The sequence below is a fragment of the Centroberyx gerrardi genome, chromosome 18, assembly GCF_048128805.1.
Source record: "Centroberyx gerrardi isolate f3 chromosome 18, fCenGer3.hap1.cur.20231027, whole genome shotgun sequence".
In the NCBI taxonomy this organism is placed as follows: domain Eukaryota; kingdom Metazoa; phylum Chordata; class Actinopteri; order Beryciformes; family Berycidae; genus Centroberyx; species Centroberyx gerrardi.
This window is the reverse complement of record NC_136014.1, coordinates 1,125,836-1,409,375: the sequence shown is the minus strand read 5'-3', so window position 1 is coordinate 1,409,375 and position 283,540 is coordinate 1,125,836. Positions and strand designations below refer to the sequence as shown.

The window sequence follows — 283,540 nt, the reverse complement described above, 5'->3', positions numbered from 1 at the left end:
AAAGATCGGCACAATTGCCACACGCAGTTAGAGTGAAATTATTAGCATCTTCAGAGAGTTGGTGGTAATTGAAACGCATTTATAAGGGGTGTCACGCCCAGACTTTCCAGTGATCATGGCAGCAGTGATTGTAGCCAGGCGAAGGCATCGTAATGCCAGGCGTGCTCGTGAGCTGATATTTCGAAGGAGAATATCACTTGTTGATTTAACTGAGAATTGAATTGAATTGACCTTGCAAATGTCTCTGCAACAATTCCACCTTTGTGTGACCTAAAAAATAAAATTGTCTGTAAATACAGTCTGTAGATAATATTTTGACATTATTATTATTATTACTATAGAACTTTAACACAGATTGCTTCACAAACAAAAGCAAATAAATCAGTACAACCAAACAATCAATACAACTCAATTTCTCACTCTGAAAATATTTTCACTTATCTCAGCACAGTGGGCCTTATTTTGGCCTAAAGATTCAGCACCATGGACAGCCCCGCTCAAACTCATTTATTATCTCTGCCAAGGAGGTTATGTTTTCGGTGCCGTTTGTTTGTGTATTTGTTTGTCTGTCTGTCAGCAGGATTACGGAAAAACTACTGGCCCGATTTTCATGAAACTTCGTGGAAGGGTGTAGCACGAGCCAAGGAAGAACCCATTATATTTTGGAGTGGATCCGTATATTAGTTGCGCTTGCACATTTGCTTATCATAGAAGACTGGATTGGCCTTGGCGGAGGTCTGCGCTCTCCGAGTGCCCTTCTAGTTTATTTTGGGATGCAGTGAGATGCAATGACAACATTTATACTTTGCCACATTGATAATTGCAATCAGACGCAAAACAGGGGCAAATTGCACTCAGTTGCAACAGGTTATGGGCGTGTTTGCACTGGCATATCATTAGCGCAATATCTTTTGTGAATCGGTCCTTGAGACGGAGCAAATAGCAGTTGCAAATGATACGCAATTCATGGTGCTATTAGCGGCCGCAATCCATTCTTTGTGAATTCACCCCTCAGTCTCATACACTGATAATGTCAGATTGGATCTCACACAGACCCACACTCTTTGCCATCAATTTACAGACATCTACATCTTCTTCTGCCCTGCAAACCTTAACGGTAGGTCACATCATTACCTGTGGTATGTGACGTTGGTGGAATAGGTAATTTAACCGATAAAAGTGTTGCTTGCCAAGCATTGCTCCCGTCATCAGCATCGGGCTTCCGGGGCTTTAGCCAGGAATGTTTTTTGACTACCCCGAGTCTCTTGACAAAGGAAACAAATCTAGGTTCTATCCAGATACAGCCTAGGTTCTGAAAAAATAAATCCATCTGTTTTAGGAGCTTAAACTACTGGGTCGGTTCATTTTATGACCAAAGTTTTCTGGCTGGGCGGTGTTTGGACCTTTGGGCCAAACACCCAATCTGAGCCACAGAGCTGACAGGTTGTGTTGTGAAAATGTCAAGAAAGAAGAAACTAGACATTCCAAAACAGCCCAATGGACAGTTTTCTGACAGATCAGTGTGGCCGCAACTAACTAGTGGAATTCAACGCACGCGCCGTGGGCCTGTACAGGATCTGTACTTGTTTTAACTTCTCTCTCAGCTACTGGTGCAGTGGCAAGGAAAATGAGCTTAAAGTCAAGTGTAGGGAGTAATTTATTGTAACAAAAAGAGGGAGGGTTTTCAATAAGTACCTTTCTTTTAAATTGATTAAAAATAAGTTTACAGTAGTTCTATTCTTGGCATTTGTGGGGCCCTGTGGCTGCCGGGGCCAAAGGCAGTCGCCTACCTTTGCCAAATAGTAAGACCGCCCCTGCTCCCATCTTCACTGTCTCACTGTTTCACTGGAAACTGTCTAACAAAGCAGAAATGCTATACAAATAATTCCAAGTCCTCTCCTATGCACCTGTTTTGAATACACATATTTACAAGTGTAAAACTCAGAAGTATGAGCTGATGAGGAGTGTGGAGGAAATTACACTATTATACTATTCTGTCTTTAATATATTACTCTGTCTTTAATATATTTACTGTACTCTCTTTGTATTATTATGAGAGATCATCTCTGTGTGGAAATTTACAAACTGCTGTTCAGCACTTCTCTCATGCCTTTGACCTGACCTGAGACAGATAAGATAGTGGCTAGTTGAATTGGTCCTTGTTTGAACAGGAAATCTTTTATTCCCGGAACCTGGCCATTCTCAGTTGAATGGTCTCTTGTCTTCAGTAATTGGGCCTTGAGGATCTTGCTGAACTTGCTTTTGTGAGACACCAAAACTGTTATCTTAGCACTTCTGACGAATGTGATCCAGCCCCCTTTTGTAAACTGGATTTCACCTCTTTAATACTGCAGGCAAACTACTGTTTTGCGCCTTTTTGTTCCACACACTTGATGAGTGAACATCTTGTGCTTTTGGCTTCAGAACACTTGTATTATGCTGTTTGGAGTAATTTTATGGCCATTTTTTGCCCTTTTTGGAACTCTACAGAAACAGTCTCTATTCACTCCAGTTGTTTTAGAGAAGACTGCTATGAAGCTGCGCCAGCTAGCTCCCTTTGAGTTAAATTGACATACAAACTTCACCAGTGTTTCAACTGACATGAGGGTGAGTAGATAATAACAAAATTTTCATTTTTGAGTTCCCTTTGCCCTACTCAACACTGGCTCCATGGATGAGAGTATATGAGGGTGGGAGATGCATTCTCAGAAAAGCAGTGAAAGTGAAAAAAGTACTAAAGAAAAGGAAAGGTGACATTGAAATGTCCTCAATCATCTTCATTGATGAGGATGTCACTAACTGAGACATAGAATTGAATTAATTCCATGATATGCTTTTTCAGTCAAATTTATTCATTTATGAAGTGGAAAAAAACAAACAATAAAAAACCTTATTGAGCTTTTCACTCTCAGTATAATCTCCTACTCCCATTTCAAACTCCAAAGTACACAAAGTCTATCAAATCTAACACGTTTAAATGCTGTTGTGATGATTTTTACATGTTAAGTATTAACATTGAAAACTTGTGATGACAATGTATATTGTGGTTCAATTTCTAACATTTGCTGAGCATAGACACGTGAGCTGTACTAAAGCCTCCTCTATGAGGGAATACAAACAAACATAATAGATATTCTCCATATGCAAATATGAATGGACCTTGGTCTATATCAGAAAATTCTTTAAAAAGAGAAAAGTACCAAGACTATGTATGCAATTGTTGAACATAAGTGGTCCTTTATATACACTATGTAAGATATTCTATGGATTTACACTGAACTTACAAACGAAAGGAAGTTAATGACATGCAAAATTTCCCGTAGTTTGGAAATTACCCAAACTACGGGACCCAAAAATGTTATCACAGTTGATAGCAAAATAGCAATTATTCTCCATAAATACAGAATTAATCATCTTTTGTCTCAGGTGGTGTACTGCACTTGTCCTGTACCAATGGTGTAGTGTATTATCTCAATTTCATGTAAGCAAGAACACCAGAAAATATCAGTCAAGCTGGAAATAAAACTGCCACTACACCATGTGGTGAACTCAGCGGATGGTGACAGATTCACTGCCCCAAATCTAGTGACACATACAACAGAAAGATATCCATTATATGACTTGTTCCACCACAAAACCCATTTCACCCATTTCACATATTTATAAAACTTGTGATACAAGATGTATTTAGCATAAACCAAAACAGCAGCTGAATGTGTATGTTCAGTGTTCGTTTGAAAACACAATAAGCTTTCTTTACCTTAAGGTAGCTTTAAGGTACAATGACAATATTGACTGTTAAATGTTAGTACTCAGATATGCATATGCATGCGATTTGCAATGTAGTTCTGCCTCACAGCACTGTTACATTAACTGCAATTCTGTATTATCTTTGAAAGATCTGAAAAGTGTCTGTCCTCTAGATCTCTTGCAAGAGTCATCATTGGTGATGTCATACCTGACAGATGATGTAAGTTTATTTTACTAGTTGCCAATGCTAACAGATACCAATTCTAATTTAATTTATGTACTAGTGACTAATTTCTTTTTTACTATTCCCTAAATGCACTAGTCACTAAATTTTAGGCACTAGTACTTATTTTTAGTCGCTAGTCAACATGTTTACTAGTAATGTTTTCATTATGCACTAGTCACTATTTTAATTAGCACTTGTCTCTAATGCAATTCAACTAGTTTTTATTCATAATTTACTAGTATCTATTAGAGACTTACTATTCCAGTCTTCACTAGTGAATGTTCCATTACTACTAGTTGCTAATGCAAAAAGGACTAGTAGTTTTTCAATAATGACAAATTTTTATTGTATTTGATTCTATCAACACTTTCAGTTTGACTAGTAGAACCTACAATTGTATGATCAACATGCATGTTTGATGAATCATTATCATTTGTCAAGTATGTATCGTAATAACAAATATGTTGATATCTCCATCTGGAATAAAAACTAGAAGTTATCAAAATACTACTAGTTACTATTTAATAGCTACTAGTAACAGCGGAATAGTGACAAGTAAAAATTAGGATAGAAACTAGTGATTAATAAATAGCTTCTAGTAACTAATGCATAATAACTAGTAGAATTGGATTAGACTAATCAAAATAGTGACTAGTGAGTAATGTAATGTAATGTAAAGTTGATATCTAAAATGAGTAGCCCCATAGGACTCAATTAAAACACTGCTTCCATTTTGTTTTTATCACTAAGAACTGGCAAAACAAAATAAGTCACTAGTAACTAAAAAAATAAGTACTAGTGTTTATTACATTCTTACTAGTAAAAACAGTAAAAAAAAAAAAAACAGTCAGCACAAAAAAATTAGTCACTAGTACCTATTAAATTAGAACTATCTATTAGCAACTAGTAAAATTACAATAGTGAGTTGGCAAAATCGTGACTAATGACTAAACAAGCTTAAAGGTTAAAAAATGACAAAATGGCCTGCCATAAGCAGTATGGCAGAAGTCACAAGCATGTACTGGGTAGAGGCAGTGGTAGTCAATGCATAAATTAAATATTTTGTTCAGCAATTATCTTAGTTACAACAACTCTGTGCTACCACAGCACTTAAAACAGCAGGACCCTTCTTTACGTCTGTTAGCTCCAGATAAACATGACTCTAAATAATACAGTAAAGATGGTGGTCTGTTTAACTATAGATACATTTAGAAAAAACACCCAACACACTCATTGCAATCATAAAAATGGCAGACACTTATTTCAATCAGTAGAGACAAGTGAATGAAGTAAAGATAATTGTTTATTATAACAGATGATATAGTGAAAATTAAGACTTGACAAAAAAGTCTTTGGCGCTTAGACTCTACAGGGAGATTTTGTAATCGAGGGGCACCAGCCCTGAGCAGTAGCAAGATAAATCCCCCTGTGGAGTCCAGACACTGGTGGTGGTGGTGGCTGATGACTCTGCTGAGACTGATAGGCTGGTGAGGCTGATGAGTGAAGAAGCTGATGAAGCTGATGAAGCTGATGAATCTGCGAAGACTGGGCGGTGACGGGGAGGTGGAGGGGTGCGCATAACAGCAGCATGAACAGACTAAAGCGGAGAGAGAGAAACATATTTAAAAAGACAGCAGCAAGATGATAGGCTAACAATGGAGGTATGTCGCTGTGCTATTAGATAGATGTGACCAGCTGATGTGAACAGCTGATATCTCAATTGACGCCCCGGGAAAAGACAGCAAGGAAATAATGAGGGAGCATGCGTGAGAGATGTGAATGGCAGAAGGGTATGAGAAGTAAAACTACAGCCTAAGCATGCAAAAGATAGTCTTCCAGACTGAACCTTCGCTAAGCTCCATATGTATCAAACTAGACATTTGTTTCCTGATACAGAACATCAAACTGCATGGGCAAGGTACATACTACAATATATCTACACTGGCATACAGTGGGAGATTTAATTTTACTGATCAAGCAATTCAAACAGCCCTTACATATAAGGATATGGAATTAGACTTTTCTACATGATTAAACTCCAAAGGAAAACAAAACCAGTTTGCAAATGTATTTGTTTATTAATCTCTGAAAGGCAGCAAATTACAAATTCTCAAACTCTCTGTAGGTCTTCTATATTACACATGATGAAGATTGTCTATGAAATTATCATTAATTGTTTCTCCATAAACAACTCATTCTATAGCTACATCTATACATGGGTAATTGTCTTTACTTAAAGTGGAAATATGTAAGATTTTTACAGCCCCATAGTACAAAGTTACCATAATATATCCAAAACCCCTCCCCCAACCCCTCCACCCACCCACCTACTTTTCAACAGCTACGAAGGCTAAGAAGCCTCATTCTCATGCCAATATATGACCTCTTCACTTGACATTTCTGTTGGATCTCTGCTCTAATTAGCTAGTTTACTCCTCTACATTGTAGGGGTGTCACGATTTCGATTCTAAATTGAAAATCGATCGAAATGAGCGTTCGATTTCGACCTTCGAAATCACAAGCAGGTTCGCGATTCTACCAGTATTTTTTTTCTCTCCACTCCTGCCTACTTGCACGCGTCTGAAGAAAAAAAACAACATTTCAATGACGACACAGCGTAGCTGCTAGAGAGCGAACGTTCTATATTTCACTATAGCGCCCAAGAGCGCCCGTCATTTTTAAATCGTTTAAAATGAAAAAAAACAAACTGAAAATCAAGTTATCAGCTTTGTTTTATATATACTTCAAGTTGTCATCGATGAACCGGAACCGGAAAATACTGTATATCTGGTGACACTGAGACGTTTGATTTTCCCCGGGTTTAGTCGTCCTCCACCGGTAACGTTAACGTTAGATCTAAAAATGGCTTCGCCGGCTAAGCATCACGCTTTTAAAACCTTCTGGAAGCTGTCAGATTGTGCTGTGAGACAGAACCTGACCCGCCGTATGTAGTGGAAAGTTACGAAGACATTGTGAATTGAAGTCTTTTGATCAAAATCGCTTGTTCTTGCTCAATAAAACAAGACACAAGATCACCTTCACTAAACAGCAGGACCTACCTGCTCTCACCGCCGCAGACGGACGCTGTTTTCCGGGAGGCAGTGCGCAAAAGAGTCGGTAGGAGGACTGGCCGGGTTGCAGCGACTTTTATCCATATAAGTTTGGCGACTTTTTCCATATTTGTTTGGCGATTATTACTGTCTGATCTTATTACTGTGTGGGCTGAAGCTCTGGAGGTTTTGTATGTATTTGGAAAGCTTATCATTAGCCAAGATAGGAAGGATCTGTTTTGTTGTCATACTGTGAATGTTGACACTGAAGTGAGGAGACGCGCTGAATCGCCTTGCCATGTATTTGGTACCAAATTAAAGGGAAAGTTGTGTTTTTTTAAATGGAAAAACTTTGAAAAAATTTGACCATATGGCCTTAGTGTGGTACATTCCCCCCCCCAAAAAATATGGCAGTTATATCACACTTGATACCATCTTTTTAAAGAAGAATTTGAAAATGTAAATGACAATTGTCATGGCATAAAACCAATGATCTGTTGATCTTTACAAATCAAGACTCGATAGTCTAACAATGGAATAGCTGTCAAATCGTATCGAATCGTGACCTTAAAATCGAAAGTCAAATCGAATCGTGGATTTGGAGAATCGTGACACCCCTACTACATTGTGAAAAGGTGACTTTATTATTTGTGTCAATTACAGGTCAGCGTAAGATGTAGAGACCTGTCAATGTTGCTGCAATTCATACTGGTCGCCAATAAAGATCGATAAAGTCCATGGATTACTTAATGCCCCTTTAACATCAGACAATTTTATACTTTATTTCTACACCAGAATGGAATTCAATCATTTCCTATACTTTATTCATCATAATCATAATACTCCTCATCATCTGTAATCTCTACATCCTGTTCCTCACGTCTCATGTCCTCTCCATCCTCCTCTTCCTCACACCTGTCCTCCATCAGATGTGACCTCCACTCTCCACCAACACTGAGTGGCGCTCCCACTGGTTTCTCACTACAGAGTTCCTCATTGGACATCTCAACACCGCGGGCTACCAAGGCTCTCTTCAGCCTCTGGAGCTGGCAGGTGCAGTTCCAGGGGTTTCCATCCAGGATGAGAGTGCTGAGCTTGGGCAGGAGTTTGGGCAGATGCTGGGGCAGGGTGGTGAGCCGGTTCCTCCGGAGGTTCAGAACCTGCAGGCGCCTCATGGAGCTCAGCTGGCTCTCCTGGATCACCGAGATCTGGTTCCTCTTCAGGTCCAAACGAATCAGACTCTCTGGCAGCCTGGTAAGGAGGAAAGTGTGTCACAACAAATTAGTTCATAGCGTTCATCAAAAGATCTACAGTTAAAAAGTGCTGTTAAAAAGTGAGTTCACCAAAAAACGACAGACTGTCAAAGTTTACTATTAATGACTAGACCTTCTTAAAGTGAGGCAAGCGGATGTCTGGTCTGGTAAGTAAAAGAATAACTATTGTGTTCATGAAATCACCAACAGCACTATAACACTGGCCAAATGCGAGACCAATGTTTGTTCAAGGTTTAGATGTAACAAACATTAACAAAGCTCTGCATTCTTTCAGATTACAAAAGACACAAACACATGCACAAACACAAACATAATAAATCAGACAGAGAAAGAAAAATAGAAAGATAGTAAGGGCATTTTTGTAGAGGACTGCTGTGTTCCTGGGAGCACTATAGACAATTATAATGTGAAGCCACACAGTTGTAGCAAGTTAAGCTGGTTAGCAGGAACTGACCAGAGACAAAGAGTTGCTACCCTTAGTGTGTGGCTGACTGTGGCAGGAGGAAGACCTCATGGATACTAGATACTGGAATTACTGGCTTTTGGACTAAACCAACAACTGAATGAGCCCTAACTTGCCCAACGGTTGACTGGTTGACCGGATAGAGGATCAAACCAGAGAGGGAACAAACAACTAGAAAAATAGAAGCTCCATAGTATAGTATGGTGTATAGTAGTATGGTGCATAGTGTAGTATAGTATATGATGTATGTAATCTAATAAAATGATGTATATGACATAGTATAGGATGTATATGATGTGTATATGTAACATGTATATATATGATGTAGTATGTATATGATGCTATATAAAGCCCTTTGAGACATGCTTGTGATAAAGGGCTATATAAATAAACAAGACTAGACTAGACTAGAACCAGGCTTTTTTGTTTCTCTATTGCAAATTTATTATCTATTTCTTCAAAATAAAAGATACAGGTCACTGAGCAACAGGGAACTGCATCTTTTTCCTGCATATTTGATTATTACAAATTCCTCTTACAATATAGTATGTGCATACCCATCTGGAATAGAAGACAAAAAATTCTGCTCCAGGGCCAGGTTGGCGAGGTGAACACTGTTCCTCAGCGCATTGGCCTCAAAGATTTTTATTGTGTTATTCTCCAGGAACAGATGCCTCAGCTCCCTCATTCCAGACAGATGCTGGAAGGAAACCTCCTGTAGGGCGTTCTGTTTACAATCCAGTCTCTCTAGGCGAGGGCTGAGTCTACTGGGCAATACCCTGAGGAAATTCCTTGGCACTTCTAGAAATATCAGTTTTGGTAAACGAAGCGCACTGTCCACCGTGACCAGTCGGTTGTGAGAAGCAGACAGGGAAGTGAGGTTCCGAAGCTGGGCCATCTCCCGATTCCTCAAAGACCGGATCTGGTTCTTGTCCAGACTGAGGAGGGTGAGAGATCCTGGGAGGTCATTTGGTACCCTGGATAACAGATTTCCCGCAAGACACAGTGTAGTCAGGGATTTCAATGGTGTGAAAAAAGTGGACGGGAAAGAGGGAATTCTGTTGCTTGCAAAACTCAACAGATTGAGTTGGGAAAGCCTCAGAGACCCTTGGACGGTCTCAATCCGGTTCCCGTCCAGATGTAACCACTCCAACTTCACCAGTCCTGAGAGGACATTAGCTCTGAGGGTGGTGATGTAATTATTCTGAAGGTCTAGCAGGCGCAGTTTCTTCAGGTTCTCCAGGGCTGACTCCTGGAGAGTGTGGATCTGGTTGTAGCTCACCTAGAAATGGATTGAAAAAAATGGGCTGACTTAAAGTGCCTTGAACTGTTTGTACAGATTGGCATGCCTTTGTGCATTGTATGCTGTTATTGCCCTATCTCAAATTGCTTTGAGCATAGAAACATTGTCTTGCGGTCAGCAAGACAAGATGTCTTACAGCTGGTAAGGCTATTGTAATGTTAAACTAAACTTGACAAACTTCTGTGAAAGTTTACTCGTCTGCTCTACCTTGAGAGTTTCCAGGCTGGTAGGGAGTCCTCGGGGCAACAGGTGCAGCTTGTTTTTCTGAAGGTCCAGGTATCGTAGCCTGCTCTGAGCCCTGAAAGTCAGCAGGATTGGGGTCATGTCATTTCAAATGGCAGTCATATAAACTGTAATACAGTATATGCTACAGTACAAGATCGTAGATGGAAGCAAACAGATTTGGGATCTACAGTAAAACCAAGCAGAACTGTCAGGTCAGTATCATTTGAAGGCAGTTGATTTTTCATTCTAGATAATTTTCACTCTAAATCACTGGCAACTTTATATGCACACAGTAGGTCTCATTTATCAATACATTTGTAAATTTGTGTGCACATTTGCTGTAAAATAACATGAACTAAAAAGTTACGCTGCACTCATCAAACATTCAGAAGCATCTATTTTCAATCATATTCACGTGCATATGTTGATGATCCCAATCATAAAAGATGGGGATCATAAATAGGAAGCGCGTACACAGGACCTTCATTATCATGAATAAACATAATGGCCATAACATAAACACCCACATTCATATTCTTCCAGACCAAAATGGCATCAAAAAAACTATTTTGCAGCAGGAGCAGTGGGATTGCTGCCCCACAAAAAGCTGACATATGGACAGAGATCATAGAGCAAGTGAAGACCATTACATCCTCGCAGACAACCATCCAAGACATTAAAAGAAAGTGGTTTGATGTAAAGCACATCTCAGTCAAACAAAGGAACACCAAGGGGGAGGAGCCCTTTAAATCATCTTTAATTAGGGGAGAGCGGGGCAAGTTGTAACGTGGGTAAGTTGTCTCAATGGCTTTATTTCTGAAACTAAATACTTTAGAGCCAAAAGTCCAATTACAAAAATGTTCACTTTATTAATAAGAGGTTAACACAAACAAAACACTCTAACATAAAAGCAATTTGTATACCTGAAAGTAAATAATGATTTTTCATTATTTACTTTACTTAGTGTTTTTCTTCTTTTTTCTTATAAAGGAATCAAAATAATCATACATTGTATACTTCAGAGGAAATGGAATTGTGTGCACAAACAAAGCATACTTGTCTATGTGACAAAATGCGTCGTCATGTGTGTCAACATGCCCTGACATTGGGTAAGTAGTGACAAGTTGTCAAGTGGTATTTCATCAGTAATGACTTCTTCTTCCAGTAAATTATTCAAAATGTAAAAATGCAATTTTTTAGAGAAGACCTTAATCTAGCTAGAAAAAGATATATCGTATCTCAGTAGTAAGGCACTACTGAGAAATACACCAATGAGTAAAAATGTAACAATGCCCTGGTCTCCCCTACAGAGTGGAAAAACACTGATCAGTCACTAAGTGAAATAGCATCTTCTCAAATTAATATTAGTTTCTTTAAAATATTGCTTTCTCTATGCTATGTAACAATTTGAGAAAAAGCAAGCATACGTTCAAACACCCTATTTAACGCCCAGTAAAATAAATCAATAAAAATGAAAGACTTGACGTAAGACAGCATGTGGAGTTTATACACACTTTATACATGCTCTGAGTCAATAAATTTCATCTGAACAAAAGAACAAATCAGAGATACAAAAATTTTGAATACCCAAACGTGTAGATTTCTCACTACTAATGTTATGTAACGCACAAATTTGTTCTGCTCATGTTTCATAAATGAGACCGCATATCCCAGTTAAGGTCTTATTTGGAGTAGACTGTTTATAAGCACCTTTAATATAATAAATAAATAACAATTTGATAACTCTCAAATATCCCTGTACCCTTGAATAAACAGAATTCCTGCCTGTGTTAGGGTTTCTCATAGCCGGGATAAGAGCTTATCCAGGTTAATCAAAGGTATGTCAGTCAAACAGTGTGGTCATTGTGGCTGTCGCTGTGCTCATGCTAACTGCCTAGTTCTTCTTCTATTTATTCCAAACAAACCGGAAATGTGAAATATGAAAAGTGAAACACATCACTTCCTGTGTGCCAGAGGAGTTTTCCCAGGAAAGACCTATTCATGCCTTGCAGCAGCATTCTAAGTTCCGTTGGGTACCAGTTTGTGGTTCTTGCTCCATTGAAGTCTATGAGAGAATTAGGGAAAACTCCATTTTCAGCAAAAGTAGAAGTATCTACAGTGTCTACTAAGAAAGAAGTTAGTGTGCAGTGATGTTATGCTGCTATGTGTTATAAAGAATTCTTTGAAGGAAAGATTCCATTTAGTGTAACCTTTGTTTGTTTGGAGACCATTTTTCTGACCTCTGTGCAAGGCGTGAGTGCTTACAGCAAATGTAAAAGCTTTCATGAACTGGCATTAAGCTGAATCACTATTGTGTTATATCAATCAGATAGAGAGCAGCAAAACGGACATTTATTTATATGAACTTTAAGGGATTATTAGTGTGCTTGTAAACATAGCCATTGACTGTGAGTACCTCTATCAGACTGTATTTTGTTGTGTCTCCTGAGCCAGCAATGTGGGGATTTAACCCTACCTGAAAGCATTGTTCTCCACTTGCTCCACCCCAGCGGAGGACAGGACCACATCTTCCAGGTCTGGCAGCCCTGAGAGGTCCCGACCCTAAATCACACATCCATATTAAGCCATTATATAAATAAATAAATTGAACTCTATATAATTTAGGCATATTATAGCTTGAGCAGTCAATATAGTATGAAGAATTAATTGAATTTCTGATTTAAACACAACTTTATATAGACTTCCATGTTGTCTCAGATAATGCACAATTTATATCATCTAAAAATGTATTGCTTAACATTTTGAAGCTATTGTAACCTTGTATCTCTATCTGCATCTCTCTCTTCAATATCCTCTATTTAGAAATAAAGACATGACAGTAGGCAGCTTGGGAAATGGCTTGTATCTTGTCTCTTACCTTGACTTCCTTGATGTGGTTATAAGCCAGGTTTAGTTTCTTAGTGTCTCTAGCTATCCCTGATGGAATAGCTTGCACTCTAAAGCATTGCACTGCCTGGAATGCCGCTCCATGGTCACACACACACTTCTTTGGACATGCACCGTTGCAGATACACAGGTTAAGTATAATACTCACAAGAGCAAGTAAAACAGGCCACATCATGATTGCCTAATAGCCATATATGATTTTATGCTACAAGGCAAATTGCCACTGTGAGGAATCCAAATTCTCTAAGTCCTTTTGCTGTGTGTCTTTGTAAAGGAAGAGCCCTGCCTTTTGGGAGTCAGGAGTATAAATAGCAGGCTGAGGATTAGCCAGGGTGAGAGTAGGTTTTCTCTGCTTCATCTGGAACAATGGGTCAGATGTTTACCTTGGGTTAAAAAAAACATTTGACATGGACAAGGAACTGACTGGCACCAAAAACCCCATGGTGAAACCCTGACAAACTGCCCGATAAATGATTTACAACCCTTTCTGTTAAAGAAATACAATTTCCTCTGTTCTATTCCATTCTCCCACTCTGTTTTTTCTGTTGGTAGCTGTCACTTTTATGGAAATTACTGCATCTTGGGTTACTTTTTTTTTTTTAGCAGGAGGACCCTATTTTATGTCAACAAAGTGTGTGTCATTTTCAGAGGGGGATTTTAAATAATATCTTTATGTATGTTATGGCATTGTATGTCAACCCTAATCCTAACCCTACTCTCAGTAGGGAGGAAAAGTATTCAAAATAAACCAGGGTCAACAAAAGCTGAAGAGAAAATGAAAGACTACAGTCTAAATCCCCCAGAAACCAGATACTGAGTTTAATAATGTTGGTTCAATAATACCGGGTATAATACTAGTGGTTTAATAACACCGTGTTTAATAATACTGAGTTTCATAATAACACTGGGTTTAATAATAACTGGGTTTAATATTGATGGTTTAATAATAGGGGTTTCAATAATATTGTACCATTAAGTAAGTTAAATCGGTTTAATAAAACTAGGTTTGGACTGATAGATTGCTCTGTTATCCATTGCTTTCCTCTGCAGTGTGGCAGACTGTACTAGTTGATTTACACAGCGACGATTGCGTATCCGATGTCGGACTTCCTGGTCAGACCGGGTTTTTAGGAGGATAAAAATACATTATTTATCAGACTTTACCTTAAACTATTATCCAGTCAGGTCTTCGGGTTTCAATATTATTTCGACTGTGTTATTTCGAAAGAGAAATTTGCCCAGACGCTTCATTAGTTAACATTCAAGTTAGCTAGTAAACTAGGCTCCGTAGCCAGCTAACCGTCCTGCTCTTGTCATGTCCGCCTCGGCTGGCTGCTCCCAGGCGGCCCAGAGCTCGGCCCTCGGCCCCGGCATGTCCATGTTCCGCTGGCTGGAGGTGTTGGAGAAGGAGTTTGACAAGGCCTTCGTGGACGTGGACCTGCTGCTCGGAGAAATAGACCCAGACCAAGCCGACATCACCTACGAGGGTCGGCAGAAGATGACCAGCCTGAGCTCCTGTTTTGCTCAGCTCTGCCACAAAGCCCAGACCGTTTTCCAACTTAACCATAAACTAGAGGTCAGTATCCTGTTTTAGTTTGGTGTCAATCTATTCTTACTTGTCAGTAAGCGCCAAAGCTCTAATCTTCCTTATGCCAAGTTAACGAAATACCAAGTCTGGGATAATGAAGTCAAAAGGTATATCCTGATAATTGCTGTCTGTCTTGTCTCACCGGTGATACTAGACCCGATAGTTATCTCTAGTATGGAGAAACCGTCACTCCAAACTCACGGAAGATACCACACACCAATAACACGACCATTTCTGAATTAGGTTCCACTGGTAAATTTGGTATACACCCAACGCACCAAACAGCACTTATTTCAATAAACAATGCTTTATAAATGGTTCTCCTGTTATTGCTACACTCTCCTTCCACCAAAACACCCAAATAGTGCGGTTGGGAGTAGTGTGGACTATTTCGAAAAGTTTAGGTTTTATTGAATTGAAGTGCTGCGTGGCGGATCATATATGCCGAATTTACTAGAAGACCGTGACGATACGTAAAAGGTCTCAGTAGATTTGCCGATAAGCAAAGCAACATTACTCTCTAAGATTATTGGATGGAGTTTGGCGTGACGTTCTTCACATGTGGAGAACTGAACGCATTTGGGTCATTCCGTGTCAAATCAACCACATTTCAGGAATTTGGCCGGCTCGAACTTTTGATTTTGATCATTTTTCTCCTGGTGGAAGATATACATAAATGATGAAGAAAGCCCAAATCTTAAAAAAAAGGTCTAAACGCGACACTGAGAAAGGTAGCAGCTCCACTATTTTTCGTTTACAGAGAGGCTTGCAGGTAGACTACAAGATTCTGGCAGTTTCAGCACTTGGTTTTGTGATGTGTGATGTGACAAGTTCATCTGACTTTGGTACAGAATATGAAATTTTCTGCTATTGTTTTTAAGTGATTTTCAGCAGAATGTCTATAATTAATTTCCACTTTTAGAAGTTTAAGCCCAAAATTAGGGTTTAGTAATGTAGACTTGGGCCAAGCCAATTTTATACTGTTTAGAAAGTTCTTAGAAACTGTCACATTATTTAAATAACCCTTGCATCACAGTATAGTGTATGCAAGACCCTGTAACTTTAATGGGCAGGTTTAGTTTAGTGTGACATTTGTTTACTAGTTGAGCTTTGGTCAGCTAATAGACATTGCTGTTTTATGTTTCTGTTTAAAGAAATATTCCACTTAGTTTTAACATAGGGGTTATTCAGCACTTGACCGCCATGAAAACCAGAATATAAACTACTCACCAAGATCAGATGCAGCTGGACGAGTTTGTAGCGTTCAGATTTTTACTTCCCATTCATTTGAATGAGGCCATGAAAATAGCCTGAAATGGTATTTAACATGTTCGTGAACATATTCAAAAATAGATTCTACTACTGTGATTTTCAATGGACCTTTGGTCTGGTGTTTTAGAACATAATTTTGCCAAATGGCATTTTCATTGATAGAAGAGAACATAGCGGAAGGATGCCATTTAGGAGAGATAGTTCCTGTTTGGGAGACCGGATCTACTTTTATTTTTAAATACTAATTTTAGTGTAAACCAAGAATAGAAATGCAAAATGAGGAAGGACCAGTTACTGCTTTATTGTCTTAAAAGTGGGATATGTGTTGAATCTGTTCACAAACATATTAAATGTAAGTTTTCAGGCTTTTTTCGTGGCCTCATTCAAATGCTACAAATGCTACAAACTCGTCCCCACTGCATCTGATCTTGGTGAGTAGTTTATATTATGGTTTTCATGGCAGTCAAGTGCTGAATAACCCCCATGTTAAAACTAAGTGGAATATTGCTTGGAAGCACAGGATCTGGTTTGGTTGGGCCACTGTGCTCTTTAGATTAATGTGTGTTTCTCAATGTAGGTTAGCTTAGTCAACAAGCCAAGTCTGTCATTCTGGCTAAACTGCATGTTCTTAAGGTCCACACAATGCTGATGTTGCTGTCTGGATGAAGCTCAAACCACTGCAACTGTCCCACTTACTAAGCTAAGATGAACGGTGAACGGTCCTGCACAGCTGGTTGCTCTGCACACTCCGCTCGCTCTGGTCTGTACTGCGTACATGTGCTTCCACCTCCTCAATTGCACCAACAGAGGAGGTTGGGAGAGGTGCACTTTTTTTTTTGGCCAAAATGAATGGGATCCCACCAATCGTTTTGTTCTTAAAATGGGTGAAATATTCTAAGTAGAAATAATGTGTGACGAAGTTATTACATATTTCAACTGAATTCAGTAACATATGTTACTGAATTTTTAAAAAACTGTTTTGCTAACAACCATGGGACGGATGTTGCCTTATCCTCATTTCACAAAGCCACAAAATAATGCAATGCTAAGCAAAGTATGGCAGCCATTTTTTTTTTACTGTTTTTTCATTGCAGCTTCAAAACATACGGAGGAGGTTTGCGACCACATGTGAAAAATGTATTTGAGTATTTTAATCAGAACTCTGAGAATAAAGTAAGAATTCTGAGATTAAAATCAGAATTCTGAGGATAAAGTCAGACTTCTGAAATGAAAGTCATAATTCATTAATGTCAGAATTCTGACTTTAAAATCGGAATTATGAAATTAAAATTAGAATTTAAATCAGGCTTTATTCTCAGAATTCTGACTTTATTCTCAGTATTCTGACTTTATGTTGGTTCACCTACCAGTGTCAGCCACAATAAAAAAATAACACCCTCCGGTCAAAATTTAACCCATATTGATGACTCATATTGAGTATTAAAGTACCCAAGTGAGTATACTTAAGGGTGATTCTGTTGGGAATGAAAATTGTATTTTCCAAAAAATTCTGGTCACACCATATATTTACTTAATTTATTTGTGTTTCCAAAAGTGACAGTGACAAACTGCATGCTTTTATTTTGAGGGCAGAATTGCCTTACTTCCGGTATTCTGTCTATGGCCGGCTTGATGGAGCTGCTTCGCTGCTCCTCCACTCTCAGCACTGCCAGACACCTTAGCTTGGCACAGCTGTCGCTTTGCTTCACTGAGGTTAGAGAATCGCCACACTGCAGACATCCTGAATTTCCCCAAGGGGATCAATAAAGTGCTATCTTTATCTTATCTTATCTTATCTTATCTTATCTTATCTTTCCTCCCACCAGAAAAGTATTTTATTGTGCCATAGCACTGCTCATTAAAGTATTGGTATTGGAAAAGTCATGTTTGCCGATCCGAGTAAAAGTACGTGGGAGTACCTTTAGTGCAGCAAATTTCCTCTTCCTCTCCTTTTCCCCCTCCCCCAGTCCTCCCTCTGAAGGACCACAGTGGAAATAAGCATTCCAGCTTTACTCTGTTATCCTTGCTAATGTTTTTTTTGCTTTTGAAATGAAGCATCCTCCTGTACTTTCTTACTGATTATCAAATCAATCAGTATTACCAACTGTGGTACACTGAACTACTGCACTACTAGATACTAGGGCTGAACAATTAATTGAAATTTTATCGAAATCGCAATATGGCCTACTGCAATTTTCAAATCGCAGGAGGCGCAATATTTGTTAAAGGCGAAATGTGTGTCAAAATACCATTTTAAATTAAATATTGTCGTGCTGCAGAGATGTCCTGGCCTACACATCATATTCTACAGACTTAAGAAAACATCTTTGTTTGGTACAGATCCCCGCAAAAATCACACCATAATCATTTTAATACGTTTTTCAATGAAAATGAGAATAATGATGTAAACATTATCATTCCCTCTAATATCGCAAATCATATCGCAATTGCAATATCAGTCAAAATAATCGCAATTAGATATTTTTTCAAAATCGTTCAGCCCTACTAGATACTGCTGTTACCAACTGTGATCCACTGGACTACTGCAGTACCAGACACTTACTACTGTTACCAATGCTGTTGTTACTGGAACCATTGCTTTAACACTGGGACAATTCTTCAGCTTTGAAGGTATACTTGTAGTCTTTATGTGTAGTATACTGTCATCCAGTATGTCTTGTCTGCACTATATGTGGGGTCCTGTTTTGTCAGCAGCAGTTAACCAAGTCAGGATCCTTGTGCACCCGTTGCCTAGTGGTTAGAGGACACTGAAGCCCTACATGCTCACTCATTGTAATGCACCTTTCACATCAGACTAGTGACTTGGGAAATACTGGGCCCTTCATTAAAACAATAATGGTAGGTAGAATGTAGACGATAATGCAATCATTTAGGTTTGGGCATAATCCTTTAAAACATAACTTTAACACATAGAATTTTGTTTAAACTTCTACATGGATTCAACCCACTCTGTGACAAAGCTAACTGGTTTCTGCTTTATTTCTAAACATAATAAAAGCAAGAACTACTAAAAAGGAAAAAAAAACACAGATACCACTGAATGGGCAAGGCTCTGATGGTCTTGTCTGCTTGTGATCTTTATCCACAACACTCAGATTTGGGTTGGGTTATCAGTTTTTTAATATCATGATCTCTTCTCCATATTGTATTGTGAAGATAACGTAATGCCTTGGTTTTAGATGCAAAGCACCTCATGAATCCAGAAAGTAACTCACTCACATATTCATTCATTCACTCACACACAGTTAGCCTAGTGAGAATCACTGTTTGGTCTGCAATACTGCTGAACTGTGTAGCCTATTTTTTGTCGTACAAATGCACGTTTTATCTGCTAAAAGCGGGCATACACCCGCTACCGGAAACCCTTGTGTCCTTGTTTTCCAACTGGGCTTATGGTCGAAAAAAGTCATTACTCAGCTTTTCACATACCCTTAATGCAGGGTCCAGGATGTATCATTTTACATGGTGTGAGTGTGCGCGTGTGTGTGCACTAGACAATTGCTAAGATTTAGACTACACTACAAAAGTACATTATTATACTAAATTAGACTAGCTAAATAGATACTGATTGTCAGTCACTCTGGATCAGTGTCAGGCTTAATCAAATTTAGAGAGTTTAGAGAGTATCTAGTGAAATCAGCAACATCTGACAATGTGGGCAAATCTCTTATTTATGTAACAGCCAGGAAGTCCTGCTGTTTGTGTTTGAGTGAGTGAGTGAGCGAGAGAGATGTAGAGGGAGAGAGAATGCTATCTACCTAGCTCCTTAGGAATTAGTCTATTGTTATTTTATTATAGCGTAAGTTCTGCCATGTTTTTTTATTATGCACAAGTCTTGAATTTCCTTATGTTGCCTAAGTCTCGCCTGTATTGACTACTGTATTTGATGGCTGTAGTGTGTTGGATCTGTTTCTGCCTGACAAATGATTCATTAGACAGGCAGTATGCACTCACATGAGAAGAGAGGTAATGACACAGCCACAGTAACCAACACTTAAGTCTCTTCTTCATATCTAGGGATGCACCGATCCGATACTTGGCATCGGTATCGGGCCGATATTGGCCTAAAATGCTGGATTGGACATCGGTGGCAGCTAACGTTATAATCCGATCCGATCGAGAGCAATCAGTTCGAGCCCCCGGAGTAATAAACGGGCGTAGTTGCCTGCCGTAAAACATGCCTGAGTTTGCACGTGACGAGACACGAGTGAGTGAAGAAGTTGGAAAAAGAAAGCGAGCGTGCAGGCAATGTGCTGATGTAAACATGTCAGCGGTTGGGAATTATTTTAGCCACAAAGGGATGCTAGATGGCTATGCCATTACTAGCGTCCCAAAGATCTTTATCCAACTCACTTTACCAAGAACGTCATCTGGCGACGCCTTCCAAACGCCTGCTCATTAGCTCAAACTTACATCGAGTGTCCTTGGGCTTAGTATCATGTACACGCCACCATAAAGGTTTCAATTAAGTCTTCCGTTTTCACAAAACGAAGCTTTTTGGAGATGGGGGCTAAAGCTAATGCTACCGCGCTGATGACGCTGACGCGACCTGTGCGTGCGTCAGCGTCAGTGACTGTCAACACTGTCAGTGAACGGAGGAACAGGCTGACAGCAGAGAGAGGTGAGATGCTTCTGTGTCTGAAGAAAATGTGTAGCAGTATTTTTTCTGTCAGTTATTCACACTAAAGAAGAGGAAAAAAAATATAAGCAAAGGCTGTATGGTTGTTTCAATATTGTTTTGTAGCAGTATGCACTGGTCAGTTTATTGCTCTTTTGCACTTTTGTGAGTTTTTTTGCACTGTATCCCTATATTGCAGCAATCTTTTATATATCCTAGGAACTGTCATTCATATTTTGGTCAGTTCTTTTGCCCTGCTGCTTTTCTGTTTTTTTAACAATAAAATTATTGTTCCCATGTTATTTACATGTTGTATGCAGCTGTGTAATTACAGAAGAAAAAAAGGGGTCAATATCGGATCGGTACTCGGTATCGGTTGATACTCAAAATTCTGGTATCGTTATCGGATCGGCAGTAAAAAAACGGTATCGGTGCATCCCTACATATCACTTTCATTGAAGCAATATATACTGAGATTACTTATCATGACTTTCATCCAAGCACATAGTCCTATAATATAGTGTAAACCTTCAATTTTAATTCCCTAGAAATTTTCTGAATTTCCTAGAAAAGAACTGTTAATTTCTTAGGAAGTTTTATAAATATATTAGTTGGTTTGACCCGCCTACATCAACCATCGAATCAGATATATCGGAGAACATCTGTCCAAAATAACTGCTGGTGGATAGGCTTGCCTCCAGACCCCTATGAATCGCCATGCAAATTCAAAAAGTGCTAAAGACTGCGATTCATGAGGGCTGGACACCAGGCAAGAAAAATATGCCACCACACAACAAAATGGGCCCAGAAATACAATGTGCATCACCAATAGCTGCTTAAAGGCTGAGACACATTACATGTTTTTGAAGCCCAATTTGGCAACGATTTGAGATCGGGCGGAGTCGGCGGTAGTCCAGGGTAGTCGCGATGTGTAGTCGCACCTTTATTTGTTATGTGTGTGGAGGTGAAAGACGCTAATCTCTCTCCTATGATCCCAATTGGCAACGTCACGATTAGATGAAACATGTTTGATTTTATCGGGGCTCGTCTTTGCATGATTATGTGATTTGCGCTCGTCAAAGACTCAAATCTTATATATAGGGTCTATGGTCTTTTGATTTGTGCTCCTCAAACAGCCGTTGTTGTGTGTGTGTGCATCACAAGAGACTGGAAATCTGCAAATTTCAGTTGTTAAATGTGCGCTGCTCAATCTTTTCATTGTTGTTTATGATTGGAAAAATCTTTTAATGTATTATGTTTAGGCTTAACAGAGTTAGTGTTTTAGGGTAGATAGTCAGCCAAGTCTGAATTGGAGCACGTATGTATTGTCTACACTCTACTTCCCCTGTTGTAGTCGGAAAGGCATACAATTATTTTGTCTTTGAAACCTCAGGAAGTGTACTCCAGTACCATAATATGTCATGTTAGACAAATATTTGTCAGTGACACCATTTAGCCTGAAAGTGTGTATAAATTTACATGCTACATTTTTTACATTTAAATTTTGATATTAAAGGTCCCATATCATGTAAAACGGGATTTCCTTGGAATGTGCTAAACATTGTGAAAGTATCAAAACGCGCAGTAGCCAGCTAAATACATTAGAAAACCGAGCCGTCTTCCGAAACTTTGTGGCGTCACAAAGGTACGCTCATTATAATTTTTGTAAGAAATAATAGGCTAACAGTGTTTTTTTCAAATCGGTTGAGCTTTCCCTACCTGTTGCTGCCAGGCTGTGGTGTCTCACGTTTCACTCTTGAAACAGTTAGCCAATCAGAACAGAGGGGTCGTTAATATTAATGAGCCTTAGAAGACACAGCGACAAAAACAGCCTGTTCTTGGTAAGGCTCAGAGAGATGCTGGAAAACATGTAAAAATGGATTGAGAATGTTTTTGGTACATGACACCACACAAACAGCTTTTAATGGACCTCAAGACATAAAATAAAACACTGGAAAGTGTAGAATACGGGACCTTTAAACATTTATTGGAATTAAAGTTGCCACTACATTGTGGCAACACTGAGTATTCACCCTAGCCAATGGTTTTCTGTTCATTTCAGTTCATTTTCTGTTGTAAATATCACAGAGTTGAAAAACGTTTTTGTCCTTGGATCAGTCTCTGTTCATTTGTTTGTTTGTGCGTTAAGTGATATTTCAGAAACCACTGATTAGATTTTGATGAAACATGGGGAAATAGGGAGGGAAAGTGTAAATGTACGCCATGTGCTTAAAAAAAAAATCACCATTTTCCCATAGGGGGATTTTTAATAATTCATTACATTTTACGACATTAAGGCACATCAGCTATGAATGAGATGAAACATTTTTTTCATCAGTGTACAGACACTTGTATAAAAGAACTACAACCACAGCCTTGCTAATGCACTGTATGATTGCATCACATCTCTAAAACAAGGGAAAGCAATCAAGATCTACATGCCCTGACTCATACAGGCTTTCACCATGCTGAATGCTTTTTTCAGCAAATCCAAAGTATTTGACAAGTCAGCTAATGGATATAGGCTTATATGCCGATCTGAATTTGTAAACGCCCCACTGCAGGAGCTCAGTGCGCTGGAACCAGGGATGCCAGGTCCATGGATTTCCTGCCAAATTGCTAGTTTAAAATTCAGTTGAGGGCAAAAAACTAAATGCAGCGAGTGACAGGATTCAGAGCTACTTAAAGGCTAAAATGCCCCAAAAATAATCTTTAATCAAAAAGAAACAAGGTGACATATTTGTTACTGATTGGTCCGAGGGGGACTACATTATTGGTGGGGGACACCATATAGTTATAGTTACCTTGTTATGCACAGTTTTAAGTAATAATCCTTGACATTGTCATATAAATAAAGGTCTGTTTTGCTACTCTCTACAACCAATTGCTATAATATTCAACCTATTACCAGCTCATCAAATTGCTGTTCTAAACACCCGGTGTCTAGTAAGCCTTTCCTGGGAAAAATCCTCTGGCACACAGGAAGTGATGTGTTTTTTTTTTTTCCACTTTAGTTTTTATTGAGTTCAACATTTATAAACATGTAAAACCAACAGTTAAACATGTACACAAACAAAAAGAGAAAAGAAAAAAAAAGGGGTTTTGTTTGGGAGTTACATTCTCAGTAGTCCGTCCATTCTCACAGTTTCATCCACTAAATCAGTTGTCCTTTGTCTGTAAATCAGTTGTCTTCGTCGCTGCTTTGGGTCCTCCTGAATAATGTCCATTTCTCCCACTTTTCTTCCAGCTGTGCTTCTTGCAACCTCAAACGATATGTCAGTTTTTCCATTATGTAGATTTCCTCTACTATCTCTATCCATTGTTCCTGAGTAGGGGGATCCACTTTACCCCATTTCCTTGTGATAGCTTTTTTACTAGCTATTAACAATATTTTGACCAGATACCTATCCCTTAATTGTACATTTTCTTCAGTAAGATTACACAAATAGAGTACCATGTAGCTCATAGGGACATCATATCCTAGTATCCTTTGCAAAACTTTGTATACCATTTTCCAAAACATTAATATTTTGTGGCATTTCCAAAATATATTTTTCTTTCATATTCTGGAAACTCTCCAGCTCCCCATCTTTCTCTAAAGTACACCATGCTGTGACTCCCTTGGTTACCCACTGTTTGAATCCTCTATCATACCCGGCCGGTTTGAAATTACTATCAAATGCTACCCATTTTAGCAAATTTGTATCCTTCTTCATCCTGTGATCTTTAATTATGAACCATAATTCCAAAGTAAACAATGTAATTGAGTCCATATGGTTTTTAACTTTCTTGTAAGCTTCTTTATCTCCAGTAATATTCTGGATTGGATATTCCCCATACTTTTTTTCCATTTTCTTCCACTTTGCTGTATAATCTGGTTTGCACCAACATACAATATATCAACTGGGCAGCATAAAAGTATTCTTTCAGTTTTGGGAGACCCATGCCCCCTCTATCTTTTGGTAGCTGGAGAGTTTTATATCTAACTCTAGGCTTTTTGCCCCCCCAAATAAACCTTGATATTATCCTGTCCCAGGTCACAAATTGAGTTTGAGGGACCTCTATAGGTAGGGACTGGAATAAGTAAAGAAGCCTAGGTAGCACATTAATTTTGATGGTCTCAATTCTCGAGCTAAAATCCAGTGGTAGAGTAGACCATCTTTCAATGTCTTTTTGAATCTCTTGATTTATCTTATTATAGTTTGCTTTGTATAGTTTAGATAGTCCTTTAGTGATGTTAACCCCCAGATATTTAATTTTCTTTAGATTCCAATTAAAATTAAATGATTCCTGAATCTCTTTTGATGGAGTATAATTAAGTGTTAGTATCTGTGTTTTTGAAACATTTTATATCCCGAAAGGTGTCCATATGTTTCTAGAAGCTTCATCAGTACACGAAGTGATTTATTCGGTTGCTCAAGGAAGGCTATGACATCATCAGCAAAGAGTCCTATTTTATGTTCTATGCCATTTACCATAACTCCTTTAAGTTCTTTGTTTTGATGAACTGCTTGTGCCAAGGGCTCTATAAAAAGAGCAAATAGTGGGTGATAGACAACATCCTTGCCTAGTTGACCTCTGCAAACTAATTTTGTCTGTCAGGTTTCCATTTATCTTAATTCTAGCAGTAGGCTGTTGATATAGTGTCTTTATGCATTGTATTGATCTACTGCTAAATCCAAATCGTTCTAACACTTCATAGAGAAATTTCCAATTTACACGATGGAAAGCTTTTTCTGCGTCAATGCTTACTAATATAGTACTTTGTTTTTTCTTCTGTGCTTGATCTACAATATGTAAGGTTCTTCTGATATTATCCTGCGTTTGACGTTCTCTTACAAATCCTGTTTGATCTTCTTCTATCATTTCTGTTATAAAGGTGTTCAATCGTTTAGAAATAATTGTTGTATATATTTTATAGTCTACATTTAATATTGAAATTGGTCTATAATTCCCACAGTGTTCTTTATCCCTTCCTTGTTTTGGGATGACTGAAATTATTGCTTCAGTCCATGATGGTGGTATTTTATTATTTTGGAGTGTCCAATTAAAAGAGGCCAGGAGTAGTGGTGTCAGTTCATCCCTGAACATCTTATACCACATGGGGTATCCATCACCACCTGGAGATTTATTATTTTTTAATTTATTTATTGCATCTGTAACCTCCTCCATTGTAATATCGGCCGTTAGTATATCATTTTGTAGGTAGCCAATTGATGGCAAATCCAATGAATTTAGAAATGCTCTCATTTCCTCTTCAACTGCGGATGCGGGTTGTGTATATAATTCCTCGTAGTACCCCTGAAAGATTTTCTCTATATCCTCTGGTGTATATGTTAGCTCATTTGTGTGAGGGTCCCTGATTTTATGTATATTATTGATTGCTTGTTGTTTACGTATACGTTTTGCTAACAGTTTAGTGGCCCTCGGGCCTGCTTCATAGTAGTTCTGTTTCAGAAACTTTTCCTTTTTTCAACTTCACCCAGTAGTGTCATTTATCTTAGTTTTCAAGACCTTAATTTGTTGATATACCTTTGGATCTTTTGTATTCTGATAATCCTGCTCCAATTCTCTTAATCTTTCAGTATAGTTTCTATATGCCTCTAATTTAGCCCTTTTTACACGTGCAGTTTCAACTATCAATTTTCCCCTAATGACCACCTTCATGGCGTCCCAAAATATTGTCGGGTCTACTGCACCATTGTTATTTTCCTCTGTGTATCTTTTTATTTCTGCTTTTATCATCTCCTTTCTTTGTTCATTATTCAATATTCCCACATTGAGTCTCCATATTTTATGTCGTTTTCTGTTATTTAGGCATATTTTTAAATAGAGTGGATTATGATCTGACACATCTGCCCCTCCAATCCTACATTCCTTCACTCTGTGGCTATCACCTACATTCATAAAAAAATAGTCTATCCTTGAGTGGACTTTATGAGCAGCTGAATAATGTGTGAAATCTCTTTCCAAAGGATGTAGGTTTCTCCATACCGTAAATCCTCTAATAGTGGCCTGTAGTCAATTAAAAGCCGGGTCTCCGATAATGGCCGGGGGCGTGGTCGACACGAACAAATAAAGGCCAGCCTCAAATACAGGCCGGGGAAAAAAAACAAAGGAAACAATACTAGGTCAAAACCTAGTATATGGCTGGACCGTGTCTGTCTCCTCTCTCCGCCGCTGCCTCTCCACCGCACCCACGGCCCGCATTGATCCTCCCGATCCAAGCCTCGGACGCCCGGTGACGCATCGGCGTCGGGACCCCCGCCAAAATCTCGGCCGGATCACCAGGAACACATCGGCGCCCAGGTTCAGTTAGCTTCAGTTAGCTTCAGCTTACACGCAAACAACGGTGGATACCGGTAAACTCCTGGTGCCTGTTTGTAACTGTAGTTTGTAATAACATACAAGTGCCACAAGATGGCTCGGCCGGCAGAAGTCTCTGGAGCATGCCGTCGTCAATTACTGTAATTATCGTAATGCATTGCAGTAACAAAAAAATGTCTACCTAACGTACCCCAACAGAAGCAGATCAGAAAACAAGGAGGCTTTGTACTAAAATATGAGCAAATATACTTATCAAACAGAGGGAATTAGAAATAAAGGCCTGTCTCTAATATAAGCCTGCTTCCAATAAAGGCCTGGTACCCTCTGCAGTTGAGGTAAATAAAGGCCCGGGCCAATATTAGAGGATTTACGGTATGTCTATCATCCCCATCTCTTCCAATGACATATTCATGAACCTTGTTAATTGCATTTTGGTTTACTTTGAGACTCGTTGTATCCATACTGTGATTCATAACAACATATTAAGGTTCCCTCTGTTTCTACAGCTATAACATCGAATAGGGACTTGAAAAAATATGTATTGCTTTCTGGGGTGCATATACATTTACCAGTGTTATTGGTTCATTTTCTAATCTTCCCTTTACTATAATATACCTTCCTTCTTTATCTTTGAATTCCTTTTCATAATCAAACTGGGTTGCGTTTGATATTAATGTTGCAACTCCTCTTCTGCGTCACTCTTTATATGAACTGTAATATAAATTCCTATAGGTATACCTTTTTAGTTTTCCATGCTCTAACTGGGATAAATGGGTCTCTTGGAGGAATACGATTTGTACTTTTTCCTTTTTCAATTTTGTCATAGCCCTTTCTCTTTTCATTGGTGTGTTTAGACCATTCACGTTCAGCGACATTATCTTGATATTGTTAGTCATCCTTATGTTTTGCTACTCCCTGAATATGTGCTCCCAAACAGTTCTGAACTAAGTAATCATGAACAGTTATTAACACAACACAAACCAAAAATAAAGAGGACTTCATTTACATGGGGTAATCTCTGATTCCTCCCCAAATCACCGTTGGTGGGTGTAGGGGAAATCCTCATCTCTAAAGAGGGCCCCTCCCTAGACCTAGGACTATACCCAACCAGTGGGGTTCCACGATGTCTAGACATGTCCAACTTAAATAACTCGACCTCTCTCAGTCGGTTCTTAATGTATTATATAACTTAAAGAAGTCCGAAAGATTTCAAATATTCCTACTGTGGATCTATTCTTCAGTATCATAGACATTTTAATCCAGTATGTGGGTAAAGTTCCCTTCAATGCTTACCAAATATTCTTTGTTGAAAAGTCTGCCCGTTTAAACCTTTCCATCATCCCTTCTCTTCTACCTAATCATGTTGTCTTGGTCCTCAACCATATCTGTGTTTTTCCTGATCCACAGTGTTACCTCTTCCCTTAAGCAAAACAGTCCTAAGATCTCCACTGATATTCTTGTAGCTTTTCTCTCGTTCGGTGCGCTGTATCCCGTCTCCATTCTTTTCCCTTCACTCGCTGCCACTCCGACCCTCCTCGGATCCTCCCCTCCGCCGCAGGTTCGGTGTCCCCGCCTGGTACGTCCACCATGGAGCCTCTTTCTTTCATGTCCCATGCGGCTTCCCTGGCGTTTCCATACGTCTTCACTCCGTTGTTCCAATGAATCCATATTTTTGCGAGCAGTGTCTGAAAACGGATTCCTTTTTCCTCCAGTACCTTTTTAATGCCCATATATGCCCTTCGTTTCTGTACAATTTCGGTAGCGTAATCATGATCAAAGAAGATTTGTTTACCCCCTACATGTATCTTCTTCTGCCACGCTTTCTTCAGAATCATTTCTTTCGTCTTGAACTGTAAAAAGTTGGCCACAATTGATCTGGGGGCAGCACTCGGGCTCGGTTTTTGGGCGAGGACTCTGTGGGCTCGTTGGATCTGAAGATTAGTTCCTTCAGGCAGCTCAAGTTCGGTGTTTAGGAGTTGCACCAGGTATTTGCTAGCGGAGCTCCCTTCCATGTCCTCCGGTACGCCGAAGATTCGGATATTGTTTCTCTTTGATCTCCCTTCGAGATCGGTTATTTTTTCTTGCATCTGACGTGTCTGATCCGACATCCCCAACAGTGTAATATTCGCCTCCGTCTGCCACTATTCCAATTCTGCTATGCGTGCCTGGGCTTCGGTGATGCTCACCTTTTGTATCTGTAGGTCGTTGTTGTTCTCTGTGAGCTTACGGTCTATTTCTTGTCGGAGATTGGTGATTTCTTCCTTCATCTCTCTCTTCAGTTCGTCTTTAAATGTAGTTAGTTCATGTCGTAACTCTTGCTTGAGCTCTTTTATATCTTTGCTGATAGTAGCAAGCCCAACTGGCAGTGTCTCCGCGTGGTCCTGTCGGTCCATTTTCCCCGTTGCGTCTTCCTCGTGTTCGCTAGTGTCGTGTTGGGAGCTTTCTTCCATTATCTGTTGTTCTTCACCCTTTTTTTGCTCTTTGTTGCTTTTCCGGCTTCTTCGCATACTTCCCCCACTCATATCTTACTTTTGTCTATCGAGTTACATGTATTTTGTGGGTTTATTTTAACCGACTTGAGAGAGTTGGTTAACTATGCAGCTACTCCCTCCGCCATCTTCCCGGAAGTCGAAGTGATGTGTTTTATGTTTCTTATTAGTGTGGAATAAATGGAAGAAGAACTGGGTAGTTGTTATGAGCAGCAATCGCCATCATGGCTGTGCAGACAAAGAAAAGAGCGCCACCTACAGAAACTCAAACTTCATCAACGGAAAATCCAAGGAAAAAGATGTGACAGTACTTGCCACACTGTTTGATTGACAAGTGATCTCTGGGAAGTGCAATGACTATAGCACTGACCGCTTAGCAAAAAAAAAAGAACTCCAGGATTTGACATTGGTGTTTCTGACCTGTCATCTCTGTCCTCCCTCTGTTCTCCTTATCCTATACTCCCATCCTCTATCCATCCACCTCTCCATTCCAGGCTCAGCTGGTGGACCTGCGTTCAGAGCTGACGGAGGTTCAGGCTGAGCGGGCGGTTGTGGAGAGGGAGGTCCATGACCAGCTTCTGCAGCTTCATGCTCTCCAGCTGCAGCTCCATGCCAAGCAGGGCCAGGCTGAGGACTCCGATTCCATCAAAGACAGACTGGTAGGTGGAGGAGGAGAAGATGCTGACCACAACCTTAAAATGAGATGAGATTAATCTTTTTTGATCCCTGTGGGGAAATTGGGTCATTGGAGCAACAAATAGTTATAGGATACAGCAAATAAAACGTAATATAAGTAAGAATAGAGCAAATGAAGGTTATATAAACATACACAACCAATAAATGCAACACTAGAGCATGTGAAGTAGAAATGTATGAATGTATGAAAAAAGTATGGATTATAGCACATGCAAAATAACAGCAGTAGTAGCAGTAGAACTTACCGAGACCAAAAAACGACTGAAAAGTATGTACAAAAAATGAAATATGCAGTATGAAGTTGAAAAATTATAAAAATCCATATATAGCGTATGCCAGTGTTTCCCCTCTATTAACTGTAGTGGTAGGAAGTGCAAAACCATCATGTTGAGGGTTCCGGGGGTATTCTCCCTGGGAAGAGGAGAAAAAAACTTCCACTTCCTGTGTGCTGCTCTTTTTATCTTTGTCTGTTACAACTAAAACTTTAGCTAGCTTCCCCTTATTTCACAACAACATTGGTAAGGGAGACTACCTTAAACCTTGTTATTACGTCCGAAAATTATCCGACTCGTCGGAAGATTATATCAACTTTCCTGCTTTGTGAAGATAAATACAACCAAGACAAAATTGATTGGTAAATTTAGAGTGGATTTTTTGCTAGCTCTATAGCCAAGCGATTTCCCCTTGTTACACTTAACATTATTGGTTACCTTTTTTTTTAAATTTTTTTTTTGTAGATATTTTTGGGGCATTTTTTTGCCTTTTTTTATTAGATACTTCAAAGTAGAGAGACAGGAAAGACTGGGAGAGAGAGGATGACATGCGACAAAGGTCCTGAGCCACCAGGACGCCCACATTATTGGTTATCTTGACTTAAAGGATAACGCTGGTGTTTTTTAATGCATTTCTTACCGTCAACAAATCCTTTGAAAATAACAAAAACAACAATGCATTTGCTCTACTCTCATTACTTTCCAACTTCCCACATACCCTTTTTAGCCTTCAAACCGGAAGTCATTGTGAGCTAAAAACCTTTAAATACAGCTCACAAAGACATAATTTACATTTTAAAAATTGCTGTTACCATGAAAAGTCAGGTTATTGTAGTTATTACCAAATCATATTCAAATGGGAACAAATTCTTCATTGCGACGGGGACTATTTTCGGTGCTACGGAACTACTTTCCTGAGATCGCAAACGTGTTTACGGTCGGCTTATTAAGTTGTTAAAAACTAATAATAAATAAAACTAGGCTGGCCCGGTGCATCGCGAAGAGGAAATATGCTGCCAAGAGCAACGGCATGGCTCTTTGACGTGTTTTTAATCATTTTTTTAATACAATGGAGTTCTATGGCTACTAGGACATGGCTTTATTGGGTTCTTTATCGGCTACATGGACGAGACTTGTTAGCAGAACAAATTCATTGCTGATTTTGTTATTTTCATAGGATTTGTTGATGGTAAGAAATGCATTAAAAAACACCAGCGTTATCCTTTAAGTTTTAGAGTCTAGATCTCGATCGCTAGCTAAAATCAGCTTAAGCCTGCCTCTTGTTTCTTTGCTTCTCAGATGCTCGGTCTGAGCGAAGAGCTGAGGGGAATTTGAGGTGATGATGAGAAGTTTAAATAATTATAGTGGTAGGTCACCATGGTAGAATATGAATATGTAGGGGAAACACTGGTATATGCAACAAATGAGTGGAAAATGGGAATATGAGGAAAAACAATATGTGCACTTACAGCTTACATACAGCATGTACAAAAAGGCAAAAAGGAAGGGCATGCAATTGTACAGAAACATGTACATAACACATGTAGAATGTGCAGATTTGTGGTTACACTAAGCAGGGACAGCATAATTAGAAACTACAGAAATACATCAACCTGTTATCTATGATGCACACACACACACACACACACACACACACACACACACTAATTTAGTAGGTTTACGCTAATAATTAAATTTTAACCTGATTAAGTCAATACTCCGACTAGGGCTGGGCAATATATCGTATAATAACGATATTGTGATATGAGACTAGATATCGTCTGGGATTTTGGTTATCTTTGTTTTTTTATATTTGATTTTGTCAATATTGCCCATGCTTGTATGCGCAAGCCCTAACTCTGACTATAGAAATTGACTAGCTCACCTAGGTTTTGGCTCAACATCTAGAACTAGATGCACCAGTATTTACTGGTGCATCTAAACATCTAGTTCTAGGAAATGCTGGGAAGCTGGTTCTTACATCAGTAACTTTAGACCGTTAGACTGTTACTAAATTAATCCATGTAAAGTGGTTTGATTAGAGAAATTGTGTTACTTTAAACCATGTAGCCTAAACATTTTAATTCAAATGCACTCAAGGAGAAGCCCAGCTTCTCCTTGAGTGCATTTGTGAATACATTGTGTTTCATGCCGCTGCCAGCACCCTGGAGTGTTCAGCCTACAGTGTTGTGCGCAGAGCAATTTGGATTGAGACAAGTATTTTAATTCAAATATTGCCTTAAATTGATAGATCCCAGTGATCAGTATTGGTGTGCATGTAATCATACAGAACCACTAACTACACAGCCCAACTCTCTATGTTTCCATGCAGGGACCCTTCTTAACCCCGTTACTGTAACCTGTTTATGGGTCGACACATGTAAACATCATAATTAGGTTAGAATAACCTGGTAAACTCATACTTTGATTATGAGAAACCTGGTCAAGACACCTGGCTTACTCCCATATTAAACTAGCAACATCTACCAAACACGCACAGCATTATGGGTACACTATGGGTACATGGGTTTGATGTCAACAAAAAACATGGCAGCGAGCAGTACTTAGTGTTACTATTGAGATCCTCATTTCATTCCCCTGTATTAGTAAGTAAGTAAGTAAGCTACTATTAGCAAGTAAGCTACTATTGCAGTCAAAGAGAGAGGGGGATTATTCTGTTAAATGGATTAATCATGACAGCAGGGAGACTCAATCACAGTGTATCAAAGGTTCATGGGAACACATTAACCTGAATAAGACCTTAACCAGAATATGGAAAATAACCAGGTTATTCTGGTATGGAAATCTAGCAAGGAGAAGCCCAGTGATCTCCAGTTCCAGCTTCATGCCATCACTGGGTAGACTAAGGAAAGTCAACCCAAGATTTGATAGGGTAAATGTGCTCCCTACTACTGCTTTCCCATCCCCTTCTTCAATTCCTTACTCCTGTTTCAGTACTAATGTGCTTATTGTTCATATCTTCTGTTCTCATTGAACACTTGGCTTCCTCACCATCTCTGCTGCCTGGGACTTGAATTCCTCTAATTTTTGACTTATTTTCTTCCTCCTCTGCCTCTTTTCACCTAAAGCCTGCACCCACAGTAGATGAGATGGTAAGTGTGTCTGTTAGTGTATAGTATGCGTGTGTGTTTCAAGTATGTCAGCCCTGTTGGTGTGTCTGTGTAGCATTGTTTGGGCTAATTCATTTTAAATTCAGAATGTCATTTGAAACATGTAAGACATGAAATAAAAAGATATATCCATTATGTATTACATCATTAGTACAACATTCATCTCATTTAACAGCTTAAGATCTGATGTGTCTTGGTGGCTGCACAATGCAATCCCTGTGTTGAATTCCTGCTGACACAGTATCTGGATTTGGAAGAGGTTGACATCAAAATGATGTAATCCTCTTCCCTCTGGCTGTGAAAATTTGACATAGGATACCTTTAACTATTGGAGGGATTTAACACAACAACATACCTGTAACTAATACTTAAGGACAGTTTCACCCACTTTATAAATTCTTCCATTTCATTTTGTCTTATATCTCCTGCTTTTATTGGATGTACTTTTTCACAAAACCAGTTTGCTATCATGAGTTCCTAACAAGTCTCTCTCTCTCTATGCAGCTTATGCAAAGTAACTACAGACTTTTAGCAAATGTATATTAAAATCCCCATAGGGAATCAATATAGCTTTTATTATGGGAGCCAATACTACTTCCAAGAGTTGCTTAATTTGCTTCCATATGCAGCCCCTGGCATCTTAGAGAATATGCCCAACAAGAGAAAATCTAAATCTAAATGGTAACAAAAATATTAAACCTCACTTAAATAACAGAGGGATTCAAATGTGATTGTTAATACGTTGTTATACGAGTTATCATAGCTAGCTAGCAAGCACTAATTAGAGGGTATACATCAAAAATAAACAGAAAAACCTCAATAAACTGACTTAAGATGTTACCATCAACTCCAACAATGGATGCAACTGTTCTACATCATCAAATAAAAGTTGTAGAGAACTGGGAAGCTTTGAATGGCTGTAATCAACTTCTCCATTTTGCACTTGTACCTGTACTAGTACTCAGTAGAAGTAGTTTTCTTTCTCTGCAAAAATCACAGTTTATCAGGGTTAACATAGCCACTCATGTTGCTTGTTGTGCTGTGCGTGTGCGTGGGGCGTGTGTGTGCGTGTGTGTGTGTGTGTGTGTGTTAGGAGCAGGAGCTGGAGGCCAGTAAGAAGGAGAAGGTAGCAGAGGTGAGGCTGGAGGCGGAGGTGAGGCTGTATAAGAAGGAGAACGAGGCCCTCCGCAGGCATATGGCAGTACTGCAGGCCGAGGTGTACGGAGCCAGACTGGCCGCCAAATACCTGGACAAGGAGCTGGCTGGCAGGTAAGAGCTGACCACACCCAGAGGTTAGAGAGGAGGGCTGGGTACCAGAAGGTCGCTGGTTCGAATCCTCCAGCTGGCTGAGAAAATATAAATGGGGAAAGTGAATGAGTAACACTGTCCCTCCCTCAACAATTACTGTTTACTGTCAAGGTCAACAACTAGGGTCATGGCTAGAAGGTATCCGCATTTTGTTGAGGAGACGTGTCTCTCACGAGAGTTGGTCTGTGTCGCTCTCTGTAGTAGAGTAGGGTAGCTGTCTGCCGTTGATGTCGCTGTAGGCGATCGCACGGAATATCATAATAAAAAGCATAGGCACGCTGATTAGGTGAAGAAAATGAAAAAGCCTTTATTGACTACATGGCTGAACAAAGATTAAAAATTAAAAAGGTAAAGTAAGCCTATATCTTCTGATCTTGGATCTTTGGAAGGATCTTATTTTTGTTTATTGCCCATTCCGAAGAGCACCTACATGTTTGTCCATTGGAAACACTGAAGAACCCACACAACGCTCTTTCTCTTTTGTTGTGTCTTTTATTCCCATTACTGGAAATGAGAAGCTTTTTTATGTACTTGTACTTTTAAAGTAGCCTATTTTTTAAAGTCTGTAATTTTACTTTGACTTCAGTAAGTTTTTGCTGAAGTATTGTACTTTTTAAATATACATTTTAAATCACATCCATACAGAGTACACATTTTGTGGCTCAGTGAACGATCAGTCAGCAAAGAGAAGAGTAATGTGGCTTTACTTTTTTTGTGCAAAAATAATTCGTTTAAATTCCAATAAACGTCCGAAACTGTGGGTGCTGTCTGCCATTTTTGTGGTTAGTGTACCAGTACCTAGCAACAGTCACCTCCTTGCAGTCAACAGAGCGCCAGTGCCAACGAGAGTTCGACGTCACATCAACAAAATGCGGATACCTTCTAGCTATGACCATCTTTTACCAACTGAATCCCCAACTGCTCCAGTGGAGCTGCTCAATGGCCACTAGTAGAAGAGAACTGGCAAGTTGTACTGGTCAGCTGTCAGTTATGGAAACAGAAAAGTGACTTTGAAAAAAAAACATTGGCATTGAAAAAAACATTGGCATTGAAAACAAAAATTGTACTGAAAAAAAAAACATTGGCATTGATAAACTTTAATTGAAAATAGTATTTATTGGCATTGAAAAAAATCTTGGCATTGAAAAAAATTGTATTGAAAAATAAAACATTGGCATCACAAAAACACATGCTCAGTGCTCATTCACAATCTTTTTTTTTTTCACAAAGTTTTTTTTTATTCTAATGATTGTTCTGTCACTCTTTTGGCGTTGAGGGGAGGTGTTTTCAGGGGAGGTGTGGAGGAGTGTGATTTGCATATAATTCCATCCACCCAGAGGCCATGACCAGAGACCAGATAATCTACTACATAGCCTACTAACAAAGCCATAAAGTCTGTGATGCTAATCAGTAGGCTATGTATGTACTCAGTGTTGGGGGTAAAGCGTTACATAGTAACGCGTTACATAGTTACAACGCGTTACGCCTAATGCGTTAGAGTAATTAGATGACTTTTTTGTGGTAATTAGTAACTTAACATGTTAGTTTTGCAATTTATGTAATCAGTTATTAGTTACTTTCTCAAACTTACATTTCGCTACTTTTATTTTTCTTTCAAATGGTTAAATGTTTAGTTAGTGCAAATTAAAGTACGCTTTTAAATTAAAGTAAAATAGAAAGTATTGCGCTACATGATGTTCAAAGCAGACTATACTGTAGGCTGGCAGTGCGCGGTGGAGGCTTGTAGGACTAGCTTTCAGGATGAACACAACAATAAACTGCAGAACTTGGAAATATTCGCATTACTTTGAACTGATCGCAGAAAAGGGTAAGAACATTATTGCTAACTGTAAGTTTAGCTTTCACTATCATACCTAAGATTTGAATTGAAAGCGCTTGTGAGCGCTGTCTGCTGTTTATTTTGAGACCACACAGGATCAGTTAAGGCTTCCTCTGCGATCTGACTATTTACTGTGGAACCAGGGTGGTATTCCAGAAAGCGGGTTTAGTGAAAACTCTGAGTTTGTTAACCATGAGATGAGGGAAACTCCGAGTTTTCAGTTCCAGAAAGAGAGATAACTTAAACTCTGCGAACCTAACCTGCTCGCTGGCAGGTTTTCTTCAACAAACCCCGAGTTTCTCTCTGTCTCCTCCCTCTTACAGAGCCAGACACGCGGTTTCATTTCCTCCGTATCAAAGCGCATTAATTAGCGGAGGTTTACTGTATGTCAGAATCAAAATCCTGGTTGGATATTAGTTTGTTACTCAAGGACTATCTAAAGTTACCGCTTTTATGCGCATCAGTCATTTCTTTGAACAGCGGTTTTTGCCTTCACATTCAAATATTAGCCTACACAGCGTGAATTCACCCTCAGCTCAGAATAAAACCTCTGCATGTCCTTTTTGCGAGTGGAAGTTATTTTTTTTTTTATAACACTGTGACTGTGCACACAGCTGTCAGTTTGTTAGAGCAGTTCCTGCACTGAAATGTTTATTGCACATGATGTGTAATCTCAGTTTAAATTTACAAAATCGGTATGAAGCTTTAGACACGTAGGATCAATGAATAATTATCTCTATCACTCATGATGTGATTGGTCGCACTGATGGAACATCATTTCTATAATATTGGAGATTATATGTTAATATTTGAGCAGGATCGTGGTGCAGCTGCAGAATGTAGTTTGAAAGTGAGTTTTTTAAATAGGGTGCATAGTCTTAACGTGTTTTAACAGCATTTCAGTGACAATGTTTAAATTTACTACATTTGTTGAAGTAGCTGAAATAGTCACTGAATGCTGTTGAGCCAAGATACAAATAGATGTCTAAAAATTTAAAATCTACTGTATTTTAACCTCAACGCCTTTTCAAGTGCAAACCACCAAACACATTATTACTGGATCAGATTGTGAGCTTACAATCATGTCTCTATGTCTTTGATCTATATATTTTTTAAATCTTTAACTGTATTTTTCATCTTCAGTTGCTGACCCCTGTGTTTGTCCCCGTCAGATTAAAGCTCAACAAATATATTTAAAATGTAATGTAGGCTATAGCCTAATACACAGTCAGATTCCACCACTTTATCATCCATTAAGGAAATGTATGTCTGGTAAAAAATGAATTAATGGACAACACTGAATAAAACTTTGTTGTGTTAACTTATTGACACTTTTCCCCACTCTGACTCGGGCTGTTTTTGTAAAGATAAATGTGCACCGTCCGCATACACATGCATTAATATCTCTACGTCCACTGGATTAAAATGGAGGCTCTGCCTTTTATTTACCTGTTGCCATGGTGAATCGTAGTATCGGAGCTTTATTGATGATGGCTTTTTATTGTCGTCACGCACGCGCTTAACTCAGGGTGAACATACTCAGAGTTGATTGAACTAACTCAGATCAGCTGTTCTGGAACCGAAAACTCGGAGTTTCCTATCTCGGGGTTAATCGACTCAGAGTTCAGGGTTAGACTCAGAGTTTGTTGAACCTGCTTTCTGGAATGGAGCCCTGGTAACTGAAAGCTACCTTAATGTTTTATTTAGATAACAGTAGATTGTTACTTAGTGATGATTTATATTCAATAATAGTGATGACATCAGCAGAAGACGTATTTTAAAGGCATGTTTTTAAGTGGGTAACGTGAAAGTACTCTAACAAGTTACTTTTAATAAAGACTAACTTAGTAACGTAACTAGTTACTATTTAGGGCAAGTAATGAAGTAAAGTAACTAGTTAGTTTCAAAAGTAACTTTTTCCAACACTGTATGTACTGCATACAGACTGCATACTGTATACTCAAGTGATGATTCAGTAGGCCTATATACTGTCACCAGCAGACTGGTCAGATTGCACCATAAAGTTACTCAAGCAGGATATCACATGAACAGGCCACACCATAGAACAACAGATGAAAATCAATATTTGCCTACATTTGCCATTTATATAATATACTATATGACGCTAATACATAATTTAGATTTTTATAAATGATTTATAATTCTTTAAGCCTTTGTTATTTTGGCTATATTAGGCTACACACTAGACCCTACAGGAATAATATAGTGACACCATAGGATATTAAAAAAAATTCCATAAAATATGATTAGGACACCATAAACTCACTATTGAGTTTTTGTTGCCATTACTTTCAGTTCCTGGTTAAATATTTGTCTTCTTTTACACACTGCTGTTACACATTTTCCTGCGCCATTATTCATTCACTGACAAAACAAATCACCTGGCCCAACACTCCAATCCATTAACATGGGCACCAAAGGGAAGCGGGCTCTGCTATGCATCCGTTCCACTTCTGGTGTGAACCAGGGCTAAGTGAGTAGGACAGAGACCTATCAGTCAAGGAACAGTTAGTTACCACATTGCAGCTTTTGCTCATTACCTGCCTGAAACTAACTGCCTGCCTCTATTTACTGGTCAATCTTCGTTCAACCCTCACCTATGGTCACAAGCTCTGGGTAGAGACTGAAAGATTGATATCGCAGGTAGAAGCAGCAAAAATGCTATTTTTCCTCCACAGGGTGATATGAGGTTTCTCCTCAGGGTGAAAGAGTTGAGCCCCCCCCCCCCTCCCCCCGGGACTACAATTCCCAACTCTTGCTGCTCTGCTTGCCCTGTTGCCACTGCAATCCTGACCTTGATAAGCAGCAAGAAAATGAATGGAGGGATTGCCTGAAATTAACTTACCAGCAGTATCTGATTAGCTCTTGGTTTCTCTTCCAGAGTGCAGCAGATTCAGCTATTGGGCCGCGACATGAAAGGGCCCGCCCACGACAAGCTGTGGAACCAGCTGGAGGCAGAGATCCACCTCCACCGACACAAGACAGTCATCCGAGCCTGTAGGGGGCGTAATGATCCAAAGAAACCTCTACCCTCCCCTGTGGGGCATGTGAGTGCTGGCCACTCATTTAAACTATTTGAAATTTTTTTTTTTTTTGTAAGCTTACTTTTTGGCCATTTTGCCTTCATTAGACAGTTCCAAGTAGAGAGAGACAGGAAAGATTGGGAGAGAGAGGGATGACTTTTTAACCTTTATTGCCCCTTCCAGAGTTAAATGTTTGAGTAACTCATAATTCTTCTCTTTGACTGATTTCAGGACCCAGACATGTTGAAGAAAACCCAGGGAGTAGGCCCTATCAGAAAGGTGGTGCTAGCCAAAGAAGATCATGAGGGACTGGGCATCTCCATCACGGTAAGTCAGAGTCATAGGATTATTGGTAGCTTTCTTTTATAAATCTTTTTTCTGCATTTTGTGGTGTTGCAGTCTTAATTCAGAATGGATTACATTGAGCTGTTTGTCAAGAATCTACACAAAATACACCATGAGAACAAAGGGAAATCAAGTTTTTTTTTAATTCAAGGAATGACATGCCTCCCACTGACGCCTTCTGCCTTCTGTGTGTGTGTGTGTGTGTGTGTGTGTCTGTGTGTGTGTATGTTGTCTTGTCAGGGTGGGAAGGAGCATGGCGTTCCCATCCTGATCTCAGAGATCCATCCCAGCCAGCCGGCAGAGCGATGTGGAGGTTTGCATGTTGGAGACGCCATCCTGGCTGTCAACAGCATCAACCTGCGAGATGCCAAACACAAGGAGGCCGTCACCATCCTGTCCCAGCAGGTAACACACACACACACACACACACACACACACATATACATCAGTTGGTTTTCTGCCGTTTCTCTCTAATTGCTTGTTCGGGGTGTGTATGTCTGTGTGTGTGTGTCAGCGAGGACAGATAGAGTTTGAGGTGGTGTATGTGGCTCCAGAGGTGGACAGTGATGACGAGAATGTGGAGTATGAGGATGACAACGGCCATCGCTACAGACTCTACCTGGATGAACTGGAGGATGGGAGCACAGCGCCACCTAGCAACAACTCAGCATCACTGCAGGGTAAAACAAAGTCCCACTCAAACACTTGTCAGTAATTTTGATGAGCTGTCTACCTTGACACAGCATCTAGTCTGAGGCGGGGGTAACCGGCATCTGTAAAGCCTCCACAGGCGTTGAAGAAGCCGACGGAGAACGCAGCCAATCTGCAATAAAAAAGCAACACTGATGTTCACTGTGTTTTAGAATATTTAGCTTTGGTGTTCTTTGTTTTCTTACTGCTTTCCTCCATTGTTGTTGTTGCTATAACCTCCCTGCTCTGTGGCCACTAGCCTCACCTTGATTGCCACACCCCACCCCACTGCTGGCCACAACCACACAACACCCTAAAACGTCCCAACATCATTGAAAAGCCAATTTCAGACTGGGGGATTTAGGCATGAACACACAGGGTCACAGACACACACAGACTGATAATGTGTAATATATCCTACTTTTTTATTGGTATTTCAATGTGAAAAAGTTGCATAATGCAGCAAGGGATAGCTCGGTCTTTAGGGGATTTAGCTATTTTTCCTATTGACCCAGAGTCAGACAAACTCTTGGATGCCGTTTTTATGTCTCTGTATGCAGTTTGAAAGAATGGGAACAGTTAGCTTAGCTCAGTTGTTGGAAGTGTATGGGATCAATTAGCAGCCCCTCACAAAAGCAAGGAAATAGATGTATATTCCATATAAATAAATATGGTTTTGAAAAATACTTCCTCAAAATCCAACATGATTAGCCTGTGGTCATTTTGGATCACAAATACCGATGGCTACGTCACCAGCTAGATCACTCATGAAAGTTTTGAGTTTACAAAACTGCGCTTCCACGAGAAGAGAGCAGAGGCAGAACCTAAGCATACGTTCAAGACAACTGGGAACTGGGAAACTTCCCACTTGGAATTTCCTACTTCCTACTTGAGGTGGAAACCATGGAAGTGTTATATTGGTGGGAACCTGAGCTCAGAGAAGAGTCCCAAGTTTCCAACTAGGAATTACGAGTTGGAGGGCTGTTCAAATGGATTTTTCTTATACGAAAGTGGGAAGGTTCCCAGTTCCCAGTTGAATGTACCATAAAAGAAGTCCGACCGGGAATGAGAAGGTTGATATAATCTCATTTCTTTATTATTAGTTGAATTAATGGCTTTATAAATACATAAAGTACAATTTATAGCTTTGCTAGACCAGCCATCCATCTTCTGAGAAGTTAAAAAATCTATTTCCCTACTTATGAGAGGAGCTGCTAATTGATCCCCTAAACTTCCAGCAATTGAGCTAAGCTAACTGTTCCCATTTCTTCAAACTGTATGCAGAAAAAAGGTATCCACGAGTTTGTCTGACTCTGGGTTAGTAGAAAAAATAGCCCAATTCCCCAAAAAACAAACTATCCCTTTAAATGATCTAAATTTAAAAAGTATTAAAATGTGTTAAATACAGTTATTAGAGGTCTTAATTTTTCACCATGTAATGACATTTATTTTTATTATGTTCAATTTTGATTTAAATGTGACGTTAGATTGTGATATTGACAGATTCTTTACATTCAGTGATATCTAGTCGAGGCAGAGTTGGAAAGTGAGACAAGTGAAATAAGACAAATGCCATGAATGAACATATAAATGGGACGGGCAACTGGTCTTATTTTCTTACGTTGTATTACATTACTACACTACCACATCCAGTTGGTCACATTAAGTTTGACCCACATGCATGTCCACTCTTAGATGAATGCAGGACAGGGTTAATACAATATGCCAAACGTTTTGTTACAAACAATATGTTTTGTTACAAACTGGTCTTGTGGCAGTGTGCTGCAAATTAGGCTTGGGCTGATATTCAATATTATCAAATATTGCAATATTTTGTGAATATCGCGATATTTCCTGTGATATCGATTATTATTATTATTAATAGCCTAGAAATTTGATGTAATTTGGAAGAAATAAAATACAATACCCCCTCAAAAAAACCTGGCTAAAAAATGAAAAGACAAAAAAACGACCCACCCCCCGCGATAATATCGGATATCGCAATATTTTGGCACGACAGTATCGTGTTATTCAATTTTGGATATCGCCCAACCCTACTGTAAACTATTTATATTACAAAGGCTGTGGTTATGGAGGATGTCTGTTTGATGTAGAATACATCATTACAGAAGATACATCTGAATCTGTGTCTGTCCCACAGCTCTGGAGAAGATGTCAGTCAGTGATGGACCAGAGAATGGAGATACCGGGATCTCCAGTGAGACCCCCTCAGAGGAAACCCCATCCAAGGCTGCTGAGACAGACAGCTCCTCCTAGAGGCTCGGAGTAGAGCTCCAAGCCTGGTCGTTGGTAGAGAGATTCCAGGAGGAGATTACAGGATGAAAGTCCCTCTCAAAAAAAATATTTAAAGATTTCCATGAGAAGAGAAGGAACAAAGGAAAATGGAAGGAGGCGTTCAGTTTTCCTTTTTTCCTCCTGGTGGACTGGGGCGGTGGGGGTTTTGGGGCGTAACCTAGGGATGTGGATGTGATTTGAGCTAAAAGTACCTAGTTTGGGAGGAAGCAGTGCTGTAAAACAGGAAGAGGAAGCTGAAAGACCGAACTACATGTGTGGATTTTTTTGTAACATACTTCTAAGATTGTTATTGAGAGACTGATCTGAATCTACAGGACGGCAAAATGAATGATGTCAGAAAATGGCAGACGAAAGCAGATGTCAAGAAACACAATGTCATCAGGGAGGAAGAGGCCACTGATTGGTGAAATGTGATATGGGGCGGGCTTTTGGAGAGACTGTTTAAGAGTGTGGGTTTTCCTCTGTTTGTATAGTTAATGATCTGATCTTTTCTTCACTAAACTAAAGACTACACTTCCCTACAGGGACGCTAGTAGGGGCTATCTAGTGATATCTATGCCAATAATGGAACATTTTTATCTGAATTGAGAGGATGTTTTCCTTAACTTTGTGTGAGTGCAGAAGGATAATTCAAAGCTCATCGTGTGCCATTTGGTAGAACATTTTCAGTTTCCAGTGCACATACCCAGAGGTCATGAAAAGCCAACCACCGACATTGTCCATTCTATCGATTCTTCAATGGGATGTTACGGTCATCACAAAGCTGGAAAAGTGAGCGAGTAAACCTAAACGTCTTTGGAGAGGTCCATGGTGAAAAGTGAAAATATTCTACCAAAGTTCAATCTGGCTTTAAAGACTGCAATTCATCCAGGCTCAACCAGTCTATCCCTTTTTGAGCTAAGGAAGTTACCCACATTATCCAGATATTCCGTACTTTGAGACAGACTGGTTCCTCATACCGTTAACAGAGCGACAATCTCATTAATATTCTTCTTTGTCTGTCATCTTTAATGCTTGTTTTCTATTGATGGTAATGAACGCTGTCTGTGTCCAAACCTGCTTTAATCCGGCTTTGGTTCCACTTTATGAAGGGGGAATATTCAGACATGTTGAAGTAGTCATCAGTGTTATGAGCAAATGACAGCCACCTTCATCTGATGTTTGTAAAGACAGAAGGAAAGTATTTCTCCTGGATTTGATCCCCCGCTGTTACCCTGGTGTTAAAGTGAAGTTTACACGCCTGGCGTATGTTTCTTGAATCGGTGAATATATTCCAGCTCCTGTTTAGGCCATGTCTCCTTTGCCAAGCTGATGGATTCATTACCCATGTCATGCTAAAGCCCATGCCATATTTTGGTAAAATTCCTGCCCATTATTTAATACTAAGCAGCACATTATTAGGTTCCTGTGTTTTCACTGTTGTTTTCTATATGTAATGAATTGATGCTGTAGTCTTACATTCTGTATGCAACCAGATTTGTCATTTATAATTGTGCCATGGAATTAATAATATTATTGATATTGCTTGCTGATAATGTTTAATTCATGTAGCTATTTTGACCGATCCTCTTTCCAAACATGGGCCCCTAAACATTGTGATATTAATGATATTAAGTAGATGAGAACAGAGAACATACATCTTCGTGTATAGAAATACATTTTACAAGGATGTGTAAAGAGAGGCCTATTGTCACAGACACTGTACTAACTAATGCTCAGTTGCCAGAAATTAAAAATGGTGCAATATTTGTATTTATTTTTGACACCTTTCCTAAATGACATATCTTTTTTTGTATCATTCTTTCTGATCTTAGCTTGTAGTGTCATTCTTGTCCCTCACTGCAGTCAATACAGTTTGTTTACCAATTCATACCAAAAGATAGCTAATGGTTTCTACCAGATTCAAGGTTTGTATTTGTGATCCTTTTTAAAAAATCTTTTCTGAGACTGTGGTTGCCTGACCCAGCCAATCTAATGAAATATGTATACTAGCTGCCTCCTCAGGCCTCAGAGCTTCAGTAAGACCAAGGTGAGCTGAAAGCATCTCAGCACTACCATCAACCCTGTTACATTGGCTTATAATGGAAGAACGATGTTCTCACTGCTTTTAGGATACTCTGGCCTGGTTTTTGCCTCTGCGGAACCAAATGATATATAGTGTATAAATGCAAACGTAGGAAAGAATCTAAAAATATAGTATAAGTGATGTTGACTTTTTCAAATGGTCCTTATTTAGTATTACAAGTGATGTTAACTTCTTTTAGGCAGTTCAACTGCATCTCACATCCTTCCATCTATGCGCACTAAAGAGAAGATTAGACAAGGTCTGCAAATATATGACAGTAAAGTGCTATATAAGTGGAAATGAATTATCTATTTTAAAATAACTGAATTTGCTTGGATTGTGACTGTCACAAAGACGTTGTGGTTACTAAACATGGGATCATCCATGTATCAGAGCAATGGCAGAGTTAAAGGAAATCCACTCTAAAACACTTTGACGCTGTGGAGAAAAACCTTTGTGTATTTTTCTTCCCGTGGATAACTGGCCGCCAGACATCAGTGCAGCTACAATGGAGTTTGGTAGTATAAAATGTTTCAAGGGGAATTCTGGTGACTATGTTGCGTTCGCTGTCATATATTACAAAAACACTTCCAGAGTTTCTGTAGTAGACTTCCCTATTCTTCCAAGTCCATGAGGACATTGTAATGATCTGACTGTCTGTAGTTTAAAGTGTATGATCTCACAACTCTTTCCTGGTCTTGTGTCCAATTTATTTGGTGGTGATTATAGGGAAGACATCCCAATGAACCCAGATAGATCCTGACACATAGCTCCAGGATTTAACCTAATACTAACAGACACTGGCACTGCATGTCATGCTGTACGGTGAATATATTTACCAATAAACACCTTTTGTCACCACCGCTTGCTGCCAGTGGTCTGGCTCAAAGGAACGAAAGCTAGTCAGTTAGTACACCGTCAATCCCTGACCTTACCGTGTTCATGTGTTGGTTTCCTTACCTGCCTTTTGTTATTCTGTTTCTCTGACGCTTTGTTTTTGTCATAGGTTTCTGAACTCTTGAAAGATTTGATATAAATGACGTACATCTCTGTAGTTAATGTATTCAAGTTATAGGATTTATTCAATCTTTGAATAAAGTTTGTTTCCAATTGTGTTTAGTTGTGATCCTTTGTGCTCTTAGATGCATTTTCACTGTCATGAAACACATCTTAAGAGTTGAGGAAATACAGAATTATACTGAAGTTGAATCCCGGAGTGCATTGAATGTGTTAAAATAGAGTGGAAATTGTATAACTATTGGAGTACATCAAGGTGGTGTATTGTATGGAGTTAGTCTCATAATGAAATTAATGCAGAAAAAAAGATTTATAGATGCAGATGGCAAGATTTACAAATGTCTGTTGTGTCTAATGAATAAGCAAGGGTAACCGTAAATGTATTTTCCCATGCACAAACAACTCTCAACAACTTTTAACTACTTAGGAGATCTGAGGAAACACGGCTTAAAAGGTTAAGTGATGCATTGTTGAAACAAGTACAGATCCTGTATAGGCCCACGGCGCGTGTCGAATTCCACTAACTGCGGCCACACTGATCCTTCGGAAAACGGACAGAATTATTGACGGATAGATTTCTGTCCATTGGGCTGTTTTGGAATGTCAACATGGTAGGAGAGGCAGACATACAGTAGCCTAGCTTTGCTCATAACGGTGCTACTTCATAGAAAAAAGAAGAAACAGACCATACAATATAAATTAAATAAGAAACTGTCTTGGAAAACCTAGTCATCCCAACATTACACCAGGGGCCATATTCACAAAACATCTTAAGGCTAAAAGTAGCTCCCAACTTGCTGATTTAGGAGAAACTCCTAAAAATAATGGGCATGTCAGTCCTAATCTTAGGACTCCTAATTTTCTCCTAAATCCTCGTAATCGGGTCAACATTTTAGAAACATTTAATGATACTGAGGTTTTAAAAAGGTATCGCCTTAATCGCGAGGGTATTATGATCATAGTAGAGCTAGTCAGGGATGCAGTCACTTCACCAACAAACAGAAACAACCCAATAACACCGGAGATCAAGGTTGTGACAACTCTACGCTACTTGGCCACAGGGAAAATGCAACTATGATTACATGATTATGAATTATAGATTACATGTTAATATAATCTGCGATGACGTGTATAGCGAGGTTCATTTATGTATAAATACATTTATGCTCATTTTTGTATAGGCTAAATACATTGAATGATAGAGAATAAAACATTGTGGTCTAGCATAGTTGAAAAGAATTGGCCTATTACCTGTGGCAGTTGTTTGTCGGTTGAATTCTGCAATCTCTGCCCTTGCCTGAGACTGCAAAGAATACCAGCGCTTTTCACACTTATCGGTGGTTCTGGACAGAAGTGGGAAAGCCGCATTCATTTGCAAGCATATATTTTTCCACGCTTCTTTTTTGGTTTTTGAAGTCATCCCAACTCCAAATTTTCCTTTAATAATGTCCTTCCTTTTATGCACAAGTTGGGCAAGAAGTAAAAGCTGTTCTTGCGTCCAGTTTGGTTTTCGTTTTCGTTTGCACAATGTAGCGTCACACGTCTTACTATCAGCCATGGTTATTCTAGTCTGATAATTAAAAGGCTGCTTATATGAATATCCACTAATTGTTTAACGAGCTGCCATGATACCTCCTACAGTATTTCTATGATGAATTCACTGACAGAGACCCATCCCCTATCAGCCAATCACTGTTTCATGAAACACGACATCATCCATAGCAACGAGGTCAACCCCGCCCTTTCTCTTAGCTTAAGATTTCTCCCCATTCCTTAGTAAAAGTTGGTCTCAGCAGCTTCATGAATAGGTTTTAAGAGGAAACTCTTAGCTAGGAACTTTTAGTGCTATTTGGGAGTCCTCCTAGTGGTAAGATAAAATGTTTTGTGAATACGGCCCCAGGTTTCTCCGTTTTATCTTTGTTTTGGTTGTACCGCTGTGCCTGTGATCGCCACTATTTTTTCCAAAACAAACGTAGGAATGCCTCTGATTGTCAACACATGGTGACAAATCCGTCTGTCCAGAAAAAGTTGAACTGGGTTGAACTTTCTGCCTGTCAAAACAGATGGAAATTTGACGGAGACGGACGCATCATCAGTCCTGTCCGGCTCTTACTGAAAATCAATTGAAATGAACGGAGACAGAGACAGACACAGGAGACAGACACAGCGGATCAGTGTCGCCACGGCTAATGTAACCTGCCGTTAAAGTTTGTAAATTAACGGCAGAGAGTGTGGCTTAGTGTATGGGAGCAATGGTCAGCTAGTGCAACACGGTTATCGGTTAAATTAACTACTCCACTACGTATTCCACTAACGTCACTTCAGTACCACAAGGTAATAACGTTACCTATCATTAAGGTCTGCAGGGCAGCAGAAGACATGGATGTCTGTAAATTGGCGGAGAGTGGGGCTCACTGTGGCATTTATCAGTGTGTGGGACTGAATGTGGCATTTAGCCCATAGACAAGAGGCCAACTCTTAGTCAAAGACGCCCTCTAGACGTCATCTCACGAAGCGCATCATCTAACGAAGCGACAGGTGACTGACAACACTTTTGGTTTTGCTCCCATTTTTCATGAGTTGAAATAAAAGATCTAAGACTTTTTCTATGCACACAAAAGGCTTATTTCTCTCAAATTTTGTTCACAAATTTGTTTAAATCCGTGTTAGTGAGCACTTCTCCTTTGCCAAGATAATCCATCCACCTGACAGGTGTGGCATATCAAGATGCTGATTAAACAGCATGATTATTGCACAGGTGTGCCTTGGGCTGGTCACAATAAACTCTAAAATGTGCAGTTTTATCTTGAAAAAAGACATTTATTAGGCACTGAACTATGGATCTCACATGACTAGGGCTACAGATATGCATTTTTTTGCGACATCTGTGGCATTGTGTTGTGTGATAAAAACTGCACATTTTAGAGTGGCCTTTTATTGTGACCAGCCCAAGGCACACCTGTGCAATAATCATGCATCAATTTGTGAACAAAATTTGAGAGAAATAAGCCTTTTGTGTGCATAGAAAAAGTCTTAGATCTTTTATTTCAACTCATGAAAAATGGGAGCAAAACCAAAAGTGTTGCCTTTATATTTTTGTTCAGTATACTTGGTTAAGATGAATCTACTTCAAATGTAACTGAATCAAGTTTTAGTTCAATGCAAATTAAAACAACTAATGTTTGTAAAGAATCTCCCCTTCCATTTATTTAACTCGGCTAGTTATGTTGCAATTACTCAGAATGTTTATTCTATTGAATCTTAGTTTCCCACTTAGAAAACTTAATTTATCTAATCTAAACTTCTCCCTTAATCACTACTCTCACTCATTTTACTTAGTTTTTTTAAAAACATGAAGCACAACTGCAATATTATACCAACAGGTAGATCAGAAGGGACAACTAAAATCTAGTCACTTACATTTTTTATTGATGCTTATGTTGCACTCATGAATCGTGGACTGGATTCAGTGGCATATTTTAAAAGAAGATGTTTATTCTGAAAAATAATTATAGTGAGTCGGCTGGTACATACAGTTGCCTCTACTGGTAATCGCCAACTGATTAATCAATTATGTACAAAACACTGGGATTCATAATACAAAATAATAATCAAAATAATCAACATCAATAGAAAATTATAATTAAGCTACATTAGATTCATATAATAGTTCTTAACCACACTAACCTATCTATTCCAAGCATAAAGTATTCAAAAATTATCATTCTGTAATGTACTACCCTTTCTACAAATAATAAGTCATGTATTTCTGCACTTTCATTCAAAAACTGATTAACCTATATTTACAACTGGCATCTGCCTTGGTGCGCCGTTGCCATGGCGACTGTAAACGCTACTACTACAGCTGATGTTACCGTTAGCCATTGCAAGTCAAAACACACCCACATTCCGGCTCCCCTTCAAGGTAAAAGCATCTGACAATATAACATACACACTCCCAAACAAAGAACACATGTATGTGAGTTAACACAACCTAACATGTAACTGCAAATATCGTTTAAATGGTTAATATGACCGTTATAGTGTTCGTTCGCGGTAGCGAACTAACGTTAGTTAAATGTAAAGTTAATTAAAAGTAGATTACCCCAAAAAATACACAACGGACAACCAAGAACAGAAACAATAGCTCCGCTAGCTCACACACATGACAGTGGACGCATTTAAGTGCTCGGTGACACCTGACTCACCTGAAAAATAATTATAAATACAAAAGTGAGTCGGCTGGCACGGCTGGTACATACAGTTGCCTCTACTGGTAATCGCCAACTGAAGGACCAGCGCGAACTCACTATTAACGGCACCTGCCTGCGTTCTAAATTCTAAAACTAACTGCTTTCCCAAGTAAATTTAAGGAAATGATTGGTGGTGTCTGCTGAAGCAGAGATAAATATAAATCAGAGGATTTCAACATGCCACACTTACACAATATGCACAAAAGTATTATACTGTTTCAGAAAGACACTTTCAGTGCACTGAAAAAAGTTGGCCTGGCTCTTCAGAGCCCAAGTGACATGTTATTCAAATGTACCAACACATTACATGCACCACATTTGATGGAAATGCATAGCATAATTTGAAATGTTACTTTTTCCTTCTTTGAATTGCTGCCCAGCAGCAGCACCCTGAAGGACAAATAACTAATAGGCATATCCCTTTAAGGTGGGTGTTAGGTTTGACCCGATTAGCGGATGGATTCACAGCAAAAGAGGCGGTGGTACGGTGCAACCAAAAGGTGTTTATTCACCCAAAAAAATTGCATAACAAGACAGCAACAAAAGACAGCCTTAAAGCTCTTTCACACCGAGTGTGAATTTCGGTGCGGATTATTCGCACGGAGATTTACAAAAAATGATTTTGTGGGTTATAATGGAAGCTTGCACACCAGGGCGGAACTTTCGTGCGGCAAGAAAAAAATTCGGAACCACTTTGTCTCCTGCGGCATTCCGTCTGCGAAAATATACACTTGACCAATGAAATCTTTTGCTTTCTATGATGTCACATTTTCAAACGTTGTCCCAGGCTGAAATAAATGTGTGGCTTTCGATCGCTAAAAGGCTTGGGTACGGGGAGATGGTTAGGCCGTGCGCCTTTACGCACAGGTGAGGCACACACTCTGATCCACGTTCACTCATACAGTGGACTAGGAAGGCTAATATAGATATATAGGCACAAATTAAATTATCGCCTGCCAAACTGAGAGTATGGTAGCGCTTCACAGACAACTATGATCTATTTTCTCCACAGCTGTAGCCAGAACAGCAACTGGTTTCACCTCAAACACACTGCAAGTCGTTGCTCAGGGTCCAGTGATACCACGTCATGTAAAATCCACTGTGTTAGGATGGCGAGTGGGTAGAAGAGGAAGGCACAGGCCGAGGCAGGCTTCAATATCACCACGTGGGATTTATTGTGGAGAAACCAGGCGTATTTACAAGATGAGTTGTAAAAAAACACAAAAATGAAAAATACTCAAAATGTTTTGAAAAGAAAAATAAAGAAATAGATAATGAATCAAGAAAACTACAAAAATAACAAAGGCAGAACTAAGCTATAAACCAAAACATAGGCTAAGCCCCTGACGTGGGCCCTATGCTATTAGGCCAGCAGTCCTGGTCCCAATTCCTGGCTGGAGCGAGGCAGAGTGAGCGGGCACCCATGGGTGCTGGCCTCCTATATACTCTAAGCCCCTCCTATGAAGACAAACAATACATCAAGGGTCTGATTCAATACAATTATTATTACATTGATATAACTATGTGACAACCATAATAAATTGCAATGACCCTATCATCAGTCTGATGCATTAAAAAATAGATGTATACTTTTATCAATTTGGACCCCCCTCTACTCAACCACACTTGGCACATTCCACTGCCACCCCTCTCTACAAATGAGGTTGGACTCCTCCGCCTCAGTTTCGCACTCCGGGTCTAAAACTGGAACTGCCAAGTGCAGGAGAAGAAAAATACACGGGGTAAGAGTAATTTGCAAACTGTTTCATTAAACATGATAAATAATGAAATGTCTCCGCTTCTTTATTTAACTTTTGAATGAATTATATAATGTGTAAAGATTGCGGAATTACGTCAACAATGCAGGCGGGAATGTTAAATAACGCCAACGCTGGTAGGCCTCCCAGTATGGCTGAAACACTGCAGTAAGACACAGACTACAATGAAAATGCGAGAATCTAACAATCAAAACCAAAACACAGTAACCCTTAACTAACATCTCTTAGTGGCGCCAAGATGTAATCTATGATAAAGAAATGAAAGTTAATGCAGGTAATGTTTGGCGGTGTATGTTAATATAGGGCATCGGGCATCCCCGTGACATACTGCATAGGCTTTTTAACCATTGTAATATCAGTATTTTGGTGTATTTTTTTTCTATTAACACTAGAAAGGGCCATGGGCTGGCGTTGAGATTTTAAATTTAAATTTCTGAAACACTGGAAATACTATGGTCTCGCTTTAAAGGCCTTTTCAGAATTCTAAAAAACAAGTATTGTACCTAAATAAATTTTTTTCAATTTTCTCCCTGCAACATACCCGCAAATTACACCAGTATGACGGGCTACAGGGCGTTGGTAGACAGATGTGAAGTCTCTCCCTCTCCTTCTCCTCCTTTCTTCCACTGACCAACTCAGCGCCATAAAAACTCCATGTAAAGTAATTTCACATGATTGCATACCTTTAGAACAACAGTGTGATGAGACAGAGCTCCTGGACATGAAACGTGAGATATTCTGTCTGTGGATAAACTGAAAGATTAATTGCGCAATATTGTGCTTCTGTATTTCAATGGGACATCCGTGCGTAAAGCACGTCCCCAAAAGGATTTAATGGACAGAGCTCATTATATTCTTATATCTATATTATATATCTACAAATATTTCACATTTAGCAAATGTTATCCATACTGGTTATTTCCTATGATTTAACACTATATAGGCTAACACTGTAAGGTAGGCTGTAGGAAACGTGAGCTGAGTGCTGCGTAATGGCGCATTCCAAGGATTCCATGCAGTAAATTCACGATGATTGAAAGAGCCTGTCATGTTTTTTTAAAATACCTTATAGTTCGTTATTGTTTTATCATTTAATTGCTCAGTTCTTTGTGCCGTTTTGTTGCTCAAGCACGTTTGGCAATGTGCCTGTAATATTTAATATATTGAAGTAATGGCTACACCTCCCTTTCCCCGTATATATTGTATTTTAGAAATAAGTTTTGAGGTAGGCTGTGGTGTTTTTCCCTATAGGCAACATTAGGTAACTGATGCGGTCTGTTGGTCTTTGCTTGGCTGCAGAAGCCTGTAGTCCAGACAAAAGCTGAGTGATCCATCTCTCCATGCTCTCCTTCTTTCTTTTCTATATTCGTTGGTTTCAATTATAAATACTCATCATGGACTAATGAGTAGTCCTAAACACCCCAATGATATTATACCATTTTTTACTTTTATTTAGGCTACAAGAGCCATAACTATAAAAAATACATACCGATTCCATAAGTAAAATAAATAATCACTTATAGGCTTTATATGTGAGCACTGTTGTTGCTGAATCGTGGAGAAAGTTTGATAATTGAATGACCTTTGTGTTACAGCCTACATATTTCAGTATGATAGTTATCGGCTGCTCCTGGATGAGCCTATAAACTCTCTGTGTTCCGTCCACCTTTCCAAAATAGGATGGGCCCAACACTTTCTCCTCTTTTTACTGTATAAAAGAATGAAGATAACGTTGTTGTGACTGCTCCTTTCTATGTCCATTTTCTCTCAGATAATAAACATGATTTTTTTTTTCTGTTGGTGCAAAATTGGAACACTGGAATGCGAAAATGTCGCACCGGACCCGATGTGTAAGCTTCACATGCGTAAAATTCCCACACGAATATTCCGCAAATCCGTCCCGCATTTTCTTGTCGCACCGGTGTGAAACAGCTTTTACTCTGCCACAGGTGATTAACCTGGATGCTGTGTACTTAACAATGACATTTAACAATACAATATACTTCCCCTTTAACCTACCATCCTACAGATCTAATAACAGATCTTACTCTCAAACAAGTAATAAATATTGCAACATATAAACAATATACATTTAGTCCAAACACACAACACAACAACCCCCCTCTGCTATCCTATCACATGGGAACTCACCGGGGAACTCTTTTGCCCGAAACACCCTGGAACAGACAAGACAGCACAGGTAAGTGTTTGGATAAACCCAACAATTAAAACCCTTCACATTGCACAAATGTAGTATTGCACTTAGATATATATATTGCACTGAAGTTATATTGCACTTAGAAATATTGCACTTGCCCATACCGAATCATGGCATTTAACCAAACAGTGAAAACCCATTTCATGTCAGGTTAACTACTTAACATTTGTTTGTTTCCTTCTTCAGGTGGAGCTTCAATCTGCCCACGCTGAGTAACTGCTCCAGCAAGACAAGATAACTCAAATAAACTAAAATGTTTAGTAAAATATATTCAATAAAATACTTTAAATCATGACTGATTGTGCAATTATTGATACTGTGCAAATGTCACTGCAAATTATGCTGTGCAAACTATTCAATAAACCATATCCACAAAGCTTCCTAGTACTAAGAGTTGGTCCTAGCACTGAAATTCTAAGAAAATTTTGAGTGATGACCTTTTCTATGAATTTCCCCTTAAAAGTAAGACTAAATCCTAGTAAAGATAAAAGCTATTCACAAAGCATCTTAGCCCTTAAGAGAGGTCCTAAGGTGGAAAACTGTTAAGAGTAGAGAGGAGGACTTTTAGGAGCTTAGGAGTTTCTTAAGGAGAGGAGAAAATGGCTGAAAGACGCAGAAAAGACGCATTAATGCTATTATTATTATGAAAGTTATCACAATGTTAATATTTAGCAACAGGCAAACAGTGCAGCAGTGATTTAGGTCTATGCAACCACATAGTAGAATAATCACACAAACAATCACAGCTCCTTCACAGACTCATATTGTGACGCAACCTATTTAATTCCCACTGGACGTGCGCACCGTGCGCCGACGAAACAGCAGCTATGGATATAGCGAGTTTTCTCTGTATTGTCTGGTCACTGATGGGACAGACGTCTGCATCATCGGCAATATACTCTTGTTCAAAAATCCTATTCATATAGGCTTGCCAATATAGTCTATAAATTATAGTAATACTACTAAGTCTTGAGCCATTTTCACCAAATCTTAACATCAAATTAGTAAAGTATAATAACATTACTGCATCCACCCAAATAAAGGCATAATGAGTCAACATGTGAGGACTGTACAAGTATTAAAAAGTACGGTTCGTACGGTTTTCAAAGATTTTGTCCAATCAGCTCTATTGATTGATTAAACAGGGATTTTCATTTTTGATAGTATAAGCAAACCACGCGTTAATGTCGAGTACATTGTGTTTTATCTTGTGTGATTCCTTGTGCGCATTCTGGATGACAAAAAGAGGCGTGTTGATTTTTCTTGATCAACCGATAACAGCATCTAAAAGAGAGCATCTAGCAACGGGGTCAACCACACCTCCTCACTAAGATAAAAGTTCTTGTCCATTCCTTGCTCAGAGTTGCTCTGAGAACTTTCCTAAATCACTCCTAAGCTAGGACTCCTTGCTAGGAAGTTTTAGGCTAAGATAAGAGCTCTCTGAGAAGATTCTCAGAATGTTTGTGTATACCCCCGTATTCACAAAACATTTTATCTTACCACCAGGAGGACTCCCAAATAGCACTAAAAGTTCCTAGCTAAGAGTTTCCTCTTAAAACCTATTCACGAAGCTGCTGAGACCAACTTTTACTAAGTAATGGGGAGAAATCTTAAGCTAAGAGAAAGGGCGGGGTTGACCTCGTTGCTATGGATGATGTTGTGTTTCCCTGATAGGGGATGGGTCTCTGTCAGTGAATTCATCATAGAAATACTGTAGGAGGTATCATGTTGCCATATTCAAATAAAGATTTTTAAATAAAAATGTAGGCTAAGTGTCACTGATTTAACATGAAACAAAGAATAATATACTGACTAGTCAAGTATATGTGCAGCTAATCGTCAGCCTCTTACATGTCTGGCAGCTCGTTAAACAATTAGCGGATATTCATATAAGCAGCCTTTTAATTATCAGACTAGAATAACCATGGCTGATAGTAAGACGTGTGACGCTACATTGTGCAAACGAAAACGAAAACCAAACTGGATGCAAGAACAGCTTTTACTTCTTGCCCAACTTGTGCATAAAAGGAAGGACATTATTAAAGGAAAATTTGGAGTTGGGATAACTTCAAAAACCAAAAAAGAAGCGTGGAAAAATATATGCTTGCAAATGAATGCGGCTTTCCCACTTCTGTCCAGAACCACCGATAAGTGTGAAAAGCGCTGGTATTCTTTGCAGTCTCAGGCAAGGGCAGAGATTGCAGAATTCAACCGACAAACAACTGCCACAGGTAATAGGCCAATTCTTTTCAACTACGCTGGACCACAATGTTTTATTCTCTATCATTCAATGTATTTAGCCTATACAAAAATGAGCATAAATGTATTTATACATAAATGAACCTCGCTATACAGATTATATTAACATGTAATCTATAATTCGAAATATTTATTGCATTTATTAGGAGGAGGCTCAGCACCCAAGGCTCTATCGCCTATTGCCTCAGTGGTGTACAGTGTCCTTGGGCACTCAGACACCAGCATAACGGGGCTGGAGGAGAGCATTGACCCTACAATGCAATTGCTGAATGAACTTGATAGGTAAGTTTTTCTAATTGAAGATTTGCCTCATATAATGATTCACAGCTGGGACACACAATCATTAATGATTTTCATGTTTAATCAAAGTCACAGAATTATATAATGACAATGACTTTCAAAATAATAATAATAATGATAATCATAAGAATAATAATTTTGTAAATTCCTCACAAAGATACATAGACAAAATAGGATAAACTCTCTCTCTCTTTTAGGGCCAACAGTTCAGTTGCCAATCATGGCAATGCTCCTGCCCCCCTGGCTCCTGCCCCCCTTGCTCTTGTCCCCCTCCCTCCTGCCCCGCTGGCTCCTGCCCCCCCTCGCTCTTGCCCCCCTGGCTCCTGCCCCCCTGGCTCCTGCCCCCCTCGCTCTTGTCCCCCTCCCTCCTGCCCCCCTGGCTCCTGCCCCCTCGCTCTTGCCCCCCTTCTTCCTGCCCCCCTCTCGCCAGGCCCAGCTCCTGCCAGTCCTGCAGCAGCAGGTGGTGGCCCTGCTCCATCAGCATCTCTGTTGGAACAGAAATTGGAGCTGGAAATAAGTTTATTAAAGAAACAGCATAGGCTCCTTGACGCACAGGAGAGGCTCCTCCACTTACAGGAGAAGTACTATTCTAAGAAACTGAAGATGCTTAAAGACAGAGAATCTCCTGAATAAATACATTACATTACAACAACTTGTGTTTTGACTGATTTGTGTAGATGCAAGGTAAAGCTACAATAATTGTAATTGAAATACTTATTATTGCTTGGTAAGCCAAGGTCCATGATTCCAAACTGCACTATCGCACTATTCAAACTGAAAAGTGACATTACTCTCCTAGTCTGTGATGCTGCTCTTATCAGCAGGATATTGTTGTTGTGATGGTTTAGTGTGTATTGGTGAAGTGGTCCCTGTATGCCAATCCACTTTGTAGTACGTGAACAGCCACTCCGCCTTCATCATCATCATCAGCAGCAGCAACATCGTCGTCGTCAACAGCATTATCATCACAGAGTGAGATTGTGAATACATATTGAAAGGTTCAATACAGCCAATTTTTTCTATAGGCCTATGTAACATCTTTTTTTAAAGACTTTTTATCCTACGTGGTTATTCACAATTAAGGTGTTTGTGTGATAATTTAAAAAGGAAAGCAAACATTTTGTGAGCTTACCTGTTGTAATTTAACTGAGGTCCCGGTTGTGGGTGGATGTAAGGCGTGAGGAGCCACATCCTGCAGGGATAGCCACTGTCCCCCACCAAGTGACATCCAGCTGGGACATGATGCCTCTCAAACAGCAGCCTCTGGCCACTCTCCTGTAGGATCCGGGAGTCATGTGTTGCGCCTGGCCACTTGGCAACAATGTCAAGAATATTGTAGTTGGTATCAAAAACCACCTGTGTGTTGATGCTATGAAATTTTTTTCTGTTGACAAATGTGTGTTCATCTTTGTAGTCCAGCTATGGCCATAAAGTCGGCTTTGTGTCTTTGTAGTTGGCGAACATCAAGAGGAAACCGTATGAATTGTCAGACGATGTGGGGTCTGGAGAGGGCATTTATTGTTTGATGTGATATTCTACTGACAGATGACTGAGATATATCTAGTTCGTCTGCGCCGCATAGCTGCATTTTCCCTGTGGCCAAGTAGCGTAGAGTTGTCACAACCTTGATCTCCGGTGTTATTGGGTTGTTTCTGTTTGTTGGTGAAGTGACTGCATCCCTGACTAGCTCTACTACGATCATAATACCCTCGCGATTAAGGCGATACCTTTTTAAAAGCTCAGTATCATTAAATGTTTCTAAAATGTTGACCCGATTACGAGGCGGATTGCTGGCAGCAGCCATTTTAGGATTGTTTGTGATTTGGTCTTAGTGACTTGGGAGTCCTGTTGACTACCCCTAACTTTTCACAGATTTAGGAGCTGGTTTTAGCACTAAAACACTTTGTGAAATACTCTTAGACCAAAAATTTAGGAGTTTAGGAGTTTCTCCTAAATCAGCAAGTTGGGAGCTACTTTTAGCCTTTACTTTTAGCTACTTTTAGCCTTTACTTTTAGCTACTTTTAGATTTTTTGTGAATACGGCCGGAGTTCTCAACCATCTGCCATCAAGGCCGACAAGTCTGCAGGTTCAACCAATCACTACAACAGCTCATTTCACTGATTAACACACCTTCAACCAAAGAGGAGGAACTAATCAGTGAAATTAGCTATTCTTTATGCTTGGCTTCTCAGGGAGTCCTGACACATACACTGTCCGTCAAAATGTTGGGAAAATGCATGTTTTCTTTGTCGGTTTGCAATAACTTAATCTTATTAAAGAGTAACTAGGTTTAGTCTGAGAAAAAAAATCATACATGCAAATATTTTTTATAACACTAAAACAATTAAACTATATGTTCATCAAAAAAACCTCCTTAGCAACTGTAACTGCTGCGCACTTTCTTCATGTAAACAGTCCGTTTTTCCAGCCGTTCCTCAGAGACGCTCTGCCTCTTGCAGGACTTCTCAGAGGTTTGTGGTGCTGGTTGGAAGGTAAAACCTTCTCTTCATACTAAAGAAGGCGCTTTGATGAAAATGAAGTTGAGTGCTGAATAAACATATCCAAAGTATTAGTAAATAGCTATTTTAAGTTAACAAAAGCATTGTAGGCATTTCTTTTCCTTACTTCTTCATGAAAAATAACAGAGAAAATAAAAGTATAGTTGAAAATTTAGAAAAGGCAAGGTGTCCCCAAACTTTTGACGGGCAGTGTATATAAATATATATGACAGCATATGTATATATATGCTAAGTGTCAGCATCAATGTGACAAAACTCTGAATGTGTGTTCCTTTGCCTTATGTCACGTTGAGACAGGTGATCAATGACAGTAATCGATCCATACATCGAGAGCCATGCAGAACATAAATATTTTCTCAGGTTGCAATATCTTTCGCTAGAAAATGAAACAAATGCTAGTCTGTAAAGCAAAACACATTGAGAATATACTGTACTATAGGCTTCCGGTATAGTGCTGCTGTCAGTAAAGATGGTGCTTCACCGAGAAATCAATAACTACTGCTGCTACACTGGAAACAATATACAGTAAAGTCAATGAAATGCTGTATACAATACAGTATGTCAAATGCAGCCGGAGCCGGTCCAAATTAAAGTGGAAAAGAAAACAGCGGAAAGATGGATTTTCCTCTGGCATCTCACTGGTAATCCAGTCTCTCCCCTCTGTTCCGGCACAACATTTGCTCCACATCACATCTGATATTGTAGGCCTACCTTGCAGTTCAACAAGTAAAGTCAAGTGAAGTGAACAAGTGTTGTAAACGGCCGGGTTGCAGTCAGAGCTCGGTGCTACAGATCAGTGAGGAAGAAAGAGGAGCCAATCCAAAGAATATGGATATTATTAGCTCCTAATGAACCTTGGCTTGAGTTTATGTGGTTTTCTTCCTTATCGATCTGTAGCACCGACCTCTGACTGCAACCTGGCCATTTACAACACTGTACAAAACAGTATTAATCACACAAACATGTTAAAGTTAAATGACATAACGCTAACATATGACTGAAAGAGAATGAAGAATTCTTTACTAGCTTGGTTAACTTAGACCTGCATAACATTAACATTGGGTACTAGACAAGAGATTGTTTACCTGCGTAGTCATGGATGTAATTCTCAAAAAAGAGTTTGTAGCCCTTCTCAACCCACTGAAAATCTGTGAGTAATACTGTTGCTGTAACTTAATAAAGTGACTATAAACAACTAAATCAGTGTTAATATTACTTGCATTGGACATTTCCAACTCGTCAGTGTGACACCAAGTACTGTTAATGAAGAAGATCAGCCAAGACAAGTTTATTTCGGATTACTTGAGATATTTGGTCAGTTAGCTAGGTCAGCTAGCGAGCTAGCCAATGTTAGTTAGCTGCATTTTGATATAATTCATGCTACAGTGCATCTTATACTGATATATCTGGCCGTACAACTTCATAATTGCACAATGGATTATTTTACATAACATTATTGATTCTGATTTGACCAAGTTGTTAAGGGACTAATACATCGGTAATCGGAGCTGAGAAGAACTTCGTAGTTTGCCAGTTTTGTCAAGTTGACGAGAAGGGTCTAGCTGCAGCCTGCAGACTCCCTACAAGACACGCCACCACATGCTACGTGAGTACAAGAAACGCCCCCTCATCACAACAACAGCTTTTCGGTGGGCGGGTATTTCAAACTCGTGGCAGAGGAGATCGCTAGAAGCTAACTGGCTATCAAAAGACCACTGATTCTAGATGCTATTTGGTTAGCAACTTAACGTAGCTACCGTATTTCCTCTAATAGTGGCCGGTAGTCAATTAAAAGGCGGGTCTCCGATAATGGCGTGGTCGACACAAACAAAATAAAGGCTGGCCCCAAATACAGGCCAGGGAAAAAAACAAAGGAAACAAGACTAGGTCAAAACCTAGTATATGGCTGGACCGTGTCTGTCTCCTCTCTCCGCCGCTGTCCTCTCCACCGCGCCCACGGCCCGTACCTATCGGGGACACCCGGTGACGCATCGGCGTTGGGACCCGCCGAAATTTCGGCCGGATCACCAGGAACAAATCGGCGCCCAGCTATCGGCACTGGCCGGAACCGTGCCCCCGGGAAACTCGAAGCGTCGGCAGTAAGCCCTCGGCGCACCGAAACCTCCATGCCGCCGACAGAACAGAGGGCTGTCAGGTGGACTGAGCTCGCGCATCGAAATAAACGGCGATATGATATAATTGTATAGATTCTACTTTAGCTTCAGTTAGCTTCAGTTAGCTTCAGCTTACATGCAAACAACGGTGGATACCGGTAAACTCCTGGTGTCTGTTATACATGTAACTGTAGTTTGTAGTAACGTACAAGCGCCACAAGATGGCAGTATGCCACAAGATGGCTCGGCTGGCGGAAGTCTCTGGAGCATGCCGTCGTCGATTACCGTAATTATTGTAATGCATTGCAGTAATGTACCCCAACAGAAGCAGATCAGAAAATCAAACTTCATACTAAAATATTAGCAAATATACTTATCAAACAGAGGGAATTAGAAATAACGGCCTGTCTCTAATTATTCTGGCCCCTGTAGTTAGGCTGAGTTTGTTTATGGCTGTTTAAGTTGTAATTATCATATTTCCGACGGTACTTGAAGGCACCTCGAGATCGCTAAACATCCAGAATGTGGTTTCGGTTGAAATATCCTACAAATGAAAGAAGTATCTTGTTGGCATGGAAACGGTGACAGTTATTCTGTAGAGTGGCGGACTTCTTCCCTCTTGCAGTTAGTTTGTAGAAGCATTGTCTGTAAGTAAAATAATTCATAACCTACTTACCCTTTGATTTAGATGATATTTATATGGACGATCGTTTACGGGGTATTTACGTGTTGTCATGACAGCTGTATGTTTATCGGTTCTGTGTAACCGATCTTGCTATGAGGGATATGATTTGTATATGGTAGCATATTTCAGGGTTTGTAACAATATTATACCTCACGTAAATACATGTTGTTCAGCTAGTGAGATTTAAGCTTTGTGTTCAGCATATTTATACTTACAGCTTGTTTGTTTCTTTGTTTCAGTTTTACTCTGTTTCTAGTACTGTATAGACAAACTGGTGCTAATAAACCAACTGTCAACACTACAGCTGCTGGAAGGAGTTTATCTATTTGTTAAGCTTAAGAAGGGGACTCTTTTGCGAGGACAGAATAGTAAAAAGACACTCTCAACAGTGATTGCAATCTCCGGGGAACAAAATAGGCAAAATGTCAGCGTCAGAACATAACAGCATTGCATCTAGGTCGGAGTGCTCACGTTCATCTAAGTCATCAAGACGTTCCAGCAAATCGGCAGCAAGCTTGGCTGCATTAGAAGCTCGTGCCAAGGCTGAAGCAGCACTAGCGAGAGCATCATATGCCAAGAGAGAAATAGATGTGAAAGTGAAGAAGGCTCAGCTTAAAGTGGAGGAGACTCGCCTGGAAGCCACATTAGAGGCACTTCAGCAGGAGAAGGAGGCAGAGGCCGCATTAGCTGAGGCCAGTGTCTTTGAGTCAGCGGTGGATGTAGCCGATATGACACAGCTGTGTGGGGTAAACGACACCAAACGAGACTCATCCTGCCATTCTCTCGAGAGGACTGAGAAGTATGTGCAAGACCAGCAAACCTATGCAGGCTACCATCAGCCATCAGCCAACATGGGAGTCTCACAGTCAGACACCAAGGTCGAATCGCTTTCCCCAGCTGATCATCTCCAGCCACACGACTCCTCTCCCTCTTACAACAAGCTGGTCCAGAGCTCACAACCACGACTACGCCCTCTCTCTCACAACCCCACTCATACTGACCGTCAGACACCAGTCGTAGAATGTCATGAATCTAGTAGGACCCAGTCTGATCGTGCTGACGTTGCAGGGCTAGCGAAGTTCTTAGCATGCCGTGACCTCCTCACAGCTGGACTCACCAAGTTTAACGACAAGCCAGAGAACTACTGGGCTTGGAAGTCAACATTCTCCAACACCATTGAAGGCCTCGACCTAAAGCCCAGTGAGGAACTTGACTTACTAATCAAGTGGCTTGGGCCAGAATCAGCCGAGCATGTGAGAAGAATGAGGTCCGTCCATGTCCATAATCCTGCTGCGGCCCTCAGCGTGGTCTAGCAGCGGCTAGAGGAATGCTATGGGTCTGCTGAAGCTATGGAGACAGCCCTCTTCAACAAGCTTGAACACTTCCCAAAGATCTCCAATAAAGACCCCCAACGTTTGAGAGAGCTAGGTGACCTTCTCCTCGAGTTGGAGGCAGCCAAAGCTGAAGGTTACTTACCCGGTCTGTCCTACCTGGACACTGCAAGGGGCATCAACCCTATTCTGGAGAAGCTCCCTTTCAGCATGCAGGAAAAGTGGATGTCAAAAGGGACCAGGTACAAACAGGAGCATGGTGTCAGCTTCCCACCCTTCTCATTCTTCTCCAGTTTAATCCGTGCGGAGGCAAAAATGAGGAATGACCCAAGCTTCATCACTCCCACTTCCAGTGCAGCACCACCTAAAGGAGAGACATTCTCAATGAGAACAACAAGAGCTCCTATCGCAGTGCACAAGACAGAAGTGGACAATGCCACCCAGAAAGATGAACCTAACAATCAATGCCCTATCCACAAAAAGCCGCACCCCTTGCGAAAGTGTAGAAGCTTTAGGGAGAAACCCCTAGAAGAGAGAAAACCCTTCCTCAGAGAGAACTCTATATGTTTCAGATGCGTCTCCTCAACAGCACACCAGGCAAAAAACTGTCAAGTGGCCATTCAGTGCTCAGAGTGCGAAAGCCACAAGCACATTGCAGCTCTCCATGCCGGTCCTGCCCCTTGGTCTCACAGAGATGCTGTCAGCTCCTCCACACAGCATGGTGGGGAGGAAGACGAGTCTTCCTCCTCTTCAGTTGCCACATCCACCTGTACTGAGGTCTGTGGAGACAGGCCCCCAGGGAAGTCTTGCTCCAAGATCTGTCTCGTTAACGTTTACCCAGAAGGGCATCCCGAGAAGAAGAGAAGAACATACGCCATTCTGGATGACCAAAGTAACAAGTCTTTGGCTAGGTCAGCCTTCTTCGAGATGTTCAATGTAGACAACGACGCCTCACCTTACACCCTCAAGATGTGCTTAGGTGTCTCAGAGACTGTAGGCCGACGAGCAAGAGGCTTCATTGTGGAATCAGCCGACGGAAAGACCTGTTTACCTATGCCCACGCTGATCGAGTGCAATGAGCTCCCAGACAATAGGGACGAAATCCCTACACCAGATGTTACAAGGTACCACCCTCACCTCAAGTTCTTAGTCAACAAAATACCTCCTCTGAACCCCCAGGCTGAGATCCTTCTACTACTAGGAAGAGACATCATCCAGGTGCACAAGGCGTTAGAGCAGCGCAACGGACCGCCACACGCTCCTTTCGCACAACGTCTAGCCCTCAGCTGGGTGATACTGGGAAATGTCTGTCTCGGAGGGGCACACAAGCCTTCACCAGTTAACGCCTTCAAGACAAATATTCTAGAGAACGGACGCCCCAGCTTCATGAGTCCTTGTCTCAGCAGCTTCCATGTGAAGGAGAACTTCAGCCACACCTGTCAGCCTCAAAGTTCCTGCACCCTGTCCCTGAAGCGGAGATATACACCGGCCGATGCGACAAGCCTCATGGGCGAATCTGTCTTCCGCTACACTAAGGACGACAACAAACCAGCTCCCTCAATGGACGATCTCACCTTCCTGAAGACAATGGATAAAGAGTTCCATCAGGATGCATCAAACAGCTGGGTTGCTCCGCTCCCTTTCTGTAGCCCACGGCAACGTCTCCCTAACAACTGCGGACAGGCCAACAATTGCCTCGCCTCACTCACACGCACGCTCAAGAAACGTCCAGAGATGAAAGACCACTTTATTGAGTTCATGTGCAAAATCTTCGAGAACGGGCACGCTGAAATCGCTCCACCTCTGCAAGCAGAAGAAGAGTGCTGGTATCTTCCGATCTTCGGGGTGTACCATCCACAAAAACCCGGACAAATAAGAGTAGTGTTCGACTCCAGCGCCCAGCACCATGGGGTATCTCTAAATGACGTCCTGCTTACTGGTCCCAACATGAACAATAGCCCGCTTGGAGTACTGCTGCGGTTCAGAAAGGAACCAGTGGCTGTGACAGCAGATGTGCAGCAGATGTTCCATTGTTTCGTGGTTCGTGAAGACCATCGGAACTACCTGAGGTTCCTATGGTACCGCAACAACGACCTGGACGATGAAGTTTTGGAGTACAGAATGCGGGTCCACGTTTTTGGTAATAGCCTGTCCCCAGCAGTGGCCATGTATGGCCTCAGAAGAGCCGCCTTAGGGGGCAAAGGGGATTATGGAGCAGATGCAAGGCATTTCGTCGAGAGGAACTTTTACGTTGACGACGGTCTCATATCCCTCCCCACAGAGAAAGAAGCCATCACTCTTCTCCACAACACTCAGAAGATGTTGGCCCTCTCCAACTTACGCCTGCACAAGATCGCTTCTAACAAGGCAGAGGTAATGAGAGCATTTCCTCCAGATGACCTGGCTAAAGGGCTGAAAGACCTGGATCTGAGTGTCGACTTCCCTCCCATGCAAAGAAGTCTAGGGGTGAGCTGGGACGTCGCAGAGGATGTCTTCACATTTCAGGTGTCTTCAGCAGAGAAACCTTACACTAGACGTGGAGTCTTGTCGACGATCAATAGCCTGTTCGACCCTCTTGGATTTGCCGCCCCAGTAAGCATTCAAGGAAGGTCTCTACTCAGAGAGCTCGCCATGGAGGATCGCGACTGGGATGCCCCTCTCCCAGAAGAGAAGTTCCAAGAATGGAAGCTGTGGAGAGACTCACTGAAGGAGCTTGAGCAAGTCAAGATCTCTCGCACGTACACCTCCACTTCTCTCGGCCGAGCACATAAGAAAGAGATGTGTGTCTTCTGCGACGCATCCTTAAACGCCATAGCAGCCGTAGCTTACCTGAAGACAACCGACGCCAGTGGGAACATAGATGCTGGCTTCATCTTCGGTAAGGCTAAGCTCGCGCCACATCCTGAGATCACCGTCCCAAGACTCGAGCTGTGCGCCGCCGTTCTAGCTGTGGAAATAGCAGAGGCAATCGTCGATGAGATTGACATCCAACTTGACGTTGTCACATTCTACTCAGATAGTAAAGTAGTTCTAGGTTACATTCACAACAACTCCAGACATTTCTACGTCTATGTGAACAACAGGGTACAACGTATCAGGAGATCTACCAGCCCAGAGCAGTGGAAGCATGTCCCTACTAACCAGAACCCTGCCGATCATGCCTCAAGATCAGTCCCAGCAGGCAGCCTGACTCATAGCACATGGTTGACAGGACCAGCTTTCTTGTTCAGGTCAGCAGAACCAGAAACCCTTCATGCACCTTTCGACTTGGTCTATCCCGGAACTGACTACGAGATCCGCCCTGAAGTTGCTTGCCACACCACAAACGTCTTAAGCAGCAAGTTAGACCCTAAGAGGTTTGAGAGGTTCTTGAGTTGGAAAGCACTGACACACGCAACAGCAAGACTTGTGCATGTAGCTCACTCCTTCAAGGCAGGCAGCAGCTGCAAGGGATGGCACATCTGCAACAAACCCTGCTCCGCCGAAGACCTGGATCAAGGCAAGAACATCATAATCTGCAGCGTGCAACACAAAGCCTTTCAAGAGAAATTGGAATGCATCAAAGAAGGTAAAGCCATTCCTAAACAGAGCCCACTCTTCAGTCTGTCCCCCTACATCGATGATTCAGGCCTACTAAGGATTGGAGGGCGGCTGTCCCAAGCAAGCCTAGGCAAAGATGAAATCAACCCTCTCATCCTCCTTGGACAGAGCCATATCGCGACTCTACTCATCCGTCACCACCATGAGCAGGTCCACCATCAAGGACGCCACTTCACTGAAGGTCTCTTGAGAGCAGCTGGTCTGTGGATCATCGGTGGAAAACGGCGTGTCAGCAGCATACTCCATCAATGTGTCATATGCCGAAGACTACGTGGGAGGATAGAAACTCAGAAGATGTCGGACTTACCTGTGGACCGCCTCAGCACTGACCCTCCCTTCTCTTTCGTGGGGTTGGATGTATTTGGACCATGGATGGTTACAGCACGTCGCACCAGAGGTGGACTAGCAAGCAGTAAGCGCTGGGCTGTGCTCTTCACGTGTATGAGCACCAGGGCCATACACATCGAAGTCATTGAGTCAATGGATTCCTCAAGCTTCATAAATGCCCTGTGACGGTTTTTCTCCATCAGGGGACCAGCTAAACGAATCAGGTCTGACTGTGGAACAAACTTTATCGGGGCCTGCAGAGAGCTGAAGATGGAGGTCGTTCAGAGTGACACGGAGGTCCAAAGGTACCTGAGCGACAAAGGGTGTACTTGGGTCTTCAACCCACCGCACTCATCTCATATGGGAGGCAGCTGGGAGAGAATGATTGGCATCACGAGGCGGATCCTGGATTCCATGCTGCTGAAGGTGAGTCAATCCAACCTTACTCACGAAGTCCTGACTACATTCATGTCAGAAGTCTCAGCCATCGTAAATGCTCGTCCATTGGTTCCTGTGTCTACGGACCCAGATTTCCCCCTCATCTTGACGCCAGCGACACTCCTCACCCAAAAGGTTGCTGTAGTTCCTCCTCCTCAAGGTGAATTCAACAATAAAGACCTCTTCAGACGGCAGTGGAGACAAGTCCAAAGCCTTGCAAACACCTTCTGGCACCGCTGGAAGAGAGAGTATCTTCCGACCTTGCAGAGCCGTAGGAAGTGGCAGGAAGAGAAGCCCAACCTTCAGGAAGGAGACATTGTGGTGCTAAGAGACAGTCAAGTGAAAAGGAATGACTGGCCCATGGGCATCGTCGTGAAGACCTTTCCTGGCAGAGATGGTAAAGTCAGAAAGGTTGAAGTCAAGACAGCAAGAGAGGGGTTGTTCAAGACCTTTCTGCGACCAGTTTCAGAAACTGTCCTACTCCTCTCTCAAGAGACTGACAAGTAATTTTAAGTTTAGTGTTAATGATGGTATTCTTACAGATACCAGACGGGGAGTATTCTGGCCCCTGTAGTTAGGCTGAGTTTGTTTATGGCTGTTTAAGTTGTAATTATCATATTTCCGACGGTACTTGAAGGCACCTCGAGATCGCTAAACATCCAGAATGTGGTTTCGGTTGAAATATCATACAAATGAAAGAAGTATCTTGTTGGCATGGAAACGGTGACAGTTATTCTGTAGAGCGGCAGACTTCTTCCCTCTTGCAGTTAGTTTGTAGAAGCATTGTCTGTAAGTAAAATAATTCACAACCTACTTACCCTTTGATTTAGATTATATTTATATGGACGATCGTTTACGGGGTATTTACGTGTTGTCATGACAGCTGTATGTTTATCGGTTCTGTGTAACCGATCTTGCTATGAGGGATATGATTTGTATATGGTAGCATATTTCAGGGTTTGTAACAATATTATACCTCACGTAAATACATGTTGTTCAGCTAGTGAGATTTAAGCTTTGTGTTCAGCATATTTATACTTATAGCTTGTTTGTTTCTTTGTTTCAGTTTTACTCTGTTTCTAGTACTGTATAGACGAACTGGTGCTAATAAACCAACTGTCAACACTACAGCTGCTGGAAGGAGTTTATCTATCTGTTAAGCTTAAGAAGGGGACTCTTTTGTGAGGACAGAATACTAATATAAGCCTGCTTCCAATAAAGGTCTGGTACCCTCTGCAGTTGAGGTAAATAAAGGCCCAGGCCAATATTAGAGGAAATACGGTAAGTCGACTCTGATGCTATGCTAGGTTAGCAAGCTATATCAATGGCAAGTTGAAAAACAATCATATTCATAGGAAATTATATGTTTTTTGCCTTCTGCAAAGTAAAGCTGCGTGAAACTAGCCACAATAAGGAAACTCACTTCCGGTAGAATTTCTTGGCCTTCAAAATACAAGTCTTGATGTTTTAACGAAATGGTATTTCTCTTGTTGATAATAAATAAAAACATGTTAATCACAGAACCCCCTCCAAGAAACTGTGATAGTGACAATGCAGATGCGGTTGATTAATTCACACAGAAAGAGGAAAAAAATACACATCCAGCTAGTGTGGCTGGGAAAACTACATTTTGTGCCTTCTTGAAATGGGCATGAAATTGAATCTGCAGGAGGAGAGAAATAAGAAAATGTATAGATATTAAGAAATCTATCGTCATTGCAAGTGTGGGGGCCTTTGTATAGTCTTACTTCTTGTATCAAGAGCTCTATCAGTGAATTAAGTATACAATTAGACTACTTCAATCACAATTTGGTTTTTGGTGGTGGGGTTATTCTTTAGTTAGGCTATTTAGGATTAACCCAATTGTAAACTAAGAGTTTTTAAACTAAAGAAATTTGTTGTTTTTTTTGCTCTACATTGTTATTTCAAAATGTACTTGACATTTTCAATTCCACGTTCTATGCAAAGTACTCCGTTATATCAAGGAAAAGGAAATTATACTATTAATAAAACTCTCCATGCCCCCTACCTTTCTATTTGTTATGCTAACTCAGCATTAATTGATTCATGGACATTAAATGGGGATTTCTGCAGTCAGAAACAGCCTACGTCGTCCTCTTAAACATTTTGCTACATTATTAATTATTAGTTACAGAGATTTCACGATTCTCAACTGTGTTTTTAGTGCCAGCCTCGTAGGGGCTTCTATTTTGAAAAGGAAATGCGCTTTGGCGACAAAACTGGTTTTGGCCAGTTTCGCGGAACTGCAAACTTCCACTGTCCGACCCATTTCGGCCACCATCGTCTCAGAGGGCGTTTCTTGTACTGATGTAGCCGGTGGGGGGCATCTCTTATACTGATGTAGTCGGTGGGGGCGTGTCTTGTAGCGAGTCTGCAGGCTGCAGATAGATCTACCTGAAGTTGACGGCCACTAAGTCTTTATACTGAGGGAAGATGGCAGTGACTGTCTTCTTTGAGTGAATCATGAATTATAAAGTAATCTATTTACATTTTAAGTTACGTTTTGCAATTTCTAGTAGTCTGACATGATGTGTTTTATCTGTCGGACGTCTGTTGTTTTGATCAGCTGAAGAAGAAAAGCGTGGATGAGATGTGTCACAACAATGAGTAGACAAGAGGTAACGTTTAATCAGAGACGTTTTAGAAACGAGATGGCGCAGCTGCAGGTCATTTCCTGTATCTGTGTCACGTGGGTTTCGCCACTGCCCCGCCCCTTTAGGAGACTAGCGGCAGGTCCTGAGTCTATTCACTCCGTGAGCACAGATTATGACCGATTCTTTCGCCCCATAGTCACCGAAGTAAATATTGGATCCATTTTTCACAAGCCACATATCTTCCGAACATTCTGACACTAAAATGGCATTTTTCAGACAGACAAATCAGGAGAAAATTAACTTTGTTCGAGACCTGTCTCTGTCTCAGCAACACACTCTCGCGAGATCTGGCAACATCATCATATATCCCGTCGGTCTGGTTTCACTGCAGTGCTGCCGACGTCACTTTCCAACTGGATAAACAGAAATTTAAAGGGACTTATACGTGAAACCATGAATTAAAAGTTAAAACTGAAATAAAACTTGTGTTTCTTTGCTTTCATCCATCCACACGACGTTCACAACACTTCCAAACGAGGTGGGGGGATGGGGGGGAGAGGCGACCACGCCCACTTAGGAGACAGGAAGTGTATACCATATCATACCATTGGCGCAGCTTGTAATGCGTCATCTTGTGTGTATAGAGCATCTTTGGTTTAATTCTTTCAAATTGATTTTAAATGCATATAGTGCAATCCGATAACAACTGGTCTTCCCATCTCTCTCACACACCGTCTCTCCTCACACACACACACAGACACACACACACACACACACACACACACACACAAAATCCTGTAATTCTATTGTGAATCTTGAAAATATCAGAGAAGATATATTCAGCATAAACTGGTGTTAAACTAGTAAACAATTATTATAGCACGCCAAACAAGAGTCTCTCTCCTGACAGATGAAACACATCATGTCAGACTTTTACCAAGGCTACTCGTGACTGGCGCTCTAGTGAGCTGACACAAATCACGCGCCATACTGCCTAGCTCTATTGCTGACTCCGCCTCCCCGGATCTAATTCGGCGTACGCCGGTGAAAAATACAAGTGTACCCAAGGAAATATAGACCGTAACCATACGTCACTGCCGTCTTGTCCAATCAGCGAGCTACGTGTATCGCTGCGAGGTGATGGGTCAGGGGTTGTCAGAGAGGAAGGAATATGGCGGTCGGCGGACTGAGCTGTTGGCAACACTAAAGTAGATTAACGGTTCTCCATCATAACTAATACCGAACTGGAATGCGGCTGTGCAGCAGGTTCTGACCACTATCCTTACAGATTGCAGAGTAGGAGGACGGACAGTAATGGCCCTGCTCTACGGCTTGTTGTGGCGGGTCCTGCTCGTCCTGGTCCACCTCCATAGAACGCTCGTCTCCTGGCTCCGAGTCCGGCTTCGGAGCTGGAAGGGCTGGCTGTGGGAGCGGGCGGTGGCTGCCCTGCTCCTGCCGGTAGCCCTGACTGGGTTCCCGGATCACCAAAAGAAGCTAAACCATAACACTGACCCTAACCCCAACCTAGTAACTGGGAACCGCACCGCCAGTCGCCGGTCTCGGTGGCTTTCTGACGGCCAGTCTCTGGAGAAGCTACCGGTCCACATTGGCCTGCTGGTGGCCGAAGAAGAGCCCAGCTACACGGACATAGCCAACCTGGTGGTCTGGTGTATGGCTGTCGGTATATCTTATGTCAGCGTCTATGATAATCATGGTAAACATTTTACATTTCCTTCATATGGGACCAGGACAGTCACATGCTTTTTGTTGCCTTCTCTTCTGGTTTAAATGGCTGAATAAGAGGACATTGCAAGCCTGAGCTTATCTATTTTCATCCACATTTCTATACTGACCAGTGTACGTACTGGGCTGTTACCTTACCTTCTCATGTTCCCACATCTTAAATTCAGTACAGACTTGGTAGGTCTGTATGTTAAAGTCGGTTGATTTGCTGGATGATTCTTAGTGAAGTGGAGATTGCTTCACATAGCTGGAATTTATGGCTGCACTCTTTCCCCACTGCTACACCCAAGTAAACAACCTTTTCAACAATGTTTCTTATATTGTCAAAGCTACACGTTTTGGCATACATTTCTGTGTCAGCATCATTATTATGGTATCTTAATGAGATAATTTTCAGGCACCCTTTCGTCTTTGTTAAGTTTGTTTTATTTTCATATCTTTGTGAACTCTTCTGTTGATACAGAAGTGAACTTGAACTATATCCTCAGATTGGGCCAAATAATCCCCTCCCGCTGTGTTACATTTCAGTAAGTGTCATATGACTAGAGAGGTTACATCAGTTTGTTCCACATTATGTGTCTCTCAACATTTATTAATGTGCAGAGGCTATGCTAATTTTCCAGCCTCTTAGGAAACAAAAATGCCAAAATGTGACTTTAGCCTATAGGCCTATACTTCTGAAAATTTGTTGACTTAACTGCTGATTACACAATGCAACAGATTTACAATTCCACAGGGGGCCTAATTTGACTGATTTGATCCCATATTTCAGAAGCACACACTTACATTAAAGATTCCTCCACAAGTGCAGATTACATAGGCCATAGGCAAGAAATCAGCATGTTGTGGAGGTTTGACGTTTCCCCATTCACCATTAGCTATTGCATCCATTTCCTAGAGAATCTCACTGAAATTCTTGAACTTCTCTTTCTTACTATAAAATAAAGAGCCTAAGTCCCTCCCCTTCCGCTGTCCCCCATGGGACCTTATTTCGGAAAAAATATGTATGGTAGTCAACGGCGAGAGACAAATAATTGTTTGATCCCGTGAATTACAAATATGATGTTTTGTCAATTTAAAAGATAATTTTGCAAGTCAAGAAAGTCGCAGTTTGTCGTAAAAAACAGTAAAGTAACGTTTAGTTTTGTGTGAAACCGCTCAGTGAACTACTTCTCTCGTCTCGCACAATATACCTCACTAACACCAACATGGAACGAAACATATGAAACACACAGGCATCACGTTAACGTTAGCCCCCACTGTACTAAAACTATCCTAAACCAGTTTAAATCCGTTCTTACTGTCTACCTTCCAGGTTGTGTATAATACTCCTGCTATCTGAGAGGGACTTAGCTTCAGCGGCTCTGGGTAGCTTGTGGAGAGAGAAAGTTATGACGTTACGCGACTTTTGGGTGTGTAGTCTTTCTAATTACGTATTTTCACAGTCTTATACTTCAACAGTTTTATGACAAACTGCGACTTTCTTGACTTGCAAAATTATCTTTTAAATTGACAAAACATCATATGTGTAATTCATGGCACAATTCAAACGGGATCAAACAATTATTTGTCTCTCGCCGTCGACTACCGTACATATTTTTTCCGAAATAAGGTCCCATGGTGGTCCACCGGAAGGGGAGGGACTTAGGCTCTCTATGTTGGTATACTGATTGCTTGGATGAAGTGATGTGATTGATTCTTTTCTGTCTCTGCTGCCAGGTATTTTTAGGAAGAACAACTCCCGTTTGCTGGAGGAGATTGTAAGGCAGCAGCAGGACCTGCTGGGTCTAGAGGTATCTAAATACAATGTGGAGTTCCTCAGCAACAGGAATGACAAGCACCAACACCACGGTAAGGATTTGACACAACTGGCATAACTATCATTTCAATAAGTAACACAATAGAGTTGAGCAATAGTGTACATCCTCATTGAAGGATACATTTTAAATGACCAAAGATCAAGGTAGTTTAAAGGTTAATTCCGGTTATTTTCAACCTGTCCCGGGTCATATTTTCCTAGTTTTTGCCATCGTGACGATTGATTGTGTTCAAAATTATGTCACTTACTTCACTGTAAAGCTTTTCGTTCCTGCAGTTTGCTGGGAACGCAACTCTCCAATACACACCCACAGGACATACACAGTCTCCAACAGGTGAAACCAAAACGCGATTAAAATGCATCCTTTGAACACAATAACACTGCACCTCCATGTCTTTAATTATAACATTTCAGTTATAATAGTCCATAACCTGGCCAATTCTGAGGCCAGGTGGGAGATAATGAAGCCCGCAAAAAATCCCACATATCCTACTTGTAATTACCACTAGCAGGATGATGTTAACACTTTTTCCCAGTCGGCAGGTCATATTTACAGAACACCCGATGACTTGAATCCAGCATCAGAGTACTTGTGCAGTCTACATGCTAACTAGCTAGATAGATTATCATACCTAATACTGCAATATACACAAGTTTCAGGCAATGGATAATTGAAAAATCTAGTGTAGATAGGTCCCATTGCAGTGAGTGTTATTGTGTTGAAAAGACATGTTTTAATTGCTTTTTGGGTTCAACTGTTGGAGCTTGCTTTGGCCCTTGAGTGTGTATTGAAGAGCAGCGCTCCCGGTGAACTGAAGCTACATAAAACTACAGTGAAATAAGTGGCGAAATTTTGAACACAATCAATTGTCATGATGGTAGCAACTACGAAAATAAGTTCCATGTTGAAAATAACCAGAATTATGCCTTAAAATAATAAAAAAATGGAATTTCTGGCAGTGGATTTAGTCCATCGCTGATCCCCTGTGTATTCCAATCATCCAACCCAATAACACAACCATAATGTATCTGATATAGGCCACATTTCATACTGTGTTTTTTTTTTTAAACTTATTTTTTATTTGGTTATTTCTCACATCCCCTTTTACATCAAAAATATTTCAACATAGTTGACAGTTTCCTTTACAAGGGGTTACAATTTTTGTAAAGTTTTATATATCTGAACAATTCAACATGAAAATATGTATAAAAATGAATCAAAACAAATTGAAATAATAATAATAACAATAGTGAAAATAACCAACGTAAATAACAAAAACATATCAAAACAAAACTAAACATGGGTTATATACAAGTTCACCTTACATAGACATACTGTTGAGGAAAAAGTTCTGGAGTCAGAGGTTCGTCTTACTTGAGTATATATTTATTAAAAGGGGTCTCATGAGAGGAAGAGATGCACACAGCACATAGGCTACATACACTTCTTCGAAGGAGAATAGATTTGAGCTGGTCTTTATGCATCTTTCAAGGACGCAGAGTGTGCAGACATGGGAACAGGTCACAGAAAAGGGTTACAGCATCATATGTTATGTCTTAGTTTAGAGAGAATCTACAGATTAGTCTGGGACAGAAGCCACTTGTGTCAAGGGAGCTCTGGCCTAGTAAGTTATGGCCCAAAGGTTACAGTGAGGTAACCATTCATCATGAAACAGTGCATTCCCCGAGGGAGACCAGTTAAGCTGTTACATGTATGTTAAATTTTCTTCCACAGTTCCCCCCTTGTTGATTATGAAATCAACAACACAAAATTTAACTAAAATTTTTAACTACACTCCCACATGCCCTAGGAGTTCTGTCCGCCAGTCCCAAACGAACTGATCACAAATTACCAAGAATTTATAATACCTTGGACAGAGGTCCTAAGTCACATAGCCAGCATAAGGCCAAACGTCCCCCCTCACACTGGACATGAGTTGGGTAAAAGACCTCATGTGGTAGGCTACTCTATTTTCAATTGGCAAACACTTATGGAAAACCTCAATCATTTATACAGAGGAAAAAACCCAAGTGTTACACTTTGCTGATCATCAAAATCATACACGTTGAATAAAAGTTAGATCACTCATTATAAAATGATAACATAGTAATTCAAATCACACATATCATAATATCATTAACAACACCATTTTTCGTAACATTCAAATCAAGAAACAAATCAAATCCAACAAATCTTATGGTGTTTGAGGTAGATGCTGGAGTTAAAGAAAATCACATTTCAGTAGTGTCATTCTGCACAGAGCGACAACTAAGATTAAAATAAAATAACGCAAGATACATCCTATCCTATGTATACTTCACTGAAGAGTTACAAGCAAGCTTCAATCAATATGGATAGAAAAACATAAATGAAGGAAAACATAAAGGATCAATGTTAAATGAGAGAGGAAACACATACATAAAAGCAAAATGGGAAAAAGGACGTTCCAATCACTGGTACAATGCATCTTGGTAAGCAACCTCCGTTGTATCGCTGAGCTTGAAACCTTCTCAATTTACCTAGTGACAATATTCAAAGGAAATGGGTAAAGGGTTCATACAACAGTGTCAAGATCATCGTCTTCAACCCATGAGCTTTATACTCAGTAGAGGGCCACCACTCTGGAGAGGTGCTAGCACATGCGATGCAGAGTGGTTTCGAGTCTTCCTTCAGAGAGCTGACCCGTCGTAGTCACTATTATCACAGTCACACTTCACTAGTATGGACATCATTCCAGATTATCAATTCAGCATCTGAATCAGAATCATCATGATAAAATGGAGCCCAGTCCATTTCCGAGGACGAACCTGTAGCCAAAGAGGCGTCCTCACTACTGTCAGTAGAGGTGCACTGAACATTTTGAACAACAAATTGACGAGCTGGTTTCTGCATTAGAGACAACAGGAGAGAGATACTACATTTGATAACCACCACCAGACTGACCAGGACCACAAACCCTATGATCAGAGGCTGAAATATCAACCACAATTTGGGACCGAGAGTCAGTTTAAGCCAATCAATAAGATCCCAGCCTGATGCGGTGGGAGAATCATGTACCTTCATATTTTTCAACAGAGAATTTAGGTGATGGACCACGTGAGTAACATTATCAGAGGAATCCGGGATGTAAGTACAACACTCTTGACCAATTAAGTCACATACTCCACCAGTGGAAGTCAGAACATAATCAAGGGCCATTCTATTTTGTAATGACACTAGTCTGTTAGCTTTTTGTTCCTCATTTAGAGATTCAAAACCGCCTCTGCCTGTGCCGTGAGGTTCTCCAGTCTGTCTATTTCATGAGCATTACTTAGAGCACCGTACCATGGTAGTAGCCCTGTCATGAATCTACTGCCCTCACTGATCCTATCCTCTCGCCTCACACGATGGGGATAATTCAAGTGCCTGTGGGTCAGAGTTTCGTTAACATACATATAAGGTATTAGATATGCTACATAACAGGAACCTGTCCAATTGGCTGGGAGAAAGGCATACGCTTTATTACCACATATGAACACTGTAGATGTTAAGAGTATTCGCTCCATCACTACTTGGCCACCACAGGAATGAAGTGTTGAACATTGCAGGCATGGAGGGATCAGATTTTAGGGTCGAATTTATAGCTATTTTCTGAAGGTATGGTATCCGCATTTGAGGACACCACTTAGGGATACTCTCATATGTCCCACAGCTAGATGGAATGTAATGATCACATGTACTGTTACCTAGGAAAAATTGGGATGTTTCTCCTTGTCTATACCGAGAAATACAATAATGGCCAGTTGGCACATAAGAAGGGTTTAAGGTCAACACCGGCGTTTGCAATGAATGGTAATTATATCTCCGGAGGGCTAATTCAGTGAAATTTACCTGTCGTACACTATGGCCACAATAGTCAGTAGCAGTCACTTCAGTTAAGTGTCTGATATTGTTTGAATTCTGCACAGTCAACCTGACCTCTGGAATAAGGACTCTTCTGCATCGCCAACACCCATCCTACCATGTCTGGTCCTGACAGTGGGCTGGAAATCAAAGGCATCCCCTCTCCTGAAGTATGTGGAATATGAGCACAAACATAACAGTTAGACCTTTTGAGGGTGTAAGCAAAATCATGCATCAATTTCATGTACAGATTAGTATACGGAACCCCATTAGCATTTGTTTGAGATGAGATTGTGTTCTTTGGAGCTGAACGACAGGACCTTTCCTGTTTGTCCAGCCTGTAATTGGAGTCCTGAGTGTCCTCCAGAAACGCCGTTGAGTTTATCGTTGGATGTTGGTTTGGAGAACTTTTTTCCTAAGTTCCTCCTCGAAGAGGATGAGTATCACCCCTGCGCTGAAGAGTCCAAAGAGGATGCAACAGATGATTGTGCTGCAGTCCCCTCTGCTGGCCCCGAACCGGTGCATGGTGCTCTGCGGCAACGTGTGGCGTGAATCCACTCAGCTTTGCCTTCCACCTTTACTGCTGTTCTGGTGGTCAACAGCACCTGGTACGGTCCTTTCCACTTAGGGGAGAGGGTGACATTTGTTAGTGATTTTACAAGGACAAAGTCTCCTGGCTGGAAAGGATGTGTTGTTTCTTCCCCGGGTTCCGGTAACCTAGAGGAAACCTGCAAGTGATGTTTTCTCAAAAGGTTAGTCAGAGAGAGTATGTAGTCCCTCATAACCTCTTCCGTCCATATCTGGATAGCTCTGTGGGGTGTTAATGGCGGGCTTGCCCCTGTTATTCTGTAGACAGATCATACATCGTGTTACTACAGACTGAGTTGCGGCTGTTATTCCTGGTGCAAACCATTGAGACTGAAGGATATGATTCATCCCCCCTTTTCCTACATGTGTGGGTCCATCGGCAACCATGGCCAACACATGGAGGAGAGAACGGGGACACACAACCCTACCATCAGGGCGGAGCCACAAGATAGACTCCCTGTTTAAACTACAACCTTTCCTAATCCATAACTTTGTCATCAGCACTGGATTGGGCACCAGCTACATAATTAAAAGAAGGGATGGGCATCAGGGGAGGAGTAGTCCGAGAAAGTTGTTTTACCACGGAGGTGGTCGAAAGGGTGGCTTGTTTAGCGGCAGCGTCCGCCACCGCATTACCCTTTGAAACTGGGTCAGAAGCACCTGTGTGAGCCTCACATTTTACAATTGCCAATTGGGTCGGCAACAAAATTGCGTCAAGCTGATTATGAATTAACGTTCCGTGTTGTATTGGTTTCCCTGAAGAAGTTACAAACCCTCGCATTTTCCATAACATGCCAAAGTCATGTGCTGCTCCAAAAACATACCTGGAGTCAGTGTATATCGTTGCAGTTTTACCTTTAGCCAATACACACGCCCGAGTTAAAGCAAAAACCTCGGCTGCCTGTGCAGATGTACCTGCAGGTAACCCCTGAGCTTCGAGAATGTTGAAATCATCAACAATGGCATATCCAGCAATGTGGTAGCTGTCTGAGGGTCTGGATGCAGAACCGTCAGTATAGAGAATCAAATCACAATTGTCGGGGTCTGTAACAAATCAGGACGCGGTGAAGTGCATGTATCAACAACGTGAGCACAATCATGTGTCAGCATATCATCAGAAACGTCAACCATAGGAACAAATGTGGCAGGGTTCAGAGGTGGAGCCCGCTTAACCGTGATGTTGGAGCTGGCCAGTATTGCGGTTTCATAACCCGAGCGGCGCGTGACAGACATATGTTGAGTGGCAGATGTGGTTAGAAGGTGGACTACTGCGTGTGGAGCAAATACAATGCAATTGTGAGCCAAGACAATCACTGAGGACTTTTCAATCATTAAAGCTACTGCTGCAATAGACCTAAGACAAGACAGCAACCCAGCAGCCATAGGACAGAGTTTAACTGAGTAGTATGCTACCGGTCTGTAGTTTGTGCCATGTTTCTGAGTGAGAATCCCCGTAGCAAACCCATCCCGTTCATGAACATGAAGATGGAAAGGGAGTTTGTAGTCTGGCAATCCCAGAGCTGGAGCAGCGATGAGTGCTTGTTTCAGAACTTTAAAGGCATCATTCATCTCAGGGGACCACTGGATCTTGTCTGGTTGGTCTTTGTGTGTGGACGCGCGAAGAGTGGAATCGAAACGACTGTAATCATGAATCCAATTTCTGCAGTAATTTGTCATTCCCAGAAAAGACAACATATTTGTCTTTGTGGTAGGGGGCGGGAGTGAACATAGAGCCTTCACCCTATCAGGAGACAGCAACCTCTGTCCCTGGCTCAACACATGTCCCAGGTATGAGACAGTGGGCAAACAAAACTGCAACTTTGCTAGCGAAGCCCGATGACCTTTCTCTGCAAGACAGTCAAAAGGATGATAGAGTCAGTTTCACAAGCCTCTTTGGTGGGAGAGGCTATCAGCAGATCGTCCGCATACTGCAACAACGCACTTCCTCCAGGGAGATGGAGATGTTCCAAGTCACACCTGACCGCGGCTGCATACACAGCAGGACTCTCAGTGTAACCCTGGGGGAGTCTTGTCCAGGTGTATTGTTTGTTTTGAAACGTGAATGCAAACAAATATTGGCTTTCTGGATGCAATGGAATAGAAAAGAAAGCAGAGCATAGGTCCACCACAGTATAAAATTTGGAATCCACCGGCAAGGAAGTCAAAATGGTGTTAGTATCTGCCACTATGGGTCTCATGGGAATGACCACGTCATTTACCTTTTTCAAATCTTGCACAAATCTCCAAACGTCTGGTCTGCCAGGCTTTGGAATTGGGAGAATTGGGGTGTTACATGAACTTACAGTCTCCACAAGGACCCCTTGTGCCAGCAAAGAGTTTATCACAGGTTTGATTCCTAGCACAGCCTTGTGAGGTAAGTTGTATTGTTTCTGACACGGCATTTGAACACCGGCACGCACCGTGACTTTATGAGGTGGTGCTGATTTTACGAAACCCACATGATTACTGTGTTTGGCCCACAATTCTTCAGGGACTTTTGAAAAGCGCTAATTGAGGTTTAAAACGAGGTGATGATACTGGTGACACATGAAGAATTTCCGAATTTAAGTGTGACTGGGGAGGTAAGGTAAGCTTGTAACATTGTTGACCCAATGAATAAAGTGTCCCAAACTCCACCTGCCCACAGAGGGAGCCAGTGAGTGTCTGTAAACGTTTAACCATTGGTCCCAACTCCTGGGGCTCGTGATGGGGACAAACTGCAATCGGAACACAGGGCACAGAGTTAGGCATGTAACATAATGTGTGTAGATCCGCAGACAGAGCTACACTCCCTGCACAGCCTTCAGGTCCGAAATAGAAATCCGTGGGATGCGAGATTTTTACCGTTTGTGCAATGCTGTTTCAAATTGGGCTGCATGGTCAGCTGGTACACAGCTCGGGCCATACTGAGCAATACACTGGAACTCAGAGAATTGCCTCATTCCTGTTATCTGAGCTCCCAGTTCAGGAGAGTATTGCCAGAACCTTTTTAAACTCAAGAAGGCTCTGCAAAACCTCTGATTGCAATGGCCAATAATACATTTCAGATTTATTATTCAACATCTGCACAGCTTGTAACATTTTATCCTCTGGCAAGTCCAGATATAAGCCATCAGGAGTGCAATAAATGACAGCATTAAGTTCACACAAAGCATCTTGTCCCAACAAATTTACAGGTGAATTGGATGAAATCAAAAATTCTTGTTCAACATGATAAGTTGTTTTTTTTTTTGTTTTTTTTTACTCTAGCCACAGTGGATTGCGACAAGGGTTCAAATAAAGGTACACCAGATACCCCTAGCCTACAGTTGCCATGTGTCCTCTCCCCGGAATACACACATTCTCTTTCTGTTTTACTGCAGAAATTGTAGCTCCACTATCTACCAGCATACTAACTCGTTTTCCTGATATTTGTACTGGTAAAGTATGATCTTCTTTTGGGGAATTTGGTAATTTGATTCTTACTGCTTGATCCACACAGGTGGTACTGATCTCTCTATATGGAATGCCTTTGGGAGGGAAATTCTCTGTTTCAGTCTTACTCTTTCTTGATCTAGTTGCTGTTCTAAGATCCGTCTCTGACCTGTATTGATGACCCGATCTAAGTTTTCTAATCTGATCGGCTTCACTGTCTTCCTCTGTGTCAGTTTCAGTGTCAGTTTTACAAAGTGGCCTGTGTGTTCTCCTAGTGATGCGGTGCGTGCGACTAGGTCCTCTCCTAGTGTAGCTATAGGCCTGTCTTGGACTGGTGTTCAACTCAGGTCCACCCACAGCTCCGCCCCCACCAATGGCCTCCCCTGGACTGCCCTCCCCGTCTTCACTTTGACTCTGTCTTCCTGAGCTGATCTCTGCTGCCTTATAGCCTCTGTGCATGCGAGTATCTCTATAAAATAATCAGACACTACTGGTGTTTCTACGCGTTGCTTGGGAAAGAGTTTGATACTGTTCACTTCTACTGTTGGTTTCTCTGAGTACCGATCACAATTTATTCCATCATTCCTCAAGTGTCTCAAAAGGCTTTCAGGGGTTGCTTTATTCTGTCTCTGCGCCCAAACACGCAATATTACAGAAGCCTGTTTAAACGGATTGTCTGGATATTTATCTTGTATCCTAGTAACCTCTGCATTTCTTACCCCGAGAGCAGACACGATACGAGATAGTGATTCTGGTGCCGTAGTGAAAACGATTTTATCAATTATTTCAATCAATTCTGGCCCAATGGCCTTACTCTCTTCCTTTTCCTTCTTTATCTCTACTGTTTGTTTTCCTTTTGTCTCAGAAACTTTTGGAGTTGTGGTTGTGTTAGGCTTTGAGACGGGATGTTTTTTTTGTTTTTTTTTACTTTTCTCCATCCTTCAACACATGCTTGTACATAATCATGGTCCCAGCCCATCTGTTTTGATCGAGCTGTCACAGCGTCCAGAAATTCTAACTTTTCTGGGGCAAAAGACCCATTGCTCGGCCACTCGCCTTTTGTACATTTGTTTAAATCATGTGTGAATGGGATCACGTAATTCTGCCCAATTCTTCGCATACAATATCTGCTGGTGACCCTGGTGAGAAAAGAAGAAGTTGTTCTTTTCGGTGGGTCCTCAGAATATCTTTTGCTCTGCCTTTGGCAACTCCAACTATATATATATATATATATATATAGCTATACCGACACACCAACTATTACGTCAATCAAAAAAATTCATCGATCGGTCTCAAGAACTCAGCAGTAGAACACAGTATAAAATCCCTTATAAAACCTTATTTTTAATCTAGTTTTGAAAACCTTACGCTAAAACTCAGCATAAATTACAGCTTGGAACTCAGCAGCATAGCACAACATTAAGACATTGCATCAAATCCAGCATTGAAACATTGCATTAAATATAGCATTAAAAACATTGCATTAAAAACAGCATCAAAACATTGCATTAAAACAGCATCAGCATTGCATTAAATACAGCATCAAAACATTGCATTTGTCAGAAAGAATGAGAACATTAATGCATCAAGACATCATTAAAACTCACTCGCCAGTTCTCGGAGTCATTCAACAAGATGAACACCGCACAGTGTATCAAGTATATTCTCACACACAAACTCCTATGCACTATGAAATGCCTTCTCAGAAGTTTTCGTCTTTATCTCTTAAGGAATGTCAAGGTAACTCTCACTCCCTGCAGGGCCCTTTCCGGCTCAGGGCAGTGAGAGACGTTATTGTTCTTATTCCAATTAAAATAATCAAATAATGAGACTTACGATTTGCAGCTGTGGTTGTGTCACTTACTAATAACCCACTCTCCTCTCCTTCTGTCCAATCTGAAAGGTTTTAAAGCTTAAAAACAGAAAAGGTCAACAGTACTTTGTCACATAGGATAAGTTATGTTATCTTTTCATGCCCAAATATTCATGCATTATTTTCATGCAAAAAAAGGGAGGGTGTATATATTCAATGCGAAACCTCTTTCTTTTGACTCTTATTTTCTCATTTCCAATTGCACTTTGTGAGTGAACTCATATGTGTATTTCATATCCTCTTGCCTATATCGTGTTTTCCCTTCAATCCTGTTTGCTCCAAGCAGACCTAGGATTTTGGTCATTAAACTATGTCCATCCCATGGACCGAAATCCGACAAGGGTTACCTGTAATATTTCAGACAAGGTATCCTGTTCATTCTATCTCCCCGGGCGGCCTAGCCCTGGGCGAGAAGAGTTTCCTGAGGGGCGCCCCCACATATGTGCTTCACTCCAGTGCTCAGTTCTTAATTTTGGATCCCGTCAAGCATTTCCCGGGCAAGACGAATAAAAATTCGTACTTACCCGTTTTTGCTGTATTGGGATCCTGCCGACAACGCCAATTTGTTGAGGAAAAAGTTCTGGAGTCAGAGGTTCATCTTACTTGAGTATATATTTATTAAAAGGGGTCTCATGAGAGGAAGAGATGCACACAGCACATAGGCTACATACACTTCTTCGAAGGAGAATAGATTTGAGCTGGTCTTTATGCATCTTTCAAGGACGCAGAGTGTGCAGACATGGGAACAGGTCACAGAAAAGGGTTACAGCATCATATGTTATGTCTTAGTTTAGAGAGAATCTACAGATTAGTCTGGGACAGAAGCCACTTGTGTCAAGGGAGCTCTGGCCTAGTAAGTTATGGCCCAAAGGTTACAGTGAGGTAACCATTCATCATGAAACAGTGCATTCCCCGAGGGAGACCAGTTAAGCTGTTACATGTATGTTAAATTTTCTTCCACACATACATATTCAGTCCAATATACATAGGAAAATATACATATTATTTATCAAAAAATAAAAAATAAAATTTCCTGTTTATTTTGTCTCACTTTAAAGAAGACAGTAAACTACCTTAGATCATCACCTGCAGTCCAGTTCCTTACTAAGTATATGTTCATTCAGTTACCAATCCCAATGTTCCCCAATTGCCTCCATTAGTGGTGTCCATCTTTCTATAAAAATTTCCCTCTGTAGTCTTAGCATATATGTAATTTGTATAAATAAATATGTAATTGTATAAATGTTTCTTAGAATTGTTAACCACTCATCATAGGTGGGGGGGTCCTTTTTAAGCCATCTTATTGTAATTGCTTTCTTTGCTGCTGTTAATAATATTTGTAAGAGATACATCCTTTTCCTACTGTGAATTACATCCGGTTTCATCCCAAGAATTGCTATCAGAGGGTCTCTTACCAATTCAACATCCAATACTTTGTTCACATCCCACATCCCCTCCAACATCTACTTGACTGGGTTGGATTCATCTTTGCCACAATTTGTGGTGTTCTGAAAAATCTGTTAATTATCTTCCATTGAAATTCTCTCCACAAATTGGCGTTAGTGACTGTATGGGCCTGAGCACAGATCTTTAACCAAACTTCCTCCTGTATTTCCTGTTGTAGCTCTCTATCCCACTTTTCTTTCACATGATAGGTATTGTCCTTTGTCATTGAAGCTAGGATTCTATATAAGTTAGTTATTGGCTTATTCCCATGTTTTCCATCCTGAATTTTCAATAAATACTATTCCAAGAGGGAGGGTTCTATCAATCTGTTCCAGTTTGGTTGTTTGAATATAAAGCTTCTTACCTGTAAATATCTAAAAAATTCTGTTCTTGATAAATTAAAATCTGCTCTTAATTGTTCAAATGATTTGAAGTTGTTATTACTGAATAACTGATGTACAAAATGGAGATTCAAGTGTGTCCAATTTTTAAATCCTGCATCAAGTTTTAAAGGCAAAAAGTTTTTAATATGAATAATTGAGCTCAAGATAGAGAGATCACATGGCAACTTAACATTTGCTGTACTTCTTTCCAAGCCCCATATGTGGTCATTGACCATTCTCCCAGGAGATTTTTGATTGATTTAATCCTAGTAAAGGGGACCACCGATAGAGGCATATTAGTGCTATAACTTTTTTCCATATTGAGCCATCTTGTACTTGTATCATCTGATAACCACACCATCATTGCTCGTAATTGTGACGCTAACCAGTAATGTTTCAGATTGGGCAGACCTAGTCCCCCCTTGGGTTTTGCCAGTTGTAATACTTTGTATCTGACCCTGGGCCTCTTACCCTGCCATATAAATCTTGAGATTAAACGGTCTATAAGGGCAAACACAGATTTAGGAGGGGCAATTGGTAAAGTCTGGAAAAGAAAAAGAAGTCTTGGGAGTATATTCATTCTAATAGTCTCTACCCTGCCTATCAAAGTAAGGGGAAGTGTAGCCCAGCGACTTAAATCTCCCTTAATTTTTTCTATTAATTTTATATAATTAGCTTGATATAGACTGAGGTCAGGGGGTATATTTATTCCCAAATACCTGATGCCTTCCCTGGGCCATCTAAATGAGAATAAGGATTTCAATTGAGGGGAGATCAAATTGTTCATGGGGAGTGCTTCTGTTTTGGTCACATTTATTTTGTAACCTGAGTAAAGTCCAAAAGTCTCAAGGCACTTCATCAAATTTGGGATAGACTTTGCAGGGTCAGAGATATATACAATTACGTCGTCTGCATATAGTGATAACCTGTGCTCCTCTCCATTCACCTCAATACCACTTATATCTGTGCTATCCCTTATTAGCTGTGCGAGGGGTTCTATACTGAGGGCAAATAGAAGAGGCGAAAGAGGGTCTCCCTGCCTGCAACCCCTCCCCAGCTGGAACGTCTGCGAGAAACACCCATTTGCCCTCACCGACGCCTGTGGAGATGAGCATAAAAGCTGAACCCATTTAACAAAGCCATTCCCTAGACCATATCTCCTCAATACTTTAAAAAGAAAAGGCCAGGAGACACGGTCAAATGCCTTTTCGGCATCTAAAGCCAGCGCCATACATGGTACTGGGATTGATTTGGCGTGAGACATAACATTTAATATCCTGCGAATATTATCAGACAGCTGGCGACCGACAATGAAGCCTGTCTGATCTGGATGTACTGAGTTGTGATAACCGATTTAAGTCTCTTTGCAAGTATGGTGGTCAATATTTTACAGTCGGAATTTTGGAGCGCTATGGGTCTATAAGAGCTACACTCCGTTGGGTCTTTACCCTCCTTATGTATCACTGAAATAATTGACTCCTTCCAATTTTGAGGAAATTCCCCAATTTCAAATGCATGAGTGTAAGCTTCCTCTAAAATCGGACTTATATCATCTATAAAAACCTTATAGAATTCATTAGAATATCCATCAGAACCTGGGCTTTTGCCGTTTTTCAACCCCTTAATTGCCTCCACTATTTCCTCCCTTGTTATGGGACCATTTATAGCTTGTGATGCCTCATCAAACAACTTTGGTAGTGTTATATTTTGTAAGTAGGCATCTAATTTTTCAGAGTCTGTGCATGTATCAGTATTTGAATACAGCTTTTTATAAAAGGCAGCAAAAGCTTCCGATATCTCGTCTGGTTTATAAAGAAAGGGCTTCTCTGGGTCACTACTTTTAATTTTTTGTACTACAGTTAAACTCGTCTGTTTTTTGAGTTGGAATGCTAATAATCTACTAGCTCTACTCCCGTGTTCATAGTAACGTTGCTTTAAAATTCTTAGATTTCTCTCAATCTTTTCTGTAAGCAAATTTCCAAGAGCCCTTTTAGCTTCATTAAGTTGAGTTAGATCGTTTGCAGATAGTTGGCTTTTATGCTTCTGTTCCAACCGTTCAATTTGTTTTTCAAATTCTATACGTTTGGCCTCTCTGAGTCTCTTCTTAGCTGATGCAAGTGAAATTATCTTTCCCCTCAAAACTACTTTGGCTGCCTCCCACAGGATCACTGGTGATGTCTCACTTGTATTGTTGAATTCAAGGTATTGAGCTAATTCTGTCTTTATATAATCTTGAAAAGCAGTATCATTAAGAAGTGAAACATTTAATCGCCAGCGGCTTGGATTAATACATCTTCCTAAATCCCATACCAGGCTAAGGGGGGAATGGAAACACAACCCATGATGAAAAATAAAGTATTAACACAAACACTGTAACTATATACATTTGAGTATTCTGCATCCAGACTTCCATTATGTTATCCCATAAACCTATGGGTCTTCCCTGCAGTAAAATTAACAAAACCACCAAATATATTTGAACTGTAAATGAAAAAACATTTTCTGCAAGGAAATGAAGGATTATCCAGATCATCCACATAGGAGTCTGGGCCTTGACTGCAAGTTGTTTTCTGCAGTCTCGCAGTACATCTGCACCTCTCCCAAATATCACAGATGTCCCGCGTTTATATCTCCCACTCTTATCGCAAGTATTTACTATTCCTAGTCCACCCCTGGAGAGAGCAGTAAACTATAATATAAAATAAAGTAGATTTCTCAATAACCAAGCAAAATATTAATAGCTTACCTCCATAGTCAAGTAGTGAGCCATTAGCTATTATGCATTCTCTCTCTCTTTCCGGGAGAGAAGAGAGGAACAATCAAAATTAAAGCAAAGAAGGGTACTGTTCAGTGCGTGCAGGTGTCTATGACCATCAGATGTCCACCATTTCTTCTCTATGTCTCTTCTCCTAGTCCAGCGATATACTGGTTAACTGCTGCCGGCGTGTTGAAAGTGTGAGTGCAGTCTCCATGGGTCACGAGTAGCTTTGCTGGGAAAAGAATCCGGTGTTTGACGATCCCCTTCTCCCATAGTTTTTGTCGTGCTCCGTAGAATTCTCGTTGTTGTTTGTATACTTCTGCCGATAAGTCCAGATGAAACCGGATTTTGTTGTTTCTGTAGAACAGCTGGCCTTTTGCTATCGATGCTTTCCAAACGCGTTCCTTGTCTTGATGGTTTAGAAATTTCACAATGAAGGTTCGCGGGGAGGTAGGATTGCGAATTTGTCCCGTGATACGGTGTGCTCTCTCCAGTACCACTGGAGGTTGCACATTGAGAGTTTCTGTAAACCATTTTTCCATAAAAGCGCAAGGATCAGTCCCCTCTTCCTTCTCTGGTATGCCCACTATTCTCATATTGTTGCGTCGGCTTCTGTTTTCCAAATCTTCTGTCTTGGATGCCAGGAACTTTACCTTTCCTTCCAGCATGTTGACTTTTGATTGTAGACTGCTGATTGCGTCCTCGGCGGAGGATACACGTTCTTCAGCTTGTGCGATGCGACCATTGCATTCACTTATGTTAGCCTGAATATCCTTGATAGCTGTTAGTACACCGCTAATTTCTGTATGAAAGTCCTGTTTAAGGGATTTGATGGCTTTCATAATGTCGGCGCTGGTAACGTTGTTCACCTGTCCGCTGTCTGTATCCACCAACATGGCGTCTCCCTCATTGTGGACCGAGTCAGAAACAGCGTCCTCGATAACTTGAAGATCTGACTTCTTGGGCTTATCCTTTGTCACTCCTTTCGGCATATTTGACTTATAATGACGTTAGCTTAAATTTAAGAGACTTACAAAAGAATAGTTGGGTGGTTTTGCAGTAATTATCTTGAAATTAGCGACAGAGCAGGAGAGGTGCTGTCGTTCAGCTCGACGCCATAACCGGAAGTCCATACTGTGTTTTGAAGCAGGACCACCAAGAACAGCATCTGTAGATAAGGAAGCATGTTGTCTGATTTTGAGATATTCTGAGATAACTGATGTAGAACATATGGGAAAATGACAGCTTTGTTAGCTATCCTGGCAAAACCAAATCTCAGTGTCCTCAATTCCTTATGTCCTCTCCCATTTCACCACCTCTTCAAAATATTTTGGATGAAATGAGCCCAAGGTCTTTCTCTTTTAACAAACTACTAGTCCCTACCCGGGGATGCGCGCGCCAAAACTACGTGCAGACTTCTGGGGATGCGCACGCCACAACTCTGCGCAGACTTGCCAAAAAGGCGCATAAACAGTGTAAATTTGGGAAAATGGAAAAATCAGCTCCATCAGTCCCTGCCTATGCCAATGCTCAATGGCCGTGTGCAGTTTCAGATTGATTGGCCAACCCGTTGAGGAGCAAAATGGATGCGGACGGACGGACGGATGGACAGACGGACAGAGTTTTCCTCATTTTATAGTAGGATATTGTGAGTGTAAAGAGAAAACAATGGAGTGATGCAACAACTCGAGGAAATAGGTTTTGGTTTTGTTGACTACAGGCTTAGTGCTCAGTTTACCCAGAGGCAAGCTGAATTTCCCCTCTCCCCTGAAAAGTTCCCCATGTGTGATTTTTGATGCCGAAAAGAAGGGTGTCATTCTCACTCTATTGGATGGCAGGGAAAACAGCATGGGAGTATTGCATTCCTTTGTCATGTGTTGTAGTCGTCTCAGTTGTTGCCTAACTAGCCACCCAGTACCCATTAGACTAGTTCTGCATGCAGTTCTTCTAGCAGACAAAAGACAGAAACTGATATGTTAAACAATGGGATGTCAGCTATCCCAAAGTAAACTTCTCTTTACACCCTGAGGTTTCTCTCTCTTGTGTGTTGGACCCGAGTAGGTTGCATTCCTTCTTTTCATTTGATAAAGTTGGCAACCCTACCCCTGGCCCAAGAAATCATACACACAAACACAAGGTTCATCATTTTTATTTCTGCTTTTTGCCACGGCGCAGCCGATGGCATCACGAGCCAAATTCAGGTCAGTCAGTCAGTCAGTCAGTCAGTCAGTCAGTCATTCAGTCATTCAGTCAGTCAGGTAACACTTAGTGAGATGATGCGCTTCGTCATATGGCCTCTATAGGGCGTCTTTGACTGTGAGATGCAGTGTTTCCCATACAGAGGCACAAAATCAAAAGTTGGTCAGTGTATAGAAATTGATCTAAATCGATCTCTAATGCGCCTGATGTGCGCATCACTTAATGTCTGTAATTTGGACATGTACAGACAGCAGACCAGCAGCACTGAACTCAATCTACAGAGTCTCCCGGTGTGAAAACAAAAGTGAAACTTAACATTCCATAGTTGGTATCGGGGATTTGCAGACAGTAAATTGTCTTCGCTGCCCTACAAACTTTAACGGTAGGTGACGTCATCTTGTGGTATTTAAGTAACGTTAGTGGAATGTTTCAGTGCATAGAATTGAACACATGCGCCGTGGGTCTGTACAGGATTTGTGCTTGTTAAGCATGATGCGATGCTCACTGGGCTCCAAGATAGCTGCTAAGTCCTGCCCTATCACAAATGACATCATATCCTTTCTCTTCGCGAAAAGCAAAGATAATTTGTCGGGCAAAATCAGATGTGACAAAGCCATTAGTGTTTCCCATATAATGTTAATATTTAGGTGGCCTGCCCAGGCAAACTAACTATCGCTTAAGTAAATTTCTGTTTTAGATCCTTTTTGAGTGTTGTGATCCACTAAGCTGGTGTTCATATTTGGCTTTTCTTTTCGTTTAGAAAAAACAAGCAGCTGTCAAACACTGAAAGCGTGTTGGTAATTCATTACTAGAATGCAGTTCATGGTGTTGGTCAGAAAGATGGTGGCACTGTGTCTGTATTGACATGAACTGAATAGAGAGATAAAGTTAGAAACATAGCCTAGACCATATGTTGTTTGTAGTTATATCCCCAAAATGAGTTTCGGGGATATTGTGGATTCACCCCACCTGCCGCCGCGTCCGCTGTCTCGTCCGCTGTCTCGTCCACCACCGCGTCCGCCGCAGATCCTTCGTGTGAACGTGATAATGTTAATATTTAGGTGGCACGAAATACGGTACACATGCTCTAGGACCATGTCCTAGTCAAAATCTGAAGTTTGGTCGTCATTAGTGCAAGTTGACGTGGCCTATGACATTTTTGCTTATAACTCAAACAGAATTTCACCAATCGCTATGAAACTTGGTAATCATGTGTTCCAACCTTTATGCGGAACATGCACACCAATTTCCATACAAATCTGACCAGATTTTGCCCAACAGCAGCAAACATTTTATTATTTGGCAAAATAAAAATAGTTGGGACATACAACCAATATAATTGGGAAGATTAACCCTGGAGTCTTATTGTGTGATTATTGAATGGCTTTTTATTACATTTGACATAATGGGGCCTTTGAGGATTGGGGAATTTCGGGGATATACCCTTGCTGTCGGCCCCCGACAGCATCCTAGTTAGCTGTATGTTATAGCCTATTTGTTTCGCTACAGTAGTGCTAATCAGATGACAGTGTAATAGTCAACTAAAGTTGCAGTAGCAAGTTAGCTCATGTCAACCTCATTAGCTTGAGACAATAACAGTATGTTATTGTCTCAAAAAGTTACTGGCCAGTGTGGTGGGTGACTTGATTTATCCTCCAAAGACAAATTTTATTGGCATTTGGCTCTTGGCAGGTGGTTTATATCCTGATTCTGTGTCTGTGCAGTGTTTCCTGTAGGCTCTGTAGTGTTGGCCAGATGGGGAAGGGAAGGGGAGTTTGTATGTGTTTTTGTGTTTGTATGTATATGTGTGTATACTCTGGGTGGATGATATGGACAAATTATATCACAATATTTTCAGATATTATCATGATTCATAATGTGCATCATGGTAGTTTTCATTTTGCTTTACTAAGGCTAGATTGCAAGTTACTGAACAATCCAACCCAACTGCTAATGGTATGGTATTTGCAGCCTTTAAAGAAATTATATACCAACAAGGAAATGTTGATTTATTAAATGTCTAGATTTCAACAATTAGGTATTACCATGATTTAATAGAAGGAAAAAAATGAATTTATTTCTCTTAATTTATCTGAATTATTAATTATTAACAAAGGCCATTAGGATTGGTCAAAGTAGGTCTTCAGACCTATTTTTCTAGTTTCACTACACTGCTTCCAGTTATGAATTAAAGCATACAATACAGTTGTGTGTGGCCTTAGTTGTAGTATACCAGTTTCAGAAAAATATTTAAGCTAGGCATTTTGTAAGGCATTCCTGAATTTCCCCTAGGGGATTAATAAAGTGCTATCTTATCTTATCTTATCTTATCTAAAGTGGTTGAAGCTCAACCACTTTCAGTGATCCAGTGAAACTTTCGTTTTCTGTTTTAATAGTAACTATCCTTTGCTAGGTAAAATATTACAGCATCTGTTACCTGTTGCCAGTGTTTGCTTTTCTTTTCCTATGGAGAGCCTCTCTCAATTGAGTTGGCTAACAGTGTTGCTGCCTTTCAAGGTCTCCTCGTAAGGTACTTCCTTTGAATTTAGAAGTTGTAAATGTAACTTGTCATGCATTCAAGTGCTTTTGGTGGGATATTATAACAAAATGGGTCCTGCAACCAAAGTAGATTTTTAGTTGTTTCATTGCTTGGTTATTTTATTTAATTGCCTCTACTCCTTTGTCTGTTTTATTTTCTAAATCAATTGGCACAGAGCCACTATGTGCTGCAACATCATAATGCGGTGGAGGAGAAAATGCTCATCATGTAATTCATGTTTGAATTAATTAAAACAAAACGGTGACAACTAAAAGTTAAATGAGTGAAAATATAAATTTGCATCAGTACTAATAATTTACATAGAATGCCAAACAATAACATTTGTTGACACTGCTTCCATGCTGTCTGCCCCTTCGTCACATCTCAGAAACTCAGGTATCAGAGGAAATCTTGACTTTCTCAGACATTCTTCATGTTGCCCAGCCCTAGTGTGTGTGTGTGTTAGTGACTGTGTGTGTGTGTGTGGTCAGTGCTGTCCTGCAGGCCGGTGGTGAAGGTGTTATCTCCAGAGGACGGGAAGCAGAGCATCGTCCAGGCAGCCCAGCAGCTCTGTCGCTCTGTGGAAAACAAAGAAAGGAGCTTCAAAGACATCAACGTCTCCATGCTAGACACACTGCTCAGAGGTAGTACTTTGTATGTGTGTGTGTGTGTGTGTGTGTGTGTAAAAGTTCCTAAGGCCATGATCACATAGGACAAGTTTTTGAATTCATCCCCACCTTTTTTATAGTTATTTTCAATCAGGTTGTCTGTGGTTGTCTGAATTTGTCTTAAAGTTTACTAATATAAGGCCTTAATAAACTTGTTAAAATGTCTTAAAGTTGATTTTGCACGGTCTTAAATATTTTGAGGCCACATACATCTATATTCTTAAGCTGATGTCATTAGATTTTTTACGAACGTTAGATCTGAAATCAAATAATATAGTACGATTGAATCAACAGAGATTTTTGAAAACATTTTGGGGTGAGGTCACATCACATCAATATCAACGAGCTGCAACCGCGGAGTCTGCACTTTCAGACCAGCAGTTTTAGACCAGCAAATTATTCAGTGCTTTTTGTTCAGTTCCAATTGCATAAAACCCACCCCGACCCTCAGGTGATACTACCACCATGTTTGCAGTTCTTACAGCTTGACAAGTTTGTACCACCCTACTTTTCCTGACACAAACTGCAAGTTTGGAAGACCGCCTTGAACGCCCCAAGTTGAAAAAAGTTCAGCTACGTGTCGGTTTTTTCTCTACTATCCAATCGGATAGACATAGAGGCGGGACTTCTCTACGGTGACTCTTGTAAACAATAAACATGACGGATCACCCAGATCTTTAAAATTTCTAAACAGAAAACAGCAGGGCTATTGCCTAGCAACAACCACACAAAAATGCAGCAGGCTGCTCTGCTTTGTAGGCTTCAGTAAAAAGAATTACAGTGCAGCGAGCCTTGCATTGTTCAGCCTAACGCCATGTGTGCTAGTTCCGTTGGCTCCGCCGGAAATCGTTCAAGACAATGGAGGTCCTTTGTAACAGAGTAGAAACGCAACGCCCCCTTGTGGACAGTGGATCCATTCACAACGGAGTGACAGATACTTTGAAAATTTTCAAACTTTGCGTTGGCAGCGGACCGTCAGAATCTGTCGTTTTCAACCAGAAATGATGGTTGGCACAATGTATATTTTCAATAAATGTATCTTTTTTTAATACATATTTAATTATTTGACTTTTTATTAAAGATGTTTATATAGTGACGATCTTTACCATAAATAAAATATTGTGATTATTATTTTCGATGAAAATATGTTGTCACTCCTTTTGTTTGGTGATACTTTTGGTAAATAACCAGCCTTTATAAGACTAATAAGATTACTTTTTAGAGCAAGCTAGAGCTACTCTTGATAACTCGGTACCTCGCTACTCTAGCTCTAGGTAGCTAGCTTGCTAGCCCAAACAGAGGCGCTCCGGGCGCTCCTCCATCTTCCGTCATCCTCCGTCAAGATACATTGTGCAGTACAAACTGTTGGGTGGCGAGACTACGTTGAGTATTCAGGCACATCAAATGGATGGATGAATTATGTGTGTAAAGCTGCTATCTGCTACCCGTAGCACAATTGCCATTATTGACACTGTTGACATCGCTGTCCACATATAACATTGCTAACTACAGTCCCTTTGCTGTTCACATTCGCTGAATGAATGAAGAAATGTCAAATATAGTAATGTTAGATGCATTAATGTATTTTTCCTTCCAATGTGTAGACCAGGCGTTACACTGGGGGAAACCCTGGGTATGGAATAATTTATTTAAATTTTTTTTTTATTTAGGCTTTATTTTACCAGGAAGTCCTATTGAGATTCAAAATCTCTTTTCCAAGTGAGACCTGGCCACGAAATGGCAGCAGGGGTTACACAATAAGAAAATACAAAATGGTAAAATATGTACAATAAAAAAGATCACAATTTAGATCAGAAACAGGAGCACACATCTTGCATAAGATTGTGGATCATTTGTTTGAACCAATTTAGGGGAATAACATGGTCAAGCTGGAGCTTTGACTGGAGACTGGAATAAAGCAGCCACGCTGAGGATGTGAAGGCTCTCTGTGCTTCTTTTAGAGTCAAAGAATATTCCAGATCCAGAGCTAGTGGTGAAGTTTGGTCCTGTTGACAGCACGCTGGGCTTCCTCCCCTGGCACATCCGACTCACTGAGTTCATGTAAGCTACTGTCTGTGTGTGTGTGTGTTAATATGTGAATGAATGTGAGACATTACGTGAACGTTGCTTTGAACCTGTGTCTAGGTTTATGTACCTAGGTTTTTGAAGGCTGATACTGATATTTTTGGATTGAAAATGCCTATAGTTCATATATTATTCCATTATTCAATATGTTTATATTTGGCAATTTGTATGCAAAAAAAACTCACCAAAAAAATTCATTTTTCAGTGTTTCTCCTACAATTTTATTATTGTCAGGGTACAACCCAGGAGGAGAATTATAATAATAATAATAATAATAATAATACATTTTATTTATAAAGCACTTTACATGATACTCAAAGACACTTTACAACAGCTAAGAAAAAAACAAATATATAAAACAATTGGTACACAAAAATAGATAATATAATAATGACATGAGTATGCATAAACAGTGATGATGGTTTGTTGAGTCAGATATTGTAGGCAGTTTAGATTAGAATCATGTCAGGTAAAGGTCTTCCCATAGACAACCAGTGTAGTATAAGTATGCAATCAAGTTTCTCTTTGTGGAAAGCTATCAAAGACTGGTGACCAACAAACATGGGGTTTGCATGGAAGTTTTTATGTATTTTTAATAAGTAAAAGGTTTGTTTACATTTTCAATGTTGTAGATATTGATATTGCTTGTATTTTGAATTGTAATGGGTTTAAATAGTTTGCAAAAATCTTATTTTCCATTTACAAGTCAACCTCTCAACAAAACCTTTAGGGTATACCCAACAATAAAACCCTTAAAAGAAATCACAGATTGGGTATAAAACTATTATATATTTTCAGTACAAAATGACCAGAAATGGGCTTTTGAATGGTAATTTTTAAAATTAGCATTCTAAAACTAATAGCTATGATGTGTCTTTGGGTTTTTGTCACCTTTTTGACCCCTGATGTGCATCCCTGAAAACAGGTACCCCCTATAGAGTAGATGATGTGATTAGATTTTGGAGCACCTTGCTGCATAAGCACTACCAAAAGTTTGTCTCGATGACTGAACACTAGAGGGTACTACAGCCTTTTTTATCTGTTGAACTGCTAGTATAAGGGCTGCTGGTGAAAACTGTTTTTTTTCTCTGTTTTTAGTTCTTCACAGGCTTTATGTTTTCTGGGTTTTAAGTCTTTCTCCTGCTGTCTGTCCTCAGCTCCCTGCCTTCCCATATAGATGTTTCCTATGAGGACTTGTTCGGTGCTCTACAGCAATACGCCACCTGTCAACAGCGGCTAGGCAAGTGATTGGCTGGCCCACGGTAGGCCCCGTCCTCCTGACAGGAAGAAGTGTGGGGTTCACAGGATTGGATGAGAGGTTGGTGGGTGGCGATGCCTCCATGCCTCCCTGCCTCCCTGTATCCCTCACTCCTTCTCTCCCTAATTCTGTCCAACTCCTGGATCTCCAACAGACTCAGTTTACAGCTCAAAGACAAGAAACCAGGGGAAAATAGCCAGCCAGCTCACTTCCTACTACCGGCTTCTGTCTTTTAATAAATCTCACACTGCTCCTCTGCTCTACCAAGCCCATAGAGATGCTGCCCAGCCCTCTGTGAGGACGTCAGGGACATGTAGTCCAAGCCAAGTGAAAATGGCACATCAAAGGAATGCACTGACACCAGAAGACTGTCTGCACAGACTCATCACGTCCACAAAACCTGTTATTTCCTCCTCAAACCCCCCAGCTAAATGCTTACCATGTTTACTCATGTTTACTGGTTAAGGCTTGGAAAATTACATGCCTTCACTCACCGGGCAACAAGACGGAAATGCCAAATCTTAGTAACGCTTGATGCCATGCGAGGCATCTTGGGAAATGTAGGCCTCTTATCACCAGGTAAGATCAGCTGCATTTTAGTGAGGAACACCATTACTCTTCATGCATCAGCCGAACAAGGGGGTAAGTTGACCCGAGGGACAGAGTCGTTAATGTGGTGTAAATACATGACAAATTTATATTGCTCTGTCTCTGTCCCTGTGGCCTCCAGCTAGATGCTACTACTAGCCCTGTCTTTTGGTTCATTTGTAAAACGTTGGTTCAGTCAGATAAAGAGGTGGATTTGAGGCTTAGCCAGGATGCTAGCAGACTGATGATAGCTCTAAAATAGAGAAAAGTCCATCCTAAAACACTTTAACACTTGTGTTGTTTTGTGGTGTACTTTTTTTTTATAACTGGCCAAATGTAGATGATATAACATCATGTTGAGATATATATAGCACAGATACAATGGAGTTTGATGGCATAAAATGTTTCAGCTATCAAAAGCATCAACGATAAACATCAGGTTTTGGCGTCAGTCCCTCAGAATCAAAGAGCAAGGGCTTCTTTCTAGGGACACCACATTGCACCGACGTTCAACAATCATACAGGGAGACATCCATTGTAGAAGACGCAGAGATACCGATTTCTCCATTGACGGTAGCCTCAATACACCAGAATGCAATGCAGCCACAAGACATATTGGGTTTTGAGTAAGGGGCGTTGTAGACACATCCCAGTGTTCACCAACTAGCTGGCTAGCATAACTATACAGCCGGTTTCAAAAGTAGGTATACATTTTTATATACATTAAGATTCACTGTATTATTAAATATTTTCCTATTCCAGGTACACTTAAAGTAATGGCTGGAAATTTGACGACTGAGTCAAGTTAAAAATGACAAAAAATATAAGAATATATACATAAATACATGTATAAAAAGTATACAGCTTTGTTTATTATTATTATTATTAATAATAAAAATTGTATACCTACTTTTGAAACATGGTATATACTGTATATGCCCAAATGCCCATCTTTGATTGAGAGCAAAAAGTTCACGGCTCTTCTCTGGCTTGTTGAAAGGCATTCTGGGAAATGTAGGAAATCACTAAATGATGTAGAAATTTGGTTGTGGCAAAGTGGGTACACCAAAAACGTAAATTACAACACAACACTTCATAAATAACTTGTGGAATGTATTGAACATCACAGATTGATGAGATCTAACAGTGGAAGAGGCTCCAAGGGGGGATACCAAAAGTGGTGATTTTTCCTTTAATGCAGACAGACGGGCAGAGTGTGTGTGTGTGTTGTGTATTTGATTAAGTCTCTCTGGCTGCCTATGTATGACGGCCATGACTGCCTTTGGAAATATTTGCTCCATCCGTATGATAGAGCATCAGTGATTATGTCTAATGTCAGCAGATATGTGTTGTGTTAATCTTTTTGCGTGTTTTTCTGTCCATCCGCCAAGATATTTTCACAACCATACCAAGGAGTCATGACACCAAACCAAATGCTACTGGACAAAATTAATGCGTCCTAGAATGTCTTCATGTTGGAGAGTCCTCTCCAACCATATGTAGACATTCTCCCATATGTAGATTCTGTCTAGATCTAGTTGCAGATATCTGGTGCGTGATTGTACTAAATGTTTTCTTTGCTATTTCTGCCTTCTCATCACTTGGTTCACTTTCCACCAAATTCCATTTCCAATTGAATCCCTATCCACTAAAATTGCCTGTCTAACCAATAGCAGGCACAAAACTAACAAACTAGATTCAGACAAAGTAAAACACCTTGGTATGGTATACAGTTTAGTATGACTCCCCTTCCATTTAACATGCCATTTGTCTAGATGCTACCTGTAATCCCTGAGATTACCGGCCACTATGCGTGTAATTGATTGATTGGTGGATCAATGTGTTCTCAATAAATGTTACTGATATAATCATATGTACACTCTGCGACTCTGGGTGCAAACTATTCTACCGCTATTTTCTGCTAAAATACTCTCAACATATTCAATATTATTACATTGTCATGCTATAGTTGATACTGTAGCATGGCAGAGGTAGTTTGGAAGTATTTTTGTAGTGTGATAACCAGAAGCCCTGCTTTAAAGTTGATCAGCCCAAATGCCACTTTCCATCCCCAAACAGTCTGTTGCAGTGGGAATCATTTGACTCCAGCTTGAGTGTCGGGCTCCATGATGAGACTAGGGGTTTGGCTCAGACCCGACTCAAGCCCAAAAAACTCATGGCCCAAACCTGAAGGCGAAGCGCAGCTTTTGAGCCCAAACCCAGCTAAAATGCCTAATTTCAATATTAACGGTATTCTTCACTGGCTAGTTGCTGGTGGATGACAGCTGTGGTTATCTGACTTCTCCTGTTGCATGTAATCTCTTCTGTGGATATTTGGTGTCTAATAGCTTCCAAATCAGTCACTTCAGAAGCTTATCTTTGTTGAAGGTCAAAACTTAAAAAATGTAAAGGTTCCAATCTCCAAAAATTGATGGTGAATTTATCTAGGCTAATCATTACAGTAACGCAATTAGAATTTACATTTTGGATTGATTGAGTGGCCGACAAACCATGATGCATTGTGCTGTTATATACATGTGACCAGGCAGAAGTTACATACAGTTACACATAAATATTAATCATTTAAAACTGACCAAAGTCTTCACACCTTTCACAACGTAAGAATGACTCACACTGCTGCTCTCCTTGCCAGCTCACAAATGTCCTCAAAGCTTTCCAGTTTACCAAAGGAGAGGATTTAGCTGTGTGCTAAGCTCCTTAGGAAATTCATTAGCTGGGAGATGCTTAATATCTCATTGATCCAATGGTGAATATTAAATGCAGCTCCCTCAGCAGCAGCAATGCCTGAAAGGGGATTATAGATTCCTCTGTAACAGCGTACTGCTACCAAGCAGAGAGAAAGAGAGGGAGAGAGATATTTTCAACTTAGATTCGCAGACACCATCCTAGTAGAAACCTCACTGGAATAGCGATGACTGCTGTAACTGTGTGTGTAAAAGTAAGAATTGTACTTTTTCTGGATCACATTGAGAAACAGTAAGAGAACAGAGAGCAAACATAGGTTAGAATGTTAAATTATCAATGCACTGATTTAATAAGCGATTTATGGTCTTATGCAATGTTGGTGCCACAGGGCACAACAGACCTTAATTCAGCATCACATTGCATAGTAATGTATGGGAATGGAACAATGAATTTACAATGTACACTAGCTAATTTAGATTTTGTAGTGTACCTGTCATCTTATACAAAATGAGTAGGCTGTCATAGCTGTAATGCTGCACTAGGTAACACTTTAATTCAAACTCCAGCTGTCTTATCAGCCTAAACCAGGAAGTGGGGCTGCAACAGGGAAGAGAGTACCATTCCCACTAATTGAGATGCCGTAGATTCTAGTATCGGTGTGGTCACTGGTGAGAAATCTCCACACAGGAAGTGACAAATTGAAACTAATGAGTGAAATCCAAAACTCTCCTAAACAGCAGCAAGCGAGTGTTCTGTCCAGAGAAAACTGGACTCACCAATGATGGCTGAACCTCTGTACCACCTCCACCTCCACCCCCACCACACATTTAGTTTATGTTGCGTTCACGTCACATGGGAAGAAGCAGAAGAAGTAGGAGACCTCTCGTTGCTACAACTTGGAAGTGTTCACGTTTAACTCGTTGGAAAGCCCATATCCAAAAATCCTGAATTTGATTTTTATGAATAAAGTTTAAATCAGCCATAAATGAGCTGCAGCAGATGTTGCTGGCTTTACATGAGCAGTGTTGATTGTATTAGTTTGAATATAACTTATAATTTTGATTTTGATTACTTTGGACTGCCAACATCAATGGATTTGCTGCCATGTTTGCTGCCATGTTTGCCGCCTGTGTTGACAGACTTCCGAAATTCATGACACCAAGTGTTCATTGGGGCTGCCAAAGTGCTGCCAAATGCTTAGTGCAGCTTTAAATAGCAATAATAAGGTTAAAATACTGAGGAACATCTCACCTCCCCTCTCTCTGGCTGCAACCCTGTTACTGCACTTTGAACCCGGCCAGTCTCAAGAACAGAACTTCAAAGCAGTTTCACCCTGGTTGTGGACCTTACCCGCAGGACTGCGAATACTGATTATCATTAGGGTCATCAACATGGAGTAAACTCACTGTGTTCCTCTATGCTTCCAACATAGTGAACCAGCTGTACATAAGAAGTAGAGTAAGTAAGAGTGGATGAATACAAATAAATCATAATGAGCACCTTGTGGAAGTATTATTCTATATTTGTGAATTCCAAATGTTTTTTATTTTTTGAGCTGACACTGGAGGGTAAGGAGAACAACCAGTCATTGTAACTCTGGCTTTCTGGTACATGCAGCCGTTGCCAACTGTGACGGGAGATGACAGGTTAATTGAGATTGGGTGGCATATACTGGGTAGCGGTGAAGTAGGTTTGTGTGTGGGGTGGGGCGTAGGGGCTGTTTGGTGAATGTTTCCTTGCATTTAGTTCACACCAATGCAATCTTGCCAACCACAACACTGTTTGCCTCTGTGTGACTGTAAATAAAATGAAGAAAATGTAGGCTAAAACCTTTTATTTATCTGAATGAGAATGGCATAATTAGACAAATTTACCCATGTGTCTATTTTGAAGATGAAAATATTAAATGAATTCCAAACGTGAATGAAAGTGTTTTGTTGATTTTGATTCTGGCACTGCTTGTTTTACTTATTTCCTGTTGTTACATTTATCTCAAACTGAACCTCTGTAGAGATTTCAGAACCTAACCATTCTCCTACTCTTCAATGCCATTTACTATGTTTTATATATATTTTATTCCATATTTTGTGCTTCATTCATGTGTTTCCCATACATGCTATAAGGAATATCATAACTTAGAGTTCTTAGAGTTCAACTGACAAGAAGGCACTGATTGTTTCATTCAGAAGGCAGCATTATTTTATCTTGATACTGATACTGATGATACTGATAGATGATTGATAGGAAATGTGCTAATTTTTATTTAACAGGGACAGTGCACATTAATAAACATTGCTGGAAATGCACCAGTTAGCCAAGAGGCTATTTTTCATCTGTAGTGGATAATGAGGATGCTAATTGTCTGGTAAAAAAGAGTTTGAGACAATCTTGAAGGCATCATGTGACAGCTGTAAAACGTTAGCCCTGGGGGCTCGCTGCACAGGGAAGAGGCGTAGAAGAAGAGTGGCAGCCATTTTTAAGACATCCATATGAAAACAACTAGGACAAGCCACACAAAGGTGAGATTTTATATTTTAAAACAATATGTTTTACTTGTATAACAGAAAAGCGTTCAAGGACGTCAGAAAGATTGTTTTCCACGCGGTTTTTGATGGAAGGATTCAGGACTGGCATCCACGCATTGTAGTACCGTAAATCCTCTAATATTGGCCTGTAGTCAATTAAAAGCCAGGTCTCCGATAATGGCCCGGGGGCGTGGTCAACACGAACAAATAAAGGCCGGCCTCAAATACAGGCCGGGAAAAAACCAAAGGAAACAAGACTAGGTCAAAACCTAGTATATGGCTGGACCGTGTCCGTCTCCTCTCTCCGCCGCTGTCCTCTCCACCGCGCCCACGGCCCGCATTGATCCTCTTGATCCAAGTCCCGGACCCCTGCCGAAATCTCGGCCAGATCACCGGGAACACATCAGCGCCCAGCTATCGGCACTAGCCGGAACCGTGCCCCCGGGAAACTCCGGGGGCACGCCAAAACCTCCATGCTTGTCTGTGTCTCTCTCTCCACCGACAGAACAGAGGGCTGTCAGGTGGACTGAGCTCACGCATATGCATCGAAATAAACGCCGATATGATATAACTATAGATTCTATTCTTAGCTTCAGTTAGCTTCAGTTAGCTTCAGCTTACATGCAAACAACGGTGGATACTGGTAAACTCCTGGTGCCTGTTTGTAACTGTAGTTTGTGGTAACGTACAAGTGCCACAAGATGGCTCGGCCGGCGGAAGTCTCTGGAGCATGCCGTCGTTGATTACCGTAATTATCATAATGCATTGCAGTAACAAAAAAACGGCTACCTAACGTACCCCAACAGAAGCAGATCAGAAAACAAGGAGGCTTCGTACTAAAATATGAGCAAATATACTTATCAAACAGAGGGAATTAGAAATAAAGGCCTGTCTCTAATATAAGCCTGCTTCCAATAAAGGCCTGGTACCCTCTGCAGTTGAGGTAAATAAAGGCCCGGGCCAATATTAGAGGATTTACGGTACATACAATGTGGTTAAATACTTGACTGTGCCAAAGCACCACAACTTTATGGCCATCCACTGTATCTTTTATATTTATATCTTGCGCTGCCATTTTAGTTGCATGAAGTGAACATTTCCACTAATTGAGGAAAGTTGTGTGGAGGGGAATGACTAGCCACTTCCTGGTCGCAGTCGGACTGCCCCCCGAGGTGGAGACGAGGATCCAGGAAGAGAGCGGTTGTAGTTTCTACTAGTTTGAATTCCCTGCAGATGATGTAATCAGCGGGTGAATTTTGGAACTTCCCACAGCCCGCCTTCGAGACACGGAGCGAGTAGACAGACATGGTGCCGTCTCATAGCATGTATTAGTGAGGACCAATAAATGGAGATAAGGTTAAAAAATGGCAAAGGGTTCCTTTAAAATAAATTACAAATTTATAGCAACAGTAATAAAAGAGAAACCAAAATAAAAACAATAGTGACTGTGTAGTATGGCTCAAAACAAATTAGTGTGATCATATAGATTTTTCCAACAGACATTTTACATTATACATTTTCCCAATAGACATTCCCAATAAAATGAAGGTAATACTTTAGATTAGGGAACACATATTAACTATTAATAAGTTGCTTATTAGCATATTAGTAGTGTATTAGTTCATTATTAGTCATTACAAACCACTTAATAGCACCTTATTTTGCACTATTGTCTTCTACAAGTATAGCCCATTAACTATGGGTTTTCCCTCAATAGCCTCCTAATTAGTGCTTATAGTAGTCAGTAAGGAAGCTCTTAGTATGCTTTGCTCAGTATGGGGCTTATAAGGTGCTAGTATCACAATAATAATTATTCTCCCTTAATTAGGCTTTCTGAATAATTTTAATTCATATGATTAATTTGACCACATTGCTATTGATTTACAATTCAATAACAAAAGATATTGGTGTCCTACCCAAATTGCAGAGGAATTGCTTTTATCCATTTAACAAACATGAGAAACCAGCAAAAAGAAACATATGTCTTGATGTGGCTATGATTACAAAGAAATGTTAAATGTCACTGTCCCTGGAAACAAGCTGCATCCAACATCCGTTTGATCTTAATGAAATGTCCAAAAGTGACAATGGCAACCCAGATGAATCCTTAAAGGAATAGTTCACCCAAAAATTTAAATTTTGTCACTATCTACTCACCCTCATGTCAGATGAAACACTGGTGAAACGTATGTCACTATAACACACAGCGAGCTAGCTGGTGCAGCTTCATTTATGATGGCTTGTTTTTTGTGGGGTTAGCTTGACACTGACAGACGGTGAGAGTGTGAAAGTGGAGGAATGTAGCAGTATATAGCAAATGTGAAGAGGCCAGCAGACACAGATAATGAAAAATGTGTGGTGTGAAAAAAAGGTGGTGTTGTAACCTGTGTCAAAGGTGGTTCACTGTCAATACAATATATGACTCCAATATGTCACAGTCAACAGCGTTTATTCATACACAATATGTAGCAATGATTCTCAGACTGGACTTGGTTAGACAGAGTCTGTGGCAAGTCAGTTTTACCTTTGTTATTTCTAAGAAAAAACACTGCCATAGACTTGATACACGCAAAAGGAACAAAAAAGACAATCAAACATCATCAGAAGCAATACAACAATTTCAATGGTATCTAAAGTACATTGGTCATGTCATGTGCAAAAGAATCCAAACATACCAGAGCAGTAGCCTCAGCTTACACACTAGGTCCCCACAACTACACAAAATCACCACAGCGGCAATCTATTAACAATAAAATGTGAAACATTCAATTGTAGCAGCAATTAATATATTCTAAACAGCTGAACATAGTTATTGCAGCATAACGTACTAGCAAAACACCCAGATTGTCCCTAATCAAGTTGCTGGCATCCCAACTGCAGCCAATGCACTGTGGCATAAGTGACAATGACATGACTTTTGTATTCATGGCAAAAACAACAAATTGCCCAATTCAGGTAGTTACTCACATTTTTGCGACCTGCATGGCTCACAGCAAACGCTAAGGAGAGAGTCGGCTCATTCTCTGAACACATTCTCCCGGCGATTGCTCAAGGGCTCTAACACTGTGAAGTTCATAGCCACAACTTCCGCCACAACGGCTGTGAAGCAAGCAAACTTACCCACTCTGCATAGGTGGAGCCAGGGAGGGGCTTGGGGGTGCTATAGCACCATCTGAAGGCAAACCAGATGCTGTTCAGAAGTAGAAAGTAGTAAAGTAGAAAGAAGTAGAAAAACCTACCACATTGTCCAAGTACAGTAGCAGAGACTGAAAATGTTGAACCAGAACCATCTCCATCAGGTGCTGAAATGCGCCCAGGGCATTGCACAGGCCAAAGGGCATGCGGTTGAACTCACAGAGCCCAAATGGTGTACAAACTGCCGTCTTCTGGTGATCTTTCTCTGCCACCATGATCTGATTGTAGCCACTGGCCAAGTCAACTGTAGAAAACCACTGGGCCCCACTCACAGCATCAAGTGACTCTTCAGTCCTCGGTAAGGGATTTGCATCCTTCCTTGTGTTCAAATTCAGCTGCCAGTAGTCCACGCATATCCTCTAGGTCCCATCTTTCTTCCGCGCAATGACCAGGGGCAAGGAATAACAGCTATAGCTCTTCCTAATGACTCCCTGCTACAGAAGTTGCAGGAAGTGCTTTCACCTCTTCAAACTGACTGTAGGGCAGCCTTCGATATCGCTATCTAACAGTAGCATCATCTACAACAGGAATCTCATGCTCAGTTAAATTAGTACAACCCAAATCATTATCACCAGTTGCGAAAACGTCTGAATTCTCATTCAAAAGTTCCCTCACCTGGGCTAGCTGCTGTTCAGACGGAATATCTGTGACATTGGAGCAGTGCTGGCCATTGTGGCCTACTTTGTACAGATTGAGACTTCCACTTCCTGAGGCCCTACCTCAGCTGCTGATGTGGTTGGATGTGCCTCTACTAGCAGTCCTGTAAAATTGTAATACTGGAACCCTGTTGCTGGAATAAAAAATATGTTGCAGTCACCACAACATGGGAGGAGGCTAATACCTTAGCAAACCCCGTAGTGTGGCCAGATGAAGGTGGTTCACATGAAAGACCTGGGGGACAAGATGAACGTACTCTGCATTTCTTTATTATATTCAAGCCAAATATGCCTGGAACTTGTCTTTCCATCTTAGTGACAGAATCATTCACCACCAAGATACTACATTGAGGGTGTACAGTTCCATCAATCTCAAGTATCCCACATACGAAATTGGTACACCATTGGCCCCCTTCAAACTCAGCCACCCACATGCTTTTAAAGCAGCCTGACCCATGCCCTCAATGTTTTGCTTGAAAAAACTCTTAGTGATAACCAAACACTGGAACCTGTATCCCACAGATAAGATAATCAGAAATACTTTATTGATCCCCGAGGGGAACGGTACCCCGTAAGCTTCAGCCACCTCTTCCTGAACACTACTGGTGTCTTCTGAGCCTAGCTGGCCCCCACCTGTAGTTTGTCTCTCCACTACAGAGGGGGGGAAGTTTCCCTGCTGCCCCTGAGCCTGGGCAACCTCACCCCTGGCTTGTACTGGAGGTATAGTGTTAAAAATAGCATTGGCACAAATCCTACGACTAGCACTAGCATTAACATTATGCGCAGACGCCCCTCTACATGTGACCCACACCCTGACATTTGAAATAAATGGGCCTACCAGTGGGATTGTATCTGGGCTCCTGCCTACCGCTATGCAGACATCTCCCAGCCTGCATCTGAAGCTTTGCCACTTCCCTGCTCCACTAGTATGGGGTCAGGATGAGTAGAAACATTGGCTATGTTTACATGCGCACAATAATTCAACTAAGCGACTTACAAGTGCATTTTGTAAACAGTATTCAAACCAACTGTATATCACAGTCTTCATCAGCTAAGCCTTTAAGTATTCAGTTATAATATTATAATATATTCAAAATATAAAAATCGAAATATTATATTCAGTTATAATATTCTTTCTGAGGCTTTCAACATAGGTGGGATTATCACAAAAATTATCCCTTTGTTTTGTCTCCCCACTCTTGCACACCAAAGTGGAAGTTGGCAGAGTGGTTAAGCCCAGCAGAGCTGCCAGCCCCTAATAATAATACATAGAAAAACACATTACATACATTAGGAGTATATTCTATGTATGTATTTTCTTTTAAAAAGTTACGAAGTGTCATGAAAAAAGCTGTAAAAGTGGTGAGTGAAACTGCAAAGAATCGGGATAAGAACAGTTTGCATATATGATCATGTATGTAGTCATAAATCATCGTAAATGTAGTAATTCTGAAATTATTTTGTTGTAAATTAAGCCAAAATTGACATAATGTGTGGCACTACTGATTACCTTTGGTTTACCAGAACAGTTTTTCCAAGTGGGGAAGTGGTAACATCACTGCAGTGACAGAACTGGGGAAGGTAGAAAGGACAATTCATGAAGATAAAGGAAAAGTAATACCAGTTATGCATTTACATACTGAAAGTAAAGTGTATGCTATCAGACATTTGGCATACCGATGTCTTGACTTGTGACACACACAACTACAAGCTCTATGTACTTTCAGAGTACAATCCTGCAATCATGGATCAGGCCTTTGGAAAAATGTCATTTTCACAAATAAGGTCAGGATAAAAATAAACAGAGTCAGTATTGGAATGACAGCAGAGGCTCTCCTACTGTAGAGAGGGTGACCCTTATCCACAATAGAGGAGGAGTAAACACACACACTGCTAAAGCAGCAGGTGGCATAGTTACTTGTAGAAATGTGAGTACAACTCTCTACCTCTCTACACTTTCACTCTTCCTCTCTCGCCCTCCCCCTCTCTATCTCTGCTGTTGCCATGGAAACCCGGAGGAGAGTGTTGGTGCATCACCTTGTCAGTCTCCACCTGATTGGATAATTACATCTCTCTGGGAAAACAGGGTATAGAGAGAAGGAAGATAGACAAGCCAGCAGAGACCTGAACTAATGCTCTAAAAACTCATGTATGTATAAGAAATTACTCTTTACTGATAGCAAGTCTAGATGTTCTTAAGTCTGGAGGTATAAGAGACATGCTGCCTTTAAAAACATTTGAATGTTGGCTAAACACTGAACAAGAGACAGGGAGAAGGCTTGATTCATACAGTTTTATGAAGCACAACAACATTATTAAAGCAGGGGTGGCATAATGGTTAGAGAAGCAGGTTCAAATCCTCACAAAGGCTGGGAAAATCTGGACATGGGAATGAGAGACTAACATTGAGCTAAGAATTATAAACAGGGAAACAATCTCCACACTGAAGTTATGCTAGTAAGAACTGCATGAACACTGGGGGAAACACCTTATTATGAACCTTATGCAATGAACTGAACAACCTGCCCACTCCAAACCCTGTGCCCTGCTCAAATTTCTCTATGTTGTATTTTGTAAAGACCTGTAGTGTGGAGCAATGGGGAGACAGGCAGGGATTCAAACCAACACCTTGCTGTTGTAGGAGACAGTGCAGATGGAAACCCCATCACAGGCTTCACCGAAGCAAATGTTCTAAATGAAACTAATCTGCCTTTTAATTACGTCAAAACAGTTCTCCACAGGATCTCCACTCTACACTACTAATCAGATGATCTGTGATCAAAAGGACTAAAACAACAGTATAGTCTGGTTACAGCCCTGTGCTCCCCAGGGGTCCAGATCCCTGTCCAATGTGGTCTCACCTGACTGGAGAGTGGCCTGGCATGAATGTGCCTTGCCTGTGCACAGAGCAGAAGAACAAAGGAATATTTCCCGACCTGTGCAAAACTCTCAAAATATAACAAATAAGAGACTTTAATTGAGCTTTCTGTCCAGGACTCAATAGAGAAACATACAAGTGTTTGATTGTTTTACAAAGTGTGGAACATGTTTTTTTATGCTCATACCATTATCTCCATCCTTAATGTACATAACACAATCTTGTTTGGTGTCACACAAATCAATAATTCGTTTTTGGGTCACCAAGAACTTCAGAATGAAGTTATAACACTGGAACCACATCCTTGCCTAAGTTTATTTCAATGACCCGCCCCCTTTGGTGTGTCCCAAGGGAGGGAGTTCAATGTAGATTTGTGAAGGATGGAGGGCTCCGTCCAAGAATCTGATAACGAACAACCAACCAACAAGATGAATTGCCCGAGATTGACCTTCTCGTGTTGGGACAAGGACTTGTCACTCCGCTGCCAGGACGTTTCACCACAACCGGATAATCGTGAGAACTACCTCCATTCACCAACCAATGGCACAAATATTAGCTATTGATTACCAATGACCTAAATCTTGTAGCTGGTCCTTTTTATGTATTTCCTGTTTATTTTCTTATTTTCTGATAACTTGTGTGTCATAGGTGTAGATGTATAGAGTAGGTATGTGTGTTAACCAATAAAGCTTGTGCACAGGAATCTGGCTCATATGTGTTGCATTTTTGAAATGCCTAGCCTCTGATCACAAAAAATAACTCATTCATTCAGATGAATTAGTTAAATGTACTATGTTGAAATCAGCCCTTTAGAAGAGCCTTTCCCCCTTCCCTATCTCTTCTCCAGAGGCTCACCACTCCAGATGGATCAATTGCGGTTTTGTTTCCTTTTTCACAGTTCCCTCAGCACCCAAAGACTTATATAATTGCACAATTCAGTGTTCCCGTCTCCCTATATTAGGTATTATTAAATAATATAAAAACTTAGCTTAAAAACATAGAAAACAAACCTTAAACAAACCATAAAACCTTTTTTTTTTTTTTCTTTAAAGTATACCCTCATCTCCACTGCCTCCTACTACAACCTATCAACACTCAGCTTCACCGGTCTACTAATCATCCACATCTGTTTCTCATCATCAAGGATTGATTGAACCCCTTTATATTTCCTCTTTGTTTCAGTTTCTCCTTTGCATTGCACTAGGTTGTCAGTTGTCATTGAAGTCTACCTGCACTTGCATCCTGACTATGGAGAGTTCTTCACAGCAGTTGTTATCTACGATCATTTTTAATAAAGTCTTAAGATGATTTTTGGAAACCCCTCACAAACCAGAGAGGCTTTGTAAGATGGATACAATGAAACGAGAACCAGGGCAGTATTTTTTTTTTTTTTAAATGAAAGTTTATTGAATCTTTTTACATATAGTGTAAGATAAAAAGTATAAGGGGAGTGGACAGGTTAGTTACATTGTTTCACATTATGCCCTGTTGAATCTAGTAATGGAGACGTCATGAGGAGAGTATGTCCATGTGTATACATATCCATACCCCTACGTACATACATATATACATGCCTGTATACACTCATACACATATATACACCTCTGCGGGTACATACACACAACTACGTGCTACATGCCCACATACACACACACACATACACTCCAGCCCACATGCACATAAACGTATATAGGCTATACATACACACACATTTGAGAGAAGATAGTATAAAACAGAGGGAAAGAAAAATAAATAAATTAATTTTAAAAAAATTAATAAAACAAATAAAGGTGTCTGGAGAGGGGGGGGGGGGGGGGGGGTTGTACAATGGTATATAGTCACAATACTTACACAGTTCACGGTATAATACATAGCACATAAAACACTGTCTACAGAGTCATATTAGTGTACCGTAACATGGTCATGGACATGAGCCAACCACACAGTGCAAAGCAGGAGGGCTTGTGTACCTTCCAGTTCAAAAGAATAATTCTCTTTGCAGAGAGGAAACCTAAATTCAGGAGACCATGTGCAAGACTGGATTTTATATGTTCAGGTCTGTGTCCAAGAAGACATGTAATAGGACAAACAGGTATTTGGACCTCAAGCATGTCTGTTAGAACCTTCACTACTCCAGACCAAAATGTCCTGACCGCAGGGCAGTCCCATAGGAGGTGTATCAGAGATCCATGCCCTCCGCAGTTATGCCAGCATTGGTCTGACAGCTCTCTGTTCATTTTGGATATGCGTGAAGGGGTCATATAGGCTCTACACAGTATCTTAAATTGTATAACCCTATATCGAATGCACCTGGATGATGTGATGCCCTTCCTCCAGATGTTGCTCCATTGCTCTGAGGTAAGTGACACATCAAGGTCGTTCTCCCATGCCTGTTGAGTGGGTATGAATGGATTGGGTGAAGCAAGGAACAAGAGTTTATAAATACTGGAGACTGTGCCTCTTTTTGTGCCAGCTAACATTAGGCTGTGATCTAGTTCTGATTTGGATGCGGGGGTTGTGCTGTCATGTAGCCTTTTACAGATAATAGATTTAATTTGAAAGTAAGCCAAAAAGCTAAATTCAGCTTTCAAATCGGAGAAGGAACGATAGCCATTTTCATTAAATAACTGACCTATGGAAAGGATACCTTGTTGTTGCCACAATTTGTTATTCAACAGGTTTCCCCCAGCAGTCAGTAATGTGTTTGACCAAATAGGACAAGATGGTAACATTAATCCATTCATACCCAGTCTTCTATGAAGCGTTTTTGCAATGGAGCAAGAGAATTTGATTATGATGTTGTTGAGGGCTGCTGGGGGTTTGGTAGAGTACCACAGTGAGGCTGGTGTAGTGAGTCTAGTGCTAGAGATAATTCTCCCCTCCAACCACTCCCAGCTGCCCTCCGTTGGGTCGACTTTGTAGGCCCAGGCTAGGGGGTATCTTACATTTAATGACAGGTAATAACAATATACGTCTGGTACCCCAAGGCCTCCCTGAGATCTTGGTTCTGAAAGCTTTTTGTAACCTAGTCTTGATTTTCGATTGTTCCAAATAAACTGAGTAAACAGTGAGTTAATTTGTTTGAACCAGGATAAAGGGAATTGGAAGGGGATGGCTGAGATAACATATGTGAGCCTGGGTAAGACATTCATTTTGCGTATTTCAACCCTTCCCCATAGTGATAATGGTAAAACAGTCCACCTTTTTAGATCGTCTTTAATTTTGACTAACAGCCAAACAAAGGGCGTTCCTGCTAAGTCTGATTACAATGTGTGTTGGTTCAGGGGCATCGCCTCACTTTTACTCCAGTTTATCTTGTATCCTGAGAGATGGCTAAAGGATTCGACAAGTTCAAGGAGTGCAGGTAATGAGACTGAAGGTTCACTTAGGGTGACCAGGATGTCATCTGCATATAAGTTCAGTTTAAAGTTGTGGTCATGCACCGAAACTCCTGTAATATTTGTGTTGGTACGTATTGCGCAGGCAAGTGGCTCCAGAGCGAGGACAAATAGTAATGGGGACACGGGACATCCTTGGTGGACCCCACGATGTCGATTGAATGAGTTAGATATCAGTCCGTTGGTTTTAACACACAAGACTGGTGCATTATAAAGTGCCTTTACCCACTGCATGAATAGGGGACCAATTGGGTGAAGCAAGGAACAAGAGTTTATAAATACTGGAGACTGTGCCTCTTTTTGTGCCAGCTAACATTAGGCTGTGATCTAGTTCTGATTTGGATGCGGGGGTTGTGCTGTCATGTAGCCTTTTACAGATAATAGATTTAATTTGAAAGTAAGCCAAAAAGCTAAATTCAGCTTTCAAATCGGAGAAGGAACGATAGCCATTTTCATTAAATAACTGACCTATGGAAAGGATACCTTGTTGTTGCCACAATTTGTTATTCAACAGGTTTCCCCCAGCAGTCAGTAATGTGTTTGACCAAATAGGACAAGATGGTACATTAATCCATTCATACCCAGTCTTCTATGAAGCGTTTTTCTTCACCCACTTGGAAACAGGAGTTTCCAAGTGATTGGCTGCCATTATAACATGTAACAGCCTCCGCAAGTTATTAGCAGAGAGATGTCCTGGTATATATCCAACTTGGTCTAGGTGAATTAGGGATGGGATCCCAGGGCAGTAATTGAGAGAAGCAGGATGTTGCTGAATAAGACCAAATGCTCATCAATCTTCTCTGATATTCTCCTCCACAGCAATCTACAATTAGTCCGAGGGATACAAGTGCGCTTGCGCTTATTAGGTGCTTGGGTGGGGTATGCATGATTAGAGTGAGTGCAACTACGCTGACATTACAAAAGTCCACCCGTTAACACCAAAACGCTGTGGTAGCACAGTGTTGTAACTTAGCGAGTCTTTGAACAAAATATTGAATTCATGCATTGACATAATCACTCCAGTAAGAAAATCATCGAGCTACTTCCTGGTATGTGGATATACAGCACACCAGTCTCCAGTTGGTTGATGCTTGTTTCCCTCCTGCAGTACTGCCTGATGTACAAGCGCACACTGTATTTCCCTTATGCAGGGCTCTTGGGGCTCTGTGCCATCTCAACAATGCATACAGTAATTTCCCTAAGCACTGTGCATGGCAAAAAGCGCTAAACGCGAATGAACAAACACACAAACGAATGAACAAACGAATGAATGCACACAAAGGGCCCAGGTCCTATAGAGGTGCTCCGCCCAAACACCTAATAAAACTACTTCATTTAAAAACTATTTCTAGTAAAGATTAAAACACTAATCTAGTCTAGTTTATTTATATAACCCTTTATCACAAGCATGTCTCAAAGGGCTTTACATAGCATCATATACAGTACATATACTGTATATACGCATCATATACTACGTCTTATACATACTTCATATACATCATTAACTATATCATATGCATACTATACATCATTTTACTAGATCATATACATCATATACCATACTACACACAAACACACTCATGCCTATGGGCAATTTAGAGTCTTCAATCCACCTGACCTGCATGTCTTTGGACTGTGGGAGGAAACCCACGCAAACACGGGGAGAACATGCAAACTCCACACAGAAAGGACCGGGGCGGAGATTCGAACCCACGACCTTCTTGCTGTGAGGTGACAGTACTAACCACTGAACCACAGTGTTGCACTAATGCATTTCATGTTGGGATTAGAAACAGCTGTGATTTGGCTCCACATGGGCATCATCTGTAGAACCAAACAACCAGACATGGTGTTTCACATGCTTCTTCTTGTTCCATTTCATGTACATGGAGATGTATTCATGGTCGGTTTCTTCATGTGCTTTTCTTCCTTGTGTCCGTCCACCAGCCATTAAACAACAAGCAGCTTGTCAATTCATGACAAGCTGCGACCAGTTTACTTGACTCACTCAAAGTCACAGCTTGTTTTCAAAATTGAAAGGAGTAAGCTAGATAATTAGAGCAGACATCCAACAGAAAGATCACCATATTAAATTCTGGATTAATGAATTTGTCATTTGCTTGTCTGGCTTTAGAACAAGGCTTCTTTTTTTTTTTTGCCTTCGTAGCTTCGTAGACATGATGAGCAATTGAAAATGCCAGTAGAAAGTTAACTTTTTACTCTTGTAAACTTTTTACTGTTTTTATGGTTTCTGAACTTTGCAAACACTGTTTTATCAAAGTGTAATAAAGCGTATTATTATTATTGATGTTTATTGCTGTTTCTGTTACATGTCAGTAACAGGAAATGGTTGGTCCATACAGAGAGGCTGACAACTGCAACAGTCTGACAGGACAACACCATGGAACATTGTTACACACATACACACACACACACACACACGTGCGCGCACACACACACACACACACACACACACACACACACACACACACACACACACACACACAGATAGACACCCAACCCTTCCTTACTCTCTCAGTAATCTATTCCCGGCTAAATCAATAGACTCCAGTGTCCAGCCGTCTCTGTGGATTGACTATTTCGCTGCACAATAGACCATGGAAACTAATTGCAATACTCACAATAAGCATATTGATAACACACACACGCGCGCGCACACAGACATGCAGCTGAAGTGAAAGTCTTACATGGGTTTATATGAATTCCCTTGGCAAAATTCCAAGTACAAGTGCACAAAGAATACATAGAATGTCACAAGAATGTCTGCATTGTGCAGAGACATAGCTTCAGAAATAGGCTTCACACTTGTCTAACAAGTGGATTCCTAAGGTCTGACGCTTCCTTCCAAGTCTCAAATATTCCCAACTTTTTAGCATTCAAACTCATGTCCAGTCATCGCTTCCTGCCAGCCTTGTATCGAGAACTCTGAAAATGAATTTCAGAGTGAGAAAAGTATTGAATGTGCTGGGTAGGGATCTGTTTTTCTTCCATGGCACCACTGAGCATTCTGATTTTTGTTTCATAGCTCTACTTTAAATGGTTGTGAGGATAATCTTGGTGGATGGACACACAAAAACACACACTCACACTTACACTAGGTGGGAAGTAACTATCTGTCAGACCCCATGCCTTAACTAATGAGGCTAAGTGTGTGTTGACGTTTGGCCTTTGATCTTGATGTCCATTTATTTTATCAACGTTTGAGATATTTAGCAGATGCTCTTATCCAGGGTGGGTTACAATAGGAATGGTAGAGTAAGTGAAAACCTGTTTGTCACCATAATTAAAAATAGCCTACACAGGTGATGGCACTGTGGTGAATAGCTATTTTTGCCTTTGAAATGTAAGAAGCCAATAAGAATATTGACAGCTTCTCAGAAGCTGAAGGTGAAATCCAGTGAGACTGCCATTTATTCAATCAATTTCCTAATCATGCCTTGATTTAATTGTTCCTTTCTGGCTAATCAGCAGTTGCACAGAGAATGACTCATCCTATAGGAAGCTGTTGCAGATTGGCATGAGAGAGCAAATAAGCTTCTGTACTCATCTATCTGAGAGAAAATGAGGCAGACAAAACAGGAGATAGGGAAAGAAAACAGACATAGAGGAGACTGACATTTATTTATCCATTTATTGTAATGAGTGGAGGGCCAGAGAGGGAGGTGTAGAGATAGAAACAGATAGAGGGGCTACAAGACTGGTCCAGTTCAGACAGATTTGATGGTTGCCAAGCAATAACATATATCTGAAAAACAGTAGCAGTAGCAGGACTCTGTGGTATGTGTCTGTATGATTGCATATTGCTAATCCATAAAAAGGGTTTAAAATTGCAGTCCACATTTTATTTTACCCTCTACATTGTACCATGTTGGGCAATATTGTGCTATGGCAGCCCAATAGTCTGCAGGGTTTGTTTTGTTTTTTGTTATTTTTTTCAACCAAACACTACATCAGCTGATTTCAGAATCAGTAAGCTTGCACAGACATGGAATTCAACTTCGTGGGCGGCTCACATGGGACACATTGAATAAAACACAACACAAAAATTATAACAGTGCTATATAAAAAATATAAATAGAACTTAAGAAAGTATCTCACTTTTCTGCACAGTATGCACATGGTTTCTGACAGAGCTTGACAGCTAGGATGCTATGGAAGTCAGAACACAAAACTGGGTGTTTTGAATATTGCAAGGAAAGAGAAGGCTGTGAACTGGAATGGTATAAACAGAGTATAAGCTGGTATAAATATATAACTATACAGTCAGTTTAGTATCTAAGAACTGACTAGATGACAGTAAGTCCAGGAGCTGGATACCAGCAGTAGAGTGCCATTGTCCATTGTGGTGAACTAGATTTGTGGTATGCAGCTCAGTTACTTGAAGAGGACCACTGCTTGGGATAAGAAGCTGTCCTGGTGCCTGATTGTTTTGGTTCTGATTGTTAGTAATCAAACAGATGGAATTTCACTTATTAGTTCCTCCTCTCTGGTTGAAGGCATTTCAGTCAGTGAAATCAGCCGCTGTAGTAATTGGTTGGATTGAAAACTTGCACATTCTTGGGCCTCCCTGGTTGAGAACCACTGTTCTACATATCAGACAAAGTGGTGGACTCAATCAATTGAATGACAGTGACCCATACCACAGACTGTATTTTAAATTGTTTAGCTCAGTCACACACTCTCGCATAAAGAGAAATTTTAGAAGTGTCCAGGAAAGTCTCCATTACTATATCGAATCTTAGTCCCTATGAAAAACAGCAGACATCCACAGACCCACATTAGACCACAGACAACCAAATAGAAACAAATGATATCACAGACCCCCAAACACATTTAGACCACTAAATAATAGACCCACATTAGACCACAGACCACCAAACAGACCTATATTAGACCACAGACTCCCCAAATAGACCACAGACCTCAAACAGACCCACATTAGAGCACAGACCCCAAACAGACCCACATTGGACCACAGATCCCTAAATAAACCACATTCAACTACAGATCATCAAATAGACACTGGCCACCAAATCTGTGGAATGTTAAGCTTCACTTCCATTTTCACACCGGTAGACTGCGAGTACAATGCTGCTGGTCTGCGCATCTCCAAATGACAAACGTGACTTGATGCGCACATCAAGCGGATTAGAGATCGATTTAGATTAATTTCTTTACATTGACTAACGTTTTATTTTGTGCCAATGTATGGGAAACACTGCATCTCTTAGTCAAAGATGCCCTCTAGAGGCAATCTGATGAAGCAACATCTCACTAAGCATCACCTGACTGACTGACTGACCGCCTGACCTGAATTAGATAATACCTGTTTTCTCCTCCATCTCATCATTGCTGTCTTGTGACTGGCTTTTTGTGCATCTTGTGACCACAAGCCAGACTGCAATCCATCATGGGTAAAGCACATAGACAAGATAGTTGCTAAAATGGGAAACAGTGTTGCAGTTATTAAAAGATGTTCAAAGTTTTTGACACAAAATTAAATTACACAGGTAATTCAAGCTTTAGGCGATAGTCCCAACTGGACTATCGCCCAGCAGTAGCCTGTGGTTTAGTGCTACAATGGGTAATATAAAGAAGTTGCAAATTGTACAAAACATAGCTGCGTGTATTGCGCTTCGTTGCAAATACAGAACAAATGTTGTTAAAATGCACAAATGTCTCTCCTGGTTATATGTTAAAAACAGATTACTCTATTCTTTATATTTATAAGAAATATCTGTTACTAAGACTCCATTTATTTTGTGCAAGAACTTATCATTCAGGAATTTTACATTACCGAAGGCAAGAACAAATTATATCAATATCACACATGAAAATAGTCAAATTCATTTTAAAAATGTATTAGAAGAACATCTCTTGAATAGAAACTTTGAACAGATGTAAGGTAAGCCCTAATGAGATGTGTGCTGAACAAAATTCCGATGATCTAAATGTCGACAAGCCAGTAGCACCACAAAATATATTTTCACTCTGAACTTCATTAATTAACTGAGCTTTGAGGAAAATATAAATGTATTTTAAGTGTTGATGTACTTTGTGGTGGTGGTGGGTCTGTCTGCATTTGTGATCCTAGAATAAAAAGTGGGTTCTAATTTTCAAAGATATCTGAAAGTTGAGAGATGTTTATATGTCTGTGTCTATGTCTACCAAGAATGAGTGTTTAAGGTGAATTATTAATTATTTAAATTTTAGGAGCTTGTCTTATCTGTGTTCTAGTGGTCGTCCTGTTTATTCTGTAATGTCATACGTACAGTGTATGTTCAATGTATGTGTATGTTCAATTAGTGTATGTTCAATGTATAGATTAGTGTATGTTCAAGGTATGTTTTAATGGCCGTCCTGTTTATTCTGTAATATTACAGTTTCTGTTTGGTTGTACATTGTATTGTCACAATGTAAACCTTTAAGTGGACCCCAGGAAGAATAGCTGCTGAGGTGCGGCAGCTAATGGAGATCCAAATAAACAAACTGATGTGAAAGTCACAAGTAGGGCTGAATTTGCATCAAACCCTTTAAGTTTGTGTTACATTATTCTGTTCTGTGATTGACTGATGATCAGTTAGACTTATAAGTAGGCTCTTTGTAAAGTGCTTTGTGACATGCTTGTGATGAAGGGCTATATGAACTTGAATGAACTTCATGCATCTTCATACATCCTATACACCTTCATACTCTTTATACATCTTTGTATATCTTAATGCATCTTTATACATCTTGATGAATCTTGATACACCTTCATAGCTCTTAATGCATCTTTATACATCTTGATGAATCTTGATACACCTTCATAGCTCTTAATACATCTTCATACATGCTGATGTATGTTCATGTTTATCCTTAGGCTCTGACAGGCTGAAGGCATTTAGTAGCTGTAATAATCCTATACAATAAAATACAGTGTATTTTCTGGAACTGTCCAGCATTCCATCTGGACCAACAACGGTCACAAGGTGAAAGGACGCCGCCTTGTGGTGAAAAAAAGTCCCTCCCTGTTAAACAAATGCAAGATCCTGGTAGTGAATCGTGGCAGTCGGATGCTCTGAACGGGGAAGGACAGCCCAGTAGTAGGTTTATTCCACCTTAACAGCACACTGCTGTGTATTCCACCTTAACAGCACTGCTACTACACACTGCCGTGTACAGTAACGCTACAACACACTGCTGCTTGCAACACGGAATATAGGAGAATCCACTGCTTCCCGGGGAATCACGCTCGCCGCCGCTGAGCCCCCTCTTCCTCCTCGCGTCATATTCGTTCTCCTCCTCGGAACAGAATGCGCTGATTTCTGGTCAGTCTGTGTATTTTCTATGGAAGGATGATTTCCGTTGTCTCTACTGTGGAAAGTGTTCCCAGCGATACCGGCACCTCGTCGCCGAGCCTTTACCAGAGATTCAGGAAGGTCTTCAGCAGGTAAGGATGATGATGATGATGATGATGATGATGATGATGATGATCATCATCATCATTATCGTCCAGAAAGAGCTGCTTCCTCATCTTTCACATTCACGTCACGTTTATCCAAAACGGCAGCAGCGGCTAAACACTGCGGAAGGTGAAGCTAGTTTTGAGGAGAATCATTTGACTGCTACAGAACAACCTGTAACAACAAACCATCATCAATTTATTGCATCTTTGGTTTGTATGAATATCACGTCAGGTATGTCTGGTGTGTGTGTGTGTGTGTGTGTGTGTGTGTGTGTGTGTGTGTGTGCGTGCGTGCGTGTCCAATCGTTCAAGTGGTGGCATTCCTGTACCCTAGGGTGTTGGGCTACAGCCTATACAAGGATTGCTGGCTCAAAACCTGTTGGCTTTGTGGCACATTAGGCTGTCTAGTTGGAAGTCCTTAGCCTGCATTAACACTGCCTGTGTGTGTGTGTGTGTGTGTGTGTGTGTGTGTGTGTTGGGGATGCCCTATCTCTCACTTTCTCTCTTTATTCCCCATTCATCTCAATCTCCTTGTCTCACAATCTCTATCCCTTGCAAACTCCCTATCCCTTGCTCTCAAACACACACTTACACTTATGGATGCAAACACACACACACACACACACACACACACAGACGCTTCTCTTCCCTTCCTTGCCATCTGCTGTTCCTTTCATCTCTGGCCTCTCCTATTTATCCTGGGACAATGTCCGATAGGCTGCAAGCTGGAATCTGTGACCAGCATATCAGTTGCCCATGGCGCTATGTGTGTGTGTATGTGTGTGTATGTGTGTGTGTGTGTGCGTGTGTGTGTGTGTATGTGTGCATACATGGTGGCGATACTCCAGGGCTATTGTTGCTGCCACGGACACAGAGGGATTTTGTGAGCTCTGTTGTTGTAAAAACGGATAAACACGTCCTCCCTGGATGTGTGTGTCTGTGTGTGTCTGTGTCTGTGGCCAGCCCCAGGGAATTAAACAGTCCATAGGAGAAGTACAGTTATAGCATTCTGAAGGCTACAGATCCAAACTATCCAGCAAAAACTGTTTCTACTCTGTGATCCAGTGTGTGTTCAAAACAGTAGGGAATGCTCACCAGCCTGATCTTATAGTTTCTTATTTTCTCAGAACTCTAAATACAAATAAAACAAGTGCTGAATTCAGTGCACAGACCGCAGGTTTATGTTAGTCTGGTTACTTTTGTTAATGTGATTCTTGGTGTATATTGTTTGTTTTTGTTTTGCTAGTGTTGTTAGGGATGTTGGAGTTGGTAAAAGATTGGTATTGTGATTGTGGTCTGAGATAAACAGAGAGAGATTTTTTGAAAGTAGGTCTTTTAATGGTTTTATGAGTAGATATGAGAGACGTTAGAAGGTAAGAATTGTGAAGATGTTGAAAACAGTGGTTATTGTTGTGTGTTGTGATTGGAACTTTAGTAAATTATGTTTCTAGACCAAATGAACGCAAAGACAGACTGCATTGCCTTAGTATGCCTTGTTTTTGTTTAATAAAGTAATGCGGCATGCGTTGCAAATATACATAAGAACTTATTTTTATGCATGTAGCTACAGAACTTAAGATAAACGATAAACTTGAATATTAGTTTGAATATTACATTTATCTGGGCTAGTAATAATTTGTCTGCCTAGTAGAAATTTCACCCTTTTAGCCCACAAGGCTAATAGGGTGAAATTTCTACTAGACTTGTCTTTAATTTTGCATTCAAATGATACACATATTAATAGATATTTCTAAGAACCAACTGCACACTGATGTGCTTAATGGAAAACGAAAACACCACTATAAATACTTTTACTTATCAATAGGCTCACAGTAGTCTGTTGTACAAGATTATCATGTTACTAGCCAACTCAAATAAAAGACACACAGAAATACAATAACAAAATACTGTATCCATTTCAGCAAACAGGTGGGTGTGGCTGTCGGACACGGTCCAGTATTGTCAAGCTCACCCTTTCAATACTGGGAAACATGGCTTGGTCTGCAATGATTCAACTCTGGATTTCTGATCTGTCTGATGGCATTGTTTGCCAGTACCAAGTTCACAAAAGTCTCCTGCTGAGGTCTCTACCACCATGACCTGGTAGTCTTTAATTCTGCAAAATGTACAAATACAGCAGGGTTGGGCGATAGTGTACATTCTTCTGTCAATCAATCGTCATTATCATGATCGTCATCGTAGGTATTCGTCCATGTTGGGGGGGGCAAAGACAGATAAACACACACACACATATAGTGAGCGTGGAGTAGGCATGATAACTTTAATTGTACCGTAGCTTTTAAATGGCAAAGGGAAAGGAAGCGACATGGGAGGCATATACCATGTAACCACGACATCCTGGGTTCAAATCCGGACAGTGACCTTTGTCACATGTCATCCCCCTGTCTCTCCCAGTCTTTCCTGTCTCTCTACTGAGTACTGTCCAATAGAGGCAAAATGGCAAATATATATATATATATGTATATGTGTCTGTACTTCCACATTTGAGTGTCAGTGTTTCCCATAGAAAATGTTTTAGCCAAAGGTAAGTAGCTGACTAACCTAAATAGGCTACATAAATAAATGACATGCAGAGTTAATAATCTGCCATTTCTGTTTAATATGCAATGGTATAAAAAAACTTATGTTGCGTTTGAAAAATGAAATTCATAACAGCTTCCCTGTAAGCTAATGTATACCAGTAAACACAGGGAGGAAGGTAGTGCAAAAGTAATTTGCAATGGCAAGGAAATAATTTCAGGTAGTACTTGCTGACAGAGCAAAGTTTTAGACAGGCTATACTGACATTATGGCTTTAATGTTAGCTTAAGTTGTAACAATTAACTTTATTCAAATCATGTGACACTGTCTTCCAAAATATGCTCCTCATTCGCTGCAATGTCGCTTTTGTCCAGCAGATGTCGCGGTTTGATCCTGTGTTCAACAGGGCTTTGGTCCCAATGAAAATAAACTCATAAATAAAGGACTTTGAGATTTTTTTAGGGCTTTACAGTTGTGGTGGGGTGTTCTTTTGTCAAGGCAGCTATCTATACTTGTCCATGCTCAAGAGATGCAGGAAACCCTGGGAGGCTTGTGCTGGGCAACATTTTAAATAACCAAATATCAAGGTAAACTGGCAAAAAATCAGCAAGGAATTTCCGCCGGCAATGAATTTAGTCTATCGCCAATCCCCGATGTATTTGTCCAACCGCCCAACCCTAAAATACAGCAAAATACTCTAAATACTACAATAACAGAAAAAATACCATGCAATAAACATAGATTTCTATTGACAAAATATGAATACACAGCCTCCTAATTTTATATGATACATGGAACATACTTGTTGAATACAGTATGTATATGTAGTACTACAATAAAAAAGTTGCATAAAAAAGACTAGCTTACTTCAATCAGGAGACTAGGTTGAATGCTCAAATGAAAACCTTATTCAGAAGCGAAACATGATGGAAACTGGCGTAAGCTCTATGGTGAAACTCCTCCCATTCATGAAGTTAGGAGTACACCTGTGGATGGACGTAGGAATTTGGATGCCCCCCTGGGGAGTTCCTCTGGAGCCTTGACATTGGTGGTGGTGGGGTGGAGGAGGGGCGAAAGTAAGCACAGCGACTGGAATGACAGTAGCATACAGCATAGTTCTGTGAGTAGCACAATAGCATAGTAGGTGACGTGTATACTCACGGTCACTTAGTCGATTGGCTCTCTGAAAAACTTTGATTGGTTCTCTGGAAAAACTTTGATTGGTTCTCTGGAAAAAGAGGGAAAGTGTTTGCCAACTTTGGGTAAAGAGAAAGCATGAATGGAAGGTGGGTGGATTTAGGTAGTCTTCCTGATTGAACTTGCGAATAAACTTAACTTAAAGAGTAACTAAACCCCACCCAAATCTTTGGTGAAGCCTGACACCTAATAGTGAAAAGTAGGGTACTGAACAGGCCATCTGCTATTGGCTGGTCTTTGTGCCAGGTGATGTCACCACCTGTTGTACTCTATAGAGGGTGACATCACCTGGCACAAAGGCCAGCCAATAGTAGATGACCTGATTTCTCCTGGTTTCTCAGCATAAAATCTCCAACACTCTTCTACTGTGACAACGTCATTGATGAATAAAACATGAAATAAAGACTATTTCGCCATCATCCAATTCAGTGTTCTTTTTAATGATACATGCAGCATGGAGAGAAGTGCACAGCAAGAATGGTACAGCTCTCTGAAAATGAGATATGTTAAAGGATATGGCTGGTGTTTTTAAATACATTTCTTATCGTCAACAAACCCTATGAAAATAACAAAATCAACAATGCGTTTGCTCTACTCCCATTACTTTCCGACTTCCCATGTACCGTTTTTAGCCTTCAAACCTGAAGTCATTGGCTCCAATTGTAAGCTAAAAACCTTTAAATACAGCTCACAAAGACATAGTTTCAATTTTAAAAATCGCTAACTGTTAACATAAAAAGTCAGGCTATTGTAGTTATTACCAAATCAAATTCAAATGGGAACAAATTCTTCATTACGACGGGGACTATTTTCGGTGCTACAGAACTACTTTCTTGAGATCGAAAAAGTGTTTACGGTCGGCTTATTAAGTTGTTTGAGGAAAAAGTAGGCTGGCCCGGTGCATCGCAATGATGAAATATGCTGCCCAGAGCAACAGCATGGCTCTTTGACGTGTTTTTAATCATTTTTTTTAATACAATGGAGTTCTATGGCTACTGAGACATTACTTTATTGGGCATCGGCTACATGGACGAGACTTGTTAGCAAACAAATTCATTGCTGATTTTGTTATTTTCATAGGATTTGTTGATGGAAGGAATGCATTAAAAAACAGCAGCCTTATCCTTTAACAAAGCTTATATGGACGGGGCCAAACATCTCCTAGACAAAGCGTCTCCTAGACAAGGCAACGTCTCAAGATCATATCACTGTCACAGGAATGTACAACAACGTCTCTAGATCACACCACTGTCATAGGACATGTGTACGACACTTGTCCTTTCTGAGGACACAGGAAGGGAGAAAGCAGATATCCTAGCCTAGCAAGGATGTACAGCAAGGACATACAATGCAACTTTTCTCTACAGTCATCATGCCTTTATAATTTACCCCCAACTCTCTCTGCAGGACAGATAACCCATGCTGCCTGCATTTCCCTAACCATTTTCTCCTCCAAATTCACTTTCTAGCCCTCTTCCTATTTTTTTTTTCCAGCACAAATGAGTGCAAACATAGTAAGTACTGCCAGCTGCTCTTCTTTCTCAAGCTCCATTTTAGCACAGCAAAGAGATTAAGTTATGTTTGTCTTTTCTTTTCACTAGTTTGTACATGAAGGCAGGATTTGTACTGCAAGGGTGTACTAGTTAGTTCCAGTTTAGTCTCACCTGAACTCCTCTTACCTCCCTATTGGGAAGTAGGCGGGTCAAAACAAAGGAAAGCCAAGAACTGCATTTGTTTTAGATGCCTAATGATACGGTTAATCAACAAAGAGTGAGTTTTTTACAATTCTAAGATTCTATTCTAAGAGAATAGCCTGCTGCCTGAGCTAAGGACGAGTTTTGACCTGGACGTCAAGCAAGATTTCTTTGTACTAGTGTTTGTTTTGGGGTATCCCCTTTTTCCTTGGGATTAACACTTTGGATTGTTGCTGTTTTGGGACATTTGGCTCTGAGCTGGTAAGACTGATGCCTGTTGCATTCATTTGGCTGTAAGAAACTCTTTCTTTTGGATATCTTCTGGTTTTTCTGGACTTTCTTTTTTCATTTTTTGTGGACAATTTCAGAGCATTACAGTTAATCTGAAACACTTTAAGGACTGTAAAAGTATGAGGTTGTGTTTTGTTTTTACCAGTAGTTTATTAAAACAGCCAGTTTTTGTGACTAAGTATTCCCCCTTATAATTCTTTGCTATTTTCGGGGTTAACCTCAGTGTTAATATCCGTTTTACAATCAGGTGAAAAATGTCACATTTCTGTGAGCGAAACAGCGGGGTATCGAGAACCCTCATGACCAAATCAAGTGCATACTCTTTTAATGTGTGACCCCCCGTCTGTGCCACATTTTTTTGTGTGTGCATCGCATATGTGAGGGAGAGAGTATGTGAGTGTGTGTGTGTGTGTGTGCATGGTTGGGTGTGGAATGGATGTGAGTGAGTGGGATTGGTTAACAGACAGGTTTAGTTAATTAATTATAGGGGTCCAAATGTTTTCAGAATGCGAGGTTTGATGTTCAAGTGTCATTATTCTTTGAGGAGGTTTAGTCATTGTGTAGTGTTCATTGTGTTTCTGGACTTCCAATTAAGGATGATGGTTTTCTTGGCGATAGTTGGTTAGTTAGTTGAACTTGAACTCAAGTTAGTTAGTAGTTAGTTAGGCCCACCCACTTGTACCACTGGCCCATCCTAAAATGACAGTGAGAAGAACATATATATTTTTTTACTTTTATTTTTAATTATTTTAATTAACACGTAAATGCACAATAAAGACTGAAAATAAAAAATGTCCTCTCCCTTTGTAAAAAACAAACAAAAAAACAACATTTTATTAGGCTACTATCATGTGTGAAGTCTTGACCAATCACAACAGCCCCTTACGTTTACGTCCGGACAGTACGGCATGTTGTTCAGCTGGAAGCAGATCTGGTTCTTGTCTGACTAAAAAATGTCCTACAGCTACACAAATTAATTCATCCTTATGGCACAGCAGGCTATGGGGCGCCGATTGTAAAGTAGCGCACGCTGAAATTAACAGCAAGATTTCGCCACATTTAGCTTCAAACAACGTTTAAAAAAGTGGTGTGAATTTTTTAAAGTCACTTTTTACGAGATTTACAGCAATATTTGTGAACTTTGTCATATTTACTTTTCTTGTAAAAAATATAATATAATGTCAATGTTAAATCTAAATATTAAATGTTAAACCTAAATGTTTAATCTAAATCTAAATGTTAAACCCAAATGTTGAATGTTAAATCTAAATGTTAAATGTTAAATCTAAATGTTAAACCTAAATGTTAAATGTTAAACCTAAATGTTTAATCTAAATCTAAATGTTAAACCCAAATGTTAAATGTCAAATCTAAATGTTAAAACGGTGCTTGGTGAAACTAAATATTTAGCTAATATGCAAATCCACACTGCCGGTCAGCGGAAGTACCAAAATAAAAGCAAGATGAAGAGATCCAGCGCTAGGCCGATACTACTACAGCATTCAAAGGAAAGTAGGAGAAATGAGAGGAAGCAATAGAAATAGAAAGAAGGAGGACATCATATCAAGGATGAGGTTTGGTCACACCGGTCTGAACAATACATTAAACATAATGAGTAATAGTATAGTAACCGTTCTGATCCACACTCCAGTCCAGAAGGTGGCGGTAATGCACCTAAAAGCTGTTTGCCAACCGCCATTAAACAATAAAAGAAGAAGATCCAGCGCTATCCACGGTCTTCCTCAGGTGGTCAGACTGTGTGACTGCGCTCCACTGTTGGTCACTTCTCTTCGCAATGTTCTCCTCCATCTGTTGCCTGCCAATATGTCCAGCGATTTAGCTGAAAACATTGGAAGGGCCGTTTTGGCGGCAATTCAGAGTTTCAGCAATGCATCTTCAGCGGCAGCATCCACCACAGCACTCGGTAAGTTTGTTTTCTAACTCGCGTAGCATATGTTAATATAAAGGTGGATAGATTGTATTCAATGTTAGCATGTATATAAAACTAGCTAACGTTAGCCCAGTAGAGGTAAGCTTTGCTAGGTTATGTAGCTAGCGATCAATGTGCTTCATGCAAAGCGCATTTGTTTCGTTTTTGCGGTAGACAGTAGAGACTGCTGGACATCGTACAACACACAAAAGAAAACGTAATTTTTTTTATCTAGCTAATGCAATCCTTCTGAACGTAAATGTCTCCTCAGGGTTCCACCAGCAATGCACCTGGACCAGCGACACCCGCCGCCTCCACCGGGACATCATACCGCTCGGTACGTTTTCATACTTTAAATCTGTGTGGCGTAATATTTCTGTTTTAATTCTGATCAAGGTGGCATAATTGAGACAACACCAGCATTTTGATTTGATAAATTGCTAATTCAGTTAAGTGCTCATCTTAAAGAGAAAAAAAAGGTTGATGAACCACCTGATATGTTATGATGTCAGGGTTCAAGCAATCCTCCTGCTGCCAGCAATAGGTGTGGGAATCCATAATGGGTAGATGATAGTATCAGTTAGTTGGTCTGCGTCTATGTGTGACCGGGCCCAGTAGAAATAGGAAATTGTCCTGTACCACCTATGGCCTAGGACGTACGGACCCAACCAAATACTTAGGCCTTACCACAATGTTAGATTTAAAAGGTTACAGACAGAGCGGGAGACGTGCATTCGGTACACACATGATGTTTATTTAATTTGCTGTAGGGTAAGAGAAAAACTGCTGCAAAGCAACTAAAAGGAAAACAGGTTAGTCCAACAATAATCTCTTTATTATATTTGACTAGCCCGATGTAGGTTGTAACAGCAGAGAGCAATAATTTAGGAAAGCCACCACTAGGGGGCAGAGTGAGACAAGGGCACGTACTGCAGGGAGATACTACAACCCCAATAACGACACACCACGTGCACAATACACCAATGCACACTAGTACACGGCAGATCCAATGAACGCTAGGTGAAGAGGGTTAACTGCAAACTTTAAAGCTCACCATACCGAAAGCTTACCACACCGCATGCAGTGAACACAAATTAGGACCCAGTCTACTCCCCGCAGCGCGGCCCCTCTGCTCAAAAGAAAGAAAGAGATACAAATGCAATGTCTAGTACATTATGAAATAGTTGGTTCATAAACAAGCTTATTTTTAACAATACAGTCTTCAACAGTATAAAAATCCAGCACTAAAGCAGGAATGGTCTCGTACACAGTATAAGAACATATAATTTCCAATGCTATTCAGATAAAACAGTTCAAATAAAACGATATGTCACTAGACAAAGCCACATTAGGCAAAACAGCAGCCTGGCACTGGATCCTAGGGGAAAAGAATGCAGGTGTCAATCCTCTATATTGGAGGGATGATGTTTATACATTACCTCGGAGGGATTAACCCTCCTACTGTTACTGCTACCAATAGGTTACCTGCATGGAGCACAGGCTATGCTTGGTGTGACACAGGAAAGGGTGACTGGCCTATCGCTGCCTGGAACATCTGTCAAAGGCCTACAGCACGGGACCAGTCTGAATCCTCACCATATAGGAACACACCTACAGTATTGAACATGTGCATATTGGTAACACATTCATATATGAATGTTATGGAGGGGCAGGTATAATAAACTCACCGCCTACCTCATAACCACTGGGCTACAGCACAGGCCACACAGGAATCACCGAGGGACAAAGCCACCCTAAAATCTGAATCACCAAAACAATATAAGACTATGAACTAAATATTACAATTTCTCATTCTCAATCTTAGACTTGCATTACCTGCATTAACTGTATTGCAGAAGAAGTACCCTACACACCAAACCTTTGTCAGGCTCAAAGGAAGGCTGGCTGACACACCTGTCCTTATGAGGAGAATGGACTGCTAATCAGTTCCAATGGCCCGCCTACTAGAGGCAGTGCCCTCTACCTAGGGTAGCAGCCATCACATATAGTTTGCATTAACTGTGAACTAAAAACTTTGTTATGGATCTCTTGAAATGCATGGGGGTCTGTATGTGTATGTGTGTTCCATTCATGTCAGGTTCCCCTTCCATCAGTTCCTCAAAATCATGCTACACGCTCACGTTTTGTAAGAAAAAACAAGGCCTGCAAACACTACACAAGGGATGTTGTGTGCTTGCCTTTGTCTTCAGCATCAACGTTCCGCATACCCAGAGGAGACTCAAGAGCAAGATTAGCGCAAGATGGCCTTATTGGGAAGATCTCCTTTACATCTGACTGGTCTGAAGCACAACTTAGAGAAGAAATAACAGCCATTTTCAGAAGAACATTTGCATTGTCTATGGGCCAGTCATTCCCATTTGAGTACAATCAAGGGATGCAAAAGACTAATGAAACCAAATGTCTCCAGCAATTTTCTGTGGGGTGGTAAAGAAGTTGGCTCGATTAGTTCAACCACTTGTCTCTATACAATGACAGGAATACACAAACCTGCACGGGTAAACATTTTATATTACGGTACACAGATTCATTAATGGGCAACATTCAGTGTATTAGAAGCAAATATATACATATGTCTGTTGCTTTATCTACGTCTATATATTAATAAACTTAGCCATTATTTTGTTTAATTTTTTTTCAGGCAAACTTAGTTTTAAGTACAACCAAATACCTCTGCGTTGCCACTGACTTGATGGATTATATATCACACAAAACATACTTTTTTCCCCAGGAGGAACCTGAGGAACTCTCCGATAGTGACTTTGAAAGTCCAGTCTGCCAGAGAAGGAGAGGTGGGTTTTCCCTAGACAGCATGGTGATTAGAATTTAAAATTGTTGTCTTGTAATAGGTCGTAGGCTCAGTCACCAGTTATTTTCTTACTGCAATGACTTTGAATATCACAGTTCATATGTTTTTTTTATCTTATCATTTGTTCTATTTCTGCTCATCCCAAAATGCAGATAAGGGTAATTAGATACTCTTAAAGGCCTACACTAAGCCATTGGTGTTGTTTGTGTGGGAAGGCGCGTGTGTGTATATTGTCCCTGAGTACCATCCAAGGGGGCTTCTGCCATTGTAAGCAGGAATGTACTCCCAACTCTCACTAGAACCTTACTTGAGTGATTGAGTGGATCAAATAATAGTAAAAATATGTGAGTAAATAAATATATTAAATATATTGAGTACTAAGTACTTTATTTCTTATTACTGATATATATTTTCCTTTCTTTTGTTCATAATATCGTGTCATTCAGTGCATACAGTGTCACTTTCCCCAAGTGAAAGTGAGCTCCACCATCAGGAGACAGAAGGCATCAGTCAAGGGAGTGAAAATGACAGACAGCAAGAAATTCCATTGCATCAAAGGAGAAGTTGGTTAAAACACTTATTCCTAATATGTTTTTTTATTGGCTGTATGGTAACTCAGAATTGTTATTGCTTTATCAGTTTTGTTCTTGGCTGTCCTTAGCCTTAGCTGTACTTAGCATTTTGTAGCTTTTCTTTAAAGTGGAATTTCACCACTGGATCAAGGCCTATGATTTTACTGCTAACATAAAACGCCAATCAGACACAACTTCTGTACCAATTAGTATTTTTTTATCAGCTTAAACTGCGATCACTGTGGAAGCAACCTGTAAACTGCATTTGGATTGAATATCTTCATTGATCTACCCACAAGCCATTATAGGAGGTGTAGGTGGCGCTTGGCAGCACAGTTCAGTTATTTGAACTTTGCCTTCTGCTTCTGTCACTTCAGACAGAAAACAAATTAGAGGCAGCACTTCCACCTAGCTCATCTCATTCAGTCTTGCTCCACCCTAAATCCTTAAATACAGTCTTCAAATCATCTAAAGGAAGCATACTTAAAAGATGGAACTAGGGTTAAGTTGCACTTAGGACGCATTGAGCAGATAAGGTTAACATTATTACGAAAATATTTCCTGCTGACCTTCTTTTCTTCATGCAGTGCGTCATACAGTGCCTTCATCACCAAGGGAAAGTGAGGCCAGACATCAGGAGACAGAGGGCAGCACTCAAGAGAGTGAAAATGAGGGACAGGCAGAAGACTTGAGACACTTGTTTCCTTATAATTTGGCAGAATTTGTGTAAGATATTTGGGGGTTATAGAAATACTGCAGTGTAGATGTTGGACTGTTTACAGTATGAACAACAGATAGAAAGTGTCCATCAAAATTATTAGGCCAGTATATTTTTTCAATGCAGAATTGCATTTTGTATTCAGTTGAATCCATACTAATAATTTAGAATTTACTTTCATCATTACATCTTTTTAAAAATTAAACAGTTTGACTATAATTCATTGAGGTTGACAACATGCTTTCTGGTTAATTTTCTGCTGTCCCTGTCTATCTTCGTTTGCTCAGCCCTGTTTATCTGGAGGAAGATGAAGCTCTTGAAGAGGCAATTCAGCGTAGTCTCATAGAAGAGTCTGACAGGCCTAGTGCTGTTCATATTTTAAGGTAAGATTTGCAAGTAATTTTTAATTACTGTAATATCTTATTTGCATCAGTGTAAACATTGCAAACAAAGTGGAACATTTTGAGAAGAGAATTGTCAGAACAAACCTGTCACAAATGACCAAGTTTTATCATCATGTAAGTTGTCTGGATTAATACTTGTGTATTTTTTTCACTAATTCAAAATGCCACCAGCACTACATCATTTTTTGATGTAACACTATGCACTTAAGGCGATTGTACAGTAAATGCACAGATATCCAAAGGTCTGTTTGTCTTTGTCATTGTCTGTTTTAATATAGGTCTTCTGAAATGCTGAGCAAAGAAGAAATTGCAGGCCTTCTAAAACCTCATAGTGAGAGAGTTATTACGTCAGGAACAAAACAAATCCATATCAGTCGAGCCAATGTCTGGACCACAGCCGTACGTCAGTTTAAGAGACCCAGGTTTGCAGAAAGCTGTGACATGATCTATGTCACATTTAGCGATGAACATGATGCTGAGGAAGATGCTGCTGACCTCGGGGGTCCCAGATGAGAGTTTTTCCGTTTACTGGTGAAGGCTATCTTCCAGGACAGTGGAGCTTTTGAAGGTAATAAAATGATTTTGTAGTCCTAAAGCTCAGAGTTGAGTTAGCATTTATGGGTAAATGAATTCTATTTTCAGATTTCTAATTATATTTTTCCCTTTATGGTTTCTGATATATGTTTAAAAAAGAGTTTCACTTCTAACTGCATTTTGTCGATTGTGGTTGAAGGGGATAATTTACTTTGAGGTTACCTGGCCACAAATATTGGGTTGGAACGCTAGTGTACACAGTACAGAATGCGCTGTTAATTTATTTAATCTTTCAGGCACACCAAATGGATGCACACCGAGATTTAACATCCTCCACTTGCAAAATGGAGTGTATCGAACCATTGGCAGGATGATGTCTACAATAATAGTGCAAGGGGGTGAACCACCTGCGTTTCTGTCCCTGCATGTAGTGGACTACATTGTGTCAGGGGACATCCTTCAAGTACATGTGACACCTGATGATATAGGTGACCCTGAGTTAAGGGAGAATCTCAAAAAGGTGATGTGCAATATTCTGAACTGAAGAACACATATGTAAGCCTTTGCTTTTTCTTTGACTATTGCCTAGCCATAGGATGGCTGACTTTAGGTACTACATATCATTAAACTAGTGTGGCTATGATAAATACAGTACATCATTTCACTGATGTTAGTTTCTATTAATTTAAGACAATGGCATTTTTCAGTATCAGGCTACATTGCAAGTCTGCAAAACAGATGTTCATCTTGGACAACATTTTATGTGAGAAATTACAACACACTGTCCTCTGATTGATTGTTTTGGTTAAAATATTTCCACTTTTGTGGGAGAGTGGCCAGTAATAATTCATAACGTATTTACGCATAGCATGCATGAGTACGTTTATTGTGTACTGGGCTGAGTACACAGCAGTATTGTGGCTAAACGGATCTAGTGAAGACATTGATGGAAGAGTGGCCAGAGTTGAACACAAGATCACTGCTTACACAATGCGTGCTGTGTACGCAAGACGGCCACTAGGAAACCAGTTTTGAAAGAAATGGCATAATTTTTCCAAAGCCATTACACTATCAATCTATTATGACTATTACATAAATATATTAAAAAAATGTTTTCCATTATATAAAAGTCATAGTATGTTGAGTTAAAAATATATCAGGTAGAGTACAGCAATAGAAACTTGATTCTATTCATTACATTTTCAGAGTTATTTTTATTTTGGTGGAATGCATTATCAAATTAATTTTGGTTTTATTACTTCCAGATAACTAAAAAATCACAACTTTTACAGTCACAGAAAAAGGATCACAATCTACACTATATTTCTGTAAATGTTGACTAAATGCAGTACATTTGAGAAAATAAAATTTTAAAGACTTGATCTGTAATCTTTAGGTTAAACATGCAACCACGCAGGATGATTTGGAGAAAGCAGTCAGCTGCTGTGACTCATGGCGATTTCAAGTTGAAGGTCTTCCACTCGCAGTCACCATGGCCAACAGAGATGTGTTTGTGAAAAATGCAGCTCTATACCATGCCGTACTGCAACGGCAGAGCTGTCTTGATCAACTAATTGATGGCTTGTCCTACTATGGAGTAAGATTTACATCACAGTTGCTCTGTATCATGCTTGTTATTAACTAGCTATAATAAAATTACAAAATGTAATTAAAGGACTTCATACATATCACTATAACGACCACATTTACAGTCATATTAGTTTAAAGGTCCCATATTATGCTCTTTTTAGCTGTTTAAAACATTTCTCAGTGGTCTTTAAAACAAAGTTATGAATTCTGTTGCAAAAAAACACACAAATCCAGGCTCTGTGGAGCCTCTCCATCCTCTCTGTTTGTCCCCTCATTAACTATGCGCTGTTCTGAGTGGGCGGGGATGCTCTGATAATGAGGTGCTGCTCTGATTGGCCGCCTGATCGGCTGGGTGAGGGGGGAGGGTGCAGACGCGGAAAAACCCCAAAACTAACATGGCAGCTCCTTGTAGAAGAAAACTCTGTGACACAACATGTAAAACAGTACATGTTTGAGAAGGAATCTGTCAACCGAACAAGAGGAGGCAACTGCCGAAGTTACAGACACGGTTACAGCAGGATGTCTCTGAATGGTAGGTTGAAATTTCAGTGTGTTGTTCGTACTCTCTCACCGTGCGTGTGTATGTGGTTGCGTCGGCTATGTTGTCTTTCTGGATAGCCATAGCGGACAAATTTGTATCCCATAAAAACGATATCTAACGTTACTTGCCGGAGTGTCTCGCACGGGAACTATACCGTATGGTTTGTTTGATTCATTTTTAGCCTGACGTTCACTGGTTCCGGTGGTTTGAGGTTGTCTAGTAAGCTCGTCGACACAGTAGGTGTCGGTAACTTTTAGCTGGCTACTTGGATAGCTGCTGTAATGTTATTCCATGAAATGTCTTACAATTGCCGTTGTACTGGCTAGCGATAGAAAACAAATCCACACCAGACATTATGTAGTTATTACGTTCAAATACATCAAATTGATGTGAAGACGCAAAAGAAGAACTCATCTTCAGGGGATACAAATAAAGTCACGAGTCGACACCGGCAAACATATGATTATGTCCCATGCTATCTACCATTTGGACATATGACCTGAATAACACTGGCATAAATATGACATATTTATGCCAGTGTTATTCAGCTATAACGCTAGCTCAACAGTTTTAGAACTGTAGCTGAAATATTCAAACATTGCATCTCATGGAGGCCTGCTGGTCATTCCCCCTGTACATAACATCTTACCTCTTTTAGAGTTGACACCTTTGTTTGTCCTGTACATTAGTTTGTACAGTACTCACATCTACTTTAAATTGTCTGTGCTAAATAATAAACATATAATATAGATAAACGCAATTATCAGTGTAATGTTCCTATAAAGCTTGCAAAATTCAATAACAGTTACCCTTTCTCATTCCCTAGGTTACCAGAAGAATGAAGCAGCTTCAGGATCCACCTACATGCATGTTGATCATCCTGGTCTGGAGCCTGTATGTTTGAATGTGTTCTCACTACAGAATGCAATGAACATTTATAAAGCAGACTATGGGCCCTTACAGCTTAGAGGTATAGAGCAGTAAGTTTCTTTTATGCATGTGACTTTGGATAATACTTTACATGACAATAAATTTGAGTAAAATAACTGTTGTTATACTTTATTACACATCCATGTAGAAAAAACTTTAGCACACCTAAAAGTCTTTTAGTGACAGGGGCATAGGACAAAAGTTACTGAATAAGTAATATAATCCCACACACTGTCTACACTTGCATGGTGCTTTATTACATTTCAGTCATTGAAATGTAATAAAGCACCATATAAGTGTAGACACGGTGTGTAGGATTATATACGTTTTTCCCTTTACACACCCATGTAAATTAAATGTGAAACCAATAAGTAACCACAACACTGACTGTTCATACAGAATAAAATTATTTTAGAAAAGGCATAAAAAAGGCACATGTAAAAACATAACACTGCTTATGCAGGACCATAATGGGGTGCTATTATGTTACAAAATCTACATCTGTGAGTGTACACAGGGGAGTGTTCCACTGTAGCAGTTACTGCAGTGTAGTCAAGTAGTACAGTATCAATCACCAAAATGAATTATAATTTGATGTTTTTAGTTCTGTTATGTATTCGTGGAAAACACCCAACTACAACCTGACCTCATGCCAGATAACCAAAACAACAAAAGAAGAGACTAAGTATTCAAATGAAATATATTGACAGTATGTGTACCCTCTTCTCAGTGTCTAGCCTACAGATCCTTTGTCAGCTAGTGCTGGGGCTTTCTAGGTCGCAGGGTCAGAGTAGTGATACCAGTGTGTGTGATGCTGTGCATATGCTGTGAGCTCCCTGATGCTGCCAGCTGCGTCGGGTTCAGACTGCCTCTTGATTGAACCGAGACACGTGGCTGCAATGACGTCCTCCTTGGCTGGCCTGTCAGACTGGGCGCACAGGTCTTCTGGGAAGGGTGATCTTCAAAACCTGGCTCACATAAGGTGCAGGGTCCTGGACGACGTGATCAAAGATGAGGTCCATCAACTCATCGACGTAATCTGTGGAGTAACAGAAACACAGAAGTCATCAGTTGTTCCATTACAAAAGAATATACATTGCATACTAGTGTGGCCTGACACTGGCAAGTAGCAAAATGTGCAATTTTGATTCATAAATTATTTTATACTATAGTTTATACTTTGTTATAACATTTGTATATTTATTTAATGACTGTCTGAGATGTGCTGGCCTCGTAGTAGGGAATAGCAATGTTTAATGCAAACAATTATCTCAAATATTCTACTGTTCGAGTTTTGCCACGTTACAAGTGTTACAAGCTGTCTAGTAAGGTGTCCGCAAAGTGAGCTAGAGGAGCTAACCTTAGCTAACGCTAACGCTAGATTAGCACGCCGCTAACGGCACTAGCCCCTAACCTCGATCATAGTAAGTTTGTCCTTTCGGGACCTGGTTAACTAGACGACTATTAACTGTTGTCGTTGTGGCCAACAGGCTTCCTCGTATTCACAGGCCCGTGTCTCATCAGGACTGTAGCTAAATCACTACCCGATGCTAATCGGACTGAAATACCATAAACTACCATATCCATTTCTCATTCTCAAGCTACGTTAGCAGACACATCTCTCCAGACAAGGCAACTGATTTAGCAACAAAGCACCATAGACTGTATTAACAAATAAACATGGAAACAATGTTGCAAATAAGCAAATGGAACATAACTTTACACATGTTAGCAAAGCGGGACATGTTGTCAAGCCCAGCTGACTGTACCCAACTGTAAATATTATCACAAAGTGGCGACACTTACCAATTGCACATTTGCTGTTGGGCCACATCCAGTTGAGATAAATCCATCTTTCAGGAGCATTTTTGATGTAAATCCTGCTTTGTATTGACACTGTTTTACGAAGCAGTCCGAGGTAAAGCGGTTAGCACAAACATGCAAATTTGGACTAAGTTTACTGTAGTCAGAATGTTATTGTAAAAACAATCTTTTTATCTTCCGATGCTGGGAGGCAATGTAGAGCTTTGTGTTTAGCCTTGAAGCCAACAACGCAACATTTAGCATGTTTTGCTCTTGCTTTTGATATCTTCTAACGTTAAGCTGTAGTAGCGAAGTAAAACAATGGCGGCCGAAAGCGCACAGAGGAGCAGAGGGGTGTGGGAGTATCCAGCTTGGAGGTCGGCGTATGCAAATTGCTCCCCTTGGGACGTCACAAGGGGAGCCAAATCAAAACGGCTTGTAGAAGCACGTTTTCCCAGGAAGGAGGCTGGGGCAACAATGCAGAGGCATTCACTTCTCACATTCTGTGGGTTGTTAGGTTGAAGGATGACTAAAGTATATGTGTATGCTGGGGCGTAATTTCCACAGGGGACAGGGGGGACATGTCCCCCCATCTTTTCAAAATCCCGTTTGTGTCCCCCCCACTTTTTTAACCGCAAAAATCGTGCTTAATACGCTACTGTTTGGCCAGCCGTCAGATTCTGGCTGAGAATGTGAATTGAGCTGCTGATTGTAAGGCCCTGATATACTCCAAAAAAATTGGCACGGACGAGTAGCGGCCACGGACAGCCTGCCTACGCGGTTCTATAGTACATTTTGGCGTCTGTGGACCAGTGTTGCCAACTTGGCGACTTTGTCACTAGACTTAGCGACTTTTCAGACCCCCCTGGTGACTTTATTTCTCAAAAGCGACTAGCGACAAATCTGGCGACTTTTTCTGACCATGGGAAGCAATGTTAATGTGTTGAATCCCAAAGCATTTGGCAATAAATTGGTATGGCTGATGCCGGTTTGCTCTACTTGCTTGTCTAATCCAGAGAGGTCTGATGATCACAGCGCTTCCCACACACAGTGTAGCCCCCTCCCTCCGCTGAGTGCAGGGACTGTAGGATAGGGTCCACTTGTAACTGCTACCGGCGTACGCCGAAACTGGCCCGGGTGGGCGGAGTCAGCACTTATATTAAAACGGGCTACGCTGTGGCGTGCATAACAAGTGCAGCATTATATATTGATATGCAAATTATCGTATGACATCATCTGGCGATTTATAGCGACTTTCTGAGCAGCCAATAGCTACTTTCCTTGGAAATTCCTTGGAGTTGGCAACACTGCTGTGGACGCGGACGTGTTCCACGCATGCGCACTTGAAAAATTGCTCACTGAATGAGGCAAAAGACATGTATTTTGAGTGACACTGTGAAAAGGTAGAACCAAAGCCTATCTAATCTCTGGTATAACCAATACTCATAATAAAGATAACTACACACTAGACTTACATAAAAAAGCTAACACATTAATTGGCAGTGCTCTTATAGTATTGACAGTGTGTGACTTCTAAAAAACTTCTAAAAAAAAAAGTTTCATATTCTTTGATACATTTTGTATATATTTGTTGTGATTGAAGTTGCAAATGACACATTATCTATCGATAGTGCCACAATAATGTACCATAGACCTGTCAGTCCTATTCTTCAAAATATATATATATACATAATTGAATAACTCAACATGTGAAGTTCAGTAAAGTTGTGGGTTAAACAATACAGAAAGTAAGACAGTTTTTCTTATGCATATTTAGTACTATTCTGGCAGAATTTAGCATAATGACCAACTCAATTATTTCCCGGATTTTGTATTGGTTACCGTAGTCTCTAAATGTATGTAGAAATGCAGGAAATGGGATTGGGACAACAAAACGGGGAGTCTGGGGGTACTCCCCCAGACTTTTATTGTGTCCCCCCCACTTCTCAAACCAAAGTTACGCCCTTGTGTGTATGGGCAAGGAAAAACGTGTTTTTCATAATATGGGACCTTTAAATGAAATCTTTAGAGAAAAACAGCTTGTGATTTTAAAAAATTGCAATATTTAACCATAACTACTCATTTTTATGGTGTTGAATTTCCCTCCAGGTTTTATCACTCCTGAGAGAGAACCCCAGCTTGCGTGTACTGCTTGACATACCAGGGGAGGACAAAGATCTAGCAGCCGATTTTATTGCTGGTGTTCTCAAACCAAGTTACTCTGTACTGGGTAACAGAAGAGCTAGGGAGGAGTTGATGGTGGTAAAATTTTGGGAATTTCTCCAGTGTGTCGAAAGTAAGTAGAAATGTATTTGTAATTCAGTAGATCAATAAGACAATCCAGGACACTGACAGATTAATTTTATTCTTTACAACTCATGAAGTTGCACTTGTCTTATGTTTATGCATCACAAACACAAGAATACAGTTGTTGTATGATTGCTTATAACTGACATAAATTACTAATTCCTATACCTACCACCTTACCAATTCTTAGCAAAGAATATAGTTGCTTTCTCACCAGATGACCAATACATTAATCCATGAGTCACTCAATTAGTCGTTGACTCAGTCTTCCTTAAACTTGAGTATTTTCCAGTCTCCAAGTCAACACTGGTTTTCCTTTGCTTTTAGATAAAGAGCTGAGAGACACATTTGGAGACAGGACTCTAACCAAGGACGAGGAGGCATTCCTGAAGGCTTTGAGCCCCGACCACATCCTGGTGTTTGCTACAGGGAGCAGCAAAGTCCCAGCCATTGGTTTTCAGCCAACTCCTAAATTAACATTTATTCATGATGAAAGCAAACATCTTCCCATTGCACACACGTGTGCAAATGAGCTTCATCTTTTTGTGAACGCAACAATAATGGCTGATGATGATGAATTTAACTACTGCTTCCTAGTAGCACTAATGAATGGATCTCTATTCAGCACCATTTAAACAAATGTCACAAAACTAGACCCAATGTTTTTTATACTCTGCAAACAGTATAAAAAAGTTAAGCTGGAGTAAGATTCTTCTCCGATCAGCTGAACATTTACAACACAAACAACAAACATTCAACACTGTGAAATGACATTTTTCTGTCAAATGTCTCTAAATACTGCAGAACCCATGAGGTTTAGTGTTCATTACTATGGAGTTGATACTAGAGAAATATTATATTATGTTGACAATGCGTTACCTTCACAATCAGGAACAAAATACGGCACCATAGTTGCTAAACTGATCCATAATGTTGTGAATGGATTCAAGCTGTAATCAGAGCTGTACAGTGCGACGTGCTACGAAAAAATCGGTCTGTGCGATGAATGAATTTACCGCAGTAGCAACTGTGCGATACAGTTTTGCATGTGTGTGTGGAGCCGCTTGTTTGTGTGAAGTGAGGGTTTGTGTGCTTGTTTGTGTGTGAGGTGAATCGATGGCGCATCGCTATTCTACTTGGTAGTTGTAGTCTATTGTGCGATTACAAATCATGTCCCCGGCTGCGTAGAGTCCATACATCCAACACCAATTCCTACAATTCCTAGGGAACAATCCCATAATTCCTATGCGGTTGCCTCCACGCCGTTTCCTCCGAGGGCAGTGCAGCACCCGGACAGTCTACAGCGCGCACACATTAGAGTTATATTGTAGTTCATCTTCAAAAAAGGCAAGCGGTTGCAAACATGTTTTGATTTAATGACTAAATAATTACCTTTGCGAGATGAACGTGAAGTATATTGTGAACTTTCTACGCTGTCACTCAGAGACTGACGTTAGCAGAGCGGAGCAGCGATCAGCAGTAACAAACGAGACCGGCTGACCAACACACACTGCAGCATTAAACAACTTAAACCAACTCTGAGGTGAAGAAAATAACTCGGTGCTCAGTCTGTTTCACCTCAAAAACCTTGCGCCTGCTCAGCGTCTTGGACAACGATGGCTTTCCCCGCTAACGGTGCAGCAGAGAGGCTGCTCTCCACTGCTGGAGACATAACGTTAATAACAACACAGCGGAGCACTCCGCCTCCCCCTCATTTTGTTATTCTCATACAGGCAGGAGACTGTAAGATGCTTTCAAATTAATTTATTCATTAATTAATGCAGTTAACTTTTTAAAATAAAAAGGCTGCGGACCATTTATCTTAATTGCCAGTTATGTTTCATATTGTGTTTCAGTGGACTAAGGACACCAGTGAATGGTTTGGCACACAGTATACTGGAGCAAAAGACTGAAAATAGTGCCCCTTTTCTATTCATTCAATCGAGAATCGGTTTTGAATCGAGAATCGATTCTGAATCAGTTCGGACACCCAAGAATCGGAATCAAATCGAATCGTGAGATTCCCAAAGATTCACACCCCTGTGAAGCGTAATATATTGATGTTTTGTATACAGTTGTTATGTCCCTGCAATTTACCATTATGGGCAAATAAAGAAAATTTTTGTCTGAAAACATTTCTTGTTAAGGTTTGGATTTTGTGTGCCCTGTATGCAACATTAATGTCCTTTGCCAGTCACATACCTGTTTAAGTGATGAACTGCACTACTTGTGGTTGTTTTTAGAGATGGTAACAGACATTTTATACGCGTGCTACAATTTTGTGGCCTGTGCTACAAAACTATCAACCTCTGTAGCACCAGTGCTATGTGCAAAAAAAGTTAACGTACAGCCCTGCTGTAATGTATTTGTACAGTGTCAATGTTCATGTTAAAACTTAAGTTCATATTCACAATGTGTTTGTTAAATTTTTTTACACTTTCAATGTACATTTGTAGCCTTTTTAACACCTACAGCAACTATGTGCCATCATGTAATTTTCAAACATCTATACACTGGCAAGAGGCTTCACTGCCAGAAAAAGGAACAGATTTCAACTGTTGCAGTCCACAAGAAAACATCAGTATTTGTTTCACAGCATTTAAGAGTACTTTTGAAAGTATGTACATACCACTATAATTGAGGCCACTGTTACCCAGTTGTCCCTGTTATGTTGAGGTCACACATTTACAAGTTTAATAAAAATAAACTGCTGTGTTCTCTGAAACAATGTTTTGCCATTATTGTTGTCATTTTCAAGAGGGTTAATGGTATCATAAAGTTCTCTGTCATTTAATGGGAAAAACCCACTTTGAGAGTTTGGTGAGGAGAGAACAACTACCTCTGCTGTTAGGAGTTCTGGGTTGTGAAGATGAAGCAAATCACTGTCCAGTGTAAAAAGCTGAACTGGAGTTCTATTTCCTTCAGATGAAATAGAGTGATTGTTATATCCAGCTTTGAATTCCTCCAAAGTGCGGTTGATTCTGGGTAGAAAGACATAATGAAGACAAAATAGGTCTGTTGCATTTTCTAAGTCTAGGATACCCAGGGATTCCAGTTCATAAAAAATAGGTGCATAAACATGGCTGCAGTTGTTGTTCAAGTCTCGGTTGAAACTCTCAATCCTTTGGTTGTGTACAGAACTTCCCGTTAAGACAGAGCCTTCACCCCTGCTTGCTCGCATGTCCTCCCAAATCTGAGCGTTCTCTCCTCCGTGATCAGTCCTGATGTGCAGTGGTCTGCCAAACTGTCCGACAGCTGCAGTAAAGAGGTCTTTCACAGTTTCAGCTCGATTGTTGTTGGAGCAGTGAAGAAACATCAACATCCTACTGTAGCCGTCTATTGCACCATGAACAACCAATTTCCACCTAATCAGCTTGTGGTTTCCATCTACATGCCATATGAAATTTGGATGCAGCACAGAATATACTCGCTGAGCTATTGCTGTTCTTCTCCTGGATAGGACACCAGCTGAGTCCACCCTTCGCAGTGACTCTTTTACACGTTGTCTTTGAACCACAATGTTTTTGGAGCGCAGATGCCCCATAAGCATCACTTCTCCAGCATTTGGATGTTCAGTTTTTATCTGTGACACTTTAAGATCCAATTGTTGGTCACTGATGCCATTAAATTTCGATGTTGGGATATTATAGTCTTGCAGTAACTTATAGAAAGTTGGCCTTGAGACTGAAAGGATAGACGCAGCTTCAGTAAAGGTGGTTTTCAGTGAAAGAACATTTTCCAGTTCCTCTTTGGAAATCTGATGCCTTCCTTGGTAACCATCCTAGAACACAGCAAAGATTATGACATTGAGCATGTTTCTATAACAAAGATGGGTCATTCAAGAGAGAGAATTATAGATGCTATAACAGATGAGCTAGACATTAATATCTGCTCCTCATTAATATCTTTCTGACTAAAGAGAATTATAGATTGTACTGTATGTTAAATACAGGAATGTTTAAATGAATAAAATGGGCAATCAAAAGATAGTATCAACTCAGACTCGAACATGAATATGAATGAAAACTTACTGACTGATAGGTGAATGGGGTGAAGGCTGTTGCTGGTGTTGATGTGGTCGCGTTGCTGGTGCTGAAGCCCTGAGGAGTTTTAAAATACAAATAAAATACCATCGCAGTTATTATCTTGTAACATACTGGTGTTGTCTCAATTATGCCACCTTGATCAGAATTAAAACAGAAATATTACGCCACACAGATTTAAAAACCAGCTAGCTAGGTTACATGAGTATGAAAGCGTACCGAGCGGTATGATGTCCCGGTGGAGGCGGCGGGTGTCGCTGGTCCAGGTGCATTGCTGGTGGAACCCTGAGGAGACATTTACGTTCAGAAGGATTGCATTAGCTAGATAAAAAAAATTACGTTTTCTTTTGTGTGTTGTACGATGTCCAGCAGTCTCTACTGTCTACCGCAAAAACGAAACAAATGCGCTTTGCATGAAGCACATTGATCGCTAGCTACATAACCTAGCAAAGCTTACCTCTACTGGGCTAACGTTAGCTAGTTTTATATACATGCTAACATTGAATACAATCTATCCACCTTTATATTAACATATGCTACGCGAGTTAGAAAACAAACTTACCGAGTGCTGTGGTGGATGCTGCCGCTGAAGATGCATTGCTGAAACTCTGAATTGCCGCCAAAACGGCCCTTCCAATGTTTTCAGCTAAATCGCTGGACATATTGGCAGGCAACAGATGGAGGAGAACATTGCGAAGAGAAGTGACCAACAGTGGAGCGCAGTCACACAGTCTGACCACCTGAGGAAGACCGTGGATAGCGCTGGATCTTCTTCTTTTATTGTTTAATGGCGGTTGGCAAACAGCTTTTAGGTGCATTACCGCCACCTTCTGGACTGGAGTGTGGATCAGAACGGTTACTATACTATTACTCATTATGTTTAATGTATTGTTCAGACCGGTGTGACCAAACCTCATCCTTGATATGATGTCCTCCTTCTTTCTATTTCTATTGCTTCCTCTCATTTCTCCTACTTTCCTTTGAATGCTGTAGTAGTATCGGCCTAGCGCTGGATCTCTTCATCTTGCTTTTATTTTGGTACTTCCGCTGACCGGCAGTGTGGATTTGCATATTAGCTAAATATTTAGTTTCACCAAGCACACAACATTTAGATTTGACATTTAGCATTTAGATTTAACATTTAACATTTAGATTTAACATTTAACATTTACATTTAAGATTTAACATTTAGATTTAACATTTAACATTTAACATTTAACATTTAGGTTTAACATTTAACATTTAGATTTAACATTTAACATTTGGGTTTAACATTTAACATTTAGATTTAGATTAAACATTTAGGTTTAACATTTAACATTTAGATTTAACATTTAACATTTAGGTTTAACATTTAACATTTAGATTTAACATTTAACATTTGGGTTTAACATTTAACATTTAGATTTAGATTAAACATTTAGGTTTAACATTTAATATTTAGATTTAACATTGACATTATATTTAATATATTTTTTACAAGAAAAGTAAATATGACAAAGTTCACAAATATTGCTGTAAATCTGGTAAAAAGTGACTTTAAAAAATTCACACCACTTTTTTAAACGTTGTTTGGAGCTAAATGTGGCGAAATCTTGCTGTTAATTTCAGTGTGCGCCACTTTACAATCGGCGCCCCATAGCAGGCATCGCTTTTTAAATATCTAAAAAGAATTAGAAAGGAGACATCGCCAGAATCAACTGCCTCATCACAGGTGTCTCCACCATCTCCACAAGCTAGCGAAAATCAAGCTAACGCTAGCGTGGGCTCCCTTGGAACAAATGGGCTCCAATCGCGGGACGTGGGCTTCATTGGCGGGACAGATGGGGTTAGAGGAACTGAAGAACAAGGCCTGCAGTTTCACCCAGGTGAAAATCAGTCAAGTCCTCAAGAAGGATGCATGTCCATTCCCATCTCCTCTTCATCCATCTCTTCCACCGAGCCTGCCACTGCCTCCATGTCGACTCCAGTGGACCTGTCAGCTATAGATGAGCCGCCAACACAGCCAAAACTCAAACAGTACCCAGTCTCAGTTTTTGGATACAAGTCCAGGAGCTTCTCTTCACAATGGTATGAGAAGTATGAATTTTTGGAGTACAGCATCAGTAAGGACACAGTATTTTGTAAGATGTGTCGGCATTTTGCTGAGAGAGGTGGGGAGGAGAAATTTAGAAGTCATGGATATAAGGATTGGAAACACATGAACACGGCTTGTTATAAACATGAGGGCAGCAGGGCTCATCAGATAGCAGTGGATAAATACAGTAACTACAAAGGAAGCGTCAAGTCCGACCATGGCACAATCATCAATCAGCTTGTCAACATAGAAGGCAGACATGGCGGGATAATAGAAAGAAATCGGGAGCACATTAAAGTTATTCTTGACATTGTGCTCACATGTGCAAAGCAGGAGATACCTTTACGTGGATACCGGGAAAATGAAGAGGCAATAAACACCGGTAATTTCCAAGAGTTGTTCAAACTCCTTTGCAAGTATAATCCTGATATGCAAAAATGATTAGATGCTCTCCCGGGTTAATGCAAAAATGGTCAGCCATGAAATACTGTTGGGCCAGGCCATGTGGTTAAACAAAGGAAAGGCCTACATGTCAAATTAAAAGCCTACATCTGCGGCCTAGCAAGGGAATCAGAAACCTGAACTCTAGCCAACCCGCTGGGCTGGGACCTTAAACAAAGGAAAACAGCGCCAAAATTCCAACAGGCCCTGAAGTTCACACCTAGGTGCAAACTGGCTGAAACCCAACCTCCGGTCTATCATTGGACGAGACTCGGACGAGCCCCGGGATGTCCCCATGACGTCACCAAGAGTATAAATTCCAGAGCTACCTTTCCTCTGCGCCCCTTCTTGCGACTGCGTTGCTAACAAGGTGGTACTTGAAAACGTTCAAACTGTTCTTTTGTTTAGCCGAGGCGCAGTCTTCAACTCGCTGGACGAGCCCAGACTGTTTAGTGTTAGCTGTAACACTGTTGGATCCAGAAGGATTAGACTAGCTGTTCGTGTATCTGGCATTCTAACTCCTTACACGCACTGCCGTGTGTAGCAGACCTGCAGAAGTGGACTGGAAGAGAATACAGCTAAGGACACTCCTTCCCTCCAAGAAGACGACGTAAGGATACGTTTCCTCAATCAAGTCGACTCCTGGCTGACATCTTTCGCTGCCTACGAGGAAAGACAGCTGGCCGTTGTTCCGTGCACGGAGAGATAACGGTTTTGCCGACCCGCCTGGGAAAACCCCACCGGATCGATAAGACGGACTGAAACACACACCAATCACTCGAGAGTGATTCCCAAGTAAGAGGCTTTGGTTCTGGGCAGAGACTAGAATAGGTGTGTTAAATAAGCTTGACTGATCAGAAGCTATAATTGTGCTTATTGGGAAGCGCATCGGACCGCCACGTCCATATTATGCTGTGTGAAGATACCTCAATCATTATGCTTGCTGCTTGATTTGATTGTGTTAATGTAAAGCTGATTGTGTTCAATTGCATGCCGCTGAGCTTGCATCTGTGTTAATAGCCACCATATAGAGCCAATATACTGCATTTTACCAGTTCAAAGACCAGTAACCCGGTGTACTATTTTCAAGTCGTACCCTGAGTTTCTGCGTGGTAAAAAGCTATTGTTGTGTCTCTAGACGGCGAGTAGAATCTCTAGGTTTACCCTGAGTGCTTCCCCCCTATTCTCCCTCTCTCTCTCTTACTAACCCACACACATACGCACACCCACATCTCATTACACATTCATTGCTACCTAAGAATTAGATGGTGTTGGTTTAGCTACCTAACTCCAACCCCATCTTGGTTCCGAAGCCCCTTTGTTCAAACTGCACGGTCACAGCCGCCATTTTGAACTCTCGCGTCCCACTCACGTGGTCACGTGAGTGGGACGCTCTTGGGCGATCTTGCCTTCTCTCTCTCTCCTTCTCTCTCTCTCTCTCTCTCTCTCTCTCTCACACACACACACATACGCACGCATCCATACGTGCCATATGCTGTTTGTGCCTTTATGCTTGCTAGTTTAGACCTATAGTTATAGTTGTATAATAGTTGGTGATTAACTGCAGTGTTATTGATTATTGATTGATATTGCTAAAGTTAAATAAACTCTGTTATACTTTTAAAGAGAAGTTGTCTGTGATTCCTTGTGCATATGTGTTGTAATAACGGTTGGTTGTAAGGGCCTGTGTACGAATTCACCCTTCACTGTTCACTCATAAATGTACAGTGGTACTTAAACACTGTCATTTGGGGTTGAACAGCCATTTTGAGACTACATTAAAGGTTTGGTTATTGGTCCCTGATTCCAGGGTGGTGCCCCGTTAATATTGACTCCCGTCAATATTTTTTATGAATATTCATAATTTCAAGATGATTAATTATTGATTGCTAATAACCAAACCTGCCCCTATCAAAGCAAAATGACTTGCTAAATGCTGCATCCACTCTGCTGCTACGACGCATAAGGAAAGAGCTGCATGGATCAGAAGGAACTTTCTATGCAATACTGGCTGACGAATGTAAGTGTGAGTTGGTGGCTGTCTGTTTAAGATACGTGTACATGGGATCTGTGAAGGAAAGAGCAATCGGGCTTGTGGACACGGGAGATAACAGCTGAGGCCATTGCCAGAAAAATATTGGAACTTGTGGCGCCTTTTGAGTTGGACCCAAACTTGTGTGCTGGATTCGGGTTTGATGGTGCGTCTGTAATGGCTGGACATAAGGGTGGTGTTCAGGCCATCCTCAGGAGCACCTTTCCCAATGCAATCTATGTGCATTGTCACTCTCATAGACTGAATCTAGTCCTGGCAGCTGTGGCACGGACATCATCTGATGCATCAACTTTCTTTGATAGTGTCAACTTGTTGTACACCTTCATGGTTGGCAGTCAAAGACACGCACGTTTCCTCGACACACAAAAGGAAATGTACCCCGATCGCAGACCAATGGAATTCGAGCGAGGATGTGATACAAGGTGGAGTTGCAGATCGACAGCAGTGAGTAAAGTGTTCACTCTTTATGACGTAATCCTTCAAGTGCTGTCAGAATATGCAGAAGAGGGAAGACAGAGTCAAATTGACGCACAGGCGTTACTACAGCAGATGCAAACAAAGAAATTAATATTTCTCCTTATACTCTTTAAAGAACTGTTCAATAAGTCAGATTTAGCAACCAAAGGCCTTCAGCGTATCGGTGACAGACACAGTAGCTTTGATAGAAAATCTTAAACAATCACTGACAGACATCCGCTCTAATGACAGCTGTAACAGTGAATTCCTTAAGATGCTGACAACGACGAATAAGATCATGAGGGACAATAATATCGACAGTTGGGATATATCCTTGCCTTCCCGCTCACGAAAACTCCCTAGTCGATTCGGGTACAGTATTGTTACTGCCTCGCTGGGAAAGTCTACAAGGGTCCGGAGTCACAATGACCTGCGGGCTATGTTAAACCAATAGACTGCCAGCTTAATGAACTTAATGCCAGGTTCCACGATGACTTGTATGGCCCGATGAGATCAGCAGCGGCTTTATTGGCAACCTCTTGTGACAGCAGTTTGACAGATATGACGAAAAGTCTAAATGATGCAGGAAAGCTTTTCCATATCAATGAGACAGACTCAGAGCTTTCAGTGTTCCTCCAGTACGGCGCAAGGAAGAGGGCAAGAGGAGAAACCTTTAAAAGTCTTATTGATATGATGGACATATGCAGCGAGGAAGTCTTCCCTCATATTCATTCCTTCTTAAAAGCAATGGTCACTCTGCCAGTGACATCATGCACTGTTGAGTGCGTCTTCTCCAGTGTTAAGAGAATAAAAACTGCCAGTAGGAGCTCTATGCTCACCACTCGCCTGAATTCGCTCTGCCTGTTAACATTTGAGGACTATGATGAAATTATTAACATTTTCAAAAGCAAACCCCGTCGACTACTCCTGTAGGGTTAACATAAATAACCCAATGCGGCTCACAGATGAGACTTGTTGATGTGAAGAATGTCATAGTAAGGAATTGGATTTCTTTCTCTTTCATTCCATGCAGCCTATTTTCTTTGTTGTTGTTTTTTTTTGTGTTCTGGCATGTCATTAAAAATGTAAACACATAATTAAATGACAAAGTGTTGACAGCAATGGCTTGTCGAAACGTTGATTTAAAGAAAACGTTTTACTGATTTACAAAATAAGTCAATGTGTCTATGACATTTAATCAAGATTTTTAAAATAAATATGTTGCCTGTAATTAAAGGATTTGGTTTTGCATGCATTTTCATTCAATGGGCTATTTCACCCAGTGTTCGATTTACGTCAGCTTCCAGCTGTGTAGAATGCAGGACAGGTGTCAACGCCGATTAGCTGTTTAAGCGGCACAATAATGGCAAATGGTACATGTTTGGCATGATAGAGCCATAACACCTACTATAAATAAATGCAGTAAAAGACATGGGATGTGCAAACATAATTTCTGTAATTAAAAGGCCCATCCAAAATTATTTTGGCCCATCCAAAAATGAAATCCTGGCACCACTACTGGGATAGTGGAATGCTACAATTCATAATGAGGGATAGTCTGTCAGTTACTTCTTGCCAGAATTGTTAAGTTGGTGGACAGGGCCATCTGGAGTGCAGATAATTATCTTGGGTGTTTAGTGTACATTGTGAACAAGTGTCTGAGTCTATGAATCCCATTTAATACATCTTGTGCTGAGTAATGTGTGCCCTTTGGATTATCTTGTACTGTATAAGTTGTAGGTTTGTATTGTTAGTCACTAAGTAGTTACAAATCAATGATTTAGTGTCCCAGTTCTTTACCTACATTGATATAGGCAAAAGGGACACCCCAAAAAATAAATGCCGCAAGCAGCAATGACGGGGTCCAAGCACCTGGTGACCTCTGGGGTAAATGTGAGATGTGGACCAATGTGCAAGTTTGATCCCTGTGGCATGTTTGGTCTCTATGATCCTGATACATTTAGGAGAGAAACTATAATAAAATGGAATTGAAGGAAGCTCCCTTGATTACCGTGTTTTATAACTCATAAAGTATACATGTCATCATTATGAACTTAAGTATGGTTGATCAGTATGCCATACTGAGCATTTTGAAATTTGAATGGAGTTTGTACTGTATACAATGACTGAGATATAAATACAATTAATGTGTATGGCTATTTAAAGTTATAATGTTGCTATAGCGCCACCTATGGGCCAAAATGCTCCATATTTTGCTGCCTAACCAGGAGTCAATACCTGATGATATGTTTTGAATTTCATCAGTGTTGGACTTTGCGTTCCTGAGGTATGGCTCATGTTGTCAAGTATGTGCCACTCCCTGTTGATTGGCCTATAGCAGCCATACGATATGGAGTACCAAAAATCTTTTGATAACTTTTAATCATGGGAGTCCAGAGATGATGCATACCAAATTTGAAGATAATTCTAGGAGGAGTTAGCAAAAATTGGTTTTCAATAAAATTAAAAATGGCGGAAAATGTAATATTGCGCCAATGGATGGGGCCTATAAAAATGATGCGATGAATTTGATTAATTTTGTTTCTGTGATATGTAGTCACTGAGTTATGGGCATATTAAAATATTGCTGTAATGCCCCCTAGCGGCGAAATTACAGGGAATTTTGCACATTACCTCAGCTCACTACGTGCTTGTACTCCTAATAATAGCAAACAAAAAGAAAAATTTAAGGAATGTATAACGCATCAAGTTGTGGCTTTAAATTAAACATTATAAAGACATGATGTATTCTGCTATTGGATCCCATGCTTCTGTAAAATCATGTTGTTTACCTTGCAAGGTTGAAGCATTTTTTTCCATATTAATCATATCAATAGCTTCATTAATCCATTCTTTATAAGTTGGTATGTTTGAGTCAATCCATTTATTCATAATTATCTTTTTTGTAACCATGCATATTGAAAAAAATAAATTTGTAGTTTTACATGATAATTTATTGTAATTATGCAGGAATCTCCAAGAATGCATGTTTGAGGGCTTAAAGGTATCTATTTTATTGAATGTCAGTACCTGTTTGGTTATGCCAAACCATAATTTAATGAATTAATTTAATTTTCATACATTCCCATAACAAATGTAATAATGATCCTTCACTAATGCAGCATTTTACACATTCGCTGTTTTCTCGCAATCCTATTTTGGACAGAAGTGATGTACAGTATAGGAGGAGTACAGGAGTACAGTATAAGTGGTTCAAGAATTTAAGGGTCCCATATTCTACACTTTCCAGTGTTTTATTATATATCTTGAGGTCCATTCAAAGCTGTTTGTGTGGTGTCATGTACCAAAAACACTCTCAATCCACTTTTACACGTTCATTTTCCAGCATCTCTCTGAGCCTTGCCAAGAACAGGGTGTTTCTGTTGCTGTGCCTTTAAGGCTCATGAATATTAACGACCCCTCTGTTCTGATTGGCTAACCATTTCAAGAGTGAAACGTGAGACACCACAGACACGGCAGCTAAAGACAGCGTCAGGAAGGAAAAACTCTCCAGTAATAAACAATGACAACTGCTCAACCGCTTTGAAAAAAACACTTTGTTAGCCTATTATATCTTCCAAAAATGATAATGAGAGAACCTTTGTGACACCACAAAACTCGTTTAGAGGCTCGGTTTTCTAATATGGATTGTGTGGATTTAGTTGGCTACTGTGCGTTTTGATACTTTTACAATGTTTAGATAGCACATCCAACTCCTTTATAATCAAAGAGGCAAGGGAAATCCTGTTTTACACAATATGGGACCTTTAAATTGTCTGTTTATTTTTTGTTGAGCGAAGGGGATACTTGCCAATTTTCCAAATATCAACCCATGAGATTTCATCTTCTTGCTTATTAAGATCTCTATGCACGATTTGTGAATAGTTTATTGGCCGTTTCATTAAACAGTGCATAAAACAAAGTTTTTTCGCTTGAATTGGAATCAAAGAGTATGCTTTCTAATTTATGGACATTTGTCACGATGAGGTGTGGTGAGGACCCAAATGCAGGACAGCGAGGCAGGTAGTGATCAAACCCCAAGACTGGGTGTTTAATGTAACGGGTGCAGGAAACAACAGGTAAACAGAGACGGGAGCACTTAACTGACACATAACAGAAAATAATGATCTGACAAAGACTGACTGGGGAACAAGACTAATATACACATGGGGAGGTGATTACAAATCAGAAACAGCTGGGGCAAACAGAGAACATGGCATGTAGAACTAGACAGGGAACATAATACACATAGAAATACAAAAACTAGACAATGAAGCAGGGACTGAAAGACAAGAGAGGGGTGGACTTGAGAGCGCTGGGGATTGAGAGTGCAGGGGAGACAGACGAGCAGGCAGGGAAAGGGGCTGAAACCCCCCGGAGCTTTCTTCCACTGCCAGGACATGAGAGGGTTGGGGCTTGAGTGCGCTCTCAATCCCCAGCGCTCTCAAGTCCACCCCTCTCTTGTCCCGGCAGTGGAAGAAAGCTTCGGGGGGTTTCAGCCCCTTTCCCTGCCAGTTTGTCCATCTGACCTCCGGTCTCAATCCCCAGCGCCCCTCTCAAGTTCCCCTTCATGGACCTTGTGGGACGTCAGGAGCCGTCCCTTGAGGGGGGGTACTGTCACGGTTGTGACTTTCAGTCCCTGCTTCATTGTCTAGTTTTTGTATTTCTATGTGTATTATGTTCCCTGTCTAGTTCTACGTGCCATGTTCTCTGTTTGCCCCAGCTGTTTCTGATTTGTAATCACCTCCCCATGTGTATATTAGTCTTGCTCCCCAGTCAGTCTTCGTCGGATCATTATTTTCTGTTAAGTGTCAGTTAAGTGCTCCCATCTCTGTTTACCTGTTGTTTCCTGCACCCGTTATATTAAACACCCAGTCTTGGGGTTTGATCACTACCTGCCTCACTGTCCTGCATTTGGGTCCTCACCACACCTCATCGTGACAACATTAACATTCACTTTATCTATACAGTATGTACATTTCCATTTATAGCATATTTTAGTGTAATGTAATTTAAATATTCAGATTGTGGTATACCCTTTTCTGTAGTAAGATTATTAAAAGTCCTAAAACAGCTATTGTTAGGAGATGATGGACTTCAGTAATCCATTTTTCTTTCCATTTAATCCAATTTATTGTTTTTTTAAATTTACTGTTATATTAGGATTATTCCACAATGGTTGGTTTCCTGAAGAAATTGGGTTAATGTCTAAAGTTTTTTTTTTTTTTAATATAATTTCAATATTTCAAAAGTTGTTTCAATAGGACTATACACAATTTATTAAGAATATGATTTCATAAGGTAAAGTTTTTATGGTTGCGTGACTAAGTCCCTTTTGCCAACAGTATGTGTCGGTGAGTCAGCTAACGTTATTATGTTAGCCACGGGAACGGCTTGTCATTCTATTATCATTACATTGCACAATATGCTCATAAGTTATTGAAATGCATTGTATTTGTTCTAGCTTTGCTTTGCATTAGCTAATGTTAGGTGTTTACTTTTTAGCTTACTGTGCTGTTTGTTAATTGGTATGCTAACGTTAAGCCATCTAATCCAACGATTTTACAGTCAGGAAGAGCGAGGCAGGCAGTGTTGTGAGGGCAAGGGCATTTTGCTCAATGAGGAAACATGACACCTCTTACATGATTCAGGTAGCTGGTTAGAAAATGTAGTGCTTGAGTTCAAGTTCAACTTCATCCTGCTCAATTTGTAATGCAATGACCATTGTTCAGCTGCAAAACGTTCATGACATTATCACCTTTCCTTGCTGGACGACAACATACCACAGGAACCACTAGCATATGCTTGATTAAGATATGTATACATATATATATATATATATATTACTGAATGTATATTATCGATGGTATAATGAACTTCAGGGTTTATTTGATAGATCTAGGCTACCATTAAATAGTAATTCCCAGCAGGGCCAGGTGCAGCTTGAGCTCAAATTGATCATGGGCTTTCAATGTAGAAACTAGAAAATGTGCTCAGTACAGCACAGACCTCCGCCATGTCTGGCAACACCCCGCAAAGCTTCACCCAGAGACATGAATAAAATTTAGTAGTGATACTTGAATTTGTTCAGAAGTTATGCACCTTTTGGTGATAGGCCACACTCCTTTTTGGCCAATCGACATAAAAAGTTACACAGTTGGTCCTTGTGACAAGCATGTAATCAAAATTTTGTAGTGTTACATGAATCTGTTCAGAAGTTATGCACCTTTTGGTGATATGCCACGCCCCCCACCACCACGCCCCCTTTTGGCCAATTGACATGGAAAGTTAACAAATTATTCCTTGGCCCATAACCACCGTCATACCAAGTTTTGTGAAAATCCGTGCTCAATTTTTTTAGATATCCTGCTAACAGACGGACAGACGGACAAAAACACGGGTGAAAACATTACCTCTTTGGCGGAGGTAATAAAACAGCAGCTAGTCAAGCACCAGTGTGAGGACATAATACTGTAGCACCGCTGTGAGGACATAATACTGTAGCTGATGTAACCTTCAGTTACTACTGAAAATCCATAAATCTACACAATAGCCAACTTAGTGTATACCAAGTTTGTGCTTTTTGCTTATGCTTTTTATCAGACACTTATGGTACATCATGGAAGGGGATTACACTTAACAATATAGGCGTATGAGTTTGAAATTGATCTGTTGCAATTGATAGACTTGACATTAAAGTAGTCCTTTCCAAAGTTTAAAAGATGACCAGTCTACTCAGGACATCAGAACACTTCCATGATGTTTGATCTCCATTAAAGACGAGATGAAATGAAAAATGCCTTTTTAACCCTTTTAGATCACATCCCCGGTCATACTGTGCACCTATTTAACAATATATGCCAAAAAAAATACCAAAAATCAATTTCATTGTATTCTTATATCAAAATTCAATCATGTTTTCTTCCTGTAAAACAAAATATGCCGTGTGCTTACGTAAGCATACCCGTAACTAATTTCAACCAATAATATCATGACATCCACCCATCAATCAATCTTCAACTTTTAGCGCACAGAGCTAAGAGGCTAAGATTCATTAGTTAGCTAGCTAGCAACAGCATGGTACCTCGGTGTGTCTTCGGGTGTTATGACACACCCACTTTTCAACGTTCAAATCAAATTCCTCCCAACGTTATGTTCCGCCTGTCTTTCCTGTTTCACTCGGAAATACGTCACGATACGGAAGTTAGATACTCTCGAAATGCCGTTTCATCTCGACTTTAAATGGAGAATACATAATGAACTCTGATCTCTGTGCCCCCTAAAGGCACAGTATGTAGTTTAGGGAAGGATAATTGGACTGTCCCATCATTTTTCCTGAATGCTCATTTCCCAAACAACATTCTGGAGCTTTTAGGTTGTGGCTGATTAAAATAAATATTTAAAGCTACACTAAGCAATTTTTTCTGACCACTAGAGGGTGACAGAAACCGCAACACATTTGTAAACACGCAGCAAAGCTACTAGGCGACGGAAGCCCTTAAGGACAAACCGTGCATAAAGGTTAATGGCTAAAATAAACGTACCTACGGAGAAATATTGCCAGTTACCAGTCTCGCTTTGCCAGATTTTTCTCCCGCTGAAGGTTACATGTCCGACATTGACAAGTAAAGAGGTAGGTAGCAAGTTTACTAGTTGAAAACGTTAACTCGCTCGCTTCATCGATTCGCCATTATTTGGGCCAAATTTGACAACAAGCTTTAGGAAAGAGGTGAAAACAACAACACAGCTGGTCCGTGTGTGTGGCTATTTGTTTATATCATTACATCTCACGGAAATCTCCACGTAGCACACGTTAGTTTCAGGGTTGGTTACAGGTCTGAAAACGCTTATTGCAGGTTTAATGACTTTAAGTTGTTTCTTTCACTGTGTTACCAGGTGGATTTTCAGTCTGAAGGCCCTTTCATCGGGCAATCAGCCTTCATCGGGCAATCAAAGTGCAACTTCAAAGCTGGCCTGAGTCACTGCAATCATCAGATTGGGTTGCTTTATACTCTTGCACGTTTTATTAAACTAGGCTGCAAATCTGTACCACCTACAGTTAGTAAAGCCTCACTACCACAGACATGGCATGTTCCTTCACATAAATTGGGCTTGACCCAGCAAACTATTAATACTGTAAAAATCTCAAAATTAAAGCCACCCACAGGTAATCCACCCCCAACCTCATGTGCCCCATTCCAGTCCCCCTACCAAGTGATCAATTTGCTTGCGACCTTCAAAAGAACCTCACTGATATTGGAAGCAACAGCCAAATGTACAATCTACTGCTGGCATCAAGCAGACACCCAGTAGATAAAGTCGCAACCGAGTTTGGAAACCTGCCTCGTGGATCAGTGTTGACCTACCAAGTACTCACCCTGCCCACCACTGACCACCACTCGACATTTCCTCTGCCACCACAACCAAGTAACTATGCAACAGCTCTCAACAAAAATGAGAGCATTTACTACTGTGGCATGACTGTCACCCTCTCTGATGCCGAGGCGCTGGAGATCGAAACAAGATTTGTGGACTTTGGCAGTGTGAACATATAGCTTCTCTGGTTACGGACTTTTTTCCCTTCCTGGTTGCCCCGATTACTGAACTTTGATCTCGGCTTCATCCTGCCGGTTCTCCGGCTAACGTTAGCTTAGCTAGGCTTGTTTTTAGTCTGGTGGCTAAGCTAGTTTTTTACGATGCCTCCACTTACCTCCCCTCCCGATTGCTCTGGATGTCATCGGCTAACGCAGAAAGTTGCTGAACTTGAAGGTCGGATCTCCACGTTATACCAGATCCAGGATGATGAGCGGCTTTTTGACTCACTAGCTGAAACTGCCTCCCAATTTCCCGGTAACGACACCACTCTCCCCTGTCACGGCAGCACAAGCACCAAAGAGCCTGCACCATCAATCGCTCTACCGGTCCCTTTGGATGATCACTGGCCAGGCAAGCCAGCATTGTCAAGAGCTCCATCAGCTCCACTGGACGATCCCTGGCCCAGACTGGGAGTTAAACCAAAGACCTTGGTGTGTTCCACTCCATCCATTCCGGAACATTGGATTGTTGCCCAGGGAAAGAATCAGCGACGAAGGCGCCCCTCCCGTACCCCTCTGAATGAGGAAATCCAATGGGGAAACAGGTTCCAGGTGTTGGATGAGTTGGACAAACTCCCCTCTGCTGGTGGCCAGGAGCCCCAGTTGCGACCCTGGCAGTAGCCTGCTTCACGGAGGCGTGCTGCTGCGTCGGGAACGGCAGGAGCAGTTCATCCTCCTGGCCGAAGGACGCCACGTTCAAAAACGGAGGACTTAATAGGCCTCTTTAATCGTTCCTGTTTGTCCATGACTCCATGGCCCCTCTTCAGATGAGAGCTTGCAGACCTAAATCTAATCCTTGGTTAAATGATCAAACACGCTCTATTAGAAGGAACTGTGGAAAAGCAGAGTGGAAGAAGTGGAAGGACAAACTTCACATTTCCTTTGACATTTTTAAAGATCTCTTGATTAAATATCAGCTGACAATTAAAGAGACACTTCTCAGACACTTCTCAGACATTATCTCTAATATCTCTCATAACTCAAAGGTTCTATTTAACACTATAAATTCGGTAATCAATCCTCCTGCCAGCTCTACTTTGAACTCTTCTACAATAACTTGCGAAGAGTTTAAAGTATTCTTTTTAAACAAAATTGAGGCTATCAGGTCGAACATTACTCCCCCTGACAAGATTTTCTCACTACAAAATCAGAATTCTGCCACTTTTAATAACTTCAACCTGCTTTAAGCTAAGGCAATTGGCCTTAGCTTACCCATCATTCTTAACAGTTCGGTTAGGGTTAGCCTAGCCACAGGTACAGTGCCACCCAGTTTCAAACAAGCCGCTCCTCAAGAAACCCGGTCTTGACCCCACCACTCTAAATAATTTTAGACCAAGCTCAAAACTCTCATTTTTATCTAAAGTGTTACAGAAGGTTGTTTTTAACCAGTTACTATCATTTTTAAATGAAAATAACATCTTTGAAAAATTTCAATCTGGATTTCATGAACACCACAGCACAGAGACAGCTCTTCTCAAGGTCACAAATGACCTCCTCTGTGCAGCAGATGCCAGTGACTGTTCAGTCTTAATTCTGCTAGACCACAGTGTAGCCTTTGATACGGTCGACCACACTATTTTGATTGATCGTCTGTGGCACTGGGCTGGGATTTCTGGATTGGCCCTTGATCGGTTCCGCTCTTACATCACAAATAGAAACTTCATAGTCTCTGTAGGAAATTCATCATCCACTGCTGCATGTATTTCTTGTGGGGTACCCCAGGGATCAATTTTGGGTCCACTATTGTTTTCCCTATATATGCTCCCACTGGAAAAGATTATTCGGAACCATAACATCTCTTTCTATTGCTAAGCTGACGACACCCAAATCTATCTCCCACTTAAATCTTGCAACCAGGCTGGGCTTATTACATTGATGGAATGTGTACAGGAAGGCTGGATGGCACACAATTTTTTACAACATAATGAAAATAAGACTGAGATTTTATTGTTTGGACCTCCACATTCCACAAATGTCATTGCTCAGAACCTGGATCAACTCTCATCCTGTCAGACCACATGCAAAGAACTTGGGTGTAATATTTGACAGCGCTCTTAAGTTTGATAAACAGATAAATTCAGTTGTGAAATCTTTCTTTCCCCCTCCGACCTTGAAAGAGTTATTCATGCATTAATTTCCTCAAGGCTAGACTACTGCAACTCTCTATATTTTGGTATTTCCCAGGCTTCCATTTCCCGTTTACAGTTGGTTGGGGAGGGTTGCAGACTTCAAAAGCCTGGCAGCCAAGATGCAGAGACAGGAGGGCTGTGCAGACACAGGCAATGAAGAGAGGCCTGGAGTTGGAGCCAGGTAACTGGTAACCATGTATACCCTTGTGGCTTTGTCATCAAACCCATGCCCTACTTTTAGGTGCCTCTCCTGATCGTAAGGTGGTTGACAACTCCAGGGTTTCCCACACATAGACAACTTTGTGGTGGCCCGCAACAATATCAGCACTGACCGCCACAATGTTTTTTTTTTTTCACTATTTAATTGTAGAACTGCGTGTAGCGCATTGATTCGCTCCGCCCCTAATTGCTCCACACGGTCTCTCTCCCTCGCCCCACTCTCTCTTTTGCTCTCTCTCTCGCTCTGTCTCTGTCTCTCGTGCGCGCGCGCTCTCACCAGACCCGTCTGTGCACCTCCCATTGCACACGCGGGCGTGAGGGATAATTTTTTCCATGCCAAGAAGACGGCCGGCTGAATTCTCGAAAAGAACTAACAGTTAACGTTACTCGGAATACAGCTGGGTTTCTGAGATTAGCGCGCGGTCTAGCTGCTGTCTAGTCTAGTCTAGTCAGTGTTACATTAATATTACCTTTTTAACTCTGACTCTGAATGTTTGCTCCCTCTATCCAGATTCATATTGAAAAATATTTTCAAAGAAGGAAAAGGACTCGTCCTGAGGAGGAGCAGGACAGTCTGGACCAGAGGAGCTGCTGAGCAGTAAAACAGAGTAGATAATGTAACAATGTTAAAGGCTAGTAATGTAACGATGTAAAGATACAGGTGAGACTGACAGCACAGAGAGATGTAGCAGGGCAGAGGGGCAGAAAAGCAGATTTCTCTGTAAAAGGGGCCTCATTTCTATTCTTCTGTACCTTGTAGACAGGACAAGCGAGCAACAAACAGAACAGTGTAGCACTGTTTCTATTTTTAAGTTATGTTATCTTTGACACAAAGTACTTTAGATATATAGGTCAGTTATTTGTTTGACAAATGGAACTATTTAAAATGGAGTTCATCAGATATTTTTTCAGTCATTCAGGTAATGGGATCCTTTATTGATAATAGCCTATATATTGACAATATATGAGAATACAAGAATAAAGAGGCACTAACACCCACCCACCCACCCACCCCCGCCAACCCACCTACCACCACAAATGGATTTGAATTCTGTGGGAAACACTGACCTCTGGTCTTCTCTCTCAAACAATCTAACTACAACTCCTTCCCATGTGCGCACTTTGCAGACAAACTGAGAACACTTCGCACAGTTTACAAGACGATTTGCAGACCTTGAGGTTCAGAAATTCTATTTCGAACTGTTCAGTAATCCGCTTGCAGCTGATGTGGACAGCGCACCAATGAACTCCTGAACTTGATCGAACTCCAGTGTAACAGCACACTCAGGGCCAAGTACAATTCTGTCGGGGTAAGCGAGCGAGTTCCCCCGTTTTATCCCAGAAACGATGCCCGAACTCCACCTGCATGCTGCCCGTGTGCTGTGTATGTTTGGTAGCACATACCTGTGTGAGCAGCTATTTTCTGTCATGAAGATAAATAAAACATCACACAGAACACGTCTCACTGACAGACACCTGAACTCCATACTGAGAGTTTCAACAGCTCAGACAATGACTCCAAACATTGATGGACTTGCAGCCTAAAAAAGATGCCAGGTGTCTAGCAAATAGGTGACAAATAGGTGAGTCCAATAGACCTGCAAACCTACTGAGGCATGTAAAGAGATTGAAAAAAATTTGTTATTTTTATTCTATTTTTTTTTCTTTAATATTAAGCTTCAAGTGCAGCCATCCCATGTGTGGTTATTGTTTGAGTTTTGAAATGGCCAGGCATATTTTGATGCAATTATTCATGTGGTTTAAGAAATGTTAAGATAAATAAATATGGCTCTTATCTGGCCCGCAAATTTGTCATGAGTTTTCAATATGGCCCATTCATGGATTGAGTTTGACACCCCTGTATCAGACAGTGGGTGCGACCAGTGTTGAAGAGGAGGCTGCAGAGGATGGCTGTGCGCCCAGCACTGGCATCTCCAATGCACCCCTTGCACCATGAAACCGTAACACATCATTATTTATAACCATATCACATCCAGTCTAATTGCTTAACATCTTGAATGTGTTGCAATTAATTGTGACAAATTGAGGCTCTGCTAACAGACTGTAATGCACTATTGAGAATAATTCACATCATATCAGCTTATAATGAAAAGTAGATGCTTTTTGGACAAATGATTGGCTTTCAAACTAAAGCAACAAAGACGCTTTAGTTGTAGCCTAGATGTTCTTCTGTCACAGAATATTATTAATAGAGGTCTTTCTACTTTCTAATCTGATGTGGAGTAGGCCTGGAAATGAACAGTGTTTAAAGGGTATTTTTGCTTTATTTCACTACTTATATATCTGAAAATCTGTGTAAAGAGTGGCACACGCACTTTTCAGGCCGGTTTTGTACGCACACAATGTTTTATAAATGAGGCCACCATGATTATTATAATTGTTACACGCAAAGATACTGTATCAAACCTATTATTAAAAATTATTAAAATTTTAAGTTTTTTTTTGTTGACCCTGCAAACATCCACATACAATTTGGAGTCAAGTCCCTATCCCTGTTAGTTTCATACAGCAATTATGACTTAAACAATAATTGTCTAATGGCAGACACCCCAGGGCCCCGTTTCACGTACGTGGCTTAAACAACCCAGGATAATTGGACGCGTGCCGTATCAAATTATCTAATCAATTGAGCTCAGGCTTTGTCCATTTCACGAACGTGGATTAGGATTTTATTAGTCAATCCCACATTACTTCATCTCGGATAATTGCGCGCTCCCACTCTGCTACAAAGGGGAGATGAATTGCACACCAAAAACAGGATCACACTCCTTATATGGACACGAGGCGAGGATACCTTTGCAGGATGACGTAACATATTGAAATTGACCAAAGCAACACCTTTTTTTAATTCTCATAATGTAACCTGTATACTGCTTTTATTTTTTTGTGGTTTTAGATTACCAAATTACATTTTTGTCACCGGAAGAAAAAACAATATCATCCAGAAAATCCAACACTGGCAGAGCGGCTAAACTGACGGAGGAAGCCTGGCAGAGAATATAAATATATAAGAAGCCTTCTATTCACTGAAGAGTGTGGCTAATTTAATTCTGGTCAATTTTAAAGTGGTTGTAAACCCATAATATTTGGACTCTTGTGCTATCTAATAATGTCACCAAACTGAAATATTAAATAGTAGGCTATATTATTTTTAATTACTTCCCAGGGCGTCTGGCAGTGGCAAGACAAGGACCTATAACAAGTTAAAATCAAATATAAAAATATATTTTAAACAGGTAGCCTCTTTATTGTGATTCTACACTTTCAACCAGGTAATGTGCAAGTAAATGGACATTATTCTTTGCATCAGAGTTGTTACTGCTGCTCTCAATATTCTCTGAACGTTATGAGACACTGTCCATTTATGCTTTGTATATCAATTTATTAATTGCTATCTATTAATTGCTGCAGGTAAATAATTCACTCACGACTAAATCGGTAGTGTTCATAAAGATAATAATTTGTGTGCGCTAAAGGATCAATCTGTACAAACACGTTTCCTTCTAAATGCTCTCCTTATAATGACAGCTCCAGAACCACTCTTATAAACAGTGCATTCATTTCTGCTGTTGGGTGTGTGTGATTTCTGGCTTATATATGTTCATACTATCCAGCTAACTTAAACTTAATCTTGGGTTTTTGCAGGTTTGGGTTTATGGCTCTGTTGCCCTGGTAACAAGTCTGGCTAAATTGTTATCTTGCTTCGTGAAATGGAAAATCCTGGGCTTATGCCAAATTGTCAACAAACTTATCCGGTTAACTCAGTTAGCCATGTACGTGAAACGGGGCCCTAATCACCACCAAAATCTAATCAATTGTTCCTTGGCCCAAGGCGGATCTGTCCACCAAATTTAACGGAAATCCATTCATTTCAAGTTTTTGAGATATCCCGCTGACAAACAGACACACAATCGAAATAACTGCAGCGATACCCTTGGTAAGATAACCTTGCCAAGGAAGTAATAAACATAAATTAAAAATCAACATGTTGATCTTAAAGTAGTTGATTGCTCTTAAACTAGCTGTTTGCACAGATGCATTTGCAATTTTCTGTTTCTCTTATGCATTGCTTAGGTTGAGCTCCAACATTGCTGGTGTTACATATCTACTGGTTTCCATGTTAACTGGTTACCTTAGCTTGAATGCCTCAGTGGTTGCTCGTAGCGATGGCAGATAGATACGAATGGTGTGACGTTTCAAATGGGCCATGCCCTCAAAGTGCGGTACAATAAGTGATATGCCCTGATCTGTCTATGGGCAAAAAACAACCACAGAAAATTACAATTTACTGTTTTGCTCATAGAAATTGAACAGGGTTTCGCACTTGTGCCACACTTTGCAGGCATGGCCTTTTTGCCGCATCATCGCCATTCTTATCTATGTTGCAACCAGGAAGAGAAAATTCAGCTGACCTCGCAAATTGCACGGACAAAATACTACAGAGGTGTGGCGCAAATGACCTGTTGTAATTCACAGACCGGAGAAGAAAAACAACAGTAACAGCGACCACGAAGATGGAGTAGTGCCACACAACTTGTATCATGTGGAAATGGTTTGGCTATCTCAAGTCTGATAAACCACAGAGCAACACTATATGCAAAATATGCAGATGGCCTGCATTAATCACAACAGGAAACACCACCACCCTTGCCTAATATTCAGACTGAATGGCCATTTCGTTACCACTCCATTATTCAGTCTGACATTCCCTCCATGTTAGCTGTTTTCTGTGTGGGGGGGTGTTGATTTTCCCTGAACCAATCACTAGTGACTGACGTATCCGGCCTCTCTGACGTTATTTTCAGTTTGAATGGCCGCCATGACGGGCAGTGGCTGAGACGGTCAAACCAACTCGTCCCAACCAGATCAATTACGCTCTATTATGCTGGGGCCCCTATGCTTCGTTTTTGGTAAAATAAGCATCCTCTAACTTCTGAGTACAACCACTGTAAAGTAAGCTCGCAATACCAAAGGGAAAGAAGTGAATGTTTGCTGCACTGGCCCTTGGAGAAACATGCACGTCTCTGGCTGTTGTTTTGGATGACACCACCGCATTGTTGTATTGACTCGCTAAAATCTGACAACGCACAAGAATAGACAGCCAGATTCTAAACGAAGCCGAGAACTTCTGGGTTGAGTGACTCGGATGATACTACTTTTACAGCCGCGGACCGGGATATGCTACATACAATCTCTGCTCAACTCCAAAAACATGACACTTGACATATTGAAAGACCTAAAAACTGATGTTTCTGAATTAAAACAATGGATCAGTGGAGCATAATAATGATCTTATTGTGGAGTTAAAACAAGAAAATAATGTGCTGAAGAGAGAGGTTGCGAAACTACAGACGGTAACAGCAAGTCTGACCAATGAAAATGCAAAGCTAAAAGCGACTCTTCTGGACCTTCAATGTAGAAGCATGAGAGACAATCTCTTGATTATGGGGATAGAGGAAAAAGATAAGGAAACTTACGAAACATTGGAGATCCTTGTAAGGAATTTTATGCGAGAGCATCTCAAAATTCCTGAAGTTAAAAAAATCCAACTGGAACATGTGCATAGGCTTGGACCCCACAAAAAGCAAAGTAAACCAAGGCCGCTTGTGGTGAAATTTGCAAGGATCAAGTCCTTGGTCTCAGCAAAAGACTGAAGGGCACGAAATTCTACATGAGCAGCCGAAATAGTTGAAAAACGACAGAAGCTTATCCCGATCATGAATTCCCTTGATCGGGAAAGAAAAACAAAGTCCATCTTGTGGTTGACAAATTGTGAATGGTGAACTATACAGGGGCAATGGACAGCAACCTGAACAGGTTTGAGGACATATGATGTCAATAAGGGCGCTTTCACACCTATAGTCCGTTTGCTTTGGTCCAAATCAGTGGATGAGTTGCTACTTTTTACATTTTTCATTAGGTCCGGTTAGTGTTCACACGGTCCTGTATTAAGCGAACCAACATTTGTAAACAAATGACACGCGGTCCTACATGCCGTTCATCTATTGGACAGGCTATTTATTATTAGGGGCTGTTCACACATACCGTTTTTTGCGTGGAAAAAGCGCTGCCTGGAGCGCTTTTTGTGAGGAGAAATGATAACGTCACCTGACGTTACCTGAGCAGCTGCTAGCTCAGTAATCAGCTGGTTAGCACTTCTAGCAGACAATGTTGTGGAACAAGCAAAGGCTTACCAGATATTTCCAATACATGTCCGGTATAATCCATACTGCCTTTATGATCGCTGTTACAGTAACGTAAATTCACTGATTACAATGTCCTATTTCTCCACCGGCACTTTCACTTTCTCCATATTTGTTGTTGCTATGGGAAACGGCCAGCGTCTCCGTCATCGCGATTGGTCGAGCGGTTCACGTCACCCGGCACTCTTCTGAAAAGTAGAACATTTCTCAACTTTTGAAAGCGCTCCGCTCTGCCAGCTGCAGCGCTTTTCGGGAGCGGCCGTCTCTGCCAAGTGTCAACATCCGTTTTCAACCCACAATTTACTGTATTTTGGTTTGCTTCCTATATTAGGTCCTATATTAGGTCCTATATTAAGTCCGATTATGTTCTCACCTAAAGCGAACCGAACCGTGGTTCACTTGGAAACGGACCGAGTCCCGACTTTCCAGGAGGACCATGGTTCGCTTGTTTGGTCCGCACCAGAGTTCGAATGTGTGTTCTCACCTCTCCAAACGAACCGGACTTATGGAGTAAACGCACCATGGTTCGATTAAAACAGACCAAACAGGGTAGGTGTGAAAGCCCCCTAAGTCTGTGCCGGTATTAATGCCTTTGATTGGCTAAAGAACACTACTCACCTAACGTGTACATATGGAGTGAGCCTTAAAGGGGCGTATTCAAGATCACTCAGAAGTGGATTAGAAGTTTGGACTCTTATGTTTGTCTTTTTCACTAATTTGAATATTTGGAGCCTTTGGTAGTTTTTTTCTTTTTTGGGGGGGACTGAGAAGGAACGTGGAAGCCATCTGACTAGAGTCATGGACTGTGTGAGGATGTGGGCTGTCCCAGATGTATGTTATACGTTTTCTGTTATTTCTGTTGTGGATCTTTTTTGTGTTCTATGTCTGTGCATTTGGCTTACAGATAGAGTAACATCAAGTATGAATTCAAGTATGCAGGAGGTTTCTATCAGCTGTTGAAATGAATAAAGAAAATAATTTTAGGAATTCTATGATTAAGAGTAAATATAGTTAAGGATGAAATAGGCATAGCAAGTTATAATTGCAATGGACTCACAGAGTGTAAAAAATGGCACACCATATTCTCATGGCTGAAAGGAAAGCAACAGCAAATCTTTTGTCTTCAGGAAACACTCTACTAAGAAAGATTAAATATGTTGGACAAAAGAGTGAGATCGACCAATTTCGACCCCCTTCTGAATGTCCCTCAAATGCTGCTTGAGGGACCATTCACTGTCAATAAAGTGCCATGTTATGCTAAATGCAGATTACACGACTTTGAGAATCCCAAAATTGCTGTACCGCGCACATTACACAACATTATTTCTTGTAATCTGTTGTCTTGTTGACGTAGCGGTGCGCACACTACACAACCAAGGGCAGACGAGGTGCACAAATTACAAGATCTTTCACCTAGAGGAATCCCTGACAAAGAACGATACACCGTTTTCTAACGAAAACACACGCGAGAAGTGGCCGTGAATGAATACTGATGTGTGTGTAAATGTGCTTGTCATTCCATTCTCTGTGAGAAAATGCCAAAGTCGGACCCAGACGGAAAGCCGGACCCTTTATAAAACTAAAAAGAAAAAAAGGTTGACGCCAAGAAGCGCATTGCTTTCAACATTTCACATTAATTTAATTTGAATAAAAAACGCATTCTTAACAGCGTTAAGAACAGACTAGACAAGTTGTTTTGTTCCCATTTTCTGACTCGGGGGATCAGACAGAGGGTGCGACCAGCAGTGAACAGCTGGCTGAAGAGGACGGCACCGGCGTCTCCAATGCGCCCCGTTTGTCATACCATAACGCATCATCATTTTATTACCTTGTGACATCCAGTCCAATTGCTTAACACTTTGAATTTGTCGCATTTAAATGAGGCCACTGGTTGTGTTTGCATTTATGTTGGCTGAAAACATTAGAAGAGGACAAAACGCAGAATATGGAGGAGGGAATGGTTGGAGACAATGGTTGGGCAGCAAGGACTCTGTTCTGCAGCGACAGTTGTTTTCGCCTCGCCCCCTGGTTTCCTGTCGCACTTTCATTGGCTGTTGCTCATCGCCGTTCTCAGGACTTGTCATACGCTGCTCAAACTATGAGACCAGTTCAGATTTTGTGCAGAGAATTTCAAACATGTTTGAAAATGTCGGGGCGTCTGGGACGGCTCCAAGACTGGGTCAGAACGCGTCTCTGAACTGCTCATACTTAACGAGCGTCGGTGATGGGCGCGAGCACTGATTTGACTCTGACCTGGAGTTTTTGTCCCCGATCTCAAAAACTTGTCTGGGACGGGAAAATCAGGGCTATAATCGTGTCGTCTGCAGGCGGCATTAGGCTCATCAGTGACTCTGTTGTCCCAGACCAGCTGTCTGTACTGAAAGAGAGTGAGCGGCCAGTATTCCCAGGTTGGATCAGGGCTTTTATCTTAGCTACAACCTTGTGGTGAATATTTTTCAGCATTTTTGTGCGGTAATACTTTTCACTTTTCAGCGAGTATCTTGGTTCAGCTGCAGCCATGAGGCGCTTAAAGCCAGCATTGGACACCACTGTGAAAGGTTGGTTGTCAGTAACTATCATCTCTGTGATTAATTTGTCAAAAAGTTTAGATTTTTCATCTGAATTTGGCCACTTTCTTTGTCTCTGAAACATTTCCTGTATTGTAGGCTGAGATGGAGTCATTGTCTTCTGCTGAGATTCAGCTTCTTGTTTCTTCTGTGCTGTATCGTACAATGCATGGTGATGAATCCTAAGATGGGACCAAAGGTTTGAAGTATTTTTACTTTTTGCCATTGCTCCTCCCATACTGACACTTTGCATGTATTGCACACTGCCTTCCCTGGTGTTGGTTGAGTGTAATACTCCCATACTGCACTTTTAGGCCTTTTCTGTGGTGCATCCATCTGCAATGAAAGGATTTTTTTGGGAGAGGGAGTTAAAAGAAGGGCAAAACACTGAAATATGCTTAAATTATTACAACACAAATATGCTTCACTTATTACAGCACAAAAGCCTTGGAAAGCCTTTGTGTGTAAGTTGGTTTCAATTCTATGAATGTTATGTATTAACATGTGATAACAGGGAACCTGTCATTAAAAACGTTGGCAGAGTATTTCTGCTATTGTGTCATACTTACAGAGTATGACCAGCCTTGGTAAGTGATGTGCAAGAAATAACGTTATGTCAAGTTTTTTGCTAGCCAGCTGGCTAAATTAACAGTCAACAACAGTAGCTATTGCATTCAAGTCACGTTAGCTAATTAGCTATGAGACTCAAGGTTAATTATTGGTGTTGAATAACACTCAAGTGTAGCTTGCTAGCTAGCCCATTTAGTAAAGGGCAAAAGATAGGCAAGAGAATTTCATTCATAACGGAGGTGAAAACGTTAGCAAAGTTCACTGCATATAAACTCAATGAACGTTAGCGTTAGCTATCTTTTACTGCAACAAAGTGCATTATGTGGGGACTCGGGGCGGAAGAGATAAGTGACTGATTTAAAAACCATTGCTTTCGCTTTCGTTGAATGAAATCCCATATCACTTTTGCCCTTTATTAAACGGGGGGTCCTGAAAAATCGGTTCCAGTCTCTTTTTTTCTGCTAGTAGGCTACACCCAAACATAAGTTCAGGCATTTTCAGTGGAGTAATGTTAGCCCACAAAAAAATGTAAACAGGGTATTGTCATCATAGAAATAGATCATAATGATTGTGATGTTTATTGCAACTTCAGCAACATCAGCATTCTTACCTTTGAAAAAACAGCCTCTTGTCTCAGCGATGCATCTCTCTCTGCGTTCCTCTTTCCCATGCCTCTCCCACAAATACGGAGTACAGTGTTGATTGGCTATTTACTCGTGACGTATAACCAAGCCGATAATGCTGTGGGTGGGACATTGAGCCAGCCTACAAGATTCCGCCCTTTCTCCCATTCCAATTGTCATCAGTCACTAAAAAGTGAAACCATTTAAGTCTTTTGCATAGAGTAGAATGTCCAAATGGAATGTTTGTAATGTTAAATTACTGAAAGCTTTAAATACCATTGCTTTGGCTGGGGTGTGTGACATAACTCAATGTTAGAGTGGTTGGTGGGAGGGGTGCTGGCAGCATCAGGGTGGTTTTCTGGGTGGGTGGCTCCATGAAATGTGTCAGTTGGTTAATATTTGCTGTCGTTGCCTTTGAGGAGCCTCTCAGGGTTGCCATTTTCCCTTCAAGGCTAACAACAGTGAATGGTCCCAGCATGTCACTTGCCATTTTGCCCCCTCCCTTTCGCTGCTGTTCTCTTATGTTTTTTTGAGAACAATGTCCCCAGGCTTAAAGTTGTCCTCCTGACCCGTTTCCTCCATTCTTTTCATGAGTCTTTTTTTTTTTTACATTTGCCTTCACCTCAGCATACATGTTTTTTGTTGGTATTTGAGGCCCTCAAAAACCACCCCCTTTGCTAATGTCTCAACCTAATGTCTCAACCAGTACAAATACTAATATTAATAAATGAAGTTAGCCAAATGACCATGACTGACCATGAATGGTTGGGGCAAGATATAGGTCCCACTTCTTGGGATGATCTCTGGCTAACTTGTTGAGAGACCTGAAATATTCCATACATAAACATTAATAAAGGTCATTTGATATTGCAAAATGAACTTTCATTAGCATTCATGATATCCATGTGGGTAGATTTACCTGTAGATTTTAACAAGGTTTTACGTACCTTTGGATGGTGCCATTAAGCTTTTCCACAAGGCCATTTGTTTGTGGATGGTAGGGTGAACAAAAGCTCCTCTGGATGCCCAGCCTTTCACAGAGTTGACGGTTCACCTTACATATGTTCACTAGTGTTAAAAATAAAAAAGTCAGCGTGGATATGTCATACCAGGATGTGATGAATGTTAAAGGCATACTGAGTAGGATTTTGCTGTTTGTGGCTTGTAAACACAACTTTCAAAGTTGATCCCTCCTCCCTGCGGTTGCCAGAACGGTAAAAACCAGTAAAAAAGTACAGCGAGGCAAAACGCCAAACAGACAAGGCTCGTTCCAAAACGAGAGTGAATCTGGGGTTGGCTTTCACCTGTTGGAGAGTATTGAAGGAGAGGATGGGGATGAAGAGTGACGTGGAGTTGGCCTGTTTTCTGTTGGACAGGTAGGTGCCGTTAGCTTAGCTATCAGCTTTTCTACTACAACGAAGCTACGCTAATGGTAGCCAGCTGCCAGCTCATGATGCACACTAGCTTTGACCAGTTGCTCTGTTTTAGAGTTCGGGACCACTACCGTAGCCAATGTGACTTTTAGATATAAAACGATTTAGCAGTGGTTTTGGTTGCAGCCAGACACACCTGCTGCCAAAAGGTTGACACTCAGAAACGTCCAGAACATTCAGAAATTAGAAAATCCAGGCAGAAGGCAGGCTCTCTGCAGACACACTACCAATGGGCCATAAGTAATGATTGAGTAGGATAATCTTTGGATGAGTTTATGCTATTTCAAGGGGGAAAATCCTGCTCAGTATGCCTTTAAACTGTACCTTATTTTTAAACTCTGTCTCATGGTCTGTAAGCAGTCTTTGAGGTGCACCGAATTTGTATACAAAATCACGGAGGAGCTGGTGTCTCGAACTAGGCCGCTGGCCGAGCTGGGTAAGAGGCCGCTCTGTCACCGGAGACCCCCTGCTCATCAAGCCTGGGTCTCCATAGCCGAGAGAAGCGGCGCTCTGAGACAGACCACCGACCTGATGTTCTTCCACCGATTTAACATGTGAAACAGGTGGAAGACGGCAAGCGGCTCTCACAGCCCCACCCTGTTTTCCCATAGAACAACCGGGTGGGTTCATGTTACTTAGCCTGCCCCCTGCCACACTGCGGCTCGTGAGACGGAAGGGGGGTTATGTAACAACCCACTGCTCCGCCATTTCCCCAGTATGGGAAACAGACAGCTGGCAGTTCTCCTCCCCGACCAGTTGGAGGGGACAGGGGAAAAGTGGGCAACCAACCCGTCATTGAGTGTGGGAAGTCTGACTCCCCCCCCCCACTCTGGTGAAGACCGGTATGGTCTCCGTCGCCGGCCGATACACACCCTGGTCCAGCTGATCGGCACAGCGTGAGGTTTCGGGGGGTGGCAGCTGTATCCCAATATTCTCGACGGCCCTCCTCATCACAGTGGGAAAATCCTGTTTCACCGAATGATGAGGCAGGGCAGCGGAGGCGAAGGAGCTAGCTTGAGCGGAGACGGAAGAGAGGGTGTCCTCGCTGTCTCCCTGCAGTATGGTGCTTCCTCCTCCTCTGCGTTCAGGAAGCAAGCTGGTGGCGGGAACCATGACCGGAGCAGAAGAGCAGGGCTCAGGTGAGCCGCTGCCGCACTCCGCCTCAGTGTCATCACAGAGCTCGATTTCTGGGGAACACCTGTAGCGTTGGAAATGAGCCCAGTGCTGCCGGCGCCTCGCCATAGACAATGACCTGCAGCTGATGCAATCCAGCGTATCGCTGATGCCATTGGCACTTAAAGCATGTTTCGCGAAGATCCATCATGGCAGGATCTGAGACAATCCTTGGAGTTGTTCGTCTCAGAGCGCTGAAGAAAAGTGTCTGCAAAGTAATTATAATAATAATAAATTTATTTATGTAGCACCTTTAAAAGCAGAGTTTACAAAGTGCTTTGACAGACAAAATACAAGCAGAATACTCAAAATATGAATTTAAAAGCAATTAAACAATAATAAACAGTGGTTAAATTCATAGGGGGACGGAGATGGAAAGGAGCAACATTCAAGTAAATAGTGGTATAATCGTAAGATGAAAACCAACATAAACAGTAAGGTTAAAATAAAATAAAAGTAAGATAAAATTAAGATAAAGTAAAAATAAAAAGATAAAAGACGTAAAAAGACAATAGAAAGATGATAAAAAGATGATAAAAAGCCAATAAAGAGACAATAAAAAGACAATAAAAGACGCTAGAAGATAAAAAGATAAAAAGACAATAAAAATAGAAGATAAAAGATAAAAAGATAAGACGATAAAAAGACGACATCACATAAAAGCAAGTCTATAAATTCTGGATGCAGAATGAGGGGCCGCTCACTATTTATAGAGCGACTTCCCATAGGGTTGAATAGACTCGTCCTGATTGGCTGAGCATGTGCATGCAAATTTCAGTGCGCTGAGGCGACTAGATGAGTGGTTAAGCCAATAGAGCCCCGTTAGAGGGCGAAGCCTGTGTGAAATAGAACAGAGAGATCAGGAGATGAGGCAGGCGGATTTGTGACAAATACAATATATAAAATAAACCAATACAGTACAATGATATACAAAAAAGTGTAAACTCAATGTAATATAAAAATGTATGAACTCAAAGTAACTGTTCATTGTTGGAAATCAGTTCTGTTCTCAAATCAGTTCTCATCCATTCTTCTGTCTTCCCTGCTCTCATTCTCTTCTGTTTGCCTTCATTTCTCAAAACACCAACTCACTGGTGCTTTCTTTTATAGTTGATTATGGACTGATTGTTGATTGGACAATTGTGCAATTAGCATTTGTACATGTTTCACTTGTTTGTCATTGTTGTTGTCTGCTGTGACCAAATCATGTCAGTTTAGTTGGGTGGGACTTGATTTTTGTATCATGTGTTAAGACTTTACTGTTGTGCAAAAATGTGTTTGTCATTAGTATTTTGTGTGAAAGTAACCAAAACTGACTAACTTTTTTTTGCAAAAATAGATAGTGTTTTGTTGATTTAGGTGTTGGCATAAGTGTTGGCATTGTGGACTACAGTTTCATTCATATGATGTAAGCAATAGGAAAAAACTGTAAACTGAATTGATCAAAATCAATGATAATGCTCCACCATTTAAACTAGGGATAATGGATTCAAGATTCAAACACTGGACCTACGGGGAAGAATCACTTGATTTTTCATAATAATCTAATTTAATATTTTAACCCCCTTTTCGGGCCCTTAAAGACACTTATGGCCTAAAAAACAAATACTTTTTCAGATACTTGATTTGGTATTTCATAAGAGATTTGTGATCCAAACACAGAACCAAAACGACTTGTACAACATACTTATACAGACATGTAAAGCACAAATAGGTTAGTAGTATTATGGGTTCTAGAAAATACAACATATTTGAAGAAAATGGGGAATAATTAGGAAAATGTCATTATAGTTTAGTTATAATGCATTATGAAGAGACCCCGTTCCCACCCTCCTCAATGATCTCCCTCCTTTCTTCTTAAAAAGGTGAAGCTTACTATTTTCATTGATTAGGTCCAGTAATTGTCTTTTATTTTACAGTAAAATACCTTACCACCTCTCATCGCTGTCCAAACCTGGTGAAAATAATAGATCAGGGTTTGATATTATTTTCCAGTGAATGAATCTTGTTTTGAGGCTTTTTATGTCTGGCAAAATGAATCAACCACACCTCAGTTAGTTAAAGGATTTGAAACCATATTCAAATATAGTGTACTTTTTCCTGGACAGTGCCTTCTACCACTCCCTCCTTTTCTCCTTCTTTAATTTTTCCTTGCTGAATGCCTGGTTAGGTCTTGCCATAGTTTATATGGTTTTTTTTTTTTTTTTCATTTTCAATAAAGTATAAGTAAACCAGCACGTTTTCTCCTTTCTCTTATCCTCCCTAGGGACTTGTTGGCCACCTTAACACTGGGTCAAGTCTAATTGTTCCTCATTGGCAGTATTATTGGACTAGTTTCTGTTTGCAGCAAACAATAGTGAATGCAACTTTCTTACCTTTTTCCCCTTTCTCCTCTCCTCCCCAGGGACCTGTTGGTGACCCTAGCGCTGGGTCAGGTCTTGTCGTTACTGGTCTGTGGTGTTGGTCTGACCAGCAAATACCTGGCTGATGACTTCCATGCGAACACCCCAGTGTTCCAAAGCTTTCTCAACTACATCTTGCTGTTTCTGGTCTATACAACCACACTGGCTGTCAGACAAGGTATGGATAGAGATAGAAAGAGAGGTGTGTGTGTGTGTGTGTGTGTGTGTGTGTGTGTGTGTGTGTATTGTTGTGAGTCAGTATGCTGAAAGCCTCCTGAATGGAACACCTATTGCACCATTTCACACTGTCTCCTAAATGTTTAATATCGCCTTGAAAAGATGACTGAATTTCAAAAGCCCTAAAGCAGCTGTTATTACAAATGTTTTTTCTTCTGACTTTTTTATTTAACCAGAGGTTGTCATTGCTATTTGCAATGGTGATTGAACCTTTAGGGTCATGTGTACGAGACAATATAAACATTAAAGGATTGAAGATTAATAACAGTGAGCACAAAATATCCCTATATGCAGATGACATCATTCTATATATAACAGACCCAGAAGACTCAATTCCATATTTATATAATACAGTATATCAATTTGAAAGATTTTCAGGATATAAAATAAATTGTGACTAATCTAATGCTTGCCTCTTACACATGACACTAACAGAAAAATGTATAAGCACAGTCCTTTTCACCGGACACCAGGGGGTTTTAAATACTTGGGAATAAATGTTACACCACATTTAGGTAATTTGTTAAAAGAGAACTGAATCCCTCTCATAGAGAACATCAAAATGGATACATGTAACTGTACCATTATCTCTGTTAGGAAGAATAAATATTATAACAATGAATGTTCTCCCAAGATTACATTTTTTTTTATGTAGCTGTTTTCAAATCACTGGACAAACATATTTCAGAATGTATCTGATGCAATAAAAAAACAAGGATTAGTTTATCAACCCTCATGTAGCCAGAGCCCATGGGGGGCCTTGGTCTCCCCAATCTCCAGGATTATTTTTGGTCGGCCCAATTACAGAATGTAGTGTTTTTGTCATTGGGGAGACAGGATTACTTATGGGTTCAGATGGAGGCCAAACTTTTCTATCCTTTACCTTTGGACTCTCTTATATTTATAAAACACTTCAATAAGATAAAAAACATCAGTGTTTCACTGTTTTTAATACTCTACTTATAAAACTTGGTATTACCATTTGTACCTCTATCTACTGTCCTGTTCATCAGAATCCAGATCTTAACAAAACACTTAACATCATTCAATATATGCAAATGGCCAAATTTAGGTACTGTATAAAACTACTCAAAGATTTGTTTCATAAAGACACAACTAAAATTATTCATTGACCAGAATATGGCATTCCTAACAGATTTTTTCAAGTATCTATTTTGGAATGTTGCCCATTCACTTATCAACAAGTTTAGGTTTGGATTATCTGAAGTAGAGGATATATTAATGTCCTCCACTACAATTAAAGGAAAAAATAGTGATTTGTATGGTATTCTGTCTAAAGACCATCATTCCTCTTTCCTACCTCTACTAAACATTTGAGGAAAAGATCTAGGCATGGTTTTGGGTTAAAATACTAAATATCTGTGAATGAGTACATTTTTCTTTCACAAGTAACAAAATCAAGGAAGCTAATTTTAAGTTTCTATTTCACTCCGATAAAGATTCATAAAATTTCCAAAGATAACTCACCTCAACTGTCCAAGATGTAAAATTAAACAAGGAACATTTATGCATGTCTTTTGGCAATGTGATCTGTTGAAAAGCTTCTGGAACTGTATTCATACCTTCACTAAATAATTTAATCTAAATCCTTGTCTTTATTATTATTATTAAATGCTATGCCCGATTTTCAATTAGATCTAAAAAAAAATAAAAAAATCCCTTATGTACATACACTACAAATCATTGGCATATTATGATATTGTTATTTACAACTTTGTCGCTGTTTTTATTCATTTATTTATTTTTTCGTTTCCATTATGTGTGTGGCGGGGTGGGGGTTGAAGGGATGGGGGACATGAGGATACACAGGGTACTATTATGTTTGTGTGTTTATTCATTGGTGCTGGTTATTGTACACTTTCTTTTGAACTAAAAAGATGCACAAAAAAAAGAAAAGATGACTGAAAGTGATGCAGTACGTTTTACTTATTAAAACTCTTTGTGTTATCGTTGATTCATAGCTCTGCTTTGATAATCACATCAAGGCAATATCCAACACAGCATCTTTACCTTGGAAAATTTCCAGAATTATGCAGTTCCTGTCTTTTATCGACCTAGAAAATATTTGTCTCCTCCAGAATTGACTACTTACTACTATTAATACTACTATGACTACGATTCAAAACATGAACATATTACATCAGTCTTGTTCTGGCTACCTGTAAATGCACATATTCATTGTATAGTCATACATCTAACTTAAAGGAATAGTTCACCCAAAAATTAAAATTCTGTCATTATCTACTCACCCTCATGCCAGTTGAAACACAGGTGAAGATACTCCATATGACATACAACGAGGTTTCCAGCACAACGCCGTAGCAGCATTCTCCACTTCTGAAGCCAAATGATTGCACAGTGAGTGGAAAAGAGCTATATTTACACCATTATTTAGCGTCAGTCTTCACTAGTCTTAACTATTTTTTGAAAAACGATCACGCACCCAGACCATCGTTCGAAAAACGAATGGAATACAAACCACCATACAACGGGCTGTAGCTTTACTTTTTTGAGGAAAAAGTGGAATTGGACGGTGAAATAAGAGAGATCCTCGGAGTCAGGTCGAACGGAGAGGTTAACCCACAATGTTTTCAAACTGCAAAGACTCCGGCGGTTAAACGTAATTTCCGGGAAATGACAACAGTGGAATGTAACAGTATTGCCAGTATTGTGCGAATGGCAGCATTATGTTAAAAAGGCGGAACGGCATGTCTTGTGTGAACAACACAAACTGCTACCATTACCGGCAAACTCAATCTGGCACGCTACAGGTTTCATGCGTGAAAGGAGCTAATGATGCCTGGTCACAGAGTCTCACATGCTTCTCTCTGTTGAACCATCCAGGAACTCACTCTGACAATTTTTTAAATATCGGCACTAGGGAGAGAAGCTCCAACAACTAGGTAACAGACAGAATATTAGATCAGAGTGCGGCACAGCAGAGCTATTTTAGTTTGACATAGCCCTGTGCATAGCAGTGTAAACACAGAGGTGGAGGAGAATCACACAACGCACGAGGTCTGGGTGCGTGCACGCACAACAGTATTTAAAAAAAAAACGGCTGTAGTGAAAATTAGCGCTAAATCATGGTGTAAATATAGGTTTGGCTTCAGAAGACTTGGATCATGCTGCACAAGCTGTATGGAGTAATTTTATGATAATCTTTTGCTCTTTACAGTACTCTAAAGAATCGGTCCCCAGTTGTGCTGGCAACATCCTTGTGTGTTATATGGAGTAACAAACTTCACCTGTGTCTCAACAGGGTGAGTAGATAATGACAGAATTTCCATTTTTGGGTGAACTATTCCTTTAAGGCCTTGTGCCTCAATATATCACTGATTTACTTATTTAATAAGCCCACCTGTACTCTCTACAACATGATCTCACACAAATATGTGAAATGAACGCGAACTCCGAAATGACGATTTAAGTGCTGTGGACACGTATTATGCGAAAATAACGTTTCTCCACCACAAATTGAATTGCGTTCCCCTGCCAAAAATTGAAATACGTTCCTCCACCACAAATTGAATTACGTTCCAAAGGTTGGCCTTGGGTTAAGTTTAGGCAAGTAAAACAACTTTGCTTATGGTTAGGGTTAAGGTTGTTGGGCGTGGAGGTGGTACGGGTGCCCTCATTTCCAAAGACTGGAAATTTACTAAGCTTTCTCCTCTAAGCAACAACTCCTCCTTTGAATACCATACAATTATGGTTACCGCTCCTGTTAAGCTGTTTGTGGTTGTCATATATTGCCCACCAGGTCAGCTGGGGAACTTTGTAGTTGAACTGGACATGCTATTCTCAGACATTCCTGAAGATGGCACCCCACTGATTGTCATGAGGGACATGAATATCCATCTTGACAAACCCCAAGGGGCTGGCTTCCTTTCACTTCTTTCCTCATTTGACCTCAAACAGGTCTCCACCCCTCCCACACACAAAGCTGGCAATACACTCGATCTGATTGTGACTCGGAACTGCAAATCTGACTGTCACCCCCTTACATCTGGCAGAGCACTTCTTTATTAAATTCACGTTTTCTGTGCCGCAACATCCTCACGTTCCTCCGCTAATGGTCTCCTTCCGACGAAACATCCATTCCCTCAGACCGGCTCAGCTTTCCAATGAGGTCTATGAGGGGGCTACCATGCCCCCTCATAATGAATTCTCCTCACTCCACGTCAATGAGGTTACAGACACACTTTGCTCCTCTCTAACAATCTCTGCCCCCTCTCATCCAAACCTGCTCGTAACACCCCCCCAGTCCATCGCTCACCGATGTCATCAGAGAGCAATGGGTGGGGCTCAGAGCAGCCGAGAGGAAATGGCACAAATCCAGAGATCCCACTGACTTCAGTGACTATCAGTCTCTCCTATCATCATTCTCCTCCTATTTAAAAACTGCCAAGACCACTTACTATCAGGACAAAATCAGCAGCGCCACAGACACTCGAAAAAAAATTTCAGCTTTTAACACACTCCTCAACCCTCTACCACCTCCACCCTCCACTTTGCTCACTGCTGACATCTTTGCCTCCTTCTTTACTGATAAGGTTTCTGTCATCAGTAATCAATTCTTTGAGCCTGACCAGCTCAGTCTGCCCCCCCCCCCCCCCCCCCCCCCCCCAGCTAACAGGGCCTCACTCCTCTCATTCTCCCCTCTTACTGAGGAGGAAGTCTTCAAGCTTCTGCTTGACTCTCGTCCCACTACCTGTCTGTTGGACCCCATACCCTCCAACCTCCTGCAGGGCATTTCGCCCACACTTAACACTGTAGTCACACATATCATCAATTCCTCACTTACAACGGGTGTGTTCCCCACTGCATTTAAGCAACCTCAGGTTACCCCACTGCTAAAGAAACCTACACTCTACCCATCTCAGGTTGAAAATTACAGGCCGGTTTCACTCCTCCCCTCCCTTTCCAACATACTTGAGTGCACAGTCTTTAATCAAGTCTCTGAATTCCTTTCTTGGGTGTCATGATTAACTAACATGACCAACTAACCTTTAAGGATCATGTGGCTTCTGTTACATGGTCATGTCGATTTGCCCTGTACAACATCAGGAAGAAGACCGTACCTGTTTGAGCATGCAGCACAACTCCTGGTACAGGCTCTTGTAATATCATGCCTTGACTACTGCAACTCCTTACTGGCAGGTCTCCCGGCATGTACGCTCAAACCTCTGCAGATGATCCAGAACGCGGCGGCACGTCTAGTCTTCAACCAGCCCAAAACAGCACATGTCACTCCGCTGTTCATATCCCTCCACTGGCTCCCAGTTGCTGCCCGCATCAAGTTCAAGTCCTTGATGCTCGCCTACAAAGCAGCAACCAAAAGGGCTCCCACCTACCTGAACTCCCTCATTCAGGTCTACGCTCCATCTCGCTCACTACACTCTGCCAATGAGTGGCGCCTGGTGCTGCCACCACAACAAGACCCTAAGTCTCTATCCAGACTTCTTCTGTGGTTCCTCGGTGGTGGAATGAGTTACCAAACTCCATTCGATCTGCAGAGTCCCTCTCAATCTTTAAGAAAAGGCTAAAGACCCAGCTCTTTCGCGAACACCTTCTCACCTGATGGACTGTGTAATTACAAAAAGAAAAAACTGTATCTGCCTCTATGCACTCTATGCACTGCCTCTTGGCACTTATGTCCTGTCGGACTAGAACTTAGCTTTATGGCAGTTACTCTCGTTCTCTCCTGACTAGATCCTTGCTTGTGTTGTATTAAAATCTCATGTGTACGTTGCTTTGGATAAAAGCGTCTGCCAAATGGTAAATTGTAAATTGTTATGGTTAAGTTTTGGCAACTAGAACAACTTTGGCTGAGGTTTGGGTTAAGGTTATGGTTAGGCAACTAAAGCAACTTGGTTAAAGAGTAACTAAACCCCACCCAAATCTGTGGTGAAGCCTGACATCTAATGGTGAAAAGTAGGGTACTGCACTGGCAATCTGCTATTGGCTGGTCTTTGTGCCAGGTGATGTCACTATAGAGTACAACAGGTGGTGACGTCACCTGTCGGTGGATTTTCCACCTAAAAACTCTGCAACCTCAAGGGCTTAATGAGGAACTACCCCTACAATGTTTTTTATAAGGGTCTATCCATGTGTGATACAGCTTAAGTCGAAATGTGTGAATTTGTTGTATTAACATCCTATGTCCTTCTAGGTCCAATGTCATCCATATGAAGGAGAGGCAGTCCTAGGAATGATTAGATTTTTTGTATAGATCAGTACATGTTCCCAATGGGGATTTTCTCTTCTTCTACAATTGTAATTTTCTAATAAGATGTATTGGCCTATTATTTCCGGTACCTATTCTTTGTAGTGTGTAATGGATTATGTATGATATATAGATTGATATGGGCTAATGAGTTGAATGATGACCTAATTGGTAACACCTGAAAACAATAGCCTGACCTACTCCTCGCTGATAAAAGGGTGTCTGTCCATATGTTTGTAGGACACTGAGGACGGTTACATAACCGAAACGTTTGTCTTACTTCACTTTTTTGTAAGCATCATGTGAGCCTTTGCCTTGGGACATATATTTATACGCATCAATTCCAACCTCATCACTATATGTACTAACTGTACAATCTACGCACCTGTGAGAAATAGTCAGTAGCTTTTTTATTTGGCGCGACAGTGTTCTACCAGATTTTTTTAAGTCATCTTCATTTCACGTTTTTCTGTGAGATCAGGTTGACTCTACTCACAGGATACAAGACTTCTTGTCATTCCACAAATGTGGAAGGTGCTACGTGTAGCATTTTAACAATTCAATAAATTATTACTAGATTAATTTTGAGTATAATAACCGTAAACAAACAAGACCATCACCAAGAAGATTGGCAGCCTCTACTGGCCTCAACACTACATTTTACAATGCATTCTTGGTAACCCAGAGTTGAATCCTGATGGTAATCTTAATATCTGATTTGTGAGATTATTTACATTGTTCCCACCATAGTTGCAGTTTTGGGGGGAGCATAGCAAAAATTTATGTAGGACTATATTTTTAGCTCTGTGCCACAGGGGCTCTAGACCGATTCCCGGTAGGGATGCTTCCACAAAATTCAACATTGCGGGGCTGTTAGACTCTTGTTAAAGGATAATTAACCTCCTTTTCCTAGTTTTTGCCATCATGGGGATTGATTGTGTTCAAAATTTCATCACTTACTTCACTGTAGAGTAGGGCTGTGACAGTTACCACACTACCACAATAGCGCGGTCATATGACACCTATTGCGGGGTTGAGCTCATTACCGCCATCACTGCATTATTTTTAACGTTTTATTGTATACTTTATTGTATAAAAGCGCTTGAGTAGCAAAATGCCAAAAAGGACTTAACCAATTAAATTCTAAACAGTAACAAACTATAAGGTATTATAAGGGTTGTTCAATCATCTGAATTCATGGAATTCATGGAATTCTTGGAATGTACTTTTACGCACACACTCATCTCATATTGCCTATAGCATATCGTACAGTGTTATATTGTATACAATAAAAGGAAATAACCAGCATGAATAACATTTGCTAAATGTCAAATATTTATACACATATAATGAGCTCTGTCCATTAAATCCTTTTGGGAACGTGCTTTTACGCACTCATTTGTCTCTCTCCTCTCTTCTGACCCACAGTCAGCACTCCCACAGGATTTCTCTGAAGCGGTTCCTTGGCATGGTTTGTCTGAAAACAGTCTGTTTCTGACGAGCAGCTGTCGATATTCATGTTTGGATATTCCATGGAAATACAGAAGTGCAATATTGCGCAATTAATCTTTCAGTTCATCCACGGGCAGGCTGTCCAACATTTCATGTCCAGGAGCTCTGTGCGCCCCATCACACTGTTGTTCTAAAGGTATGTGAGTAATCATATGTGTGAAATTACTTTACATGGAGTTTTGATGGTGCTGACTTGGTAGATGGAAAAAGGGAGAAGGAAACGGAGAGACTTTCACACCTGTCGATCAACACCCTGTAGCCCATTGTACTCGTGTAAATTGCGGGTATGTTACAGGGAGTAAATTGCAAAAAATGTATTTACAATCCTCGTTTTTTAGAATTCTGAAAACACAGGCCTTTAAAGGCCAAATATTTGGTCTCAGTGTTTGAGAAATTTTAATCTAAAATGTCAACGCCAGCCCGTGTAAAAGGTCCAGTATTACTCTTGAACAGCTGCACAAGCGGTGCTTTAGGGACAGACTTGGAATCGACATAAGTGTTGAAGGCATCAAACATAAAGAGGCTATAACAAATAAGCTACAGTACAATTTTCTGCCAGTCTTGCTCATTACTTATTCATAACTATAAGTCCTAGGCTATACGAGGCGCTCTAGTCGGCATCCTTCCCGTTTGTCTCGTGAGCGCTTGCTCCTCTGTATCTCAACTACTTCTACTAACTCTTGTTCTCTGTCTTTATAATTTCACGGGAAAATTGCAAAATATAATATTGATAAATAGGATATTATACAAAATATAATATTGATAAACAATATAAAATGTTACAGTGTCTGGGGTTGGCGGTAAACCGCCAAACCGCAGGGGGGGCGTTCACAGCCCTACTGTAGAGCTTTATGTAGCTTCTCCATAGATGAGTTTCCAAGCAACGTCACATAAATTGTGCACGCGCATCTCAGGGGCAGAAAGGCTACCGGTAGCCACTCAGTTCACGTTAGTTAGTTAGTAATCTGAGTTCCCAGAAGCGATAGCAAAGATTTTAGTTTAGTAAGTGGCCATATATTTTAATATCTTGCCTCGCAGTTGCTAGTCGCAGTTGCACCCTAGACTGGAAAGAATAAAAGCAACCCCCGAAATCAACAGTTACAGTAGGATCCAGCTGCAGCCACAGAGAAGCCCCTGGCTTGGCATAGCACACTCACCCTAACCCTATCCCTAACTTCGCCTAGCCTAGCCAGGGGCTTCTCCGGGTTTGCAGCTGGGTGCTATTGAAGTAGCAATCCAGCTAACTCAGTTAGCTAGCTTCATAGTATACCCCCTGGTTGACACTTACCCGGCCATACATGTACAATTTGTTGTCAGGATGTCACCTTTTTCAATACATACACCCATGCATCACAGGGCTTTGCCTTCACACTTTGACGCTGGCTCGGTAAGACCTCTGCTCTTAACACACAAAACTCACCAGGGATGTAATGTCTAATTTGTTGCACATGCCCACATACTACGTAATTTACAGCATCGAGAGATTTGTATGCTCAGAGGCTGTCTTTTGTATACGCTAGGCTTTTCAATCAGATACATATATGTCTGGCCATTGGATCGGTGGCCACTTGGCCATGTCTACAAGCCATTCATCAACTGGGATTGAATAAGGGTCCGGCAGTCATTCACCAGTACTTAAAACAGGTTTTTCTATATAATCTGCACGATCAGAGTCTGACAAACTAGCCAGGTATGCCATTGTTGTCCGTTTGATTGTTGTTATCAGTGCGAAAATGACAGCCCAGTTGCTATAGCTCCGATAGCCACAGCACCTTTTCTGCTCCTAAACTGCACACGCAGCCATGACTGTATCTATAGCATATAGCATATTTCAGGTTGCTTCCCAAATTTTCAAAATGGACTGACTGTTGTGTGTGTAGTTGCCATTGTTGTTGATTGCTTGGCTATCATGCCTGTCAACTCAGACTCATCTTCCTTGGCTAGGTTTTAACTTATAGCTGAACACAGGTCTGTGTCATAGCATGATGTTGTACCACATAAATCCACAAGAAGTTAAAAATGTATCATTTGTGGCAGGCATGATGATTAATGATTAACAATGATTACTAATCAATAATTGTTGCAAAATATTTTGCCGAGTGGGGCTTTGCAGTTTGATCCCAACTCAAGGTAAAGGCATTGATGCAATGTGGCTGACTATATAAGTAATGCATGAATCAGAGTCCTAAAAGCCTTGCACAAGGGAAATACAGTGTGCACTCGTACACCAGGCATGGTAGGCCTGAAACAAGCATCAGCCAACTGGAGGCCGGTGTGCTGTACATTCACATACAAGGATGTAGCTGGGTGATTTTCTAACTGTAAGTCAAAGCCTAAGTCAACGCATGAATTAGGCTACATATTTTATTCAGCGATTCTCGTAGTTACAACAACACTGTGCTACCACAGCACTTTGGTCTTCTTTTTCTGGCGTTTTTAAGGCAGTTGGCAACCAGCATTAGGTGCATTACCGCTGCCTACTGCTTCCAGAGATGAGGCATAGGAAGCACAGGGAATGGAGGGACATGTCCCCTCCAATATTAAATCGTGTTTAAAATGTCCCCCTCGAAAAAATGGAGCAGAGCATTGATTGCCCCCAACCTAGGCTGATCATAGGCTGATAGCGGAATTTAGTTGAATGAAGAGAGTATCTCAGAATGAAAAAAAGTGCACCCATAAGTAGTGATGGCAAAATGAGCCTGAAGCTTTGAGGCTTTACAGCCAGTTGTAATTAAAATGGGTTCACTACTCAGAACTTCGATTAGTACAGCGCACGTGAGTGATATCTGCTGGTGAAACAGATGTAGTGCAATCAAATGAAGCAGGCATTTATTTATTTAATTTCTCTTCCTCCACTAAACAGTTGTTATCCACCACCACTTACACCAAGTCTACACCTGTTACGTCGTGTCAGCAGCATGTCAGCAGCTTGTGTGAGTCCTCCATTCATGTCCATTTTAATAGCATTTTAGCCCTGCATCCAAAAGTATGAAATCAAGCACAAAGCCTCAAAATACATAAGCAGTAATGGAAATACATCATTGATATGGGTAATTATGCCTAGTTTATACGTTTTTCTTATCAAATATTTAAAAATGTAGGCTATACATAATCAACACAAAAGTCATTAACACTTAATTAAACTTTCTCCAGAATACAGCAAGAAGATCAGACGTCTGTTCAGTTGATCTCAGCAGGCCGCAACCATAGACTGTAAAGAAAGATGGATGTTATGAGTTTGACGTCACCCATAGGTTTCTGAAGGGCCGTTTTGAAGCCAAAAGATTGAGTTTACAATCGCTGCCATGTTGACATTTTTTGGAGCCAGTGCAGCCAGAGCAAGCCTGAGGGTGGTCCGCAGCGGCGCAGTGGCGCAGCTCCGCCTGCTATTGGTCCGTAATCGACGATCTGTCGATCACTGGACAGGTGAGGAATCACTAGGAAAACAACCCTGTTTTATAACTGTTATATCCCGTTAATGACACAATTATTTGAAGAAGTGAAATTAACTACTGAGACCGTAACCTCTTGTTGAAAAAATTTATTGACTTGATTTTGAGTGAGAAGTTGGGTTGTGGTCCCATTGACTTGCATGGAGTCGGGCCAGTTTTGGAGTTTTTGGAGCCAGCCCCTAGCGGATGTTAGAGGAATTGCCGCCTGCCCCCACTTCCTTATTGGCTTCAAATTTCACCCGTGGTTTTGGCTGCTTGGCCGCAACAGGTTGAAGCACGTAGGGTGAAGCACGTAGGCTGCAGCACTCGGCGAGCTAGACAGTGTTGTGGGTCTCTCAAGGTGAACGCCGACCCACTCTGGTGGTTCCTGGTGGTTCCTGCTGAGTTAAACTCAGCAGGATAGCTGGATAGCGGAGTTGCAGCAGGCAGGACACACGTACTGGCATGTGTGTATTTGGTGTATCAGGCAGATAGGCAAGGCAGCAAGGTTCTCTTCACCTGTTTCAGGATGAAACAGGCTCTCTACTTGGCTTGTAGTGATGATGATGCTGTTGAGTCCATCTTTGCAGAGACAAACTTTGGTTGTTGTCAGACTCCTTTAGCACACGGGTTGCAACCACGTAGTGCATGAAGCCCACTTTGGACAGTGTTGCATGTGAGTTTGTTGTGATCAGGTGAGGGGTGTGTGTGTGGGCTGGTACGTCTAGTGTTACGGCGGGAAAGAGCTCATTACATATGCATAAAACATTCATTTTGGCTCCCAGATCTATCTAATATAATTCAAATTTGAATTTGAATCTATCTAATATAATTGACCATCGTAACACCTCGTAGCACCTCGGCTTCCGTCGGCTACACAGACACAGTGAGCCTTGAACAAATTCTCACAGTTTTACTATATTTTCTCATTACTTATTTTACCGATCCTTTGGTTTTTAGTTGTTTTTAACAGAACTTTTACCCGCTGAGGAAATCTTAGCGATCGGACATTCTCAAGAAGAAAAGTTTTAGCAACAGTTCGCTACCGGTGTCCTGCCTGTCAGCTTAGCTAGGCTTGTTTTTAGCCTGGTGGCTAAGCTTGACAGCTGTTTCTACTGCTGGTTACGCTGCTTTTATTTATCTTTACCCGAACTATCAGGCACTATCATCACTAGCATCATCATGGCTGTGTGTGGACTTTGCCAGCCGGCATACTTACTGCTAAAAGACGACATCAGACGGCTGAAACAGGATCTTAAGAGCAAGGATGAGTTAATCCTGGGCTTTTCGTCCGTTGCTGCTGCACAGGCCAAACATCTCTCCATGGTGAGCTCCTCCTGCTGCGCCGGTCCATCCACCGAGTGCTCAGCTGCTGTCGCGCACGGCGATACCACTCTTCCCTGGTTCGGCTCTGCCACCACCGGAGGAGAGCCTGCAAAGAAGGCAATATAGGAAAGCTGAACGTAGTTGGAAAAAATCTAAACTTGAAGTTCACCACCTCCATATGAAGGAGTTACTGATTAAACTGAACCAAACCATTAAAGATGTGCGAGCTGCCTATTTTTCTGGCTTGATTAATAGTAATAAACTCAACCCAAGGTTTCTGTTTAGTACTATCAACCAGCTTATAAATCCCTCTCTTCCTGCCATTCCCGCCTCATCTTCTAATGACTGTGAAAACGTTTTATCCTTTTTTGTTGGCACGATCGACAGTCTGAGGTCCAATTTTCCCCCGACTGTTTTACCCCCCGCCCCACTCAGCCGCCCTATTTTACTGTCTGAATTTGCTCCTATTTCCCTGCAGTTTCTTTTAAACACTGTAGCTCATATGCGTCCCTCATCCAGTCCCTGTGATACGGTTCCCACAAAATTTCTAAAATCCGTCCTTCCTGTCTTAGGTCCTAGCCTGCTCTCTATTATCAATTACTCTCTCTCTGTACCTGACTATTTTAAAATTGCCAGTGTTCAGCCACTCCTTAAAAAACCCACGCTCGACCCTTCCCAGTTAGAGAATTATAGGCCAATCTCCAAGCTACCTTTTTTATCCAAAATCCTAGAAAAAGTCGTTACAGACCAACTCCTGAAGTTGGTTGAGGGTCATAACATCTTTGACAAATTTCAATCCGGCTTTCGCCACAAGCATAGTACTGAGACTGCATTACTAAGAGTGACCAATGACATTCTTATGCATGCAGACAAAGGTGAATATTCCATCCTTATTTTACTCGATTTAACTGCTGCCTTTGATACCATCGATCATGCCATTTTACTTGATAGGTTGCACAACTGGGTTGGCATTTCTGGTACAGCTTTAAACTGGTTTCATTCTTATTTGACTAATAGATATTTTAATGTTTGTATCAATAATCATGTGTCCTCCTCAGCTTCCCTGCTGTGTGGAGTCCCTCAGGGGTCGGTCCTTGGACCAATCCTCTTCTCATTATACATGCTTCCTCTGGGTCATTTGTTCAGCCGCTTTCAAGACGTGTCATATCACTGTTATGCCGATGATACACAGAACTATTTCTCTGCCAAACCCAATAACCTGAATCAACTGTCCTCCCTCCATGATTGCTTAGCCGCCACCAAAGATTGGATGTCTTGTAATTTCCTCCACCTAAACCCTGACAAAACAGGAGTTCTTTTAATTGGACCTGATAACTTTGCCACTGCACTTTGCTACATCAGTTTATTGGTCCATTTCACTCAAATATCAATTCTACCGCTAAGAATCTTGGTATCATCTTTGACCAGTATATGACTTTCGACCATCATGTTACTAAGCTCGTCCAGTCCTGTTTTCTTCAGCTAAGAAATATTGCAAAAATCAGATGTATCTTGTCTTCTACGGATCTCGAACTATTAATTCACACTTTCATTTTCTCCCGTCTAGATTATTGCAATTCCCTCTACTCGTGTCTCAGTCAAGCTGCTCTAAATCGTTTACAGTTGGTTCAAAATGCAGCTGCCAGGCTATTAACTAGAACTAGCCATAGGTCCCATATTACCCCTGTTCTTGCATCCCTCCACTGGCTTCCCGTAAAATACAGAATAAACTACAAGATCCTGTTGATAACATGTAAGGCCCTGCATGACCTTGCCCCCAGTTACATTTCTGATCTCCTCGTTCCTCATTCCACTTCTCGACCACTTCGTTCCTCAAATCTCGGCCTTTTATCCGTCCCCCGCTCCAACTGCAAGACAAAAGGTGACCGCGCCTTTGCAGTTTTAGCCCCAACCCTCTGGAATCAACTTCCCCAATCTGTCAGATTTGCTGAATCTTTGGACTGTTTTAAGCAGCTTCTAAAAACCCATCTTTATAGACAAGCCTTTTTATAGATCTCTATCCCTGTTGTATGTTTTTGTTTGTTTTATTTTGGTGTATTTCTCATTGTGCCGTGTTGTGCTGTGTCCTATGTTTTTGTTCGTTCTACTTTGGTCTGTTTCTCATTGTGCTGTGTCTTATATTGTAATTCATTTTGCTTTATTTATTTATTTGTTTATATTTTTTGTGTGTGTGTGTGTGTGAAGCACTTTGTAACTGTGTGTTTTAATTTTTAATTTTTACATACATTGACATTAAACTCAGCACAAATTCCAGAACACTTTGATATCAAACATGGCTATCTAAGCCCCATGTGAAGATGAAGAAATTTAATAATGCAAATAACTATTATATAAAGCATCACAGTTACACATACAATTAGAGCTATACATGTGACATGTCTGGTGAGTATGCAGGCCATGCAAGAACTGGGATGTTTTCAGCTTCCAGGAATTGTGTACAAATCCTTGCAACATGGGGCCGTGCATTATCATGCTGCAACATGAGGTGATGGCAGTGGATGAATGGAACGACAATGGGCCTCAGGATCTCGTCACGGTATCTCTGTGCATTCAAATTGCCATCAATAAAATGCACCTGTGTTCGTTGTCCGTAGCTTATGCCTGCCCATACCATAACCCCACCGCCACCATGGCACTCAACTCACACAACGTTGACATCAGCAAACCGCTCGCCCACACAACGCCATACAAGCTGTCTGCCATCTGCCCGGTACAGTGAAAACCGGGATTCATCTGTGAAGAGAACACTTCTCCAAAGTGCCAGACGCCATCGAAGGTGAGCATTTGCCCACTCAAGTCGGTTACGACGACGAACTGCAGTCAGGTCAAGACCCTGGTGAGGACGACGAGCATGCAGATGAGCTTCCCTGAGACGGTTTCTTACAGTTTGTGTAGAAATTCTTTGGTTTTGCAAACCAACTGTTGCATCAGCTGTCCGGGTGGCTGGTCTCAGACAATCTCGCAGGTGAAGAAGCCGGATGTGGAGGTCCTGGGCTGGCATGGTTACACGTGGTCTGCGGTTGTGAGGCCGGTTGGATGTACTGCCAAATTCTCGGAAACGACATTTAAGACTTATGGTAGTGAAATGAACATTCAATTCACGGGCAACAGCTCTGGTGGACATTCCTGCAGTCAGCATGCCAATTGCATGCTCCCTCAAAACTTGCGACATCTGTGGCATTGTGTTGTGTGATAAAACTGCACATTTTAGAGTGGCCTTTTATTGTGACCAGCCCAAGGCACACCTGTACAATAATCATGCTGTTTAATCAGCATCTTGATATGCCACACCAGTCAGGTGGATGGATTATCTTGGCAAAGGAGAAGTGCTCACTAACATGGATTTAAACAAATTTGTGAACAAAATTTGAGAGAAATAAGCCTTTTGTGTGCATAGAAAAAATCTTAGATCTTTTATTTCAACTCATGAAAAATGGGAGCAAAAACAAAAGTGTTGCGTTTATATTTTTGTTCAGTGTACATTGAAATAAAGAATTTGATACACACTGGCGATTTTTATGAAGGTAATTTTAAAATCTTACATTTAATGTTACAACGTAAATCCATTGTCCTCATACTAACCCTAACCCAGGTCTCACAAGTAAAAATGAGAAAACAAACCATTTTTATAATTTCAACACCTTACACCTATCAGGTAAAAGAATTATCCGAAGGTACACCAGCTAGCATTGACTTTAACTTTACAACTACAACTATCAATACAAAATAATAATAATAAAATAAGATACAAGGATTATACTTCCATGAATTCTATAGTTCTGTGGGATCTACTCGCAGAAATGGACTGTCCCAAATAATACCTCACAGCTGCGTATAAGACACATAATAGATATTTGGTCACGTAAGGTCATATAATGGTCCAAGTGGCTTTAGTTTTCGAACGTAAACAGCCACGGCAGAAGTACAGTGAGGAGAAAACATATCAAGAAGGCTTTGCGGTGCTACTTCATGGAAAAAAGAAAAAAACAGACTATATAGTATAAATTCAATAAGAAACTGACCTGGACAAGCTACAGTCATCCCAATGTTATACCAGGCTTCCCTGTTTTATCTTTGTTTCTGTAATCCTTTGATCATAAGTCATACCGTTATCTCAAATGTAGGAATGCCTCTAATTGGTAATGATCATGGAAACACACACAGTACATACACAGTGCATGATGTGTTTAGGCAATATTCAGAAGCCTGGGCCCTTTACCCCTAAGCCATGGCTTAGGGGTAAAACTGACCCCGAGTCAAGTGGACCGGCATTTAATGCGCCGGTACCGCCTGCTAGATGGAAGGGGGAAAACAACTATGGCTCGGGTATGTGGGGTCCTTGATGTTGTGGGCCTTCCTCAGCCACCGCTTGTTATAATTGTCCTGTTTAGATGAGTCAGATGCCAGTAATGGACTGGGCCACCTTCACCACTTGCTGCAGAGCCGGGCCCATGGGACTGGCCTAGAAGAGTGAAAGTAGCTAACTGACTGACTGACGGTCTGCCCATTGTTGAAAGTTGCGCGAGAAGTGGCGTCAAGACCTAAAGAGTTATGGTGGTATACGTGACATTGTGTTGTTTGCACTGTTAGTGTTTGCTCACATTATGACGTGCCTTCGCTGTCTCCTACGAAAAAAATAAATTCAACAAGCACAGATCCTGTACAGACCCACAGCACGTGTGTTCAATTAAATTCAATGCACTGAAGCATTACGACACGGTTATCGGTTAAATACCTTTAACGTTAACTTTAACGTTACCTAACGTTAAAGTTTAAAGGGCAACGGAAGACGTGGATGTATGTAAATTAATGGCAGAGAGTGGGGCTCAGTGTAGGAGCAATGCTCGGCTAGTGCATCACTTTTATTGGTTAAATAACCTATTCCATGTTTATCGGTTAAATTACCTATTCCACCAACGTCACATACCACAGGTAATAACATTACCTACTGTTAAGGTTTGCAGGACAGCAGAAGATGTCGGATGCGAAGAGTGTGGCTCAACCTGTGAGATCCAATATAGCATTATCAGTGTATGGGTCTCAATGTGGCATTTAGCCAATAGGCGAGAGGCCATCTCTTAGTCAAAGACGCCCTCTAGTGGCCATCTCACAAAGCAACATCTCACTAAGCGTTACCTGACTGCCTGCTGCCTGACCTGAATTTGCCTCGTGATGCGCCGTGGGAACCAACAACCCCAACACAAAAAAATATGACTCCAATAAAGTATAAAAAAAATATATATTGACTCTACTTATTTCTCTTTGTTGCTTTCACACACTAAATTGACTCGACTTTTTTCACTTTGCTGTTTTCACACACTATCGTGGTTTACAGATAAATCTATGAACATACGAGAGGTGATTCCCATAACGGCGACCACTGCATGAAGCCGAATGCTACTTTTTACCTTCTGGAACAGCCACATTGTTTACACCATCTGCAAGTAACTCTGGGTATACGTACTAACACCTGCACCTGCACCTGGGAGTGCACAACTACCTTTCGTTGTATGTGTACCTGTGCACTTTACAATGACAATAAAGTTGAATTGAATTGAATTGAATATCAAAATGTTTGTTTACATGCACTTCCCAGGCAGGAACCCTTAAAATTGTACAAAGTGCCACTTATATAGTATATCACTACAATGCAGACGGCAGTACAGAAGACGTATTATACTAGGGTGCGAAAGCCAAGAGGAGGCGAGACATCCTAGTCTTGTTTTTTTGCAATTGAAATGGCAGATGCAGGGCTGTTGCAGACCCAAAACAAGTACTGAGGGGCTTACATGAAGGCCAAAAATGTGTCAAGCAGGACAGGACAGATGTATGGAGTACATATACCGTATGAGTGTGTATACTCTCTCTCTCCTCTCTGTCTTTCTCTACCAGGTGAGGAAAATTTGTTGGCCATTCTGAAACGGCGATGGTGGAAGTACATGATTCTGGGTTTGATTGACATCGAGGCAAACTATCTGGTTATCAAAGCTTACCAGTACACTACACTCACCAGTGTACAGGTTAGTGTTTGTGAGTGTGTGTGCGTGTGTGCAAATTTTATGTCTCTGTTCCATCAATATAACATGTACAGGGATTTGTTTTGGTGACATTGCGCCAGAGACATAGTGACTTACAGACTTATGAACCCTAACCCTAACCCAAATATATTACAGCTTTACAAAACTTTCTAATAGCCTTATTCCAGTGTATTAACCTATGGGAAATTATTGTAATGTGTACCATATTACTGTGTAGGTACTTGATGAAAATCTCCCTTTTACATGATGTACTTGTACATTGCACTGGTGTAACAACGCAATGTAACTTCAAAGTGTACATACATAATGTACTAAACTTGTACTTGTTTACAAAAGTTTTCCAGCATGCTGAGTGATGTGCCGTTTCCCACTCTTTTCTTTACTGAATTATGTTGTGCCTCACTGAGCACTAAGGTGATAGGCTATAATATATGACGTGCTGGATTATTTGCCAACAGAAAAATAAGTAAATTGGACCAAGAGTTTTTATTTAATTTTGTTCCCCAAATCATTCTGGTTTGTTCGAGTCGTGATAGAATATAGGCAGTAGTCAACTGGTTACCTAAAGTTGTCTGTTGTCTGTTTTGGAAACCAAGTTCCTAGATCAACAACATCACAAGAAACCAATAGTAAGGAGTGCAAAGGTCACAGTTATAGTCAACTGGAAATATTAATCTGACCACAGAATGATTATATAAGAGAGAAAATAAATGAAAATAAATAAAAATTAGAGTTAAGGAGGGGATTTTCAGTGCTGTCACTCTCAAGACCAGTCCCAGTATCTCTTGATCTCTGTCTTGTCTTGGTCTTCGGCCTAATTTGTCTTGATCTTGTCTTGGTCTCAGACACTGGTGTCAAATTTCTTGAATTTGCATTTAGTGAAATTAAGCTGATAATAAATCAAAAACACTCCTATAAAATGAAGACATTATTTTATGTACAGACAATAGACCATTATAGACTTCTAATTCCTTTTCCCATCCATAAGTGCATTATTTAAAAAAAAAAAACCCTTTATGCTCCTCATTACTTGTGTTCTGACTGCCACTGCTGCCTTCAGTGAGAAATGTGTTGTGTTGGCGTCATTGGCAATCATTCAATTTGGATATTTAAACCACAGAGAGTTTGTTCATGGCATGAAGAAAAAACATATGGCTGTATGCCGGTTCTGCAAGAAATCCATAACATAAACTCCCAGGACAACGTTAAGGGCCACTGGGAGCCAGTGGAGAGATCTTAGAACAGGAGCGATGTGATGAATTTTCTTTGTCCTGGTTAAAATTTGTGCAGCAGCATTCTGAACTAACTGCAGTCTCCCTGTGGTCTTCTTAGAGAGACCGATGAGGAGACCATTGTAGTAATCTAGTCTGCTGGTGATGAAGGCATGCACTAATTTCTCAGAGTCTGCTTGGGATAGGAAACCTCTTATTACCTCCGCCAAGGAGGTTATGTTTTCGGTGTCGTTTCTTTGTTTGTCTGTCTGTTTGTCTGTTAGCAGGATTACGGAAAAACTACTGGCCCAATTTTCATGAAACTTCGTGGAAGGGTGTAGCATGGGCCAAGGAAGAACCCATATGGCTACTGGGACATGGCTTTATTGGGCATTGGCTACATGGACGAGACTTGTTAGCAAAACAAATTCATTGCTGATTTTGTTATTTTCATAGGATTTGTTGATGGTAAGAAATGCATTAAAAAACACCAGCCTTATCCTTTTGTAAAAAAGTTTTGGGACATCCATATATTAATGTCTGCAATACATGTTATCAGTAATTTTATAGGACTTATAGGACAGCAGGAGAAAGGGAGATATAGAGTTGTGTATCGTCTGCATAACTGTGGTAAAGAATGTCGTGTTTCCCTATCACGTGTCCTAGTGGGAGCATATATAAATTAAATAATAGTGGCCCAAGGATGGATATTAACTCTCTTGGAGACAAAATCTTTAATCGACACAAAGAAATCTCTGTCCTGCAAGTAGGTTTTAAACCAGCTAAGAGCAGGTCCTGACATGCCAACCCAGTTTTCCAATCTGTCTGTTGTGATTGATGGTGTTTAATGCTGCGCTGAGATCCAAAAGTATGAGAATGGAAATTTTGTTTGAGTCCGTATTTATTCTGAGGTCATTAATAACTTTTATGTGTGCAGTTTCAGTACTGTGATGGGGTCTAAAGCCGGACGAGAAAATGTCTAACAGGTCGTTTGAAATTAAGTATTTGTTAAGTTGATTGTACACATTTTTTTCAAGGACTTTACTGAGGAATGGCAGGTTAGATATGGTTCTGTAGTTGCTTTGATGCATCCATTACAACTTTTAGTACATCATTCTCTAGGCAGCTGAAAACGGTCTTAAAAAACGTTGAGGGGAGAGGGTCCAGACAGCAGGTAGAGGATTTTAGCTGGCCCACAGCTTCCTGAATTGTTTTAGAAGTTGCAGGAGAAAAATGTGCCATGATAGCAGTAGGTCTCCTGGTTAAATGAAAGGGGATTGATGTCGTATCATCGGTGATAGGGATGGCAGTAGGCCTACTAATTGCTTGTCTGATATTCACAATTTTTGTTTTGAAAAAGTCTGCAAATTGTTCACATTTCAAGGAGATAAGTTCAGGGTGGATTGATGAAGGAGGGTTGATCAGTCTGTCAATGGTAGAGTGTCTTTGGACTGTTTGTGTTATTGTTGATGATCCTGGCAAAACATGTCTCTCTGGTGTTTTTCATTTGATTATTGTGATTATGAAGACTTGAAGACTGGCTTTTTAAATATTGTAATGCAGCTGGAGTTTTATTTTATGCCACTTTTGTTCTGCTTAATGGCATTTTCTCTTTGACTACCTTAAGCTCATACTGCTTCTCTAGGATGCCATTTGTTTCCCGTGGTGAGACTTTGTTTTCTTTGGAGCAGTTTGATCTAAGATCTCTTATTTTAGAGTTGAAATTGTCCACAAGGTCATTGGGTGATGCTGTAACGTTAGATTGTAGGTGTTCCTAAAGATCTATCATTTTTTAACAGTTTTCGAAACAACTTGTAGATCTAAATGAACAGTGACCTCAAAAAGACACAAAAATGGTCAGATACAGCAACATTAACAACTAAGATGGCATTCACATTTAAACCTCTGGTAATAATGACGTCCAATGTGTGCCCCCAATTGTAGGTGGGCTCAGATATGTGCTGAGAGAGGCTGGTAAACTCTCTGGCACCAGGGTCAGCTGGGTTGTCTATATGAAGGTTAAAATCACCTGAGATTAAAATACTATCAAAGTCTATAGAGACTTCTGATAGCAGTTCAGCAAAATCATCAATAAAATCACTTGAGCGTTTAGAGGGACGGTAAACAGTGAGACATAAAATTGGAGTGGGACATTTCAAAATAAAAAACTGATTTTCAAAAGAAGTAAAATCACCAACAGAGACTTGCTTGCATTGAAATATGTCAGAGAAGAGAGCTGCTACACCACCCCCTCTCTTGCCAAGTCTGATGGTGTGTAGAAAATTAAAACTTGGTGGCGCAGTTTCAATAAGAACAGTAGAACCATTGCTGTCAAGCCAGGTCTCTGTCAGAAAAATAAAATCAAGTTAAAAATTTCTAATGTCACTAACCTCAAAAGATTTCGAAGATAGTGCCCTGACATTTAATAGCGCTAGTTTCAGAGTTTGTTGGCCTGCTGAAATGACCTATCCTGTGGCCAAGTGTGGCGATTGGACGCAAATAAAAATGTCCTTTGCAGTGTTAAACAGATGGATAAAATCCTGCTTTAGCAGTTCAGACTGCTGTTGGGGAATATCATTTGTTCTGACATGGACAACAATCTTATCAGTAATAGAGTTTAATAGAGTTTCCCTCATTGATTTCCACCCCGTACAATGGTCCATGGCTCCAGGTTATGGGGAGTCGAGCAGGCAAGGGTCTTGGGTCTAGCTCCTAGCTTCATCCAGAGATCCACCATGTTGGACAGTTCTCCACCAGGAACCGAGCCAGGGAAGAGTTTTGTCTGTCGGCTGCACCGCCGAGTCGAAGAGCTGTTCATCATCTCTTATTTGGTATAGAGTAGATATCCTTCCCTCAAGTTCAGCAATCTTCTGCGTGAGACGGAAACAGCCTGTGCACTGAGGATGGGAGTAGCCCCCGTTGGGACTGGCACAACACTGCATGGGTGCCAGTCCCGAGTCCTTGTTTGAGTTTTTGATCGTTCAGGAACTTTGACTACGAGCAGGCAAGGTTTCCAGACCGAATTTTGCCAATCTGAAAAGCTTTCTGGGGTCCTTGAACCCTTTTCTGTTACATGAGTAACAGTCCTAGTTGTCCTAGTTGTTTTCAAATGGATATCTTAGAAATGGCTGCCACTCCTCTTCTACGCCTCTTCCCTGTGCGGCGAGCTGGAAAACATGCTCTTTGCTGCCCCCCTTTGCATCTGCTCTTTCCACACACTGACCAGATACAAGGGGTGTTTTTTCTAGTGGCCAGAGGGGGCAGCAAAGAGTACATTTTCCAGCTTGATAATTTACTGAACTGTACTATGGATCGCACTGTTGGTCGGTCGGTTGGTCGTTCGCTCTGTGTACCACTTTATGGGTCACGGGGGTGAAAGTGTGCTGCAGAGAGTTAGACTGCAGACTCCCAATCGGGAGACCCGAGTTCGATTCCCGGCAGGAACGAACATTCTTTTTTTTATATATATTTTTTTATTTCTTTTTTTACAGACAAGGTGTCACCACTCCAGAACCAAGATAAAGTGCATATATAAAAAAAAGAAACAAACAAAAACAAACAATTCACCCCCCTCCCCTCCCGCCCCTACATAGAGTTAGTGAAGATAAAATGACAGACAGACAGACAGACAGACAGCCTCCACAGGTTTATAATTAATCTAAAGAAGAAAAAAAAAAGGTCTTAGTTCATTGGCAGATTCAGAGTTTTCAGGAAGTTGTTTGATTTTTGTTAGATGCAGTGATTTGTTCCAGTGAGAGGTGTTCTGCTAACAAATTGAGCCATTGTGATGCTGTTATTTTTTGTCTGTATTTCCAGTTGAGCAATATTGTCTTTTTTGCAATGGTCAAGGTGATAAGTATGGCGTTGTGGTATGTGTAGGTGACTGATGGGTGTGAGGTCTCCTAAGAGGCAGAGGGAGGGGGGAAAGTGGAATGCTGTGACCCAAGACTTGGGAGATGGTAGTTATTATGTTATTCCAGAAGTTTTGAGTTGGTGTGCAAAGCCATACTGAGCAAAAGTAGTTGTCTGTGGTGTTGAGAGTGCATTGTGGACATATGTTGGTGTCTGTGAAACCCATTAAGTGCATCCTGTGTTGAGTTATGTGTGTTCTGTGTATGGTCTTATACTGAATGAGCTGTAATCTGGGGTTGCTGGTCATTGAGAAGATGTTATTGCAAATTTGTTTCCAGAGGGTTGCATCAATATTAATTGATAAATCTTTTTCCCAGTCTGTGGTGGGGACGGATGTGGTGGAATCTTTGGTTGATGAGATAAGTCTGTATAATTTTGATAGTGGTTTCTTGTCTGTTGATATTGTAAATAGGTCTGTTACTAATGGTGGTGGTTGCAAGTTATTATGTGTGATATCAATTTTTTTCCTGAGTGCGTTCTTGAGTTGTGGAAACAAAGTGAAAACAAACTTCTGGATTAATTGATGGAGCGTTAATATGGTATTATTCTCAAACAGGTGTTCTAAGTGAGTGATTCCTTTGATTTTCCATGAATTAAAAGAGAGGGTGTGCTTGTTGATTACAAAGTCTGGGTTGTTCCAAATTGGGGTGAATTTACATGGTGAGGGTGTGTGATTGGTGATCTTATTGATTTTCCACCAAGCTTCCAGAGTTGTGGCAATGACTGTGTTCCTGTAGCAGTTATGTTTTTTTATTGTTGTTGAGAGAAATGGTAGATCTTTGATGGACAGTTCGTTGCATTCTGATTGTTCAATTTCTAACCATGGATCTTGGTGAACATTTGAGTGAATCCATTTCATGATGTAATTGATTGGCTAAGTAGTAGTGGAGAAAATTTGGGGCATTTAAACCTCCAAGTTGTTTGCTTTTCTGTAGTGTTGTGAGTTTGATTCTAGGTTGTTTGTTTTTCCAGTAGAATTTTGTGATTAGTGAGTCAAGTGTATTGAACCAATTGGGTGTTGGTTGGACAGGGGTCATTAAGAAGAGGTAATTGATTCTGGGTAAAATTGACATTTTGATTGTTGCAATGCGGCCTGAAAGGGAGAGTGGTAAGTTATTCCAGCAGTTTAACTGATCTTCGGTGGATTTAAGGATGGGGGTAAAGTTGAGGTGGAACAACTCTGGAAGATTGGAGGAAATATCAATACCCAGATATCGAATGTTACCAATTGAGATGTTGAAGGGTAGTTTTGGGGTTGCAGCCTTCCACTGGTGTTGATTTAGTGGGAGGATGGTGGTTTTGGACCAATTAATGGAATAGTCAGAGATGGAGGAGAATATTTCTATGAGTTTAAACACTGCAGGTAATGATATTGTTGGTTTTTGTATATATAGTAATAAATCGTCGGCATATAAACTGACCTTATGGGTTCAGTTGGTGGTGGTGATTCCAGTGATTTGAGTGTCTTGGCGAATGGCAGCTGCTAGGGGTTCTATAAATAGCGAATAATAATGGGGAGAGTGGACATCCTTGCCTAGTACCGGGTTTAATGTAAAACGTTGTGAGGTTATTCCATTGGTGATTACTGAGGCTGTGGGTGAGTTGTAAAAAATGTTGATCCATTTAATAAATGACTCTCCAAAACCAAACCTATCTAGTGTTGCAAATAAAAAAGTCCAGTTTACACGGTCAAATGCTTTCTCTGCATCTAATGATATGATAGATGTGTTAGTCTTTTGATTTTTGGATATATTTATTAGGTTGAATAGACGGCGCGTATTATTTGAAGAGTGTCTACCTTTGATGAAACCAGTTTGGTCCGGGTGAATTAGAATATGAATGACTTTTTCCAATCTCATAGATAGTGCTTTACTAATAATTTTGATGTTTGTGTTAATGAGTGACAAGGGGCGATAGCTTGAGCAGAGAGTGGGATCCTTGTTAGGTTTGAGGAGAACTGATATGAGTGCCGAATTCATATGTGGTGGGATGTTGGAGGATTTGTAGGTTTCTGTTGTCATCTTAATGAATAGTGGTGATATTGTGTTCCAGAAGTGCTTGTAAAATTCAGTGGGGAAACCATCTGATCCAGGTGCTTTGTTATTTGACATGGCTTGAAGTGCTTTCTCACAGTCATCTAGTGTAATGGGTCTGTCTAAGATATTTGCATGAAGTTCTGGTAGCTTGGGAAGATCTATGTTATCAAAGAATGTGTTTATTGTAGTTAGGTTAGACGTGCAATCCGGTTTATAAAGGTTGCTATAGAAAGTTTGAAATGTTGCTGATATATCATTTGGAGTGTACATGGTGTTCCCCTCTGAGTTTTTAATAGTTTGTATAATAGTTTTTTCTTGTTGTTGCTTGAGTTGATTTGCCAGATATTTTCCTGATTGGTCACTGTGTTCAAAGTAGTTATGTTTTAGCCTCTGTATGAGAAATTGGGTCTTCTTGTTTGTTCAAGTTTGTAATTTGTTTCAGTTAGTCACTTTTTTTTATGTCATCAGATTGGTTTGTAGCTAGTATACCATTCAGTTCCCCTACTCTCTGCTCAAGTTCTCTTTCCAGTTTTTGCTCTTCCCTTTTTTTATTGGTGGAGTATGAGATTATTTTTCCCCTTATCACTGCCTTGGCTGTTTCCCAGATTAGTATAGGTGAGGTTGTTGGAGAGTCATTTAGTCCGATGAAAGATGTCCACTCTTTATTCAGGTAAGTGTTGAAGTCGGAGTTTGCAAGCAATGATGTGTTAAAACGCCATCTTGTGCATGGTTTAAGGGTGGTTTCATTAATAAGGGTGAAGCTTACTGGAGCGTGGTCAGAAATAATAATGGGGTGGATTTCTACTTCTTGTGTCTTTGATATGATCGAGTTGCTAGTGAGGAAGTAATCAATTCGGGAGAAAGAGTTGTGATGGGGTGAGTAATATGTATATTCTCGTTTGGTGGGGTTTTTCAGTCGCCAATTATCACCAAGACCAAAGTCAGCCATATATTGTTTAACTGTTTCAGATGATTGCCACGGTCTGGAGGATCGAACATTCATTGTCGCAGGGCTGTTTGACTAGTCTTGTTGATTGTTTAGTGCCTCAGAATCGCTCATTAAATGTAATTTCATTCGACATCAATGCTTTATTAAAGTATTTTCTTTTAACAAAGACTGTTTAAATTAGCACACGTTTGTGAAGTACTGAATGGGTGACAGTGCCTGATTTTGACAAAATTTGGACATATTGACCAACCTAGCCTTGCAACGAACCTTGCAGGTTTTCACATTGCGAGATACAGTTTGGCTACCCACCCTATTCAGATCATTTGGAAAAGGCGGGCTTACCACAACGCAGCAAGCTGGCAGATCAAACTGTCAAACTAGGATCAAGTATGAAGCAAGATTCAGCAACTGCATTGCCTATTTCTTGCCTCAGATGTTTTCAGAAACATATTTTAGTCGACTATTTAGGTGTAATAACAGAAAGTTTATGAATGGGCCACCATGTTTTTCCTCTTTGAAAAGGTACAGGTACAGCTACAGGCAGTGTGCTAAACAAACGAGCCATGGTGACGGCGTTACCATGTTGTGGTAAGCCCGCCTTCTCTGCATCTCGCAATGTGAAAACCTGTGAGATTCGTCTTGCTTGCGCAGCTACACCCAACCATAATCATTCATCCAATCACACATTTATTACCAAAGGTTAAATCGCAGCTGAAGGGAAAATAAAATATATAGCGGAATAGAAAGTAAGGAGTAAATGTATAGTACACAAAAAAGATACGTGAAACTTTTGCTCACTCAAGTTACTTTGTATAAAGGTAAATCGATACCAGATTGAAACGTATTTGAACCCTAACCCTAGAAACCCACCTCCTGTGTGCTTGGTTCAGAGTGGCCGATGGTGGTCCCCATGTCCTTTTTCTTCATGACTGATAGTTTCACATCGATACAGATGTTTTGTAGCTTTTTTTTTTTTTTTTTTTTGTAGACCAAATCTTGAAATTATCTGAAAAGTGGAATATTTTTTTTGCCATGCTAATGATCTTATCTTGTAGGCTTGGCTTACTTGCAGGCTAACAAAAAGGCCATACCATAGGCTTGGCTACCAGATTGGTTATTTGCTTATTTGCTTTTCTTTATATCTATATTGCTGAAACACAGAATAGACTATAGGCCAATTGTGTGTGTTTTACAGAATAACTAGATCAGATGCTAATTTAATAGGCTATAGGGCTGTCAACGAATATTCAAAATTCGATTATATAATCGAATTGTAAAAAAAACAGACATTCGATTGTGAAAATTAATATTCAATTGTGGAAAACAAAAAAAAACAGCACTACCGAGGCTGTCTGCCTCGCGAGTTCTCACGTGGGCCTGGGCCGCTGCACTGAATGCACTGCATGACGGACAGAAGTCACACAACGTCACTTTCATTGATTGAAAATGAAATGTAGGTCAAGCTGAAACGAGCGAATAATTCAACAACAACCGTGTGGTAATGATGGCAGCGAGTTCACAACCCCCTCCGAGCAATCTAAAAAGCCCTGTTTGGAAATACTTCGGATTTTGGTCAGACGGCAAAATTGTGGAACCTCGAGATAAAGTTGTATCAAATTGTTTATTTAAACCAGTATGAATATTACCTAACCTGTATAAAAATTAGGCTATCGAATAACATATCAATTACGAATCATTCATTTGATCTCGCTCCGAGAGACAGCGCGTTCTCAGTTCTCACTCTAGCATCAACCACGGCGCACAGAGAGAGAGAGAGAGAGAGAGAGAGAGAGAGAGAGAGAGAGAGAGAGAGAGAGAGAGAGAGAGTCTACGGTCTTTAAATGAAGTTTTACGGTATAGGACATTATTTTATTTGTTTATTTTGTAATGTGTAGGTATGTAGATCTTTTAAAAGACATGTTTATGTTGAAATAAATATACCTATACAAGTAGTTATGTCTCTCGTTGTATTGGTTTGCCCTCTTATGGACATAATGCGCAAAAATAGATATTCGAATGGTTTGAACCTGTGTTTTTTTAGAAGGAATAATCGAACGTCATTTTTGGCCATTTTGACAGCCCTAATAGGCTATGGAATAAAGAGGCAAACCCTACAATGAAAATATGAAATAAGAATTGTCAAATCTTGGAGTAATTAGAAATGTTTATGGAAATCGCTGGAACTGTTTTAGTTGTTGCCAAGGGCGTAACTTTGGTTTGAGAAGTGGGGAGGACACAATAGAACGGGGAGTCTGGGGGTACTCCCCCACAAAAAAAAATTGCGATTTGAATCCCATTTCCTGTATTTCTACATACATTTAGGGACTATGGTAACCAATTTTTTTTTTTTTTTTTTTTCACCTTTATTTATTCAGGGGAGTTTCACTGAGAGCAATGCTCTCTTTTTCAGGAACGCCCTGATCACATTCACACCTGGAAGCTGACCAGTACAACCACAGTCTGATCTGCTGGCCACTGAGCAGCTCCACTGGAGCGGTTGGGGTTAAGGGCCTTGCTCAAGGGCACCTCAGCGGTGGTAATGAGGGAGGGGCAAGCGCTGTTTTTCACTTTCCCCACCCAGATTTATCCTGCCGGTCCGGGGGATTGAACCGACGACCTTCCGGTCACAAGCTCGCTTCTCTAACCTTTAGGCCACCACTGCCCATAAAATACAAAATCCGGGAAATAATTAAGTTGGTCATCATGCTAAATTCTGCCAGAATAGTACTAAATATGCATAAGAAAAACTGTCTTACTTTCTGTATTGTTTAACCCACAACATTACTGAACTTCACATGTTGAGTTATTCAATTATGGATATATATATATTTTGAAGAATAGGACTGACAGATCTATGGTACATTATTGTGGCACTATCAATAGTTAATGTGTCATTTGCAACTTCAATCACAACAAACATATACAAAATGTATCAAAGAATATGAAACTTTTTTTTGTTTTTAAGTTTTTTAGAAGTCACACACTGTCAATACTATAAGAGCACTGCCAATGAATGTGTTAGCTTTTTTATGTAAGTCTAGTGTGTAGTTATCTTTATTATGAGTATTGGTTATACCAGAGATTAGATAGGCTTTGGTTCTACCTTTTCACAGTGTCACTCAAAATACATGCCTTTTGTAATCCCCTTTTTTATGATCCTTCAAGAACTTCTTACCTTCATGTATCCATACTTAACGTTTACCTTTTAAGATGAAAGACAGACAGTCAATTAATCAAACTTCAAAGTGCTGACTCCACCCACCTGGGCCAGTTTCGGCGTACGCTGGTAGCAATTACAAGTGGACCCTATCCTACAGTCCCTGCTCTCAGCGGAGGGAGGGAGCTACACTGTGATCATCAGACCCAGCGTTGCCAGATGTACGATAATTATCATATTTGTACGATAATTTTGCCCTCTGTACGATGTACGATCAATAATGCCAAAAGTCCCATAATGTACGATAATTTGATCATTTTGTGACTTAGTATTAGTAGTTGTAATCAGTCTATGCTATCGGATAGTAAAATATGGATCCTACGTCTGTGTTTACACATCTCTTCTCACGTGACGTCTTTCCAGCCAATCATGCTTGTTGTGATGATGAACGTGAGTCCCGTGATGTGAACGTGAGTCACGTTCACATCACAACAAGCATGATTGGCTGGCTGGCTCGCTCATTCGAAGAGAGTTTATGGGGGACACATTTGTGTAACGGTAACAGAGTAACATGTGATGAGTAGAGGTCCGCTGTGAATCCGTACTGATGCCACAGCCCAGAGTGACTGGAGAACGCTACCCACTAAGAAATCAGGGTTACAGACACATAGAGTAGCCTATTTGAAGATTGCACAACGGTAGGCTCTTGTTCTCTTGGCTATGACTCGCGAACGATAATTTTCCTCAAAATACGATAATTTTAAGCCTCTGGTACGATACTTTAACATTTCCCATCTGGCAACGCTGATCAGACCTCTCTTGATTAGACAAGCAAGTAGAGCAAACCGGCATCACCCATACCAATTTATTGCCAAATGCTTTGGGATTCAACACATTAACATTGCTTCCCATGGTCAGAAAAAGTCGCCAGATTTGTCGCTAGTCGCTTTTGAGAAATAAAGTCGCCAGGGGGGTCTGAAAAGTCGCTAAATCTAGCGACAAAGTCGCCAAGTTGGCAACACAGACGCCTAGAACCGCGTAGGCACGCTGTCCGTGTTCGCTACTCGTCCGTGGCAATTTTTAGTATATCAGGGCCTTACAATCAGCAGCTTAATTCACATTCTCAGCCAGAATCTGACGGCTGGCCAAACAGTAGCGTATTAAGCACGATTTTTGCGGTTAAAAAAGTGGGGGGGACACAAATGGGATTTTGAAAAGAGGGGGGGACATGTCCCCCCCGTCCCCAGTGGAAATTACGCCCCAGGTTGTTGCTCTAAACCGCGGCTGGCGGATCGGCGCTGCACTGTGTGCTCCGCGCGTAATGGAATGGAAATTAATAAGTTCTATGTCAGATCAGCGAGCGAATGGGTTGCCAGACACAGCTGGTCTGAAGGTAAATTATCCAAAACAAAACAGCCTTATTAGCCTACTACTAGGATTTTGCAGCAGAATTATATATACTGAAAATCAAATATATATATATATATATTCTCTTCATTAACCCATTAAAAGTAAAACTTTTGTAAAATAAGTTAAAAGCTTAACTTGCTTCCCAAAAGAAGAATCTTTGCCACAACCACAGTTCATGGTCCTCTCCTGTTGGCATATTCGAGTTCAATCCATCTTTCCTTACTGTCAAGGTCCAGACGGCATTTGATCTGTTTTTCCAGTGTATGTTTGTATTCCTCTCTAACAATATCCGTTGTATCAACACTAACTGATTTGTAATTTGTAAGTAGAAAAGTGCAAACCTATCTCTTCGCATTTTTTCTCTCCTCTGCATCAACTGACTTTGTACAGATGCGAAGCTGTTGCTTGCGCTACATCCATGTTGATCTCGCAATACGTGATCTGCTGATCTGCTAAGTCACTTGGAAATTCAAAAAGAAATCGCGGTTAGACATAGTACACTGATGCAGGATGCTATCAAAAAGAAAATACAAAACCTATCTTGATGAGTGTAATTCCACTACGTCGGCCAAATTATTAAAACTTTCAGGAAGGGTAAGTTACAGACTAATATTTATATATAAAAAATAATGGCTGCAATGTATTAATACAAATTCACCCCTCAATGACAAAGCATTATTATAGAATCTATATATCTCAATTAAATAAAAAAATTGTAATTAATTATGTAAAATAACATTGCATTATATCGCTACCGGATTGATATGTATTCCTACAGGCTACTGCCTATGCTTTGACTGAAGTTGCCTAACATTACTTATTTTTCAAACTTGACAGCAATCAAGGGGTTACAAGACATACGTTGATGATGAGACCCAAAGCATAGGCCTACCCAAGACTACACTGGAAAATAAGTAATTTGTTGAAGCAAGTAGGTATTTGGTTTTAATGTAGGCTAGTTATGTTTTGAATCAATCTACCTACAGTATAGCCTACCTGTTCCCCTATCTGCCTAATTGCATAGTAGCTGCCTAGAACATTCACCTTGCACAGTGTTGTGATGAATCTTATTGGCCTACATGGCTGACCCCCCTTTTCATTTCCTGTCACAACGCTTAGTTGAACTTGATTTAAAGTAAAGACTGTCACGGCATCATTCATCTTCAAATTACAACACTGCAGTATTTGAAATTGAAATTTTGTAATGTTTATTTGTCCATTAATTTTGGTTCATTAGGGCCTGAGCACCGACCGGTGCGAAGCCCTATTGTATTTCAAGGAATTATAATTCTTTTTCCCCCAATGAATCGCATTTTTGAGGGGCTAAAGCTGCTCCAAAACTCACCAAACTTTGCCCAGGTGTCAAAAGTGGTGAAAAATTATATATTTTATGGGTTTTGCGCGTGGGTGTGGCCAAATGGCTCAATAGCGCCCCCTACAAAATTTCAAAAAAATACTCATCGCACTACGTTTCACCTACATGTACGAAATTTGGTAGGCACATGTATCATGTCCAGACTTTAAAAAAACCTCAATAGCTGCCATGGCCTAAACCCAACAGGAAGTCAGCCATTTTGTATTTATTGTGGCATTTTTGTGCATGTTTGGCCATTTACAGGGGTCATACTTTAACGAACTCCTCCTAGGAGGTAAATCGGATCCACCTCAAACTTGCTCAGCAGATATAACAGACCTTGACGATTAAAAGTTGGTAAAAGCTTGACTTTTCGTCCAACGGCGTGGGCGTGGCGAGGCGTCGAATTTCCATGTTTTGCCACGAAACAGGAAGTGCTTTGTAACTCCACTGTACATGGTCACATCTGCCCCAAACTTCACACGTTTGATGAGAGTCCTGGCCTGAATACATCTACAGGCCAATATTCAGTTATAGTCATGGGTGAGGTGTCGAATTACCATGTTTCGCCACGAAACAGGAAGTGCTTTGTAACTCGACTGTACATGGTCAAATCTGCCCCAAACTTCACACGTTTGCTAAGTGCCCCGGCCTGAACACATCTATATGCCAATATTCAGTTATAGTCATGGGCGAGGCGTCGAATTTCCATGTTTCGCCATGAAACAGGAAGTGGTTTGTAACTCCACTGTACATGGTCAAATCTGTCCCAAACTTCACATGTTTGATAAGTGTCCCAGCCTGAGCACATCTACAGGCCAATTTTCACTTCTGGTCATTGCGCCACCTACTGGCAAAACAGGAAGTGGTTTGTAACTCGCCTGTACGTGGTCAAATCTGCCCCAAACTTCACATGTTTGATGACAGTCCCGGCCTGAACACATCTACATGCCAATATTCAGTTATAGTCATAGCGCCACCTACTGGCAACACAGGAAGTGGTTTGTAACTTGACTGTACATGGTCAAATCTGCCCCAAACTTCACACGTTTGATGACAGTCCCAGCCTGAACACATCTACAGGCCAAGTTTGAATCATTGTCTTAGCGCCACCTACTGGCAAAAGGAAATGACATGTTCTATAATGAAAATTCAGAGCCGCGTCAACCGGTCGGTGTCCAGTAACGACACCGCGGCTGCGGCACACCCCGACGTGCGCAAAGGTGCGAGGGCCCGATCATCGCTGCTTGCAGCTTTAATTAATGTTTACTTTTTTAATTTGTTTTAATTTCTCCAAGAATCCCAAACATGGATTGATGTGTAATGTTGAGGATCATCACAGGCAAACACCTACATTCAGAGAATGAAGCCCAGGTGACAGCCAATCAAAACCAACATGTTAATTAAGCTTTACTTTTGTAACACCTGTCCACGCCTGTGTGTCAATGGGCAGCATAGACGTGTTAGAACGGCAGATAAATCTCTTCCTCCTCATGCACTCCTACTGCTGTAATTGCAATGTTGTCCATGATTGATGGAATGTTTATGATGTCACTTATTGAAATTATAAATTGACCATAGGTGGTGATCGTGACCCGATGAAGACCGCTGTAAGATAAATAAGTATATGGGAGCATTGGCAGCACTGTGCGGCACTCTCTTAAATACTTTAGCTCTACTACACTCCAGCAGCTAAAAAGTTTATAAGATGTGCGTATGGTGCATCTTCTCTTTTTTATCATGATAAACTGAATCAAATCTGATGGAAACTGCTATTTACAATTGCAATCAGAGCGGTAATTAATAATTGCAAAGCCAGTGTGCGAGTCATATTAAACATTTTCATGTTTCCAATGATAATTAATGCCCTAGGACACAATGTAACTAATGTAAGATTTTTTTAATAATGCATATTTGTTTTCATTAGTTAACATTCATTTCTACAATATACCATCTAACTAGAGCAGGTGGTATTTTTTGCGGCGCGGTGTGCATTTATGAATTGCTTTCACAATATGTAAATGAACAAAAGGGGTGGAAGTACGGGAAAAACGGTAACTCTAATAACGTCCCAAATATTTCACGTTTAAGCTTAGTTTATACCTGACACAGTCGCTAGGTCCGTGCACCACAAATGACGCAATCGCGAACCTGGCGAGGTCGCTTCACTTGGTCGCACACCTCCCAGATTTTGTAGCATGTCGCAAGCCGCGAATTTCTCACCAAACGAAACCCATTTATTTTACTAATTATTTTACTAATGCAAATTAATTTTGTTACTTGTTCCAAGTTAACATTTTACTTTAGAATTACCTATTTCAATTATTTCAATTGTGTTACAAGCAACTCAATTAAGTTACTTAAAACTAAAAAAGTAAAGTTAGTTCAAATACATGCAATAATGATCCCCAAACTCATAACAGAATTTTGCATTTATTTGCAAAAACATCTGCTACTACAAACATGTGAGTTGGAAATGGCCTAGAACCACACAAGGCTGCCACCAACACTAAACACTATCAAGCCTAATTCCCTTTACACCAATAACATTCTACAATAGCTGACATTGAAAAGCAAACAGCTTAAAAAAGGTCTTAGAAAAACAAAGTTTTCTACTAGTGATTTTTCTGTTTAGAACAATTGAATTTTTTTGTTTACAACAATATAAAAAATAAAGTGCTAGCCTAATTGTCAATAGAAGTAAGAAATCAAGGACTACTCCCTGTGAAACATTAGCCTACCTCCAAGTAAAAGCAGAGGATACTGATAATATAAATATCAATAAGCACATAATTTCTCTTTAGAGCAGTGTTTTTTTTTCTTTAGAAAAATATAAAGAATTTAAGTGAAAACATTCAACAGAAGTAGCTGTTGCTCCATATGAAAGCAGATCATGCTGATAATTCAAGTATCAAAAGCACATCAGTTTTCTTATTTAGAAATTAGACAATATGTTTTTTCATATTCAAGTGCTAACATTCAAGACATGTAAGAAATACAGGCCTACTTAAATAATAATAAAGGCCTTTGGAACATTTATAGACAGATATGGGAATGCCATATTGTTTTGTGAGTTGTATAGTTCCAGTCACTTGACTCAATGCATTACAATGGGAAAATTATTCCCCTACATCACTTGCTATTGACAGCAAAATATCTGGACAAAATCTAAGGTATGCATCATATTTATGAACTATTAGAGCATGCCTAGATCTAGGTTTTGACTGGAAAACTTCACTTTTTCTATCAAAATTATAAATGTATACAAATATATTTGGGGATGCTTTAAGAGTTCCTAAACATCATACCTACCTTTAGATTTTGTCCAGAGTACATTTTGCTCTTAATAGCAGATGATATAAGAGAATGATTCACGAGTCACTGGACCAGAACTGTACAACTCACAAAACAGTATGCCGTTTGGATATCTGTATACGTAAAAGCAGAGCACGCCGGTTTTTTCTTTAGAGCATTATTTTTTTTCCATTAGAACAATATAAAACTGTAAGAAATAAAGGACTACTTCCCATGGAATATTAGCTCCATTATAAAAGCAGAGCTATAATTCAATTAATTATAAAGCAGAGCGACAATTCAAATACTGTATCAATAAACATTGTATCAATAAACACATCAGTGGGGAGCAATAACTCTCACCCTGAAGAAATGTCCACTTTCCAGTCCTTCAGAGGTAGTTGACGTCTCAAAGTTTGTTCAAGTAGCCAAAGCCTTATTCTATCTGTATGCATGTTAATGTCCCTATCTGTCTGTTTCTGCCTGTGTGTATGTGTGCCCTTCCATGAACAACCCTCCGGTAATGACGTTAATTCAAAATTACCGGAATGGTCCTCAAACATCCACACCTATACAACTACAGATGACCAAAATGCAATCTAGTCAAACTGTGTAGCTCAGTGGTTCTCAACCTTTTTTGAGTACTGGACCCCTAGTGATAAGTTGACCTGCCTTAAGGACCCCCTTACACGCATGGAGAATACAGTTATTAGAAAACGATTTCTTATAATGTGAATGATAATACCATTATAATAACAACAATAACACCATAATGACTAACCATGTTTTTACTTTACTGTCATTTTATAGACTTTTATCTGTCTCAGTCACCTCAAAATTACCATCACCTAAACATTGTCTTTTTATCATCACAATGACTGTATTTTTTAACACTGGCAGTCACTTTGACATTAACTGTTATTTTAACACAATATTGACAGTGACTCATTTCAACAGTCATGTTTCAGTCATTTATCTTGAAAATGTCACTTTGAATTACAATTGTCCTAGTTTGCTAGTTTCACCAATTAATGTGAAACTTGAACTTGTCTACCACTCATGAGCTTTGTCAGCCTGGGCTGAAGTGTGGCAACAGCAGTGATGAGGCTTTTCTCCAGGTTGAGTCGATTTCTCTATTTAGTCTTTATTTGAGTCATGGCTGAAAATGTTACCTCACACAAGTAGGTTGACCCAAATGGCTGCAGTTCATACAGGGCATGCTTTCCCATGTCAGGGTACTCCTTCTCAACACAGCACCAGAATTGTGTCAGTGTTGTCTCTGAAAACTTAATCTTCAAGCCACGATCTGTGGACAAATCTAAAAGGCTTTCCTGGAATTTGACAGGAACTGTGTGGATGCTGTCAGGCATAAATGGGTTACGGATCCAATCAAGTTCTGCAGACTTGCCCTCAATGTCTGGGAAATAGGACTTGAATTCAGAGGACATCTTGGCCAGGTGTGTTTGTGCAATTTGCAGAAGTTTCTCCTTATCAATGCCATCATTAGTTAAGTAATGATCAAACTGAGGGAAACTACTAAAATCCCCAGCTGCACATTTTCGACTCCACAGGTCAATTTTCTTCATGAAACCAGATACCTTGTCAAACATAAAAAGGACGTCTGTGCCCTTACCTTGCAAAGCCATATTCAAGTCATTCAGTCGGCTGAACACATCTGCAAGATAAGCTAAGCAGGCCAGCCAGTTGTTGTCCTCCAATTTTTCCACAAGAGGGTGTGAGTGCTCAGTGAGAAAAGCGACAACTTCTTCCCGTAGTTCAAATAGTCTCTGGAGCGTTTTCCCCCTTGAAAGCCAACGTATGTCCGTGTGTAGTAGTAACTGTTGATGCTCAGAGCAGGCCTCGTCACACAGCTTTTCAAACAGCCTGGCATTCAGGGGTCTGGATTTGATAAAGTTGATAACTTTCAACACGTCGTGTAACTCCGGGCTCATCCGTTTGGAAGCCAAAGCCTCCCTATGAATGATGCAGTGCATCGGTTGAATGTCTGGGTTCACCTGTTTAATGCGGGCGATTAATCCACGGTAGTAATGCGCGGATCGGCTCTGACGCCATCCGAATCCGCATGTACGCATAAATCATCCACCCGCCACCCACGCGAACGAATTATTTTCTACGATTTATAGACCCGCACCCGCCCTGCACCCGCATGGACATTTCACTCCACCTCTATATTGCCTTTTAAATTATGTCGAGCAGCGCAAGCTTTCTATGTGATTTCTTTATTGTGTGTTCGTTGTATTGATGTATGAGTGTTTTCTTTAACGATTTACTTTAAAGATTAGAGAGGCTGCTAGTGCTTTCAGTAATTAAACGTTTCCATGGTGAACTGTGCCTTTGCAATACAGTTTCATATTTATGCTGCGGTCCCGTTTCTCTCTTGTATAATAGAAATAATTGTTATTAGTGTCTACACAGCGTCTCTCTTAATGGGGAGACGCACTTATCGTTTCTGCTGCGGTGGGATCGCTGCAGGTATTTAATGAATTAATATTTTTCTCATTAATGATGTGTTATTTCACCCACCCGCAACCCATCCGCTATTAATCAGAATGTTAATTTTTATGACCCGACCTGCCCGATCCGCGGATTAACCGCGGTTCTCACGGATATAACTGCAATCCGCACATCACTAATCCACGTTATCTCCCTGTCATGGATGCGGTGCCATAGGTGCACACATGAGAGCAACACTTCCAATCCAGGGAGTGTTCCATGAAGAAAGCATCAATCACATTAAAAATGTCCTCGCCCGTGGTTTTACCTGGTAGTCGCTTGCAGAATAGAATATGCTCGTTGATCTCGGAATCATCTTTGTATCGGACAAATGCAACAAACTGTGCTTCTCCGCTGATATCAGTTGACTCGTCCAATCGTCCTACTTTTAGCTTTTGCACAACTTGTTCCACAATGTCCCCTGACATGTCATCAATTCTTCAGCACACAGTAACATTTGACAACGGTACTGTTTTTACGGCATTTGCCGTTTTCTCATCCCCCATGGTTGTGGCTAAGATTGTAGCTGCCGGCAAGATAAGCTCCTCAGCAATTGAGTAGGGTTTTTTCGCTTTAGCCACCAGTAGGGATATTTCATATGATGCTTGTAGCGAGTTGCTGGAAACTTGTGTTGCCTTCCTCAGTGTATCTTGACAAGTCTGAAATTCAGACCGCTTTCTGTGAAAAAATTCTGCAGTCTTGCCCACACAGGAAAGGTGTTTTGTGGTGAGATGGCGCTGTAGATGGGCCAGTTTCATGGCATGATTAGAAAGAATCTCACCGCAGAGGAAACAAAGTGCCTGTTGTATATATAACTGTGTTGAGGTTACAGTGTTGTTATAACATGTGAAAGGTTTGAGAAGTGTGAGATTCTTAATAAATAACTGATACCTTTTCACTTAATTTCTTGGCTTTACACTGCAGTTTGTAGATGCAGGGAAATCCACTGATATTCTGCAAATTAAACCGTGAACATTTTCTATTTTCCTATTAAAAATGTTGCTGTGATATTAGACTATGGTGCTTAACTCATATAGCACAGTGCTTCCTGCAGTTGGTTGAGATCATGGTTGGATCATGTTCTCCCTCCAAACAAAGCTCCTTGGTTGGTTTGAAAACGTAGTGAGAAACCTCTCTCTCAACAAGGTCTGTGGTCTGATTGCTGCGTTCTGATATGGATAAGTGAACTCTAAAATAAGGGGGGAAACCACTATAGGGTTGGAAATAACTGAACTCTAAACAAACTCTGAACAAACGAAGTGTGAAAACTAAATTAAATAATGTCCATACCTCTGTCTCTCTCTCTCTCTCCCTCCATCAGCTGTTAGACTGTTTTGTCATCCCGGTGGTCTTACTGCTGTCCTGGTTCTTTCTGTTGGTGAGGTACAAGGCCGTCCACTTTGTCGGGGTGGCGGTGTGTCTGTTGGGCATTGGCTGCATGGTGGGGACTGACATGCTAGTTGGCCGTCAACAGGGCCTTGGTGAGTATAGACACACATACACACACACAAACACACACACAGCACTAAGTACTTCTGAATCCTGCCAGCTCATCTAGGCTCAGAGAGATATAAATATATAGTTTTTTGGTCTGACTGAATAATGGATATAACATTCACAGTCATATTGCATTGGCAGAGATAATAGAAGATTACATATCAATATAGCCGCAAGCGGCCATGAGAGGTTCAAGCCTTAACTGACTGGTAATAACATGGAAAAGATTTGCGGTGCCAGCGGGCTTGACCCCTAATTACAATGTCAACTGCAGAAATGGGTTTGGTAATCTATCAAGGTAGTCCTGAGTTTCTTTAATTTAATTAGGTTGTAATGCGGAAAATATACAAATTCAATTGTTTTAATATGTGTATATCAAAAGAATTTGTTGATAAAGAAAACTTTTTCTTAATAAAATCAGAAAATTTTTGTGTTAAGCCACTCCCTTTTTCAAATTCATTGGTTAATAATGGCCACACTGTTCATCCAATTGGGTTCGTTTATACATTGTTGTGTATCTGGGTCCACTAATGCTATGCTGAAACATGGGTGCAAATTGGTCTTTTGGGGTGAACGCAGGGTCAGTTGGTTTTATGGAGACCTTGCGCATTTAGCGTGACGTGGTGAGGTTGTTGTAACTGGCGCCTGCCCAGGTGAGAATGCGGTCTGCTTCGAGGGGGGGCGTATTCATCGCGGCAGGCGGTCTCCGTGCCCCTTCAGGAATGTGGCTGTGTCTTCCTGCTCTGGAAACAGAGTGGGTTGTCTCCTACAACAGTAAGTAGAAGTTATGACAATTCAAAGTTTGACATTTTGACCTTTAATTATAGCACCGCCATCAGGCTGATAACAGCAAAACAAACGGACAACAATGGCGTACCTGGCTAGTTTGTCAGACTCTTAGTACTCTCAGTACTTAAAATAGTTTGTTTTAAGTAGCCTACTGGTGAATGACTGCCGGATCCTTATTCAATCCAGTTGATGAATGGCTTGTAGACATGGCCAAGTGGCCACCCAGCCAATGGCCAGACATCCTACTATAAATGAGGAAATCTCTGTCCGTCCGCATCCATTTTGCTCCTCAACGGGTTGGCCAATCAATCTGAAACTGCACATGGCCATTGAGCATTGGCATAGGCAGAGACTGACGGAGCTCATTTTTCCATTTTCACAAATTTACACTGTTTATGCGCCTTTTTGGTAAGTCTGCGCAGAGTTGTGGCGCGAGCATCCCCGGAAGTCTGCACGTAGTTGTGGCGCGCACATCCCCGGGTAGGGACTAGTATATATGAAAAGCCTAGCGTATACAAAACACAGCCTCCGAGCATACAAATGTCTCAATGCTGTAAATTCACATTATGTAGGCATGTGCAACAAATTAAACATTACATCTCTGGTGAGTTTTGTGTGTTAAGAGCGGAGGTCTTACCCAGCCAGCGTCAAAGTGGGAATACTGAAGAAGGCGACATCCTGACAACAAATTGTACATGTATGGCCGGGTAAGTGTCAACCAGGGACTATGAAGCTAGCGAACTGAGTTAGCTGGATTGCTACTCCAATAGCACCCAGCTGCAGACCCCCTGGTTAGGCTAGGCGAAGTTAGGGATAGGGGTTATGGAAGTCTTTGCTAGTATGAACTAGCCTGCTAATGTTACTAGAGCTGTCAGATAGCTACCGTTAACGTTAATGGGTAAAGGCTGTTGCGTCCGTGTTTTCCGAGAAGGCACTGGAACGCATTTAGATCGGAGGTCGGTAGTTCCAACTCTGAACTGCTGACCTACTACTACTGACCCAGAAATCTCATTGTTTCCCTACAAGGTGGTATGCTCAGTTCAAATGGGTCGAGTACAGCAAATCAAAAGATGCCATCTTTTGTAAGACCTGTAGGCATTTCCAGAAGCTCACGCAGAGCTGACATTTGTAAGAAAAAAATACTGGAAATTGACGAAGATAGCCTGTTCCAAAAACGAGAGGAGTAAACATGCGACCGGGAGACAGAAGAGGCTCTCAACGGGGCAAACTTTCTAGCATTGTTCATTGCAAAATACGACCCAGAAATAAAATACGACATTCAAAATGAACTGCTGGAGTATGCAGCCACATTGTTGTTAAGGAAGATAAAGAACTGCACAACACATCCGCATACTATGCAATACTGGTTGATGAATATAAAGATAAATCTAAGCGTGAACTTGTTGCCGTGTGTGTTCGCTTCCTAAATGATGGAGTGATAAAAGAGAAAGCTATTGGATTTGTGGAAACAGCTGATATGTCTGCAGAGGGAATTTTCACAGAAGATCCTTGAGATACCGAAACCACTGGATTTGGACCCAGTGCTCTGCGTGGGTTTCTGTTTTGATGGTGCTTGTATGCATTGCTTGCATGTCGGGAAACAGAGGAGGGGTTCACGTTATTTTAAAACAAACATTTAAATGTGCAGTGTATGTACATTGCAACTCCACTTGGTTCTGTGCACCGCAGAAGTGTCGGGACATGTAAGCACATTTCTTCACACAATTAATCAGCTGCACACACTTATTACTGGAGCCAACAGGCATGCTCAATTTATTGAACTACAACAACAAATGCACCCCAATCAACACATTCTCGAGTTGGAAAGCTCAACAGACACACGATGGAGTTCAAAGTCGGGCTCATTAAGTAAAGTATTAACACTGTTGGATGTGATATTGGAGAGACTTTTCAGAACAAAGTGGCCAGCCTAAATTAGAGGCTCATGCACTCCTACAGTAGATCCAGACGAAAAAGTTCTTATTCTTACTGGTTACGTTTTGTAAACATTTTGAGTGATTTTGCCACTAAAGGGCTGCAAAGTTCAACATCATCTGTCACTGGTTGTATCACTTTAATTGAGGTCCTCAAGACTGAATTTAATAAGTTCAGAGATAACTCGAAGGGTGACTACGACAAGGTGCTCAAGTTAACAGAGGAGCTAATGAAAAAACACGACATAACTAACTGGGATGTCATTGCTTCACAGCAGCGAAAATTACCGGCAAAATTGACTGATTGTTGTTGTTGCAACTACATTAGGCAAAACAACAAGCATCACGAGCAACAGTGATTTAAAACAAATGTGGAATAGTGTCCTGGACAGGCAGATCACAGAATTGAATACAAGATTTCAAGAAGACACTTATGGCCTTATGAGAGCGGCAGCCTCCATGTTGTGTATGTTGATTGAAAAAAGAAAAAAAGAGATGGTAACCCTTACAACGTATGAACTATTCCTAATTAGACGTTAACAAATAAAACTATTACACAGTAATGTTGCTGCGTTGTTTGTAAATAATTATACAACAACATATTTGCGTTCATGTGTATTTACATAGTACCGGACCTGTAATATGAAGCAGATCTATTTTCTAGAATTCAATAGTAATTCATTTACATAGTACCAGACCTGTAATATGAAGCGGGTCTTTTCTACAGTTCATTAGTAATTCATATGCATTTAGCCTACATGGTACTGGACCTGTAATATGAAGCGGGTGTAGGTGGGCAACAATGTGACTATTTTTATTTTCTTTATTGGCATTTAAATGGTACATTTAAACAGGACAGCAGGTTACATTCCTTAGAGCAGACCGTAAAGTGCCGGGGGGATCAATTTTACAAATACTGAGTCGTTCTCTAGCCTATCCCAGGGTGAGTGAAAGAGTATGCGCTAACATGGTTAACTTTTCTAGAGTGCTGGCTATGTTAGTTAGCTAACAATCGGCCATATTAGCTTCCAGTCATGTGCCTGCGTTTGTTGTGTGTAAATTAATCTTCCACGCCTGGGGGACCATGAATGTCTCCATCAAAACACATCTGTTAGTAAGTTAACGCCCCCATAAAAATTATACAGATGATGTTTAAGTGCTCGTTGGACTTAATTGTAGGCCGGCATCTATGGAGACGCCTTTTCCGGCTGGGATTCTGCTAGCACCTATTTTTCATTAGCTCCAAGGAGAAGGGACCTAGTTTAACACATCCATGGAAGGGACTAGCTGCAGCCTGCAGGCTCCCTACAAGACACGCCCCCACATGCTACGTCAGTACAAGAAATGCCCCCCACGGCTACGTCAGTACAAGAAACGCCCCCCCCTCATCACGACAGCTTTTCGGTGGGCGGGTATTTCAAACCTGAGGCAGAGGAGATCGCTAGAAGCTAACTGGCTATCAAAAGACCACTGATTGATGCTATTTGGTTAGCAACTTAACGTAGCTAAGTCGACTCTGATGCTATGCTAGATTAGCAAGCTATATCAATGGCAAGTTGAAAAACAATCGTTTTCATAGGAAATTATATGTTTTTTGCCTGAAGTAAAGTTGTGTGAAAACTAGCCACAATAAATAAACTCACTTCTGGTAGAATTTCTCAGCCTTCAAAATAAAAGTCTTGATGTTTTAACGAAATGGTATTTCTCTTGTTGATAATAAATAAAAACATGTTAATCACAGAACCCCCTCCAAGAAACTGTGATAGTGACAATGCAGATGCGGTTGATGTATAAACTGCATTAATTCACACAGAAAGAGGAAAAAAAGTTATTCTTTAGTTATTTAGGATTAGCCCAATTGTAAACTAAGAGTTTTTAAACTTAAGAAATGTTTTTGGTTTTTTTTGCTCTACGTTATTTCAAAATTTATTTGACATTTTCAATTCCAAGTTCTATGCAAAGTACTCTGTTATATCAAAGTGACAAGGAAATTATACTATATTATACTATTAATAAAACTCTGCATGCCCCCTACCTTTCTATTTGTTGTGCCAGCTCAGCATTAATTGATTCATGGACATTAAATGGGGATTTCTGCAGTCAGAAACAGCCTACATCATCCTCTTAAACATTTTGCTACATTATTAATTATACCTGCAAACTAGTCGCTTTTCGGCGAAATTCGCCGTTTTGAATTCAAAAGATGACATCCACGTGAATCGTGTAGTTTTTTTTGGGGGGGGGGGGGGGTCTGAGGTACGAGGTCTGCCAGCAAGTGGCTAGCACAATTTCCCATAGACTGGAGTAAGACCAGAGACGGTTCAGAAAGTTGTTGTTATAGAGCATCTTTGGTGAGACACGTCTCAAGTCTTCTCATACCAGCAGTTGCGGTCTGGCGGTCATTTGGCCAATCAGAACCAAGATAACTGCTTTATCGTCTTTTCCGCCACGATCTTGCGGTACTACAACTATAATGGACACTGGTTTTGAGGTAAGCCTCGGTTGCTGCTAACGTAATATGCTGTTTAACTAACTTAACGTTAGGTAACTAGTTGCTAAAGTAACGTTACCTTGCCAAATCAAAGTTGAAGTGTGTCGTGATAAATTCTTCCTAACGTTACCCTATTGTTTATATTCGGGTGGATAACTCGCACCTGTCGGCAGCGGAAATCGTTCGTTTTAAGCAGCGGTAAATACAAGTCAACTAAACAAAACATTAGCGATTATGCCGAAATCTGGTTGTGTTTGGGGCTGTAATGCCAAATATAGTTTGGTACATAATGGATTAGGTTTAGGCTTTTTCAGTTTTAAAGCAGCCTAACGGAATCGGTGGATACAGATAATAGTTTACAGGCCGTCTGCATCTACAGAACTGGGGACAGGCTGGCAGCAACCACTCATGACCGGGTTTTGCGGCAGGCATTTTCTTACAGGTCAGTAATAAAAATTATAAACGTCGCTGTTGGGTAGCTTAACGTGCAAGCTTGCTAGAGTGACAGTAATACAGTCTCTCGGTTTTGCTAGTCCCGTTTGGGTCTAGCACAGCAGTAGCCCCGTTGTGACTGGCACTGCACTGCCAGTCCCAAGGTGTTACATTAAAAACCGTTCGGGTAAAATCTTTCACTTCATGTAGGAAAGGTTTCCTGACCAAAATTTTGCCAACATGATAAGCTTTCTGAAATCCTTGAGCCCTTTTCTGTTACACGAGTAAAACATATTGTCAAAGTGCCACAAATGTTTTATTTGCACGGTTTTTAATGGACCGCGGTTCTAGCACAGCACAAGTAGCACAACACACGCAGTGGTTTGTGATCTGGCTTTGCTATCATACCCTGCTTTACAGTCAAGATGCTTTACAATCGAGTCTGAAAGTAAATAACGAACAGTCCACAGTTTCTACTATAAAGCAAAACACTAAAGAATGACTGGTTTGAGGTTGCTTTGTTAGATCAGCACTTGAATTTGAACTTCTGCTCGCTGAATCACACTAACATAGCCTACTTTGTGTCACTGGCTGTCACTGTTTGGCTATATAACATAATATAAAATAAAAACAGAAAGTTATGGTTAATTTGTATAAGACAGTGGCCAAAACAGAACTTTTAAGCATTTCTAAACATTTTGGTAAAATACCGTAGTTTGTGGACACATGCTTAAATAGGCTATATATTTAGGTTATGTTAGGTTATACACTAACAAATATCAACAGCAACGACATCAGGAACGTCTCGTTTTCGGTGGACAGCCAGAACTACATAATGTCTGTGTATTTCTAATCACAAGAGCTTAAAAAGGGGTACTTTGGTTAAATAACATGAAAAATACTGTAGCGCCGATGCAGCACCACTGACTATATCCACCCGGAAGTAAGTTCTTTGTTGTTGTGACGCACACTTACTCATTGAGTAAGTGTGCCTCATGCGGCTCGCCAAGCTTTAATTGGTGGCTCGCATGGCAGCTAATAATTATATGATAACGCAGCCAATACACATAATTCATAAAAATACTCAAACAAGATGGCAGTATAGGCTACAAACATGGAACTGTCAAAACCTGCTCAGACCTACACTAACTCACTGCAGTGTTGCCAGTTTTGGAGGCCCTCTCAGCACCACAATGACGATAGTGCTGTTGGACGGGTAAATAAATAGTGGGCTGGTGTAGGATAATTTGGGGTGATTAAAAAATATGTTATATATATATACAGTACACTGCACTATAAGCATGCAACCTTTTCACATAATATTTGGGCTTTTACTAAAATTAATTTATATTGCTAAAGGGGTGGAAACTGTCACCAATCTGGCAACACTGCACACTTGCTTAGTAGCGTTAGTTTGGCTATTGCAGCGTCTCATGCTAGCTAGCGTGATGTGCACGGACAATAAAAATGGATCGATTTCTAATCAAACAAAGTCGCAAACCAGATGGACAGACACAAAGTGGTGTGACAAACGAGGAAAATGAAGACTCGGAGCATGCAGCAACCGAAAATCAATACGAAGACGCCGGAGAGGGGACTAGCGGGCAGACAGCAGGTGTTCCGGGTAAAAAAAGAAAGATACGAGCCATACAAGATGAGCATAGGAAATTTCAAGAAAAATGGACAGACGAATTTTTATTTGTCCTCCACGGATCCAACCCTTTGTGTTTAATATGCAAACAAACCCGCTCCGGTTTCAAGCGAAGCAACTTGGAGCGCCATTTCCAAACCATGCATCCAAAATTCAATGAAACTTATCCACCTGGGAGTGAACTCAGGAAAAGAAAAATCGAGCAGCTCACTGCTTCGCTTTGTGTGCAGCAAAACCTCATCCACAGAACAACTTCTACAGCAGAGCGTTTAACTGAGGTGCCTTTTGAGATTGCATGGATCTTGGCTAGGGCGAAAAAAACCTTCTCATACTCAGAAATAGTAAAAGACTGTTTTTTGGCTACAGCAGAAATACTATTCACAGAATTTGACAACAAGGAAGCAATTGTAAAGCAAATGAAAGGATTACAATTGTCCGATTCAACCATTATGAGGCGGATAGAAGACATCGGCAAAGACACACGTGACCAGTTACTTGCTGATCTGTCAGCAGCGCCGTGTTTCAGCATTGCGGTGGACGAAAGCACCGATGTGACAGATGTTGCTCAGCTGGGTGTTTGGGCGAGGTTCCCGAAAGAAAACTATTTTCGAGAAGAAATGTTGTGCTTAATTCCACTCCTTGGCCAAACGAGAGGTGAGGACATTCTGAATCCACTTCTGGCATTTTTTGATGAAAGAAAACTCAGTTGGTCAAGTCTTGCAAGTGTGTGCACAGATGGCGCCCCAAGCATGCGAGGCAAAGAGAAGGGGCTTGTTGGTCTCATGAAAAAAAGAAGAAGAAGAAATGCCCAACTTTATCAGTTTTCACTGCATCATACATCAGGAGGCACTGGTATCAAAACTCAGAAATAATGAATTCCAAAACGTGATGCAAAGGGTTGTGCGTGTGGTAAATTTCATTGTCTCCAGAGCACTAAACCACAGACAGTTCCGACAGTTAATTGAAGACTATGACACGGAGTACGGTGATTTAGTGATGCATAGCGAGGTGAGATGGTTGTCCCGCGCAAAAGTGCTCGAACGGTTCCTGAGCCTCCTCCCCGAGATTCGCACTTTCCTGGACAGCAAGGGGAAACACGAGCCAGAGTTGGAAGACCCACACTGGATCATACAGCTGGCCCTTCTGACTGACATCACCAGTCACCTGAACGCTCTGAACTTGCAGCTTCAAGGGAGAGATAAGCTTCCAAGCAACATGCTGAATGCAATCAGAGCATTCCAGAACAAAATAACTGTCCTGTATATACCTGACAGAGAATTCATTCACTTCCCAAAACTCAGAGCTGTCACCACAAATGACCCATCTCTGCAGCAGCACTTCAGCCACCGAGGATTTGTTGATGTTTTGGAAGAGCTGAGGGGAGAATTTGAATCCAGATTCAGTGATGTGAATGAGCACAAAGAGATTTTCAACTTTATTGAAAACCCCTTCCATGTGGATGTATCCTCTCTCACTCCAACTATCACACAGCTCTGTCCTTCTAATTGTGCTGCTCTGGAAAGTGAAATAGTAGAGTTGCAGACAAACAACATTCTCGAAGTTGAACTCAGAGCAGGTGTTGGTCACTTCTGGAGTTTGGTGTCTGAAGCAGATTTTCCCACTTTGAAACCACTTGTACAAAAAGTGATGTCCTTCTTTGTGAGCACATACACATGTGAGTCAACATTCTCAACCATGAACACTATCAAGAGGAAACAGAGAAACCGGCTCACCAACGCACACCTTGAATGCCTCACAAGGATTGCAACAACAAACTACAAATATAACATGAAGAAAGTCAAGGAAATGCATGCCTGCTTCCGCTCATCCCAGTATTAAGGTAAGCCTGTTTTTAATTAGGATTGTATTGGCTGCATTACATATTGTATGTTGTGGGATGACAAATTACTATGCAGATATGCTTAATGGTTGGGGTTAGGGATGCACCGATCCGATACTGATATCGGATATCGGTCCGATACTGACTCAAATAGCTGGATCGGGTATCGGTGACAATGGGGCCGATCTATTCAATTAAATTCTATGTTTATGTCTACGTGCGCATACTACGTCATGCGTCAGCAGCGCGCCGGTAGACCCGGCCATTTGTCTTCGGTCCTTCCTGTGGCTCCTCCGGTCCAGCACATGGATGTATTAAACTAGGTCCAGCAGCTCCGGAGGATCCCGCCTGCCGCGCGCAGCGTCTCGCGCACTGAATTCTCGCTCATGGGGCGCGAGCCTCCCGCAGCTAGCATCCAGGCTAACAAGCTAACCTGGCGCCCAACCCTCATAACAGAGCCGGGGTTGGGGTGAGCTGACCGGGGGTCGGTGCTGATGCTCGGTAGTTAAAAACACACCTGCATGAATACTTTGTCTCGGTTATATGTTTAAACTCTCCCGGGTCACCGCGCGGCCGAGCAGGCTGCCATTTAACCTGCTAGGTAAAGTAGTTTTCCAACAATTATACAATCGGCGCGTCCAGCCAGACTCCATTCATAAATCCCAGGTTTAAGGGGACTCGGCTGTAGGTCAACGTTGTTTCCTGCCACAACACGTGGCAACAAGTGTTTTCCGTGTTCGTCAGGCACTGCTGCTCCATTCGGCCGACACATAGTCAGACTAACATACCTTGATTTTTTTTCTGAGGGCTGTTTCATAAAGCAAGATTACCAGTTAAGCCAGAGTTATTTCAGTAATTTAGGCTTATTCTGCATATTTTGAATGTTTTGTTTTTACCAAGTTACTTGTTTATACTACTTGTGTGAATTGTGATTTAATTTATCAAGTTTGTTTGCACTAGTTTGTGACTTAATTGTGATTTAATGTTTACATTTTGTTCTCATTTGATGCAGTTGTATTGTTTTATACTGGAATTTAAATTCCTGAATAATTTGTTGCTGCCTTTAAAAGGTTTACACTTGAATTGTAATTCCTGTTAATTTTGAAGATGTTTTACCAAGTTGCTGGAGCACGATTATTTATTATTTTAATAATAAATAACAATTGAGTACATTTACTGTATATCTATGTATTTATTTGTTACATTTTGTTTTACAAAGTTAGGAAAGCAATGTTAAAGTCAAGCCTGATGTTGCTTTACACATAAAAGAATGATCCCAGTCTCTTCCACACAGTGAGGCATAGCCTACAGTTTATTAATTAAACACTGGTATCGGATCGGTACTCGGTATCAGCCGATACCCAAAGCCCAGTTATCGGTATCGGTATCTGGACTGAAAAAGTCGGATCGGTGCATCCCTAGTTGGGGTGGCTTTTGGTGTTTTGTGAAAGTGGCTCTCCTATTGACTTTGTCCTGCCAGTGTGGCTCTCATGGAAAAAATAGTGAAGATCACTGTTGTGACGTCACGCTGATGTGGCCTATATAGCAACTAAATCGAACGCATGTCATATTTCGTATGACGGATCACATCACTGACGGAGTTTCGATAAAATAAAGATAAATGATATGAATGAAGATAAATGTTGTCTTTTCCCTTTATTTTCTTCTCAGAGTGCACCAGAATGCTTTGTTTACATGTTAAAATCACAAACATTTTCTTCTGGGGGAGAATGCCACCAGACCGCCCTACAGGAGTTTGGTTTACAAACATGTCACCTTTTTCACCTCTTATGAGTTTGCAGGTCTGATTATTAGTTACAGAGATTTCACGATTCACAACTGTGTTTTTAGTGCCAGCCTCGTAGGGGCTTTTATTTTGAAAAGGAAATGCGCTTCGGCGACAAAACTGGTTTTGGCCAGTTTCGCGGAACTGCCAAGTTCCACTGTCCGACCCATTTTGGCCACCATATTCTCAGGGGGCGTTTCTTGTACTGACGTAGCCGGTGGGGGCGTGTCTTGTAGCGAGTCCGCAGGCTGCAGATAGATCTACTTGGCTCCAAGTGTGGCTGCGGCTAGGACTAACACAGGCCAGGATGACGTAGAATCAAACGGATGTTTTATTTACTTTGAAGGTTCTCTGTCTGGCGAGGGGGTCGATTATGATGAGTGCACAGTGCAAAAATTTTTTGAACGTGGACGACAGATGTGTTTTTTTTTTTTTACAGAGACATGCATGCAGAGATATCCCCAGCGCTAGCACCCGAACCTAACATGGGCATGGCTAACGTTAGCTAACTAACAGATGTGTTTTAACGGAGACATGCATGGACCCCCGGGCGTGGAAGATTATATAACAATGACGGACAGCGTACACAGTTTCCAGAGTTAATCAGAGTTGAGCATATTCTTACAACAATATGAGGATTAGCAGATAAAATGTGTGCCTTTCAGTGGTGCCCCCTTCATGATAAATAGGAAGAAAATCACTATTCCTGTTTTTTCAATGTTTCTGTACCACAGACGGAGAAGCTAGAACAAAAAGACAGAGTTCTCATGGTCCTGGAAGAAGCCATGGATTTTGAACACACACACACACACACACACACACGTTTTTTTATTTTTCAATAAATGATGCTCCCCAGGTGTTCCACATGGTGAAACTGAGTCATTTGTGTTAACTAAGAAGTGATTTGTATTTAATGGAGTGTCTTGCCTGATAATGAGACTACTTGGGTGTAGCTTATTCACAATATTTATTATGATATTCCAAGCCATGGCCTTGAGCAACATTGACGTCAAACAGATTACAATGGCTTTTGGAAAGAAAAAGACTAGTAAGTCTTTTCCTTTGAAAAGCACTGGTAATTGCTCCAGAAACATATACACTATACATTACCTTTTTATTAGTTATTCATAGTTTGTTCTGTTGTCTGTCAACAGTGTAGGCTACTCATGCTTGCTAGTGTCAACGTACATGCTTTCCCAGCATTTAGTTCATGTCCGCTCTGACTGTAATATTCATTCTATTGTTCATAAATTTTACATTTCTGTAAACCTCTGTAACAAAGTGATCATTTTTCAATGTAACATCAATAGGTCACAAAATCATATACACTGTAGGGGTTGACTTTAACTCACTTAAATGTATTGTGATTAGATTAGTTGTTTTAGTGGGCTTCTTGCTGTAACTGCTATAATAGTATGACTAGTTATATGCTGTCACAACCCAATATGATGCCAAGAAGTAATACATGCAATTTTATATAATGTAATATGCAAAATAGCAAAAAGGTGGAGATGTTATCACTAGTGGAAAGTTGAGCTTTTCCCTCACAAAGAGGAAAGCTTTCATTGGCTAAACACTAATCAGTTGTCGCTATACTAGATCACCATTGGCTGGCTGTGTACTGTGGAGAATTTAGGTTGTTAATGTCAATTCGCCATGAGCATTGAGTCACGCTATGCAGCTGGTTGGATAATACATAATAAAATACGTCCATGGTTGGATATACTGAGGGACTCTCTGGACAATACTGATTGGAGAAACTGTGGGAGAAACATGAGCGCCTACAACACGCTTCCATATGTAGACACTACTCTCAAAGCGCTTCCAGCGGAGAAACTGGCTGGAACAAATAATAATAAACCAGCACAAAACCATTGGAGAAACTGGCTGGAACCCTAATGAAAAAAATAATAATAAATCAGCACAAAAAAAATTCTACATTATGCATTTTCACTGGTCTATGGTTTTACCTGTCTCTCAGTGGGATTATCTTCTCTGTATTTTTAAGTTTCTAAATTTACACAGGTCATGATGGGTATGTTCATGTATTTATGCTTGTGTTGCTGAGGTAGAGTTTACCTTAACCTAGATACTGAGATACTAGATACTGAGATACATAAGTACAGTAACTTCAATGTAAATTTGCATGATTATAATTTTTTTTACAACTGTCTCTTATGTTGTGTTCCATTTGAAGTTGGAAGTTGGAAATTCCCTGCTGGTAAATTATAATTACAACCTCTGTGCTTTGCAGTTGGCCAGGTTGGAAAAACAGGAAAAACATGGATGCTTGGAAAAAGCTGATATTTGTCTAGCTGGTTTCTTGTTTTCCATGCACCAGCTAACGTTATGTCAACCTTATCTGGCAACATTAGCTGTTTGGCATAGAACGTTACCAACCGTGTGTGCAACTTCACATTTCAAATTTATGTTTAACCATTTATTACACAGGTGTTTTGATAAATTTAAGGTCATGCAATGCTCAAAATCTAACTTATTTTGAGGATTATAAACACGTTAAAAGTAATGCTGTGTAGTGTTTATAGTGTATGCTGCCATGTTGATGTAACAGCCGATGACTGCATCTTGGAAAAAATCAGGGTTGAGACTTCTTCCCTGGAATTATGACAGGACAGGACATTTTACCTAGTAGGAAGTTTGAATTTCCAATTTACGGACATCTTTGCAATGCACTATTCTCTTTCAGTCTCTATCTCTTTCTCTCTAACTCTATCTGTCTCCCTTTCTTTCTTGCTTCCTGTCCCAATAATTTATTCATCCAGGTGAGCAGAAGCTGTTGGGGGATCTGCTGGTTCTGGCAGGAGCAACACTGTATGGGACCTCCAACGTCTGTGAGGAGTTCATTGTGAAGAACTTGAGCCGGGTGGAGTTCCTGGGCATGATGGGCCTCTTCGGATCCTTCTTCAGTGGCATCCAGCTGTAAGTTTGTGTGGTGGTGGGGGGGGTGGGGGGGGCAATAAGCATGGACAATAACCGTATGTATCACGGTAAATTAGTTTTTGTTACAATTTTCTAAGAATGGGACAAATGGCTGGGGAGGCGAACGTGCAACAAAGGTCCTGGTTGGGGACGCAGTATCAAGTTTTTGGTCAAGAAGCAGACTGGACGATTTATTAAAGAATAGCGCTGAAGATCTTGAGGGAGATAATAGGCCTTTTTCACGTCGTCATGGTAACAGCTTCCATGTTGAGAAACCAGTGCATCACAACTCCCTGTAGCAACTTTCTTTTTACGACTTATTGACAAACCAATCCAACAAAGACAGCAAAAACAACAAAATTGTAATGGTTACAAGCGCTAGATACATAATGTAATAATGTTATACAAATGAGGTATTGACTGCCAAGAGATGACAGCAAACAAGGAGAAACTGAAGCTAAAACTCATCTTCATAATCAAAGATGTAACTTTAGGTGAAGAACTGCAAGCCTTTCTCTAGTTTAGATCCAGGAGTCAATTAAAACAGGTCAGTGAGTCTTTGCACTTCACCAATGTTCATTTTGGGCAGGTTGTGGAGCGATTTAGTGAACCCCATGGCTGGCAACAGGAAGTTGTAATGCACCGGTTTCTCAATGCGGAAGCTGTTACCATGACGATGTGAAAATGGCCTATACAATGACACCCATGTGATGAACATTCTCTACCCAACCCAGTGAATCTGTCCTCAGAAAACATTGTAGTAAACTCAGTACCTGGTGTGACCACCATTTGCCTGAAGCAAATCGTTCACTCTTCGGGGCATACTTGTTATCAGTTTTGAAACTAACTAGTTACTTTACTTCGTTACTTGCCCTAAATAGTAACTAGTTACGTTACTAAGTTAGTCTTTATTAAAAGTAACTCAGAGTACTTTCACGTTACCCACTTAAAGTCATGCCTTTAAAATAGGTCTTCTGCTGATGTCATCACTCTTATTGTACAGAAATCATCACTAGTCATCACGTTTGGGACACAGCCTTAAACCTGCAATAAGCGATTTCAGACCCTGTAACCAATCCTGAAACTAACGTGTGCTACGTGGAGATTTCCGTGCAGCGTAATGATATAAACAAATAGCTTTTCACCTCTTTTCTAAAGCATGCTGTCAAATTCGGCCCGAGTCGTAGCTTTTCTTTTTTTAAAAACTAGCTCGTCTCCTCCCTCGCTGTTTGAAAGCGGTGCTCTCCCCCTCCCATCCCTGAAAAAAAATTCTGGTAATGGCAGAATCGATGAAGCGAGCGAGTAAACTTGTTCAACTAGTAAACTTACTACCTGCCTCTTCACTTGTCATTATGGGACATGTAGCCTTCAGCGGGAGAAAAATCTGGCAAAGCGAGACTGGTAACCGGCGATATTTCTCAGTAGGTACATTTATTTTAGCCATTAGCCTTTATGCACGGTTTGTCCTTAAGGGCTTCCGTTGCCCAGTAGTTTTGCTGTGTGTTTACAAAATGTGCTGCAGTTTCTGTCACCCTCTAGTGGTCGAAAAATCACTTAGTGTAGCTTTAAGTAACATCTACCGTTGTCTAAAGAAAACATCAAGGTAGCTTTCATATACCTGGTTCCACAGTAAATACTCAGTGGGGGCTTGGACCGACTGGATGCCTTTTTGCCGTTACAGCATCACAACCGTGGGTGATTTTGACTTTATCAACACTGTGAAACATTGGCTCCGTGTTCCTCTCTATAAAAAAGCCTAATTTGAGAAAAACATATGCTATCGACACAGAGCTATTGACGTTAAAAGGCGCATCAACTGGTGAATATCAAACTTCAAACTAACTTCACCCCGGTGATCAATGAAGCCTGAACTGATCCTGTCTGGTCTCAAAATAAACAGCAGACAGCATTACTTATAAGTACTTATATAGTAATGCGAATAGTAATGCGAAAAGTTAGTTACTATTTAAGTAATGGTTATCAGTCCATTGATGGGCCTCTTCCAGAAGAGCTGTACGTAGTTGGGCCAGCATGGTGGGCTGTGGTACATGATTAGCATGTACACATTACACAGCATGTCCCAGGCATGCTTGATGGGGTTCATGTCAGGGGAGTATGGAGGCCAGTCTAGGACTTTCACGTTCTCTCTCTCTATCCAGGTAGGTACTGCAAATACATGCAACATGTGGACATGCATTATCATGCATGAAAGTCACATATCTGTTTTGCTGGATGTGTGGTACCACGTGAGTCCTCAGTATATCCTGCAGGTAACGCTGGCCTGTCAAATTACCATCGATAACCACAAGCTCCGAATGCCATCCGAAACGTATTGCGGCCCAAACCTGAATCACCTCCAAAGCGGTCACACTGCCATACGCACACATTCACAAACTGACCACGCCTATGGTACACCCTACGCCTTGCATCATTCATGCACGTTGAACCTGTATTCATCAGTGATCAGTCAACGCCTTCTATTGTCCGTCAGGATCATACCAACATGTGCCCTGTAAGCTCGGATACCATGCGTCTCGGAGGCATCGACGGACAGTCATGCTGTCTGATTCGTGGTCTGTATCTTCCAGGCGTCTCGGCAGCTGTCACAGATGGTGAAAGGAACCTGTTCCGGAGATGCGGTAGCCGGATGCGCTGATCCTGACGAGGCATCGTAACACGTGGGTGCGGTCGATCTCTAGTGCTGCCAGTCTGTCTATAGCGCCTACTCAAGCGTGAAATGGTGGAATGATGGGCGCCAAAGTACCGAGCAACCTCTGACTGCGTACTTCAGGCATGTAGCATGCCGATAGCCTGTTCTCTGTCGTTTGCAATTAAGAGTGGCATCTTAGCTACTGACAATTTTTCCATTAAGCCACAGATCACAGCATCTGCGTCACATAGAGCAGTGACCAGTAAAAAACATGAGGTCAATCCCAGACACAACGCCGCTGTGCACGCACTCTGATATCTGACCACATTGCCAGGAGCGACAGTTACAGCTGCCGCTCCAGCAGCAATGATGACGTGATCTGTCTGTGACAATTTACCATCGTCATTCAGCATAAAAATGTGGCATTGCTTTGACTGTTCTCTACGGAGTCCCCCAGGGGTCACAAAAAAATTATTGATGTGGAAATCCATACGGGCACGATTGGTAAACCGCGCACGGCTCCATGCGCACGGATTAGTAAACCGTGCCCTCGAATTAGTAATCAGTGCGCACGTCCGCGAGTCCTAAACCATGCCCGCGGATTAGTAGATCATGCACACGGATTTGTAATATGTGCATTGATAACGTCAAACAGGGACACCACAATGGCCCACAGAGTTGCATATACAATTTATAGATGTATGCATTAACATACTTTTTCCACAAGCATGATTTATAGGGATAAATAGGTTTCATATTGTCACTAAAACACACATCGGATCATAAATTAGACCTACTGGTGTGATCAATCAATGGTTATGGTTCACATATAGGTCTAGGTGCCTAATGGCTATAGCTCACTATATGTATGCCAAGCAGTGTGTAATGGCTATGGCTCACTGTATAGAGGCTTAAAAGTCCCTCTTTGATGTTACCAACATAGATATTATTACAAATCCGTGCGCATGGTCTACTGATCTGTGGGCACAGTTTAGGAGTAAATAGTAAGAAAACTGTGCCCACTGATTTCCACATCATTTTTTTTTTGTCAGGAACATTTCAGGCTCAGAATTTTTTTTTGCTTGCCCTGAACTTGTACAGTGCAGTACGGTGCTTTTTGACATACCCTTATCGAATCGATTGAGCACTCCTGTGCAGGGTTCTCACCAAAGAATGTAACAGTGGTGGTGATCCCTCACTGAAAGCAATATTCCACTTTGTTTTAACATGGGGTTTATTCTGCCATGAAAACCATAATATAAACTAATCACCAAGATTGGATGCACCTGGGACGAGTTTGTAGCATTCAGATTTTTACTTCCCATTCATTTGAATGAGGCCACGTTTGTGAACAAATTCAACGATATATCCCGCTACTGTGATTTTCAATTGACATTTGGTCCTATTTTTTAGAACGTAATTTCGCCAAATAGCATTTTTATTGATAGACGAGAACATAGCGGAGGCATGTATCCCTCCGCTACGAGAACATAGCGGAGGCATTTATCCCTCTGCTATGTATATTTAGGAGTCCAAGCACCACAGGTGCTGGAATTACATCCATATTTTCTGCTTTCACATAACTATATTAGAAGAATTTCAGCGCCAGCAACATTCTCACGCAAGCTGTTCACGTGAGGCGCGTAACAGTCATGCATGTGGCACGCGCGTTCACGTGAGGCTCGTAACAGTCGTGCATGTGGTGTGTGCGCTGTGCCAGCAGCTGGCGCATGGTTTGTGTGTGTGCGTCTGTGTGTGCCAGCAGAGTTGGAGGGGACTTGTGTGTCTCTGTGTGTGTGTCAGTGGGAGTGTGTGAGAGTGTGGAGGTGTGAAATATAATTTAACTTTTACCGATCCCACCGTCCCATCATTGGATCTGGTATTATAAAATACATTTGTCGATAGTGTGTGTGTGTGTGTAACAGTCAATCGAGAGGGAGTGTGTGTGTCTGTGTGCTGTGTGAGTATGTGAGAGAGAGGAAGAAAGGGGGATGTAATTTACCTTTCCTTTCCCATCGTATGATCCAATTTAACTTTTCCTTTCCCACCGATTGACACCTGTCCTGGCGTCATAGAGACCGTTTGTTTACCTTTTTTGATCTGGCAGGAAAGAAACAGAGAAAGTGGGTGGATGTGTTTCAACATGTTTTTCTCTGCAAAAAAAAAAAATCTACGTGGTATCCGGCGGATCACAATCACAACAGTAACAATAACAACATGTTTTGAAATAGGAGTCCATTAGAAATTGTGGGTTAAGGAGACGTAACTCATCCTATTTTCTACTCATTCCCCATTAGTCCCCGAGGGAGGTGTGGTTGAGGGTGACTATCAGTCTGACTATCTGTGTGGGGACAACCGGGATGAAATTTCAATATCATAGAGTTCCTAACACGTTTTACTCCGGCTTTGACAGCTGGATCCCGGTACCCTGGAGTTTACAAACAAGTGCAACTTCCAGGGAACTGATGGATAGGCATTGCGGCACTGTTCCACCTTTAAGCATATATAGCCTATTGCTACATTTTATTTTTTAAATCTGAGGTCTTTTAATAATGAACATAGTCTAACCTTATTGTCACGTTTAGGTAGCAGGCTACTGTTTAGGTTTTCTCGTGTCACACGGCTCGGAATAAAATAACATAGTTTATGGCGGCAGCTTCAAGTAGTAGGCTATTAAATTTATTCATTGGAGTATAAATTGTAGCCTACATGTAGACCTAGAGGGAGATGTAAGGAAAAACAGTATAAAACTGGAAAACAACAATTACAAGACTATTATGATACACTTTTAAGTTACACGTTTTGAGTGTGAATACACTTATCCATTCTGAATAAAATAATAAAACAGGCTACTTTACAGATTCATTCTAAAATAAAGTAGGCTAGTTGACATTTTATTTTGGATTAACAAATGTGAGAACAGGCACACCATCCCATTAACTAGGAAATCAGCGGGGAAATGTAGGACTGGGAGTCTCCCCATTAGGCCTATTTTATCGGGTAAAAAAACAACACTAAAATACCTTTTCCACTAAACTACAAAATCTTTATAAATGTTTATTCATTTACTTTATTTTTTAGCTTAAAAAATGTTTTTCCACAGCCACAACGGACCAAAATGGGAGTGCTTTCACACCCCAGCAGGGGTTCTAACAGGTGGCTTCTTACAAATGGGGTAAACAAGAGATGGAGTGAAACATCAAAAGAGAAATAAAAAAGGGTTTTTTTTCCTGTTCAAATCCTATATATATACCGGGACTCTACAAACATTAAACACAGCATTTCACTGTCAAACAACCACCTGGCTGTTCTACTAGACCTACCGAAGCAACGCTCCCACAGACTCCGAACACAACGTCCGAAAATCTGACAAACTTGTTTTTTGTGCTATGCATCGGGACCTGCAAAAGAACGCATCCTTTTTTATCATGGCTTCCATATCTGGTGAGTGTCAGTGAGCTTTCTTATTTAAAATGTCTTTACAATGTTATTTAGGGGCGTATGTATATTATTTTAAATCCAACAAGTTTTGTTGAAACAGGAATAAATGACATTCTGGACTCCCGCGGAGAGGGAAATTCCGAGGGTGTGAGAAGAGTGACCATCAGAGATTCTGCAGAAGGTAAATATTTTTAATATTATTAGGCTAATGTTGTTCTATTATTACTACTTTTATCAGCAGGACATTAATAATGATTGTAAATACAGCATCTATGTTTATCAATTAGTACAAAAACTGTATGCAGACTACTGTGTGTAGGCCTATGTGTCTAAGTAGTAACCTAATAATAATGTCATTTAGTAGACCTCAACATCGTTGCAGACACCCCCAAGAGACCTTCTCTGAAGAGATTTTTGCCCAAAAAGCATAAATCCTCCCCCAAAAAGAGTCCGAATTATGGTCAGTCTCTTATTTAGGCTATTTTCTCCTCATTATAATGTACATAAAAGTACTACCACACACCACTGTGATTTCTGCGTTTTGAATTTGTGTATGTGTTTATTTTGTTTAAAAGGAGACTCTGAATAACATTTTAGAAACTTCAAGGACATCTGAGACCAAGAATAGACGACCTCTCTCTCTCTCCGTAAAAGACTGAGATTTGACCCTGGTGAGATTCTGTTGTTTTTAAATAGATGACAAACATGAGCTTAACCGTGGAGTCAATTAAGTGTGACGAGACTCCGGCCGCGCAGTGTCTTCCACAGGTCCAGAACCTGACCGAGAAGAAACTGTTTGCTTGTCCTCAGTATCGGAGGAATGGACTGACGTGCAAATTCTGCCTGGTGAGATTCTATTGTTGTAAATAAATGTCAAACCGTGCTGAACCGTTGTAGTTAATTAAGAAAACTTTTATGGCAATATTATTTTCTGTTTCAGCATCCTGTGACGACGCTCTGGCTGTGACGCACACCGAGGCCCCAGCTTCCACAAGTCCAGAACCTGACTGGGAAGAAACTGTTTGCTTGTCCTCAGAACCAGAGAAATGGACTGACACACAAATTCAGTACTGGGATGACAGCGCTTTTCCCCAAGAAGAAGAAGAAAGACGGCGATGAGGTGTGTTGAAACACACCGTGCATCCTCCTGGGGGAGAGAGGCCTCATCTGGACCAAGCCACGCATCCGAGGTCGTATATGTGATACCACATGATTGTGTGGTAAGATTGTTCAAGGCAACACTGATGTCTGTTAAATATGTGAAAATTTCAGAGCATAGAGCAAGTATTGAAAGAAGACAACTAGGTTGTATAATGTTAAAATATGCAAAAATACAACAAGCTAATACTAAAGATAGATCAGATAGGCCTGTGCAATTGGAAAGGAAAACAGGTACCCAAAAAATAACTTGCTAGGCTATAGTGTGACATAAATTTCAGCGTGTGTTTATTTTATTTAGCCCAAAAAGTGTCTACGTAAATCAAATTATGGCAGACGTAGTGGTTATGTTACTAGTGATGATGATTCGGATTATGATAATGCCAGACACATGATTCCTACAAATCACCTCTCCCCTCAAAAGCTTATCCGATATAGAAATTGAGATTGACACCATGTGGCAGGGTATAGAGTCAGATTCGGAGGAATCTGTAGTGTTCTTACAAAGCAACAGCGAATCACTAGGTTTTGAAACATCGTCTCCCCTCAAAAACATATCCGATATTGAAGATATTGTTGAAAGCATGCTGCAGGATGTAGAACAAGTCCCAGAGCCAGATTTTGAGTCCATGTCTCCTGAAAACATTACGGGGTCAAAATACGCCAAAATGTAAACTTGCATGCCATTAGACTGGATAATTTAAGTTCAGCGTTGGCTGTGTTAAGACACAAATTAACAGAAGTAGTTAATTTTTCAAACAGTTTAGCAGCGCCTGACGGTGTTTTAAACGTTGTCCGAAAAGGTCCATCTCTGTCTAGCGCCGTGTGCGCTGTGTTAAATGCCGGAAACAGCTACAACGCAGAAACATTTTTAAACGGAATTGAACGGTAATGCAAAGTAATGACAGAATGTTGTCAGATGACGGACTCAAATTTGTGGCCATTATAGCCCTCAATAAACGTGGCGGCACTCAGCGCAAGTTAGGGAGTATTCCTTATGATCAAATTATTCAAAAGAAAAAGGCCTGTTTATAAGTATCAAGATTGTAGTCTTCTACCACAATGACGGGACTAAAAAACTACAGATGTATCAGACTCGCGAACAGCCCTACCCTAACACCTTATGGCTTTATCTCCACGACGAACATTATTACACCATACAAAACAAAAACTGCATTTTTCGCAAGTTCCTACATTTGCGATTACTGCTACAAAGGCTATAAAACCAAGGCCTATCACAAGTGTAAATGTCTTTGCAGCATGCTTCTTTGACGACTGTCACAAACACAGAGAATCAAAACCCACACGCTGTCCAGACTGTTTGCGCTTCTGTAGGTCGACGTATTGTTTTAACAAACACAAAAGCATTGTAAATCCTACCCAGCGTGGGGGGAATGTTCAGACCGTGTAATCGTACCAAATACTGCGGCGACTGCGGTTATGTGTACGCTGTGAGTTACAAACCAAATGATGTAGGTCATAAATGTCAGAAAGGAAAATGTGGCCATTGTGGGGATGTGTTAAGGTCTGACATAGAACATCAGTGTTTTATTCAGCCTGCAAAGGCTTCAAAACCGCAGACTAAATACATCTTTTATGACTTTGAAACACGAACGGACGAAAACAGACGTGGCAAATTTTGTCTGCGCTATTGATTTTCGAGGCAAAAAATGGTGGCCGGCTGGCACGACCTGCGTCGATCTCTTTGTCCAAAAATGTAGACAATCAAAATGCAAAAATTACAGCTTTATAGCACACAGTGCGTCAGGATTTGATAATTACATCATGCTTGACTATTTTACAAAACAAGGCATCACACCTACTACTGCGCGGTAGCAGTTTTGCTGATGTACGACGTGGCATACAGCCAGAGATGGATTGACTCATTCAGTTTTTTACCAATGCATTTGTCTAAGACTCCTGCGGCATTAGGTTTTGAAGATGCAAAAAGGATACTTTCCACAATTTTTCAACACCCTTGAGAACCACAATTATGTCGGCTCATACCCTGAACCGCGGAACGAGGAACAGCTGGCAGGAGGGGAAAGAGTCCGGGAGCTGATAGGTGGAAAGCAGGCTGGTGAAGGGGGAACAAGGTAACAGGGCTAACGAGGGTGATGCAGGGCAGGTGTAGAGGGAAGGAGCACAGAAGGGAGGAAAGTCCGAGGACAACTGGTGGCTGGTGGGAGAATGGCAGGACTGGGGAGTGAAAGGAGTGGTTGACCAGGACACAGGGGCAGACAGGGGCAGATCATGGCAGACACAAGGGCTAGGGCTGAGAGGGGCAGATCATGGCAGACACAAGGGCTAGGGCTGAGAGGGCAGACACAAGGACTAGGGCTGAGAGGGGCAGATCATGGCAGACAGGGGCAGATCATGACAATGAGTTTGCAGGATGTTTTTGGCACAGGTGTTCAAAGTACTACAACCCTGGCCATAAAAATCCTGTCAACAGTATTGCATTTGGTGTTTTGTACAGGCAGTTTAAAGAAAAACTACAGGCGCTTAGACTAACGTACAAACTAAATGTAACAGTGATTTGGGAATGCGAGTGGGAGTCATCCAAAAAAACAGACCCTGAAGTGCAGGTTTTTTTGAAAAATTATGATGCGCCCCCAGACTTGACCCCAGAAAAGCATTGTTTGGTGGACATACTAACGCATAACAACTGTACTACAAAGCCGCTGAGGGTGAAAAAATGCACTATTATGACTTTACCTTCTTGTACCCGACAGTGCAGTCCTTCAAAAGTTAGGCGATTGGACACCCCAAAATTATTTTTCGCTATTTCGAACCTGTTGAAAACTATTTTGGATTGATAAAATGCTCTGTGCAGCCTCGTCGCGGTTTGTACCACCCAGTACTCCCATACTGATGCAACAACAAACTAACTAGTTTCCCCTGTGTAGGACATGCGCTGAGACACAAAATCAGACCGGTGACTGTAACCACAACAATTCTGAGAGGGCTCTCTCAGGAGTATGGGTCAGTTTTGAGTTACAAAAGGCCATTGAAAAAGGTTACATAGTTGATAAAATTGACAAAGTGTGGAATTTTCCACAAAAAAAAACGCTCTCTGTTTAAGGAGTATGTAAAGACCTTTTTACAACGAAAACAGGAGGCTTCTGGTTACCCCAGTTTTGCAAAAGATGACGAGTCAAAGGCTAAATACATTAAAGAATACTATGAAAAAGAGGGTATCTAGTTAAATCCCGAAAAAATAGTTGTCAACAAAGCAGTGCGGAGCATCAACAAACTGTTGCTCAATTCTTTGTGGGCGTGTTTTTCAATGCGTGAAAATCTACCCACATGCAAATTAGTAACAGACCCTGAACAATTTGCCTGCTACATGTTTAGAGATCAATATGATGTTAGACAACTTGCATTTGTGTCTGATCATGTAGCGCTTGTTCAGTGGCGATATGCAAACGCACAGGCAGCTAAAACAAAAGACATAATCATCTTTATCCGCGCCATGACAACTGCATACGCTCGACTCATGTTGTACGATTAGACACGATGGACAAGCTAGGGGAGAGGTGTATCTATTCCGATACAGACAGTGTGGTGTTTGTGTCCAAGGAAGGCGACTGGGTTCCAGAGTTGGGTCCTTTTTTAGGTGACCTTACTGATGAGATTAATGGGGATACCGGAGAGGATGACTACATTGTGTAGTTTGTGTCAGGTAGGCCAAAATGCTATGCGTATCAGATGATGCACAACAAGACTCAGCTGAAATGCAAGGGAATCATGCTAATTGCCAGAAATGTCTGTTGTTAGGCATGACACCCTTGTAGATCTGGTTAAACAGTTTGTGGCCCATGACGATCATGATGAAAGAACTCAAAATATAGTAACAAAAACAGACACGATCGTGAGAAATAAAAAGACGTTTCAGCTTAAAAACAATTGGAAAACGACTTCAGATGGTGTACACGAAGCGTAGGGTGTTTCCAAATTTTACAACATTGCCTTATGAAATGGCTGTTAGAGAGATTACGGAATTTGATCTTAGACTGTAACATCCTTTTAGTCTAATTGTATCAGGACCGTCAAACAGCAGAAAGACTTTTTTTGTAAAAATGTTAATGGAAAATGCAGACAAACTTATGTCTAAAAACATTGTTTTATGTTGGCAACCGTTATATGATGACTTGTTGAAAATTAGAAATGTGAATTTTGTTGGTTTGCCTGTTTCTCTATGTGTTGAATCTTTGCTACCTGTACATAAAAACAACTTGTTAATTATTGATGATTTGATGAATGCTGCTAGCAATAATATTGAAGTGCAAAATGTGTTTACAAAGTATGTGCATCATAGGAATTTGAGCTGTTTATTTAGTGCAGAATTGTTTTTTCCAAGGGAAAGTTAGCAGAACAATTCATTTGAATACCAATTATCTAATTCTATTTAAAAATCCTAGAGATAAATATCAGGTTTTCCTCATGGCTAAACAAATGTTTCCTGGTAAAAGCAAATATTTTATGGAATGTTTTGAAGATGCTACCAGCGTTCCTTATGGATATCTTTTGATTGACTATAAAGCCAAGACTCCAGATCATGTACATCTCAGAACAGACTTGCTCTCTGATATGCCTGTTGTGTACATGCCTAAAAACAAATAAAGCAACATGTCAGAACATATAAGGAGAAATGTGTCTTTATTACAGCTGTTACATAAAGCGATGCCTACTCAGAGAAAGCTTAATATTCAATCTGCTTCTACAGACTTTATTTTGACATTGCGTGAAATAGCTTTCAATGTTTTAAAAGGGAAAATCCCTTTAACGAAGGATAAGGATAAGTGTTTGACAACTGTGTTATAAGTCTGTCTCCCAGAGAAATATCTACTTGTGAAAATGTTGTGCATCCCGGGTAGTTGATGAATCCCACTTCGTCCGTCTGTGCCAAATTTCCTCCATTAGCCCTGGTTATTTTTACACGCAGATAGAGATGCGTGTTGTTTAAATCGAAATAGATAATCCTTGTTGCTTGCAGAAACAAAAAATTCCAATGGAGCAGGATCAGAAATTGCCGCTAGAGGGATTTCAACGTAGACATTTTTTTCAATGCTAGTTTGTGTGAGCGGTACCAGGAACAAGTCCAATTCAGATTTAATACATTCTCCAGACATGTTTTGTATCAAATCCATTTTTGTTAAAATATGTCCTTTACACCCCTCCTATAACGTTTAGACGAGTTGGCTCTCCTTGTCTGTATACTTTTTCTTGAACTAGGCTTCTTCTTATTTGGGATTCTGCGCCGCTTTTTCGGTTGGGCACTCCCCCTTTTGCCTGGACGGCGTTTCATAGGTCTGTGAGCCATGGTCATCATTCCTGACCCCTCTTGCAGTCTGCTATAAACAAACATGTTGTACAACCCCACGCTGATGTCGGCAGGATGTGGTGCCAAAAATCGCAACAGCGAAACATCCTCGTAATCTATTTCCTTTTGTGTAGGGGTTTTAAACGTTACACCGGGCGCAAATCCTAACATTTGTGCAAGTTTCCCTTGAAATGTTATGTCTATATCAGATTCCGAAATTACGGTGCCCCTCTGGGGTCACATGGTAGAAAAAAAAACTTGATGTGTAAATCCGTGCGAACGGATTTGTAAACTGTGCGAACGGATTTCAAAACCGTGCCCTCGGATTCACAATCCGTGCGAACGGATTTGTAAACTGTGCGAATGGATTTGTAAACTGTGCGAATGGAAACGGTTTACAAATCCGTTCGCACAGTTTACAAATCCATTCGCATGGATTGTGAATCCGAGGGCACGGTTTTGAAATCCATTTGCACAGTTTACAAATCCATTCGCACAGTTTACAAATCCGTTCGCATGGATTTACATCAAGTTTTTTTTTCTACCATGTAACCCCAGAGGGGCTCCATACGAAATAGACACTCTGTTTTTGACGGTATTGTGCTGGAGAATAATGTATCCCATGTCATGCTCAGATAATCCTCTATTTATCTCGGTTATTAGCTGATGCATAGTTGTATAAATAACCTACCGTACACTTAGACAAGCATTCTTGCTACTCTTTTTATCTGAAACAAACAATTACAAGAGCCCATGTCACTCCACTGTTCATATCCCTCCACTGGCTCCCAGTTGCTGATTGCCTCAAGTTCAAGTCCTTGATGCTCGCCTACAAAGCAGCATCCAAAACGGCTCCCACCTACCTGAACTCCCTCATTCAGGTCTACGCTCCCTCCCACTCACTACGCTCTGCCAATGAGCGGCGCCTGGTGCTGCCACCACAACAAGGCCCTAGCCAGAGTCTTCTCTTCTGTGGTTCCTCGGTGGTGGAACAAGTTACCAAACTCTATTTGATCTGCAGAGTCCCTCTCAATCTTTAAGAAAAGGCTAAAGACCCAACTCTTTCGCGAACACCTTCTCACCTGATGGACTGTGTAATTAAAAAATAAATAAATAAATAAAAATAATTCTTTATCTGCCTCTATGCGCTGCCTCTATGCTCTGCCTCGTGGCGCTTATGTCCTGTCGGACCAGAACTTAGCTTTATGGCATTTACTCTCGTTGTTCTCTCCTGACTAGATCCTTGCTTGTGTTGTATTAAAATCTCATGTGTTCGTCGCTTTGGATAAAAGCGTCTGCCAAATGGGAAATTGTAACAGTAATTGAAACAACAAATTCAGCATCTTTTGCCGGAAAGGGTGTCCAAGTCTTTGGATATTTTATTTCTATCAATCCTACTTCATATGAACCTTTTAAGTGTAGAGCTTTGGCTAGTTTTGTTCTAAAATTAGCTATTGTGTTGTTGGGGTAAAAAGTTGAGGAAGAATTGTTAGGTAATGTTACAAAAATCCTTCTCCATCCATCCTTATGCAGTTTCCGATTATTACTCTACCGCGTTGCTTTTGTTCAATGATACACATCTACTCTTATACTGTATATCGCATGTGTCATAGTATGCCCTTAAACACAACCCCTCTTATTTATTACTACAAGTTAATAACTTGATTTTCAGGAATCCAAGAATTAAATTTGTCAGGCCACCCAATCCATTTCACCAGAACCATAGTTTTACGCCCCACCTTTTTTCTAGACAAAGTTTTTTCTATTTTGAACATCTTGTTTTCATCTACAATAATTCTTTGCAGCTCCTGCTCCTTGTAATATTTCACCATCATAATCTTTTAATCTGTAGACGGGAGGTTGTCGAGGTACACATTCTCCTATGGTAAAATATTCATCTGTGTAATTTTGTTAATAGCCTCTCAGTTTTGAAATTTGCACCGTATTCCCATTTCTAAATTTAAGTAAACCATCCTCTTTTTTCTTGTACAAGTTATTAAAAACAATGTCTTCATTGTCTTTAGTTACATCAACCAGTTTCATTTTAATACTTCGGTGATAACTTGTGTTATAGGAATTAGTTAGATCCTGTAAAACATCTACATAATGCTTAGAATTGTTGGCTGTTAAATATCTCCGCATTTTAGATTTGAGAGTTCTGTTGAAACATTCAACAACACATGCCTTTGTCTCGTTTGATGTGGCAAAGTGTATGATCTGATTTTTTTTCATTAGTTCTTGAAATTCCTTATTAAAAAATTCTGTGCCTTTGTCCGTTTGTAATTTTTTAGGTACCCTTCTTTTAAAGCTACACTAAGCGATTTTTTCTGACAGCAACCGCAACACATTTAAAAACACACAGCAAACACACAGCAAAGCTACTGGGCGACGGCAGCCCTTAAGGACAAACCGTGCATAAAGGGTAATGGCTAAAATAAACGTACCTACGGAGAAATATCGCCAGTTACCAGTCTCGCTTTGCCAGATTTTTCTACCCCTGAATGTCCTACAATAACAAGTGAAGAGGCGGGTATTAAGTTTACTAGTTGAAAACGTTTACTCGCTCGCTTTATCGATTCGCCTTTTCTCAGGCCGACTTTGACAACACGCTTTAGGAAAGAGGGGAAAACAACAACACAGCTGGTCCGCATGTGTAGCTATTTTTTTATATCATTACGTCTCACGGAAATCTCCACGTAGCACACTTTAGTTTCAGGATTGCTTACAGGGTCTGACATCGCTTATTGCAGGTTTAAGATGTCTTTAAACGCAGTCACCTGACTAGGGCTGTCAACGAATATTCTAAATTCGATTATATCAAATTCGATTATACAATCGAATTGTAAAAAAAAACAGACATTTGATTGTGAAAATTAATATTCGATTGTGAAAAAAAAAAAAAGCAGCACTTCGGCGGCTGTCTGCCTCGCGAGTTCTCGCGTGGGCCTGGGCCGCTGCACTGAATGCACTGCATGACGGACAGAAGTCACACAACGTCACTTTCATTGATTGAAAATGAAATGTAGGTCAAGCTGAAACGAGCGAATAATTCAACAACAACCGTGTGGTAATGATGGCAGCGAGTTCACAACCCCCTCCGAGCAATCTAAAAAGCCCTGTCTGGAAATACTTCGGATTTTGGTCAGATGGCAAAATTGTGGAACCTCGAGATAAAGTTGTATCAAATTGTTTATTTAAACCAGTATGAAGAGAGAGAGAGAGAGAGAGAGAGAGAGAGAGACGGTCTTTAAATTAAGTTTTACGGTATAGGACATTATTTTATTTGTTTATTTTGTAATGTGTAGGTATGTAGATCTTTTAAAAGACATGTTTATGTTGAAATAAATATACCTATACAAGTAGTTATGTCTCTCGTTGTATTGGTTTGCCCTCTTATGGACATAATGCGCAAAAATAGATATTCGAATGGTTTGAACCTGTGTTTGTTCAGAAGGAATAATCAAATGTCATTTTTGGCCATTTTGACAGCCCTACACCTGACCACCACTTTTATTTTTTAAACAACGAACCCATGCGTACTTTGAAAACACATCTATACATGCTATCAGATAACACACCCCATCATTTTCTTTAGAATAAATGCTCATATGAACTAGGTCTGCCTGAAACTGCCAATCTATTCCATTTACTAATACGCTATTTCTTTTAAAATGTATAGGAGCGTTTTTGTAAAGTGTATGCATCTTGTTTAAGAAGCCAATTTTCTACTTCTGAGTCTAGATATTGCCTGCCTGTACTTTCAAACACCATATCCCCCTAAGCTCTCTGGAGTGTAGTACATCTCTTTCATGACCTCTGCCATGGTGTTGTAAATAATGAATGAACACGTCAGGTTTAACAGTCTTTATTGTCGAAACATGTTTACATCACCATTATCGTTGTTTTCATTATTATCATCATTACAGAAAACAGTAAAACATCAAGATCAAGGATTAACTAGTTTAGTTTTGGTTTTTCTTAACTAACATCTCCGCTAGATTTTTCATCACGTTATAAACATCTACATTTTCTTTTCTGCTTATCTTAAAAACACACAGATCAACACCTAAAGTACAAAAACATGCAACATGTCCAAATCTGATACTGTCATCGCTTAAAGGAGAACAGTTTACATTTGTTGTGGGAGTAGTTTTTACATCTGAATATGTGTTTGCCCCTAGGAGCATCATGCTGGGCCAATCTATGCCAGGCAGATCCTTTGCTACAAGTGTAACACACTTCATTTGCTTTTTAAACCTTTGGTATTGTTGAGATCTGTAAGCATCAATGCTGGACTATAGCATTAAGTCGTTTGGTACCACACTGTTCTTTTATTTGCCTCAGTTTTGGAATGATGTAGCAACTCTCCTTTAGTTTGTGCACAACAGCCGTTGCCTTGAATTTTTGACAAAGCTGGCGGCACAATCCCGAGGCAGTCCAGAACATACGCTTGAGCTCTTGTGTAATTTTCATTAAAAAGTTATTTTGTAATTTCTTGAAAACATGCGTCAAAATAATAGGGAGGTAATTCGTCAATACATGAATGAAATGGTCTATTATAGAGATAGTATGGATATTTACAGATTGCGCAGTCACTTCTCACTTCTAGATCATTAATTTCGTACCAAAAATGTCCAATAGACCTTTACAACATTCCACATAGAAGGTGTGATGTTTGTGTCTTCTGCGACATCATCCGAAGAGTCTGAATGTTCTTCCAAAGAAGACTCCTGTGTATTTTTCTTTTTCCTGGGGCAGAAATGTCAAAATTCTCTTCCCCAACTCCTTGCCGAATTGGTCTACCCAATTGTCATTGTTGTCATCACCCAGAGCTTGTAAAATAAGCAGGCATGTCATGAGTCAGCAGCAGCATATATACAGTTTTTTAGCAACCTTTTAGACCGGTATAAACAAGTCTCCCAAACACTCCATCAGATTAGAAATCCCCCCAATCTACACCAGTAAGGGGGAAACTTTTTTCTCCAGTGGATCTTGGAAAAGTCTTTTCCAAGTCTTAGGATTTGTGGGTCTTATACCACTTGAACAAGACATTGATGTGTGAGAAAACATCTTGTGTTTTCTCCAAATCACTTCAATGGATTAGAATACCTGTAGTAAACCATGACCCCCATTCTTCAGCAGTGAGGGGGTATAGCTTATCCTCATCAGGGGTACCACGCCGTGCATTGTGGATAACAGAGTTATGCAGACATTTTCTGAAAAATATGTAGGATTCAGAGTCCTTGATGTCTATATCCGTCTCCACCCGGTAGGTTTCACCTTCCACTGACCCATCCCATTGGGCCTCGTACAATCCTTGAGTGTTATTTAGCCCCGGACAGATTTTATCTCTAATCACACTCCAGTCTTTTAAAAAAAAAAAGTATTTTCTTTCAAAAACGTCTCATCAACCTCTCTTGTATAAGATATACTTGTCCTTTCTCAAACAAGTAACCAGAAACACGTCCGTCATCCATATTCCACTCATATTGTGGAGCCCATGCTTTCTGGTCTAGAAAACAAGCCAGGGTTTTAGGAACACCGCTTTTCTTTTTGGGAGCCATAGTTAACTCAGCATCAACCATGTTCACTCTACGAATCGATGTTGAAGCATTAGAGGGCATACCTGTGTTTTCCATCGCGATGCGCCTGCCGGAAATACGATAGGGCTGCAGATGAGGACGTGACGGAGGAAGGCGCTGGAATTAAATGAAGAAAATTGTCCGGATGGAGCAGCAGAGCGCAGTGAGTCCTAGAGCTGGTCAGAGTTGACTCTGTGTTGTCTGTGCAGTAAAGAAGCAAATGTTCTTTAAATAGCCTAGCTAGAAGCAATAAAGCAATAAAGATTAATAAAAACATGTTGAGACACGGCCCCTCATAATTGGCTAAATAATTCCATCAATCAAATCTTAATGACAGTCATTCTGCTCTTACAGGCTTCTTGCTTCCACTAGCAGATGAAAACGAGCTCAGACAATGGCAGACGCTTCTCGAGCTGTCATGTTTTGTTTTTTTTATTAATAAAATAGAGGAGATCAGGCTCCAGATTTCCCCTGACACTTGAGACCTCTGTATCTGTTTTGAACCCCTGCCTTGCTGACCCATTTTGAACAAATCTCTGTGCTGACCTTAGAGGAAACCATTTCTCATATGAGATCCTTTTCCTGCTCACTTGACTCACTCATCATTCCCACTAGGTTTGAAACAGGTATTCCATAATGTTGGCCGTAATATTTTTTCCATCGTCAACAGCTCACTGTCCACTGGCACATTCCCATTCAGTAGTTCCACCCTTGCTGAAGAAACAGTCCTTGGACCCTCTTGTTTTAACACATTTTTAGATCAATTTCAAAGTTACCATATCTAAAATTATAGAAAACATTGTTTCCTTGCAATTGATTGCTTTTATGAATAATAATAACATTTTTGAGGAATTTCAATCAAGGTTTCCATGCCCTACACAGCACAGAAACAGCTTGTCAAGGTCACTAATGAGCTACTGCTGGCAAATGATTCAGGCGCCTGTTCTGTTTTAATCCTCCTTGATTTAAACTAAAATCAAGGTGGCTTAAATCAAATGGCTTCTATAAATTATCAAAGTACATGGTACAGTGAGCCACAGTACCACTGTCAGTTCACAAACAAAGACATCGCACTTTCAAACCCGCTCTATGAGGAAGTAGTACATTGTTGAGTGAGCTGTTCATTCAAGTTTTCGTGTTGCAGTACGTACGTAACCCGTATACTGAATACTCGAACTCGACTTGACATGGCAGCGGTACTGAATGCTAGAGTTGCTGCTCGTCGCCGACAACCTTTAATTCATTGTGCCTGCGGTAATTTACCACAAAAAAAATACTGTTTCTTTGTCGAGACGATAAGTTGAAAGGCATGTTTTAACTGAAAAAATAAACAATATTGTTTGTGTTAGTATGACAGACTAGTCTATGTTCTTGTATTGAGCGGTTGTGTAGTTTTGAGTCATGTGCCGACTTGTGGTTTTCCCCTCGGGGCTTGCCATACTTAGATACTTCTTTGAACAACTCATTCATGTGCCTCTATATCGAAAACTCGAACTCGACTCTACATGGCAGTGGCATCAAACGCTCAAGATACTGTGCAGTTTTTCAGCTTGGTTGGTAGTTAGTTGTTTTGAGTATTGGTGTAACTAATCTTTTATTTTTTCTGAAGCAATGTTGCAAATAATCTTAAATAAAAGTGTACTTGGTTTACAAATGATTTCCTTAATAACAAACACACACACCAATTAGAAAACTACTGTTATAGTGTTTCTCTCAACATACTGTATAAAATACAAAATACAAGCAGAACCAGTAAAATTATAAGTTAAAAATTAAACACTTTGCATGACTTCATAGGTTACTATTTAAAAATGGTATGATAAAATAATAAAATTAAAAATTTAAATTTAAATAAAATTTAAATGGATGTGCTGACAGCATGCATGTATTACACTGACTCCCTCACAATACTAGCAAATTAGCATGTCCTGCCCTCCGCTGGGCTACAGGGTGTGCAGCACTTAATGACAGTAAATGCGATAAGGCACACAGGACATTGCCCGGAAGTTATGAAGACTGATAGCTCAATCTAAGGAAAAAACTCAAAAACCCGAAAAACTCAAAATGTTCTATTCATTTTGAGGTACTGGCTCGAAATGACCGATTCACAATAAGACGTGAAAACAAAAGTGAAACTCAACATTCAACTATTTGCTCCAAACCCGCCTTTGTTAGTGAAGGGATTTGTAAACAGTAACCTCATAACACGTCTTCTGCTGCCCTACAAACTTTAATGGTTTGTAACATTATAACCTTGTGGTATTTAAGTAACGTTAGTGGAATTAGGTATTTAACCGACAACCATGTCACAGTGGAAAAAAAACTCAGATTCAACGAATGCTACTTATTCCTATTAAAAGGCTTAGCTGATGAAGACTGATACACAGTTGGTTTCACTACTGTTGACAAAATGCACTTATTGTAAGTCGCTTTGGACAAAAGCGTCTGCTAAATAACATAATGTAATGTAATGCTTCAGTGCATATCATTTAATTGAACTGAATTTAACTGAATTTAAATGAATTGAACACACACGCCGTGGATCTGTACAGGATCTGTGCTTGTTTTTTTACTTTTCTCAGACAAATCATTTGTATTTGCAGGGAAATCAGAATAGGCTGCTATACCCACTGTCTGAAATGTGTGTGTGTGTGTGTTCTGTTGTAGGGCCATCATGGAACACAAGGAGCTGCTGAAGGTACCCTGGGACTGGCAGATAGGTGAGATTGCACACACAGACACACACACACACACACTTACTTGCTTATTGCAGTCCATCGAAAATCGAAGATGACGTTGCTTCGGTTAATTGTGTATGGTGAGGCTCTGGCTCTGGTTAAGTCTTTACGGCGATGTCACTGCATGTGGCTGTGGAGGTAAGGGCAGAATCTGGGGGAGGAGGGGGTACATTGGATTGGTGTCTCCGCTGCCGCTGGGCTCTCCGTTGCTTGTTATCTGCTGGGTTTCAAGGATGCTAATTCCAGAGATGCTAATGGAGCTCCATGATGACCTGTCCACAGCCATACACTCCAGGCCGCTAGGCTTGATATTGCATCTCTTCATGATGTTCTTCAGTTGGTCTTTGTAGCGGAGCTTTTGTCCTCCAGGTCTTCTATTGGCAGCCAATAGTTGACCGTATAGGACTTGTTGTGGGAGGCGCCCTTAAGGCATCCGGATTACGTGTAACCCTAACCCAACCCAACCAAATATATATATATATATATATATATATATATATATACATATATATATATATATATATATACATGGCGGACTCTATGGACATTATTCACCATAATCTGTGGTTTGGGTATGTTTAACACACGCAGTTATATTGTGTGCTTCTCAGGGTTAAGGAGACACGGTCCCTTTTAAGAAAGTCTGTGTTTTCTGAGTGACGTCAGCTCGACGTAGTGTTGTTGTGTTTTTGGGCAGCGCGATGTAAATTGTCTGGCTCGGTGGGTTTCAAATAAATGACACACGAGTTGGTGTAGTCAGGGTTAGGGTTTAGGGTTAGGGTCTCCACATTCCTGCCACTTCTACATATATATATATATATATATATATATATATACATCTAAAAATAAAAATATATTATACATGTGTGTGTATATATATATATATATATATATACACACATGTATAATATATTTTTATTTTTAGATGTTGCTGCAATATTTACTCTACTGTAGAATCCGTCATGCTGGAACAATCAAAACAGCATCTTGAAAAACCATTGCCAAAACCGCTTTGATTTTCCATTAATTTTCAATGTCAGAGCTGATGCTTATGAGGGTGTAATTTTAGTTTCCGCCTCTACGCAAAATGGCGCAGTTTCGTCCGTTTCGCTATGTGACCGGTAAAGTTAATGCTTTCTGTAGTGTAACTTAGAGTAAAAGCTAATACTGAAGGGGCAGGAGTTTGATTCTACCTGTTTATAAGGACTGATTCTGGATCAGCAATATGGAGTATGGAGTATGAGTCTCAAAAGCAGCTCCCTGTTATGTGTATGTGTACTCTTCACTCTTACTGAGCCAGGATGGGGTGTGTAACTGTTGGTGTGTTTGAAAAAAGCAGCAGGTGCTGAGATTATAGGTGATCCAGAATCAGTCCTTAAAAACAGGTAGAATCAAACTCCTGTGCCCAGTTGCATGAAAACCTTTAGATGTCAAACTTAAGTTTGTCCCTGAGATAGATACTTATTTCATGCAGGCTATTTATCATTTATGTGTACTAGAAACGGACTGGCTGCAAGCTAGCTAATGGGAAAATGCATTGAACAAGCTGCTAGCTTGGTGGATTTCAATCTTGCCAACAAGAATATATTTGGCTATCTGGCTAGCCAGTCTGAAGCCTCCTACACATAAAACATAATTTTCTTTGACTGTAATATTAATTAATTTGAATATAATAGCAATATAAAAATGGCACAAATACTTAAGAGACCATGGGAGGCCCTTTAACATTTAAAGTCGAGATGAAATGAAAAATGCCTTTTTAACCCTTTTAGATCACATCCCCGGTCATATTGTGCACCTATATACCAATATATGCCAAAAAAAATACAAAAAATCTATTTCTTTGTATTCTTATATCAAAATTCAATCATGTTTTCTTCCTGTAAAACAAAATATGCCATGTGCTTACGTAAGCATGCCCATAACCAATTTCAACCAATAATATCATGACATCCACCCATTAGCTAGCTAGCAACAGCATGGTACTTCGGTGTGTCTTCGGGTGTTATGACACGCCCACTTTTCAACGTTCAAATCAAATTCCTCCCAACGTTATGTCCCGCCTGTCTTTCCTGTTTCACTCGGAAATACGTCACGATACGGAAGTTAGACACTCTCGAAATGCCGTTTCATCTCGACTTTAAGTAAAGGAAATGCCCTTAAGGGGCTTTGTGCAACCTATCAGCAATAATATAATGATGACTTAAGGATCTTTCCTTATCTGCAGATTTATCTAAGGATATTCCCTGAGGGGGGAGATAAGTGAGCTTTGTGCAACTCACTTGAGTTTAAGGTGAACCTTAAAGAGAACTTAAGGTATAAAACTTAACTAAGAGTTTCTGGCCCATATGGGATATTCTGCACCACACATTTCATGTTGACTTTGAAGCATTCTGAGAATTAAAACACAAAGATATCAGTAACATCTTCCAATAAAATGTCCAAAATACTTTTTTTAAATTATTTTTATATATATTATTTTATTTTCATATTAATGATATAATATTGAATTATTTGTCTTACAGTCAACGTCCATCTGTTTACCTTTTTTCTTAACTAGTATATTGCAGTTCGCAAACTACTAATTTGAAAAAAGGTATCTTTCTGCCCCGCCTGTGCGTTTTATGACACCGTGTACGCGCAACAACAATGGTACCTTCGAAGGGCTTACCCGGCCTGAAAAACAATCTTGGGGAAACACCGCGTCCGGGCCTCAGCACCATGTAATAGTGTGGAGAGACACACAGCTTGGTAGACTGCCACCTTTGTTGATGTTTGTTGATTGTCCTCAGGTTGTTGTTCTCAAAGCCCCTGGAGTGCAGTCGACCAAAAGAAGCTGAGGCTTTGTTGATGCAGGCTTGAATGTCCTGGATGGGTCAGAATGCTGCCAAGGTAGCAGAAACGGTTGACAACGGTTGAGGGGCGTGCCAACTGTGGTGAATTGGGGAAGTTGAGTGGCCGGAGACTGCTGCTGGACAATTAGTTCAGTTTTTTGAGTGTTAACCTGAAGGCCAAGTGAGCAGTACCCTGCACTTCTCCTGGATTTGGCAGATGACAAAGATCATGTCGGATGTACTCAGGTCTTTTCTGAACCCTGAGACTCTGGAAGGATGTTCTCAGTAATGTGTGCTGTAAGGCGGAGCAGCATGACACGTGCTAGCACTTTGAGATGCCACAACACTGATTTGTCACCTTCCTTTTTATATATGGTGACAATGTTACTGTCCTTCCACTCTTGAGGAATCGTTTCCTGTCGCCAGACCTGCAGGATGAGGTGATGAAGATTCCTGGAAAGGAGGTAACCACCATTCTTTAGCTCAGCAGGAATTCCATCAGGGCCAGTGCTCTTGTTGTTTTTCAGGCTTCTTAAAGCTAACAGAACTTCTGTGAGCTGGAGGTCTGGGAGTGAGTCCAGGGCTGATGGGTTTGAGGGGTTTTTGTGGTTGAGGAGGTGTTGAAATGCTCAGCCGTCTGCCGACCGAACAGGAGTGATGTTGCGGAGGGCTGGAGACTGCGGGTTTAAGAGATAGGCCTTAAGTGTTCTACCGTTATCCTCTAGCAGTGCCTGGATTTCAGAGGCACTGTCATCAAACCAGTCCTGATGCCTTGTTTTCGTAAAACCGATGGTTTCTGAGGCAGCCTGGAGTATTGCTGACCTCAGTTTGGTCCACTCATCTTCCACAATGAAGGGCGAGTCAGGATGATCACCTTGTAGGGGAGGTAGGGCCTCTGCTAGTCTCTGCCGATACGTGCATAGGACCTCTGAGCACCCGGCATCTGTGCCAGTTCTGGCGTTGAAGTCACCCATGATAATGAGTTTGTCTGCCTTGGGAGTCTTGATTATTTTGTTATCAAGGGAATCATAAAAGGCGTCCTTGGTGATGTTGTCCAGCGTCCAGTGTGGGGGCATAGACACTGATCAAGGTGGCAAAGCACCATTTAGCCAGTGGAATGCGCCAGGTCATCAGCCTTTCATTTATTCCCTGGGGAGACTCTGGGACACGGTCTGGGCGCGATCTGTTTAAATATCAGGAGCATCAGATCCAAAATGGATTCAATAAAATTATTGTTACAGAAACATGGCTAAATGACACTATACCGGACTCAGATGTGATACTAGATGGTTTTAACACTTTCAGGTGTGACAGGACACATCGTCGCGAAGGCAGCATTTTGATCTATGCAAAAAATTCCTTTGTTGCATCTACAGAAATGTCTTTCTGTACCAGATCAGTTTGAAAGTTTAATTTTGAATATAAGGGTTGGCTGCTCTGATCTCAGAATTGGTTGTATATACAGGCCCCCTAATGCCAACTCCTTGGCAACTGGTAATATTGTGGATTTGATGTCGTCTCATGTAGAGTCTGAAGTATTGTTCATGGGAGACCTGAATTTTAACTGGCTTTCTGATGCCTCTGACGAGTTCAAGGGCCTTGAACTCGTCAGAGGCATCAGAAAGCCAATTAAAATTCACTTAACTCAAATGGTTAAGGAATTTACTCGTCCCAATCTAACCCTATTTGTTCTACTCTTATTAATATCATCCGTCTCCGTCTTCCCCGGTTTGTTTTGTCTGAGTTTTTAATTGTTTTATCATTTTAGTGAGCTTTTACTTTACTCATTTTAACCAGTTTTAATATTATTTGAAACTGGAGACCAAAACATTTAAGCTCTGTGCAAATTGAGCTCTTCTGTGGACATATCTCTGTTTAAACCTCCGGGCGGGAGGACAACCTGTTGCTGCTGAACACAACACGGACAATCACAAACTATTGGAAGGGACTACAGCTGGCGAGGCCTATCATTGGGCCCATGGCGTCTCTGTCCGAGATCTCCAGCATCAAATCCAAGCTGCTATCCATTGAGAATATAATAAATTACCTTCTCCAGCGACAAACGCAGCTCAACGTCCGACTAGCCGCTCTGGAGCCTCCATGGCACGACGTACCATGCTCTGTGGAGCCAGCTCGCTGGGATGAACCTCTAAACAACTCCTGGGCTGATGTTGTGAAGGGTATGCGAAGGATATCTCTCCCTCTCTTTGACCCAAGCGGCGACATCGATATCCTGCCCCTCTCAAACTCCTTTGCACCGCTAGCTGAGCTCGATGATAGCCTGGCTCCAGCCAGCCGACCCACCGTGCGCGACCGGAGGGCTGCGCCGCAGGCGAGGAAACGCTCAGCACCCGGTGCCAACTCTGCCAGCTCCCGTTCAATATCCCCGGAGGGCAAGTGCCCTCGCCTTTCTGGGCAAGCCACGGAAACGACCCCTGACGCCAACCGCACCGCTCTGGTCTGGGGCTCGCAAACTGCCGTGCCTGCAGTGGACACACCTGTGGTCATCGCTGGGAATGGTGTTATAAAGAATGCTGTCCCCAGCCTTGATGGGGCTCCTGTGAACCTTGCCGTCTACAGTAAAGGCTGTGCAGACGGGGAACCAGAGTTTCTCTTAGTTGGGGACTCCGTCGTCAGGTTTGTGGAAATTACAAATGGAATTACATACTGTTGGCCTGGTGCCAAAATTCTGGACATGGTTAAACTCATCCCTGTTCTTACTGACATCCACCCAACTGCCCATACTATTATTGTTCATGTGGGCACAAATGACATTAGACTTAAGCAGTAGGGCTGCACGATATTGGAAAAAACTGACATTGCAATATTTTTTTCTTCTGCGATATATACTGCGATATGAAAAAATACAGGAATTTTCACCAAATGACTTGAATAGCTCTATCAAGCCTTGCCCCTTTAAGAAGGTGGCCTTGTGGGTAACCTGCGTGGGTGACGTTCTAGGAAGTGAGTGTGTTTTTAGCCGCAGCCAGAGTGAGTAAAGTTACCATAGTTAGCGGGAAAAGAGCTTAAAACGTCACCGAGAGGCCGTGCATTATGTTCGCTGCTGTACCGAAATAAAGTGCCAGTTCTCCACTGCAGAGTTGGTCCGGACTCTTAGTAAAAAGCTCGTTACCAGCTACGAGCCAGGCTAAGCTAAAATAGGCTAGCACAACACCAGAGGCTTCCCAACTATGGTTCGGAGCCGCGAAAGCTGTAAAGGTAACATACGCTACTCTTATAACAAACCCTTAAATCGGAGTAAATTATGTTATATCAGACAGACTTCTCTTATAGATTAGTCATGGAAAATGAGAACCATGTGAGTTTTCCTTTTGTATCAAGCAGCAAAAAAGTTGTAGCATGACGTGTTTGAGTTAATTTGCCTTACTTGACATCGCACGTCCTGCGATGTGACTATTGCGCATGTGCACATCGCGATGACGATGCTGAAACGATATATCGTGCAGCCCTATTAAGCAGTCAATTAAGCTCCAACAGGACTATGAGACACTAACTGATACTATTCAGAGCCTTGGAAAGCTTTGTATTCTATCAGGCCTGATTCCCTCTCAGAGGAAAAGTTGTGAGAATTTCAGTCGTCTCTTCAGTGCTCACCAATGGATATTGAACTTTTGTATTGCCACTGGAATTGGGTTCATTAATAATTTTGATTATTTCTGGACCCGTAAGGACCTGTACAAGAGAGATAACCTTCATCCAAACCACAGAGGCACCAGACTGCTCACCGAAAACATTGTCCTCCATTTGCAGTCCCTATGATGTATGGGGAGGGTAGGTAGCACCAGTAATATCCCCCACCCCAATGACCCACAGACTCTATCCCTATCCCATCTAGAGGTGTGAATCTTCACTGGCCTCACGATTCGATTCGATTACGATTCACCTGTTAACGATTCGATTCGATTTGATTCCACGATGCATCATGATGCATCTCGATGCATCTCAATGTATCGCATCCTCAATTTTCTATATTACTGCACATGGCTACTTTTTCATCAATTAATACAAGCAGTCAGATAAATATGAACTCCTTTTTTTATTTAGAAAGTGCTTTAAAAATCAGAATATCAACATAAATGTTTATGTTTAAGATAAATGTTAAACATAAATGTTTTAACATTAAATTAAATTAAATTGTAAACCAAAATAAATGGTATAGGCCTAGCCTATACCTATATTTGTGTGTGAAAATGTTCAATCCTCAAAAACAAAACATAAATCCTTCTGCAGTGCATTACAAGTGTGCTGTAATCTACAGAAAATAAGGTTTTCACATAGCAGCTAACACAGGGCACTTCCTGAATGTGGCAAACATCACAAACATGACTCTGAACACAGCAGACAACAAGACTGCGACAGTAAATACTAAATAGCATCAAACTACTAAGTAGTTTATATAGTGTAGTGTACTTGTTCATAAAAGAAAATAATATCAAAATGTTAACATAATTGTCTTAACATTAAATTGTAAACCAAAATAAATGGTATAGGCCTAGCCTACCTATATTTTTGTGAAAATGTTCAATCCCAGTGTAAATGTACCTTTTGACATTTTCAGTAGAAGTAAAATATGACAAGTACAAAATTGCTCACTGCTCAGCATTTGGGAATTTGTAGGTTCTTGTGTAAGAACACTAGGTGATCCACATGTTCTGGTTTGAGAGTGCTTCTTTTTGCAGTGACCACATCTCCTGCAGTGGAGAAAACTCTCTCTGCACGCTTGTGCCTGGGATACACAAGTATCTCTTCGACAGCCTGGAGAGGAGAGGAAATGTGACCTCATGGACACGCCACCAGTTCAAAGGATCCTCAGTGAGAGGCAGAGATGGGGCTTTACAGTATCTCTCCATTTCCTCCTCAGCCCTGGCATAGGCAGTCTTGGTTTGTACTGTACCTTCAGTGTCAGTGAAAGCATGTCCCAGCAAACTCACGAGCAGCAATGAGGCCTTTCTTTTGGGAGCAGAGGGGCATGTAGGCCTATCGTCCTCCACGGGCAGCGTTTCTTCTTCCAGAGTTCCTGTTTCCCCAGGCGCTTCATCCGCTTCTGTCCTGAGTGTCCTCTCATTCTGTTTGAAGAAGAATAGCATTAAACCAGCAGTTAGCACTTTCTCAGTCAATGCAACAGCTCACATCTATTAGGATAACTGTTTTTCTCAGTCTTATAAAACTTTTACTCATTGTAGCTACTTAATATTGTTATGACAATTTTAAGTTTGTTTTAATTTTATAAGAAACATGAAACATGGTGAAATTACCTCCAAGGATGCAGCCTCTGTAGTCACTCCTCTGTAGATCTCCAATCTCTCCTCCTCTATGAGGAAAGGCAGTCCCTTAAAACGGGGATCCAGGGCAGAGGCTGTATGAAGGATGTTATTCTCTGCCTCACTGTTGTACCTCTTAAGGAGATCTGCTTTGATGGCATGCTTTATCTCTTGGATCATTGGTGAGTCTCCAATGGTGTCTGTCATGTTCTGGAGGAGCTGTGCATTTAGTGGAGCAATGAGACAAACTGTTGGATTGCTCTCCTCTGACATCAATGTAGTGGCATCCTTCATTGGCTTTAATGCCTTCACAGCGTCCTCTGCATTTGACACATCTGTTTCATTGAGAGTGCAGAGGTCGGACTCTCCTCTTCTCACCTCAGGAGACAGCAAGGTGGCACAAATCGCAGGTTGTTGTTCCAAAAACCTCTCCACCATGTCATATGCGCTGTTCCACCTGGTGGCAACGTCAGTTTTCAGTTTATGACTTGGCAGGCCAAGAAGTTTCTGTTTCACATTCAGATGGTGGTTCGCGGTAGTGCTGCGGTGGAAGAATGTTGATATCCGTCGGATTCTGCCCAGAAGCCTGGAGACAGTGGATACTTTAAGCGCCCGCTGTGATGCGAGATTCAATGTATGAGCGAAGCATTTTATATGAGCGAATTTTCCGACTTGAGCTGCAGCTACCATGTTAGATGCATTGTCCGTCACCAGCACTACATCTTTATCGGTTAGCTGCCATTCTTCCACGACATTAAACAGTAGCTCCGCCAGATGAGAACCCGTGTGACTGTGATAAACGGCTCTCGTTTGCAGCACATGCGATAAAATCTGCCAGTCCTCGCTAATATAATGTGCTGTTATTGTTACATACGAGTCCGTCGCGACAGAAGTCCAGGAATCACATGTAATGGCTACTTGACTAGCTTTACTCATTGACTCCATTACCTGGGCTTTGGTTTCGCGGTAGAGTGCAGGTATAGTCGTTTCTGTAAAGTGACTTCGTGATGGGAGCTTATACCGTGGCTCCAGGGTCTTTAGCAGGTGGCGAAACCCGGGGTTCTCCACGACCGAATAAGGCCGTAGATCCTTAGCTATGAAAGCTGCCACAGATTGGGTGATTCTCTTCCATCTCTCAGAGTTGGACGGCAAAGTTGACAGCGTCTCCTCAATTCTAGCCTGGCCTGGGTCCGCTGTTTTCTTTATGGTTGCAGACGTTAGCTCAGGGTGAAAACGGCTAACGTGGTTCCTCAAATTCGTCGTATTACCAAAGTATTTAATTTTTGTGTGGCAGATTTTACACAGCGTGCGTCTTGTCCAGTTCATGCTTCCCAGTAAGTTCATAAAATCCGAAATGTGCCCAGATGTCCGCTTTCAAAATACTGGGTGCGTTTTTTATCACTTGCTGCTGATCTCTGCCTCTCTCCGCCATATCTCCCGTAACGTTAGCCTAATGTTCGCCCACAATTCAATGCGACGTTGCTCGCGGAAGTAATTGTAACTTTACAACTTTATTGTCCAGCCAAGGTCGGAAAATCAACAATCAACCTTAGTAGGCTATAATCGATTATGTTCTGTCACTGCATCGATGCAGAATCGTCCACGTCCGCATCGCGATGCATCTTAGAATCGAGAAATTTCCACACCTCTAATCCCATCCCATCATGCCTATTCAAGTTGTTGAAGGTAGGCGATCCCATTTTATTACACAGAAAGCTGTACACAGGTCAGCCAACCATCAAAATCTGACTCAGATTAACGCCTCTCTCTCACAGACTGCAGTCTCAGCTACTGGGCTGAATGAGACAACTTTAAAACTGGCTTTATTAAATGTGAGATCTTTAACAGGAAAGGCTGCGCTGGTTAGTGACCTAATTACAGATCATAAGCTGGACATATTACTTTTAACTGAAACTTGGCTGGACTCTAGTGGTAGTTTTACACTAACAGAGGCATCACCGCCGAAAAGGAGAGGTGGAGGTGTAGCAGCACTCTTCTCTGATATGTTTCTATGCAGGCAACTCACTTTTGGTGAGTACACTTCATTCGAATACCTTGCACTGACACTGAAATGCACAACTCCTGTCTTATTAATCATAGTGTATCGACCGCCAAAAACAACCAGCACTTTTATTGATGAATTCAATGACCTGTTGTCCCAAACTTCCTTAGATTTTGATTTTATATTGATTTCTGGTGATTTTAATATCCATGTAGATAACAGTGGAGACTACTATTCTAGAGAGCTAAACAACCTGCTGGAGGCCTTTGGTTTCTCTCAGCATGTAACTGGACCCACTCATAACCTGGGCCATACCTTAGACTTAATTATGTCCAAAGGAGTTAATGTCCTTTCCGTGTCAGCACATGACATTGCTTTATCAGACCATTACTGCATCTTTTTCGAAATCAATCTTGATCCTGTAAGGGTCAACTCTGTCCAGAAACGGTACCTGCCTGCTAACTCAGCTGACTGCTACCAAATTCTGTAATGTTGTAACGTCTAATATGTCGTCCTGTGATGACATGGTAATCGCCTTTGATCAAGGTACTAAACTGGTTTTAGATGATATTGCTCCTGTCAAAATAAAAGTGTTGTCTGATAAAAGTAAAAGTCCTTGGCTAATGGATGAATTGATAAGGAGGAAGAAAAGGGACTGCAGAAGGGCTGAGCGTAAATGGCGTAAAACCCAGCTTCTAGAGCATCTTGATAATTACAAAAATCTATTAATTAGTTATAACTCAGAAATTAGAAAAGCAAGGCAAGCATATTTTAAAAATATAATAAACAATAATACACACAATTCAAGGGTTCTCTTTTCTACTATAGATAAAATTTTAAATAACTCCAGAACTTCAATTCCAGGTGATTTTATATCCACCGATAAGTGTGAGGATTTTGCAACCTCCTTTCACAACAAAATAATGACTATTAGGGCAAATATTCCCACAATCGCTCATGCTCCTCCTACCCTGCCTCCTCAATTCACTACTATTTTAACAAATTTTGCACCAGTCAGTGCTGATGGTCTTGGAACGGTGGTTCAGAGTCTTAACTGTTCCACTTCTTCCCTTGATCCCATTCCCACCTCCTTTTTTAAAAGCGTTTTTAACTGTTTATCTAAGGATATTTTAACCATTGTAAACACCTCTTTACAATCTGGTATTTTTCCTAGCTCACTCAAATCTTCAATTGTTAAACCACTTTTAAAGAAGCCCACTCTAGATCCATCTATTATCTATAACTACAGACCAATCTCTAACCTCCCGTTCCTAAGCAAAATTATTGAAAAAGTCGTCCACAAGCAGTTAATCGACCACCTCGCAACCAACAAAATACAGGATCTCTACCAATCCGTTTTTCGCCCCAACCATAGTACAGAAACAGCCTTGGTCAAAGTTATTAATGATTTAAGAATAAATAGTGACAATGGTAGAGTTTCTATTTTAGTATTATTGGATCTAAGTGCGGCATTTGACACTATCGATCATAATATTTTAATGGAGAGGCTTGAGAGGTGGGTTGGCCTATCTGGGTCAGCACTGGACTGGTTTTTATCATACCTCAAAGGATGTGATTTTAGTGTTTGTCTTGGGAATTTTAGCTCCAAAAATTTTTTTATCTCATGTGGTGTTCCCCAGGGGTCAATTTTAGGCCCATTATTGTTTAGTTTGTACTTGTTGCCTCTGGGCCAACTTATCAAGAAACACAATGTGTGTTACCATAATTATGCAGATGACACGCAACTATATATTTCCCTGTCCCCCGATAACCTGAGCCCTATTGATACACTATCAGAATGTATCAAGGATATTGATAACTGGATGTCTAGTAATTTTTTACAGTTAAACAGTGACTGTCTCTGGAAAGTGTCACACAGGTCAGAAACCTTGGCGTCATCCTGGACGCTGACCTCACTTTCCAGAGCCACATAGCAGCATAATTAAAACCGGATTTTATCATTTAAGAAATATCACGAAGGTAAGGAGCTTTTTATCCCAGGAGGACGCTGAAAAACTCGTCCATGCTTTTGTTTCCAGTCGGCTAGACTACTGTAACGCGCTGCTCACAGGAATACCTAAAAAGCATCTCAATCGACTGCAGCTACTCCAGAATGCAGCTGCTAGAGTTTTAACTAGAAAAAGGAAATACGACCATATAACACCTGTGCTGAGGTCGTTACACTGGCTTCCAGTTAATTTTAGAATTGATTTTAAAATTTTAACGCTCGTTTTTAAGGCCCTACATGGTCTGGCACCCCAATATATCTCTGACATGCTTGTGAGCTATGAACCAGCTAGACCCCTCAGGTCATCTGGAACAGGCCGTCTGGTTATTCCCCGGGTCTCCACTGTTAGGGATTGTTTTCGAGGACCCAAATGCAGACACGGACAATAGGTAGATGGAAAAGGGAAAAGGTTTACTGGTAGTTGGGTTTGGGTGGAGTGAGACGAAGGCAGTGGGGTGGAGTGGTGGAGACGATCCGGACTGGGCTGGCAGACGGGCGGACGAGCAGATGAGCAGGCGGGTTAGCAGGGGAGCGGACAGGCTGGCTGGTGGACAAGCAGATGAGTGGCAGGCAGGCAGACAGGCAGGGAAGCTGACAGACTGGCAGGAATGGCGCGGGCAGGCGGAAAGACACACAGGGATATCCTGGACACAGGAGAAACACGTTCAAACGTACAGGACAAGGAACACAAGAATAAACTCTGATATATGGATACAGAACGACCGAGAGTGTGTCTACCACAGATTAGGTGGAACAATCTGGCGATGAATGGATGGCAAGCCAGGGTAGATATACTGGTGGTGATGAGTAATGAGGTTCAAGTGTGCAGGTAAATCCGGAGGCAGGAGCTGGGGGAGAGAGGGAGCCACGCCCACGCCACACACACTCTAGCAGACACAGACTAACACAGAGAGACAGACCAGGGAGGCGGAGACACAAGGGAGGCAGGGAACACAGAGAAACACAAGGAAAACTAGAGTCACGGCAAGAGTCGTGACATCCACGAAAATTGGCGAAACTGCTTTTAGTTTTTATGCTCCAAGCCGCTGGAACATCCTACCCAAGCATGTTAGGTGTGCTCCAACGCTATCGTCTTTTAAAACTAAACTGAAAACATTCCTTTTTAGCTGCGCTTTTCAGTAGTCTGGTTTGCTGGTCTTAACTATTATTTTATTTTATTTTATTCTTTATTTTATTCTTACTTTTTTAATGGTTTTTAACTCGTGTCTGATTATTTTTACTGGTCGGTTGCTGGTTAATTATTTTATTTTATTCCTACTTTCTTAATGTTTTTTTAACTCACATGTATTATTTATGTGTTATTTTAATTGTGTTTACTTATGTCTGTTTTATTTTGTACACTATCCACACAGCTTTTGTGGCTGTAACTTACGTGGTAGCTCACGCTCTGTGAAGCACATTGTGCTTCCACCTGGAATGAAATGTGCTATATAAATAAAGTTTTGCTTGCTTGCTTCAGTAAAAAAAGCTAAATCCACCTATTATCTAAACTCCCTGTCAGAAGCTGAAGGTAATTCATCTAAATTCTGGAAAGTGGTGAATTCGTTGAAACATAACTCAGCTCCTAATCTACCCCAAGTTATTCTTTCTAATTCTGGTCCTATTACTGATAAAATTGAAATGGGCAAAGTTTTTAACCAACATTTTATAGACGCAGGATATTTGTTTGAAGCATCTCATCCAGTCTCTGAGGAGGAGGTGGCTCATGGCCATAGGACTGCTGATAGCTTCACAGCAAATAGATCACTCTTCTCATTCAGACTTTGCACTGAAAAGGAGGTTCTGGAGGCTCTATGCAATATTGACCCTAAGAAATCCCCTGGGGAGGATCAGTTGGCACCTTGCCTCTTAAAACTAGCTGCCCCTTTAATTGTGAAGCCAATTACAAATATTCTTAATCTGTCTATTTTAACGGGGACTGTCCTCAATGTATGGAAAGCCGTGCATGTTCTGCCCCTTTTCAAGGGAAGCAGCTCTAGTGATTTACATAATTATCGCCCTATATGTAAGCTCTCGTGCCTTGCCAAGCTGCAAGAGTCATTGATAAATCAGCAGCTACATCACTATTTATCCATGAATAATATTCTTAATTCTTATCAATCTGGTTTTGGACCTGGGCATAGTACCATCACAGCTGCTCCGGTTGTGTTAAACGATATTACTAGTGCATTAGATAACAAGCAATAATGTGTAGCCCTTTTTATAGATCTATCTAAAGCATTTGATACAGTGGATCATTCAATCCTCCTAAATAGGCTATCGTCCATTGGCCTCGACGAACATGCTTTAGTCTGGTTCAGGAGCTATTTATCGGATAGGACTGGATGGGAACAAGTCACCGTTTTTGAAGGTCACTAAAGGGGTCCCTCAAGGATCAGTATTAGGTCCTTTGTTATTTACCATTTATATAAATGACATTGCAGCTAAGATAAAACATTGCAAGGTTAATTTTTACACCGATGACACAATCCTGTACTGCTCGGCAGCTACATTACATCAGGCATTATTCTATCTCCAGTCTGATTTCAATGAATTGCAGAAGGCCCTGATCAGTCTCTACCATCTCTGTCACAATTACTCACCACTGATGGCCTTCAAATTGAACAAGTGCCTTCCTACAAATATCTTGAAATATTGTTGGATGAAAAGCTTTCTTTCAAAACTATATTGAAAAAAGTTGCGTTCAATATTAGGGTTCCTTTTTAGGGAAACAGGGCTTGTTTTGATTTTAACAGTAGGAAGGCAATTGTTCAGTCCGCATTTTTGTCAATATTAGATTATGGTGATGTTATTTATATGCATGCCTCTGCCTCCATGTTGAAGCCTCTAAATGCTGTCTTTCATAGTGCCTTGCATTTTATCACGGGAGATGCCTACCGAACTCATCACTGTATTCTGTTGTGTAAGTGTTGGTTGGTTTTCCTTGGCAGCCAGGAGGAAGGAGCATTGTTTACTTTTCATTTATAAAGGACTTTTAAACAAATTACCACCTTATCTTTTATCCCTTTAACTATTAGGCAAATAGGCTATTCCGCTCCCAAGAGTGGCTGACCCTGGCGTTGCCATTGGCCAGGACAGACTTGGGGGGGGTACTGCTTTTAGTGTTTTTGCGCCTTGTGTTTGGAATAAATTCCAGGGCCCTCATTTATCAAGAGTGCGCAAGTACAAATATGTGTGTAAACCATGCGTACGACCATTTCTAAGCAAAGAGTCGGATTTATCAATTTGTACTTATGCTTGAGAACGTGCGTAAATTTAAGCACAGCTCTGACCGTGCTTACGCACAGCACCAAGCAGTTGAAAATGAAAGAACACCAAGAACGGCAGGAACAGACAATCAAATGAATAGGCATTTTCATAATTATTAATATAAAATTCCTTAGGCTTCAGTAGTTGAGACTAAAAGTGCATGTTATACCATTCATATACAATTTCGACAGTGCATATTGTTCAACTATATTATCTAGTCCATTTAAGCATACTGAATTAAATCGACTAATCATCATTTTATTAGTATGGGTGATGAAATTCAGGGTATAGGCAATCATAAAAGGCAACAATAAGACATTGATAGTAAATGGCTCATTTTGCTTTGATGAAGGATTTGGAGCATTATGCATTGCGCATGGAGCATTTTCAGAGAGCGCACCAACTTTTTAACTGAAAGCGATGAGGGGCGACTCAGTAGATTTTGTTTTATTGGACCTCTGCCCCACCTTCTCCTTCAGGGAGGACCTGCAGGCAAATGAAAATTATCTATCACAATCCAGTGTCCGGAGTGTCCGGTCCACATCGGACAGGCTGGTCTCAGTCTGTTCTCTGCCTGTTGCAGCAATGTCCCTGTTGTTGACTATAATTATTTTGGATTCAGGTCAAAACTTTTTTTTTTTTTCTGCCACTGTTTAATGCCGCCGCTCACACCTGCTGACAGGCTGTATGTTTTCGCTTGTTTATCAATCTACCATCGAGTGTTCCAGAAAGTACTTTGTGGTACCACAACCTCAGTTACCAATTTTTAATAATTTTAATAATTCAATGTCTGCATCTGTAAATTCTACCTCCTGCGTTCTTTGTCTGAGCCGTGTTCAGCACAGAAGAGATATCAATGACATTTCCTGCTGCATTTAAAGGGAAGGTTGTCACCATATATGGTCAATTGGGGGCGTAAATTTATGTTAATGAGTGGCTGTGCACGAGCATGATGGTGGTTTAGAACGTGTGGTATTTATCAAGGCAGGTTACTTACAGGTGTGCGTACGCACGTTTGATAAATACCGATTTTTTTGTACTTATGCACATTCTAAATTTTATTCGTAAAACAGAATTTAGAACCTTTTCTACGCAATGTTGATAAATGAGGGCCCAGTACTCACTGAGACTGGACCACCTCATTCCAAAGGTACTCATGGCTGATGTAATAATGGAAGAGAATATATGCAGATGTCTGGTATAATCCAGTCATCATGCCATGCCATTGATGTATACCTTGTGTTTTGTGTACCCTCCTTTTCTTTTCTTTTCTTTCTTCTCTGTAATAAAATGTCTGTATTGGTGTTTTTATTGTTTCAATTTCTTGTTGTGTATTCAGGGCGCTCCTGTAAAAGAGATTTGTCTCAGTGATTTTCCCTGATTAAATAAAGGATAAATAAAATAAAAAATGTTAGGGAGGAGTTTAGCCTTGACTGCGAAGTCAACTCCATGTATCCTGGAACCCCCCTGAAAAAGTGCAGTGATTTTTGATATTGGGTAGAGGTTAGCACGACGGGTCAGACCCATGGAATACTACGCAAGCTACACCTCACATAGTGTCTGACATCTACGCATTGGCTAATAAAAAAATATGTCTCCTGACGAAAATGACTGCTTATAGAGTTACTTTGACTTACTGGGATGGTGTGTGTGGGTCTTGTCTCTCTCCCCGCAACGTATTCTTGACAATGTAAAAATAATAACGTATAGAAAAGAGACGATTTTCTGCTTTTCTATTTATCTGTACTAGCAAAGATCTTTCCCCAGTGTAAACAATGCATAGATGTCAGACCCTGTGTCAGACCCTCACCACACTTTGCTTAGATGTAGAAAATCTGTTTACCTTGTATTAACCTTATACCTTCATCTCTGCCTCTTACACTGGCATCCTGGTTGTCTTTCTGGATGCAAAGTCCTTTATAATGTCTTTAAAGTTGATCAGCTGAGTTGGTTCACACTCACTGGGAAGTATTGCCAGGTCTTGAGCCTCCCCTGATTCATTATGGAGCTGATGTAATTAGTGGTTCAAGTGTGTAGTGCTGAATCACTGTTGTTTTCCTACTGTTTTATTAGTGGTTCAAGCATGTAATACTGAAACACTATTGTTTTGCTACTGATTGATTTTGAATTTATTGCAAGTGCAATGGTACATGCTAGAGACATGAAATTTTGGAATAATTTCCAATGATTGGAAATGCATTGCAATCCTTGTCAAACAAAAAAAATCTGTATGGCCTAAAGGGGGCACTGTAATTAAATGTCCAAAATTTAAGCCTTTGAAAGGTCATATTTCCCACACTGAGTCCGATTGACACGAAACTTGATTCACATATTCTCCTGAGTGTGCTCTACAAATGACCAAAATCCACCTAGAGGTTTTTTTTGCTAATTTGCACAATTTGAAAAACAAATTTTCTCTAAGGCTTTTTCAGTTTTTCACCTGCCAACACCAAACTTAGTACATAGTCAGAGGGCCTTGAGATATACTGTATAACCATTTTCCAGCAAAATCGGACAACCAATATGGCCACCATAAGCAAATGAACTTCGCAATGGGCGTGGCCGAACAGAAAACTGGCCATAACTCAAAGACCATTGGTGCAATCAACACAAAACATGGTAAATAACAAGCATGTCTGCAATTGCATTTTCAAATCAACCAATAGGTGGCACCACAAAGGCTACAAAACGCTAGTTAGGTATGGTAACTGTAGTTCTATGATCACAGGCAGAGCCCTCTAACGGGGTTCTAATGCTTAACCACTCATCTACTCGCCTCAGCACACTGAAATTTGCATGCACGTGCTCAGCCAATCAGGATGGCCTAATCAACCCTATGGGGCCTTGCCCTATAAAAGGCGAGCAGCCGGCTACTCTTCATTCACTAAGTCTTAAGCGACTCGTGGAGCGGTAGGGTGGCTCATTAGAGGGCTCCACCTGTTATCATAGAACTAGAGTCACCATACGTAACTACCGTTCTATTTCACACAGGCTTTGCCGTCTAACGGGGCTCTAATGCTTAGGGGGCGAAGTACACAACAACTGTTGTGTGCATAAGAGCATGTCACCACCTGGGCACAGACAGACGGGAGGCTGCCTGCTATCTTCCAGGTGCGAGGACGGTGCCGAGGCACTCAGAGCGGTTCGCGCGGGGGAACAACGGCAGTAACCATTCCGGGGCACGTTGGCCAGCTCCTCACTAGTTAAGTGGTAGACGATGCTGTCCTCGGCAATGTTGTCATCTTCAGGTGCTGAAGAAAAGTGGATGAAGGGTAGCAGGCCACTCGCCTTTTATAGGGCGAGGCCCCATAGGGTTGAAGAGCCCCGTAGAGGGCGAAGCCTGTGTGAAATAGAACTATATCTCCTAATGCCATTGTTGAAATTCCATGGAATGTGGTACACATGCTCTAGGACCATGTACTACTCGAGATCTGAATGTGGGTCATGATTGGTGAAAGCGGACGTGGCCTATGATGTAATAACCATGTAATAACTTGTTAATCAAAAAGTGCATTTGCACAATCAGTACCAAAGTTTGCAGTATTATCTGGAAAGGCATTTTATACATGTGTACCAAATTGCACTGGAAAGCACTTTATTCAAAAGCGTTCTAAGAGCTTGTTCACACGGATGCGGAGCTTAAATTACATGTGCGAAACACAACAGAAATGTATTTCTCCGCATTGGTCCACAAGCGAATCTATTCTTCTACACTTTTTAATCGCATGGAGAGCTGCTCTTTATCATGGGTAAGCAAATACCTTTACCAGTTAATTACCTAATTTTTATTTGGAGTGCCAGAAACATAAGTGTATGTATGTCCATTTTGTAGCTCTTAATGGGAATTGGCAGGTAAACACTGAATGAATGCCAATAAGTAATGCAAACCGATTGGAAACAGATTGGAACCATTGGACATCAATTACGCTTTAGTGTTACCTTTAACTGTTTCAATGAAGTACCTTTTTACATTTTCAAACAACATGTTGTATTCAGCTTTTGGTGATTTTTTAATTATTATTATTCTAATGTACTTGCACTGTACTTTTTGCTCCAAAGGCTCTGCCAGAAGAGGACATGAAGAAAGTGGGTCCACCCGATTAATCAAACAAGGAGAGAGCATGATGTCTTGTGGCTGAATTGCGTCTTGACAGAGACTGCCATCCGAAGTATTTCAGAATGAGTGTCAATCAAATGGATCAACTTTTTTTGATTGGTGCGGATCTGACCATGCAGACAACAAATTACCTCAAAGCCATCGAACCAAAACAACAGCTTGCTGTTACACTCAGGTAACTGATATTATTTGTAACTTCTGTTACTATTCACACACAAGACCAGGATAATTAACTAAAGACTGTATTTATTAACAAAGAACATATTTACAAACTGTAATTCAATTGTATCTTCAAAGTATGTACACAAAAAAAGCCTCTACCTTATATCTGTATCAAATTAAAAAGTCTAAATTAAAAGTCTAATGTGAATTTTGAAAGTAATCATTAACAGCTGAAAAATACAACAATCACAGGTAATACTGTGTCATTAAGGAGAAAAAAAAACAAGATTTTGTGTGCATTGGGTGTTTGTGACAGACAGGGGAAGAGACAAAGTTTATTCTTTGATGAGGACAGGTGCTCCAGTTCCTCTAGCATACATCTCTTCAGACCTCCCTGTTGGTGTTGGTGCAGGCCCTTGTTGATAGTAGGGTGTTGGGGGTTGTGCAGGCCCTTGTTGATGGTAGGTTGTTGGGGGTTGGGTGTGACCTTGCTGGTAGTATGAAGTTGTGGACTGGTAGGGCTGAAAAACAGGAGTTTGTGGTTGTGTTGTTTGGTCAGTGTCCCAATGCTGTGGAGTGGTTCTAGCAGGTAGCAGACCTTGATGACAAGGTTTGCACTCCTGGCTCCACCTCATCTTCCCCATACTCTGGAGGCTGGAGACTGCTTCTTGAGATAAAAATAAATGCAATTTTTCCTATAAATTAAGAATGGATACACCCAATTGTGAATAACAACATTAAGTACTCAACAGATGAAAACTCAATAGATTGTCTTGATAACCTGATAACTAAAAACAGGCAAAACAAACATTTTTCAGTATCATTTACAACTACAACAACTGAAGTTCAATGATATATCAATGTCAATACTTAATTATTTGCATGCTAACATTCTGGACTGCAAGTGAGGCAGTAAGAAAGACATGACATTCATTTACTTCCATTCTTTTATGTTGCCACCAGCTGAGCCACTCAGGATGTATTGGTTTTGTTCTTAACAAAGGTGTCCCTTAGTTGCTTTCACCTCCGCTTTCAGTCTTCCACTGTAATAATAATAATAATAACTTAGATTTATATAGCACCTTTCAAGAGACCCAAGGACTGTGACAGTGAACAATATTCATTAGCAAGACTCAAATCAATTAAACCTTTTTCCTATTTACACAGGTTCCTATGTACAGGGGAAAGCTTTGCCAGCCTTCCGTTCCAGTATCAACTCAGGAAGAGCACTGTCTCTGAATTGGTACACATGACCTGCCGGGCAATTGAGAGACCAATGATGGCAACCCAATTCCCCTGGGCGACAGGAGATATGGATAGACATTGGCTGAATCCAAATGTCCAGACTTCGGCGGACTTGCAGACTTGCATACTTTATGGCACGCTCCCATTAAGTTCAGGAGGGTTTAGGTCTGTCCATTGTCAAAATTTAAGTCTGTAAGGGCTCTCATGAGCTCCATGCAGACTTACAGCGAGTCCGCTACCTTGCAGACTCCTCTGGCAATATTTTCCATTGTTCATTGCACAATGGATGTAATACATCAGCTGACACAAACAAAGGGAGATGTCAAACCTGATGGGAAAACAGTCAAAGAGGGCATTCCTTTGTAAGTTATTAACATCTACTTATATGATATATTCAGCCAGCATTGACTGTAATCATCCTGTAATGGCTAATGGAATTCTCTGCTCTGCATCCCTTCAGTGATTGATTGTTTAATGTTGGTTTAGCATCGGTGGTATCCATGGCAATGAGTAAGGGGAGAAGGCCTATCCCATTTGCCTCTTTTATGCAGTCCCGCACTCCTGAGCCCTTGCGAACTCATGTAGTCATGCTGAGCACTCAGTCTGCGAGTCTGTAGTCCAGACATTTGAATTGGGCCATTGCCTCAAGGTTCTTGAGCAAGTGCAACTTCCCAAACTGCTTTGGGGCCATTGACGGCAAGCATGTGACCATACAGGCACCTGATAATCCAGGAAGCTAGTTCTTCCCAGCTGTCCAGGGTCAGAATAGCTGTCGAATGTGCCTCTCTGGCATCAAGATGGAGGGTACTCTACACAAGAATCCACATGAAGTCAGAGACTGTTGAATGTGACTGGCAGTGTGCATTCTGCACAACTACCTGCTAACCCCAGCTGAGAACCAACGATGGTTGGATGAGGCAGAAGAACGAGGGGAACCACATTACCACATTAGAAACTTGGGTGGAAACAGGGGATGCAGAGAAGCATATGAAGTTCGGGAGAAGCTTAGTGCTTTCTTCAACTTCCCTGAGGGAAGAGTGTCTTGGCAGGACCACATGGTCTAATGTTGTATTTCAAATAGGTGCACAGACTTCAAGAGAATCCACCAAACAAAGACTGAGTAGATCTACAATCATGTCTCAACAGAAATGTGTGAAAAATGAGATGAGTTTTCTGTATATGTTGTCCTTTATTTTTTATTTGACTTTTCATGTTTTATTTTAAATACATTTTGTAGTTGATTTTTTCAGTGTTGACATCAAATTCACATTGAACGATGATAATAACAATAAAAACTGCATGTAATGTAGTAAGACCAGAGCTTAAGTGATTGCTGCTTGATGTAGGAGGTCCTACAAAGTTGAAATGATTAGGCTTTGAGACAAGATTATTTATACATTGAATAAAAACATTACATTCAGTAGAGCAAAGAAATTTATACCAACCATCAGCATTATTACCACCAACAGCATCTCAAGCCTATCTTTTTTACTGTTGTCTTTGTAGAAAATATGCTGAGGGTCATACAGCTCCCTGTACTTCTGAACTTCAATGATTAACTGTATTGTCCATCTTCTTCAATTTCTCCACAGACTCCACACTTTATTTGTTTACAGTTTTGTCAGCCAGTGTCGTGACATGTGATTGGGCTGTCTTTGGGCTAGCCTATAGGACCTTGTATCGGAGGTCTTATCCGTCATCATAGCACAGTAACCGCTGCACATTTTTGCACATAAATAATTGCAGTTTGTTGTGATTGATATATTTATTTATTGGCTTTTTTGCACATTTTTATTGAATATTTATTAACCCCTTGTACCCTGACTTTACCTAACTTTACCCTTAAATTTCCCCTTAAGTAGCTTGAAAGTTAGAAGAAAAAAAAAATTCTAACTGTACAACAATGTCACATCCATATTCTTTATCTGATTGTTCCAACCCTTTCTTGAAGCTCTAGCTGCTTATATTGAATTAAATATTCAAATACAAGACGCCATGTTTTTATGGCTGCACCATTACATCAAATGGAAAAAATCTAGATGTTTGTGCATCATTTTATACATGTTTCCCTGTAATTCAGCATGACATATTTGGTGTCTGGAAAACTTGTTATCTTGACTAGAATATAAATTAAGTTCTGTGGGTTTGAACAAAGCTTGGCCGTGCAACCTGCGTTTGTAATGATGGACCCAGTGACGGGGGTGGCAGGGATGAAGAGGTTAAGGGCTTTGCTGTCGCTGTTCAGGTGTGTTATTGATTGCTCGCTCCATCTGTGAACAGAACACCAAAGCTGCATTCGGAATGGTTCACTCGTTCACTCACTCACTATTCCCTATGCAGTGTTTGTCATATAGTGAACTATATGGGCAACGACCAAACAAAGTTTCAGACACTACATTAAACATCATCGCTTCAAAATCAATGTGCTGGATATTCGTGTGACGCACCTGGGCGCGCCCAGCATCTCATAAACAAACCAAGCACTCATAACAGTGGGTTGAAATAGCGCTAGCAAGCTTTTGGTTTGGCAAACAATAAGCTTGTGAGCTAACGTTAGCTATCTCACAAGCTAGCGACTAGCTAGCTACTCTTCTTCTTAGTCCCATCCCTGATGCTGTTCCCTCCTGGATGTGTCTCAACGACTGTGTTGTTTTGTGTGCCCAATTTTTAGCGCTGACCTCAGCCCCTTCTCATCGCCGCATGCTGCCTCTCTTTCTTTTTGTGTCTCTGTTTTCTCCTGTCATTGTTGTTGCCCATGCTTCTGTCAATGTTTTGCGCGGCACCTATTGCACGCTAAGCCGTCCCAGGGGGGATCCCTATTTGCCTCAGTCCGCCCAAGGTTTCTTCCAAGTTTTTCCTACTAAGGTTTTTCTTGGGAGTTTTTCCTTGTGTGCATTAGGGTCTAAGGCTGGGGGTGCCGGCTAGGTTAGGCAGTATAGGTAGGTAGATTGTTGATTGTAGATTGTTTGTCTTGCTACAATCTGCTCTTGTCTACCTTGTGTTTTTCGCTATGCTTGTCCTATATCTTTTTGTTCACCACTGATTGTGTTTAGTTAGATCTAGCTAAGCATATTCTCTGTAAGGTCCTCTGAGACATGCTTGTGATAAAGGGCTATATAAATAAACGAACTTGAACTCTTCTTCTTCTGTAAGACACGATCGCATTGCATTGTGGTATACAGGAGAAATTGTAGGGTACATTGTCTGTTCACTACAATTTGCAGTGCATTGTGGATATTTTATAGTGAACTATATAGTGAATCAAATTAACCAAGTTTGGACACTAGTACAAAATGGCGGACACACTATATAGTGCACTATTTCGAGCAAAAGACTTATTATTTGATGTGTTGACTTGATTGTAGTTTATGCATTCAGTCGTTCAAGTGTCGAACTATTTTTGAGTAATGTGCAATATACAATGATTTCTTGTGCTTAATCTATCGGGATTGGTGCAATATAGACTCATTCAGGTAATAGCAGTTTTTACTTTCACTCACCTCTGCTGTAATGGCAAAAGACTTCTCCATGTGTCAGTACACCTATTTAAGATTCTGGGAGGGTTCAATTTAGCAAGACTGCTGGGACTGCAGATTGTCATTTCGGGAATTGCTATTTTTGGATTATTATGGATGTGTATCTCTGTAGCAGGTTACTGAATTTTGCTTATTCTTTATATGTATTTATTATGTGTTATGCTGTGTATTAGCATTGATAATTGATTGTTTGATTGATATGTGGGTTTTAAACACCCTTGCTAATGGTAGCACCCAGATTGGTGGGGCTATATCAAGCTGCCAGTTTTCTCAGTTAGGCTTGTCATTAGTGCTGGGCAGAACGAGTCTTTTGGTCAATCGTTCATATCTAGTCAGTACCTCAAAATGAATCGAACTTTTCAAGTTTTTTCCTTAGACTGAGCTATCAGGCTTCATAACTTCGGGCAATGTCCTGTGTCTCTTACCGCATAGGTGCTGCACACCCTTTAGCCCTGCAGAGGGAAGGGCATGGTAATTTATAGTATTGTGAGGGAGTCAATGTAATGCATGCCAAACCATTTAAATTATATTTATTTTATTAATTTATCATACCACTTTTAAATAATAACCTACAAAGCCATGCAAAGTGTTTTATTTTAATTAATTAAAAGATTAAAATTTATAAATTTTACTGGTTCTGCTTGTCTATTTTATATGTTGAGAGAAACAATATAATAGTATTTTTCTAATTGGTGTGTGTGTTTGTTATTAAGAAAATAATTTGCAAACTACAATAGTACACTTTTATTTAAGATTATTTGCAATGATATTAAAAGTAACTACCAACCAAGCTGAAAACTGCAGCCACGAGCCTCGCTAAATATCACAGACAGTATCTGCAAGCTGTCTGAGACAAGCATCATCTTGAGCGTTTGATTCTACTGCCATGTCGGTTCGAGTTCGAGTTTTCAGTATACCGGCACATGAACGACTCGTTCAACAAAGCAGTATCTAATTACGGAAAGCCTCGGCACACGACTCAAAACTATACAACCGCTCAATACAAGAAAATGCACTAGGTTGTCATACACAAACAATATTGTTTATTTTTCTCTGTGGAAACGTGTATCAGCTTATCATCCCTACAAAGAAACCGTAGTTGTTTTGTGATAGCTTACCGCAGGCACAGTGTGATTTGCAGGCTGTCAGCAACGAGCAGCAACTCCAGCTTTCAGTACCGCTGCCATGTCGAGTCGAATTCCAGTATTCAGTATACGGGTTAAGTACGTACTGAAACTCGAGAACCCAAATGAACGGCTCAACAATGTTCAGTATGTAACCCATATACTGAATACTCAAACTTGACTTGACCAGGCAGTAGTATCAAATGCTCGAGATGCTGCTCGAGACGAGCAGCATCTCGGACAGCTTGCAGATAAGTGAAACTCGAAAACCCGAATGAACGGCTCGCTCAACAACGTACTGCTTCCTCAAAGAGCGGGTTTGAAAGTGCAATGTCTTTGTTTGTGAAGGCACATGGCGATCATTGTGTTTCTGTGGCTCACTGTAGCATGTACTTTGATAATTTACAGAAGCCATTTGTCTCAGAGCATAGGCTTGAAAGAGCGGGTGGGGAGAAAAGGAAACTAGCCGGACTTGTTCAATGAGCTTTGATGAAAACTCGAAGTGGGACGAACCAGTATGTACCACTACTCGGTATGTTTTGTGCTTGAGAATGATTCATTCAAAATTATTTGTTGTTAGCACTAGTTGTCGTGGTTTGCTGTTTGCTGTTGATGGCTTCATCGCTGTAATGTATGTATAAAGTTAAATGTACCTGTTTGTCATTGCCTTTGCTTCCTCACTACACAACCATATTACGATTGCCAATCTAACAGACTTATACGTCTCTCTCACTCTCTCTCTCTCTCTCTCTCTCTCTCCATCGTAACATTAACACATTAACTAGCCTTTAAGTAAATATACGTTAAAATAAACATTTTTCTTAACATGTATGTTAATTTGTCTTGTGAAATGTGAAGTACATGGTGTTCATTATCCAGTAATGACTGTATTGCTTTTAAATTGTACAATGTTAGTAACAACAACAATAAAGGCACTGGTAGATTGATCATTTCATATATTTGTGTTTCTGTGTTGATATGATGCAGATGTGGGCATCTACAGTGTATTTCCATTGTGTATTTCTGTGAAAGAGCTTGGGTGCCGTGACGGAAAAAGCCTGATCACCCATAGTCACCAGCCGGGACCTAGGAATGACTAGCAGATCTTAGGCTGCGCATAAGGGGTCAGAAGATCAATAATGTATCTTGGGCCAAGCCATGTAGGGCCTTGAAAATTAATAATAATATATTAAAATCAATTCTGTAACTAACTGGAAGCCACTTAGAACTACTAACAAGCCTAGCAGCAGCATTTTGAACCAACTGGAGGCAGTTTAGAGAGCCCTGACTAATACCAGAGAAAAGTACATTACAATAGTTAAGGCGAGGGAAAATAAAATTAATTTTGATACCATAAAAGTTTGTCAGTATAAAAATGAGACCATCGCAGAGAAAATTGGTTTAGTCTATGTGTTGCTTTCAGTCTGTTCATTCTCTGTGTCCACGGGTACGAACTGGCGCAAAGTGCCGTACTGACTTACGGCAGAAGGCAGGCGCCTCAACCAAAACAGGAAGAGAACAGATGCAGTTTGAATGCAGGCTAGTTGCTTACATTGAACAGCGTGAAGCTAATCAATATGGTAGATAGTGGTAACATGGAAGATAGGACTCTAACTGCTGGACCCTCTGCAACAAAACAAAAGAAGAAGCCTTTAACAGAAGAGGCTAAAAGAGCTAAGAAGGAGAGGGAGCGCAGGACCCAGAGACCCCGGGAGCCCCACGGACTGATCGGATTGAAATACCCATTCCCTGGTCCCCCGGAACACGGCAGACAGGAGCCCCCGGTCACCACTGCCCCACAGACCCATTGGGGTGGAGCACTAGTTCTATAAGAGGCTAAAAGAGCTAAGAAGGAGAGTGACAAAGCACGGGATCAGACCAGCTCTGGGAACTGAAGGGATTTAAGACCGACATAGAGCTGGCTTTCTTTCTCCTAGTGAAATACCAATTTCACTAGGAGGGTATCAAATTGTCGTCAAAACTTTTAACTATTTTTTTAGGACCAGTGTGGGTTATATGCGGTTACGTGTAATGACATAGTTTATTTATGTAGCCAGCTACCTGTACAGCTACACCTAACCTAGCAAATTAGCTTGTCGGTACATAGCCGACTGCCAACAGAGAGTGGGGCTACAGAAGGGAAAGAAACCATCATCGTGAGCAGACCATGGCGTTCCTCCTGTCTAGTGTGTGTGGGTTGTAATCGCATCGTTTATAGTCCACATTTAAAAACTACACCAATTTTATCCCTCTAAATCTCCCAAATGCGCTTGATGTCATATAGCTGATGGTGACTTGATGCATATGCTCTGGAACTGCACAGGCTGTTTGTACAATCACAGCTCTCCAAGATATTACACAAAGATATTAAACTGGATCCATGTGTTGCTGTTCTCTGAAATGTGGATGAGCTGCATAATTTTGATGTATCAAAAGGAAATTATCCAACAGGATAATTTCCTTTTGATACATTAAAATTATGCTGCTATGACAGCAGCTAAAAAGTGCATTTTGTTAAATTGGAACTCAAACATTCCACCAACATATAAACAGTGGTGGAATTAACTGTTGCCTTATTGCACATCAGAAAAAATCATGTCAAAGGCAAAATTATACATGTTAATAAAGTTTGGGGCCCCTTTATCAAATGTATTTCAAATACTGAATTCTGTGCAGATGAGCTCTAACTGTATGTATGTATATATAAACCTGTGTATGTATAAATATGTAACCATATAACATGCAATTATTAATCATATTAATAATTAGGAGCTTACATGTGTTAATATTTGAGTGAAATGTATGGTGTGACAACAAATTGAGAAAACCTTAACAAATGGTATGTGAACAAGAGATACAGTATTTCAATTTTATACAAGCATTTATCAAAGATCTAAAAAAAAAATTATTCTTTCTAAGTAACCTATTCTTGAATAAGAAGTATCAACAGAGTAAAAAAAAGTATACATTTTTGATAAATGAACCCCACTGGACCCTACTGTATGTTGTCAGGATTGTCTTTTGTTCTCCTGAGTTTTCTAGGAAGTGTTTTGTCTGCCAAACAGCAAGTCTACCATAGCTGGAGCTTGCTAGCAACCATACATGGTACTCAACATATTCAATGTTGTGGTCACCCTGGTGGTTCAGTTGGCTAAGGTGCACACCCTGCACTTGCAATATAGTGAGTTTTAATATGGCATGGGACCTTTGTCGCATGTCATCCACCTCTCTTTCTACCCCATTGTTCCTAACTGTCTCTGCTGTGAACAATCAAAGCAAAAATGCCAAAATATATGGTGTGTATTCAATTCAAGTAACATGGATTAAATACACTAATGTCAACTGTTCTCAGGTCTTCTCTACCTCTTCTCAATCTTGGTTTCAACAGATACACACTACACGCATACACACACATAATGTTGCCATCTCTGTGTGTTTGCAGGTCTTCTCTACATTGGTTTCAGTGCCTGTATGTTTGGCCTGTACAGCTTCATGCCGGTGGTGATGAAAAGGACAAGTGCCACCTCAGTCAATTTATCTCTGCTGACTGCTGACCTGTACAGCCTCTTCTGTGGCCTCTTCCTCTTTCACTACAAGGTAACATCATGCTAAACTACATCCACACACACTTTCACTCACTTCATCTCTCTGACCCCATTTACACCTGATATTAAAATGCAATCTGAATCTGGATATGGTATCTGTACCAGAAAAAATGCAAGTTTTTTATTTACCTCCACCAAGGAGGTAATGTTTTCACCCGCATCTGTGTTTGTCTGTCCGTCCGTCCATCTGTTAGCAGGATATCTCAAAAAGTTGGCCACGTTTTTGCACAAAGCATGGTATGAAGGTTGGTTATGGGGCAAGGAAGAACTGATAAACTTTTCATGTCGATTGGCCAAAAGGGGGCATGGGGGTGGGCATGGCATATCACCAAAAGGTGCATAACTTCCTTGCAGGGTGTTGTCAGACATGGCGGAGGTCTGTGCTCTAATGAGCACATTTTCCAGTTCTATGTGTAAATGCTCAGAGCATGTATTGCAGTGGAAATATGATGAGATCTGAGTAAGCCAGGTGGAAATGCAATCCATGCAGTATGTTGGCATTAATGAGAAAGTATCTGCCCACAGGTTAAAAACATCAATCATGTTCATCATCATGTTCAAATAAACATTAGATTGGGCAAGACACTAAGTTACTTTGAACATGGTATGAGGTATGATTGTTAGTGGTTTTCCAGAACCTCTTTCTGCTCAAAAATTTTATTGAAAAAAATCTGGACTAATATCACTCTATCTTATTTATTAAACATTGTGTCTGAAATAGGTATAAATGCTTATAATTTTATTTTTTTGTCTTACATCATGAAATGCTGAATAACATAATTTCAGGAAAAGACAATGACTGGGGACCCATTGAGGTTCATTTAAACAAAGTAATGTACATTTGAAAACATGACAGGGTTAAATAAAGTGACTTATTGTCAGTTCTTAGGTTAAGTCTCCCTTTTCTCTGACTGTTGCAGTTCTCGGGCCTCTACTTATTGTCACTCTTCATCATTGTCCTGGGCCTGGTCCTCTACTCTTCCTCCTCCACCTACGTGGCCCAGGACCCACGGGTCTACAAGCAGTTCAGGAACACAGGTAGCCAGCCAGTCTCCGACCTGCCCCACCTAGGCCCCCTGGAGCCCTCCGTCACCTACACCAGCCTGGGCCAGGAGCTGGAGGAGGATCCTCCTGTACGAGTAGCCTGAGACTATGTGGGAGGGATCCAGTCAATCAGCCTGACGAATCAATCAATCAGCTGCTGCCCCTTAGTCCTGGCCACAACCGTATACAGAGAAGAAGCATTGGTGCACCTGGTTTGCTGCCCTGTGCAGTTTGGTTGACTACCCAGGTGGGTCCAAGTTTTAATTTTATGCCTAGTTTTGATCTTATAGGGAGGGGGCTCCACCCACTCAGTGACTGGGGTAAGAACATTTTAATGTTCTCATTTAAAGCTAAATGAGTGACAAAAATGTCATTGAAACACATAGCAAAGCAAGTAAAAATGTACACTGTGATCAAAGACTGTGGATAGATAGTAGTGACTTTGTAAATTATGATTCTGATAAACTGTTCCATGTAGAGAGAATATTATTATAATTTTGTTTCATCTCATGCTCTCTTTTTACAAGGAGTTTTGTGCTTAATACTTGTGTAAATGCTAAAATTGTGACTGTTTAATTTCTGTATCCAAAACTTTATTGAATTTATTGAAATCTACATTGTTTATAAAACCACCTGTTCAATTTCAAAGACAAATTCAGCAATGTGGTTAAGTAATACACAGACTCAAGACTCACAGCCTTACTTATTATTACTGCAATGGAGATAATAAAGTCCCCCACAAGTTCCCAAGAGAATTTCACTGTATTCATTTGCCAACTTCTTAACACCCAAACTGGTTAAAATGGATTATGGTTTGGCTTTGTGTAGTATTTGTCAATTCATACAACTCTAGTCACAATTCTGTCAAACTATTGTGTTGGAAGTGAAATATTTTCCTGTTGCACTCGGATTTACAGGAGAAAGACCACAAGGACATTGAATGGACTGAAAAAACAGTTGTATATTTGGTTTGATCTGGTTCTTTGTTCCAGTCAATAGAAATAATAATCTGATTGTAAAATTGTGATCATGATTGTTGTGTTATAATGCAGCTGTTGAATACCAGAATTGGTGGTATTACGTTTCATTGATTAACCACCATTTGAAGTGTATAGCCTTTATTATTATTATTATTATTATTATTAGCATTATGTAATTATGAAATTTCTGTATCCAAAGCACATTAAACATCACACCTTGTTTTAGATTTTTTTTTTCAAAGTATTATCCTACACTGGGTTTTTGTATCCTGTTTGATTTAGTGTATTGGAGCTTTTGCCGTCAATAATGTTACCTACAGTAAAATAAATGATCTTTGTCTGGAGTCTAAGACCTTGAATTATAACATCACAATTCTGTTATGCTCAGAGTCTCTGAGGAAGGCACCTGTTATGACGATACATTAGTCATTTTATGGTCAATGGTGTACTGTAGTGTCTGTACTTCAAATAATTGATCACACGTCATCAGTAACTGCTCCACTTTATCCCTAGAAATGCAGTGGATATCAATTTTTAAGTTTTAGTGGTAAATTAGCCTATATTAAAAGCAGTGAGTTTTTCATTTTTATTTTTCCAAAATTGCCCCAGATCACATATACTACCAAACTCAAAATGATTTGCTGAATGAATAATTCAAGTCATTTCAGAGGTCTAGGGGCTCAATCATTTTGAAACTCTTAAGCGTACTAATAATGCAGAATGAAACTGTGATGGTTTTGCTAAAAAAAAATGTATCCTTGGTAAAAATGGGTTGAGCAAAAGATTTTTTTTAATATAAAATGCCAAAATTAGATGGTTCATTATACTTTTTAAAGGCACATTACATTATGGACAGATGGGTTGACTGCAAATGTACCCACCGTTACAGCAGCAAATAGTAATAGGATACAGCAAAAAAAAAAAGAAAAGAAAAAAAGGGTAAAACTTTACATTATGGTTCACTAGTTAATGTTTAATTATGTAGTTAGTTAATCACTGATTAACCACTAATTGATATATTTGTTAGCTACTCACAGTCTCTTAGTCACTATCAAGTAATATGCTGATAAGTGCTTAAAGGAATAGTTCACCCAAAAATGAAAATTCAGTCATTATCTACCCCCATACCAGTTGAAACTGGTATGGGGGTAGAAAAATGAAAAATGAAAATTCAGTCATTATAATGACTGAATTTTCATTTTTGGGTGAACTATTCCTTTAGTTCACTCAATTTCGTTCCTTTGAGCTTCCCAGCACAACTCTGTAGCAGCCTTCTCCAAAACAACTGAAGTCTTTGAGGACGGATCTTTAGCAAAAAATAGCCATGTAATTACTCCATACAGCTCATGTAGCGTAGTCCAAGTCTTCTGACACCATACGATCGCTCTGTGAGTGGAAAAAAACACAATTTTAATTTTATTCCACTCACAGAGCGATCGTATAATAATAATAACTTTATTTATGTATGCGGTCAGAAGACTTGGATTATGCTACATGAGCTGTGGGTATCAGGGTGTGAGTTATCAGGACATACTGACAACCCTTGCATTGCGGGGCATTATTGTCAGTAAGAGGCAACTAACAAGGATACTGAGAGCTATACTGATGAGCTATACTGCCGTCAATATGCCGACTTAGAAGATGTGATTGACTTTATAGTTGACCAGTTGCAAGGCCCTGGAAGAATCCATGGCTACCGGTGGATGTATGTTAAGTGTGTGGAGCGAGGTATGCATGTCAGGAAAGAAGATGTGCAGCTTATTCTTGCTCTTCTTGAACCTGTTAACTCTCAAGCTCGC

General features: G+C 40.7%; 4 protein-coding genes across 4 annotated transcripts; 3 read left to right on the top strand and 1 right to left on the bottom strand.

Moving 5' to 3' along the window:
• Positions 1–7,778: 7,778 nt before the first annotated feature.
• LOC139911856 (nephrocan-like) lies at positions 7,779–13,373 on the bottom strand. The gene is made up of 5 exons (XM_071899457.2): positions 13,170–13,373; positions 12,768–12,853; positions 10,274–10,364; positions 9,321–10,045; positions 7,779–8,277 (listed from the first exon to the last, which is right to left on the bottom strand). The coding sequence occupies exons 1-5, from the start codon at positions 13,371–13,373 to the stop codon at positions 7,848–7,850; spliced, it is 1,536 nt and encodes a 511-aa protein (XP_071755558.1). The 3' UTR covers positions 7,779–7,847.
• Positions 13,374–14,290: 917 nt separating this feature from the next.
• On the top strand, positions 14,291–44,934 carry gopc (golgi-associated PDZ and coiled-coil motif containing). Its single transcript, XM_071899461.2, has 8 exons — positions 14,291–14,774; positions 30,008–30,172; positions 34,706–34,881; positions 39,663–39,828; positions 40,036–40,131; positions 40,390–40,554; positions 40,664–40,829; positions 43,001–44,934. The coding sequence occupies exons 1-8, from the start codon at positions 14,514–14,516 to the stop codon at positions 43,114–43,116; spliced, it is 1,311 nt and encodes a 436-aa protein (XP_071755562.1). The 5' UTR covers positions 14,291–14,513; the 3' UTR covers positions 43,117–44,934.
• A 26,911-nt stretch (positions 44,935–71,845) lies between these two features.
• Positions 71,846–99,792, top strand: nus1 (NUS1 dehydrodolichyl diphosphate synthase subunit). Its single transcript, XM_078289854.1, has 5 exons — positions 71,846–72,389; positions 74,138–74,269; positions 93,812–93,964; positions 95,950–96,049; positions 97,231–99,792. The coding sequence occupies exons 1-5, from the start codon at positions 71,990–71,992 to the stop codon at positions 97,319–97,321; spliced, it is 876 nt and encodes a 291-aa protein (XP_078145980.1). The 5' UTR covers positions 71,846–71,989; the 3' UTR covers positions 97,322–99,792.
• A 20,843-nt stretch (positions 99,793–120,635) lies between these two features.
• Positions 120,636–280,865, top strand: slc35f1 (solute carrier family 35 member F1). The gene is made up of 8 exons (XM_071906362.1): positions 120,636–120,730; positions 175,631–175,806; positions 194,295–194,422; positions 215,599–215,758; positions 229,481–229,637; positions 250,462–250,514; positions 279,555–279,709; positions 280,638–280,865. The coding sequence occupies exons 1-8, from the start codon at positions 120,636–120,638 to the stop codon at positions 280,863–280,865; spliced, it is 1,152 nt and encodes a 383-aa protein (XP_071762463.1).
• The last annotated feature ends 2,675 nt before the right edge of the window (positions 280,866–283,540 follow it).

What these genes read in the sequence shown, in the direction of transcription:
- LOC139911856 (XM_071899457.2), bottom strand. Translation starts at nt 13,373, where the DNA reads ATGATGTGGCCTGTTTTACTTGCTCTTGTGAGTATTATACTTAACCTG. An exon ending in GTGGAGAACAATGCTTTCAG is followed by an intron (nt 10,365 to 12,767) that starts GTAGGGTTAAAT and finishes GCTGACTTTCAG; the next exon opens with GGCTCAGAGCAGGCTACGAT. An exon ending in CCAGCCTGGAAACTCTCAAG is followed by an intron (nt 10,046 to 10,273) that starts GTAGAGCAGACG and finishes ATCCATTTCTAG; the next exon opens with GTGAGCTACAACCAGATCCA.
- gopc (XM_071899461.2), top strand. Translation starts at nt 14,514, where the DNA reads ATGTCCGCCTCGGCTGGCTGCTCCCAGGCGGCCCAGAGCTCGGCCCTC. An exon ending in ATTCCATCAAAGACAGACTG is followed by an intron (nt 30,173 to 34,705) that starts GTAGGTGGAGGA and finishes TGTGTGTGTTAG; the next exon opens with GAGCAGGAGCTGGAGGCCAG. An exon ending in GACTGGGCATCTCCATCACG is followed by an intron (nt 40,132 to 40,389) that starts GTAAGTCAGAGT and finishes TTGTCTTGTCAG; the next exon opens with GGTGGGAAGGAGCATGGCGT.
- nus1 (XM_078289854.1), top strand. Translation starts at nt 71,990, where the DNA reads ATGGCCCTGCTCTACGGCTTGTTGTGGCGGGTCCTGCTCGTCCTGGTC. An exon ending in TGACAAGCACCAACACCACG is followed by an intron (nt 74,270 to 93,811) that starts GTAAGGATTTGA and finishes GTGTGTGGTCAG; the next exon opens with TGCTGTCCTGCAGGCCGGTG. An exon ending in GCTAGACACACTGCTCAGAG is followed by an intron (nt 93,965 to 95,949) that starts GTAGTACTTTGT and finishes TGCTTCTTTTAG; the next exon opens with AGTCAAAGAATATTCCAGAT.
- slc35f1 (XM_071906362.1), top strand. Translation starts at nt 120,636, where the DNA reads ATGATTTCCGTTGTCTCTACTGTGGAAAGTGTTCCCAGCGATACCGGC. An exon ending in ACCCTGGGACTGGCAGATAG is followed by an intron (nt 250,515 to 279,554) that starts GTGAGATTGCAC and finishes GTGTGTTTGCAG; the next exon opens with GTCTTCTCTACATTGGTTTC. An exon ending in TCTTCCTCTTTCACTACAAG is followed by an intron (nt 279,710 to 280,637) that starts GTAACATCATGC and finishes TGACTGTTGCAG; the next exon opens with TTCTCGGGCCTCTACTTATT.